The sequence below is a fragment of the Athene noctua genome, chromosome 13 (genome assembly GCF_965140245.1).
Source record: "Athene noctua chromosome 13, bAthNoc1.hap1.1, whole genome shotgun sequence".
In the NCBI taxonomy this organism is placed as follows: domain Eukaryota; kingdom Metazoa; phylum Chordata; class Aves; order Strigiformes; family Strigidae; genus Athene; species Athene noctua.
The window spans coordinates 11,616,182-11,904,539 of NC_134049.1; the positions used below are offsets into that span (position 1 = coordinate 11,616,182).

At 41.0% G+C, this 288,358-nt stretch overlaps 3 protein-coding genes across 5 annotated transcripts; 2 read left to right on the forward strand and 1 right to left on the reverse strand.

Annotated features, from left to right (window-relative positions):
- Window positions 1–4,776: 4,776 nt before the first annotated feature.
- On the forward strand, window positions 4,777–15,204 carry PGPEP1L (pyroglutamyl-peptidase I like). The gene is given in 6 exon segments (XM_074917382.1): window positions 4,777–4,809; window positions 4,812–4,851; window positions 6,560–6,612; window positions 13,252–13,368; window positions 13,859–14,088; window positions 15,036–15,204. Coding segments are annotated over 6 exon segments (642 nt in total).
- A 1,478-nt stretch (window positions 15,205–16,682) lies between these two features.
- On the reverse strand, window positions 16,683–209,484 carry IGF1R (insulin like growth factor 1 receptor). 3 transcript variants are annotated; one of them, XM_074917682.1, is made up of 21 exons: window positions 209,204–209,484; window positions 177,043–177,588; window positions 68,042–68,354; window positions 65,290–65,435; window positions 63,361–63,505; window positions 56,811–57,025; window positions 54,677–54,803; window positions 53,165–53,403; window positions 52,524–52,691; window positions 52,115–52,319; window positions 47,534–47,820; window positions 45,932–46,068; window positions 45,428–45,587; window positions 44,265–44,367; window positions 42,756–42,826; window positions 40,244–40,473; window positions 39,839–39,949; window positions 37,625–37,784; window positions 35,238–35,367; window positions 30,565–30,699; window positions 16,683–24,344 (listed from the first exon to the last, which is right to left on the reverse strand). In XM_074917682.1, exons 1-21 carry the CDS (start codon window positions 209,295–209,297, stop codon window positions 23,978–23,980), a joined length of 4,089 nt encoding a protein of 1,362 aa, XP_074773783.1. In that variant the 5' UTR covers window positions 209,298–209,484; the 3' UTR covers window positions 16,683–23,977. The 3 variants fall into 3 exon arrangements, with proteins under 3 accessions (XP_074773783.1, XP_074773782.1, XP_074773780.1); XM_074917681.1 differs by having other exon boundaries at window positions 44,265–44,370; XM_074917679.1 differs by having other exon boundaries at window positions 44,265–44,370; window positions 209,195–209,364.
- A 53,118-nt stretch (window positions 209,485–262,602) lies between these two features.
- On the forward strand, window positions 262,603–285,154 carry SYNM (synemin). Its single transcript, XM_074917318.1, has 4 exons — window positions 262,603–263,388; window positions 269,430–269,554; window positions 276,146–276,219; window positions 277,692–285,154. Exons 1-4 carry the CDS (start codon window positions 262,603–262,605, stop codon window positions 281,480–281,482), a joined length of 4,776 nt encoding a protein of 1,591 aa, XP_074773419.1. The 3' UTR covers window positions 281,483–285,154.
- The last annotated feature ends 3,204 nt before the right edge of the window (window positions 285,155–288,358 follow it).

The window sequence follows — 288,358 nt, forward strand, 5'->3', positions numbered from 1 at the left end:
CTGTTAAGCTATGAGAAAGTACATGAACTAAAGCCATGAAAGACAAGACATTAAAGTCACAGAAATGCCGTTGCTGGGCTGACAGTAGTTATCTGGTGAAATATTAGAGAAAAGATAAGGAAGGAAGAAGAGCAGAAAATGCAAAGACAGCTCAGTAATGCTGAGGTCAGCCCATACCGACAAATGGCAGGGACCAACTTTCCCCAGCGTATTGGAAGCTTCCAGGCCAGCTAAGACTCATCAGTTGTTTTATCAGGAGTGGTAAGCGTATTACTGTTTAGCCTAGTAATCTGTTAGTCCTAGCTATCTATTTGGCACATTAGCTGATAAATAATTACTTAAACTGTGTGTATCTTGCCTGCAGAATCTCTTTGCACATGGTAAATGACACCTGAACAAAAGCAACCCACCGATCCTGAGTTACATGCTCTTCTGCTAAAGTAATTTCTCCCTGCATTAAAGTTAAATAAAATTTTAAAATCTGCCCCTACACAGCAGTTAATTTTTGCTAATACTGCAAGAAGACCAGAACTGAAATAACAGCCACCCAACAGCTTGGCTACATTTAAACTATACAAATTTCAATTTTTTTCTATTATTGCTAAACATTGAATATACACTAGTGGTATCAACTGCAGAAGAACTAATATAAATAGGGCAGCAATATAAAATATATAACACTTCCTATTAAAAAAAAAAAAAAAAAGTGAAATTGCCATTACATTTTCCATTTACCATTTCTATGGAGTTTGTTATAGAAGAGGCATTGGTCCACAGGGAACAGCGAGCTTTACACTGAAACATTTATCTCTCTCTTTGTGACACTGCATTCCATCTACCTAAAGACTAGCTTCAGTCTTTCCTGAGGATCATTTATTTTTATTAGAATGGAAAAGAAATATAGAGTGTTAGGTCCTGAAATTTCTATTTAAAGTCCCATTATAGTTTAATGTTAAATAGCATAACAGCTTGCTTTCTCCCTGCTCTCATTAAATGTTGAACAGCTGAGATAAAAATTGGAATATATTAAACAATTCCACTTAACAGTTTAAAACATTGGTCAGTGCCTGCCAATAACAAGAAATAAAAAAAACTATATGTAAGTAATAATAAAAGAGATAAAAATTAAAGAGCTGTTTCTAAATGAAGGGCCATTTTCAGTTCTTGTTACCATCAGTACTAAAAAGCTATTTGAGTAGTGTTCTGGCAGTTCTACAATGTGGTCAGAACGCATTTGCAGAAAACATTTTTCTCATACTCAGCAGCTCAAATAATTTTAAAATTTATCAGACAACTGTATAGAAAAAAATATTCAAGGTGATAACTAGGGCCTTCATAGCTGAGTTGCTTCAATTTCTTCTTTATCTCAAGATGAGTACCATGCCAATCACATTTGTGTATAGCAAGAAGAAAAACAACTAGTGTTTAGCTGAGTCAGCTGTGTCTGTGACTTGCTTTCAGATATGCAGGGCTTGGTTTCTTAATTATGGATGGGGAGATTAATTTGCACAGACCTCGAAAATCCAGTGGCCTGGGTATCTATTGTTATTCACACATATACATGTGTGAGTGCTAATATTAAAGCTACAATCATACTTCTACAAAAACTCTGAGTAGTTTCAACTTCAGTTGAAGAAATATTAGGGAAAGAAATGGTTTCATTTCTGAATAAAAGTCTAAGTAGAACATAAGCCTAACCATAAGATTTTATTCTTCTTTTTTGAAGCTACCATATCCTTTATTTTCTGTTTGCTACATGTACAGCTCCAATACATGCATTATTCCTCCAAGTATACTACCACACACATAAAGCCTGGGAACAGAAGCAATCAATTAAATCAGTGCAAAAATTAATTTCAGTGCATGTCAGATTCTTGGTTTATTCAAACCACTAGTGTTCTTCCCACACTTGCACAGGCATATAACAACACTGGAAAGGTCTCAGAATCTTTCTACTCATGGAAAGGGACTGACTTAACTATTGAAGACAATATGTAACTGATCAGTCATTAAAAAGTGTCTTGGGAGGGGTTTCCCCCAAAATTTTTATCAGCTTTTTTACAAAAGATTAGTGAAACAATCTTCCATGCTCTGTATTTTTTCTACTCTCTTTTCCTGGTTGTGAACACTTTGAAAACTATTACTACAGTCCAAAGAGATACTATCAGTTGTTTTAGAGTGCGTGGATCTAATAGACTTATATCTACACTGTGCAAGAATATCTAATAAAATACTTAGTATTTTACAGCATTCAAACATTACCCTTCATATATATCTATAAAGAAGCTATAATGTTCCAAACAAAACACTTGCATAATTTCTCATGCAGGAAACTAATTAAGCAACTACAGACCTTGCACTTTACTTTATGCATATTCTTTGTTCATTAGACCACTCTATACTTAGAGTGGTGGTGGTGGTTTTTTTTTTTTAAAAAAAGCACAAATCACAAATAGCTATGAGAAGACTGATATGTCATTGTCCTGTTCAGTATCATAGGAAGAGTTTTACTAACTGGTCACACATAGAAATTAATTTATAAAAATCTTAACTGACATAGGAGAATGAAAGATTGTAGTATTTTAGATGTAATTCACTGATGTCAGTGGCAAATTTTGCCTTATTTAAAGTTGCAGAGTTCTGTGTTTACTGTACGAGCTGCTCCTTCAGCTTCAGCAGCTAGCCCAAGTTAGTTTTGCAAGTTGTATTAGTCAGGGGAAGAAATGGATGGTGGAATCAAGGTCTTTTATTTAAAAGAATCCACAAATTTCTTTGTGTCTTAGCATAGGAGGATTTAAATGACTGGCACAGCTCATAGCTCCAAACCTCATTCAGCTACCACCCAATCCAAAAGATTTCAGAGATTTTTTTTCCTTAAGGTTTCACAATTACCAGCTCTCTTGAGATTATATAGTGGCTTTCTATTCTTAGCATATTTCTCCCTCTCTCTCACATGCACACACATACACTTCCTACTCAAAACAAGACCCAGTGAAACCCTCTGCCCACATAGTTACAATTCCCAGGAGAACTTTCATATGCTTTTGTTTTGGGCAGTGACAATGTGCATATGTTTTGATTTCAGGCCCCTCCTATTGGTTCTCATGCTTCAGTTTAATGAGGACAGACAGGCTACTAAACTCACCAGTTTTGGTGAGCCATAACCAGCTTCTAGAACTCCTTTGACCTTGCAAGTTGGAATGAGGTTTTCTAACATGTTGCCTATTCAAGGATATTACTGAGTAAATGTTTTGGTTTAGCTAACACACACATTTTCCTGTTGATGTTTGGCTTTGGAAGGCACTTGGACTCTTTCATAAAGAGTGTAAGATAAAGATCAAGATTAATAAATTAGATAACTGCTATGAAGAGGAACAGCAAAGTTACCCCTGAGTTTTTTAAGTCAGTAAGAAAAAATCTAAGAACAGTGGAAATGGACAGATATGTTTCTGTAGTTGTCATTCCTCACAATTAAAGTGAATTACAACTGTGCTAAAAATAGAATATCCACAGAGATATAATAAAACTGATTCAATTTATTTTCTGTTTACTTGTAGATAAACAAGTTTCTGATGAAAAACATTGCTGGATATTTTGCAAAAGTAGTTTCTTTAAGACTTTCCTGTTCTTCTTAGGTACTATTGCATGCCTGAAGAAAGGAAAAGAAGCTTGGGGTAGTTCCAGCCAGTCAGCTGGTCAGTCAGACTTCTATCTTTAATACAGAGACAATTTTTGCTTTGAAAGTTACATGAATCACAAATAATCAGTGTCATGTGAATCCAGACACATCACAGTTTGAAGAAAAAAAGGTGCCCCAAATGAAGAAGTTTGCCACAGATACATGAATTACAATACTCTTTGGAACAGAAAGACAAGATTTCACCTTTTGGAGCCTAGGTTTCATGGATTCAAATTCCAACACTGTGGTTGTAACTGGTAAGATTTTTATTTTATTCTTCTTTTAGCTAGAGACGGTATGCACACATGCTTGATCTTTGTCATAAACAGTTCCCTGGAGGGAAAAACAGTAGCAAATGGTCATACTAACATTTCCAAATGGAAAATAACTTGCTACTCTGCCTTCCTAAGAAAAATCAGATGCATGTCAGAGGAAACAGACTGCAGTCTGCCCTCTTTACTGCCATCCAGTTTGGTTTGTTGTTCATTCTCTCCGTGTTTTAATCTTTGTTGACATTCTCTCAAATCCAAACCACATAGCTCAAGGCAGTGCAGCCCAGTATTAGATAAAGCTTACCCAAAAGGAGCTCTGAAGCAAGAAAGCCAGGTTGCATCACAATGTCACATAGTCAGCGTCCAGAATTAGAGCAACACATGGCAAGTTTCAGGGTCTCAGTTTCACGGCAAAGTAAGGGAGATTTAAAGAGGAGATGCTGCCTCATCATTGCTAAACTAGACCATTAAATTTAAATATACCAAAGGAGCGTGCCTGAACATGCAGCACAAGGGACCAAATTTGGAGTTTCTGTTGCTGGCTATAACCACCGTTGAATCACAGTGGCAGAACCACCAGCTAGAGACTTCTGAGCTTTAAAAGGTTAAAGCTCTTAAGGAATGCTGCTACTCGATATTCCTCTTGTTGCCACTGGCTCATCTAAAGGCAATCATTACACGTATCTTGACATGTGAGTTGCTGGATAATTTTCCACTGCAGGTCATCTGAGGACAGAGGAATGAGGTTGAAGCTACATCAAAGAGATTTGCATCTTTCTGTTTTCAATTAAACACTTCTTACATTTTTTTTTTAATAGCTGCAAGATGGGCAGAACTAGTTTGGCTTGCTCTAGACATAACTGCAGTTGAGCTGAATGGGAGCATAGGAGATAGCAAGAGGTGTTTGCTAACCTCACAAAAGGCTGAAAGTCTGGTTCTCTCCTATGATACCTATAGCACGTACCCTTTACAGGCACACTTTTTAGCACCCTGTTAGTTTTTTCCTCCCCTTACGTAGCCATTTAGGTGCAGAAATCTACTTGTTCAAATAGTTTTAGACCAGTGTGTCCAGTTATCATTAAGGTGCATCTTTAAGCTATTTGGGAGATTATCACAGCATGCCTCTGTCACATTTTCACCTGCTCATTACACAAACCTGCTGGCAGTGAGCCCCGTTTATTATTTAGCACTAACCATATTCAGCCAGACAGCCCTCCAAGTTGTTGCAAAACTCTCCTATATTCAGGCTTTTCTTTTCATAGAGCAATTTAATCCTAAGCAGTAGTTTCCTGTGGCTACCACTGAGATGCATGTATTTCATTGTGAGCTATTTAATAACTTTATTATGCTTCTATGGTTCTGCACACACAGGTACACAAACATGCACAATTACAGCTTTGAAATGGAGTAGGTGTCATCCTAACTTTTCTCCGAAAGCAGAGTGGGCCTAGTGAGGTTTTATGTCCCCTGTTAATGTGAAATGAGTACTGTTTCCCTTGTTCCCTCCCCACAGTACAAACTTAAACCTGGGCAAAACATGGTCAAAAATATTAGCACAATCAGGCTTTTCATAACATTAGAGAGAAAAGTTTGAGCAGTTATGAAATAAGTATTAACAAATTAAGAAATGCTTAAAGTCTAACATTAATTAAGCTGTCATAAGCCTGCATTTAGGCTTAATTGTCTCCACATACCAGTAGGTTTTACTGTGCAAAATAGCAATCATATGCTGTGAAGTATTTCTTTGTCCATTTAAGGATTTTTAAATATTAAGAGTTAAAACCGTTTAACAAACTTGTTTTTCTGCCACCCAGTATCTAAGACTTGGCAACACTCTGGATTGAAAACAGTAATTGAGATTAATGAAGACAGTGGGAGTTTTCCATCAAACTTTTTCATGACAAAATGCCCATCTAGCTCAAAATGAGCTTTTTTCTTTTTTTATTTAAAAAAAGTCTTTCATAAAAAATTATGCATAAAATTAAATGTAGTACTTTGGATTCAGAGAGTCCTTTTCTCTTTCCTCCTTCTCTTTTCCTGTGGGGAAAAAGTAAAGGAAGAGATTTTGCCCAGCACCACAAAAAGCACATTTTCCCTGACAGAAAACTTAAGTTTTCATTAATTGGGATTTAAAAAAATATTTCAAATGAAATAAAGTTTTACTCTTTCAAACATTTTCATTAAACATGCATATCCTCCTTTTCATTAGCTTTAATAATAAGAATGGTAGATTGACTGTGACCTGGGAACATTTAACACCAGATCTTTTAGTAGTGGTATTTCTACGGATGATGATCCTTGCCCAAAATCATCATTTACATGATCTGTCCTAGTGGCTCCAGTACATTTACCAGTTTCAGTTAAGGTTCTCTCATAATTAAGCCTTGACATGAATGAAGATTGCAGGATTAGTTCTTACATAAGTACATATAGAAAATGAAAATACTATTCCCATAAGTGTTATAAAGGCCAAATCCTATCTAAAAATCTCAACCTCCATAACCAAAAATATGAAGATAAAGAACTAATATGTGTGTGCATACACGTTGGCACCTAATCTACGACTGCAGAGCAAGCATAGGTTAAAAGTGCCTGTCTTTCTTTTCAGGTTTTGGTCCCTTTAGACAATACCTGGTTAATTCTAGCTGGGAAGCAGTGAAGGTAAGCATGAAAAAAAAAGGGAGGGAGGGCTTTTATTTTGTGAAGATACCAATACAAACTGTTTTCAGGCTTTCCATTCCCTTCAAAAAAGTTATTTCTCATGACTCATTAAACAAAATTGCGCCTCATGGAGCAGACTCCCAAGATGTAAGGAAGAAGATAATTAAGAAGTGAAATATTAGTTTATTTGCAAGATTTTTTTTTTTGTGCTATTTAAACACCTTTGAAAATATTATTCTTGATTTTTAAAAAGGATATTTTTTATCCAGGGTGCCTTATCTGCAGCTAATGCATATGCCACAGATAAACAGATCATCTCATACCAAAACTCATTTTATCATGCCTGTGTGAGGCAATTTCCTTCCCATGCAAGTGTAGCCTATTGAGTTCTCCCTGCCTACTTCAGGAACACAAAACCTAAAGCCTACCAATTCTAAGTATGTTTTCACATTTCAGCTTTGGCTTCCACTTTCAACTGACAGTGAAGTCTACAGTTAAAAATTGAAAAAAAGGTCATTCAGATTTCTTCCTCCTCCATATACCTTGACTAGCAGCAACAGGTCCAAGATGGACTCTTGAAAATTCCTGCTTATTTCCTAAATATGTATCAAAATAAATTTAGTTGGGTGATACAAAGATGTGGTTTGGATAGCTGGCTTTCAGCATGAACTCTTCTGTTACAGTTGTTTATTTTCAGATTGTTGTTTGTGTGAACCCACATTTCTTGGGACACACCAAAAATTTCCACAAATAGATTCTTTTTCAGGAACAGGATTACTAGTTTTTAAAATATTATTTAAATTTTAACAATATCATAACTTCTGTCTTTAAATAGGTCTTACAAAATCAATACCCAACCATTTTATGTAAGGGTATGTCTGCTACAATGAAATAATTTACTAGTTTGATACTTCAGCACTCCAGCTCAGCCTAAAGCACGAAAGGTCATAGTATATACGTTTAAACAGTAGAAACAGCTGCAGAGATTTGCTGAGTATCTGTACGAGTCACGTGCAAGGTTCCTTCATTCTCCCTAGCACAGACAATGGCCTTTCCTTGAGTTCAGTTACTCTTATAAGGTATTGATGAGCAGAGGGTCTTCACACAAGTTCTTCACAATTCCAAGGTAGAAAGAAGGTTGACATAAAGAAATCTGAAACTAGTTGGGGAAAAGTCAGGACAGTCAAATTGAATTGGAAGACTGGTCCAATATCTGCAAGAAATGACAGATAATACTGGTAAAAATGGAAAGCAAGACACGTAAAACAAACTGAGGGGGCTATGTTCTATTACGGAGACTGGAATAAGCCCATATTTAAATTATTCTGGACAGTGAAATGACAAAGATAGCTAGAAGAAAGTATAAGTAGTGATAGAAAGATAATGACTCTACAGGACTATAACCATATTACAAGCTTTGGTGGCAGCTACTGAATATCTGTCTTGAAAATGTAGTGTAGTTAAGTCAAGATGATTGAAAACCAAGGAGCTAGTACATTTTTCCAGAGGCCAAAGATACAGCAATCCACAACCTGTACATATTTTCTATTCTAGCTTTGTTGGGTGAAGAATGCCGAGTGCAACTTAGTGTTTGGTAGAATAAGTCTATTGCCCACTCAAAGTCATGAGGGATGTTATCCCTGTAGGCTAACAAGAAACAAAAGTACTTCTGTGATACCTTTACTCAAGACATCACAGGAGACTCATAAATTATCTTAACTCCAACTTGACCTGTGCCCTAAACAACAAATCTTTGTCAGTTGACAATGTTCTTGCTCATTATTTTCTGATTCCTATTGGTTCTAATTTTGGGTACAAGATCATCCTCTTCTGGCTGAAAAAAAAGACATCTTCTTTATCTGCAAGTAAAACAGCCTGAAGTGAAAACGCACCGTTAAGATGAGCTTTCTGTAACAATGCCATGTGCTGGCTAAGCCAGGAAGTTATGTAACAAGGGCTACAGCATTCCATGATGGAACAGATGTCAGTCCTTGTCTGTGGAGGAGAACAAATCCATCTCCCTCTGATGTGACACCCTCTGAGTGGAATTAATTTGTATTCATACTGGGGATGCTGCTTTGGTTTCCTATTCCCTGGCAAAGGCGATTAATCCAGACCATTCAGGGAAAGTTGCTGCAAATCTGGAAGTACATTCAATTTTGATAGGCTTCTCCGTGCTAAATAGCAATATCTCACAGTATTGTTCCATTGGCCTTGTTCACAAGAGTAGCCCCATGGTCTTCAGGAAGCTTATGCACATATATTAAAGACAGCAAAATTTAGTATTTACATCTGGAAGTAATCCTGTCTTGGCTTGGGGTTCCTGCATGGATCACTGAAGTGACATAAAGGCCTCCTGCAGAGTCTCTTTTCTGAGATCCAAGCAAGAGTACACCCAAACTCATCGCCAAGAAAGTACTGAGCAGCCAGACCAGAGCTACTAATAACAACTGCTCAGGCTTAATGCCTTTGCAGCATTATCCAGAACTATCCTAATTACTACTTCAAAATGAACGGGGTTCTTATCAAAAGCCTGGATACCATGGTACCCTCAGAGACGTTGTAACGCTGATAATATGTGATCCTAAGAGTTCACATCCCAGAAGGGCCCTCCTACCAAAATCCTGTAAAAATGCATGTACCGGGAGTTCCAGGGTCCTAATTCTCCAAGCGTAGCCTTGCCCTCCATGCGTTTTGAAATGGGAGTCTTCGCCAAAGAACACCTTCACTTCTGTAAGCTATGCTTGCTCTTACACACAACTGCTTCCTTAAAACCCCTGTTACAGCTTCTCTGTAAGATGTTGTTGCACTCTGCCTTGCTGATGGGATCAGCTGTTTTCCCTAACCTCTTCTCTTGCTATAGGGAGGCTCAGAGATTGATCCAGTGAGCACCAGCGCATTCCAATAGTCACATCCCTTCTATGCCCTCATCGGGCACTCAGAAAAATGGCTGGGTGGTATTGTTTCTCTTACAAATTAACTATTTACAACTACCTTTTCGGTGAATAAGCCAATTTCAGTTATCTGAAATCCACAGCAATCAGCCAATAAATGCTGATAAAACTCTCTGAATCTCTATTTCTGTTCATTTAGAAAAAATATTTGTTATGAATTCTTGGGTTTCTTATTGATACTATGGCGCAGTGCATTGTCCCGCATTGCCTGGTTTTAAACATGAAAACATAATTTTCCAAGAATGTGAGGAGTGCCCCGTTGTTTTTCCATGAACCCATGTTCTCATCAGAGCACAAGTCACACACAGAAGGCACTCATCAGCACTGCATCCATGGAGTACTTGTTCCTCAGCAAGTACCCTCCGAGTGTTCAGGGAAATGGATAGTCAAGTGGATCTGAAAGTTCAGGTGAACCCATCAATTCAGGGTCATTGAGAAAAACTTCAGACTTTTTATAGACACTGTCACATGGCCCAAGATGGTTTTCTAGCACTAGAAAGACAGCTTCTCTTTTAAAAATCTGTCTCACTAAGTTTTTCATGGTTCTTGTAACTCCATTCACCTGAAATACCCTCCTAAAAAACCCACAAAAGCTCCACCAGCAGCACTTTTAACTCTGGAAGCACAGAACATTCTCTCTAAAGGAAAACACCAGCAAATATTTACTTTGCATTTGCTGACAGATCACACTGAGTTACCATGATGTGTTAGTTCTTCAGCACCACATGGGACCTTCAGAGTCCCAGATCCCCTGAATTATTTAGTCCACATTACAGATTGATGGTCCCACCTAATAACCCTTGATCTGACCCTGTTTCTGTGTCTCCTCCAGAAACTCCTGTCTGCAACTTGGCAGCTAAATAACCTCCCAGGGCAGTCCACCATCAAGGTCAAAGTCCCCAGTTAATAGGGCACAAATGTAAGTTGAGTGACAACATTCATAGTAATTAAACTGTTAGTGCAAAGAACAGGTCACATTTCCAACTGCTTCTGGGAACTATGTTTGCTATCGGGAGATGAGGATCAGATCTCTGAGTGCAGTTTTCATCCTGCCACTGACCATGTGGTCTTTGGAAATTTGTCATTTAATCTCTCTGTCTCCCTCTCTGCTTTAGTTTCATCATCTGTGAAACTAAGACAACATTGCTATTTAGTGCCTTCATTTCTGTTCTGGAACTTTCTTACACTGCTAAAGCTGTAAAAAGGTATCTGCAGGATTAAAAAAAAAAACAACCCAAACCACTAAAAAACCAAACAAAAAATCTTGGTTTTGCAACATCCCTGCAGACTGTCTGGGTCAACTAAAAACTTCTGGGTTTCCTTCTACAGCCTTTTTGAATCAGGTTCAAAAAATTAACACATGCAGCCCCCTGCCCCCGTCCCTGGCAACCCAAATCAGTGAAAACTCAGTGACATTTTCTGGAGTTTTCTAGAATTTCAAGATGTTTCTAACACCCCATGTGACACCACCACCACCACATCTGAGCACAAAACTGTTCCATGCAAATCCCTTCTCTTTGGGAAGGCTGCATAACAATGTGGGCCAGAACTCCAGCAGAGCAAGACCATGACTGCAACTCACCACCAGCTCAAGGTCATCAGCAGATAATGCAGGATTTCATTTCCCTTTTAGAAGATCTTCCCAACAAAAGGAAAGCTTCATGCTTTCTCTTGAACCACTTTTCCCACAAAGAAGTTCTCCAAAACTTTTGTCCTCCTTTGAAGTTTCCTTTGCTGTTTCAACTACAAAAGGCAGGCACTTGTTTACTGAATTAACTCTCCAGTGTGAGCTCAAGTTGCCAGATGCAGTCATCCTCCTCTAACCATCTTCATTCTCTCACCTTGAATGCAAAAATGGTTTTGGTTAAGGCTGAGACAAGGAACAACCTTTTTTTGTTGTTGTTGTTCCATGTTTGCACAACATCTGGTCTAATGAGGTATAAGCTCATGGTTTGGATATTTAGACAACAAGGTAATACACATTACTTACAACATGCTGAAATTGCTTAGGACATACCAAACTCTCTTCCTTTGATGCAAATTCTCAGCACTCTGCTATTGGCCAGCTTCTGATTTTGTCCTACACAAGAGTATTTCTGCATGCTTATCCCATGACAAATGGTGACAACAGAGCATCAGTCCAGAGAGCACGAGAGGCGAACAGCCTCACAACTTACTTTGGGTCTCCACATTCTGTACCAAAGTTACGGGTAGTTGAGTCCTCTAAGCCTTACAGTCAAAAAGGAAGAATCTCATTAAATGTTAAAATTAAAGATGCTTTAGAAAAGAAAATGCTAATTGTGAACCAGCTGGGGTTTTCTTTTTTGGAAGCTAAGACACAGTACAGCATTCTTAGGCAAGATGATGCAATGGTCTCTCAAAGACTGTCAGCGCCCAGAGGAAAAAAGGCTGGCACTGTTCGCTAAATGTGTTTACTTCCCTGCAGGCATTGTTTCCTTGCTTGTGTCAAATAGTTTATTGAGCACAGCTAATCAATGTTTCCGCTGACAAGAAAATTGGAACAGTTTATATAGGAAGCCAGTGTTGAAGGGCAGATTTCCCAGTTAGCACAGCACAGAACTGTGGGCCTCATCCGCACAAGTATCCTTAGTGAGAAACGAAAGCTTGAGAAGACAATGACATTTAATATAAAGTTACAGGTTTCTTGGGCTAATCACACACCTCTGCTGCTGACTTTTTGCCTATGCCCCCCCTAGAATTGTCACCTGCACCCTCCTTTGGTAGTGTTCTACTCAACTGCAACAGGGATTTCCAAACACCATTTGATTTTCTCGGATGAAGCTTTCTACCTCAGTACCTCCCTTCTGCACGCTGCTATTGCAGCAGCCGCTGCCTTCTTGGAGGCTTATGCCTTTCTTGTTAGTCATCTTCCACTAACAAAATAATTTCAAGTCATTTCCATATGACATTTATTCTCCAGACCATCTTCCAACCATCTGGACAACCCACTGCTTTCAAGAGCACCCTCGTTTCTTTCACCTCAGTCCTTGGTATAATTTGTTTCCTCTGGGGAAAGGTCCTGTGTGGAAATTCACTCTATGTAAATGACAAAGAAGTAGTATCCCAATAAGTGACATTTTCTTTTACTAGAGCAACAGACTCTAGAACAAAAAAAGAAATTAGAACCATTCTAAATGTGACCTTCCTCATGTTGACAGTCACCTCGAACCAGTTCAAGACAGCACATCACGTGCCACTTGAGTGGACGGCTAATGTGAACTCTCTTGTCACTTCTCTTGATAGCACAGGTTGACCTACAAGATCTCTGGGAGGAACAGCTCTTACCTGTATCAAAACCTATTTAGTTGCTTTCAAGGGTGGACCTTTCCTGAGGGATCCTGTATTTCATGGCCCTTTATGGACCAGTCCCTACACAATAACCACTCCTGCCCACTGGAGACTGATCAACCCTTTGGAAAACACAACAACAGCTCCAAGTGGATGGGACATTAGGAAACCGTTTGGAACATTTTAGGCTCTTCCAGTTAAAATGGGAGTTACTGTAAAACAAGTGAACTCACTGTGGATCAGTGTTTAGGAAGCCTGAGCTTAGACAGCCCTACATTGCTCTTTCAGATGTTTTCTCAGTTGGACCAGGCTGATTTCTTTACCACCAGCAATCCAGTGCTCTTACAAATCCATGGTGGCTTTTTTGTAATCACAGGAACTGTCCAAGAAAGGCCTGGGTAAAAACATCGATCTCCATATCATGCAGCTGCCTGTGGTTTACCAAAAAGCAAAGGAGCAAGTCTTCAAGATATGGACAACTCTACAGCCACTGGTGAGTAAAAAGTTACACAACTTTTCCCCTTCGTTTATGAATATTATTATTCTGAGGGGATCTTTAAAAAGATCTCCAAAAGTGTATTGCACAATATGTGCATCAGGCAACTCTGGAAAGTTACTATTAAAAGGTTTCAAACTGAAATGAAGAGCACACAGTAATTCACATGCTGTTTTAACCCCATGCCATTTCAACAGCCTAACTGCATACTGCACAAAGGAAAGAAAAAATCCACCCTAAACTACAAAAAAGGTTCCACAGCTCTGAAGTCCTGAGCTGACTAGACCCAACAAAAACAAACTAAAGCATTTTTTTTATTCACATTTATAATCTCTTATCAAAGTTTTCTGTAGGCATGAGCTACAGCAAGACTCCCTACCTTGAAGCTAGTATTTCACATAATGCTTGGCACAATTGCATTACATGTTTTTTTAAAAACAGGTCTCATTTTTAATTTCCTGTTATTTGCTCTGGTGGGAAAAAACAGCTTACTGTTCATGTTGGGCTGGCTTCATCCGCCGAAGCACTCATCATCCTTGAGCAGTGTGGGAAGAACAAAGGCTACCAAGAGATGGATGCTTGTGGTTTGCACCCAGAAGGTGGCTGTTGCATGCTAGATGGCCCGGAAAAGATTGAATCTACAATTAATATGAAGACTCTCTGGAAAAACATTTCTGTGGAAGGGATTGATATCATCTTTTCCAGAGATGCGGGAAGGTAAACACTGCATATCAAGGGCTCACAGTAAAAGCAGAAGTAACTCAATCAGCTCATTTAACCTTGAAGAATCTTTGTAATGACTTTTCCTCCAACTAAAAACCACTTTGAAGCAAAGTCTTCAGAGGGGCAAAAGTCTGAAATTGGGATAAATTTAATGTAAAGCAGCCTTCATGAAAAGCTACAGCCAGTAGATATTTTTCCATGGATTTGTAAATTCCAAAAGAAACAAGTTTCAACATAGCACGCCCTGTGATTAACAACCCCAGTAAACCTGAGCTATTAAGAGAGTCTGAAAGCAATACTAACTAGTAGCAGATTTTAATCTATTTTTCCCAGCTGGGAGGGATACAAAATGTAAATACATACACTGAAGAGCAGAGCAATTACAGGTACCTTTAGAATGATGCCTGTGATCTCATTCAGTAGTACCGAAGCAATTTTCTATTATGCTAGTCTTAATTTAAAAGGAAAACAAAGAAAACAGTAAATGATCTCTTTAAAAAAAAAAAATACAACCAGCTCATCTTGGCCCTTAATTTCAGGATTTGTACCTGCAAGTTAAAAGGTAGGGTGGCAAGGAAAAAAACCCCTCCAGATGGTGAGAATGTACAACTTGAACAAAAACTGTATTACACAGTTGTAGTTCCAGTGGGCTGTGTCACCTTTCCCATCTCACACAGCTTATACAAGCCTAGAAAAGAACGCACGTCTTGTGATTTTTTTATTTAAAGTTCCTTCTGGGTGGGTGTCTGAGAAACCAAACCATCAGATAAGGAACATTTGTTTCTCAAATTTGGCTTATTTCAGCATTTCCTTTATTCACTAAGTGAATATGCTTTTAATAATTTCATAAACCAGATCTGGTTTGGCTACTTAAAAATTATTTAAATTTCAACAAAGTTCACTCTTAATTCAGGTCTCTGGTTTTGTTCTTAATATTGTAGGTATATCTGCGATTACACCTACTACACTTCTCTGTACTATGGCGATGGAAGAGCCGCTTTCATCCATGTCCCACCATTATCCAAGACAGTAACAGCAGAATTTCTAGGAAAAGCACTACAGGCAATTATCTTAGAAATGTTGAAACAATGTAGGGAAGAAAGAGAGTAACATGCATCATATATGAAAAAAAAAGATAAGGATTTCTTAGAATGCAATTCCTTACCTCTTAAACGCAGCAAATCTAAAGATTCTTTAAAACCCCTACATAAATGATTTTCTATTCTGTGCGCTTTTCAGGGAAATTTCCTCACGAAAACCGAACAACTGTTTACATCTCTTTGGTGTAAAAAGCTTAGGAGAAAAACCATATGATTGGCAGTCTGTATTGCTAACAATTATAAGGTTGCTTCAGATTTAAGAAGGCGTGAAACTGGATTTAAAACATTTTAGATGCTTAATCCTAGTTCTGATGGTTAGAAAGACATTAATAAAGACTTGCTGAACCAAGATGGATGCCTACAGTTGTAAGGACACTCAGCACTGGGCAGACACAGCAGAGGCCCCCTCAGCCCCTGCCTGAGCCCAGAGAGTTCAGTCTTACAATGTGCCTGTGTAAAAAAATGCAAATATGGGGGAAAATAAAACACAAGTAGGGATCCTGTTATCTGAACGTAACATTTTACAATTATTTCTTAGTGACCTACTGTAAAGGCTGGTTTCCACATCAGAAATAGGCTACAGACCCATGGTTAGTTTAGTAAAGATAAAGCTGGAATCCAGCTGGAACTGTAATGCTATTAGTAATACGGGTTTCAACTGCGTGAAAACACTACTTTAGCCCAAATTCTCAGTGCCTGTCCCAGAGGAACACACCGTAGTCCTTCCATAGAGCACAGCACAAAGACAACAGTCTTTCAGTAGAATAGGTCACGGCTATTCAGGGACTTAGCATCAAAATCAAATAGCTGACTTGTCCCAAGAAAGGCAATCCCTGCAGCACTGTGCTGTGGAAAGTATTATGGCACATAATGTTACTTACAAAACAGGAACCAAATGAGATTCCAAATTGTAAAACTTGGGAGTCGGACAGTGACAGATCACTTCTGTGCTTCCCCCTGCCAAGCCAGGCTCCTCCACATCTCCAACACAGACAGCTGATGAAGCCCTGAGCCACCATCCTGCCTTATTTTAGTCAAAACTTGGATGACAGGAGTCAGAGGAACTGGAAATGCCAAGATAATGCCAGTTTTCTTGCCACTGTCTTTTCCAGTGACCGTTACAGAAAACTGATAACCATGTGCTGGATGGCTGAATGCCTCATCTGTAGATTGCTGTAAGGGTAAATAAACAGTTTTTCTTCCACTAAAGAAAGAAATAAAAATGCCTACCTTATTCAAGGGATCTACCTACTCAAAACAGTACTTAGTCCCACCAAAAAAGGGTCCACAAGCTCAGTGTCACTGGATGAAAATACTTCAGATTTCAACACAACACAGTGGCAGTACTGACCTCTAACTAAGATTTATTCACAGTAGCTCAATTAAACGCAGCCAAAAAGGGCAGAAGAAAAACAGAAAAGATTTACTCTGAGTTTTCTAACATGTACTTGCTTTGCATAAGGAGCAACAAATTCAGAAACAGGCAAATGCATACAGAATTCTTTTATTTAACTTAAATCATGTAGTACTGAAACTACTAGAAAAAAGCAGAGTAAGAGAAACTAAAGGAGCCTTAGCTTCAGCCATTCAAAATAGACAAAGTTTCTTCTTTTCATAATGTAAAGAATCCCGAGTATATCGCAATAACAGGAATAAATTCTTACAACAGAATATACAAAAACATTTTGAAATTTTTTTTTATCTACTGATTCATTTTAATATAAACACAGGAATTTCTTTAGGAATAATTTATACACAGCAAGTCTTTTTATGTAATAAATTGGCCATGTTATTGTTTAATTTTCTCTTAAAAAAATTTAAACAAGAAAAATTGGAAAATGTTGTATTTGCAACTGCATCCATTCCTTAGCACTTTCTAGTTTTGTTTTTGTCCCAGAGGTAGACAAACTCTGGCCAATCCTTTCATCTCAAACCTCACTGGTTCAGAAAACAGAAGAGCTGATTTTTAAACAGTATCTAAATCATCAGAACCCTTCAGCAATGTGGTAGTCAAATTGAGGGGAGTGAGGGTGAAGGGATCTTCAATATGCTTAAATAAAAATAAATAGGGACCCCGCCTTGCGCATTTCAACAAAGCTTCAAATGGTGCTCAACGTCTTTAGAGGCTGCACGCAAACTTTTGATGTGACAAGAAATCTGCAAATAGGTCTTCAACAGTCACGATGAAAACCGCCCTCCCTCTTTCCCTTATGCAGTCGCATCCTTCAAACCACACGGCCACCGTGAAGCAGGTACTGAACAGCCCGAGTGAGACTGGGTAGCAGCAAAACCCGTTCTGTTTCCCCGACCAGTGAGGTTCTTGCGATCCGTGAAGGTAACTGCCCTAGACAGTAACGTGAAATGACCAGTTAAGATGATCCCACCCCAACCAGAGGGCTCTGGAAGACCAGGATACTGAAGATACAGAACATTTCCCCAACTTACTTATTCATTCACTGTATACTGGGACACAAAGCTTGGGCGGGAAGGGGAAGAGGGACACGCCATGAATTGGACAAGTCAGCGATCCTTTTTGGCATATTGTAAAGCTAGCTAGTAAACTGGTACCATCAAAAAAACTGATCACATACAGACACACCCATACACAGACACAGAAAAGTGCCCTTAAATTATATTTTAGGCATTTATAAACTACAAACATTTTATAAAATTATTCTATGTACTTACAAAATGCAATGAAACATTTAATTAGTTCTTGTAAACCAGATCTTCGTCAACTGACTACCCGTAATCTACTGGACTTAAAGCCCTATTGAAAATGCTAATGGATTACTAACCAACAAAACGCATACAAAAAAAAAGATGAGCACACACGCATATGCACACACACAAACTAGTGATAGTCTTCAGGTACTTGCAAAACAGATCAACTGTAAGTTGAGACCGATTCATAGAGCCCACTGCTAACGACCGTCCACTGCTAACGACCGTTAAACTCCTGGTAATGAATTTACCACCCCAGCTGGAAAATCCAAAGGTTTATTTACAAGTACCAACGATCAGAGTTGTGATACCTGAGCTCTGATGCTGTCCCACAAACCAAGCTCAGGAAATTACCTCAATCTTCTGCCAAGCCCTGTGTCTTTGTAAACGCCCATTTCTGCATCCTTTGTTTCCACGTGTCTCCACACCGGCCTGTCTCAATTCTGATTTTCCTGGCTGTGCTCTGGTTTGGAGGCTGGTCAGTGTCTCCGAGCAGCCAGTTTCTGAACCGAGGCACCCTTTGAAGCCCTCCTGCCTATTTGTAGTTCTGTATCTTCAGCACCCCTGGCCGCTAGTGTTGTTTCTACACATCATTCTTAAATTCTTGTCTGCACAACTACTCATGAGTTAAGTTGCAATATCTGGCTTTTATCACTGGTTAGTAAGGAGTGGATCCCTTGCACCTTCCTCCACTGTTGTTCAGCCCAGTGATTAAATACACTGTTGACAAACAAAGTAAGAATAACAGGAAACGAGTGTTACTTGTACTAATGGAATGAAAAGGGTTTAAATAGATATATATCTATATTATAGATATACATATGCAGATATATATATGTATATATAGATATATATATGGAGTTATACCAACAACAGGAGTGTTGTTCACTTGGACACAGATTGTACCGAACACCCCTCGGCAGTTCCCAGAGGACCTGACAGCAGTTCCATCTGGTGACCAGTTGTCCTGGGCAAACTGGGCTTTCTTTCCTTTGTTTTTAAAGACCAAGAGGAGCATCAGTGCGAACATGCTAGAATCATACATCACTTAGAACCAGCTTTAAAGAGCAGAGGCATCATGCTGAGAAAGACCTGGTGCCCACCGGCTGGCCTCACACCTTCCGTCACGCTCAGCTTCTGCGTCTAGTTTATGACTCCCCCAGAAGAGCATCTCATTTGGTACCGCGCAGCTGACACGTCTGTGTTTACGTAGGAGCCACATTCCTTTGCAACCAAACCACCTTCTGTGCCGCCGAGCAGCTTTTACCCGCGAGTCAGGTGGGAACAATGGCCGCGCACTAACATCAAAGCCGCCTGCTCCCCACAGTGACTGACGCCCATTTGTTATCCTACTGCATTAAAACATCTTGGTACCATTTGTCAAAATGCTGGTTTTCAGGGCTGGGTGGGCTTTTGTTTTTAATTTATAAACAAACTGGATTACTTTAACTTTATTCAAACATAGCTGAAGTTCTAAATAAATTTTCCATACCAGACAAGCCAGTGGTCTCAGGGAAGAACAACATTACAAACCGTATTATGACTCTATCAAGCCAACATTAATTCTTAGTTGTTCACATGCACAAACAAGTTGATTTACTGTCCAAGGGAAGTCTGCATGAAAAACCCATGTGAATAAAGCTATTCAAAATGCACAAAACACAACAAAAAAAAAAAAGCTATGGAAACAAACAGAACAAAAAAGGAATTAAGCTTGAATTGCAAACACAGAACGCAATGGTATCATGAAGGTGGTTTGGTCCAGGAGAGCTGACTGTCATCACGCACGCGCACGTGATGCCACGCGACTGTCTTCTACTGAAGTGCTTTTTGAAATGTTTATCATGATGGGTGCTACGTCATTAGTGTTTCATCCTAATGCATTTTAAAACCACCTGCATACAATTATAAAAACCAGTAACTTGGACAGTTTTAACAAAACCCTCCTAGCCAGCTGAAAGATCTGAGGATCTCCAGTTGTGGTAATCAATATGTGCAAGAGAGGGGAACAGCCACTGCACCAAAAGGTCACCGGAACCTAATAAAAAATGGAAAAGCAAAACAACCTAGTAAAAACTTTAAATTTTGCTGGTTTCTCTGGGCCAAAGAGAAACGCTCGCTCCAAAGACAAACTCTGTAGCAACTAACCACAGCGCTGTGTATTCAAGAGACCATGTACAACTTGAAGTAGCCAAGCACCACATTATTCAGATACCACAACCAACACCTGCACGAACAGCTGCCAGAGCTGGAAAAAGAGAAACATTATACATCAAGTTGATGGCAAGCTCATGTTAGTCCTGTGTGCTTGTAAACCAGTTACACGCTGTCAGAGGGCAGTTAAAATTTGATGGCTGGTCCATCAGAATCCACAGTTATGAAGCATATAAACAGGGGAAGAAAAGGGAACTGAATTTTTACTGGCACGTTAAAAGAAATCAATTCAATGTTAGTTTTGAAAAAAAAAAAAAAAAAAAAAATCAGTGCTCTCATCAAACAGAAGCAGCAAAGATCCAAAGCTGTAAACTCGATGTAGTAGTATCATCAGGCAGCCTGTGACAGGTTTTTTCACTGTTTTTTTGGTCAAGAAAGCAGAGCTATTGCTGTACGAGCCAATTTATTTTTAGGTGCTGATTCAGCCAAATGCCTTTTTGGTGCTTGTGGCATCTGAGGAAAAACTGGTAGGAATGACTTAGCTCATTCTACAGGACAAACAGAAAGACCATTCCCTTTAGTACTTCTTCTGGACCTTCAAACATTCTAAACAATTGATTTCTGTAACAGATTTCATCCAATACTCATAATTTGATGTACTCGTATCAGGTCAGCTACGTCTCTGCTTGTCTAAACACGCAGTGTTTTGTTGCTGACCTGAGGACTGCTGCAACAGCACAATGAAAAGCCCTGGTGTTTCCTTAAAGGATGGTCACCCTATATCAAACAGCTCTTTGATTTCTCCTCACAATAAAGAATCTGAACCAAAAAATTAGAGAAACTCCTTAGAATTGAGGCAAATATTCTGAAGTGACCCTTTGTGACAGGCAGTGACTGTTCCCCTCCAGAACCTAGAGCATGTGGTATATGGAGTGAGAGGTTACCAGTATCAACGGCATTTATTGGCTGCTGAGAAATGTGAGATGTATTTTTTTTTATATACACACATATAAAAAAATAAGAGTGAGGTAGATAAATGTTTGAAAAAAAAAATCAAAAACTGTCCCCCGTCATACTCAAAACCCCTTATCTCAGTATTTAAATTTATTATGGGGCATCTCTACAGTGATTTAAACTGATATCACAAAAATAAATAAAAAATCCTACATAGAATACCTTCTTAATTAACTTTTTTGTCTTTTTCATTTTTAAAAGGGAAAAATAACTATGGGACAGAGGCAAGAGAAGATAATGGGACCTAAACTACACAAGCAAAAAGCACTACAAACTTTTTAAAAATCTCCAGTCAAAACTAGCAATCAGTATATTTTAATTCTTTGTTCTTACTCAAAAGATTTCAACGTTTCCATCCCAGAACCACCTCTTCACTGCCATCATTTGGTTGGATCAGTGCTAAACAAAGGCTTAAGATGCTGTAACTAAGGTACGATGAGCAACTGGTATGACTCCTTGGTTGTAGACTTTCTGATGGCCCCCTCCTTCCCCTTTCACCAAGGCTTCTGCAACTGAACAAACAAGCTTACTCGTTTTCTTTTGTTCTGAGGTTTGGTCTATGATTTAAGCAACAAGCTCCTACTTGTACAGGTTTCCATAGCTGCCAACACTTAACTGTTTGCTAGCCAAGATACTGGCCCCAGCTACAGCCTTTCCACCCAGCCCTGTGGAAATGGCGTGGTAGGTTTGGTTTGGTTTTGTTGTTGTTTTTTTTTCTTGCCAGGGGTGCGAAGTGCAGCCCAGGGTGCCCTCCACGAGGGCTTCCTCTCATGAGGAAGGTGAAGAGCTGGGGTTTGCTGGAGCCAGGTGTTCAGTGGCCACCCTAAGAACGCCTGGCATCACTAGCTGCAACTGGTATAGCTCCTGTTCACGGGGCGGAAGGGTTACAATAGTCTTTTTAAAAATCAGTGACCCAAAAGCCTGGTGTCTGCTGTTGTACCCAACAAATGAAAAAAAAAAAAAGTATGTGTGTGTGTCTGTGTGGGGAGTGTGTGTGGGGATGGGTGGGTGAACGTGTGCCACAACCAAAACAAGCGTGGAGGGGAGGAGGGGTAGGACCCTTGTACAACAATGAATATAAACACTGAACAAGAATGTACTAAATATTTAACCTTTTTTTTCTGACCTGAGTTTGTATCATGCCTTGCACTGTAAGAGACTCGCATGCTGTCTGGGCAGAGGTTAGTGGGAAGGAAGGAAAACTGAGGTTTAAACACACCACACCACAGCACTGCTAGAGTGTTTCCGTGCAGGGTGTCCCTTCTTTCTCCATGTCCCCCTCAAAAGCCCTGTAGCCCACACAGCCAAGATGTTGTAAAACAACTAATGGAAAAAAAAAAAAAAGAAAAAAAAAAAAGAGGAAACGTATTTATAAAAAGGCATTAAACAGTTCATGGCAAATCATATGAAAGGTATCAGTTACTGGGAAGGAGGAAGTAAAAGTTACACACTATAGTACAAAGCATAAGAAAATTTGTTGAAGTGGGAGGGAAGGGAAGGAGGGCAGACCTGAAGGTTTTCATAGATTAAATCCACAAAGATAAAGAACAAAAAAAATAGCAGCTTTTTTCTGTACAGACATATAGATGAGTATCTGAACCGTAAAAAAGTTATAAAAGTGACACAAAAGACAATGTGTATGCAAATGATCCATGGTCTAACATAGAACTGCAAGACCCTTCAAGAAGTCTTAATAATAAAGAGAAAAGGTCGACAAAGCATCATATACTTGAATCCGGTTACTGCTTTTTTTTGTCTTCTCCAATTTATGTTTCTAGGTGTTTTTTTTCCTTGCAAGCCTGTGAAGGAAGGCAGGCTGCAATGATGGAGATCTCTGCCGGTTATTTTCATGTTTTTCATGTTTCATTTTTGGCGTGCGGTTGACTTTTTTTGTACGAAATGCACGTGTTTATTTAACTCACCACTGCCAGTTTTGTCCAGAATTCACTGGGATGGGGATAGGGGTGGAGGGAGGGCTGTTTCTTTACCCCCATCCCTTTTATCTTCTCCATCACAAGAAAAAATAAAAGTAAATCACATTTTGTCCAGTTTTGAAAAAAGATCTAGACAATTTGATTTTTTTAATTTTTTTTTTTTTTTTAAATACCAGTGTATGATTGAATAGAATGTATTGGTCAGGATCTCTTTTAAACAGAGCAGTTGATTACTGTGCTCCTCCATGCCTACAAAAAAACAAAAACAAAAAACAAAGAGTTCATTTTTTTGGCAAAATTTGGCAGCGTTGAAAATGGTTAACAACCTTGGACGAATGATGGCCCTTTTTATTCTTTTACGTGTTCCTAAAAAGATTAAAGAGCAACATTAAAAATCCAGTCTTTTTTAGTTTTTTTTTTTTGTGTGTTTTTTTGTTTGTGTTTTTTTTTGTTTGTTTGTTTTTTTTATAAAGACCTACAGTGTTAGGCAGGTGCTTGCAAGGGTACCGGGGAGCCACCTGGCCTGCAATATCTTTGATCTGATAAAAGTGCTGTACGGTTGAACTTGCACGCAGATATGTTTCCCATTATGAAGCAAAGAGAGAGACAGACAGAAAGAGAAAGAAGAGAGGAGAGAGAAAGAGAGAAAGAGAGAGAGAGACATCAGAACTCAAGTTTTCTGTTGCTATTAAGTGTTAACATTAGAGTTTTAAAAGGCCAACTGTGTGCCCCATGAATGGAGTCCTTTACTGAAACAAACATCTGCTTGCATATTGAAAAAAGAAAAATACGATAACTTGTTTACTGAAAAAAGGGTTCTCCCAAGTGCAGCTATGGCAGTTCTGAAGATCCACTGAGGTACAGTAGGCTTTTGAATATATTGTAATTTTCTTTCTTTCTTCCCCCAATGCATGTGTTTTTCTGTGTTTTATTTCTGTGAGATTCTGGTTCTAAGGATCAGCAGGCCGAAGACTGGGGCAAGGGTAAGGCCCTCTCATTCTTGCGTCCCCCGTTCATGTGTGCGTACGGCTGTCTCTCCTCGAAGCTGGCCCGAAGGACCACCACGCCCGGGCCGTTCTCGGCTTTGTGTCCTGAGTGCTTGTCAGTGGGTTGGAGGGTGGAGGAGGGATCTAAAGGAATGCTCTCCATGTTTTCAGTCTCCAGGTCAAGCTCCTCTGTATCTGGAGGCTTGTTCTCTTCACTGTAGAAGAAGGAGACCTCTTTGAAGGCTGGATCCAGCTCGTCTTTAATGCTACCGATTATTTCCAGGAAGGAGGGCCTCATTTTCGGATTGTACTGCCAGCACATGCGCATCAGCTCAAACCTGGACAGGAAACACAAAACAAAACCATTTACTGAGGTGTTCTACGAGCCCCGTCTGGAGCCCAACTATGACTGAACCAGACTGCATGTTTTAGAAAATCATTCAATTCTGATGGAAGACAAAGCGACAGAACTTTTACAGACCGAGATCCCCTTGTCACATTTTGACCTTCTTCCTAATCACTTATTTATAATACTTCTACAGCTCCTTTCCATGCACTCACCCATAAAACACTCTCATGGATACCTGACATCCAGGAGCATTTCGTATTTTTATTCTGACTCGGTGCCTCTCTCTTTTTCCTCCTATGTCCTGTGCTTACTCAATCACAGGCTACATGACAGTGCCTCACAGAGTATCTTTTTCAAACAACCAATCCCTACCCTATTGATATTGCCTCAGAAAAAAATAAAACAGCCAATACACACAAAGGAAAGCACTGCTTTTTTCCCCCTGAAAAAAACCTACATTAAAATTAATTGTAATCCCCAAAAGACATTTCCCAATCTCAAAGACATTCTCTAATCTTTTATTTTAAAATTATGTTTTCATTTATGGCCAGGGATGCATCAATATTTTATGAAGTGAGAGATCATCTGTTTAAGCACATCCATGATTAGATCTGTACAATGTCCCACGCTGGCAAAACAAAACCACAAAAATGAAACAGTAATACATACATAATGAAAACAGCATTTTCATGACATAGCAAAATTGGATATTCCTGAGAGATCGCCCTGAGTTTTAAGCACAACGCAAGAAAGGATTTCACTGTCTGTGAAGGTGGAAGAGGGATGTCTTGTTAACACAGCACAAGTAATAGTACAAATTTAAATAAGGAAAGGAAGATTAGCATTAATTCTTTGAGCCAATCCTCTGCATACACAGCACTCAGAGAAACACACTGTGTGTAGGAAGTCACCACTGGCCAAAACTACTACTTTACTAGAATAAGAATGGATTAAAAAAGGAAAAAGAAAAAATCTTTCAGTTCACATAAAGTACAGGAAAATCCTTCACATCTCTGACTTACCCTCCAGCCCTGACCTGCAGTCCCAGTAAGATTCCCTCTCCTTGCCTGGCCAGCAGCCTGGTCTGGTGGCCAGTCTGGGTTTGTTTGCCCACCTCTGCCAGCCTTCCCGTACGAGGTTAGCCAGGTCACCTGAACTTTTAGTTCTGATTCTACAAAACACCCATACCATTTTCCTAACTTCCAGAGAAGCACACAATTCTATTTTATACTTTAATTAGCTCTCACTGCCTTATGCCCCAGCAGCAGTTTACTAGATCTCTGCAGGAGTGTGGAATGACTTTTTTTTTTTTTAATTAATTAAAAAAGGAGACAAAGCCAAACAAAAATTCACTCCTTTCTGAATAGCATCTAAGTCCATCACAGAGTAATGTCTTAATGTCCCCGGAGTCCCTGTTCTAGAACAAACCTTTCAACAGGACTGTCACTGAGCTGGAAAACCCCGGACTCTGAAGCCTCTTGCTGTGCTTCACTGCCCACAGCGGGGTCCGGAGAGTCTGGGAACCCTGGGCTGAAGCAAAACCAAAGCAAAGGAATTCCCTCCTGCAGAAACTCACTCCTTGGGAAATACTCTTGCATTTTCTCATAGGGCGCACTATGTTCTCAGCTGACGTGAACCAGCAAAGAGATGGAGAGCTGCTGTGCTTGGGGTGCAAACACTGCTGAGAGTGCTTCAACCAAAACAAAAGCAACTTTAACTAAAGTGCATCTGAAGTCACAAATATTCCTGTGAGAGCTCAGCTGGCACAAGGCTGCATGAACAAAAGTCAGCCACCTGAGCATGGCCTTGTGACACCCAAAAAGAAGCTGACAAAACCAGTCTGTGCTGGGAGAACTCCCCGGGGTACTCAATGCTGTACTGTAACAGGCACGTAGACATGTAAACACTGTTAAACTATTGCTCCTCTTCGAGTCTTTAAAAAGCCTTTCATAGCGAAAGTGAAGCCAAACTATAAAGCTGCACTATACCCTCACTCGCAAACGAGGAGGAAAGCTTGAGACATAAATATATAAAATCCATTTCTGTTACTTCATTGCTGTTTCCTTTCCAGCTGACTGCTGCGTCCCTGAATAGAAGCATGAGCTGGAGCCAAGAACACTGGATATTCGCTGGCGCTTTGCCCTGAGGCCTAAGGGCAATGCTAAGGAGATACCACAAGCAGTGGAGTAATGCATGTGACATCAGCACAAACAAGGACATGTGATGTTTCTTTTAAGCCATTCCAGATTTAAAAACCCTACACAGTTCCCATAAAAGGATTTTTTTTTTCCCTTTGTAATTCTGTGGGTTCAAAGACCTTGTTTACATTATCTTAAACAAAACAAACTTTTCCATTAGACAATGGAAGAATTTACAGGCTGTTAATACAACCTGAGCAGTTTTATAAAGTATGTTCCTGACTGGTGGCAAGTGAACTCAAGGAAGTCGGAGGCATCACCATGAGACAGAGGAATAGCCAGCATCTCTCACTTTTGCTCGAAGAACTGAGCAGAAATGGAGTTACTTTTTGCACTGAGACAGTAAAAAACAGAAAATGGAAAGTTACTATAGAAGCTGCATTCCATTTCAGTGTGCGTTTGCGCTTTGCATCAGACTTGATTTGGTGGGGAAAAGCGAACAGACCTCTCCTGTTCTGCTGTTGCTACATGCTGACATTACCCCTGCACAGCAGACCCTGGTTTCTAACCGACTGCTCGACAGGAACAAAGGGAAAATCAGCAATGCGTAAATACTCTCGTCATCTACAATACATATGGGGGAATCAATTTTGCTTCAAAAACAGAGTGGAATTCCAGCCTCCACAACTTTTAAAAGCCCCATGGGAACACACTGTCTGAGAGCTTCAGCTGTAACAAACCTTCTTGCCACACAGCCATCACCTGATGAACACTGCCATAACAATGGTAGTACATAAAAACATAACTTATTACACAGGAAGAGGAGAAAAACAGCAAAGCTTCTCCTGGCACCGTCTTATTGAACCATCTGTCTTATTGCATAGTTCTGTCTGTAAAACCATGCAAACTATGCCAAGAGGGTGTAGCATAAACAGAACTGAGTCTTGTTTCACCCTGTGTAAGAGTAAAAAGCCTCTAGAAATACCGTCCCCTTTGTGCTTAGCCCTTTCACAGGGATCCACCACCTCTCTGAACCACAACAAAATCATGCCATAAAATCCCCCTCTGCACAAGCATCTGATAGAACAAGCTGCAGAGCAGAACCTCTCCAGTTCTTCAAGTGTCCTTGGCTCTCTGATCCATCTAAAAGTCACCGACTGGCTGCTACCAGGGGTTAGGAAAGCACAGCCACTAACAAGCATTACTAGCATGGCAGCCTTAGGAGAGATGGCACGTCCAAGGCTGCTTGCACCATGTAGCATTCACGCAGGGGGGGCAGCGAGAGGCCTTTAGGAAAACTACTGCACTGTGGCTGGAGCGTGCACGGCTGTGTCAACACTCACATAATCTGCAAGGTTAAAAATAGTAGATTCAGTGACAGTTGCAGCAAGATTCTTCTCTCTATTCTCATCTATGCTTCCCCACAGCAGTCTACCTCCTCCACCTGTTCTGGAGGTTTTTTTATGTCCGTATACTTCTCTCTCTACAGAGAGGTAAATTTGTGTTATGCCCATAATCGTAGCTGTTTCCAAGTCAAACTGATTTAAAGAAAAAAGTGTCTCTGTGTTTGTAGCCTACCACATGAGATATACAGAAGTGCAGTGCTGGCTCCCCTTCTCGCCTGCTTTCACGCAGTACCAAGCACAAGAAATGCACTGACTTCCCTGCAGCAGGTGGACTTTGCTTTCTGGACATCTTGAGTTAATAATGTGAGTTAATATTAAAGTGTCACAGACCAGTCAGTCTCCACCAGTAAGAATTTGTGCTGACTAAAAAAATACCTTCCACTGGCACAGACATGCCAAGAAACCCATCTTTAAACCGAATCTTTTAGCACTCTCCACAAAAAAGAGGACCCCCTATTTTACAAAGGGTTTTTCATAAAGCGCTTGAGAAAGCAGTTGCCTGAAACATGCTGGGGATGCACAGCAAAATCCGTATGGAATTTCAGGGCGCTCTGCAATTCTGCTGCAAGCACCTTTCTGTCAATTCAGTCACTCTCTTGTTAGGTCCTGCACTGAGAAGTGGGTTAACAGACAGCTGGAGCAGGAGAGGAACTCTGCCTACAGACCAGGTCTCTGCGCCTGCCAGCAGCAGCACACACAAGGTCCAAGATCGGCAGCAGTTGTCAGGTTACTGAGTGCTGCACAGCATCTTTACAGCATCTTGGGCAAACAGGACGGAAGAGAGAGAAAGAAGCAAAAACATGCAAAGAAAATAGCACCACAGTAACACAAAATAGGTACTTTGAATGCCAAATGCATGTGCATGGAACAAAGGTGAAGATGATTCCTGAAGCTCCCTACTGTTATTCCCACAAGCGCCTATTTGAATTTCAGCAGACTTGGGTGTCTGTCCTAACACAAAGACAAAACAAGCTGTAAGGGAGCTAGAGCAAGTCACAATAAGCTTCTAAGGTCAACACATTTTATCTTATTTTTCCCCTTTTCAGACAAAGTCAGGATGTTTTATACACAACTATCAAAAAAAACCCCAAAAAACATGACTAAACTGGATGTGTCTTAGTTCTGAGTTCAGAAGTAAGGGTTTTTTTATTCTGCACATCTGCAATGTCAGGCTAAAGTCTTGGTGACCGTAACTAATGCATGAACAGCTTCTTCGTTAAAATCAGCACAAAAAAGGCCTTTGCTGTTACATACCGGTGCAAAGATTTGCTCTGCCAGACATTAACCAAATTCTCCCAGCTTGCAATCCAGAAAGTAGATTCATCCTGTAGCAACACCCAGCAAGCAGAGGAGTATCGAGGAGGAGGAGGAGGAAGGAGGAGGAAAGAGAAAGGGCTGGGTGGGCTGCAGTAAAGAGAGCTAGCTTCTTGCTGTGACTCCTCTCCCGTCCCCCCGATCATACCACACATGCCCCAGGTTAACGGGGAGTTTCTAATGATGAATCTTTTGCTGAGTTCGTTCTCACTGTAGAGGTGTTTTTCTCCTATGGACTTGGGGAGCTGACCCCCACACACGTTCTGTTCTTCCCCCATTTCTGCCTCTTCCCCCCCTCCCTTATACAGCTCTGACCATGTTAAACTATCTCTAGTCAATCTGACTGCCAGAAATGCTCCACAGCATCGTGGAAGGGAAAGAATGTGAAACTGAGGAATCACATGGCAGCTACACCTCCCCCTGCATATACCACCCACTCCCCTCAAACAACAAAACAACACTGCCTGTCATCTGAAACCAAAGCCAGCACTCCAGCCAAAAAAGCTCTTTTCCTAAGAATCCCAAGCAGCTGAGGCCCTTAAGTGATTGTATCCCTTCTGTGGGCCTCCAACAAATTTCAATAACTGCAAGACACAGTATTTCCTTCCCAAAAGCCAGTTTGGGAAGTATATCAAAGTAATAAAGTCTGAACAACTGAAAGTGCTGTACACAAAAGCCAACAGAAGTATTTCAACAATGTAAAGCTAAAAACTGAAGCCTGCTGCACTGCACACCCTTCTCTGCTTGCAAGGCTTTGTATTGATTCTAGGGGTAGGCAAAGGTTTTTCTGTGTACTTTCCATGCTTACAGGAAAGGAAACTGTTAGCTGGGGAGATTTGTTTATCTCAACGTGATGAGCGCTGTGACTGAAATTGCAGATCCAAAGCTGCCTCAAACAAAGGAACGATACATTCATTTCTCTGCATGCTGAACTGAAACGTCAAAAAACACAGAGTTTACACACAATACATCCTAAGCTCTTTTTTGTCTTTATACTCACAGAACCTATTTAAGCAGGGGAGATGAGATTTAGACACAAAGTCTCCTGCTGTAGAAAATGTCACTTATGAGCTTTTATTAAATTTAAATTTATTCAGGAACACAAGGATTAGGGTTTATTTTCTTATTTGAGGAGATAGCCCCAAGCAAGATTCTGGCCACAAGCAAAGCTGTTTCCTGCTATGTCTAACTACTACAGAATATGAGATTGACAGAGACTGTTCAAGCAGCACCTCACACTATTATCACTCTTTAATAACACGTCCTGTGGTAGATAGGGCAGAAGCAGACACTGAAGGGATCATGAAGAACAGACTGTGCACTGAGAACAGCGGTCACTGTTGACACTTACAGCATATCAGGGCAATTGTCTGGTTTTTCCAGCAAACCTCCTTCCATCACAAAGCGGAGCACTTGTTCATTGGTCATGCCTTGATACGGCTGCTCTGCTAATGTTGCAATCTCCCAAAGTACCACACCAAAAGACCTGGAAAACAAATCAGAACTTTAGAAAGCAATCTTCACACAGGTATTTTTCTTAGATATACAGGTAGGTGTCCATGGGTATTTTCTTTTACCAAAAATTTCCCATTGCTCAAAAAGCATGCAGCTATGGTGACAGCCACATCACCAAGCATAATCAGCTTGACTTCAAACACCTCTAGTCAATGGTGAGAAACGGACTGCCAGTTCTGAACGACTCTTCAGAACAGCCTCTGTAAGAAACGACTGGTAATACTACATCTCCACTTCTCACCACAATCTACAGCTCAGAGCTGGTCATGATTATGATCATTCAGTGGTCCAACATGGCTTGATGACACCTGCTCTGAACAGTAAAAAGGCCACCACAAGCTCACTGCATTGACCAGAATCCCCTGAACTCAAAGGAGATTTAAACTGGGAGCTTGCCTGGAGAATCAGCTCGCATCTCATCTCCCCTTCCCACGGCTTTGAGTTCAGACTTTAGGTGCACTGCAAGGTGGGAAGAACAGTGAAGAGGGGAAAAGGAAAGATGCAGATAAGGAAAAAAATAGATTTTAATTCTGTCCCTATCTCTGCACTTCCTGTAGAGGATCCCAGGCTGGACAGACACCTGATCAGGAACATCTGCAAAAAGATCTGTGTGTGGCTGGGTGCAGGGATTCAAACCTTCTAAGCAGATGGAGAAGCTGCAGAGACTGGTTATTTAAAGTGAGCTCAACAAGAACCCCCCCAAGCCACAGAGAGAGCAAGAAAAAAAGATCTGTACCTTAAAAAAACCCCTAAACTCAGAATCTTCATGTAACATATCTCAGGTACTCCTGATAGCAGTTGAGAAGGCAATAATGCAGAACTGTAAGCTCTCATTCCAGCGCAAGCTGCTTTTCATCAGAAATACTTGAGTCACACAAATCCCATTTAAAAGCTGCCTTTTTCCCTTACCGCTCTAGCAAGCTGAGAGCCAGACAGCAAATGCACACCACCACACCTGTGCATCTCATCTGTCTTACCACTGAAAGCAAGCAAACAAACCAACCTCTAATTCCCCAGGCACAAAAACAGCTCTTGGGTAATACCTTCCATTTATCCCCTTGCTTTGGTTTCTTCTGCAAAGTAAGGATCAAGGCATTCAGCATTCAAGCAACAAAACCCATTTTTGAGAAAGACATGGAAGACATGTGAATGTTCTCTGGCTTCTTGTACCAAGACCCTAATTTGCTGCTTCAGCAGCGAAACTTAAGCTCCCAGGAGCAACTCAGTTACCCCTTTTGCAACATGTGTGTAACTATGTTCTTGCAACAGAGCTTCTAACTCTTTCCAACTAACTACAAAGGACAGCAGGAGTGAAAAAAGAAATCTGTCTAATAATAGGAATTGATTACTGGTGAAGAAAGAGAAGCATAGTTATGTAATTGGGTAGTTTGGACATAAGTATTGACACTTTCTAAAAATATCTCCATTTAAAATTAGTTTATTGAGCAGACATGGCTCAAATTGTCTGCCCTGCCCTGAAGAGTTACCTACTTTTAGAGCTGCTGTGCAAAGGAAGAAAATCTAGATGCTGTGCCTTCTCTGACTAAAACGCTGAGTCAAGCTTTGGGAAAAAAAAGCGTAGTTTCAATAGGGTATTGTTATGAAAACAGGAGTCCAATATTATTAGCTGGTTATGGTAGAGTGGTTTTATCTTTCAGTTATCCACTGTATCTAAAATGGTTTGCATCTGGAGCCAGAAGCCACAAACAGACTTGCAATTGTTTGCCTTTCAGGGGAGGGAGGAACAGAGGGTCAACTCAATATTTTGGTGCCTTTGAAGCTACTTTGATCGCTGCAGGAATAATGAGAACAAGTCTTGCACACCTACCAGTCATATTATCATAACAAATAAACTTAAGTTCCTCCTTCAAGGCAACTACCAGCTCTGAAAGAATGCAAGATGCTGAAGTCTTATTTATAAAAATACACCCTTAGCCTGAACAGTATTACATTAAAGTGCTCTCCTTCCCTAACTACAACAAAAACAGTCTTGTCTAATTACCTCATTCTTCAGTCTGAAAAGCAATAAAAGAATGAATTGCTAATATAAAGCTCCACCCTTCAAAACCTCCAGACACTCTTTTTGCAGTTTGCCATTTCACCTTTCAGCTTATAAATCTTGGGACTCTGACCACTCACAGTTTTGTCTTTTTGACATTTTGGCTTCTAAAACTGATCTCGAAGAACATGGAACCAGATGTCACAATATCCTACCAAAAGGGCAGGGAAAACCATCTCAACATTTTTTACTGTTTGATGAAAATAAATGGCCCCCAAACCAGCCAAGCTACACGATTTACACGAAGCAACCACAAAATCTGAACCAATACAAGGAGTCAGGTAATTTTTCCTGGCATGGAGACCTTCAATGTATAGTATTTGGTCTAAAAGTTATTAGGAAGTAAACGGGACTGATCCTTTTAGCCATAAGCAGATCAAGTAAACAGAAGCTGTCATGACAGTGATAAGTGAAGCTCCACTACACATTTGGAATTCTGATTGAGATTTCTGAATCTATAGCTGTGGATACACGTGGCAAATGCAAACGTATATCTGTTCTAATCAAACAGCATATTCCTCACACTGAACTGGGTTTTTTGTACCTGAAGATAGTACACCTATGTGAACCAAATTTCAGAATAAGTCAGAACTAACAATTAAGATGACAAACCATCCCAAGGAGAAAGTGTCTGAAATTCTGATGTGCACTTCCTCTCCATAAAACAATTTTTTTCTCTCCATGCTTTCAAGTAAAAAATCTGTAAAGATTTAACTCCTCCTCCTCTTAAGTTTTCCAACCTTATAATCAGTAAGCTACTTTCCTTGATGTGACTTTTGTCTAAGATATTTCACTTAGACTGTCCTGCTGATAAACTGCTATATTGTTTGCTCAACCCTGCTTTGGACTGAAAGACTGATGAAGGCCAAATCTTGTTAACACTGAAGGGAGAACTAACATGCTTTCTGCAACAACTAAAGCACTAATGACACTTGATTTGGTATCATATCTGTGGGGTGGGTTTTTTTTGAATTTGAGCGCTGTTTAAACAATAATGTCACTGAACAGTTATAGGTTAAAAGGGGAGTGTGTATGGAAGAGGTGCCGTAAGTCACCAAAGCTGGACACCTGACCTGCTGCCGTCTGCCTCCGATACAAAGGCTGGAGACGACAGCAGGACTTAGAAGTTCCTGTTGTGTGGTAAGTACAGGCAGGTCTGCCAGGTTTTCACTCCAGGCTCACTCAGTTCTGCATCTGGGGATTTTCTAGTGATATATTCCAAATTTCTGTCTGCTTTGTGAAGCCATTACAAGTCCCAAAATTCTTTTACTGCAGGGGGATGGCCAAAAGCATGCCTGTGCTGTTCAGTTAGATAAATGGCTGACACGGGGCTTCCCCTTCAAACTCACAGTGGTTATTTTCAACTATTTCCAAGTTTGAGGGTTACTGGATTCATAAATAAGTTACTAGCAAGATGTAAAAAAAAAAAAAAAAAAAAAAAAAAAAAGCAAAGCAAAATCCTGGTGCTTTGCTTTTTCACTTGCTACATAATTCTTTTTATGAACCTTTCACTCAGAGCTGGTGCTGTGGACAACAATCCACTGACTCCAAAATATTCCAAGCTGTTTAAAGAAAATGCAGTTTACTACTAGAATACCATTCCCACTGACTTCTAGACATTTGGAGACAATCAACTGCCAATTCTGTAACAGATCAGCAGTAAAAACATCTTGTTAGGAAGGCAGAGAAATCATAAAAGACAGAGTAGAGTTTTTGCCAGTACATGTTCATCTTCTGCCAAGTCCTCCCTACCTATCTGCAAAAGTTTGGGGTGTGCATGTGTGTGGGAATTGTTTCAGAGTATTATTTCTTCTAAGAAGTATATTTTGAAATTTCCTGAATGCATCTATTAATAACTTCACAGATACAGCAACCAGGCAACGTGCTTTTAAAGAAAAACCTATTTCTGCATCTTGTGGTATATAAAACAAGCAAACAAAGCTCCAAATGGAGAAGGATATACACAAGGGAGGACTCCCAAGAAAAAACCTGCTAGTGTACACAAACCGTCTGCAGGAAAGTAGAGTTATTTACACAGAAGGTTTTCATAGAAAAGAAGGTCAGCACTATGAACCTTTCTATATTCTTGGCAACTTTTAATGCTTTTCTTGAAGGAGGGCAATTTGAAAAATGACAACTTGCTCTTCCAGGTGAAAGTAATGTTTTTCACTGCACAACTGATTTTACAACCCACAGCAGGAAACATGCCGCCACCTCCAGTTTTGGAAATCCATTTAGTTCTGCTCTCTCTGAGAGCAGAATTTAACCTCAAGAGTTCTTGATTTTGGAATGGAAACATGAAATATAAAGCAAAACGCTTTACAGTGGAAAAAGGAAGTTACCTTTGAAGAGACAGAAGCAGCAGCATGCATAGTTAACTCTAATAAAACAAGAGAAGAGGCTAGAAAGAAGAGGGGCTAAAACATTTTTCCGAGCCCCTTTTTTGTTACCAGACATCGGAGTGCGTTGTGAAGACTCCATCTTTCAGTGATTCTGGGGACATCCAGCGGACAGGCAGCAAACCTTTCCCTCCTTTACGATAATAATCTGTCTCGTAGATATCTCTTGTCATGCCAAAATCTAGAAGGTATAAATGTTTTGAGTTTGCAGGATAAAATGGTGACCATTTCCCCTTACTACAAGCCACTGTAGCCAGCAGAGAATCACAGTTTGGTGCAAAGGATCTGCAATCTGTTACCATGACACTTTGCAGGCACTTTACCTGCTGCCTTAGTGCTGGTTCCCTCCCGACAAAACCAACAGACAGTTTTACCACTGACTTCAGTGGGTGAGAAGTCTGAACGATTTAAATATATTAATATGAAAAGTTCCAGGATTTATGCTCAAGCTTCAAAGCAAGCTAAATCTTCTGAAGGTCATATAATTCACTAATCTGTTTTCTGAAGTCAGTGATTTTCTTTCCTTTTCAAAAAGTGTAAAGAACTCTTTTAGTACTTAATAGTATTGTCTTTAATTAAAGAATCTCATATGTTGAGGGAAATGCTTCTCAAGTTGGTTGGTTTTCTTCCTCTCTGCAAAAGTAATTTCCAGTCTCTATATAATATTCCATCTCAAATGCTACAGAGGATTAGGCTATTAATTTATGACTAACACAGACCAATATTAAAGACGTACTTTGGGTTATATGCATGTCCTTAGCTGTAAATACGTAAGCTTTTGCAAGACTTGGATCTAACAACACTCACCTCCTGACTGTAATTCAGATTTATTCCAGCATTATTTTCTGTACAATCAGCCTGATGCACACAAGCCTGCTGGATCTTGGGCTAGCCTATTTAAACCAGTTCCTGTGTTTTCAGACGCTAGCCAAAAAGTTAATATATCAGGTGGCATCAAATCTCTTACTAATATTAAATGCTGTTTGCTAACACAGCAGACCTAGTGCAAAATGCATTTTATCAATACAGACCTGGAGTTGGCCCTTTTTTTCTGGGAAAAGTGGAGTGAAAAAGAGGACAGAATTCCTCCAGTTCTCGTAGCTGTTATTACCAGTCTATGGATGTCATTATTACCAGGCTTGGATGAGTGACCAGCCACTGATCCTTCTCGTTCCTTGTCTGCTAGGGACACGGGTACCCTCAGTGATTATGACTAAAAAGCCCATCTGTGCAGCTATTCCATCACTCCCACACACCAGGGTGACTTTATCCTGGTTGAATGGAAAATTCTTTAAAAATTCAATGCAAATAAGAAACCGATAGCAACGAGCATAAGATAGCGTAGCATAAAGCTCTTCCTCTGAGATCTAAACAGTCTGAGTTGGTGTGTTCCAGTCAAGATGCTCCTAAACCGCTCCTACATGAAGGGGTTTTCAATACTGGTACGTAAATGAGAGCAGTGCAGAGTATTTCACAAAATGCTTTTGGGGTAACCATGTACCATGTTAAAGGGAAGAAATGCATCGTTTTCAGTTTAAAGAATTGTAAAACATGATGGTGGGGGGAAGAGGAGTGAAAAAACTGGAATGGGAAGGCTGACTTCCCCCAAACCTGCAGAAAATGCACAAAATCCCCCAAAGATCTTATTTCCCAATTAACTGACTCAAAATGAAATCATTTTTTCTTTCTCCCAAATGACAGGATTACTTACACAAATTATCAAAATAGCTGAGTTAAGCTCAGAGAAAAAGCATTAGTTTCCTACAGCAGAAGGCTGTTGCTATACACGTTACTTTAATATGCACAACTCAAAAACAGCCAAAAGCTTAAAATCACCCTCTCTGGAGAGAAGTCTGAAAAAACTCATCTGACACTAGTTTGGAGGGATGGTGAAGGGAAAAAAAAAGTGGTGTTCTAACAGCAGAGCAAAAGAAAAGCCATTCTGTTGTCTGGAAAGCAGAACTCCAGTTCAGACTGGAAAGCACCCAGCTGAAGTCAAGCCTTACATTCCACTTCCAAATCAGATATGCTTTAAAGTAATCCTAAAATTCTTATTCTTAAATCAATAAACAGGAGGTGGAATTATTTTCGTGCATTAACAGAAAAGTGAATGACACACCAGTGGTAACTACGCCATCCACCCAGATGTCTGCAGCATCTGCACCTCAAATCACTGCTTCACTAGCTCTTTTTAAACCCACACGCTATACTATTTCCTCACTGGAACAATGGCAAGCAGAGGTATTCCAAGAGTTTCAACTCAATGTTGACTGCTCACAGGTCTTAAATCACAGCAAGCCTTTATAAGGAACATATTTCATTCTGCAGAAATTTAAACTAGAGCTCGGTTTTAAAAGATCTTTCAAACAGCTTTCAAAAAATCAAAATGCCTTCTAAGATGCTGATTTTGCATTTGTGTACAAGTCGAGAAAGCGCACCTCCAATTTTCACTGTGAAGTCTTCTGCCACCATGCAGTTTCTCGCGGCAAGGTCTCTGTGAACAAATTTGTTGGCGTTGAGGTATGCCATCCCATCAGCAATCTCTCCTGCCATCTGAATCATCTTCTTCAGAGTTGGAGGTGCCTGGCCAGGATTACTCTGAGCAAGATTAAGAAGGCAAGACAGGTAAGGGGGAAAGAAAAAAGTAACTAACTATTTCTATGTCAAACTGCAACATACTTTTTTTTTTTTTAAAAAATCATATTAGCACAATTCAGCCCTACATGATCCAGGCCAAGGAGAAACTCATGATTATGTACACCATCACATCTGCTTAGTGGGAAAACCAGCCATACCAAGCTGGGTTACAAACAGAATTCCCAAATAGCTCTTTTATACCAAGGCCACTCTATTTTAGGGAAAACAAGCCAGAAGGACTTTTTGCTATAAGGATGTTATCTTACACCTATGGAGTTTAAATGTCCATCCTTCTGCCACATGAGTTCTGAGATACAAAGAAGAGGGCTTATTTTAGAGATTTCACAACCAACCAGAAAACGTTAAATGATTTCATTTCCTATTCCCCAATTCTCCATAACCAGATGTCTCTTGAATTACTTCTATTTGTACACTGGAGAAAAGCTTATGGGACAATTTCTTCTGAAGCAAATTCACTCCTTAGCACCCATGGATACAGGGCTTCTGCCATTCTCAATCTCGTGGATGGAAGGAATTCAGGTATATTTACACAGACAGTTAAGTGCCTCCATCCCTTACCAGTATGAATTTGCCTAAGCTTTACACCTCTTGGATAATCATCCCTGACAGAGTAACCAAAACCACGGCCTCATATACTGAATTCTACTAATGGCAAAGATCTGAAGCACACACAGACCAAGTCACGGAACTTTACAACATCCCTATCCCGAGATTCAATGGTCCCTTACCCACCTTCCATGGAAAGTGTTCACACCCAGTCCCTTCATCACTTTCAAACTCTGCTACTTTGTGTTGAGATAACAAACCATACCCACTACTTCCAGGCTCCCAAGAGCTGAATGCAACATACCCTATGGGAGCCAAGAAGATAAAACCAAGAAAGCCTAGGAGGACCAGTGTGAGTTGAATTCTCAGGAGGAAGAGACAGGTATGGGAGCTGCATGGTTAAATAATTTACTGGTAAAGCTAGTGATCAGGCAAGCTGTCCATCCACACCTTATTGAAACATCCTGACTTCCTCCTCATACAGGTCCTCCCTCAGAAGATTTCACTCAGTTCTTTATATTGCACACCGAGGAAGACAGGGAATTTAGGTACAGGCCTATCACAGGCTGCTTTGGAGAGCACCAGCATACAAGACAAAGTACAGAGATCATAATTTTGGCAATTTCCAGATAATGTCACTGTATCTTTTCATGAAGTTTGTTGAATTCAACCAAAACTATTTAATATAACCTGAAACCTTATTAATCATAAATTCTAGTCAAGCCCTTAAGTCCATAGTCCTACTGGTCTTTTCTGAATGCTGTATTCAGGATGATTTCTTTTCTGCATCCAGTCACTTCAGCAATCTGCTTTTGGCAATGCCCTCTATTTATACCATTGTCTTGTTGCACATACTGTGCCCATGTTTTGTTTCTTTAAGTTATTCACATCAGAATTTCTTAGATCAAGGGCAAAAACTGCCGAGCTCATTTTCTACACAGTCTACTATGATTTCAGTGGCAAGTGACCTATATATCACCTTCATCCTTCAGATCCTGTAGCATTTGTGGCAATTTTAGCTGTTACACTGATGGTCTACATATTAGAGTACGCATATGAGCCAAGATAATAGATTTTTACTTCCTAACAGAGGCAACAGGCAGGATATACAACATGAAACGATCATCCTAACATGCATGTTTCAACTAGCCAATTTTAACATTTTGATGAGAAATTAGATTAGCCAAGAGATTTAATTCAAACCTGTAAAACAGGACTCAGTAACACAAGAAGGGACCTATTCCAAGCAGTACACTGGGCTATTTACAATAGTTACCTCATGAAAAAAGGTGTTGCAGATCACAGACCAGCTCATATTTTGTTCTTAGAGCTTAAGGAGAAGGGCAAGAAAGGCTAATTGCCTGCTGCTTCTAATGTGACACTGTTTTGTTCAAAACGATTCTAACTGAAGAAATAAAAAAAGTAACATCCAGCAACTCATGACTCACCTCTGTGTCTGGCCTCAATGATCTCAGGTAACTTTTGAGGTCCCCACGTGTCATCAGCTCCATGATAACCAGCGTAGGCTGGCCCTGAGAAACAACACCAAGCAGCCGAACCTGGAAACCGAAAAACAAACATTCAGTTACAAATACAGCTGACTGAAACGTAATAATCATTTATTCATGTTGATCTGGAGCCCCGAACACCCATGAACCTGTGGGAAAGATCTGACAGTAGACTTGGTTCCACTCTCTGACTCCTGTTTCACAATAAAATTATAAAGCTGCACAGAGTTGAAGCTAACATCCCAAGTTTCCGCCTCAGTGGGCGAAGACATGGCCTGAACACCCTCATGCCAATAAGCACCCCAGCTGTATGAATCACAGCCTTGTTACATTTTCATGACTTACCACATGGTGACAATTGAACTCCTTCATCACTGAGGCCTCATTTAAGAACTCTATCCTCTCACGCATGCTTGCAGACTCATTGACAGTCTTGATGGCCACCCTGGTCTCTGGCTCATCCTTCACCACTCCCTTGGCTATTCCCTCATACACCATTCCAAAGGAGCCTTGCCCAAGCTCCCGACACATGGTGATCTTCTCACGGGGCACCTCCCATTCATCTGGAACATACACTAAGAAGGAAAAGAACAAGCCATGATGTTCCACTTCTGCAAGTGGTGTGACCACTCACCGCTTTAAGACACCAACTGCCCAAACAGTTTTACTGTAAAAAACACCACACACAATGCTGAGAACTTGCACGATGTATGCTAATAATCCATGGTCTTTCCTACACAGAGATAGGTAGATAGATGCTTAGCATACAAATAAATCCTAAAGAAATGTGTAAATGGACTTGAAGTGACCTCACTATGACACTGACATAACGGGATAGAAATAAGAACCTCAAAAGCACAAAATCAGGATGGGAAGAAGCTTGAATCAATACTTTAGCCTTGAGCTTTTCTTGGGACCCATGGTTTTCCAATTCTTCTAGACAGCATCAAACATACTTGATCATCTGAATCAGTTTAATGCCTGCTGTATTCTCTACTAACAGATTGATCTTACGACTAGAGGGAAATGGACTCTCTGATCTAGTAGGCTTTTTGCATTAAACTATTCTGATCACTTGCACACACACTATTGCAGCAGTTAAGGCAGAGTTTGCTGCTGCTGCTGCAAATCTTTGATCTGAGGCAGAAGAGAGATCTCAAAAGGTGACTGCCAGGAGGGAGGACTGCCTCAGGCAAGAAGACATCTGAGTAGTCACTGATGCTGCTGCCTATCAGTCACCAAAGGAGGGGACAGTTCTGTCACATGCTTTGGATGGGTGAAATGACAGGATGCAAAAATAGAGGATTATAGCATGAGCACTGACAGACCTTTAACCCTAATGGTGCCACCATAAAAAAGAAAACAAACGAAAGGAAAACAGTCCACTGCCACTCTGACTAAACCCATTAGCCTCCTGGGGGCTTTTGGAAACCCTGTTCCAGGAGGAAGTGTACAGCAGTAGCACCAAACTAAACCATAAACAGAAGAACTGATGCCTCAAGGAAATATGTCTGATGTTCTGATTTCCTCCTGCACACGTACATAATCCATACTGTATGGGTACATGCTCGTTACAGACAAGCACACCTCTACGCGTGTGTTTGTGTGAGGAAACAAATTCATTATCTAGCAAGTAGGGTTCCAGAGGGAACATAGTTGCTTTTTTTATTTTATTATTTTTTAGAGCAATTTATTTAGCCAGAAAACTGAATTTTCAGGGTTCTCCATTCCACAGCAATCGCAGCACATGCTGCAATTCTGACAATGCAGAGCTGAGGAGCCCTGGACTGTCAGGCTCATTCAGCTCCTGCTGCTGCTCACGGACAGCCAACACAAGAACAAGTTCATCTACACCATCAGCAGGCACAACCTCCTCTGATACTGACGTACAAGAAAATGATACAGACATGCAGAAAGCAAAACCAAGAAAAGCATGCTGTTCTAGGAACACCAATTTTGTTTTAAAGAATTTTTATTTCCTGGAAGGTTTAAATACCTGAGCATTACCCACATTGTGTTTCCCACAGAAAATTTTAAGAAGTTAAAGGCGCCCCCCAAAACCCAACATCTGACTTCAGAACTACAATTATTTGGCTCTGTTAGGAGAGCATTCGACACAAATATACCACCTGGTGTCTAAACACGGCCACAGTCTAATACCTTTAAATGTTGCCACGGCCAAATATATACATCAGTCACAAATACATCAGGTCAGTTTGAAACTAGCTTCAAAAAACTGTTTCGCCAGCTAGAGAAAAACAGGCTTATCTACACTCCAGCTATTAAAAGAAACAAATACAGATTACATTAGACATCCATGATCATTTTAACACAAAATTTCTGCATGTGATATGTCTGAAAACCCCCAATATTGCTCCTCTCTAGTTGTGAAAAGTTGTTGGAGAGTTTTATTGGGATGAGAAGTGAGGAGACAGTATCAGTTTTTGTAAGTGTTACTACTGTCCAGGTGAGAAGTATATAGAAACAAGCAGTAGGTTTGTTCCATTAGGTCAGAATAGGGCTTAAAAGGGGCAAACATAAAAGATGATTAATTTATGAATTCTTCCTTCATTCCAGTGAAAACATCACTGGATGAGTAGATGATAATCTGACAGTTTAGCTAATGCATCCAAATTTTCCTCTGCTAAATAAACTATAGGAAAAATTTTTTAAAATCCCATTTCAGACAGACAGACGACATTTACATATTATCAATTATGGATTCCATGGTTGTGCTAATAAAACAAAGAGAGAAAGCAGTTTTATAACATCTCTTTTAGAATTTCATACCTTTCAAAGTCAGATACAAACAGAATATATGAAAATAAAAGCTTCAGCAGCGTAACGCCACACTTACCATCTGAAGCACTGAAGTACTCGGGGTTCACAGAAGCATAAAGTACTCCATTGCCCAGTCTGTCACTGTTCCTGTTGAAAGAATTTTTTTTTCTTTTTTAATCTTTAAACCTAAGTAAATTTCAGACAACCTCTTCTACAGCTTCTCCACCATTTACCCAACTACAGAATATTATTTACTGTATATGGAGAGCTTTAGAGACAAAGGGGACAAACTAAGTTCTTATTCTACCTCACATAATCAATGTGAAAACAGCCCAGAATAGCCTTCCTAGGAAACCTGCAGTCTTCTCTACACCAAATCAGCACCAGAAAAGCTTAAACATGAGGTACTTAGGCTGCTGGGTAAACTTCCTTTAAGAAAGGCAGCTGTATGGTGATACACCCCGGAGACCTGTGGCTGAGAACATACTTTAACATCACCTGCTCTACTGTGGGAGGGAAGTGATCTAGCAAAGGCTAAGATGTTTTTAATGGGGAATTCTATTCAACTATAAGTGTTTCTATTATTTTATTTTAAAAAAAACTACACACACCCCATCCATCCTCCTCCCCCCACCCAATTCACTAGAGTGATTTTTCAGCATAAGAAATATTTATTCAGCACTGTGAGAGCTCTTGCAGGAGGCAGGCTGTAGAAATAAAATTATCAATTAGACCTCAGAAAAATCAAAGACAAAATGTTCTTGTGGGCTAGAACAACAGTTCAAAGAAGGATGAGTTATCAGGCATTTCACCAAGGAGAGCCCAAGGGAAGGGCTAAGCAGGTACCGCACTTCACTAGATACAAAGCCCTTTCTGGAGTGCTTGAAGAGAACTACTTCCTGCACACAAATGAAGGTACTACTTCCTGCACACAAATGAATTTGAGCTGGAAATAATGGGATACTCAATCAGCATAATTTATATGAGTCTAATAAAAATCCGCTATGCTTAGAAAGTTTCAAGGCTGAACATTTGCACTGACTTCTATTAAATTCTCATGATGTATTTTAAGTAAAATAAAATCAAATCACTAGTTACAAAAAAACAAAACTGAGGAAAACAAATTAATAAAACAGTCCCCTAGACTTCTCTGTCCAGGATGTAAATTTTTAAGTGGATGTGAAGACTTCAAAAAACCTGTAGAATTTGCAAGAAAGCAAATTAATCTAAATAGAACTATGTTTTCATGATTTATATTGACCCATATTTCAGGCAAATGTTCCAGTTATATAGGTTCAGAGTCTGCCATCACTATCCCAGTGAGTATGTTCCTGACAAGCCTTCCTCTTCCCTCTCAAACGTGATACTGTAATAAAAAGCCTCTTCATATCTCAAGCGGCAGTCAGATGCTTGCTGGTAACTCTAAACCACCTTCTTTTACACACCAACAAGAGAGAATTTACTTTAGCTTCTCGAGTCCCCTGAATGCCATTTCTCTTTTTAATATCTAACTTGCTCCATGGCCACAGATTTGAAAATAAACACTCCCTTTCTGCTGTTTTAACCACAAGCATATACAACTCACCTCTTTTTGTTGAAGACATACAGCATTATCAGCAATCCCCCAATGATGAGCAGAAAAGCAATAGGAAGCACAATTATCAAGTGCAGGAAGTTTCCATAGTTTGCTGCTGCAACCAACAAGAAAACAATTGTATCAGGGTTTCTGTAAAATCTCCATTAACAAAGAAACATTCAAAACCCACTCAGTGCATTTCCATACAGGGAAGAAAATCAAAGTACTCATTTTCTTGTCTGATGTGGAAAAATGTACTCAGAAACAATCCCTGACTGCTGATGAGTGGAACAAGAAAACAGACAGGGAAAAGCATTAATTTTGCACAGAACAGTGTCTGTCTGGGGTTTGCTTTCACAAGTTATGCTGAAGGACTTACATTCCTCAGTGAACAATATGTAATTGTTCACTTGCATATTCACTTTTTTCCACCTTCTGTTCACCTTGCAACTGCTTATAATAATATTCAGAATATATACACGCTGCTCTTTACTTCAAAGTCCAACAATTAGAAAACCAAAAAGGAATAAAAGATGGAGTTCCAGTTTTCTGTTGATACACAGGGTACATGTGCTCTACAACTAACTATAGAAGTTCTTGAGAGGGTCTCTGGACACTATGGTGGTGTTCTTCCAAAATATAAATTACTCCCAATGTCAGGACACCCTTTCATCAGGATGTTATCTTTATCAAATGTCACTCACATCTTGAAATGAAAAAGAATCTTGATACTTTAAAAATCCTGCCTGCCAAAAATCTAAACAAATTATTTGTTTCTTGTATTATTTTGCTATTTAGAACAGGTTTGCCTTATTGTCCAGGTTTTGTACAATCCAACTCCATGTTGTTACAGCTAATGTTACATTCCCAACATAGCTGTACATCAAAGGAAGCCACAGTAGTGTGTTCTGCACACCCACCACCTGGTTGCACCTCTCATATATATACAATGCATGCAAGAAAAGGACCACACCTCACATACACGTCCTGGTTGTCAAGACTTGCCAAAAAAATGGAACAGAGATGAGTTCCCAAAGACACATCAGCAAATAAGAGTAGTATTCAGTGTACAGGCATGAAGCCCATATGCCCCAGTTACATAAACAAACATCAGGAATTATTAAAAGACAATAGTCCCCCAGTTTAACACAGCCAACAAACATTAGTCTTACATTTGGGTTGCACATAGAAAGAGACTGGCTCAGTCCATGAACCATTTCCAGCTAACGAAGTGGCCTGAACTCTAGCAGAATAGTTTCCAGGGTTCAGATGAGTCAGTTTAGCTCCTCCAAGCTTCTTGTATTCCTGTCTGGAAACACATTCTCGTTTCTCCTAAAAGGAAAAAAGCCATTAACATTTACAGTTCACGTTAATATCTTCACATTCCTTTATTCTTGAGAAAACAATATAACTGCAGGATAAGCTAATTTTTATAACTCAAAGCCCCATCTGATCAGTTTTTCTTCAAGTACCTTCAGGAGATATGTGGAATTCAAAAACTGTCAAAATAAATGAAACAAAGGAATGGCATGCTGGTTGGTGCTGGGTGTTTGAAATTATAATTTCTATCTTAGGTCTGCAGCACTGCACAGAAGCATGTTAAGGAAGATCCCATTTTGTGTATAAATTAAGAGTTACGAGCAGTACCTCTTCACAGAGGAATGTCAAATGCTCACCTCTCCATGCTGCCCATATTTGATTTCATACATTAGTATCAACCCATTAGGATTTGCAGGTTCTAACCACTTCAGGTAGACAGTATTTTCTTCTTTTGCTTCCCACGCTACCGTTCCTGGAATGTTATCTGCTCCCTCTGTAAAATATTTACAAGTGATGTGAGAAGAACACCTATTACTGAAACAATAACTTACACGAAGAAAATAAACAGTTCATGCTATTTCTTTAGGTATCAAACCATTACAGTAAGTGCTACTCAAAGATCCAGAGAACAAAACGCACTGACCAGGGGCCTGTTGGAGAGATTAGCAGACTCTGAACTGCTAGTTGCCCAAAAAAGTGTGGTGTATACAGCTTCACCAGGTATGGGCTCTGTGTTAGTCGCTGTGCTTTGTGTGCCAAAACACCTGTTTATCAGTATCTGGTTCTTCTTTCCAAACTTTCCACTACACCAAAACGGTGGAGACAGCTATTCCCACCAAATGACTGTAAACAGCAACCTGTCTGCAACTGGCTGCAAACGCACAAGATCCAGTCTTAGGGGATGTGTTGCCATTTAAAACAGAGTCTCATCAGCAATTCAGGCACTGCGTTATCCCTGTTTCGTTCCCGATCATTTTCTGTGTTTTATTCAAAACTTAACAGGAATATGAAGACCATTTCAGTCAAAGAAAAAAAAGACCACTTTTTCAAAAACACAGTTGTTAGGTTTAGAAGAAAACAGAATTGTTTAGCCTTTAATTTTCAGAACCATGTGCTAAAAATCTGGGAACACTTATTTCCTTTTCCCTGATCTCACAGATTTCCTTATTTCCTTGAAATAAGCAATACTTTTTGCTTTTTTACTGACACAGCTGGATCTGGATTATGATAGTCTTTCCTTCCAGAAACAAAACAAAATTGCTGCCATTCTGCATCAAATATTCCCAGACATCTGTTGGAGTCAGAAGCTCTTTGCTGGATGTATATGAGCTTACACTAAAATCATCTCTATTCTTCTCAGAAGAAGTACAATCTGTAGAAGTCCCAAACATGAGTACAGCATTCAATGCTTCCTATTTGAAGTACTCTAGATGCTGGCGATTGGGCACAAAGCAACACAGTACTCCTCCTGTTTCCAAGCAGGACAAATGCATGGTCATTCTGCGACAGAAGAAACATTTGGCAAACATTCCCACCAGCAAAACTCTAACATCTGCAAACAGTTCCAAGTGAACACAGCAAAACTAAACATTAGCAGAGAAATGTTCTCCTGTCTCCATTCAGCATACAGGCAACTGAAGAATAAAACCTTTCAACCCACCATGTCTGTGGGTCTCACCTATATCGCTGGGAAATGGATTCTCTCGTAATTGTCTCAGTAGTCAACGTGCACACTTCTACCTTTCTTCAGATCACAGGACAGACTCAATATGTATCACACAAGAGACCAGTCAAGGACATTAAACTACTGTAACAAAGTTTTATATAGTTCCAACTTATTTCCTTGCATAGAATTTTTTATTACACCCCAATGTTTTTCTAAATGTTTTTGGAGACTTTGTCCTCCCTGAGATTTATCTCTCCCCAGGAAACAAAGCTTTATACTTGTGAGAGCATACCTGAAGGCATGGTTCTTGCAAAGACAAAGTTGGAAGCGCTACAACCAAGTGTGTCAGCTTCGTGGTTGCAGCTGTGAATATCAATGCGGTAAAGAGTAAAAGGCTGGAGATGGGAGATGACAGTTCTCTCCTTGCCATCCACTTTGGTCTCAAAGAACGGGTATTCCACCTCACTCTCCTCTGCGTCAGAAACATTGGTGAAGTGATCTGTCCCAGTCGCATTCCTGTTTCGAGTGGCCAAAGTGGCATTTGCGATTCGGAACACATCCCTCCGCTTCCGATCGGGTCTGTGGAGTAAACAGGTGTAGAAAAGGTAGAAAATCCACTTTCTCTCCAGCTCTGGGAAAACTACAAAACCCCCCAGTAAAATAGGTAGCTCTGCTATAAAAAAAAAAAAAACTAAATAAAGGGAACTGCAAAACAAGACAAAAGCTTTCTCTTCATCTGAACCTGCAGCATGTCAGCACATCCTATTACTCTCTCTTTTGGTCAGAAACCAATCAAAACTCTGAAGTTTACACTGTGCCCCAAGATAAACATGCGAACTTCTGACCCCACACAATAAACCAAATAGCAAAAATGGATTCACTGTTATTCAATAAGCATCCTAGATGTGTATTTAATGACAGTAATGTTGATGCTTAAAATAAAAATCACATGTTAAAGGTTGAAAAGGTTAGCGAAAAAACTGTTTTTAAGTTTGCTGGATTAGCAAAGCTAACTCTCAGTGGACTTTCTTTTCAGCTGCAAAGAAATTACAGAACTTCAAATGCATTGCACTGAGAAAAGAAACCCTGGAAGGTAGCTGAAGATCATGAACATTAACACCACTACGGTGTGGTGATTCGTGTATTCTACTTCTCTTATCCAAACAAAAGGTCTCCAAAGGAACAATCTTCCTATATGAGTAAACACAGTACTAATATTGTGCATAGCAGAGAGTTCACCAAGCAACTTAGCTTGTCCTTACAGGCATCAGTATGAAATTTATGCAGTTAAAAGCTTGAAGATTTACAGTAACACCACTACCTTATGAAGTCTAAGAAACTATTGTAGTGAATAGCCCTGAGTATCAGTACAAGAGTCAATACGAAAATACTCATAAACATTTGGATGGTATTAGTTAACCAACACAAGATTGCTACACATCGGGCTTGTCACTCGGTCTTGTGTCAGACCCAAGGCCATTTTGCACAGCAGCACTCACTAACGACACAGGGTAAGCTGGCTTTTCCAGCTCCTGCTCTCCCAGCCTCTGAAGTCTGCAGGACTGCTCACACCTGGAAAACAACGCACCAGGGGAGTTACACAAGAATGCAAGAAGGGTCACGCTACAAAAACTGGCTTGAATCCTACCCTACCTGAAATCACTTAGCCAGTGCCTGTTTAGCACCTGGTCAGTGCAATGGTTATCAAGGACAAAGGTGAAGTCTAACACATTTCTATCAGAGAGCAAGTTACAAACCAGACAAATAAGGCCTCCCTCAAACACACAACAGGAAGAAAGATGACTCAACAGGAGAAGTTAATTCACTGTCAAATATACTGTCATAGTACATTCAGCCACAAAACAGCATGCTGCAGAGAGAGCCAAAAACAGGCTGACTTGGTTTTGAAATCTTCTGGCAGAGGCTGGATGAATTTTTTTTTAGGAGTTCACTACAAAATTTTCCAAAATCCTTTTACTATGTCTTGAGTAGTCGTTTTGACACTCTCAGATGCCATGTAAACCACAGCACTGAAATAAAATGAAGACAAGTAAAAAACTTCCTAAATTACCAGGAAAATTGTTTCATGCAACATACAAGTGAATGTCTCAACTTGTCAGTAGGGTATGGGGGAATTTCATAGGAGATGTAAGCACTTGCATCTCCTCTGCACTGGTATTTATGGAAGCTGCTAAACCTATTCACCTTGCTTAGGATGAGCTTTTTATTATTTACTGCTTTAACTCAGTGTAACAAACAAATTAAACCACTAAAAGCACACAGGATGCCCAGCAATGAACTGTTGAATATTTTCACAGATTTTGTGATAAAAGCAGTGAAAATAAAAAGTTCATTTTCAGTCAACCACAGAAGCATGTGCCAACACAAGAACCCAAAAGGCATGACTTCATCTATCACTGCTTTTATGGGATGCATGAAGTTTCAACTTTTTGGTGGTATTGGGGTGGGGGGAGTACAGTCCTACCTTTTCTTTGGGGAAAAACATAAAGAGAAAGCAACACACAACTTGGTGAAAACTACAGTCATACCAGGAAGAGAAAAAGAGACCTGCAGGATAACCACAAGGCAAACATGATTAAAACATCAAGAGAATTGACACCATCGGTTCTTGGTCAGGCAGCTTCCTGGTTTTGTGAAAGCCACAGATAAAGAAAAAAACAAGCATCCAAGGAAATAAGGAAAAGTCTAGAGATAAAAACATGAAAATTCATCTATTCTATTAAAGGAGAGAAAGTAAGAGAAATGCAAGAGAAAAATTAAAAAACAACACTATAAAAAATTAAATCTAAATGAAATTAAAAAGAAGAAAAATGTGGGTCATTTAATATCAAAGCTAACTGTTCTCATACATTATGGCAATTTTAATGTTACTTCTCAGATACCTTCTACTACACAGAAAGCCCATCTCATTCTGTTAATTAGAGAAACTAAAAACTTGAAGAACAACTCATCCTCCTGTGGTTGTGTCGCCAAGAATAACCAGAGTCCTAATGTTTGAAATCTACCTCATCACTGCAGTAATACACATGGGGTCATCCAGAAGTTGCACACAAGATTAGACCAACACGCTTTTTCAAGAAACTTAAAATCACCCAGTCAAATATTTTCATGCCGTATTACATGCTGCATCTCTTTCATAATATCCTGGAGACAGGTAGAACACTGGAAACAAATACTACCACAGAGGCTTGCACTAACACATTAACTGACTTCTCCCTTGGGAAAGAGAAAAAAAATAGACATGAGCAAGTAATGAGCTGCTTAGATTTGTCCCATGGAGATGTCTCACTAGCTCATAATCTTTAATTTCCCTGACATACAGTCACTTTAAAGTTGCTTAGCTATGCAGCTATTTCTGAGTGTTGTACCTTATCTGCCCTTGCTGTTACAAAACACACCCTTATGACAGTAAGTTAAGAAAAAAGGAAAACGGACAAGCTTTCAGGAAATCCTTTGTGAACTGGTCAGTTTATTTGTTACTGTCTGAGTTCAAGGTTCTGTTAGTTTGTTTCCTTTGGGAGGAGGGGAACACAAGAAAATTTTGGAGAAGATAACACATTTTAAATAACAAAGCTTTGGCGAAATAAAAAAATTCCTTTGCAGCAGACTTTCAGGTTGTTTAGACCTGACACTTGCCTTTAAAAATCCTTGCTGTGCTATTTCATACAGTCCAGAATCAGATCACATTTACAAGACTCCACACTGCTCAGAAATTACATCCTGGCCAGTCATGGTGACTGTTATTTCTCTGTACCACATCTTTGCTGTTGGTTCTCATCATTAGTAGGGAAACACTGCCCAAGTTCAACCACAAATGATAAATGTGACTCAAACACTGCTCAGATACAATAGCACTTCCAAAGAGAGGCAGTATTTATTTCCTCATCTTTTGGATAGAAATAAGAAGTTCTGCACATGTATCAGTTCCAACCCCAAACAAGTCAATCCAACACAACCTTGAATAAAGGTCCAAAAAAATCACAATGGAGAGTGATATAAATCAATTTTAATGAGCAGCAATGTCACATTTCAGAGTTCGCAAACACTGGACTTGACCATAAACTTCACCTGCCGGAGACAATAAGATAACATGCACAATTGAAATCCGATTGCTTATAGACTGTAACATAAAAGCTATACACTGTGTGCTAGGCCCCAGGATCCAATTATCTCAAGTAAGAACGGCTTACATGAAGGATAAATTGGAAACTCAAGGATCAAAATCGCCAATTAATTCAGTAGTATCTACTCTATGTTGCAGCATAAAATCGTTACTATTCCACTTAATGTGTAAGCGGTAGTGTTTATCATGGAAGAGTGGGCATATTTAATACTTCTCGGCAGCACAGACCCAGGAAACCAATATGCCTTTGCAATTAGTGCAGTGAGAAAGGAAGACCGGTTTCAATTCCGTGAGGTGACTATGCCCTCAATTTCAAAGGCAAATAAATCTTCAGATTAGGAACACAAGCACTTAAATGGCTATTTAGAGAAAGATTACATCTGAAACCCTTTGTCTGCAACATGTTGCTCATCTCTGAAACCCTCATAGACAAAGAGCTCCTCAAGTGACTCTTGACTCTGAAAAGAAACCATCACTGAAGTCCTTGAACAATATAGGTAAGAACCATTACTATTAGCTAAAAATTTAGAGAAAGAATTGAAAATCAGTGAATAACAGAAACTGCAAAGTAAGACTGTGGATAATCTCACATAAAGAAAAAGGCAACGTTTATGTGGTTTAGATGTTATCTACATATGCTTTCATGTCCAGGAAGTCTCAGCTCTAGGAAATGTTAAAAAATTAAATTATTAGCCCCACTGCAAAGAGAAAGTGTCCAAAATCCATTACCTGGGGACAAAGATGGAGTTGTGAAGGAAGTTCTCAAAGACTTTCCGGTACTCTGCCTCCTCCTTCTCAGCTTGCTTTTCTGCCTCTGTCTTGGGACAAGCACAACAAGGTCCTTTTTCTCCCCCACAGCCCTCTGGCTTGGTGGGTTCAGTAGCTTCTTCTGTATCAATGGTCCCATCAGCATATCTTCGAATTGGGACTTTATCTTAAAAGAAATTAACAAAGGCAGCTTGTTTCTTCTCTCTCCATATTATGAACAGAGCAACAATCCATGTTTACCCATTTCCTTCTACTTGCTGTTATTCACACAAGAGTTGTGAAGCGGGGCACAGACTTTAGCTCATCAATAAAGTATACTGGCAGGTAAGAGTCACAGGCATTTCAACACAACCACGTTTCACTTTCCTACCTTTGGAGCAGTAATTGTGTCTGTAAAGGTAACTGTCCTGAGGTTGCTGCTGCCATCGTACGATGTAGTATGAGAGGTTGCCATTGGGAAGAGAGGGAGGATTCCATTTCACAATCAGTTGGGATGAGGAGTTGGATGCTGAAATAACATCCAAAGGAATGGATGGCACTGGGCAGGAGAGGGAAGGAAAAAAAGGAAGGTATTTAGAGCATTCTACAATGTATTTTGATGCAAGCTGATGAACTGAATCCCAATCCATTTCTATATTGCAAGAAAAAACACATCTATTTCAACAAAAAGATTTCCTACTTAAGCCCTAACAATGGTTATTAAGGGTTCAACTGCAACCACGTACAGTCCCAATCCAAAATTGTACGTTAACTTACCTTCACCAATGGAACAAAGTCTGAAACCCAAACTCCAAAAAACTCTCATAGTTCCCAATGAAAACAATGTCTGAACAACCACAGAGTTTAAATTAAGATCTTAATGCTGCTTTCATAATTACTGAAACTTTCTAGCATTATGCACATCATTTGCACCTAAATTCAATTTCTGCATTAACAACAGAACTTGCATAATGATATGATAAGCACACCTGCAGCATTATCTAACTCCTACCCAAAAGCCCATGCTCTCACCTGCAGCATTAGTTCGTATGTATACGATTTCACTTTTTGCTCCATGAATATGATGGTTTTCCATCATTGTGAGGGTAACAGCCTTGACATAAATGGCATATTGAGTCCAAGGTTTCAACCCCTGCAGTAGAATTCCAGGATTGTTCTCTTTGTTCGGTGGCAGGTCAACATCGACCATGTTCCAGCTGTTAGAGCCACATGCATCTTGCCCATCGTACTCTGTCACATTTTTGAATGGTCTGGAATATTAAAAGAAAACAATAGTATAAAACATTTATTTTCTTCTATAATTGTCTTAAATTTATGAGTGCCTCACTTCAATGTTGCTCAACAAGACAAATAAAGCTCACTTGATTTCCATAGCAGAATAAAAAAAATAAAATTCAAATTTATTTCCAAGCACTACAAAATTTAGAGTTCAGCTTCAGCTGCAGGTCTCATCTTCAGCCACTACTAATAATATCAAGTTCTCCAAGAAAACACTAAATTTCCCTTTTTTTTAAATCCATAACAGCGAAATGCTTTAGATATTTTTTGATTTTAGCTAAGCATATATGAAACAGAAGCAAATCAGAACAGTTATTGACAGTGGATGAGCTTTTTACCATAAAGAACTCAAACTTCCATGAATGGCCTTGTCCAGTCCAACACGCTTTTCTCCCTCTTTAATTTCAACACAATACAAACACACTTATATGGTCACATGGTTCTACTTTTTGTAAGTTGCAACACTGGCACAAGAGCACATAAAGTACTATTCTTGTTATTAATTACCATCAACTCATCAGCACTACGTTTATCTCACTGTAGTACACCGTCACAGTGATATTCTTTTTCAAACAATGCTGGAGATTAACAATTTGTGTTTCTGTCTCTCAGAGACTTGCTCTGTATGCCATTACCAGCATTCTGAACCCTCTTTCAAACCTCCAAACTGTTTCGACAGTTATTATATGCTCATAAGTATTTTTTACTATTTTAAAATCTGAGACGCTACAAGGATATGCAAAGGCAGAGACACCTCCCTAGAAATTAGGATCTCTCCAGTAACTGCCCCACTCCTTCATTATCAAGAGATACTAATGCAGAAAACTACCAAAGCCAGATTATCTAAATAACCCCAACCCTAAGAAGATAAGTCATCAAGGTGATGGCAAACTCCTGATCTGTGATGCTCTCTAGTCAGTACTATGAGTAGAGAAGGAAAAAATCTCAGTAAGCATGACATGACTTACAAGGAGCGTCAAATTATACCCCTGAGAACAGCCAAGCCATCCACCTGCCCCCCCCCAACAAAATTTCAAACTTCCTGATGGATTTGGAATCCATTTGTAGGCTTCAATCAAAACAATCCTCTTTTAAAGGGGGCTTGTGCTCCACCAAGAAAAGAATTTGAACAAAAGCAGGACTTGAGGAGTAAATACATGAAGTGGGAGAGATATCCAACAGTCAGAATAGAATTGTCTACTATTTCTTGGACTGTCCGATTAGTCTCTGACAACATCTACTTACGCTTCCTTGTAGTAAACAGTGAAACTAATGAGATCTCTATAATCTGGAGGGCGATACCGTTCCCATGTTAGTTTAATCCGATTCTTGAGCGTAGTGTTGGAAACAAAACGCAGAATGTGGCTTTCACCTGCAATACAGAAGGACAGGACGTGACAGAGTTAGCACCACATCACCCATTGGTTTTTGCTGTTTCTTAGGTATCAGTTTTGGTCAATTAGTCTTTCCAGTAGTGCCTATGATAACTACAGTGTACCAACAGCCTTTGTCTCTGTAGAGTTTAGTATTTCATTCTACTACATTTGAGTGCTTCAGGGCAAGCAGTGACCTTGGCAATCATTTCAGAATATGGTGGAGATACCTGCTATTATTTTTTCTGAAGTGTATTTTCTTTTAATGCATCATCAGAAAGCTCTTGAAAACTACTTCAGACTTTCCCTGAGCAAGGAATGGAAGTCCTGTTTATTCACAGGACTGGTTTAGAAGCACTAAATTAATCATCCAACTTCAATGCATGCACAGAGAGTGACTGGCCTCTGTGTTCTCACTTTCCAGGACAACTTTTGACAACTACAATTTGTTTTTCTGAGGAATGGACAACATGGAAAGGACAAAGGAATTTACATTCCTATTCATGAGAGGCTGTACCAAGAACTCCAAAACTCAGTTCATATACGGCACAACCATTTGATGGCAGCAGCTTCCAGCTACTCTTCTGAACAGAGCTGGATGGAAGCTGGCAGCTTTGAAATGAATGGCTTCCCACTACCAACTCGCTGAGCTTTCCAATCCAAAACAAAATAGCATTTTAAAAACTTAATTCTTGGATGAAGAAATTGTGTTCTAAGTGTCAACTGTGAGTTAGTTTCTAATGTTCCAATAGAAGTCTCTGAAAATAAAGGGGTTTTCACCCTCATGTACACTGGCACTATTGGTGCTATCTTTTCAAAGGCAGTTAGCTTTTGTTGATTCTTTTCCCCTTCTCGGAGTCAGAAAGCTTTCTGTAATGGTTTTTTAAAAAAACAGGCAGCGGCTGGCACTAGCCTCAGTGGTAGTAAGGACTGGCTGTGTGTCTGTAACTCCTCCAGGACTGCAAGCCTTTGCTCTATTGAATGTGCAAAGAATGGAGTGTGCTTACAACAAGGATCTATGCCATCTGCATTTATGCATCACGCCTAAAGAGACATTCAGCAGAGTACGTGTCCTAGTTTTGTAAACACCATCCAGAACAAGGGGACTTCACTTATACACAAGATCCATTTTCATTTACTCAGCTCCAAGAATACCACAAATAGACAAAAGGAAACACACACTGTCAGTTCTAAGAGTTTGAGCATGAGGTCAAATTTGTAGGCATTCTGTCATCTTAATTCCTAGATGAGAGACTGCTTTTAAATGTGTTCATTACACCTGGAGACCTGATGTGCAGACCACTGAAGCCAAAAGAGAACTTTCCAATAACTCTGCCATTGCAGAATCCAAAATTAAATGCAGGTACAATAGAGTTTAGGAATACTGTAGAACACAAAGAAGTGTTTTCAATTCAAAAGCAAATGATTTGAAAATAAAGCAGAAAAAACTGAGTTTACAACATGCATTTCTAGCAACAAGGTACAAGATTTGGCAGAAGCTGAAAAGGAGATTGTACAGAACAGAAACAGTTTGTTTTGGTGTCTGTGGAACTGTTATTCAGCAGCCTCCTCAGTATCAAGAAAGAGTAGATGTCCAAGAGAGGAAAACACCTATAATGATGTACATTTGCGAAGGAAAGCAAAAAACCACTCCTTGCTGGATATACCAAACCACTAGATTTTATTTCTCGTTTCCCAGGTATGTTCCCATTGTTATACAATGCCGCTGTCACAACAAAGGGTATTTGGAAAGCAGTTGTCTTCATCAAATGGTTTTTGCAGATGACACAGTGACTATGCAACCACATAATTTTCCATGCATGCAAACATACTTTTACAGCTACATTTTAAAAACTGAACAAACAGAATGACTGAAAGCCTACTGTAATTTCTAAACTGTAAATATTGTAGTGGACAGCAACGTGGCAGTATGTGTTTTATCTTTTTTTTGTGACATCCTCCTATGCAGTTTGCCTTGAGATTTTTTTGTTTGCTTGTTTACTTACAAGAGGCTCTCTCCCCATTGTTCCTTGGATTTATATCGCCTTTGCTCTGTCGCCCCTTGGTTCCTGAAACCTCCTCCATACGGTAAATCTCAGAAACACACAGTTTAGGATTAAATGCAAAGTACATTTTCCCCTCCTTGATTGTCAAGTTATGATGGTTCCAGTCCCACAGCTGCTGAAGATTGTGGTTGTCAAGCACGTAGAAGGAATAATTCCTAGAAGGAAATTTTTGAAGGAAAAATATTAGTTTTAATTCATAGCCAATTCCAACCCAGAACACCTTAATATAAGAAAACTTTAAAACACTATGTTTCCTCTTATTACTTTAAATTGGTGTGCAGCAGAGTAAAGGATTTTCTTCTCTCTCATGGATCATATTTTCACTGAATGCTCACTTCAGTCAGAGGGCACGGACATGACTAACACAGGACTCCAAGGCTGATACCACTCCATGTAAATCCCACTCCAACATGTGTTTTAATTGTATAGAAGCTGCTACCAGGAATATAAATTCATGTCCTCTGAACAGTAGGTCTCTACACTGGATTTTCCATTTTCTGGCAAATGGGAAGTAATAACCTTACATACCTTATGGGAGGAAAAACGTGGTGCAATTCTGACAATAAAATATAATGGTGAACACAGCTGTCTTGCCTATGTTTACAAAAGCAACTGTAAGAGTCTGTATAGTGAGGTTTCCTTGCCTCTCTTAGTTTACTTCTTTGCCCAGTAAAGATTTCCTACACTGTGCCAAGAACAGTTGCACCTATACATCAAAACCTGACAGTAAACAGTTGCACTGACTGCACAGCACAGAATCCACACTTCGAAGTACACAACTAACAACAGAGGCAGCATGTGTTGAGCCCATTCCTTAAGCACAGTGGCAGAATAACATGAACATCCTTTATTTCCACAGATACTAAACGCAAAGTTCTGTGTGTAAAACCTATTACATATAAAGAAGTTCCCAGTACCACTCCATTGTGCTGAATTGTATAAAACCAAAGAGGTGCAGCAGAAGCAAGATTATAGGCAGCAAGACAACACCTGCAAAGACACGTATTTTGGGACAGCAGGAACAGGAATGCACAACTGGGAAAGGATTAAAGGTCTGTGTAGCTGATGAACCTAAATCAAACCAACCCATGATGGCAGCATTTATTATACCTCTGTGTAAAATCCCACCAACATTAACCACAGCAATGTAAAATCCATTATTAGCAGAATGAAGCCTTGCAATGGTAAATCCACACCAACATAATTAAACTAGGCCTTCTACACATCCTTTAACTACAGTCAGAATTTCTGCAGGGTAACATGGCAGGCAAACCATGGGGCTCATAAGAAGCTGACATACTACATCTATGGTTTCCCTTCAACTACTTCACTTAAAATTTAGCATGAATTCCCCCCTCACCCAACCTGAGGCAAAAACTGTGCATTCCAGCAGTTGCAGTCTGTGCAGACCACAGTTGTGGTTTCTTGTAACATACCAAAATGCTGAGTGTATTTTCAGAACAATGTGAAAAATAAGTGTTTTCTCTTGTTTCCAACTGTCCCTTGATTATCTAGGATTGCTAATGCAGTTGATATACCTAGTACCACTTCAGACAGATGCAGAGAAGAATGCGCCCAGATGACAAGGAAGCACATACATGTTTGTGCTTTAAATGCACCTTGCCAGAAGAAAACAAGGATGCTGAACTGCATGTGGGATTTGAGATACATCACCAAAAAACGGTGTTTGAGACAGGCATTACTGTCACAGATGACTAAAATGCCTGCAGCTCCCTGTGCACTGCTGAAATGATGCTTCACTGTAATTAGCCATGTGATTAAGTGATGGTAACTAAGCTTTTCAGGAAAGACCCAAAAAGCTGGACTCAGAATAAACACAATAAACAGAGGTGTGGCTCCACAACTACAGAAACAATCTTAAATATTTAATAACAGCCTAGCCTGTCTTCTGTTCATAACTGTGGCAATTATGCTTTAGACACTAGAGATAATTCTTGTGTTAAAGCAACGGGGCTATGCTTTCAAGAGTGTGAATAAATGAGGCAAATCAAGCACACACTGGTGCTTCACACAACTGCACAGCAACTGAGACAGAGATGGGAGTTACTGCAGCTCATGCATTAAAGCCATCTGCACAAGTTTGAGCAGCCATTTGAGTCAAGGCAAACAGGTCCTGAGGGTTCATATATAAACTGAAAGTATAAATTAGTGGAAGTTATTCTAGCACCATTCAAAGCACCAGGGAAACCACATTTGGAGGCCTATATACAGTCTCAGTCACAGGAGAGGTGCAGCACCGCATGGCTTGAAAGGTGGAGCAGAGGGCAACCAGAGTGCACTCAGGGCTTAGGTTATAGAGTTATAAAGATAGATTATATCAGACTTTGGCTCTAACAGCTGTGGAAAAAATCAGAATGCAAAGGAAGATAGCATCGAAAGAATAAAAGATTCACTGTAGGAAAACAAAGCACTGCCAATCAAACCCTGGAGACAGTAACTAAGGGAATGACTGGAGATTATGGCCTGAAGGACAGGCTAAACCTCTGAACAGGAGTAGGAGGCACATCTGGTCCTGGCTTGCCATAAAAAGCCTCAAGGCGACCTGCATAACCCATGCACACCCACAAGAGAGAATTCCCACAACATGATGTGTATCCCCAACTGCAGAGCACCCACAGCCACTTAATGACTGACTGCATACATGAAAAGCCTGCTTCACACTGTATCTAGGAGCAATGCTGCATCTGTGCACATTCAACCATCGTAAAGATTGGAGGCAGAACATGAGATTCAAACCAAAAGGAAACGCAGGTGATGAAAACTTCTCAATAAGCTTTCAATCACCCTTTATCCCCCTCCAAAGTGTACAGGACACAAAAAAGCTCCTGGAAGCTGTAATGACCAGATAAGTACACTATTAACAAGAGAGTAATGCACGTGAAGAAAGGCAAGTGGCTTGCACTAAAAAGGCAATGAGAACTGGCGGAGAACTGGGAATGAGAGCAGTGAATGAGCTGGCTACCAGGCAGCAGAGGTTTATAGCAGACTGACTACCCTGGGACAAGAGGACCAACTCTGCAGGACACACAGAATAGAAGACATTCACCTCTCAGCGCTACAATGACAAGACAGACAGAAAATCCCACTAAACCAGATCGCTGAGACAATCAACCAACAAGAGACAGGAAAAAAGTAAAACACTTACTGCTTTACATACACAAAACATGCCACAAGTTGGCTAGAAACTGTCTATTAACATCATATACGTTCTACACTTGTACCACAGTGTGACCCTGATCCCTGATGAGGACCTGACTACAGACTCAAACAGAGCACAACACCTCAACAGAGAACAGTATGGAGGACAATACTCGAACAAAATGCTCCATTCGATGGTCTCTCTTCAAATAGGTTCATTCTTCAGCATTTCTCTACAAGCCTGAACTTTATCAAAACATTGCTAACTTTTTAATAATGCTGTTACATTCTTTTGCTTATGTCTGCCCACCAGAACTTCAAGCAGAACCACTGTTTCTGTCTCTAATTTCTAGTTTCTGTCTTTAACAGATACTTAAACACACGTTGCTAATGTAAACTGTAAGCAGCTTAGAAACAGCTGGTTTTGGCCAAGAATCGCATCTCCACAGGCAAATACATAGGTAGGAAACCAGGGGCTTTTATACTAACCTATGGATTTAGAAGTAATGCACCTTACTAATACTGAAGTTCAGTGTTTCTTGTCCAGCTCAAAAAGGCAAACTGATGAGTTTCTTAAACCCCCACACAAGCCCAGCCTCACACCTCAGTGTACAAACTCCCCAAATCAGTTTTTGAAATTTCACCTGCATGTGGATGGCTGAAAAACAGCGTCCTTATCGGCTCCCCTTCGACAAAAACGAAGCTGAGGAGCATTCCCCCATGGGACCCTGCCACTGCAGACAGGCTCATGACCTGTGTTTATCACCAGCCCAGAGGATGTTATTCCTAAAACACTCCCACACACAGGGTGACTGCTTGAAATGCTGTGGCTAGAACAAGCCTTGCTGCTGTCGTGTTGACTGTTTGAATTCACCATAATCTAACAATCCCAGGAAAAGCAACTGTAAAATCTTCAGTGAGGAGCCATACAACACCTAGAGATCCTGTTCACACCTTCCAACAAGCCTGACAGCTACTGATGCCTCTGTTTCAAAATGATGTGGAAACGGTGGGGGGTTCGTTTTGCTTTTGTAGAGACTGTCCTGAGTTTGCTACGGAAGTTTTATCACAACATCAGCAGCCAGTCTCAGTGTCATGACAGGAACCCTTCCTCAGCCACCATCTCCTCGCTTGCTCCCGAACGCCACAAATGGCTCATTTTGCAGGTAGCCAACCTGGAGATGTTTTGAGAAGTGTCATTCATCAACATGGCAGCTGCAGTCTATGACAGGAACGAACACACAGCACCCCAGCAGAGGACAGAGGGGCCCAGCAGAGTGAATGCCAGGCTGGGAATAAAAATCCTGCAACAGACACCAAGACACCTCCAGCACACCTCCATTTCAGTTTCCCTATTTACAAAGAGAAATGTTTTTCTTGCCCTGGAAGCACGTTCACTACAGACACAGTGTTCACGAGGCAATGAATACTCTAAAACAAAGTAAATTGCCTCTAAACTTTTCATTTTCTGTGATAACCAAAGCAGGCACGAGCAACTGCATAAGGAAAAAAGAAATACTGAAGTAGTTTTGTTGGTCCAGTTCAATTAAAAAAAAAAAAGAGGGTGGATAGTGGTGGTGGGGTCAGTCATGTAATGAACAACTATCATAATGGATCTTAAGTTACCCTTCCTCTCACCCTGCAAGGCAATGCTGGCATAAACAGCTATTGTTCCAGCAGCCCAGTACTTCCCAGGTTAAGACCCCACTCCCTGTTGTTCATAACTGCCAAAGTAATTGTCCAAGCTCAGTCCTTTCTTTCCAGGTGCCTACTTCCATCTAAGTATTTTTGAAAATGGTATTTAGATTCTGGTAATGCCTAAATTATGCTAGGTGTTTTCCAAACAAAGAGACTGTCCCTGACCTGAAGTATGTAACTTCAGTAATTTCCTAGCATAAGTGAATTTTAGCCCAAGTAGTTCTTTATTATAGATCTAATTTTACCTCCCCCACTTGTCCCCCTTTTTCCTCTTCAATGCTGCACCTATTTACTTCTCTATTTGGGAATTTGATGTTAAAACCTGCCATTTCCCTTCATATCAGCTCTGCTTGCTGACATGCAAGGCACCATAAGTATAATTACTACTTGAAACACAAAGCTAAACTCAAATTTAAAGAGAGCAAGGGAGAGGGGGGGAGAGAAGAAAAGACAAATCAATAATTGGAGTATCTGTGAGAGCACACCACATCGTAAGTGGGCTGAATGAGCCTTGCGCTCGGCAAAGTGACAAGCCTCTAGGATTTGCAATTAGAAACAAGCTTTTCCGTAGAGCCAGTGTTCTTACTGAAAAGACAGCATGCTTTTCAAGTGCAGGATGAAGAGCTGCCCTTTAACTTGCTCTGTCAGATGGTGGAATTTTAAGAATTTAAGGCTGACCAAAGACTAGCCTGAGAGAAAGAGGGAGGTTGTGAAGAATCCTTCATGCTGTAACTTTATCCTGTCGGGGCAGATAAATCAGACAAGCAACCTTTCCCATGACCCTCCCATCACCTTTTCTTATATGATTTCCCAAAACTCTTCATTTACTAGTTCTGTAATTACTAAGGGAGACTTATTTGTCCCACAGAACACTGGTTTAAACTTGGGATGGCTACTCAATTCAGGAAGAGAAAGAGCAAGGCAGTTTGCTGAAGGACCATCACCACACCTCAGCACTGCAAGTTCTGTGGAGATAAAACCTTGTCTCAACTATTTCTTATCATCATAGGAAAACAGCAGTTATATACAGCAAGAAGTATCACACACTGCATAACAACCCACAGCAAACATTTCAAGAGATCAACTTTACATTTCCTGACCACTCTTTTTCCTGCTCAATAGATAATTCATTTAATGTTAGCATTTCAAGGAGTTGCAAACAATTGCAACTTGCCATCTATTTCATATTACTTGGGTCACTTCCAGCTGCAGTCCCTGGTTAATAAAGTTCAGGCTTCCTTTCAGCTGACATTCTCCATAAAACTGTTAGAAGTCCACAGTAAAGAACTGCAAGAACATCCGATTCTTTCTGAAGACACTCTTTTCTCAAATAGAGCAAAAAGAACAAATGATGACACTTTATCTATGCAAAGAATCTCTCTAAAAAAACCTAAAGTGAAAAGCAACAGCAAAGTTACCATAAAAATACTTTTAATATACTCAGTTCAACATGCTGATTTGGAAAGTAATCCAAATGAGCAATGACTGTGCAGTGGTGTTCATCAGGAGAAAAATGCTGCATATTAGTGGAAAAGAAGTTTCTATAAATGGTATGTGGATGTTTATTACTAGATTTATTCTCTGTGACTTTCTATTAAAGTGAAATTGCATCTGCAAATATCTGAACACTTACCCGTCCACCTGTTCCTCTCCCAGAATATACCGCAGGTTCTTCAAGAAAGACAAGGAGACTAATGCATGGGAATGACGAATCTTCACATACCCTGTTACTGTCTCAATCAGACCCATAAAATTCTCCAGTTCTGAGGCGATGTTATCTACATAAGAAAAATATAATTTTATTATTGCAGAATTCATAGCTTTAACTGCTACTCTGCTTAATGCAGTATTAGCTTGGTAGAAGAAAATGTTTGTATTTGTTGCTTTTGAAAATGAGACACACTGGTATTCCTCCCAGGAACAGTTGCCTGTGCGTACAGATGGCTGAAGAGCAAAATAAAGCTACAGAGCAACAGTGGAAAACCAGTCTTGCTTTTCCATACTGGTATACCTGCTTTTTCCATGGACACTGCACTCCAAAGCCAGCACCAAATGTTGAGCCAGCATTCTGCAGGGATAAAAAAACCTTTGTGTAAATGTACACATCCATGAGACTGGAATTGCTCTCCAGCTACAGAGCAAAGCTCAGGCAGAAAGCTCCACTGGAAGACAGAGAATGAGACTGAAGATCAAGAGGTGGAGGTACTGGTCGTCTTTGGGGCATAAAGCATTGCTTCAGTGACCTACAGAGCTTTGGTTAAAAAAACCTGGAGAACTCTTGATGAAACAGCAAAGACAAAACCATAAGGATGTCTTCATGTCACGGAGCATGTTCCATACAACTCACTAAAGGTGATTTTCTAGAATGAATTATTAAAACAACTGCAGAGCAAGCTCTACTGTTCAGTACTGTCCCCTCCTTAGGAACTGTACTGTCCCTGCCTAGGTCTACAACACCCCATCCTTCACAAGGCTCGAGACATGCAGTCCTTGCCTCCAGCAATCCCCGGCCCACGCCCACTGTCATCCTGCAAAGTTACACTGCAGACACTGCAGTTGTGAGGGGAAGGTTTTAAACTCTCAGGATAGGAGAAGCTGCTAGGGGATGGCAACAAACACCAAAGTCCTAACAGACGCCTTAGAAGCCCAATACCAATGGCTGGTTCCCACACCAAATAAGCTGGGAGGAAACAGATGCTCTTCAGCACACGTAAGATAATACTTTAAAAATAAAACAACCCACACTTGCCCTAGGTAACTGGAACATCTCCTATATAGAAGACTGTAGCAGTGGGATCACAAGTGAAATAACCCACATATTGTTTCTAAACCCTGAAGTTTTCATTCAGCAGGAGGAGGGGAATCAAATATATCTCAGCTTTTCAACCTTATTCATGAAACCAAAAGGGAACTTCCATAGGGAGATACACATCCAATAAAAACTAACAGTGATTTTTACTCTGCTTTTAAGAGCTCATCAACTGTCAACACTTCCCTGGCTGATGAATCACTGCTCTGACAAATTTAATCCAGAGCTTGTTCAAGACATGTGACAAAGGTGGCCAGCTCACTAACGATGACCATCCAGAGGCACAGTGCTATGCTTTATAAGAGCTCTCAGCACTTTGGATTCCATGTTTTAGCAAGATACCACGCCTTGCCTTAAGAAGTGAGGATATGCAGTCTTACAGCATCATGTTTTACTTGCAGACAAGTTATTTACCTACCCAGATGCAAGGATTTTCAACTTCACCTTCTCAGGCCTTTATTATTCCTTTGGGACTACTGCTCATCTCTGCCTAATCCTGGTTCCCTGTCCTGCCAAAAAAGCTAACAAAAATACCAGCTTTCACTGCCTTTTATAACTTGGTAGCTTCTGAATACCTATTCCATCTGCGTGTTGAAGAATGGTGCTACTGTTGGCCAAATCAAACAGAAGTACTGCTATTGGACTGGAAAGCAGTTTGCTGAGGTTTTAATGTTCTTACTATGCTGAGAGACAAAAGGAAAAATATTAAAAGCAGCCTTATCAGAGGTTCATAAAGAGAGGGCAATCACTTACTTCCACGACGGATGTTAATCAGCAGATTTCCCTTGAGAATTGTGCATCCCTGCAACATTTGTGCTGATGTGACAGAGTCAATGGTCTTCGTTTTCCCGTCCTCACAAATTTTGGGACAAGGCCCCTCACAAGGACTGCAGAACATGCTGTTAGAAAAGAAAGGGAGACGCAAAATAAGTCACGATATGAAACTCTGAGTCTGTGGACAGCTTTGAGTTCAATTTTGAAAGACATTTTCCTCTAAAGCTTAGACAAATCCTTCAAGCTAGAATGAAAGTTACCATACTTCTGCAGAGGGTTGCAGATAACTCAGCACACTCGCCCACTGGACTCCAGAGAGGCTGGAGCATCGTATCTCCCATTTAGAGCAACATGGGAGTGAAGGAACAGACCTATACCCCCTGTCTGCCAGCTTCTGAAAGGCTCTGTGGTCCTTCCAAAGTTGAAGGTACTTTGGGTAAAACCCAGTGCCCTTGCATTTGTGCATTTATTCTAACTTCATTATACCCAGAAAGACCACCCTTGTTATTTATGCAAACAGCTTCAGAGTGCTGTGAAGTGTCATGCTAAACCAGGCCCAACCTCCAAAAAGAGGCCAGCCAGGAACTGGAGATGGGAAAATACTGTTCAAGTTCTTATAAAGTTGTCTGTCTCCGTGCCCTTAAACCAACACTTGAAGCTCAGCACTAGGGAATTCTATGCTCCTGGCTGGTTTAGCTCGGGAAAGACAACTGTGGGAGCATATAGTCATGAGTGATGTGGAGAAAGCGAGCACTGAATTAGTCACTATTTCTTATAGCTTAAGAGGTATTAAAGCAGCAAGTTTAAACAAAGAGAAGCAGGAATCTTGATGCAAGGCAAAATTAATTTGCAACAAAAATAGGGAGAGACTGGCCAGAAGTCTAAGCAGGTTCAAAATGGATTACACAGAGAGAGAACAGGTCCACCAGTGACGTATAAAACACCAAGACAGACAAAGCCCTGAACTCAAAGAAATTGGATTCCCAGAAGCTGGGAGGAAACACTGAAGCACATGCTCACTTCTCCTGCTTCTTATACTCACAAACACTCACAGAAGTGTTTTTTAGTGGCCCAACTCAAGGAACAAGAACTCAGGCCAGCCTAGCCTTTGGTTTTAAAGGCTCCATGTTATACTGTCTGCATACTCTTCTCCAAATGAATGCTTCACGAGTACACAAAACATGCCCTCTGATCAATCCTCCTGGTAAGTATCTTTCCAAATTCAAGGTAATTTTTAAATTTTCAATTCATTCTAGTACTTTCCTTTGTATTTCATTATTACTTACTCCACATTATCTCTTTAGAAAGGAAAAATGAGAAAGAAAAAAAACAACCCCAGCTCCAAAGACGAAAGCTTTTGACAGCAATGCTGACAAACATGGACTTACTATTTATTCTTTTTGAAAGAAATTGAACCCATTTTCTTCTGAGGCTTAAAGAAACATGTAAATTGATAACAACAGTTTTTCATGCCTAAACAATAAAAGAAAGAAGCTTCCTTTTCATAGTAGTAAGCACCTATTTCAAAATCCTGCACTACAACATGCCACAAACCACTAAAAACTGCAGACACAAGCAAGAAGCATTCAACTAAACATACAAAGAATGCTGGAAATGTTTTCCATTTGCAACTATTTGTTAACACCACCTCTGGGGAACAAAACATTCACTAGCCTTGAGTTACAGCTCCTTTCAATCTTTGCAGCAGAGCACAACACTGAGATAAGATAGGATGGCCATGCACTTCAGTGTAAGTGGTTCAAACAGCTGGTACTACAAGCTCAAGTAGATAACAAAAGAAACATTTCTCAGGTGAATATCTGGATTTGAGTAAAGACAGTGTTAAGTTGCTTACATCCAAATGTCAACCAGAGACTGCCTTACTATTTGATTGAATGGATGGATGACACACATGCACAGACACACCACCTGTGCAGGTATCATCAGAACGACCTTTCAAAAACACCCAACATCTTAGAACAACCTACAAAAACATCTTTGTAGCATAGTACTGAAGCACTATCAATTTCAGCACTCTGACTATCCTCTACTCAAAAGTCCACAACCTCCAAAGGTCAGCAGGTAACTGAGGCTGCTTGCTTAAACCACTGATCAAGTAAGAAAATCATAAGCATGCATCACTCCAACTATTATAATTAAATAAGAGCAGGTGAGTGACATTCTTCCAAGAAATCATTCTGTATAGCACTGTCAGTTGCTGCATTATTTTTGTTACCATCTGCATGATTGCTCCCTTCTAAAACACCACTGTTATATCCTTCTGGAAACAGTGGAAAAAGGGAAGTAAAATGAAATACACTACAGAATACATGTGTCAAAGGCTAGCACACATAAAGCAAATAATATGCAAAGCAAGATAACTCCTACAGTTTGTTCTGTGTAATAATGGTCATTGGCCAACCTCTAACCTTGTGTTCCTGGGCCTTCTCTTTCATTTTATTACTATTACAGAAGACCTGGTTCTGCATTGTACTGACCTCCTCAAGTCCTTCAGAAGAATCAGTGACAACTGACAAAGTCCAAGACCACATACAATCAGACCTTTCAACGGTGAATTCATCTAAGCAAGCCTTTACCAGGCAGTAACACAATTCCTCATCGTACGCTCTCATTTCTACCTAACGTAATTTACATCACAAGATGCCACAGCATAAGGGGTGGAAAAATTCAAACATGACAACTCTGATGGACTTTCCAGAAGCTGCATTACCTTTGGCTCCCATTGCGTATAAATCCAGAAGGGCATTCTGCCATGCACTCATCGTTGTGAATCACAAACCTCTCATATTCGCTGGTTTCAGTGGCAGGGACTTTGGAGCAAAACTCTTTAGTCACACAGCGCCAGCCCTCGAACTTGTAGGTGTTAGGAGGGCAGGTGGGCATGCAGACTCCTTCGTAGTAGTAATTGCGGCAGGCCACGCAAGCGGTGTTGTTGTCAGGCGCTGTGCAGCTCCCCAAGCATTCAGGATGGCAACACTCATTTTGGTCTGTACAGGCTCGCTTGCCACATGAGCTGGGGCACACTGCAAGACAGAAAGCAAGGTAGCATGAACAAAAGCTTGTAAATGAAGTGAATGGCACTAAAGGAAAAAACCCTGATCCATAGAAGTCTACGCTTTCACTCCCTGGGCCCTCATGTATCTGTGAAAAAGAACGAACCTCTGTAAAAGTGACAAATTAAATTCTGGTTTTGTCAGTTTTAGTTGCCTGAAAATATATTTTTCTCAGATCAGATTTATAACAGAAGCCAATTAAACAATAAGGAAAACTGCTGAAAGCAAGATCAACATAAGGATAATGGAAACAGGCAAGGAACCTATTCCATAACCCTAGTATTATGGTTAATTTTTTTTTGAGTGCTGACTTATTGTCTTTCTAAGCATTTCTTGTCTTCCCTATTTGTACTTCAAATTGGTCTTTTACTGGCAAGAAAACAAGCTTCCTTTTAACAACTTAATTACACTTGTACAATAAAGCACTGCTATACTGTAGCACACATGGTTAGGTTGACCCCAATGCAGCATCCCAATGTTGCTTATGTATGCAAAATGAGGTTTAATAAAGTACAGATGGTACACATCAAATACTGTGGAATCATGGAGCTACTATTTTCCCCTGAAGAACATGACAGAATTCTGCTTTATCCCCAAATTCTGGGTTTAGAGAACAAAATATGAAAGGGAGAAAAAAAACGGCACAAATTTATGAAGACATTTGTTTTACGTGAAAGCATTTCAGCTTGGAAGACATGAACAAAAAGAGAATCGTCAGCAGACAAACTCACCACTGTTACATCAAAAGAAGTGGCAGCATTATATTTATGTAACAACAACATTTTGATTACAGCACTGTATGGCCTTTTAGCCATGCAAGTTGTGTGCCAGAGGCTCTGTAAACAAACACAGATAGGAAATCTGGTTTGGATTAAGTAACTGTTTTCCACTTTCTAACTTTGCTAAAACACAGTACCAATAATAACAGCATAAAACAAAATTTCAGTAGTACAACTACAGCAAGATCCAAGCAAAGCACCACAAGACATTTAAACTGAATGATCTGAGCAGAAAGCATATAACCAGCAAAGAAGTTATTATCCTAAAATGAACATGGAAGCAGCAGAGCCCAGCCTGCAGAGAAAGACAATGTTTATGAAACTGTAACAGTTCCACAAAAGTTCTGCATGGTCATTTATCTTTCAGTGTGGTTTTAATGAAGGACCGAACATCCTAAAATCTCGACCCTCTCATCATCCCATAATGAGGAGTAGGCTTTACAGTACAATTTTACAATGCTATTGAGCAAAGCACCACAGTCATGATACGGGACCAAAGGCATGACAGTGCTATTAAGCAATAATTTAAAAAAACACACCAAACCTAAAAACGTGTTCATTCTTCTGAATCAAGATCTAGACATCCTATGTCAAGTTTTGATTATAAGAAGCCATTTTTTGCCAGCTTTAAGGTAGTGTCCACCTTGAAAAGGACTTGTAAAACTGCATCAGAGAATGTTGCATTTCTTATCAAGATGGTTCTATATTGATCTTGCTAAATTTTAATCACTTTTTCTTTTTTAAGCCCAAACTGCCAACTTTGCAAGTTTAATCATCTGGGTACAAAGCAGAGTTCTCCTTATAAAATTAAGGCTAAGAAGGAATTTGTGGAGGAAATTCAACCTGCAGGTACTCCCCAAGTAACCTGACGGCCTTAACAGTATGTCCCCTGTATGAGCAGGCAGCTATGAAGTATCATCATCAGACCTGCTTACAGTATCTGACAGTGTTATTTCTTGTATATATGTAGCCACATACCACTAACACAACAGACTCGCATTAAAGATAGCTTGGATACACTGAATTGAATGCAGCAGGTCTACTGGAGGAGAAGGTACTGCTGAAGCTGCCCAAGAGCTCATCTATCTTTTCCAAATAGAAAAGAAACATTACTTAATCCTACAACCCTTTCCTTGCACATACTGTTATTATAACCCAACATCACTGCTCCATACCACGATACTCATTTTTTCAGAATGAAACCAGGCATAAAAATAGAAAGGGGATGGAGGGGGGAGACTATGACAACAAGTTGATGGGAGCATGAGCATGGGTGATGCTTGCCCAGGTAGCACAAATATTACATGCAGGCCTAATTAAGAAAATTTTTGCAGAGCCAGTTACTTGTAAGACTACTCAGAGCAGGAATGCAGAGGAAATCACTGCTAAATAATGCATTGTGTAAAGATGTGGTATTTTTTTTTTTCTTGAAAAGCAAAAAACTACATACACCAAACCGGTACACAAGAATACACAAGCATGCAGGTGTATATTCTTTTTCTGATGATAACTTGCACTAGTGTAAAGGGAATAAAGTCTGTCTGGATGACACTTTAGTAAGGCATCACAAATTGCCTTTCACCTTAAGGTATACAGTACTACTTGCATTTGCAACTACTAAGGAATTAAAAAAAAAAAAAGCTTTTTTTTTAAAAAAAAAAACAACAGTGTGCCTTGCTAGCAGATGGACTGCTGTTCTGAGTGGGTGCCAGAACTCAGATTTCATGTGGTAGCTACATTTCCAGTTCAAAGCCCTACTAAGAAAAAAAACCACACACACACCCCCATGCCTCCACAAAGTTAATTACTAGATCTATTGATTAACTACATGATTTTTTTTCTTTCATCTAGACAATTCTCTAAAAAACAAATGCTGCTATATTAAGTATTCAGATAAACATAGTAGAAAAAGATTGAGTTTATTTCATTCTTGGGAAAGACTTTTGTATTCCCTTAATGCCTCTGCCATTCATGAACAGTCTGCTATATAAATAGGATTCCCTACATCTCCTGGTAAATCTGCTGACTGTCGTCTACAGAAATGTAAATTAAAGCACAGAAGGATGTACAAGTTCACATGAAAAAGGCAATCAGTGAAACAGGTTTTCAAAACTATAGTAATATTTTAATCATAACCATTTTAACAAGAACTCTTGAAAACTTTTTAAAGATAGTTTTTTAAAAGCTCAGCAACCTTGCTTTTCTCCCAGTCCTATTTTTTGCTTGTTCTTGCTAATGTTGGCATAGTTTTCAGTCTGCAGACAATACGGGTATCCTGTTTCCTTGAAGAGGCAGAACAAGAACTTGTGTGTGTGTGTAGGATATATTAACAACCACAAAAAGTCTTATCTGCCTTATGTGTCAGTTCCCTCAGATATCCCTTTTATAAAAATCTTACTAAACAACACTGGCTGGCCTTACAAATCCAGCCCCATCTATCCTCCCCCTGCCCTCCGAAAATGCTCCTTGGGCTGCTAGATTTTTACCAGAACTTTTAAAATGCAGGTTCCAAAATACTTTTGCTAAAAAAATCTCCTGAAATATGCTCAATTAACTTGTTGACTTTAGTCTGCAAGAACATGAGACAAACATAAGCCAATAGTGGGCTGACATCTGGGGGCAGAATTTATCATCCAGGTACAACAGTGCCTTGGATCACAAAGGCTGATGACTGTATACAAAAAACCCCAAACCCCTGAACAAATCTTTGCTGACAAGCACAAGGGCAAAAAATGCTTAATTGTCATCACATGGAGCTACCAAGATAATGGAAAATTTCAGAGACCTTGGAGGGCAGCCATGGAAGAAGGAAGACAAAGCAAGACCTGGAGAAGGGCAGACCCTTAAGCAGCTTCATGACTTTATTAAAGAGATGATGAAGGCTTGACTAGACTAAACTGTCTATTTATATTTAGGGAGTGAAAATACTGAATAATCAACAGATCTTCAGAGAAGGACATTACAAGAGTACCAGTAGCCACAAAACAAATTTACTGGAGCAAAACCAGTAATAGTAGTTTCTTTGACCATTCATGTCTCACCTTTTGACTTGTACAAATGAGAAGTTTTTCTTGACAACCAAATTCAGGAGATTTTCCAAATACTATTAAGATACTATGATCCCTTACCAAAAAAAGTCTAAATACATCATTACAAGATGTCAACTTACTGAGCAAATCAGATTCAACATACAGAAAGGAGATACCTTAAATTAAATACAAAGATCACGCAAACAAGAGGAGCTCCAGGAGAATCTGACTCAGACTCATTATTCTCAATTAAAATCCCCAAGATGCTAAACCAAAATTGCAAACACAATGCAAGGTTGGGAAAACCTCAAACACAACTCTCCAAAAAAAAGCACAAGAAACAAATCATCTCCCCATATTTACAGCAGTTCCTTTTTGGACAGCCTCATGCTAAGGACGTGGTAGTAAGTTTGTCTGACATCTAATACCTCCCTGGTATTTGAAGTGCGCACAAAGCTAAAGCTCACTGCAAATACTCTGCGTTGACATCATGGCTATTGTACAGTTTGGACAGACAAAGTGTTCTTATCATCTCCAAGACGCCATGACTTCAGCAACGCTGAAACAGAAGAATCAGGTGAATAAACAATCAGTCACAGGGAGTGAAAATGCAGCCAGAAGACGAAGACTTCTGGCAAGCTGAGGCACTGGCCTCTGCCAAGGATGGCACCATGCCAGTCACATGCGGGCAAGCAATAGGTTGCCAAGTGTGGGATAAATATTTTTTTTAAGATTCTTTCTCTCCTTGTAAAATGATACTCGATCCTTTCTTTTTTTATACTGTTTCTGCTTTTTTAGAGCATCCTTCACGTAAAGTAATGTTTCAGAAAGAGGGGGGGGAAGCCTAATTTTAAAGAGAAACCAGAGGAGGAAGGGAGTGTTTTCTCCTAGCCAACTACTGAAAAAATTAGCTGTCTAAATTTATCCACAAAGACAGAAAAAATCCGTCATTTTTGGAATGTTAATCCCTCTATATGACAGAATTTTAAAAATATTGCATTTTAATGGTCTAAACTTTGGTACGGTCTTTCAAACAGCTGATTTGAAATGCTCAAGCAGCCTATACAAGACCTGATTTCTTTTGCTCAGTACACTGTGAGAATAGAGAGACTGGAGAGACATTACTCAGAAAATCCAGTTCCAGTGATTCATGGCCAGGGCTGGAATCAAGTAACTACAGAATAAAGGCTGCAATAAGGAAATACACATATTAAATACATGCAGTAACGTGTTCCTATCACAGAAATATGGGTACAAGTCATCTCCAAAGAACTGAAGAGACAGCTTGGAGCAGTTGTATAAAACCTTTATATTGCTACAGAAACAGGTATTAGCAACACATTAACGATGGTGTATTTTTTTTCTTCTCTCTTTTACCCCAGCACTCTAAAACTGGTTCTCTCACATTCAGTGAAAATCCTGACAGAAAAAAACCACTGCCATATTGAACTACTTCCTGGTAGTTAAGGCATAAAGTTTGACAGATTCTGAAATTAGCTGCCACATCTCAGAGGTTCACTTCCAGCCAGCACTGATACTAGGACTTGAAAGTGATCATATCCTTCCTCTTTATACCTCTAGTATGCACACAATCATGCCCACCAGTAAAATATTTGGATAGGTCTATACAAACTTATACCAAGAAGCAGGCATTAAGTCAACAGCCTGCAAGCTATGTCTGACTCGACACCATTTCACTACTCACATGTTTCCATGTTTACATCGTAGTCGTTACCAGCCCATTTTTATCCGGCAGACCTTTCCAAGGATCTTGAAATTACTCTGAAGTTGTTCTGTCAATTCCTTTCTTCCCCCTATACAAAACCAGCTGAGGTTTAACTATATCTGGTCAGCTTCCACACAAAGCTTTTTGGTCTCTTGCTTCTTGGTATATCAATTAGTCACAGATGCTGTATGACTTATCCCCTAAGCGAAGAAGTAGGTGTGATGAAGCATCCAGAACCCCAAAATAACCTCAAAGGATTTCCCCAACCTGACATCAGCCCACTAACTGCTTGGGTTTTAATCATATGAGACTGATAAAGGAATCTACTCTTACATCCCCTTCCTCAGGATTTTATGGTTGAAAAACAGTACCACACTGAAAGTCTGTATAGCCAGTTGTGAAGCAATTGGATCCAACTGCTCAGATGGCAGCACCTGTAGATGATTCCACAGCAAAGGAAGTGGAAGAAAGGACCAGAGACAGGTTAGAAGAAGAAAGCCCAGCACCACTTGGCACCTGGAGACTCCCAGATGCCACCAGATGCAGTAAGGTCTATGAAACAGAGAGGAAACATTCATCACTCAATGAAACCAACACTTTGCTAGAACATATTGTTGTGGTAAGGTACTCTATATCATCTAGATTTTCTTCAACATTAATGTTTTATCTTTCCCTCAGAATAGTTTTAGTACATAGAAAATTTCAGACTAGCACACGTCAGCACAGCTCTGAGGAGCCAGAGGCCTATGGCATAATTTGTAATCCCTCGAAGATGCAAATGCCTCAGCATAACATACCTGCAGCTCTCCTTCCCAGCTAAAAAGAACAGAGCAGTCTATTAAAAATGTCAATGAAAACAACCCAAAGCATATTTCAGTTGGATACAGTGGAGTTTGATGACCACCCCTCTTGACACACCCCTCTTTCAGCCATCTATCATTCATTCTTTATCCAAGAAGTTACCTCTAAACAGCTTCCAGGCTTCCCAGCTGTGATACGTAACAACATGTGTGCTAAATCCATTTTATTTAGAGTGACTAGAGGACTCGGGGACATTATTTGGCACTGTAAAACCTCCCATCCCTTCAGGTTTTCCGCAAGTGAAGCAATCAACCCTACTAAAAGCTCCAGCAGCGTTACAGCTACTCACATCACACTGAAATTAGAGCAAATGGAAACCTGAGTGAACAAAACAACTGCCTTAGACCACAGTCAACAGGAACCGATAGATAGTACAGTTACTCCATTTGCTCCAAAGTGCGTAATACTAACGACCAGGAAGGTGCAAATAAACACGACTTATTGACAAACCCAGGCAGCACAAATTGCATTCTCTTTCAAAACAGTTTACGTTGCCCAGCACAACCCAGACTGGCACCACTGCAGCTGGCACTCAAGAGAAAGAGGAAAAAAACAAGTCCATTTTGTCCCTTCTACGCCAGTATGAATTCAGTACATAAACAAACCCAACTGAGGCATATACACAAGCATCTATCAGGTATTCAGGCCAGTTTTACTCTATCTTCAACACTAGGTAAACAAATTGGTTGGGAATGTTTTACCATCAGTAGCGCACTGTTCTAGAAACATTTCCTCTATGAAAAGGGAAATTTCCCACTGGAAGATGCAAATCAGAACAGTAACGCTGATGCCAGTGGGGATGAAAGCAGGAAAGCAAGGGTCACCCTGCAGTGGTGCAAGCTGCTCCCTGTCCACTGCAGTCACCCACCACTCACGGTCACAAATCTGTTCACATTTCTAAAGGGGCAACTGAAGTTCCTGAACTCTTCAAGTAACACGTACAGAAGGAAAAAGGCTGCTGCAGAACAGCTCTGAAGCAAACTGTTTTTCTTTTGGCTCCAGATTATGAGCAATATAGGGGTTTTGCTTCTTGTTCCTTAAAGCTAGATTTAATCTGCCTGTCTTCCAAATGCTGCAAGTGTAAGGCAATAAGCTTTACAGGACTTAATTAATATACTGCAAGGAGGAGTGCTGGTCAGTCACCTCCTGGCAAAACCCCAGCTGGAGGAAGAATACTACTCACATTCCAGGTTTATTCTAGAGGAGGAAGACAGTTTGATAACATTATCACACTGGCCTAAATTACACAGTTCTCTTAATGCTGAAGGATAACAGCAGTTTCATCTTGAGGAGAAAAAAAGTCACCGGTTCGGAGGGATTCAACTCCTGCTTCGTTTCAGAAATGCCCTTCACATGTATGCATTAAGCCCATCAACAGGCTTAACCATTCTGGCACAAGCAATTAAACATAATGCTTGTCTTAGAGGCAGGCATCCACACTGCTCCAGTCAAAGGCTAATTACATTAAGAATGAAAAAACAAAAAGCTTCCTTAAAACTGATGTTTACAATACACACAGTAGGGCAAACGTAGAAAGTTTTTGCTCATCTCCAACTAGGATACCTGTGTTAACAACAAGTAACAAAATCTGTTGAGTTTTAAACATCCAAAAAATTAAAACTCAAGGAAGAGAGCAAGAATATTCAAATTGTTTTACTACAGAGCAAGGTTTTTTTCCAAGCTGTTCACCTGCTAGGGAGATAGTCCACTAAAAATGGGATTGAGATCTAGATACCTAGGAACCTGAGAAAAGAGGAGAATTACAGTGGAAAGGCAAAACAAGATGTAAGAATACTGATGGCTTGGAAATTTATCAGAGACACCTGAGTGCATTTGTTTTAAATTACAGACTAGCAAGTCCGGGAGTATGTCATCACTTATGATATTTGCACCCTGCAAATGAAGGCATCTTGTTAAGATCAACATGACTTCAAACAATATTAAAGCAATTATGTTCAAAACAATTAAAGTATTTCCTTCACAACTTCCAGAAATACAAGAGAGTGTAAGCAAATCTGACAGCAACTGAAGGTTGCTCTCTTGAGATCCACAACAAACAAACAGTGAGCTCCTTCCCTGGTTTTAGTAATCATGGAATAATTTTCTTATTCCAAATCTTTTCTCCATTATAAACACAGAGGGAATACAGAAAGCGCCAGAGTTTGTAGAACCCAAAAGCAGACTGGAAGATCATGCATTACTACATTTTAACAAATTTACAAGCAACATGAAGAGTGGAAAGGATACAGTCGACTTCAAATCTGTATTAAAATTAGTTTCTTCTTATACACCACAACTGTGCATGGAAGCATTTTCAGATGGAAAAGGGAAAATGTTGAGTATCTTCTCAGATTTGATGCAAATTGCTTTCATAGCCTGTAAATCATCCTGAACTGTCTGGACATGAACTTTTAACTCCATCCTACACAGTTTTATCTCCAAAGAATAAAACTGCTGCAACAGTTGCCTGTTCGCAGCTAGAAAGGGCTGATCTGGGTAGCAGAGCCTGCTTTGAGAAGAAGCACAAGGACGCTCCCGATCTGCAGAGGCACTGGACATTGCCACAACCCCAAAGGAAGCGCCAAGCAAACCGCTGCAAGTTCAGCGGCTCCGAATCCCCAGCTCGCTCAAGCCAAGTAAAGATTTGAAACACCTGAATTAGAAGTCTGCTGCTCCACTGCTCAGTGTTTTCTTCTAACCTAAGAGGAGTGTGACATCATGTCACCCAGCCTGCACTTAGTCCACTATCTTTAAAAACATCCTCCATTATGAAACAGAACTATTTCAGTTCTTCCAACACACTGATAAAATAAACTGAATGAGGAAAAGCACACCTGACTATGCCATCCCCCAGAAACTGCAAACACACATAACACACAGGACAAACAGCACACACCCCACTGCTGGCCATGTAGTCAAATACACTGTTAATACTTGGATGCGTAAGTTGTCTCTGCTTTTACACATGCACACGCTTTTGAGGAATTCCTATTAGTGTGACTGGGAAAAAATCATAATGACATTGCTTCGGACTTTCTAAATCCTTTCCTGTAGTAAGGATTTGTGATCAGATTAGGGATTAACAGACTGTTTTATTTATTTATTTATAGGAAGGACAGTCAAGGTGAGCTGTAGCTGTATGAGTGGATCTGACGGGGGCTCCAGGCTGCAGCAAAGCCAGCTCAGCGATACAGCCCGGCTGCTCCGAAGCTGGAGACGGCATCAGATGGCACTTATTAAAGAAAAAGGGGGGAGAACCATGTTTTTGATACTGGCACAAAGTGGGAAGCACACTGCTTCCCACTCTGTTTCTGCTAGAGTTTGGCACGTTTGAGCTACGCTTTTCTCCTCCTGTACCTTTTTTTGTCATCTCAAGTCACATTCACATGAACATATAAATACACAGATCCTTACTCTCTGTGTATAGCAGATACTTACATGGATGGTCTCAAAAAAGAATATTCTTTTCACACACTAAAAAAATTATACAGAGTTATTTTAAATTCAGAACTGTTTGTATATTCCTTATAAGTTTATAAAACTCTCACTGTCCTCCCATGACTAACGAAACTGGAATTGAGAGAGTATTCTATATTTATAACTCGTCTGGTTGCTCATGCCTATGGCCCTATTTCCACCCTCCGTTACTGTACACAGAGCTATGTGAGGTATTGTGGGTTCCCAAACTTCACCGATTTCCTAACAAGGCAGGCCTGTGTCCCGGAGGAACAAGCTGGGGGCTGTTTCGTTCGAGCATTGGCCGAACTCAGAGGGAGAGGCCTTAAGCGCTGTGGTTTTGGCAGCTCTTCTTGAAACTGGTATTAGAGGCCATTTCTGTGCAATTACATGCCTAACTGGCACTGGACTGTGCATCGATGCTACTGATACACCGTCTACAGCCCAGGCCCGCTTACAGCCCAAACCATATTGTTATTGCTATGCACTTACCCTATTTATTTTAGCAGTGCCTGCAAGCCGAAGCACTTCCATGCTTAGCTGAACAGCTCCATCAGTCATCTACACTACAGACACACCAGAAGAAGTACCAGGCAAATCCAAGTCATTACAACAAAGTCCAACAGACTATTTATTGGCCTCCCAAAACCAAAAGGAGACAAAACCCTCAAACTTTATCCAAAATCCCCCCCGAGACCATACAGCACTCAGCGATGCTGGCACGCTACAGATCTCAAATGGGCGGCAGAGAAAGAGAGCATATCAGATATCTAAATGCAGCAAAATAAGGGAAAAGATGGATTTCATACAAATGAGGGCTGGGTGTTACTTGTAATCCATGTGAATGTCCTAATGTTTGCCCAAGAATCACGCAACCAAAGCTCATCTTTTAAAGAAAACCATTTTACTAGTTCATAAATCCCAGAAAGAAACCTAAGTCTTTGTCATGATAGAGGTGCCTCATAATCAATGGATTTTTAACACGTGCCAGGCACCTGCAGAGCACAGAAACTGTTTCTAACTTACAGATCCTATATATGTTCAATATAAATATTTATACAAAAAGCCGAGGGGAAAAAAAGACACAGGCAGATATTTCAAATTCAAAATATGTTGTGGCGGCTGGGATCGGGATCTAAACCTCATGGAGTTACATTCATTACGGTTCTTGAGCTGTAAAAAACCCACAAAAAATCAAGAAACCCACAACTCTTCCTATGAAACTTTTCAGAGTCCAGAGACAGAAGAGCACCGAATGGTGCTGTCACACCAGGAATTAAGAGAAAGCAGAAAGAGTACTGCCCAGCATTAAAGGGGAAAGGAAGCATGGAAACCATTTTTCTCTTTCTATATAATTGCCTTGTACTCTAGCCTCCACATAATGACTCATGCATTTCCACAACCCCCCCCAGTGCTGAGGAGTCAGACCATATTCAAACTCACAGGAATTTATCTGGGGTTACAAATGCTCCACATATAAAAATGTGGCAAGATCTGGACTATGCTTAAAACGATTCAGTCTCTGTACCTACTAACCAAAAAACATTACCAGGAAAGCGAGTGGCCAGCATGGCCCAATCTGTTGAACTGAACTGAGAAAGTCTTCCTCTAGCAAAATAAATTTGTCCTTAGAATATTCTAGTTGAGAGAGAAATAACCTAAATCACCCTATAAAGCAAAAAGAGATTTCAAAAGGAAAAAAGGGCATAGGTCAACAAAAATTTTGGTTCAGTCAAAATAATAGTTGCTTTGAAAGCTGAACAGAGTAACACGCTGCACGTGAAGATACGGGTACTTGTGACAAAGAAACACCACCTTAAACCCTCATGGCACTCAGTGTCTGGTTTGTCTGCACATTACGTATGCTCAGAACAAGTACTGGCATGGGGAGAACCCCTGAACATGTTTTGCAAACAATTACAACAACCTGAAACAATGCGCCACAGCTGAAGTCATCTCAGCTAAGGCCACAGCCTCACGAAAGTGGCACCTTTTGCAAATCAGTTCTCATCAGAGACACAGAAAGGGAACACTGAGGCCTCTCTTTCCCTTTAATCCCAAGGTCACAGTCTTCCTGCAGGTAGGCAGGCAATAGTGCTGCAGTTTTTTTTCCAGTTTATTCAACTACTTTGTTTTGCAATAAAGCTGTCAAGATTAACAGACAACTCTGGTGAGTCAGATGTTCAAAGGAAAAAAAAAAAATCTGTACTACTTACCACCTGAACAGTAATGCTACCGGTGTAATTGTTTTTCCAGCACTTTGCATACCCATAACAAAACAAACTTTTAAAAGCTATTAAAAACTCCTCCTACTTAGCAAGAACAAAAATAATCTAAATTTATCCCAAAAAACTAAAGTTCACTTCACTTTGAGAGAAGGATTTAAATATGGAGTATTTTTTCTTCCAATCAGGGAGGAAAATTATAAAAATGTCTTTGAAGAACTAAGTACAGCAAAGTGTAGTATTATCTCTTGAAATTATAAAAAAAAAAAAACAAACAACACAACCAACAGGTTTCACATACTTACACCTTAAAAAAATGTTTACATTGTAGTAATCAAAGCACAGACGTTCTTCCACAAAAGCATTCAAATTTGACTGACCATTTTCTAGAGTTTTTTAAATTTTTCTTTTAACATCAAAATTTCACTAAGCATTTAATTTATTCTGCAGAGGATTAGTATTAGGTATAGAAGTTCCTAAAACAAACAAGCACTACACAATTCAGTAATGAAAGTATTTATAGCTTCTTCATGCAGAATGTGCAGACTTCAGACAGACTGCGGTGACTGCTCACAACCTTGTTTACCCTAGAAATTATTAGATTTATAGGACACCTACAAATGGAAAATTTAATGAATTCTAAGCTTTATTTCTCAATAATACTGCAGTAAACAAGAGTGCAATTACCTTTTCTTCCAGTTATAGGTCTCCTTGAGCCAGGAACTGCAGATATCTTTGGTTACAGAGGTCAAATGGGTGAAAACATCATCATGCTTCCCATTTTCAAACTCCTCATGATGCTACACTGTCTTTTTATTACTGAGAAGTGCATCCTTCTCCTTTTACTGATCTATTCTGAATATGCCAGCCATGCCATTCTGTACATTCTCTAGGTGTATATTTTCAGTACACTAAGCAGACCAAGAACAAAAAATTTCTGGCTATGCTAGAGTTATCAATACTGTATCATCCTCAAAAACATTTAATGCTGACATTGAGAAATGTTGTGACAAAGTTATCTATCACCTCTGGTCCAGATACTCCTGTTTATAAAAGGAGCCCTGTGGCTGATTTTGGCCAGCTGCAGGGGGACGGTGATCTACTGTCATCAGACCACACTCAATATGAGAAATGCTTTCCAATTCCATCATTAGAAATGACATTTTTATTCCAATGCTCATGACTGCAAAGTGAAACACCAAATGGATATGTCTATTTCAAGCAGGGAAGGCCCTGCCTTCTCTGCAGTTAAATGAACCTAAACTGCCATACACATTAAAGTTTTCTGTAATTATGCAAACACTAGCCTGAACACCCTGTTTAAAAAAAAATAAAAAAAATCACACAAATCCAAATTTGCAGACAGAACCTTCACTAAAAAACAGCAAAAGAGAACTACCAAGTAACAGCAGATCCTGCTTGTTGATCGTTATGAAACAAGAAACAGAGAAGGGAAAAAATAATTAGTATTCCAGGATGTCCCACACACACACCCCCCCCCAAAACTAAAAGCATTAAATTGGATGGGAGTAGAATAGCTGATTTTGCCTGCAGTCAAATACAGAGAAGTATCATTTAAATTGCAAATTATAGAGCAACAGATTTTTGCACAAAGTTCAAGGGGTTTCTATGGTTTGTTTTTATGAATTAGGAATGACATGGGGAGAAAGTAAGGGGGCTGGGCTAGCTACTGCCCTTAATACATATTTCAGCTTAAATATTACTCAGATTCATTTGATGCACTTTATCTAGGCACTGCGGCTTGTTAAAAGTGATGACAGAAAGTAAAGCAGCTTCTCAGAGATCATCCCTAAGGATGTAGTATCCGCTGGTGGCCACGCTGGCGCTGGAGGATTAACAGCTACAGAAGGATCTCCAAACTGACTAATTTCTCCCTCCTCCCCACATCATGTCCTTCCCCACAAGGGGAACTTTTAATCCATTTATACCTTTCCTGGGAAGTGCTTTTCAACCAACAGTTCATCTGACAAACCAGTTTCCCTTTCCCACGTTTTGAAGAGCTTGTTCATACGAGTATCAGCTTCTTGGCCTTGGTTCCTACAAACTACACTTCATGAACGCTTAGTAACAGAGAAATATATACTTCACATTTATACAGTGCTTTTACATCAGCAGTTCTCAAAATGCTTTACAAAGCATGAAATCTAATTGAGTGGCTGTGTTTGATGCCTATTTTAAAGCAGGGGGGAACAGATGCAGTAAAAATTGACAAGTTACCCAAGGTTACAGCACAAGATTTAGGAACAGAAGCAGCTGTTTGTCTTGATACGCAAAAGCCCCTGACACTACATGACCATAATAATTTTCCTTTAAAATGTAACACGCCATGAATTAGGAACTTCAGTACATGATTACAAAATGCTATTCAGAGGACCTGGGGTTCAAATATTTTCTTGCCAGGCTGATAGTACATAATAAAGACAAAGCAGAAGCCAGGTTATGTTTTGAAAACTATTTTAGACATCTGCTTGTTTTGGGGATATTTTCAAAATATGCTACCAGTGGATGTGTCAGTAACCACAAAGAAACAGAACAGTGGACCACAGCCTAGTCTGAAACGTAAAATATTTTTGTATATCAGACTTGGGTCCTTTGTGACAAATGCAAAGATATTCTGGTGAAGATTCTACAGACTTTAAAGGATGACGACAAATATCATCATCTTCAGCATGGAAAGAAGTGAGTCATGTCTGACAAACCTGTACTGAGCCAACAGCTTTACAGTGATACATGACGTATGACGGATCCATGAAAGTCAGCATCACATCACAAAGATTTAGCTGAAAAGAGTATTATACACTGCGTAAGTGAAAAGGATGTAAAACAGAATCTTGGGATTCTCATAAGAAAATGTATACAAGATATCTTTTCCAAAAGTTTCTAATTTCTGGTTATTTTGACTCAAGGGGGTTTTGAAGGCTTTTTAAGTAGTAAGCCAAATGGCTTTACAAGTTAACTTCACTTTTTAAACTACACTGTTTTCTTTGTTTCAACTTCCTAGTTGTTTTTAATCACAGATGCAGATGGTGCCACCTGGGCAAGTTACATGTGTCTTTGAATTAACTTCATCCCAATAACTATTTTTAAGAGGTATTACTGCCAAATTTATCACTTGAGAAAAGAAAGATTAATCTAATTCTGCTTTTTGTGTTCACTGGATAGAGATGGTAGACTCCTCTACTGTGGGATGGACACACACAGAGTTAGTTTAGCCACTTTCAGACACACACAACTCCCATTATCTCAATCCCATCTTTGTACCTCTGGTCCCCACTTAACTCCACTGTTCAAATGTCTGATATAACCCCTACTATATAACCAGTGTCAGTCACGACTGGACTTTCTCAGCCACCAATACCCACAGTGTCCAAGCACCCTGTGATCACCAGCGGATTTATCGGCCTTATTCGACACACTAGCAGGGAGGCGACAGGATTTCACCCATAAATAATGAACCTGGAGTCTACGTGACCTGCCCACAGCTGCACAGCTTGGGACACAGTCCAGACCGTCTGCATTGTAACTAGGGAGATTTCTCCAAACTGTCTTTATTAAGATTAACAAATGTATCTGGCTTAAAAATTATCATTTAGAGAATGACATTACCAGGTCAATGTGTTCCTGAGCATTAAGTACCTCTGAAAAAAGACAATTTTATAAGCATTTTCTGGTTCTCGGTGCAATGGATAACAAAAAAAAGAATAGGCTCAGCACAAATAACTTAATAGCAATGTCTCTGGAAACCAAAAATCTTTTTAGATGTAGTTTGAAATCTGCCAAGCTAAGCTTAAAAGAAACTCTACAAGTCCACAAGCCCCTTGGCCGGCTTCTCATTTCCTCAGATTTCATCTCCCTTGCACAGCAGCACACAACTTTGCTCACATTGGTGTCATCTCCAGATAGGTAGGACAGCATCCTGTTCACTCTGCCATCTCCTTCTGTACATTAGCTTCTCCCCTGCTCCCCTGTTGGCCTAATCATCCTTCTGGAGCTTGTACACTCTGCAGTCTGTTCCTTGAGCTCTTAAATCACTCCTCAGGCCTCCTCCCTACCCCAGACTCCTAAAAATGCAACCTCATGAGTTATTCCCTACAAACCATTAATAAAGTACCATAATGAACTCAGTACTTCCAAAAAGTCAATACAACCTACTGGCAACCCTATCAATAACCAGAAGCTGCAGAGTTCATGCAAGTCCATATCTAGTTTCTACTGGTTTAGATCAGGGTTAGCTTTTTAAATCAGCAATGCTGACATGCATCCAACAAACCAAAGGATTGCTGAGCTCCAGCGTCTAAAGATGAGGATTACAACTAAGAAGTATTCAGCTGTAAGTCTGATCTCATGATCTAAGTTATGTTCTTAACAAAGTACTGCAGCATATATTGTTTTATGGGCAGTATCCTACTCATCTATAATGTGCACACTGCAAATCAAAAGACTCAACACAAAGAAACTGAGCTATCATCACATTTACAGCTAAATGCTTTTGAAGTCTCATCATTCACAATCAAGGGTTAGCAGAGTGGTCCAAAGAATCACCTCGCATCCAGAACGCTGCAACTTCCGCCAGGTACATGGTGGGTCTGAGGAATTACACACCAATAGAAAAAGCCATTTTTAATAAAACCTGTTAGTTAAATGGGGGGGGCAGAAACCCAACATGGATAGACCAAAACTCTTTAAAATCTCAACTGTTATTTTTTCTGCACCTATACATTTTCTCACATGACAGTAATTGTACAGCGCTTGGTCATGCTAACGTATTTTTGTCAAGAAAGAAAGGCCGGCTGCATTGCAAGCACCTGTGTTTAGAGAAACTTCTTACAGATTCAGTGACATTTTCTGCATCCTAAACTCCACCGCTGAAAAGAAAAAAAGAAACGGAAAAGGGAGGGGGGGAGCGCCTTGTGTTGTTTCATTCACCACTCATTCCAAAACATTCAAATCAGCACCAGCTCGGAGGGGAAATCCAATAAGGATAATGCTCTGGCTGTCTATCCCTGTCCGCACAGTGCTCTGCAGGGCTGCGCAGCCACGTGACAGTTTGTTTATGAGTCTGAAGCAGCATCACGAGGCGCGTCCCCCGCTGCGCCCCACAGGGACCTGGACCCTGCTCCACGGGCAGGGGACACAGCCACTGCCCCACACCGCATCAAGCCAACGCACCACAGCAGCTCTTCATAAAAAAGGTCTTCTCAAAACTCGGCATGTGTCATAGGATGGAACATTTTTACACTGTTAACATTTCTGCATGCATTTCTTGACTTCAGACTTAAAAGAGAAACAGAAGCAGCCATTCAAGGCACAGAAAAATACACGGTTTTAAGCATACGCATGCACAAAACAAAGCAAAACTTAAAGGCAGATCTTACCATAACCTCAGTTTGATTCTGCAAGTATAGATTTCTCTCCATAAAAATCAATAAAAGATTATTTTAAGCCATTTGATTTCATTACTCTGTATCAAATCTCTGCTCTGAATGGAACATCTGAATCCGTTTGTGAAGCTCCTACAGGCTACACTGTCATAGGCTTTCGAGTGTCTTTTCTCTACCTCTCTTACCACAAAGACAGTAAGATAAAAATCCCATACTGGAGGTTACTTGCTGTTTCTGAACAAGTAGCAGCAGATTATTTTTTTTTTTCCCTTCAGCCCCTAATTCTTTACACTGCTGTTTCAGGAGGAAAGGAAAAACCTACCACAAACTATACAGAAGAGAGGACCAGTTCAAAACTGCAGCATCCTGCTTCTTTGGGTGTGATTTCTTCAACATGCACTTCGCTGCGGGAGCTGTTTGTAAAAAGCAGACAGGCTTTGTGTGTCTAGGAGACTCAAAGCATGTACCTGTGTGCGATGCACGGTGTGCCTTTCCTACCTGTTCTAATGCCCTGCACACTCTCAGAAACACACTGATTTGCTAAAATGTCTTATTTCCAGTACTGAAAGAGGAAAATGTGTTGAATTAAACAAAGACACATGTACACTGTGCACTCCTCATGCTGAAGCAATGGGGTTTCACCACAAAAGAAACACATTGTAGATCATTTAATGCATTAAAAAAAGATGGCATAGTGGATTTCTATGCAGTGCTCTGAATCATAATGAGAGGTTTATTAAAAACTGAGTAGACACACAAAAACAAGTGTCACAGAAACAGGGTTACTTTTGATATCCATTTCAGCCAATCTATTACAATATAAAAAAACCTCGAGCTTCAAATTCTGGATTTATCAGATTCCTCCCCCCACAATAAATTACATCCCTTGAGTTAAAATGCTGCCCTCATAACCCAGGCAACACATCCCAAGCTCCACATGCAGAAAGGTTATGATCCCATTTATTTCCCTTTCACAGGACTGCCAGCGAGAAGGAGCGAGTGGCACCGCGCTGCCTCCCACACCCCCCACCCCCCGAACTCTCCAAATGAATACAGGTGTCACCCCACCGCCTGGCTCTGCACCTCAAAGGCTGCACTTGCAAGAACTTCAAACAAGCCTCCAATTCCTCTTTCTAGCATTGTTGTCAGAATTACCTGAAGAGCGAGAAACGTGAACAATTTGCCTGTTCTGTACACAGACTGCTCCTGATCTGATCAGTATGATCAAGTCACAATTTTGACAAAAAAGAAAACAATTCAGCAAAAATAATGAGTAAAGCATTAGATTTATATATAATCTATTAATAATTGCCACGAAACCTATTACTGTTTGCTGTGGGTTTTTTGGATTATGGCTATTCTGGCTTACTGTAAAGACTGCTTTGTTTTACAGAATATGGACACTTCTATTACCTGCCTGGTAAACTGATATATGTAACACAGCACCAGTGAGTACTCAAAATCATGTATCGGCACATGTATTTCCTTTTCAGAGGAGGCAGGACTCCGTGGGACCACAGGGGGGTTATTTGTTTTTTGTATTCAGAATAAGAAAGTGAAAATGAATGCAAATACCTCCTTTCTTGGCAGCAGGCAATGCATTGTTAGCATCTCAGCCTACTAGTCTGAGCACTGCAGCTGCCGAGAGGGAGAAATAAATAAATAAGAGCCCAACCCTAACAGCAAGGCATTTCAAAGGACAAAGGATATAAAAAGAAGCGCTGCGAAAGAGATTTCAGTACAGCCACAAGTGAGATATCCCGAATTCCTGCAAGTTGCAGCCACTCTTAGATCATCCCTTTTTTTTTTTTTTTAAGCTCCTTACAGTAAGTGCTGCTTATCAGCCATACACTATCCACTCCTCATTTCCCACCCTGTTTTGATTTGCTGCAAAGGCCATCCACCAACTCTCAGCGGTTATTTCTGTTTCACTGAAAAGATATCCCATGAATCTGGAAATCCAGGTAGCAAATCCAGCAGGCTTTAGATGCACTCTTCCTTTAAATGCATTGAATAATAATTTACACCAACACTTTACAGAGCAGGTGTTGTGATGATGGACTTCAGGGGTTTGCTTTTGTTTTTTCAACTCATCTGAGTAGCCCAGGTCCCTGTGTAAGCCAGGCAAGTGGTGCAGGGCCATCAGGCACCATGGCCTCCCAAGGAAACCAGAAGAGACCCAGATAGAAGCTATCCAGTACTGTCAAAGCCTGCATTTGTTTTACTTAGGTTGTCTCATCAACTAGAAATGCAAACATTAGCTAGAAGAGCAATATGACTTTATCCCTTTCTGACCCAGGGAGGAAACAACCTTGAAGATACAGGTCACAGCCTGGAACCTTCATATTTCCAAATGAAAGCTTAGTTAACTCCTGCTCACAAAAACCCAAGTCTGATGAACTCTGAAGGTAATGGGAAGCCTGAAGTATGCCAACACAAACAGGAAAGCAGCGCTGGGCACAGTCACACAAGTCAAATGTAGGAAACTGCCAAAGAGGTGGCTGAGGGGCAGGGAGCACGTGCTGCATGGAGAGCTTCATACTGGCCTTTTGCTCTGGTTTACACCATGTAGCCTCGAGTGGTACATTTTGAGTGGGAAATTATTACAGAAATGAGACTAGTTAATGGAATACACTTACATTTAAAAAGCTGTTTAAGAATCTACCTATTGCATTTTTGAAATGTCATGGAAACTGTGCTGGCCCACAACGTAAAGAGATTGAGTAATTGTAACAAAAAGCATGTCACTAAGTGTGTCATTTATCTAAATTTCATTAAAACCGGAAAAGTCCTAATTAATATCTTATTAAACTGCTAGAAATTCAGTAACACAAGGCAGAAAACAGTTAAGTTTTTTTTTCAAAAAACTTCTTTTAAAAGCAGTACTTAATTCATTACTTCTCAAAAGTAAACAGTTTGGTTTTGAAACCATGACGATTAGGATGATCACCTAGGGTAAAAATGCTCTGTCTATCCTTGCACACCATGGGGGAGTAAAAATGGAGTCTAAGTTATTTTCTGAAGAATTTTTACTGATTATTTTGAAAGCCAGAAATACAAACACTATTTATGCCTCTTCACAATCAATGCAAAGACGTTTATATTACAGCACAAGCTAAAGGGATAAACACTAACATAATTCTTCACCTTCTATCTAAAGACCTGTCAGGTTTGCTTGTTGATAAATATGTGAAGTAACTCTTCATACTCTGACTGCTGCTCAAAGCAGCATGTTTCACTTGTCACAGAAAAACACATTTCAAAAGTCACTGGTAAACTACCACCCTGCACTACCGATGATTTGCATTTAATTCAAAAAATTAGTTAAGTACATCTGTCCTAGAAATAAGTGCTATCACAACAAAGCAAGATCTCTCTGTACACATGTCGCCTCCACAATCTACTGCTTCCCCTGGAGCACGTGCATCATTTATGCAACACAATGAAATACATATCAAACAAATAATTCCAGCAGAAACTCCACAGAAATTTCACAAGAGACAAACAGATTTTTGAAAAGCAAATCCTGGTTATGAAGTTAATCTTCACTACAGAAGACTACTAGAAGTGTAAAACAGAAAAAAAAACCCTTATTTCAGCACTCATGGACAGAAAGGTGGCTAGCCGTGGGGTTTAGTAACTGGAATGGTCTAAGGATATAAGCAAGGGATTTTTAGAATAGAAAAATCTTTTATCAGATGCTGTTGGAAAAGGGGGGGGGGGGGGGGGGTGGAGTAAGTTTTGGACCATATAAGTAATTTTTCAGGTCAGATGCATCTGCTCTATTAAGGGACTTAACTAGTACTGGTTTTCAACACAGTTTTCCTTTAGACAGAAGAGAATGCTTGTCCCATTTGACCCTGGAATGGGAGCAGACAGTAAAATATTTAGAAGACTTGACAAAGATGGTAACAAGAAGAAAGAGATCAAAATGAGAGAGTGGAATTAAAACACTGGTAAACTAGGTCAAATTACTGGAGGGAAAAGTACTCTGAAATACAGCAAAAAGTAACTATTGTAATTTTCATCTCAGATAATTTAAACAATTAATAGCAAGAGTTAACAAAAATGAATTCCTGCAACTAATTCAGTTTTGTTGTATTTCCTTAGGGTGTCTGGATTTTAAAGCTTAGTACCCAAAGTACTTTATGCTTTTACTGCAATACCCCAATGGACTTGTATTTCTACACTTTTTTTTTTTTTTTTTTTGGGGGGGGGGCGGGGGGCGCACTAAATCTCTTTCATAATTGTTCATATTTATCAGCATCTTCTCTGAAGCTTTACTTCCCTGAAGACCTGCACAGAGGTACAGAAAGGATCCAGCCCTGCACTGTATGCTGCTGTAACTGGAAGTAATTACTGCAAATCATCAATTGAACAGATGCAAAGGTCTCTGCCGGTCATTACATCAAAGCTGGATGAGTGCAGCAGCCCAGGTCACTAGGACACTGCCAGCAGACAAAACCACCAGGCCCCTCTGCCTCCCCGATGGATACAGCAATGTTCAAATCTGATCCACTGCCATCCACGTCCCAACTGTAACTGTGTCACAAAAGGGAGCTAGTTTATAAATACCTCTGGCACTCAAGGAAAGGCACCTAAGGATGCAATGAGCCTGGAAAATCCCGCACACAGCACGGTGCAGCAGAGCACGGCAGCTCGGCGAGGAGCCTGGGAGGCGAGAAGCGCCCGTTTGTACGCATGGCTCCACTCCACACGTTCCCAGCAGCCCCGACACAAATAATTCCCGTCCACTACTCCTCCCTCACACCCCCTGCAAGCACATCGTGCTGCTGCAAAGGGGGAAACCTGATTCAGGTCACGGCAAAAGGTAGAAAACCACATATTTTAACACGATGCTGCCACGCTTCCTTCTCCACACTCCCCCGAGCCGGGGGCAATCACCTTCCTGCAGAAAACCTAAAGTCTGCCTCTGCCTGGGGAAGGGGAGATGGAAACAACCACATACAGATCCCCCTCCTACAACACGGCCATCCTGCAGGTCTCTGCAGCCATGTCTGCCCCAGTGCCTTTATGAGTAAGCAAAGGAGCTGCTCCCCTGTTCGAGTGCCCCCCTTGCCAGGCAGGCGGAAGGTGAAGAGGGAAACGTGGTGCCACACAAAGGAGCTCAGACGGGCAGACCCGCCCTCCTGCCCTCCACCCCTTCCTCCACCTTCCCTCCCTTCAGTCCTTCAAAACAGACCTTGGCCTTTTATAAAAGGTGGAAAAAGAAAAAAACGCAACCAACCACCAGAATAACCCACTCTACAGCAACCCCATGTTTTTCCCTACAGGGCGATTAAAACAGCTCTTGTATTAATGAGGAGAAACCAAATTTAGAAGAGGCACAGCATCCAAATATAGACTTAAACACACCTCACTCCTGAAAAGGGTCTCACTGTTTTCTTACACACAGCCCCCCCCCCCCCCCCCCCCCCAAGAGGAGATGTGGGCTGCACTCACACTGCCAGGGGCTCTGCTCAGCAGCATCCCCGCGTCCCACCGCCCCGCGGGCAGCATCCCGCTGCCCCATGGGCTCCACAGGCATGCCAGGCCAGCATCTCGACACCCCCATCGACAACATCCCCAAGGGCAGCATCCCGCGCCACCAGCCCTGCAGCCAGGCCCGGCACCGAGGTGGTATTTTGGCAGAAGCCAATAATCCTGCTCCCCAGGGAGGATCCCTGGGACTGGCCTGTTATTCCAGGCAGAAAGTAGTAAACAACCTCCCAGGGGCTGGAGACAGAGGTAAACCCCAAAGATGCCATGTCCTTGCTCAGGCGAGTGTTATTACAGGACAAAAACAACCTGGAGCTTCTGAGGCTGCGCTAAAAAACTGTAAGGCAAAAGTTAAGAATGCTGCTCCTATAAAAGGGGGGGGAAAAAAAAAAAAAAAATCGAAGTCATATGTTTCTCCAGAAGGACTTTATGATTTTGTTTACAAAAAGCTACGTTGACAAATGCTCTTTTGCAGAAAATAATTTATTTTCTATGCATGTAGATTTTTATAAAGATCTTTCTCTCCCCTTTTACAAACAGCATTTGATTTTTTTTCCCCCCCAAGACAAAAAACAAAGACTGGAGGGAAATTACCAACGCACTGAAATTAGCAGTGGGTTTGGGCTTTTTTCTACACATATAGAAACATTCTAGCAAACCCAAGACTTAGTATTCAGCTTGATAATATACAGATGAAGAACATTCCCAATACAGCCACTCCATGGGGGAGGATTTTAGAATTTGTATAAAATGGTATTTGACCACATTATGTTGCTATATTCATGTGATGTCACGCTTGTTGCAAGAGAGAAAATGTGTGGCTCAGACTAGCATCTAAGGCACCTCTAACGAGGATGGGAGGATTAGTTTGGCCTCTTTCAAGAGAATAAATTATTGCTGAAGATGTTTATACAATGCAGCTTCATGAGCCTGAAAGGTTGCTTTCAAAAGAGGCCCGGGCCCCCGGCCGGAGGAATGCAAGCACAGCCCGTGTGGGGAGACAGCCCGGCAGGGCAGACCGAAACCCAGCAGCTCAATTTCATCTTCTGTGTTTCACTTCAGGTGACTATTTTTGGGACGCACAGAGTTGTGTGTGTTGGTGCTGTAACTAGCGAGCTTTGAAAACACTTAAGAGTATTCTAGACATCATGGTCTCCGTATCACGTTTTAAAAGCAATTTGCATTATAGGAAATGTTAAAAGAGAAAAAAGGAGAAAGTCCATCAGTAGCAGCCTGCAGCATTAAAAAAAAAAAAAAACAAAAAAACAACAACAACAAAAAACCCCCCACAACTAAAAATAATCTAAAAATCAGATCACTGGGAAAAAAGTTGTCCTCCTTTATATTACTGCACAACTACACGAAGAAAAAAAGCCTAGCTGTTCTGAAGTTAATGGCAACACAGAGTATCATAAGGGAGCAGAAATTTGGCCTGAATTTATTCCTCAAGTGCTCTGAAAGAAGACAGCATTTCCTAATTTTTACACAGCTGTACACAGACAGCACTACCACTGCCTACATATCAAACATCAAGAAACACTAAATGAAACACAAATTTAAATGAAACATCGTTGACATTTTCTTTCCATCTTCTCGAAACCCGATTGAACCCTTTCATAACACTCAAAATCTATGTATTTAAAAAAAAAAGAAAAAAGGGAAGAAGGGGGTGCGAGGAGGGGGGGGAAAAGATGCTCTCAGATTTGTGCCCAGCTCCCCACTACTGATTCTTTTGTCAAATACACAGTATAAGATAGGGAAACACAGGGATTGTCAGGGTGCTGAGATCCAAAACAGAAGAGCTTACAAGAAGGACAAAAAAAAAAAAAAACCTGCTGTAAAGCATCTGCAAAATAAGTAGGAACTGAAATCAACCCACTACTTGCTTTAAAGTCTTGTCCATTAAATTCCTGATATATTGAAGAACAAGAAAACCCCTGACTGACTTTAAGAAGAACCTACACTAAATCTCATGGCATTACTTGTGCTTAAAATTACAAAAGTAACTTCAGGATCTTGCCAAACACGAGCCCAAGCCAGCAGGCTGATGCCTCAAACCTCCAGAGCAAGGAAACTCAACCTGGATGCACAGGGAAAATAAAGTCTTAAGAATTCAGCAGTTAACAAAAGCAAGTCTTTGTCTATAGGCTTAGTGGAGTTTGCACTTCCACTGTTTTGTGGGGATTTTATGTGTGTTTGTTTTGTTTTTTAAGGAGGACAGTGCCACAAAGAAGGCAGAAGCTATTCCACATGTAATACACAGCAACTACTGCACTGGGAAAGAAAAACAGATGTCAGCATACTCTGTTTCTATGCCTACTAATAAAGTATTTATAACTCATTCTCCTTTCCCCCCCTCCCAGTTTCCTTTGCTCTCCTGGACATACACAATCTCTCAAAAGTTACTCCTTCATTTACTTAAACCTGACTTTTGGTGGATGTGACAGCGTTAGGCTTAGAGTTAGGCTCAATGATCTTAAAGGTCTTTTCCAACCTAAACGATTCTATGATTCACGTATCACCTGCTTTCTAGAGACACTCTTGAGTCCCGGAGCTGGGCTGTCTGTTGAGCTATCGCCTTCCATCCCCAAAGGACAAAGCTACTGTAACTGCTGTCTTAACAGGTTCTTCCACAAGGAAGCTTGAGAAAGCGGTACGTAATTTCTGAGGATCAGGCAGGGTTAGACATGCTAAGTAACTCGGGAGGAATGATAACATATCAAGTAACAAAATACCTGCAAAGCAGTATTTCATGCATCCACCTAGTTGTGAGGAGAGCAGCAACATGCAACACCTGACTTCATGGTCTAACCTTCCATTACACATCTCACATCAAATGCTGTGGTCCCTTCCCTCATCCCCCCACTTTCTTCTTTCTCTCTTTAAAAAGGTGGGGGAATGGGGGGATGAAGGAAGGTGAGTCTCCCTTTGCAAGAGGAAAACTTTTTCTAAAAAAAATTAAAAGATTAAACCTCCATCTAGCAAGAGAATATTCTGAATTTATGGCTTAAGTTTAGAAGCCTGCAGGCAAATTAGAGGCAAGACATCTCTGATCAACTATGCAATTCTTATCTCCCTTAAACAAAGAAACACCTCCATCAAGCATATGGATCATCAACGTGCCTTTTGGAAGGGACAAGAGAGATTAGGTATCACCAGTTACACAAGCTGCACTTTACAAATCCCATGTCAATTAAAAGATGCTGTGTATTCTGAAACTCCCACACTCCTCATGCCTACACATCTTCTGTAGGCTTTATTGGCAGCAAAAGTAGCGGCATTTGGCCCAATAACTGAGAGAATGCTAAAGCTTAATTCAATCCTCTTCCCTGCACTCTGGGTACAAACAAAACTAACAAACAGAACAAGTCAAAGCTGGCCAAAAAGTTCTTCCAACTACTACTACATCATTTGTGCACAACAAATGGTCCAGCATTTTTTATCACATAACAGAAAGCCACCGTGCCCAAGCCCACCAGAGTATCTCTCCTTATTTTACCATAGCTGCATCCCCCCTTTGGGACCCCAACAGGTGACCTCACCAAAAATTCACACCAGTGAGGACTGTGCCTTGCAGATACTGCACACCACTAAAAAACTTTGTTTGAAATAGTGGAAAAAGAGAAAAAAAAATCCATTATAACACTGTAAGTGTGCAGGTTCCTCACGTCTCAAATACAGACTGCTGCTCTGATCCCTTCAGCTCAAAAAGGATGGAATAAAACTGGAAGAGGTACAGAGAAGCATGACAGACTCAGAGCTATTCACATATGCATGAAAACAAAGACTTTTCTTCAGTACTTCAGTCTGAAGAAACAAAGGGAATTAAAAATCACAATTACTGTCAAACTAATCGCAAGTAAAATGCTTAAACCCACATTTAATTCTTACAAATAACTGGACTGTAGCTGCACATTCCTTCTACCACCCAGATATACTGTTAGTGTACAGAAATTAATTTTGGTTTTTATAAGCCTTCCCAAAAATTGTTTTCCAAACCAATTAAAAAAAAAAAGCATACCAGACTCCAGTCCAGTTTGGAGGTTTTTTTCTATGCCAGCTGCGAGTAAAAATAAGTCTGAGAGGACAATGGGTCTCCTGACAAGCCTTATCTTCAAGTGATATAAATTCACATCACTATATCAGAGCCAACTACAGCTCCCAAGAGCTTAAAACAAAACTGTAAGGCAACATAGTATGGAAGACCCTAAAACTGTTGCATGGTTCATTTCCAATAAAAGTAATATATTTATATTAATCAATATTCTTATAAGCCAGTTGTCTTTATTACCATTTAAACACTGTGGTTGACTATAGAGCAAGATTTCATTTCAGTATTATCACCCAACTGACAGGTACGCTGAAACTGGGATGGCAGAACTCACTGCTTCCTACAGCAGTTAGTTTTTAATGATACATGTAACTAATGGCACATCAGCTTTCCCACTGTAAAATTCAGCAGCATTACCCTTCGAGTGCAATGGACATCTAGATGATATGGCAACTCAGGTATCTCAATTCCTCTCCCCCTACAAAACCAGACTAAAACATGAAAAAAGCAGCCAAGTCCTTGCAGGTATGCCATTACACTGACTAGCTTTTAATAACCCTGTACAACACTCAACAGCAGCATTTTGTCTGCCATTCCCTGATTTCATCTCTAAAGGATGACTCTAAAGAACTGGGGGGAAGTAATGGACAACACACACCCCACAAACATGCTGGAAGACATAGTCATCAACACTTACACTCCTCTCTGCTCTGAGAATCTGAGTGAACTCGAGCAAGTTCCGTCTCTCACTGCTCTGTATTTCAGTCTCAAGCAGTAAGCGATCGTGTCTGGCGGTGTAGTGATTCCAGACTCAGTACTTCCATAATAAGCATCCATTGGCATAACTGGTTTGTTAATTCAGGCTAACAGGGAAAAGGTCCCCTCAACTACCTCCAAGCCAGCAGCCATACTTCAAATGTTTGTTTGTTTGCTCAGGGTGGATGTTCAGTTCACCTTTCAAGTCTGAGTATTCAGACCCCAAAACCCTGTGGGCTGCCCAAATTGTCCATTATGCTCAATGTTACACTTTGCCTACTCAGAAATCTCCTCCGTACTCTTGAAATTATTTCTTCTACTGAAAGATCTCTGAAATATTATTTTTGTGCTCTTCTACAAAGCATTTAGATGTTCAGCTTCATTATGGCTTTTTATCCTGCTACAGTTAAACTAAATATTCTCATGAAATAAGAAAATTCAATTAGGAAATCTGTAATCTTAATTACAATTTTCTCTCCTGATCTACTTTTAAACTCGAACCAAGCCAAGGCTGTTGTTTGCTTATATTTGAACAATGTCTTTATTTACCATGGATAAAAGGAGAATTATCTAATACCACTTACATGGAGTCATCAATTGATCTTTGATTAATGTTTAATCAAAAACAAAGAGACTCATCTGTGAAAGTAAAGGTAGGGAGCAGAAAGCCCTGTTCACAGGAATTTCTTTGTGTCAGCTCTCCCTAGCTCTGCATAACAATGCTGGATCCTTCCTCTTCTGCTGGTATGAGGATACAGCACTGTTGACAGAGCACTTTTTAACAGCCTGATAGTTTAAATTATCGTTTCCTGGAGGAAAACAAGATTATTTATTTTAAATACAAAGATTCTACAGCCAAAAACCAGAAGTAAACATTTAAAAATCTCAAACGCTCATAAAAATTAAAAGCATCAATGACAACCTTCCCTATTTCTGGCAGGCAACCAGTTGTTCAAGTTGAAGGTGAAAAAGTCTCAGGTACCTCCAGCTCTCTCCCTCCCCAACACTGTCACCTGACAGGACCGCATGTGAAAAGAGCATTAAAATCTGATGTCTCACTAAGGATTAAATCACAGTTTAGATGAAAACTGAATATTAAAGTCTTAATTGAAGTACACGTGATTTCATCATTAGACTCAAAGGACCAAGGGAGCGTCAGTTTTTAGAAGCAGTCAGCATTCATCAATACTGCGTAATAAAAAAATACACAAGAAAAATTAACATTTCCAGTTGTAATCAAAATAATAAAAGAGGTTATTTAACCTCTCTTTCAAAGCAGAAGCATATATACCAGTTCAGTGTTGTAAATGCTTTGCCAGCATGCCCTCAGGAGGGATGCCGTGGGGGGTGACTCCAAAGCAATTCTGGGGTATTTGAGGCAATCCAGAAACATCAGGTGGCCAGAAAGTTTTTAAGAAGCTAGTAGAGAAGTGGTTGCTTCCTCTTCTGGATGGAGTTTGAGAAACACCTGAGTTGATTCACAGAATCTTTTCACTCCTTTCTTAATTTCTCTCACATTCTTGAAAGAGTCCAGAAAAGCAAACGGCACTGCTTTAAAACATTCAGTCCCTAAGCCTCTTTTTGCCAAATGTAAATACACAGTAATTTTTTCAACAATTAAGATCCCCCAAAGGAAGATGGTATATTAAAAAAAGTGACAAGAACAATCTTAATTATAGCTCTGTTAACACATTATGATAATGAGTACTTGTTCTTTATCAGACATTTTTAAAAAAATTATTATTGTTCTGAATTATACAAAGCCGGTCTAAAGAACAAGGATCTTTGTCTTTTGCTGCCAGAAGAAACAGCATTTCCTGAGGCCTGTTTCTGCCTTCAACTAACAGTTTTGATTTTGGCTTTAGAAAAATAACTGCATGTCCTCAGCTGGAGGAAAAACAGTTCCCTTCTTCCCCCTTCTCCCAGATGCTCACAGGAGAGCAGCATCACCATTTGTAATAACACTGTGTTTCATTAGCCTTCGGGGGAAAAAACAAAACAAAACAAAACCCACCCCAAAAACGATTAAACCTCTGGCTGTCCCTGTTCAGGTAAACAACAGGAGATTATTACAGAGTTAATACTTGTTTTTGTTCATATTCCTCTTCCTCCTTTTCACCTCCCATTGGAGCCCCAGACTAGAATTACAGTCCAACAATAGCCCAATTGTCGCCCCCGGCAGCCACTTCCATCCAAACAATAGATCTTTCCCTTTTCTCTCCACCCCAAGTAAAATTAATAAGGAAAAAATTCTCTGATTACAGGGTAAAGAAAAACATTTTTAAGGGGGAAGACAGAGAGACGCATGTATATACCATGGGATTCTGAGCTTCCTTTGTACAGAAGAATGTGCATTCCCTTTCTCAGGCTCCTTTGTATCCCACAGCCCCTCCTATGCAGGGGAAGAGATGGGGAGGAAGGTTATGTGCTCCGGCATGAATGGCATTTCCCAAGAAGGTCATTTTAACCACTACACTGGCATCCTTTCTTTAAGAAGTCTCACCTTTCTTACAAATATCAGGGCAAGAGCTGTAAGCCCCCTTTATTTCGGAACCAAAATAACCTGAAAGTGCACGTGCCTGTCCTCTGAAACGCAGCTCATAGGAATTCACACTATGAGGAGAAAAACAAACTGGATTTATAAAGCAAACTTTTTCTTTTTTTTTTTTTGTTGGGAAAAGAGTATTTACATATAGGAACAAATATGTTTTATTTCTCACTTTCAAGATGAAAGAATACATGTTACAGCACTGCAAATATTTTGGTAACATGTGCCAAAAGCCAAAAATGAGGAGAAACCCCTCCTTTTGAGAGAGGAAAAAAATCCCCACCTACTATAGCCATGGCTACAAAAAGTCCAGCATTAGGCTCATCATTTGTTTCTGTTTGCTAAGGAGTCCAACATTTATCTCGGCAACAAAGCAGTAACAAACATTCAAAGCTGCTTTACAAAGAAGTTCTCAAGTATTTCAAGAATTTTCTTGTGTTCTGCTAAGTATCAGACTGCTCCTCACAGGGCTCTACCACTGTAACTGGGGCAACATCTGCTGGTTGTGGGGTGACAAGAGAAGGAAACAAGAGTATTTTGTGGTTTTGCATTAACTGCAGAAGCTGCCCAATGTGAAATTCACATTGATACTCCTTTCAGCTCCTGCCTGCATAACGTTTACTCATGCAACAGCTAGTTAAAAGCTCTTTCCAAGTGCCTTTTAAGTATTTGAGATTTGTCTCCACTAATCAAGCTTTATTCTCCTTTAGATTTAAGTACTAACTAAATCACTGCTCTCAGTAGTTCTGACATCTGATTTCTCCTCACTGAAACAATTAAAAAAGATTCTGTCATTCAGCGATTGCAACTGGGAACATTTACAAAAGCAAGTTTGATTTCTTATTGATTTCAATAAGAAAATCTTGTTGATTTTCAGTAAGAGACACACAGAGAAACCCAATACCACAAATGTGCACAGAGCCTACCTCACAGAGCAGGGCTCTAATGCCAGTTGAAGTCCCAGTCCTGAGGTGGCATGTTCTTTCTACACCTAAATTCAAAGTTTGAATTTTAAATAGAAACTTGCAGCTCACCAGAAAGATGTTCGTCTCCTTGTAAAGGAACCTCCAGGAGCCAGCTGGGGCTCAGGCCAGAATTTTTTTTGTCTTGCTCAGTACACACTTGCAGCCGAGCAGGAGCTGGGCACCAGCAGCATGCAGCTCTCAGGCAGCAATGCACAAATTCTGTTTAGCATCTTGTGCAGAATCTGAGATCCTTCACAGGCTCAGGCAAACAGTGCCTTAATGCCAGAAACTCAGCCAGATCACAGGTAACAATATTCTAGGGGAAAACACAGCTGCTTCTTTTAAATAGATAATGTGCTTGTAAGATGTAAAATAACTGAAAACCTACCACTTGTTGATATAGTCTCTGTATCTTTTATTGATTTGAACGTCAAACCAGTCAGAAAAAGTAATGTGGGAAAATGGGGGAAAAGAGAGTTTCTTCCACCTTGACAGGTCCCTGTACTGAACCAACCATCGATAATGACAAAGGAGTCCCCATTCTGCACAGAAAATAACAACAGAACTACAACGGAGTTTACTACAGAAGCTGCACTTGCTCTTTTGAGCAATGTGAAGAGACTGAACCCAGTACATATGTTAACTGTTCCAACAAAAGGCAAAACCCTTCCCTGCCTGTGAAAGCTGTGAGGCTATTACCCTTGCACATGTGTAGGAACACAGTAAGAAAAGAGGACAGAGTGATGCTAAGGTGCAAAGATTCACTGGACGTTTGACACAAATATCTATGGGATGAGAAAGTCTGGGGCTGTAACGCCATACTATACTCATAGGTCAGTGCATTTGCTGCTGACAAAATAACGTTTCAATTCAGTTCCTTATTCTGTCCTCCATACTAGACTTCAGCTTTGCTTTCTCCTAGTGCCACAAGCTCACAACAGGGAAGAATTGCGCATCACCAGGTGCCAGTGCACCAGGATCAAGCAGCTCCTGCACACAGAGTTGTCTGACAAAGGGCACAGCTTCCCAACTGCCTGTCGCCACCAGCAACAGTTCAAATCAGGAGGTTTTGGCAATTAAAGGAGGGAGCAGGGAGGCAATTAAAGGAGGGAGCAGGGAGGCAATTAAAGGAGGGAGCAGGGAGGCAATTAAAGGAGGGAGCAGGGAGGCAATTAAAGGAGGGAGCAGGGAGGCAATTAAAGGAGGGAGCAGGGAGGCAATTAAAGGAGGGAGCAGGGAGGCAATTAAAGGAGGGAGCAGGGAGGCAGAGGGTGCAGTTGTTCATAAGGTTTCACAAGACTACCCAAGCCCCGCAGTGTCAGAAGGCTGTCCTTCTATCACTTCCTAAGCATGCTTTACATGCTCTCTTCAAGCAATTTCTCCAGCAATATGTAGATCCTGAAGCTGTGATTTAGGTCCTAAATTCTGAGGACAGGGCCCATTTTAAAAATGCCAAAACCATTCTTGTACCAACAACCAGCAGGTATACTCAGTGTATAGGAATTCTGTGGTGTTCATGCAAACTCTGCATCCACCAGAAAAACATTTAACAGGCAGAGAAGATGTTTTTTTGGAAAGAATCAACACTGACATTGTTACTTATACTCCTTAAGAAGGATTACTAACATTTCCTTACTTCATTTCCTTTTTGGTTTATGTTTAAAGACAAATATTTTGTTTATAGTTAACTGAGCACACATCCAGCTGATCTGTCTCAGAGTACTTCCTGCAAGTTCAACTCAGCAGAAATCTCCGGACTGCCAAAGGCTGCCACACAGTCAAGTCAGATAACCAGGGTACGCCTGTGGGAGTTGGAAGATTGGAAAATGAAACGTGCCAGCTATTCTTCTTTCTCCAACAAGGCATTTATGAGGTGAAGATGTCATGCACAAGTCCAGTATCTGCAACAGCTCGTAAATAATCTGCAGTTTGACACTTCTCTTGCAGACACAGTAAAATAAGAAAAAACCCTACCCCCTGTGGTTTGCTATTGTAGGTAATTTTAAAATTAACTTCAAACTCCATTTCATTTTATGGTTGTGAATAATCCTTATCTCTGTCCTTTCCATACTTGTGACAATAAAGAAACACGTGAGAAAACAGTATTCCTACAGCTTTCTAGAGCTTAACCTTCACTGCCAGCCAGCTTCTCTAAACCTGCCAAGAAAGGAGTATGCAGGCAAGTGAAATGCTATGACTACATGGTGTCTCTGAAATTCTGGAGATTTGTCCTTAAAAAAGGAATTTGGCTTATAATTCAGCCCTCTACCTTCTGGAATAGGTTGGAACAGGTTGGAACCATTTCCGAAACAGAACTGCACAAAAAGCAGATTAAATTCAATTGCTACGATGATCAGCTGCAGTATCTCTCAAGATGTCATTTAAGTCTTTTAGATAGCTGAGGCCACTTTAAGACCATCCAGCGCATTTCTCAACTAGTATCTGCAATTTCATAGTCAAGCAAAACATATGGACTTATCCGGTAGAACTTTATAAAGGTGGTTTAGAAAAGGAAATGAAAGCATGAATATAGAGGGACTTGCCCAAGATCCCCACAGACTCCAGAGTCTTCCTAGTACCCTACATCCATTCCACAAAATCTCTACAAGGACACCATCTTGGGTCACTCTTGGAAGTCCCAAAAAAATGACTGTAAACCACTTATGGGCCATACTTTCAGTAGACAGAATATCTTTAACTATTCTCTGAAGCTTCACTCAATCTTTTACCATTTAATGTAGCCACCCTAAGCTCATGGAGCATGTGAAAACAGAAAATACAAAGCAAAGCAGAGGAATATGATTTATGACAAACCTTGAGAATCCTCAGCCTAACTCTCACAAGAGGGAGAAAAAGACAGAAACAAAGCATATCCTCTTCTGTACAGTATCATTAATATTCTGAAAGGTGGAATGGAAGGGCTGCTTTTAAAACTGCTGAAAATAATCTGATTACATCTTGCAACCATTAAGTGCTCAGAATAGACACAGCCAGCACCTCCCTGCCTTTATGGACAATCCTTTATATGCACAAGTTTCCAGGTAGCCCTCAGCACCATAGAGGCATCCCTCAACAAAAAGTTGTTTGACTCCAAAGGTCACTGAAAGCAGGGATGTTTTCCAACAAAGCTTAATGGGTCTCAATCCAGCCAGACAGAGGCCAGGATGATGACCCGAGACACATGTACTCCACATTTGTAAATTAAGTCTTTGGTAGGGGCTGCTTCAGAAGGCAAAAAGAAGAGATAGTAAAGACGGTGATTAAAAATATCCATCACAGTAATATGTTTGGCTCACATGCAACACAGTCTATATTGGCCTTCCTTCCACTTCTGTCAAGTTACAGACACCTTGGTTTCTCAGCTAGAGCACAGATCATCTCTAACTCTCACTGCTAAAGCATCCATCTTACACACCTCCAAGAAAAGTAATACTGAGGAAGAAGTGACCAGGAAACCCTGCACACCACCTGAGCCCTCACTCCTGAACTTCCTTTCTGACTCACACTTAGCTGCACTTACAATTTTTAGCAGTTTGCTAGGGTAGCTATGATTCCTCACTTCGGTTCATTTCAGGACCTTAATTGTTTGTTTTGGCTCCAACCAGCAACCATGTTTATGAAAAACAGGTTAAGCTTTTGGCACCAAATTGTTTTCAAAAAACCTCAGCCTTTGAAATAGTGCCTTCTTAAAAAAAAATTGTTTTTCTACCTTTAGACACTGCATTTTCTCTTTAGAGAGGCATTTCACCTCCACTTCTCAATATGTTGGTGTTAGCTTTTTATGTTCCCATTAATAACTCATTTTCCTCAACACTGTGTAACTTGATCTAAAAGATTCTGTCTAAACTAAGATGCAACACATGACATTTCAGAGAAATCTAAAGTTGTTATTTCTAAATAAAAATAGAAGACACTCCTGCCTCACATAACCACTCGTGAATTTCAAATTTTCACGGTAGATTTGCATAAATAAGGTGGACCTGTACACTGTGCGTACCTGTAAGTGGAGGCTAGCCTTTACAATTTGTGCCTTTAATTCAAAGAAACCCTCCTGACGCCTCACTGCACCAGTGTATAGCTACTAAACACTGTTCAAGATGGTTCTGAGAAACACAAATCTCATCAGTCCAAAACTGGCCACAGTTTATACTCACATTTGAGTTTATGAAAGCAGATTTCACTCCACAGTCAACAGCCTCTAGTGCCAGAAGAAAAAAAAAGAAGAAAAAAAAATAATCCCAGAAATCATGCCCCAGAATGGGAACCCATCGTTCCAGGGCAGATCATGCTCCTGAATAAGGCACACATATAAATGCATTAGGAAATCCTGAGTACAGGTCAATCACTTTTTAAGTTCATTAAAAAAGTTGTTTTCATTCTTTTTTGATTCTAGTTTAATAGCTTTCTACAGTATTTTGTTAGTCTCAGTACTTCAAAGACTCATTTGGATGTAGAGGAAAGGAATCAGCCTGACTGTTTTCTCCAGAAGTATACATACAGTCAGAAATGAAATGGCAAAATGTCTCAACACTGTAAAATTACCAAAAGCTTATATTAAAACAAGAAACACCAATGCTTCCATCAGAAATGAGTATCAACACTGAGCCTTACTGAGCTGTCCTAAGATCCCTAAGTGGCCTGATGTCATTTCTTGTCCATTTGAAGAGATTTTGGTCTCCAGCACCATCATACCCAGGAAAAAATTTCCAATAGACTAATGCCAATATAGTCATCCTCTTTTAGGATCATAACTGGTACATGATATAAGATTTAAAAGCCACAAAGTGTTCCAAAACAGCCTGGAGTCACTAGAACGATGCTCTCTTGGGACAAAAAAACTCCAAGATTCTTCAGAGTCTACTCTTGACACTACAATCTTCAGAGAAACAAACTGAATTAAAGCAGTCATCGTCCCTCTACAGGCAAGCATCTCAAAGTGCACCAACAGAATGAAATGCAGGCTAAAAAGCTGCACATACTTTCAAAAGCAACTGCCTGTTTGTCATCTATGTTGAAGGATATGCTTTAATTATCTATTTGCACAGCACCAAAAGAATTAGAAGTATTTGTGGGGGGGAGGAAAGGGCAAGAAGAACCAGCAATCAGCATCTCACGCTAAACCATTTTAAAAACCCCCTCAGTGGTGTCAGGTAGCAACAGGAAGCATGCTCAGGGTGCTTTCAAATAAAACTCAACTACAGATTTTAACCCTGGACCATGTAAGCCGCATGTCCTGTGTCCCATCTTGCTCACTGCTCTTTGCATCTGTTTTGAAGCAATCAGAACTTAACCTGAGACCACAAGGCTCCTTACAGAGCATTTATACCCTAGGGAAAGGAGAAGTTTAGTGAGAGAGCAGCCGAGCTATCTTGTAGCACTCAGCTAAGACACTAAGCACTTGGGGAACGGTCAGCTGTGCCACTTGTGGAGATGTCGGCAGAGCTGTCACTTCAGCTGCCAACAACAGAGAAATGGGAAAGAGAAAGGAGAGAACAAAAAGCACAAACATACCCAAGTGCTTTTGGTAACTCTGCCTATCAATTTAAACTTAGTATCAGCTTACTGAAAAGTGAAGTCCAACCTCAGAATACAGCTTTGGTCAAATTACTGACATATAAAATTAAAGCTCATGCAATATGCTAGAAGACTCTGATGGAAAGAGAAGCTGTATGATTTCAACTCCTACGCTAGCATCAGCCAACATTTTCTAACCAACTGCCTACAATTAGATCCCCAGCTTCTTTATCTGGCCTCTTAAAGCCAGTCCATGTTTTAAAAAGAGAAAAATTTCACCACCATTCTTCTACTGAAGCATCCTTGCTGACAAAGGAGGGACTGCTCAAGGTGTAATGCACAAGCTGAAGTGGAAAGGATGTCCATCTGGCAAAAACAGCCATCTCCGCCCACCAGCTGGGTGATCACCGCATCCCTAACCTTGATGCTACAGAGCGGGAAATCTTCATAAATCACCACATTTTACTATTAAAAGAGTATCAGGTCATCAAGCAAGTCAGCACAAGTAAAACACATCAGTAAGAGTTCAGAAATTCCTGACGCACAACCAGAAAAGCAGATCGAGCATCCAAATGTGGACTTAGAGCACTGCTGACGTGCTTTCCACTTCATGCTACACACTAATCCAAGACAGAAATATAAAAGTGTATTAAAGGACCTCAACAGTTTTGTCCAAGTTCAGCATATTAACATTTCAACAGTTTTACTTTATGGATAAGCCATTTCCTATGTCAGATTATTATTTCTATTACCACAAACGATCAGAAAAACTGTTGGCTGTTCACAATTGTGAAACACAATGAAGGAGCAAGGATACACATGCCCTTACTGTGGCTAGGCCACACAGGCTGGTGCATTTTTATATCACCCTTTTTCAAATAATTGTATCTACACTCTTTGTGTTGGCAAACTCAGCCCCACAGACGTCTCCAATTTGTGTTACAATACAAAATTTACCATTTCAACGCATCAGGAATGAGCTTTAGTCACAGTTGCGGGTAGCAAAAAGATCGTTATGTCTAGTCTTCAGTTTTCAACTCAGCGATATAAGACTTTCCCAGAATTAGACAGACTAAAAATGGAAACACTTAAGCTGTACTGGTTTTGCTTTCTACTAACAAGTGTTCCTCTAGGAAACCATGTATGAGAGATGCCCTGTAAACTATGATTAAAAAACTAATTAATCGCTGTTTTTCAACAACACCCTCTAAAGAGTGGCTGTCCGGTACAGAAAGCTGCAACTTCTATGTCTGGAGCAGACTCAGATCTGTTTGGGCTTCATCTTGCTTGTTACAGAGCCCTAAAGCACCAATCTGAGCTTGCCACAAGCACAGGAACTACAATAGACAGCACAGTGGTAATGGTTCCTTCAGAGCATCTTCCCCTTCTTCCCTCATGTGAAACACTTCATGCACCTTTGACTCACTTCTTTTTCATACAAATGGGAAATCCATGCTCTGTATCTCTACACATGCACACACTTACATACAAGCATCCACACCAACAGCCACCCATCAGCTGGAATATTTTATGGTCTCTTTAGGCATTTTAAGCTAGTGTGGAATACACTCATAGTTACAAAATATGGTAAACGTCTTCCAGCTCTTCAATGCTGCAGAACCGCCCAAGATGAACTTAAATGCATAATGTTATTTTGTTTTTCTAAAGCATTTTATTCTGATGTCAACACTTGTCATTACAGCAGGATTCTTTACAACAAAAGAAGAAAATTATGAAAAGGACTGAAATCTTAAATCTTCTCTCCCACTGGCCTAATGACACAGTTGTCTATACACCTGGCTGTGAAGAAAAAAATAAATTCAAAGATGCATTTTGATTTATAGCTCCAGTGTAGTTTCTTAATAATACAGTTATCTTAGGCTGTTCCAAACTTTTTAAAAATATTCCAGCTCCTTCAGAGATTAATTACAGTAGCTGCATCTTTAACTGAAACTCACTTTTTTTTTTTTCCCCCCCAAGAAAACAATTACAAACCATTAAATCACTTCTATATTGCACTATGAAAACAAAAACCTTTAATTTGGGTCATGATATGAACAGTTCCCACAACCACCAGAAGAAACACAGGCTGCTCCACTGCTTAACTTCCCACCTTCAGCAACTCTGACTTAGCAGCCACTTGCCCTGAGTAGAGAAGAATCAACTGTTCGCAGCCTTTCACCTTGCGATTTCTCAGTTTATAAAGACAACACATCTCTTTCTGCCTTCTCACCCCTCACAAAAGTGATCCAAAGCACCATGTTGGTACTGTTTCCCAAGCCTCATTCTTAACTCTCATTCCAACAATAGTTTTAGGCATCCCAAATCGGGTCACATGGCTATCCTTGAAGTTTATCAAACATTTCTTGTACATGTCACATGAAATTCAATGTAGACTAAAATAGGAAAAAAAATTCCAGTATCTGGACAGGAGAAGATAATCTACCCCTGAAAATGTAAAGCTATCCATGCCCAATGACATTACTTTTCCTTATCCCAGATGCAGATAAAACCCATGACAAAAGCTACAGACGTACTCCTTCTCTCCTCCTTATGTTTCTGCAGAAAAAGTGTGTGGGGGGGGAAAGTAGTACTAGAAACAATAACACAGGACCCTGTCTATCCTCTAAGACTAAGTTTTTGCTCTAAATCTGTTCGCTCACATCTTTCTTCTTTGGATGGTGCCAATAATGTCCTTACACATAGGGGTGTTTTTCTTTTTCTTTTTCTTTTTTTTTTTTTAAAGTCTACCTCAAACTGTATATACAGTCATTGTTTTGGATATCAGAAAGGGTGCCTCAGCTCTCTGGTTTGAAAACATATTAAATTTCATTCAGAAATAATAAACAGCTCTTACAGCCTTCAACAGCTTGAACCAAGATGCTGAATTCAGCCTCTGCTAAGTGGATAGGAGCAAACAGAAATAATGTGAGTAATATGGAGTTTATCTATGGGATTTGCTAATGAAATATAAGACTCAAATATGTAGCACAAAATAAACAGGGAAATTAGGATGGTGTACCATACACATCAAAAGTAGAAAACACATATCAACACATGTCCTGCCCGGCACACACAGGGAAGAACAGCAAGTGCTTTTAACAAAAAAAAAATAATTAGTTTGCCTGTTCGTCATGTGTTTTATGGAAGGGCTGTAAGAGCTCCCACAGATCTCTACAGTCCTGGGAAACTCCTGAATCTCATGAGCTGCAGGAGTGATGAATCGTGTTTTATGTGCACTTAACTCTCAAATAATAAACTTCAAAAGGTTTGATCCCCAGTAGTTCCTGGTGGTGAGAAAGGGACAACTGGTGAGAAGGGGCTGCTACTCTTGTTCTGTGGGCACGGGGGCTGCCAGGCGTGTGACATTACCCCTCCTGATTGGCTACCAGTGACATCATTTTATTATTCAGCTGCGTGTTTGTATTTCAGCTTCCCCCTTTCAGGGACCTCCAGACCTCACACAGCTCCGCCAAGTTGAGCAGAGCAAGGCAGCACACCCCGAGCAGCACACCAGAGGCCAGACCTGCCTCCCCCACCTTGGGGCTTCCCTGCACAAAAGCAGCAGCAAAATGAAGAGGCCTGTTGCTTCTCTATGTAAGTTGGTTTTCTGAGCTGGGGAAAAGTGATATTGCAGGAGGATCACCAGGGGTCACAGGCTTGTAGCAAGGCAGCAAGAGTTAAAGGAAAACTCAAGAAATTTGTTGTAGAAAAAGACCTAAAGGCTGGAAAATGGAAACCATATGCAATGTAACAACAGAGACACACTTAACAACACCCATGCACACACGCGTAATTATACAGGGATACACAACATGTATGAGAAGAATGTACAAGCAGGGCAAATCCCTCCAAAGACTGCTCAATAGCACCCAAGTACCCGTTCTTTTGTTGACATCCATAAGGGAAGTAGCACAAAGCGGTAACATCTCCTGTTTACCCCTCCGCAATGCCAGGCTGCCTTTGTTCCAACTTAACATCCTGCTTCCCCTTACGAGCTTGCCCCTTCTGAACTCGGATGCCTGTAACCTGATACAAAAGAATGTTAATTTCTCAAGTGATTTTATAAAAGCACAGAATGAAAGTAACTTGATATGTTCCCCATCTTGAAAAATATTATTTTATATCACATACAACAGTAGGAAAACATATCTGGTCTACAACAATGCTTTGGAAAAATAAACTGGAAATTGGGATGCTCTGCCTCTGTGTACCTTCTAAACTGCACATTTTCTACATAGCACACACACTAGGATGTGTGTGCATGCATATATACAATTGCATCTATGTATGAATTATTCATGTGCACATGAACACAGATCAATCAGACAGAAGATCAGTTTCAGTAAGTACAAAAATATGTTAGTTAATGCTGAGCTTGAGTCCATAACATGGCGTGGAGAGTAACTCATCTCAGACACCACATACTGTACTCAACTATTAACGTATCAAAACAGATGTACAGTGCCTACAATTTAAAAGTGTTTTATGAACAACTTACGCAAAACCAATTAAGCGAATACAATCATGCTCTGAAACTAGTTCCTGTATTTACAAAATGCATTTTCTGCACACTTCCAGCACCTTGCATTTGAAGTGTGTTTCCCATAACCCATGCCATCCATAGAGCACAACCCTAAAGGATGGCCATTCAACAAATCCCAAGCCTCTGACCCACTCCCCAGCACAAAGGCAGAGCAGCATCATGCTATGCGGGAGCGTAACTTTCAGAAAGGCTGCACTGCCATCCTAATGCATCCTATGAAGAAAAGCTTTCAGAGAAAAGCATCTTGTGTATGAAAGGTAGTAACATAAGCCACTAAATAAATTCAAGCCAATGTAACTTTAGTTCTTCCTAAATTCACATACAGCATCACCAGCCTAATCATTTTGACATGTTACGATGCCACTATTTCTTTTATATTAAAAGGGCATTAAGTATTTCAAGACACTAAATCAATGTGTTTGGTTTTATTTTAAAAGGTATCCCCAAAACCCCAGAACTACTTTTAATACTGTGCCTTAATAGCTTAAATTTTAATATATACTGCTTTCTACCTCAGCACATTTTACCTAGACAGTAATTCAGCTCTCCTTAGATACAAGGAAACAGAATGCTTTTATGTGCAAGTGAAATAAAATTGCTATAAAACTTCTAGCTTCAACTTCTAGACAGTAACAAGGCAGCGGGAAAAACACTGGTGAAATTAAGCAAATACAGATTTTCTTTTGTTTACCTTGTGTGGTTTGGAATATGGTTATTTCATAGGGGTATTTTCCACCAACCGTGACCTCAGCGATCAAAGTTTCCTTGCTACCATGTGAGAAATGACTTGAAAATGCAGAATCTGTTCTCATCAACTTATGTCGATTGGGGTTAACAGGGTAAACCCCACATGCATCAGTGACAACACAGGTACAGTTTAGTCTGTCTGATCTTCTGCAGCAGACATGGGACAGCTGCTAGAAGATAGATATGCTCTTTTTCTACTATCACAAGGGAGTAGGTCATGCTTAGAGCACTACAGTGAGCCTTCTGGCTCAGCAAGCTTTTCCTGACTTCAGCAAAACAGACTGCAATCGTTAAGCTGGACCTGAAATGTAACAATCTCTTCATTTATCACACACTTTCCAGAATGCTCTAAAAATCCAAGCGAACCATTTTGCATGAAGCAATGTATTTTCATCACTCACAAGAACACACATTCTTCCCCCATATGTCTCACCAACAACAACCCCAGCAACATCTGACACTGCACCTGAGCATACCTTACAGCAGGAATGGCCTTGGGGAACTATCCTACAGTTTACAGTGACATGGCACTTCTTTAGCTCCTTTTACAAAAGGAAAATGTTTACTCCCTGACGAGATATAAATTTTTCAAATAATTATGAAGTGGAGTCGTCCTCACTCTGATTTTGGCTATAAGACTGCAGAAGTTTCCAAATCTTTCCTGCTAACCACCACAGTTAACGATGAGCCTTCTTAACATTCCCCCAACCATCCAATTACAAGTATCAGCCTAAAAAATGACTCCAAAGAGGAGGATTGGAGGAGTCACCACTGCAAGAGGACTCTTCCATCATGTGCTAGAGGCAAGAACACACAAGACAAGGCCTCACAAGGCAGGTCCTACAGACAAAGGAAACAAGCACGGAAGCTCCCAAATCCACCAGCTAAAACGAAGTATCTCCCTAAAGAACACACGAAGCAAGCTCCCACAATTCATGTGATGATGTAATACTGTCAGCCATCAGTCTCAGATTTCTTTTGGAAATCATGTTAGAGAAGTCCATCAATCAACTATAACAGAATTTCTCGAGTTCAATTCAAAGAAACCTAGAAGAACCACTTGGCCTTTGGGAAAATTGTTCTGAGATTTATTTTGCAGAGTACTGCCATGAAGTGAAACGTGTTATAAGTGTTGGGTATTTACTCATGACTTTTAGTATTTTTTAGTTTAGTTCTCTTTTGCAAGTGTGTAAAGACTTTTAATTATTAGTATCACCTTTAACCTGCACTCCTGATGCCTTCTATGTCACTTGCAGAGAGGGCCCCAAGCTGAGAAAAACTGGTTCAAGTTATGTCATTTATTTTGAGCCTCTCCATCAGGATCTTCTTCTGGATCCTTCCTAGCTCCTTCCTTCTCTCACTACGCCTACACTTCCAAGGAAAATTGGGGAAGATCTAACATTTCCAAATGCTACCACTGTAAAACATACCAGACAAAAGCGCAAAGGACGTGAACCAAATCCCTAGAAAGAGCTTGTGGGTATCTTTATTTATGACACCAAATGAAGTTCAGTAGCACTAGTGTGTGTGCGTGTGTGTTTTCATAGCAAGACTTTCACTGCAGCACAGACTACAGGCATGGCACTCTTTGCTGTTTAGAAAAATTCTGGAACAACCGGACAGGAAGAACAAAAGGAAAAAATAGTACTTCCAAACAAGAAGAGAGGTAAATGCAGCTTCCCCCACCCACCTTCCACAAAAAACATCAAATATTTTCTTTCATAAATAATTGCAATAGGATGCCGTAGACGTTTCCAAGCAGACAATAGCTGGATTGTGCAATGTTTTGCCCTAGGCAGGGCCCGGGGGGAGGGGGACACAAAGGCCGGCTTTCAGGGCTTGGGGCCTCTCGCTCCTGCTCTGCAGGCATTGCTCCCTTCCTACTCCTTCGCCTTCCCGAGCCATCCCTCCCCCCGGGACTTGGAAACGGCAGCCATCGGAGGACTCCTGCTAAAAAAAAATTTAAAAATAATAATAATTAAAAAAAGCCCAAAACAAACAAACAAAAGCTCCTTATAAAGCCCCTTATGCCCTGTCACAGACCTCACATGGAGAAACATTTCTTATTGCCCCAGAAGGGGACCCTACAGGAGCACTGTGGCACCGATTTGGGGGTGTTGGTGACCTGTAACAGCTGTTTGGCATGCACCCCCTTCTGCACATCTGCCCCAGCTAGCTCCGCTGAACAAGCGCAGCCTCGCACTGTTTTTAAGATAAAAGCTGTCTAAGGGCAGCCACTACAGGCCATGAAGGGCTGTTGTGTGGATATTAAAACAATGAAAAGACCTTTTCTGCCTGTAAGGTGTTTTGAAAGAGTCACCTATTTGAGTTGGGAAACCTCAGCGCTGTAATTCCCCGTACTGATTCACTTTCCTCCTTCATGTCAGAAATTAGAAAATAACCTGTCCTAGCAACATCAAAGGGGCACCAGCGCTCCCCAGTACCCCACTGCCGGCGCTCCTGCCCTCTTTTTATGTCTTAGACAGTGCTGCCGGTATGCAGCGTCTGAGGAACCCAAACCCCAGCTGCAGGTCTAGCTGTCCCATGGCTCTGGACAAAACACTTCTTCCAAACAGATTATTCAGCCGGTTACCCCACCTCACAGATAAGCACATTCATAAATTAAATATATTTATGTCAGCTGCACCAGGAAGTACCCAGGCTGGGAAAAGACCAAGCCAGAGTAACAGGAGTGCCCAACCCTGCCCACCTGAAATATGCACTAATTCTACTTAGTACTAGCAGCCCATAGTAGTACCCATCTCCCCCCAAAGCCAGAGGTTTACCATAGTATACTATTCATATATAACATAGTATATGATTCTGTGTAAACTGAATATAATAGCGTTAAGTCATCTATGAGAACAAATAATTAGACTGTTCTTTACAACAGAAGAAAGCACAGTACATGTGGCCAGTTGCAAGAGCACAGATAGTTACTCCTAAATTGGCAATAAATCATGTTATTTTGTTTGGTTTTTGAAGTGCATCAAAAAGACTACAATAAATGCATCGGTGCAGGTTACATTGATCTGAACTACACTTGAAAACACCCACCATACTAGGCATAAAGGAAACAACAGGTGCTAGCCACAGCAATTAAATCAAATTTATGACAAATTTCTGCAAAATGCCTGCTTCAAAACTTGCAGAAAAAAACAGAATATAGAGTAAAAATATACAGTCAAAAAACTTTCCAAGATGCATTTACAGATGGAGGAACTGCCTGGCTTTCTATATACTAAGGCATAAAGAGGCATACAGAAAATAGGGAAAAAGCTAATGGAGCAAAATCACTTTGTCAGAGACCTTACCTGGTTATGCTTTTAAAATCATGCTTTAAAACACAACAGTGTATTTGGAAAATGCTCTCCTGTTCTACAAAAGGAGAATTTAAATCACTTGATGGCTACAGAGCACACCTGAGCATCTGAAGGCTGAAGTGTCCCTCCCTGCCTCACATCAGAGCTGTCTGGCTTCACCTCTGCCAGCCCCAGCTCCTCTGCACCCCTCATCGCTCTGGAGATCCTTCAACTCCAGCACCTGTCCATTTCATGGCATTAACACGAGGTCTCGGAAGTTTGGATGACCATACCCAGTAAACTAATAGAGACTCAACAAAACTTCACTAAGGCTTTCTAAAAAGAAAAAAAATTAACTAAATTATCTATGAAAGCACTTTTTTCTCTTTTGTCAGAAGTACTTCCCCCAGGTCTCTACAGATATATGTCTAATTCTAACTTCAGACTCCTTACTGATAATTTGCAGATATTTAAGCCACCACCCATCGAGTATTAACATGTTTCCACAACACATACATGTAAGAGCTTAGTTTGGCATGACAGTGATTCTATGTGTTTCCCTCTTCTCGGGTAACAGAAGGTTCTGGCTAAAGTTGGAATATTTATAGATATATTTGACAGATCCAATAACATCACATATACATTACTCAGAGTGAAAAAGTTGGATAAAAACAGCATTTCTCAACGGACTCTGAAGGTAATAATATTAGTCCTAAACTGCTTTAGAAGTTCATTCCACAAACTCCTTCAAACAACCTCTGTCATGACAAACTCCAGCCTGGGCTCGGTAAATCCCTCAGCCCAGAGGAACACAGCTGGTTCTAGAATAGTGATCACACGATCACTGGTACAGCCACATCCCCGTTTACTAAGGGCTTAGGAGATCAGGGCTTTGTGTGGATCACTAGAGGCAAGTGGCAGAAAAGGGCAAAATTTCTTAGGCACCTGGAGGTGCAAGAAAGCTTCCCCTGCCCTGTCTTCAGGCTTAGTAAAAGAGCCAATTGTTAAAATGTCAAAAACCCCATGAATTTAGCAAGGCTGCCTTCCCTCTCTATACCATAAATAGAAGTGACTTGACAATATGCAATGGCCTGAATTACAACACACTAACTCATCAGAAAGTATGCAAGTGCTGCAACATAGAAGCGCAAGAAGAACAAAGAGCACCTTCACGTGGGACTTTCTATACTTGCGTTGCCCAAGTTCTAGAGGTTATCTGGACATCACAAAACCCTGCACATATTTAAAAATCACAACAGCCTGTCTTCCTGGCTGTGCCCGCTGACAGTTCCTGGGAGTCAGGGTAAGGCAGGTAGCAGAGGTAACACTCCCACAGCTCAGTCACACCTCCTGCCGACGCAGCATGAAGAGGAGACGCTCTCCACTGCCATCTCCAAAGCCAGTCTTCACTGAAACAGCATCTTGGACTGAGGTGTGCACTTCTACTAATTTGGGCATAACTAGTGAGCTTGGGAGAAGCACTCACTTTTCCAATTAACACGGTGCATAGTAGGAGAATTATCTTTGTTAGACACTTTTCATTATAGCCCCCCAAAAATTGGCATCTTGTGTCAGAAACCAAAAAGTTCATTATAAAACTCTTATTCGACATGACACTTGACAATACAAACTCTCATGCTCACAGGTAAGCAAACTGTCAGTACAATCAAAGAAAAGAGAACATACAAGTTAAAATTAACCCCTGCCAATAGTCACTCATGATTCCTAAAACCTACACACCATTGGTACCATTCATTTTCAATGCAAAAGATATTTTCTATTTAAAAAAAAAAAATCCATTACCCTCATCTCAACATGAGAGTTCAGCATGTTTCGCTTTGTTTTTTTAAATATTACCACCCATTAATCAAGGTTACCTCACAAGTGGTGTCCTCATTTAGCAAACACACCATCTCAAAACGTCACTAGAAGTTAAAGGTTTTGGTGCAAACACTACCTTAACACTGAGAAAAATGTGCAAAGTATAAATGCTTCCTATTTCAGGGGCCCCAACTATGAACTGAATGAAAAGATATAGATGTGCAGGGGGGCGAAATATTTCTGATTTTATAGGAGTGCTTTGAAAAAAGACTGACTGCACTTCAAACAGCTGATAAAGAAAACCTGTAACAACACAGATCTCTCCATTTATAGCTATCTGTACTGCTTTTTTACATGTGTATTACACTTTAAAATACATTCATGAAAATCATGAGCACTTTAAGAAAAGCATGTATTTAACAAAGTATTTCATTTCTAATACCAAATTTCATACTTCCTAAAAAATTTTATCCAGAGACCCTAACCATAATATTTAGATGCACGGAACATCTTACACCACCTCCATTCACCATAGGGATTCAATCCTTTTAATGAAAGGCTAAACGTGTGCTGTTCTTGACTAGTGGGAGTCCAGGCTTTACAAGGCATCTTATCGTGAGAACAGGCTCTCTCAAGATTCCCAAACCCAATTTCTAAACCAAAAAGATTCAGATAAGTATCTGAGCATTTGCAATGCTTATCTGCTAGCTGCTCTTCTGTTCATTTCTGCCTTGATGTTTTTTAGGTCTCCACAATGACTGTTTGCCTAAACTCTAAAAGAGAATATCGTGGTTATGCAAGTTAAAATTCCTCCACATATAGGGATAATTTAGAGGGAAGTCTCCCCTGTTTTTCTGGAGAAAGTAGAAACTACATTCCCCTTCTTTACATGTGATGCATCCATTTGACAACACTGACAAGCACCTCCCACATATCTGCATGACCAGTGTTGTGGCCTCCATGAAGTTTGCTCTTAACCTGCATGCACAAATTGCCAGAAAAACTGGTAATTTTCCTTCATAACTTTACTTTTAGTTTGACTATTTAAGAGCTAATTTGTTGCCATGCTTTATTTCTGTGTTCTTACCACAGCAAGGAGCTTCTCCCATTCTAAATCAAGCACAGCCCCTCACGGAGCATTGCTTGACCTGATAACTTTACCTTTCCCTCATGGTCCTGATGTTTTTCTAGCTCATCACACTCTGCTTTACTAACTCAACTCCGCATTTCCAATAGCAAGATACAGTATTTAGCCTGGGTTAGCATCATGTGTTTAGGCTTATCTGAATGTGGGCACCCTGTTTTGCAATGCAAGGCAGTATTGCATAATTACATAGTGAGGTGTTTTCCTTCAGAGGCAAGTACCTTGTTAATAAAAATACTTGGGGTACAAAACCAGAAAGAGCGCAGCAGCTCCAAGCCAATCCACAGTACAAGTTACATTCTGTGCAAGCCTGGCAACCCAAGGTTTTTAAAACCACTTCAGACCCACAAATACAGTGCCAGCTGGGAGAGGGCAGATCGCATGTTTAAGCTTTATAACGAAGTGAGAAGGTAAGATACAGCAACTTCTGCAAAACACCTCCTAATGACAGCCCACACAGCCATTACAGAGGCCAAACATATCAACTTCCCACTCAGCAAAGCTGCCAGAACTTAACTCAAAGCAAAATTTATATAAACGGAACAAACAGTATCATATTCAGCTATCACTTATGACTGCCTTCATTTTGAGAGCAAGTTAACCAAAGGATTTTGAATTACCAAAAGAAGGGGGGAATGTCCTTTCCCACCCTCACAAACAGAAAAACCCTTCTGTTACCCCATTTTGAAACTTCTCAATGCTCAAAAGCAGCTCTGCAGCCATAAGGACTTGCAGTGTTTCAAGATAGTAGTTTCTTATCCTAAAAAACAAACCAAAGTACATAACTGAATGCTCTTAACATGAATTCTCCTTGCTTTCACACTCCAAATGCCATAAACTTTGTTAGCATCTTATTGCCTGTATTCCTCTTACTCCCCCTTGTTCATTAGATCAGAAGACTTTACTGCAAGAATATTAAAACACTAATTGAGGAGCATTAGTATCCTACACAGAGAGCATCCTTGAAACTCATGCTGCCCTTCCAAGTTCAAACTAAATTCCCACAGTAACAATAAGCATATGGTATTATCTCACCAATTGGCACATTAAGGACAATAAATTACATCCAGTACCTGGATGTTCTCAAGTTATTACATGTAGCAAGCACTCACTCTCAGGTTTTCTAAAATTTGAGATTGGAAAAGAAAAGTTTCTATGACCATGACAATAAGCTGTTTATACACTGGATGTTACTTGGATGGAAAAGGCTGGCGCATCTAATACTATTTATTTTTTACTTTGAGGAAGGGACAAGCTTACAGAACTCAGAATTTATAGTACTTTGTTCTTAAATTACACTGTATTACTGGAGTCAGCAAGTTAGATCACGCCAGTCTTGCACCCAAAATACACAGAAAGATACCAGGATGAAATAAAGAGGGTGGTGCAAATAAAAATGAATGCTCCATGAATAAGAGCATTACCTAAGAGCCAGCTTCCCCCTTCAGTATTTTCAAGAAATTTCTAAGAGGATTTGCAGAGTTAAAGATAAGGACCAGAAGAGAGATAACAGATGGCAATGGAAGGAAAACAGCATATAACAACTTGATACGGTACATTCAGTACTCTAGTACGTTAGAAGAAATCCAGAGGCAACTTCCACGTACATGTTGCTTGGCTCTGTATTTGTGAACAGTAGCATCATCAAGGGCGCCTCACATAACATTTAGTTTTGTATCTACTGGTCTCTGTTTTAGCACCAAGAAGCGTAGAAGCATATTATTCGGATCCCATCATCCAGATCTTGATAATTTTTTATAAAGAGGCAGCATCATTATTTTTTATAAAGACCCCTACTGGAAGAGGTACTACTTTAAGTGATAGAGCTGGAGACAACCAGCATGGAAGAAATGCTGTATACTACGTTGTTTTAAGATTTCACAGGCTGTGTGTTTAGAAAGTCTGAGTTTCACTCCGATTCCCCTTCTCTCAGCTGTCAGATGATACACAAAGACCAATGCCTACTGAACTTAATGAATTCAGACAAAATTTCCATATCTATCAAGATACTTCATTATTTCCCTGAATGTTCCACCACTTGGAGGTAGGGGGTAACATCTCGTAAACTGCTTGTCTCTGTCAATCACATGCCAAACAGGGCCTTTCCTGACAGGCCAGGCCGTGTAAGGTCAGACTTGGAGCAGCTCTGTCTCAGCACGACCTTGCCACCAGCCTGGGTTCCTCATCCCACAAAGAATCCATGCAAACAAAAGCTATGCCTTCAGCAAGAGATATCTGAGGTAGTAACCTAGTGCTTGCAAATATCCAGTGCTGAATACTTATTGTTTCTGTGGTGGGGGTGGGTTGGTTGGTTGGGGTACTTTGTTCAGTTTTTGGTCATTTTGGTTTTGTTTTTCCCTAAGGCTGCCCTTCCGAGCTCTGTGTTTTCTGAGAAGCAGCAATCTCTTAGTCCTGTCAAACAACTAGAATATCCCTATCACCACAATCATCACTTTTTTGTTTTGCTTAAATTTCCTGGGCTACTAGCCAAGGTTTTCATAGGCAATGCATTGCCATTAAGGTAAAGGTTGGCCATCCTGCATTTTTCTTTACATTACCAGTCTCACTGCCCTGGTAGAAGCACTACTGGAAAAAATAGCTACTTCTGCCTAACCCGTTTGTCCCAGTCCACCCAAAGAGGTCAGTCATGGCAGACACCCACACCCTTTATTCTTGGGCCCCCATGGTTGCTACTTCCAGAGCTGGAGGCACATTAGTAGCTACCCTGAAAAATGCCAGTGAGCAAAGGCAAAATAAATAACAGAGTGCATCTTGATTCATGCATCAGTATTACAGGACTACAGAAGGAAAATGGCATAGGTTTGAACCTGGACCTGCAGAGCTGAAATGGTAAGATATTTTGCATCCACATGGCAGTGATACCAACACACACACAGAAGCAAAGCTGCTAGCTGTGAGCTCTGGGTGTTTGGATTGTGGAGGAAGGAGACGTACAAGGGAGACAAAACTGCCATAAACTTGTTCTGAAAACAAAATTCATTTCTAAACAGGACTCCTTCAAGACCATGTTACAGGAGCAAATACCTAAACAGTACTGAAAAACTATGTAAACTGTACAATCCAAGGCTGCCGAGTCATTTTGTACTGCCCTCCCCATGAGCCTGCTTCTTAGAGTTTAGTCTTTTGGTGAAGTCAGGGTGCTCAAATTATGATAAAAAGACTCTCATTCCTGGCCATGAGATGTCAAGCACCCAATACAGAGTTATGATGATTTGAGAAGGACAAACTGCAAGGTTATTGTAGATGGGGCCAGTTTTAACCAAAGCAAGTCACCCCCAATGGAAAGCAATTACAGTTCTGACCCATGTCCAAGCTCATTGTTTTATCTGTGGAGAACAGAGAGGCATGGAGACTAGTCTAAAAAATAAAACCAAACCAAAAAAACCCACAGAATGCACACAAGCAAATAATACCCAACCACACCCCACCTCCAGCAACTACAACATGGTCTATATGTCTGTATGACCACAGAACAGATGCACTTACCATGAGAAGCCAAGCCAGCACCCCCCAACTGCAACTGTCCTTTCCAAGGTCACTTCAAAGAAAGCTCTCTAGGCAACTTGGTATAACTCAAGCTGCTGCACAGGATCTGCTCTTAAATGTATATATATATATATACACACATACACACACACATATTTAAGAAATTCTGAGTACAATGCCAGCCATTTCTCATGTTTATTATGTTTCTGTTCAACCAGCTGCACCCAGACATGCTTGGTAAAAAAAATAGAGCCCTGTAGAAATCCCATTAAGATGAACAGTTACATTTTTAATTACCTCCAAGGCAAAGACTCCAGCATACAAAAACATAGAAGGGCCATACTTTGCCTTGGTGGTGGGTTTGGGTTTTGTTTTTAAAAAGTGCTCAAGTCAGTGGCAATTAAAAAATTCCTGCAGTACCTTAAAAATCAACTAAACCCCAGAACAATTCCCAATAATATCACATGGTATCACTCTATTTATCAGCCCGTTGCTGCTGAACCACAGATAAAATTGCTGCCCCAGACATAAATAAGTGAGGGCAAATTTACGTCATGCAAAGAAAGCTCTGCAATGAAAGAAATCGGTGAGACAAGCAGAGGTGTAGATAACATGTTCTTTATGTTCAAAACACCAAACTGGTCTGGAAGCGCTGCAGTAAGTGTGTATGCTATAGGAAAAAGTTCACATGGAGATCACAGGGATATTTTAAAACCAGATGCAGTCAAGACGCAGGAGGACAGAGTTTCTTCTGAATTGTGTGAACTGAAATCTGTATCCAAGCTAGTAGTACGTGCATTTTAACCTGCAGCAAGGTCACAGCTCCCAGTACCTACCCAGAACTCTGCATGAGATCAGCCTTGGCCATATCCACACGTTTTCTCTATGAAGAATGGGAATAGTCCATCAGTTTACCCCACAGGCTCATTTTGAATCTTTAATTTTGTTATGTTCAACTGCTCAAATGGAAATCACCTAACAAGCACCGAATAGAGGCTTAGCTCATACTAGATATAAAGATTAGAAAATCCAGGATTTCCCCTATCTTCTTTCAGTCTTCATTTAGTCTACCATTGGCAACAAATGAATTTAATTTCAATAAAAGATAACCACAAAATAAAGGTATATATATTTTCCACATAACAAAAATAACTAACAATTGTTATGGGTTTGTTTGTTTAATAATATATTAATATGAGGAAACTAAGAGGTATTTTCCTTCGTGTCAGCTCAGTTTCACTAAACAGCTTATAAAACCCCCAAAGAACGTGTCTGAAACTGCAAAGCCACAAACACATCCCTCCCCACTTCCCTTTCCAAATCCTAGTCCCTAATGTGCAACTAGGTAAATCTCAGTGAAGGAGAAAGGAGTTTTATTAGCAGAGGGCTCCGAATTGGAGGGCAACCACTGAACACTGCCTGGAGCTAAACCTCTAAAGTTACTCCTTGGCTAAGTGTGCCTGCCTTTGATCCGCAGAGTTCAGAGTCCGCTTATTTAACCTCGACAGGAAGAGCTCACTTATGTGGTGCAAGATGAGCTCTTTCCTACACTTTCTTCAACAGTTTTATAAAATTGGCATACTGACAGGCTTTGCACATTTCCAAATATTAAAAATAGCTAGGCAAGAATTTACAAGTAGCGATATCGCTGATGACAACTCACAAACCATCTACCTCCCAAACTGCATTTTTTTTCTGAGCAGGGTCCGCAAGAGATCACCGGTTCCAGTATCAAGGGTATCTCCTGAACTAAACCTGGTAAGCCAACAATGTTGCAAAATATTTAAGTAGCGTGTGCTTAGTTGAGCATCCTACCAACATAAATCATACAGAACTGCAGAGAGAGACACTGAGAAGGTCTTTCCAGAAAAGAAACCCTAAACATTCCAGTATCTTCCTTGTTTATAGAAAGCTTAAATAAAAAATGGCCTCAACAAACTCCCTGAAACATTTAGAGCAGGATTTTGCAGATGCCTGTGTACCACTTTGGTGGGGTCATATTAAACACGTCTGCAGCCTACACTCACACAGAAACAAGTGTTGATTTGGTTGACTCTCAGGGGGGAGGGGGGGGATGCAAATAAGACTATACGCAGGCTGGAGTGGAAGAAGTGCCAAGTCTGCCAGGTTCTACTGCTCAAATGCTTTCTGTCTGCTGGGTCTTGGAGGTGAAACTCCTGTGCCCATACTATGCCCCAAGTACTTAATTCTTTACATGAAGACTGATTTCTGCACTATAATTCTGTTATTTGTATATTACTCATCATCGAAAAACGAACATAATCTGCAAATGTCTTTTGTAGCAACTTGAAGTCTCATTCCAGTTGCTATTAGCCAGCCTTTCATAGCCCATAACCCTCTCAAGTCACCTCAGCTTACTCATACCTTAAAGCTTTTTTTCAGAAACTTGTGTCTACATTAATGGATATGAATCACAAAGAGGCCCTTAACTTCAACACTAAAAAGGATATGGATTTTAGGGAAACAGATTGCTTCGGTTTATATCATTAGAAGTTTATCACTGCTTACTTTGGTGTCACCAGAATGAAAAGTGGTCTGGCCAGATTTTGCTCTGAGAGGAGCGGAGCTCTGCTCAACTATCTGCCCAAACAAATGGTGGTGTTTCCACCTTCCACTCGCTTCACAACAACATCCATCAGCAATCAGAGCTGCTCAACAACACATTCAACCAACAATTCAGCATTTGTCTCTAAAATGTAAGATGTCTACCCAGTTTAAAAATTATTTCAGGTATTAATAGGAAAAAAAGCAAGATGAACCTTCCCCTCACCCCTGAGATAATTCATTCCTACTAGATAAATTCCCAAAGGATCCCATAAAAAACAGGAAATTGGTTTCCCTCACCATACTTCCCAACCTTTTCATCAGCTTCCTGTATCAGGCCAAATAAGCCTTTTAAAGAGTCCTTCTGAAGTTACAGGCCAGCTTGGAGATCTGTACTTTTTAGAGAGATTTCCTTATTGGAAAATGTGCCACCCTACAGGTATTAGGCATACTAGAATATGCACACTTTTCAGTATCTTCTAGGAAATTTCCATTTACATAGCACAAGGTTAAGCGGATGAAATCCTAGTACATCGTCAGATGACCAAAGTACCACCCTTCTTTGGAAATAACAACTGAGGTTTTTTTATTGTCTTAAGCCAATGTGCACTACCCTTTACTTGAGGATGATCAGAAAAGAGACTGGGCTGTTAATCAGAAGGATGATGAGCAGCATAAACGTGCCACTAAATGACACAAATGTTTTCACTCTCCTATGGTCGACAAATGACCACTGCAGTGGAAATTATTTGTAAAGCTTCCCATCTAGGCTAGGAATACGAACTTACATATGGAGTGCTTCTGGCCATTTTATGACAGTTCTTATGAGACTGGTTACAGAAAAATTCTGCAGTTTATGCAGCAGAAGTGGAAAATGACTAATTATGTTTTGAGACTTAGAAGACAGGAAAAACAACAGCTAATGCCATTAATTTACTGGGGCAAGTGAAAACTGCAGGACAGTATAAACTCAACCAAGCTAATGCTGCTCAAATAGTTTTTGAAACTGCTGGTTTCACTGTCTAAGCTGAGGAGATATTCTTGATGCTGAACTTGTGACCTCTTGCAGACCTGGCTTGATTTAAAAAAAAAAAAAAAAAAAAGAAACCACAACAAGTTTAGGAAGTAGGTGGTTTGTAAGGTGTCATCAGCTGTATCATTACTTGTAAATAACATTCAGTATCTCAAGATTATTTTTTTTTTTTTTTAAACTTGCATGCCTTAAATTAAGAAGGGATGCTGCACTGGCTTTAAAAAGCTTACTGTTCGTAATTAGGTTTCTAGTCCTAAACAGCCTCCACTGTTACAAGCTCAAACAAGCAGCTTTAACTGAGTTGTCCATCTCTTTGTCTTTTTGTTTTGATAGAGGCTCAATTATGCTCAGGACAATGGCCTGTCTCTTCATTTTGCTGTGAATAGGAAGCAAGGGTGCCATTGTCACCCGGCTTCAATTCAGTCACAACAAAGGGGTCTGAAGTGCCGAAAATAATGGGCTACCTAAAGTAGCTAGAAGGAGGAAGGAGGGGGAGCTCTGCACTAGCCACAGTCCCCCTTCATCCAGCCCTCCCTGTGCCTCAAACAGGGCTGATGCTTCCCCTGACAAGAGCCATGTCAGGGGCTGGTGACGCAGAGCGCTGCTACCACGCCTGCACACAGAGCCATGGGGGGCATCGGGGGGAGTTGAGCCATGAGGTGCATAGCTCTGCCCGTGCTTCCTAACTGGTGTAGAAAAGAAACGGAATAGCTGTGCGGTTTGTTAGGTTGTTTTAAAGAAAAAGCAAAAACCAGGAGCCGTGACCTTTAGCATATGGGTGGGCTTCGGGGGGGGGGGGGGGGGGGGGGGGAAGGGAGAAAGATGCAGGAAGGCAACAACATGGAAATAAATCACACAACAGATTCAATGACAAAAAAAAAAAAAAAAGATAATTGTGTTTTGTTTTTAAAAAATAGGACATAGTATTATTAAAATACAGCATCAGTTACACTGAGATTGCAAAGAGTGAATGAAACCTAGTAGCAGGCTGTTATTGTAGCTGAAATCCCCTCCTCCCCCTTCTGGTGCCTCATTCATAAATGGCTGCTCGGGAGCTCCAGCTGCAGAGCCCGAGCACCGACATGTACACACAGCAGCCTCTGCCCCTCACCGACACGCAGCCAGAGGGACAAAATCTGCTTTAAGAAGTATTTAATTACTTTTCGGTAGCCATCCACTCTTTCCTTCCTCTTTCAAATAAATCTCTTTCTCACCCTGAAACTTGGGATGGTGGGAAGACTTTGCAAGCGTGTTTACCAGGAGTGGCTTTACAGCCGCCACCCCGCGATGGAGGTGCCTGTGCATCGGACAAGAGGAATTCCAGCAGGCTCAGCCTGGGTTTCACACAGCACCTCTTCTGCCAGCCTGACTTCTCAAAGACTGCCTTTGTCCTCACTCTGCGTAGGGGGCTGCTAAGAAAAGAATCTGTAGATGTATGTATACAGAGAAACAAATAAGTAAGGCAAGATTTCAAGAAGAAATGATCACCTCAAATTCTGGTAGCTTAGAAGCAATGAAAAAGCTTTCCTGTGCGTCCCCAGCTTAATGAATACATAGGTAACTCTACTACTCCTTAGTTCTCTTCGTGTTACTTGCAGCTCAGGATTCCTTCAGAACATTTTAATTAGGTAGAACAAGACTCAAACGTGCCATAACAATATCAGTACTAATAAATCACAGGCAATACAGTATACTGTTTGTAGTTATAAAAGGGAATTTCCAAAATGTTTTTTAAAAAAGCAAAAAGAAACATTAAATAGAAAATGTGCCTAGGAGTGAGGAAGATGCATGAAGGAGGGTAAAGAACCCACCTGTTATGCTCAGGACTTGCACAGTTGTAGGAATGCTAAGAAAAATTTTTATAAGCATTGCCCAAAAACTTGAGTAACTAATGATAGATGCTTAAGGGAGCTGAGGCCTGACCAAGGACTTTATTTCATTATCAAAAATAAATTAATTTATTGAAATTGTCACCATCAGTTTGAATTACTAATTTCTGATTCTCCTGCTAAACAAACAAATTCCTGTTGAATAATGAAAAAATCTCCTGCTAAACAATAAATCAGGAGTTTTAATCCACTTCTTACAAAGCTATTTAATAACAGACTTACAGTCATTTTACGCCATGTAGGAAGAAAAAAAAGATAAGTAATTCCCTTAAGGAAGCAGTTCCTTATTCCAAAATAAGAATAATTTGACAATGTAAAAGATGACAAATAACTTCTCCCTTCCGTTTCACTAAACCTCCAGAGAGCCCCCAGCCCAAAGAGCAGGCAAGTGAGAGCAGGCATCTGACCAACTCACAAGCAGGAAAAGAAGGCCTGCCCTACTATTTTGTTCATTTTACGCCATGTAGGAAGAAAGGATGGACCACATTTACATTAGGGGAAAAGCAAGTATTGCAGAACTAACCCAAGATCCCAGCTACATCTTTATCACCAAAACAATTTCTTTCTAGATCAGAAAAGGAAGGGGGGACAGAAAGGCCTTTAAAATTCAGACAAGTTCGAACTTGAATCAAACGGATTAAAGGTGTAGATATTTGAATGTCAACGTTTCATAAAGCGCCCACAGAATACTGTGAAATGGTGCAAGATCCTCAGCAGTGATCCATCACCTTGCATGCATTTCAAAAGAAAACAGGGTTTGCTAACTCCCAACCAAATAACCGTTACCACATCTGACCCACCTGGATGTATTCAGTTACCAAAAAAGAGGCAGTAAAACTCCTGAGAGATGACTGTTTATTCCACACATGTATCAATCAGCTCAGATTCACAAAAAAGGCACTCAAAATATGCAGGAAGCATCCCCCCCACTCCCAACCCACATCACCTCTAAGGTTCCATTCCATCTTGTCACACAACTGTGAAACCTGAAAGGTTGGGGGTTTTTTATCCATAGTCATGGCCTCTGAAGCCATACTGTCGTTATCAGATTGAAAGGCATAAACCACAACTGGCATCTCTCCCCAAAAGAACTATTTGTAAAATATTTTGAGAGTTGCCTATGTAAGTCTAAAGCATACTTCTGGGGAGAAATTCCCACTGGCATTTGAAGAAAATAATTTGCAACTTTGTTCCCCACAGGTGGGATCACCAAAGATTTTATACTCAAGAAGAAATGGTTGAACCCACAAGCTCTGAAGGAGATCATTTCTTGATGAATACTCCAGAACCAGTTTTCTATGGGCATGGTTTCCATTTACATCTGTAGAACTGTTTTAATTAAAACAGCACTTGCAAGGACAGAAAATTCTTAAAACAGAACTGTAATACCAAACTCTTAAATACATCATCTGTGCAGTATGGGGCACTTCAACAGCACGACAAAAAAAACCACCCAAACCATGCACAGTTTGCTAAGCAGAACGCATTCCTATATCATTACTTCAAACAGAGTAAGATAAATCAGGGGGTAGCACCCATTCTGTTGCTTGTTCAGCCTGATTTGTTGAAACTGAATTTTTTGTTTGGCCAAGACACACCAAACAGTTACACTTTTTCAGTGCACAAGGGCACATGCCCTGAGCTAAGCTACTGTGCACTGACTACATTTTAAAAGTACCAACTAAAGTTAGTACTAATGTTCTTATTTTTATATATGTGTACATATATATACACATAATAAACACATACATTATATATGTATGTATCTTCACACTGCTTCAATGAACAAAGGAGTGTCACAACTTGTATCAAACCACTTTTATGAGAGAAAACACAACACAATGATCAACCTTTTTCACAGCACTGGCTTGAAGCTTCTTCGCATGTAAGCCTCTGACCATTGCTGCATAGCACGTCTTAGGAAACAACCTAATAAGAAGGAAGATGTTTGATTTTCCTTAAATTCAGTGCACCTGCTCCCAAAATAAGTCCTTTCCAAAGAAAGTCTCTGGACAGCCTCAGTTAAGTGAAATAGGTCACTCAGGTCACCGGAAAAAAAAAAGAAAGAAAACCCCAAACAAAACAAAACAAAACACCACACAAATCAAACTTTGGAGCATGGTATCCTTTAAAGCTCTACAACATCCTGCTCTTTAGTATCAAAAGCAGATCAAACTTCTCAGATAAACACCACATTTGGATGGTTTTATAGCCTGTAAATCACAGCTCTTCCTCTAGCTCATCATCAGATATTTTCAGTATAGAAAATATGACAGTCTGTAAGAGTAATTTTCTGTCTTAACCTCAATACTCCACAATCTCAAGCAGCTCAGAGATACACTTTTTGTCCTAGAGGATACACAGAATATCATGTGTACCTGAACAACATGAGCCACAAAATACTGCCCAACACGCTATAACTAACTTAAAGCTTCTAGTAAAAAAAAAACCAACCCTGAAGCCACAAACTGCAAGTACCAGGGAACATATCTCACAAGAGGAAACTTGGTCTCAAATCTCAGCAATCTACCAAGACCCAAGACAACATTTAGTGACAAAAATAACTTGTTCACCTTGAACCAGAAACTAGGAGATGGCTTAGTATTAATTTTGCATCCAGCCAGAAAGCCCACATTTTTTTCTATTTTTTCCTGGGGGTGTCAGCTCAAAGTCTCTTATACAGGCTGAGTGTTGGCTTACGACTAGTAAAACAGCTTTTATACGTTCCTCTTCCATTTAAACATCATCATGTACTTTCTTGCAACTCCACCATGATGAAAGTTCTCACAAAACAGCAAAACAAAATGACAAACAGGATGTACACTTAGAACTCCAGTTGTGCTGGCAAAATACACATTATCATTTACATTTCATTTCAGATCAGTTTGTCTCAAAAAAAAAAAATCACTACAAATCATATTCTGTTCATTTCTGCAGGAAAAAAAAAAAGATAAGATACACCAAAAAAAGCAGAGTAAATGAGTTTCCATCTCCGTCACAAAACAAGAACAGACTATTTCTGTCAGCAAAGATATAGCAACTAAAGACAAAAGGAATTAGCATTTCCTGTCACACTGGCAACAACCAGTAGCATCAGAAGGTGTACAGTTAGGAGCCAAGCTTTTCTACAAAACACTGGAGAGATCACATGCAAAAATCAAGCCAGTATCAGCTGCTTCCTGTGTCCTGAGCACAGTCCTTGAGTCACAGCTAAAACAGGAACTTCACTTACCTCCATTTTATCTCAACAACAGGTCACCCATTTTATTGTTGCATGGCACATTCTTGTACTTCCAACCTTTTCACTCACCTGTCACTCCACTCCTTATCACCTATAGCTAATATTTCAATGCTGTACAGATAATTGTGACTGCAGGTGTCACCACTTGATCTAAAAGCATCTGAGTGGCTCAGTTAAAAATTCACTGAAGTGTCCCAGTACTTTCCACAGCTGATACAGGAAAAGAGAAGCAGGACACCTTATAGAGCACACATTTGTTTTCATATGGAAAGAACTGGTGCCAACTGAAGTTCGTTCTCACTTTCCTGGAGTACTCACCGATATCAACAGGACTGTTCACAAATGTAAGTGTAGTACATTCTTAAAGCATTTGCTGAAGACAAACATTCACACATCAGTTTATTTTTTTAATTGAAGTTCCCAACTAAATGATTTTGCCATGTTTGACAATGATGGGCTAAACCCTACAATGGAGAAATTGGGGTTCTCTCTGTGTGTCATTTTCTAATACTGTTAGAGAGCTGCTTCATAATATGATATTTACCCATCAACTTTCAGATTAACTTTTGGTGCTGTCAGATTCCTACAGGAACTCCTTGGGCATCCCTTCTTCTTCTATTCTACCACATGAAAGATCCTCACTTCTGCCTCCCCAGTTATGTTCTAATTTTATGAAGTCCTCTTCCAGACCCTCTTTTTTCATCTTGGCCACAAGTCAACATGCACAGCACACATGCAGATAGCTCACCCTTGCTGTACTAGCAAGATCTAGATATACCTACAGCAGGGAGATCATACTGCTGGTGTAATACTTAATCCTACTTTCTCACTGCAGCTCAGTACCTCAACTTACTGCAGTAACAACAGCTATCAAAATTGAGAACTCATCAGGGAACAGAATCTGTTTTTCTATTTGGCTCAAGAATTACACAAGGCATACAATAGTTTCAGTAATTATCATAAGCCAATTTTACCCCAAACTGTCAGCTCTAGCAAGAGTATGTCCAAGGCGGGGGAACTTCCCCGAACTTATTTGGGCACAGTATTTAGCTGACTTAATTTGAAGCTGCTTTTCCCTTCAAAACATGCACGCCTACTCAGCAAACCGTAACCACAGCTGACTCAGAGGAGGAGGACAGGCTCCTCAGCTTTTTCTTCCTGTACAAGAGAAAAACAAGAGGGCACAACATTCATTGCCTCCCTCCTTCCTCCCAATCACAGCCAGCTCAAACAGCACTGGCTCATAGAGCCAGGAGAAACGTCTTTCTGGGATACAAGCAGCAACAAAACCTCAGGACTAATGGCAAACAAGTATCCTCAGTTCAAGTCTGGGGAGATACGGGTTTAAAAAGCTGTGTGGAAAGCCAAACTCCATGTCATTCCTCTTCCCACACACACACACAAAGGGCAGCAACAGGCCACCCTCTCCTTTCCCCCTTGCGAGGTGCCTCACGCTGACACGCTTGCTGAGACTAGGTTGCAGTGCCTGGAGCAGCTTAAAACAGACACAGAGCCTCGCAAAGGCGGGAGAAAGAGGCACTGAGTTACCCTCCCTAATCACCACTTTTAAAAGCACACACTCCCTCTGTATCCCCAGCACTTCATTTGCTTCACCCCTTTTGTTGTTGCTGTTTGTTCTGCATGACTTGGAGTACAGAAAAAGCCAGCCTGCTATAACCACACCCTGAAATTAAAAAAAAAAAAAAAAAAAATCATAAACACAGACTGATTTACATGCATGCATTTCTTTGAAAAACACATCCTTGGCACATAAAAATCCTCTGGTACAGGAAAACACCACCTCTACTCAGAGAGCTGCAGCACAGAGAACCCAAGTTCTCAGTCAGCCACCTGGAGAAGAAACACTTCCAGCTTCCCAGTAACATGGAGCAAGAATCCTCCCCAGGTATGTGTGAAAATGGCAACTCCGGAGATACATTACAAGCCTTTTAAAGGCAACACTTGCCAATCTTTATTCAAAAGAAACTGATGTCTCAAAAAAGTGAAAGAAAAATAACACAAAAAATACAAGAAATGCAATCACAGAAACCTGTTCTCTGAAACATTAAAGAGACTTTGAGTTAACAACGTAATTACTTTCTAAGGAATCAAGACTACAAATAAATCTGAGAGCACCGGTTTTTCTGAGGATATGAAAGTGTTTTCTGTGCAGAAGATTTCAAAACACTCCCAAGATGGCCACTTTTCATTTCAGAAAGGGTAAGTGAAAATGCAGATATGACAGGGTACCACCTAATTTCAAGCCATCAAAACAAACAGGAGTGAGGAACAGTTCCTGCAGACTTGGTCTCATCACTCCCTCACTCTAAACCCATGCATTAAACCAGACCAAAGTGGAAGAACAATATTTGCAGGTGTGTTTTTAATTATGGATTGGACTTGGGGAAAGCACCTTACAAAGCTTCAATGCCCCTGTCACACCAGACTGGATCCTCAGTGCAGCTGACCATTCTCTGCAACGCTATATACTGGACTCACAAGGTTTTTGAACTGACCACCTCATGACAGGACTGATGTACAAACAGTGATGAAAACTTACACAGAATCAATACTTCTATACTTCTGTGAAGTCACTACAAACTAACTTTTCCTAGCACTTTTGACTTTGCAGTGCTTTAAAATCCACATAGCAAATACAAGAGAAGGACATTATTCCTGTATAAGGTGCAAATCCGTTTCAACTCCACTTGGCCACTCTTCTGAAGAATTCTTGGATTTTAATAACCACTGAAAAATGTACTGCTACTACTTACAGCTATGCTTACATCACAGTATAGAGAAGGGTAAGCAGCACAGCCCTCTGCTCAGGGGCTACCCAAGGAGGATTTGCATAGAGGAACTTACCATTTTGCCCTTGCAAGACAATGAGACACTGTGTCAGGCTGCAATAAACCATCCATTTGGTCAGATACTTAGCTCCCAAGCCACAACAACTTATTTCAGCAGCACAAGGTTGCACATTATCACCAATCTTAAGTATTTTCTTCCAAACTCTTAAATATGTTTCTTTCACCTAAATCACATTATCAGGGAAACTGGCTGATTTCAAGAAAAAAAAGTCCAACTTGATCAATTTGCCTATTACCAACAGACATCTTTTCCAAAACTGTATTTCAGTTTAACAACCACCACTAATGCTGCTACAGTTAAGAATTTGCATTATGAACCCTATTTTAAGAAGTTCATTGCTTAGCCTCAGACTTCCTTTGCGCTGTAAGTAACTCTGAAGTCTTAGCCCAGAAGCACTTCCAACTAAAAATCTTTGGTTGAAACACCTGTCATATAAGTTACATCAAGTACAAGAGAAGCTTTCTTAACAGCTTAAAATTATGATGATGTTATCCTTTCAGAGGTCATGAACTCAAGGCAGAGTAGCCATATCTGACATTTGGAGAAGTAGATTAAAATACAATAGCTCCTGCAAAGATGTCACACCAGCCAGAACAAGTCTTCTGAATTGAAAAATGAAACAAATGAGCTTCCTTACAGTATACCTGTATCATATGCAGTTTTACTTCAAACACTTATTTCTGCATTCCTTGAACACCTCCCTAATTTTGAACAGAGCATTGCTTTCCTTTGAATGACACAGTCAATGTTGTCAGCATTTACTGACAAAACTTTTCAGATATGTTTCATAAATCACACCTCAGAAATTCAGGAAAAAACACCAAGGCTGGAAGGAATCTCCTGGATCTCTAAGCCTTGCTCACCCACTCTCCCCACCACAGTATGGACTAGATGATAGCTTATATACCACCTTCCTCTGGTTTCAGAAGCAATGAAACCTTTCCAGCTACTTTTAGGAATCCTCCAGTACAGCAGAGCTGTCTGTGCTGTGGAAAGGTTGCTGAAGAAGTAGCTCTGACAATATGATGTCCTGAAACCATAGGATGTTTGTATCAAACATTCCTCTACGATCAACTTGGATTTCTCTGACCTTCCCTTTGTTTTTCAACACAAAGATTCAGAGCTCTACCTAACAGGACCCACCCCTGAACTCCTCTCCTGCACCATGGGTTTCCTGGATTTTTATGTTTAAGGTAGGAGGAGCTGTTGGAGTTAATATGACCTTAATTACACTACTGAGCTGCTCATCATTATCAGCTCAATTTCTGGCAGCAGCAGGTCCCCACTGAGCAGACGATTGCAGCTGTTAGGCTTGCTGCTACTCAGTGATGCTGAGATTATGAAAAGAAGTTTCTGTTCCTTCTCTCCTCCCCCCCCGAATACAATACTATTAGGAAAAAAAAAAATTGTTAATTTAACTGACAAGCTGCCATCTACTGCTTTCCTCTTCCCCTCTTCTCCTGCCACAAGTACTTACCAGTAAGGACTCATATGGACTACTGCAAGCTAGAGAGAATGGCGTCATCACCAGATAATATAAAATATCAGACTACTTGCTAATTTCAGCTACAGAAAGAACTTGTTCATGGAAAAGGGAACTAATACAAAGTAATACAAGTTTTGAGCAACTAGTGGCTCCAAGATGCACAGCCACGTGTTCAAGCTCAAGCTTTTCAGAAGCCAAAGACATAACAGAGCTCAGGTCTCAGTCTTTCAAAGGCGCTTCTGTGTACAACAAGAGATGGGAATCAGTAACTTGCCTAACAGGTAGGAAAACACATCGATCCTATACCCAAAATCCCAGCACTTGATATCTGATCACACTGACGTTGCCTGTGTGTGGTTTTATATGCAGTAAAATACAGGTTGCTTCCGTACCATCAGCGATCCCTGAGATAAATTAAAAGGGTAAGTTAGACCACTGACCGCTCTGGAAAGATGGCATTCCTAACGCAGGCTCATGCAAGGTGGGCATGTGAAACGAAACTGCTGTCAGTAACTGAAAACAAAGCAGCTTAGCAATCAAAGCCTTCAAGGCCTGCACTGCAAATCAAGTCCTCAAATTTACACCAAATTTGAATGCACAGATGAAGCCAAACTGAAGTCAGTACATCTCTACAAAATCATACATGCTCTTACAGACACAAAACCACAACACTTAAGTCTGCACTTCCTTTGTAGCAAGGAAAAACAAGACACAACCAAAACCCACAAGTTCCCATCTCATCAGTTTTCCAACCCAAACTCTCATTTCCCCACATCTAAGCAGCAGATAGGCACTACACATTAGATACCTTCTGTAAGAACAGGACCATTCAACACACCACACCATTACCTGTTGCTACCAAAACTAAGGACAGGCTGTTGAAGTCAGCAAGTTCAGGTGTGTGGAGTGGCAATAAGAACTTAAATTTTAAAAATGGAAATCTTTACACTGTACTTTGTTACTTCTAATTGCACAATGAAAACAGAACCCTCCATAAAACAATTACTTTAAATAAAAGAACCGTCAAGATTTTCAATAAGAACTGCCTGCTAGTGTTAAATAGCTTCCTTGTGGGACTTTTAACTCTTATTGAAAGGGGAAAGACACTTAAAATTTTAAGACTATTTCCTGCAGCAAATTAGCCTGAAGATGCAGGTAACTATCTGCATTTCTTAAAGTACAAGATGCAGGAGCTGGAGAGTTAGGTAATTCTTGAACTATCATCTAGACTGTTGTCAGCTCTGACAATACTTCTTAAAAAAAAAAAATTATTCACAAGTAACAGACTGACTGTCCTGATTTTTTCTTCCCACATGCTACATTTTATTGTCCTTCATGTCAAAGCTCTGGAAATTCAGAAGCCTGAAATATACTGCAGTTAACAGTACTTCCAGTTTCTTACATCTAATTACAGCCTGAGCCACCACTGCAAGTTAACTTCTACTCAGTTTTGGCTCTTCTGCAACTCAAAATAAAGTTAACATTTGTATTCTTAATTCACTGACTACATTTGCCTATTTTTAAGTAGAATAAATTATTTTTATTGTTAAAATAAGTACTGTAAATCAGTTGGAAATTGCAGTTAAAATACCACTTGACTGTATGGTAATGACAATAAGAAAAGCAGATGATACAGACTGCAAGCAGACACAGCAGAAAGATCATCTATCAACTCTTCTCTCTTTTCTAAAGGATCCAGAAACAAACTTAAAAAAAAATGCATTATTCATTTATCTGTTAACACTGTACACATACATAGAATAGACTATATACTCATACATGATCATAGTATATTCAATCTTTAAATTAACGCATTTGAGTACATTATAGTTTGAAGTGGTGAGCAACACACAACCAGTAGCAATGAAACTGCCAATGATGAAGTTATTTTCACTCTGCTAAGGGGAAACCTCTGATCACAAATTACCAGTGAATCTACCAAACATAACAGAGAATTCAAAAGTCTCAACAGTTAGAAAAGTACTGAGGTTAAAGGCTGAACAGAGCAAATGCCAACTGCTCTTGCAGCAGTGAGAGGGACCCCAAAGACAGAAGGGGGGGGGGGGGGGGGGGGGGGGCAGCAAGGGGGCATGTGGGGGCAGAGGCTGATTTCATTTAAAAAAAAAAAAAATCCCTGGACAGGAAAAGTTTAAATGATTTCTACAAAATAGCTTATTAGGTAGATTCAAGGACAGCAAAAAGCTACCACCTGCAGCACTGCTTTGCAATGGAAGGAAAGGTCAAATTTGGTGTTTGACTCCACTTTGAAGCACTGCAAATAGTCCTATGGCCATCAGGGGTTTGCCAAAATTTAAATGGTTCATTTTAAACTGTCTGGATGAGGGAAAAACAATAAAACTAACACAAAAATGGTAAAACAGAGCTACAGCAAAAGGATGGGCAAACCAACACCCTGTAACTGTGACTGGGCCAGTCAAGTGGGTGGGGAAGAAAAACCTCCCCCTCCCTTAGAAACCGGAAAAGTTGTACTGTAGACAAGTCATCAGGAAACAGTAGAGGAAACAAGCAGGTTTATCTCACTGAGCCCCTAAAGACTTTTCAGGAAGTATTCCAGGAAGCAATGAAAGGCTTCCCAAGCCAGCCATGGCTGCCAGGAGAGGTCCAGCAGCCAAGCAAGGCCTAAGAAGGGAGAGGCAGGGGTCCAGGTGGTAGATCTGAAGCCTCCTTCCCTCCAGGGAGCAATAAAAAGGTTTTACCGTGTGGGATGTACTCAGTTCCCTCTCAACAGGCCGATTTGGCCAACTGTAAAAACCTGCCACTGATTACAGACAAGAATCTTAGCCAAGATACAAAGGAATTAAAGTTGAGGGGGGGAAACAGAAAATAACACATGTAAAGTTTATTTCTATCTCTTTTAGTACCATGACACACTGCCTATTCCAAAAGCAAGCAAAAGTTTTCAGTAAGTGCAAGAAACATTAGTATTTTCTGTTGTATGGGTTTCAGAAGTCTGCTATTGCCTTAAGGGAAATTCAAAACCACTGTTCAGGTACTGCACAGCTTGCCAGCCATCCAAATCCTCTACTCTCCCCTCCAGCACTGCGAGCCATCCACATACTCTGCTCGCCTCTCCAGCACCACTGACAAAAATGCAACGTTCGGATGACTAAAGCCATCAGGTATGTTTTCAAGCAGTACCAAGTGTTGCTTCAACTCCTGCTCTGGCAAAGCACTGAAACGGCATCTGACACATTTAGAGACATTTACCAGGCTCTGGAAATAAAACAAACCAACCTTGCTGCTCTAAATGCAGAGCACTGGATTTCATACACCCATTTCAAGTGGAACCAGGGCACCCATGAACAAGGCACAAAAGGCAAGCAACTGCCTCAGCAGCTTTTTGTAGGCAAAAGGGAAGAACCTGCAAGGCAGCTCTTTAAACCTGAAAAACACTAAGTAATCACAGGAACACCTGTATTTTTAAAACATTCAAGACCACTTTCAAAATTATTTGCTATTGATGTGTATATACACATCACTGATTCATTAATAAATTTAGAAAGACCAAAATGGATAGGTACACATTAAGAGCAAGCCACCTACTCTTCACAGATTTGTACAAAGTGGAAATCGTAGACACATACACAGCACCCTTTGACTAGCAAATCCACTTGAGGTAAAACAGATGCTGTACCCTCTCTCCGAGACCATCTTACAGGGGGCAGCTAGGACACCAGAGGGGTTCCACAGATTAAAAGTTTACCTAACACAAGTTACTTAGAGATGTGAAACTTTTTGATTCACATCCTGTTGGAGCATTCCAAGAGGCTCTTCAAAAATATACAGTAATTCTTGAAGTCCAGGAACTGAAGAAAAGGGAGTATGGATGTTAGTACACCTCAGGATAAACTCCCTGCAACAGCAAGTTATTCAGAAAAAACATTCTCCTATCACTGCTCCCTTCAAGAGCTTAAAGTGAAATCATCATAGGAACAAGACCCATCCGAGTCAAGAGACAGTTGATTAGTCATAATAAAACATAATGTCTGTGCCAGGTAACAGCCATGTAAAACCCCCACCACACATGCATACACACACCAAGTAAGATTTTTGCAATAAATTTGTGTGAACAAATGACACATTTTTTAAAAATCACCCATTTTTGGTCTACCCTGGCAATAAAGTAGTTTCACAATACACTATATCACTGCTTGTTGTGTCGCGATGTGAAGAAACAGAAAGGACAGCATACCAAAATTAGTATAGATCAGATACACAAGCACAGAAGACAAGTACTGAGATTATTAGACAGCTGAATAAATGTGGCACAGGATCTGCTTCTAATACAGCCACAAATGCAAACTACAATTCTACAATTGACACCACTGCATGGGGTTACCAAACTCCACAAGCATTTCTATGAACCTCTAAAATTGTAGCTGAATCCCTCCTACTCCTTTCTCACTGCATCCTTTTCCCAGAATGAGCTGCAAATCTTCTGTACACCCAGGGAGGAGGGAAAAAAAAAAAAATAAAGAAAAAAGGTTTATATTCATCTCATGCATTAGCTTTCCACGAGCCCTGTTACAAGCTGTCCATATAGCAACAAAAAATTTACCCTTTAACCTTAACTCCTAGCAACATATTAAAATTCTGGTAGCAGCATCTTTGATGCTTTAAACACTATGCTGACTTTACGAGTCAGTAGAAAAGATATCCATGCATTGCAAGTCAATACTTTCTCATTTCTTCTAACTCTGCAAATGGTTTCTATAGTTGAAGATTTTCATTTCAGCCAAGCAAAGAGGCGGAAAAGTTTGCAACACCTCAGCGAGAAAAAACAGCAGGCAGATTGCAGACAACCAGATACCAAAATAAATCCTTGATAAAGTCTACGTTTGTTCAAGTAATTCATCAAGAGCAAAAAGAAATCAAGAAATACCTGCTTGATAGGTCAAAATACATGTAAAATGATAACGAAAACTTTTAACTGTTTATATTCACTCTCTTTTCAGCCTTCTTTTTTTTTTTTTAACAGCTGCACTACATTCAGCAAACTGACTCACTTTGAGAAAACTGCAATTCCTCACCCTAATTCTTTTAACATGGACCACGTTCTGCACAGACATCCTATAATTCCTATACTTTCAACTGATTGTATACTGCCTTTTCATACTCAAAACATACTCTGTGTATGCAGAAACTAGAGCGTGGCTGGTGAGACCTCCATCATTACTTCTCCACACAGCTTTCTCATGTTCTCAACTTAGGAGTAGCCATCATGGCTCTAGAATGCACTTGGGAAAAGCATGTCTGGTGGTTATGTCAGAGGGCAGCAAGTCTGGCATCGGAGGCCTGTTTAAAGCCATGCCAAGGACCGTGACCTTGAACAAGTCACTTCAACAGATATTAAAGTACAGACTTTAGTGTATAAGGAGGAGTCGTGATGCTTTAAAGTTTTAAATTCTCCTTTCAAAGGCAAGGGGTTATTCTGAAGAAAGGAGTGTTTTCAAACACTGGATTAATCATACTGTAGATACTTTTTCTTAGCTCAAACTGATAACATTATCCTAGAATGAAAATATGCAAGGCTCATTACTGTATTGAAATCTTGAATGCTCGTGTTAAGAACTGTTGTTTATAATTATTCACCTGTTTTTAATCAATCACCACAACTGAAATAGACTCAAAATGTATTTTGTGTCTTTTCTTCATCACTACTTTTTTCTCCTTCTTTTCAGTAAAGTTAAACATTCCTCCCCCAAAAAAGTGTGACTTTGCAGTTTCACTGTTCAGTTGCAAAAGCCTGCCAGATTAGTGCTGCTGGGCTGGGGTTGATCCGTCCACAGATGACGATATAAACCAACAATTTTTGATTAAAATAGAAAACATTCATATCAGACAATTCCACTGCCTTTATTCTTTTCTTAATTTTTAAGTAAATAGGACTTAAATTTAGAGCTAAAACTAAATTGACAGTGACCCTGTTATAACAGCAGTACTTTCAAGTGCTTTACAGACCAGTGGCAGTTCAAAGTTAAGATTCTGGCCAACTGACCACTGGAGAAATAAATTAATATTTCATTACCAAAATAAATTTAAATAAATTATTCTGGTTTGAACTCCACATCTTTATCAGGAACACGAGGCAAAGTAAACATAGTTTTTCCAGAAAAAGAACATCCGTAAGTTCAAAAGCAAATGGTAGGTTTCAACGAAGGCAAAAATATTATTCAGCATCCCAGTTAACCACAGAATGTCACTGCTGTTCTGCTCTCAGCACACCAACGGAAAGGTACTTAATTCTTAGAGGGATTTGTTTCAGCCCCTTTACACTATGTAGATCGGAGCTGTCAAATTATTCGAAACAAGTATAAAGACTGTTTATCACAAGTGCAATTCTATTTGACCCCCCTGACCAATTCACAGTTTAAATTTCATTTTAACCACAAAAGTGCAGAAAACACTACTCTCAAAACCAGGGCTGTGACTACAAGCCTCTGACAACACACAGAAAAGTTGCCCTGTACTTGGGTGGATTCATCTGTCATTCCAGACAAGGCTCCTTTATTTACAAAATTCGTGTGGTAGGACACAGCTTCACTCCGGGATTATTTTCTATTTCCAGGTAGCAAAGCTGACCCCAAGCAAACTGCGCTATTTCACAGCTATCTATAGCACATACCAGGCAGCGAGTAATTTTAATCCCAAATCCTCTTCCCCCTTCATTATCCCCAAACTGACACCAACAGCTTTCAGAAAAAGCATGTCCGACTGAGAAACTCTGATGAAACAGTGTCTTTGGATAAAACACACCAGATTGTTTCACACACTAGAACATTAACTATATGGGCTTTGTCATAGTCTCTACTTTTGCTCTGGCTATCACAGTTGGAAAGGGCACACCTCCAAATGCAACACCTTTTGTTTGCATCTGGAAAACCTGACTCGCTAAATCCCAAACTCATACAGCTTTACATGAATATATCGCAGCCAAAAACAAAAATCTTAAAATCCACTCTTCATAGTGCATGTAAAAACAACTCTGCCAGTTCACCTGAAACCAACAAAGCATCCTGTCACCCTCATCAGCCTGTTCATACCCTTTTAGATTTCATTATTTATATACTACTGCTGGTAACAAGTGTCAATAGCAGCTCAATCCCAGGAAGCTGTTTTGGTGGTTTCATCTTACGAAGTCTGTGACTTCCCCACAGGTTCCACATCTATCTTTCTTGCTTTCATACCACCTCACTCCAAGCAAATCTCCCAAAAGCAAAGTAAGGTGTGGACAGATTTATTTGCCAAGTTAAGTATCCATAACTTGTTCCACGTTCCCAAGTCCTGCTCAGAAAACATAACCTTCATAACTGAGAACAAAATACATGCAAAAGCAGAAACCAATGCAAAAAGCAGCCTCTAATTTTATATATTCAGTTCATATTAAACTAATCAAGCCTATTAATGTATAAAAATAATTTCAGCCACTTCACTTTAAACAGGTTTTTTGCAGCAAGTCCTGGTTAAGTTTTGTTAAATGTTTTCTGCTACTTAGTCAAAGCTTAAGAGTTGGGGTTTTTTAATTCAGTAAGAGCATTTACAGAGCTGAGACATGCCCCAAGAACAAAACTGCCAGAACGAAGAAAGCAATGCCACTTATAGATAATTTTTTTTTCTTATTTTGAAGAGTTCTGTAACTGCATTTCATTGACCAGCCAGTGAGTGCTAGTCTTCATGCAGTTCAGCAATGGTCTTTTTTCCTGTATAATTACTAAGAAATTCAAAAGTGAGAACTGAGCTTTACATCACAAGTTCTCACACTCCCACTGAGCAGCTACTACAACTGAAAAACTGCAGAATCTCAGTATTACAGCGCAAGCAGGGGGAGAGAGAGAGAAGGAGGGGAGAGAAGAAAACAAGACAGACCACACACAACAAGCTCTTCTGTCCACAGAGTGGCAGAAGCTACACTGAAATCAATGCCACCAGCCTTAACCTGTGCTACTAAAATTATAGCTGAATAGGGAGGGAGATTTCTTCAGAGAAAAAAGGTGTGATAGAAATCTAAATTCTTCCCTAGCTTTCTTCCAGGTCTCAAAAAAACCCTCCAGTATTCTGAGGGATTTCTGACTAACACTTCTACCTTTATGCCTACTCTATCGTCCCAGCAGAACCTGTAGTATTTCATGACTAATACAGACCAATGGATAGAGAGATGCACTAAGGATGGCTGCATTTCAGCAAGAAGAGCACAAATTTGGATCACTTTCTCCATTTACAACCATTTCCAGGCTCCCAGGTTACAATCACAAGTCTATTCCATGTTCCCCGTCACCCAGCCAACGCTAACTGAATGCAGACTTAGAGGCTTCCCTCCACTCCAGGCAAAAAGGTCACATACAAACAGCTTAAGACCTCCAAACATTCAGAGCCACAGACCAGATTTCAGCCCTGCTTCTCAATTCCTTGTGTTTCAAAGGAAATCATAACATAATCCTCTAAATACTTAAAAGTTTCCCAAGGCTGTGTCTGTTCAAAACCAGTGCACTAAAAGAACTTTCTAAGGATTTTGTCTCTGTACTTTTGACTACCTTCAAATTAATAAAAACTTCTAATGGAGTCAAAAACACTCCATTAGATTTTTACTGAATCAGAGGGACAAAACAACCAAAAAAATAAACACTGGCTTTTCAGTCCATGAAAAATAATTTGTGGGAAACATAGATCATTTTTTTCCTCATTCTCTGGAAAAGAAATCTAAATACATACTGTACTATACCAATCCCATAGGATTGATTTGTATATAGAAGCCATCACTGAGATGATAGACTGATCTCCACAAAGCTTAAATCCTTCTCCTCTATAGATAATATGGGGCAGAGAACCTTAACCCAGACAGTACAGCCAGCATATTGAAAAGAAGAACAGAAACATCAACTAATCTTTCCTCTTTTCTGGAAATTCACACCCTCTGGGATAAACACCTGTTTAATCGCCTACTCTTTTACTAACTACAGTCTTCCTATGACTACATGCAAAGGCCGTATTTCACATAAATTTAAACATTACCATGACATGGTTGTCCCTTACTGCCTCCAGGAAATCTGAGCAATTTGTAGAAAGCGTTCCTACTGCTTCCCTCCTCCTCCTCTACTACAGCAAGCTGCTATAGCACTAGAACTAGTGCATTTAAATGTATACAAAAGATAAAGGCTCCCAAGGATATCAAAATCACTTCTCCAAATGCAACGACAGAAGTCACTGTCACTCCCACCCCAACTGCAAAGATGAGGGAGGAATTGCAGGAGCACTCCCAACCCACTGCAGAAACCGGAGCCAGCCCTGCTCTTCCCCATCACTTACGAGGTTCAAACCTGACTGACTTTGCCTGGAGGAAGTTAGCACTCAAATTATTCCACCAGCTCTTCAGAGGAGGTGGAGCAACTGCTGGCACAGGAGCAATAGAAAACAGCTGGGAATCAGCAAAGTCTCAACAAGCACAGGATGTAGATGGACAACAGCTAAATTCATTTACTGAAATGACTTAAGCTCTTTTGTAAGCTTTAGCACTGGCCTCAGATATGCCAGACGATACCCTGGTTACTCAATCTCAAGCATTCCAGGCAAGGGAGAAGCAAAACATGGAACACCCTTTCCCTTCTGCAGCTCCTCCCACCCAACCCCTCAAAATCCCCTCTTACAGACTCAAGGCAGGTTTAGGGTTTTTCCAGGTTTAAAAATAAAAATTTTAAAAATAAAGAAAAAGGGGGAAGAAAGGAAAAAAAAAAGAAAGTTGGCAAGTCCGTCCATACTGTTTCTTGAGAAGGATTTATTTAAAAGCATTTAAAAACCCCATAAGCTATTTTACCAGGGAGAGGTAACTCATCATCTTGCTTAGGGAAGTGAGAAGTAGCCAATTTAAGGCAGTCGAAATTTCCATTCATAGTTAACCCTCACTTCCACAGTGTTTGGAGGGAAACAGTATCTGTGCCAGACAGCAGGAGTTGCAAAGAGGTAACCCAAGCCGGGTGTACAACCGATCTTAGTGAGAACTCTGTGCAGAAGCTGACACAACTTGAATTTCCTCCAGCTCAGCTGCAACCTGTCATCCTTTTTACCAATACACCTACTTGACCCCTGTGATATAATCATTATTTTTAAAAGTTGTAGGAAGCCTTAAAGTGACAGCTTCGTTTGATTATATACAACTAATTTGTTTGCAAACAAGCCTCTTCACTGATTATAAGAGACAAGATGACAATAATAACCATACTTTGGTAAAATTTAGAAGCTTTCAGTATTACAGTACTTGTTCTACCTTAAAGGGTTCCAACTTGGAAATACCCCCTCTAAAGCAGACTTGTGCTTGGGAAGTTAACAAGAAGATTACTCCTAGATGGTATTTCAGCAATATTTTTTACTACATTTATCTCCGACTTCTGCCTGACATGTCTTAACTAAATTTAACCCACTAATCCTAACACACCTGAGAGAGACAGCAGCAGCTAACACTATCACTCCTACCTTAAACAGGAAAGAAACCACACAAAGTTAAGTCAATTAACTCAGATTAAGTGATTGACTTGAGGGCATAGGAAGTATGCTGTCTATCCCTAATTTCAGTTTTGGACATGGTAACCTCCAGCCCAGAGTCTGAACCAACAGACCCACCCCTCTGGCTCTTTGCAACAGGACATCTCCTTCCCCATTTCCTTTCTCAGTAGTACCACTACTCATGCATCCCTGCCACTGCATTTCAGCACAGCAGATTTAGGGGCTGCGGCCGCCCCTGTTCCTATTACTTGGGCCAATGTGTGCTCTGAGAAAGAGCCACACAGCTTCACAATCCCCGTGACAGACACCACACAGCTCAGATCAGCTCTAACACTGTGCAGCCCCACACTAGCTGGCATTCCACGGGCAGTGGGACTTTGTTTCTACTTCTTAAAGCAGATTTCTTCACCATGCATCAGCCTAAGGCACCAACCCCTCACTTCTAGCCTCCCTGTTCCACCAGCAGCCACCCAGCAGCCAAAAGAGAGAAACGAGGAGACACTAGTGAGCCCACTTCACATGGTTTGAAAGAACTCACGCGAGTTTCTGCCAAGCAAGCAGATTTTATGGGTTTTTCAAACCATTAGGAAAAAGAGGTATTGGCAACATCTTACAGCACATCAGCCTGCAGCAGGAGTCCAAAAGGGCAAAGCAAAACCATTTATTTCTAGTAGGCAAGGAGGAAGAAAGAGCCCACAGTCCAGAGCAGCACTCAGCATAATGTGACTGAACACATAACCAGCATTTCCAGTCACCTTGGAAAAGACACAAGACCTCCACATCCACCACAGTATTTCAACATATTGACCACTGCAATTAAATGGCATCTGGGCATTGTGGGTTGACCAGCGGAGTCTCTGGATAGGACTAGAAATTAAGTATAAGCAACAACTGAAACAGAGTAACATCAGGCATGATCGATGACTACTAGCCAGGAATTACTCAGTCCTGTAAATCAATAGTCTTTGTGGTGACAGAGGATAATTAAAATACAAAAGATTCACCAGGTTAATCACCTTGCACATGATATGAAAACATTTTAATCTGTGTGCAAGTTACGTATTTCTTCTCAAATATACAAAATTAGGGTGCCTGCATATATTACACAAACTTCCCCTACACAGAATATGGCACATCCAAGAACACAAATATAACAGTCTGTGGTGAGCTCCACAAGGTATGTCAAAATTCTTCATACTTACAAGGTTGCATTGGGCCTACGACAAGAAAATGCTGTGCATTAAAACAGACATCAGCTTTTGCTTCTTGCCTGACAATGCTGCTGTTCCCTGTGAGGCTGTCAGGTGAGTACTTTTCCTCAGCTACAGGTGCAACGGGAAAGATACCCTGAAGCCCCTGTTTGAAGTGAGTATTGTAATAATATAACTGCGCAGGCAAAGGAAGCACTTACGTACGCTAGAAAGGTCCTGCTGGACAAGATTGATAATGAAATCAGGGTTTTTTAAAGAGACCCTTATTTCTGCTTGAATTCACAGGAATGAAGACTTTAAAAACTTTCCTCAAGAGAAAGACCACATATTTTGTACTCCTAAAGGAAAAGGCTGTATATTTTATTCACTAGCCACCCTTTTTCTCTCACCTCCTTTTCATTCCCTTTCCTGCCAAAGCACCAAAATCAGAGGAAAACTAAGTCCCTAAATACTGAGTTTCATCAAGTAGTCATCCGCACACTACCACCATACCAGACGGTTTTTACAGGGTGCTCTTTACAAGGAATAATCCAAATTATTCAGACTGATCAAAGTAATAAAGAACTCATGGCTCTGAAAGTTACCAGAGATATTTTCTCAACTTATTACTTGTTCCCCTTTCACTTTTCACAAACACTATAAGTATGGCATAAGAAAGAATTTTTAAAATCACTGCTTTTAGTATTGTCTTATTTGTGGTTGCTATGGATGCAGTATTTTGTTCTGCTCGATGCTAATACTTTGACTGTTAACTCTTACTTGACTCATGCCTCCTAAAAATGCAGAGCTGCTGGAAACTCTTATCTTTAAGTGTAAGGGAAGGTGGGACTGTACAGGATTCAGCACCAATTCTGAAAATTCATGGTTCATCTTCAACAAATTATTGTGGTGCAGACACTCTTGGCATAGAATTTTAAACAACAGGAAGGAGTACACTTTAGTATTAAAAATTCAAGGGCCTAACACTTTTTCACATACTTTTAATTCAAATCTGCCGGAAGAGGCAAAGAAAAAAAAAAACCACAAACAGCTTTTCTCTTGCCTGATGCATCTTGGTCCAACAGCTTCCTGCTGATTTCTGTAGTTAAATGTTTGACCCTTGCCAGGAATGGAACCCAAAGTGAAAAGAGTCATAGTTTGCCAAGTGAAGTAGAATCCACAAACAAGCATCTCACACTGGCTACAGATTGTTTCCTTTGAGAGATTTAAGAGGGGAGAGGGGAAGGAAGCCACTGTGGTTAAGTCTGTGTATTCCTGTGAAATGTATTGTTTACAAAACAGAAATTAATGCACAAAAAGTGATTAGCAAAGAGAGGAAGGCACCCAACTTACCCTCCGAAGTCTAATACGTGTCTTCCATCTCATCTTCCCCCACTTCCACAAACACACATTTACTCCCCAGTGTAGTCAGTTTGCTTATCATGTAGTGTGTTTCCACTGCCCAACACTAACTAGAGAAAGTTGCCACAGAAAAAATTTAGTTTCTCAAGATAAAGTCTTTTCTGTGTGTACAGTGTCGAGTTGTACAAGTCCACTGGAAAATAATGTGCATTATTTATTACACATAACACTAGGAAATCCGTAACACTTAGAAAGACCATTATGATGCCATTAAAAAGATTTCATGTTCAGCTTTCTAGGCATCTTGGGCACAGAGCCATCGCTACAATAATTATTGTATTTATCACTATGTAAACTAACTGTAATGCTTCATTAAGATAGAGAAAAATGATATCACTGAGGTCCCTGCAAGAGCCAGTAACATTCTCCTCAGTTAGATGTAGGTTTGCTATCTGCAATTGCTTACTGCATCTACTGGGCTGCTCAGGAAGATTTTATTCTGGTAAAACAACACAGCAACACATGCTGAAGAGAGTTCTGAGCTACCATGTATAGTCTGCAAAGGCTTTTAGGGAGTAACTGCACTTACTGGACTCTTCTGAAAACCATGGTATAAGCTTGGGTGGTGTACTGCTCATATAGAAGGTCCCAACCTATAGCCTTTTTAAAACGAAAACTCCTTGACAGATGCCTTTTAACGTCATCCAAGAAGTGAGGGAACTCTCAGTGCTCTGAATATGTGCTGTACATCCATACTGCACTGGGAAGAGAAGACAACAGTTCTGGCCCCCAATGGGTTAAAAATTAGACCGATGGGCATGGAAAGCTACAGCTTCCTGCTATCTATTTGACGTAACAACCTGGCAGGCACAGGCAACTATTGTAAACTAAACGGTCCTGACACATGCATCTAGTTTGAATCAGAAGGATCCCTTCTAACATGGAAAACTACTGACGTGGACATCGACGTAAGCTATAAGCCTTGGAGAGATTTCAAACACGTTTGACACTGACGTGGTACTAATTGTTCAAAACTCTTTAAGATTCACAAGGACAAAGAGTTGCGGGCAAAGGCTCACTCTCCCTTTTGAGTTTGTGCAAGTGGAGCCTTCAAACATAGTGACATTTTCTGACACACTAAAAAAAAAATTTTTATATATATATGTAATATACACACACCACTGGCGTGTCCTGTTTTCCCTCTCCAGAAGATTCTGGTGTATGTCGGAGAACAGACTGAGCTCTTTGCTAGTGGATTTTCAAAACCCCTTAACACCAAGTCTTTTTAATTTCTGAGTGACAGGCACAGCCACCAAACCCAGATGCAGGACACTAAGGCCTCAGTGTCTCACCTTCCAAGGCTGGACATTCTCCACACAGGTTTGACCTGTTTTATTAAATCAGTGAATAGAAAAAAAAAGGATAGGTTCTAAACCAAAATTTTTAAGTGTGATGCCTTTGGAATTTTATGTGATTAAAGGGAAGGTGGTGAACACAAAGCTGTCAGAGGCAACTGTCTGAATCACATCAGCATCAGTTAACTGTGTCTTCTGCACTGACTAATACAATTTCATGTCAGCACAACCACCACAGGATACTGGATCTGCTTGAATTTACGTTACTGGTAATTGGCAGAAACATTTTCTGCTCCCATATCTGACCACCAGAAAGGCACAGAGTCTGAAAGGTCCAAATGTTTTTGTTTTTTTTTCTTTTTTTTAAGGGTTCTTATCTAAAAACTGTTATCCAACTTCTAAAGCAGGTTTCAAACAGCCAGCAAGAACTGTGGTAATTTCCATTTATGACCAACAGAATTTACTCTCAAAATAAAGTCACTGCGGCAAGATAAGAGTGGCCACCCAGAGGCAGATCAGCTGGTCACTAAAGCCCTGTCACTACTGATAAGGGTCATTTAGGAAACACAGGCACACAAGAGAAACATCGTGGGGAATTCCTGAGGAGTGACAGTTTTAAGCTTCTCAAGACAAGAAAAACAGGAGGGGTGATAAGTGCTGCAGTTCTTCCCTGCCTGCACATAGTAAACACTTCTAACCAGGCCACAGTGATTAAGCTTTTCCAAGCTGACCAGATTATCAGAGAAGGATGGGAAGGTGCATCCTGTCTCAAGTTACCACCCCTCATTACTGTCAGAGAGGAGAAAGAATCAACTTCAGCGTGTTTTGTTACAGAGAGCATTAAGCCACAGAACATCCAGCTGATAAAAATCCCAGATTTACTTCATTTCATTCTGCATGAAAAGAGTAAGAACAGAGGGGTGTTTCTTTTTCAGAGGGAGAAGAGGGAAGACAATGCAAATTTCAAGCACTTGATATGCAACAAAGGGCTAAAGCACAACCTCACAAACCGACTTCACAGCCTGTTCTGCTCCCTGCACAGAAGGCAGACCCAATCGCTACACAGGCCGCAGAACGAAAGCGTCCCAATTCATGCATTTGGGCCTCTCATGCATTTCCTTACTCAAACCCCAAATGGTATTTTACAGTCAAATACTGTTATTTACTGAGGAATGCAAGGCCTGAAGAATAACACCAAGATTCCATAAACATTCTTGCTTTCAAGGGCAGGATTAGAGCAGCAGCAACATTATGGGTATTTCTACAGCCTCTCTGTCAGGAGAGTCACTCAAGACATTTGCGCAGTAACTGAAATGCAGCCACCACAGAAGCATGCCACGTGCTATGCAGCAGGAGTGGACTTCTGTATAAGAGAGAACATGATCATGAAAAGAACTGCAATGCCGGTACAGGCATGGATGTTGTGCAAGAAAGCAGTCTTCAGTTCTTACAAATGAGGGAAAAAAAATAAACGTGCTCAGGTCACAGAGAAAATGGTTATGTTTTGAGCTGAGAGCAGCACACAGAACAAGCTCATTGCCTACCCCAGGACAGAAAATTCCTTAAGACTCTGTTCCAAATCCTGCTGTCTAGGTAAACTGCAACACACTGTTGTCTTAGCAAAGTACATCATGCCAATATCATATGATTTTTTTTTGCCCCATCCCTTCATTATCATTAAAAATATAATACAGAAAGTTTAAAAAACTTTTGTTATTGCAATCTAAGTCTCTTCTAGACCATCACCACAGGGACAGCGACATGAGAATATACACGTAAATGCTACACAGCTGTCCAACCACACTGCTTTCCTTAAGGTAAAAAAAAGTCAGTGACCTGGAGTTACCACCTATCTGCTGCTAACCACACAGGCATATCATCAAAAAGGGGACTATCAGTGCTGAACTATCACTGTGTTCAACGGGGCTTTCTGCTAGCTACACTCTTAGTTCACTGTAACGCTGAACTTGATGGGAGTATCCCCCCTCCCTGCCCCACAGATCTCAGTGATGCTGCAGAGCAGGGACATCTCTGAATTCAATAAAAGCAGAAGGATCTAAAATGGAAAAGAAGTCCAAACTAATCAGTAATTCATGGAATTATATGAAAAACTACTCCTCTATCTGTAAACGCATGAGTAGGAAAACAATTAGTTTCAATTCTTCATAAAAATACATCAGTAGACTAATTTAATTGGTGCAGAGTCTAACCCTGTAAATCTAGGCTGCTTTGGCAGGCAGGACAGGCAGCGGGGTTTATTCCCTGGCTGCCATGGTGGCAGGCAGTGCCGAGTGTGGCAGTATAACAGATGGAGCCTGGCCAACAGCCTCCCACCTGCCCTGCTTGCGATGCAGGGAGCTCAGTCTACTCCCAGGAGCAATGGTCAATGTCCCCTGTGCCTGGAAGAGGGAGTAAGGGTACAGCAGATCAGCTCACAGCCTTGGGCAGTAGTTATCTGCCTTGGCAACATTCAAAGGAGCTTCTCAGTTCGTGTACAAGGAAAGGTGATGATCAGCAGTTGCAGCCAATCAAGTGGAAGAAAATGCTGCACATAATGAAGTGACACACATTTCTGAACAAGCTATACCCTTAAAACATCCCAAAAGTTCATAGATTGTCTTTATTCGTCTCATAAGTAAAAATAAGCATTTATCAGGATGCTGTGCTTTTCATCTGCAATGCTGATTACACTCAATTCCTGACACTAAATACACTTCTCCTAACATAACTGTGCCACAATTGAGCAAGTCTGAGACTTATGAACTGAAGGAATACACAAACTCACTCCAGTTCGAACATGGAATCACACAGCATTTGCATTCCAAAAATCAAAATGGCCCCATTACAGATTGCTCACTGTTCAAAATCTTTGCAGAAAACTTGACAAACAAATTTTAGAAGCTTCATTAACTTTACCTGAGCAAAGAAAAACAGTGTCACTAGCATGACTCACTAGCTTCTTAGATCTGGCATGGCACTGGGAGAAATCAGCAACACAAAGTGTGCCTAAAGCACTCCTAGCTCTCAAATGACCAAGTACCCTATGCACTAGCCCCTTCAGCAGTGGTGGCCATTGGGAGAGCATGTGGGAGGCATGCTCTTCATTTCAAATTAAACCACAGCTACTTGCAGAGTTTGCCTGTCCCAGCTGCAAACCACCAAAGCTGTGAAACTATCCCCAAACTGTTGTGCCCATCCTGTGCTGGGGATGCCTGGAGGCACTCCAAGACTTTGGACTACCATCACCTGTGTTTTACCACAGCAGTTAAGCTAAGTTTGGCTAGTGAAATGTGGAAAAAACCACAGAGGGAGAACTGCAGAAGGGGAAAATTGGGAAGCGCAGTTTGAGGTAACCCCCAGCAAACAGATTTTCATTGCAAGTGGGGATCGTGCTCTATCTTTCAGCTCTGCCTCAGGCCAGACCAGCAATAAACTTGAATGCACAAAGCCAGACGAGGTGCAATTCCCAGAAGGGTACAAAAATCCAAGTAGGAGACAGTGTTAACTCTACAAAGACTATTCCTGGTAAAGACCAGAGAGAAAGAAGCCAGGGCAGCTGCAGTCAAGAGTTTAGATAGAAAATGACAGCCATGGCTACCGAAATATTCCTATAGCTACAGATTTCACTCTGAAGCCATGGCCCAAAGTCAATGGTTTCTTCTGAACTGCTATCATGGCGTCCTATTACCCATCCCACTAAAACTTTCATTCTATTACTCCACCAAAACCAATCTTCTGGTGGAGTACCTTGCTACTACTTCCCCATCTATTTCATACCCCAACTGAGACTTTACGTGATAGATGCTTATACAACCTGTATCACCCATGTCAGCACACAAAATTTCTCACTTGCCTACTACAAACAATACCGCTTAATTTGGGCAGGCAAACAATTTATGGCTGAGATCTGATCAAAGGGTCAAAGACTGAGAACTACTCATATAACTTCTTTTTCCTAAGTATTAATCGAAGGACCCTCTTGAACTTGTCAAGGCAATGTGGTCTAGTTATGTGTATTTATGAAATACAAACATATTTTTGAAATCGGCGTTTTGTAATTACACAGATGGCTCTAATAACATACCTCACCAGCTCCTGCATTACAACAGTTCAAAGTTTTGAAACAGGTTGCAAGCCCAACCATGAAACCAAAGAGTGCAGCTCAAAAAGGAGCTTCCAGCAGTGACACATAGTTTGCTACAGTTAGGTAAAAAACAGGTGGCAAGCATCAAAACACAAGTATAGGACAAATTGAAGAAAAAAAAACCCACAACAACAACAAAAAACCCAACCAAACAAAAACCCCACCAGAATTTAAACATTTTGTAAATGAAACACTAAGTCCAAGATAATTCCCACATACTATGAACAGAATGATTAGGAAGGAATTCTGTCCTTTGTTACTGCTATAGACATCAGTCATAAAGAAAGCAAAAACACCTGCTTAAAATACGAAAAAAATTTCTTGTGCACCCTTATTGTAAACACATACAGGTCAAGCTCCAGCAGAAACTAGCCCCCAATGAACCATGCTAATTATAAGGACACATACAAAACTACACCAAAGGAGGACTTTATTTACTCTGATACTATCATAATAAATTTCTTCTCCAGGGTGCACTGATCTTCAAACAAACATTATTCTCCCCACTTCCTCCACTGTTGCCACTCTGAAGTTTTTTGTTCAACATTTTAGCATCTAATATTCAACACAGATTTTCTTTCAGTAGCAGACATCCACAAACAGTTTGGATTTTTATACATGAGAATTTTCAGGAACTGGAATTTATTTATTCTTACCTAAAAAAAAAAAATATAAGGGAGTATGAAATCAGGATACCTCTGAAAATCATATGCATCTACCAAGCTAGAAGACAGCCAGCACTTCTTACAAGTGATTAAACTTATGCTGATGACACAGCCAAGAAAACAGATAATTTTTAACTATAGCAAAGTAAGATAGACATATTTCTTAACAAGATTAAAAAAAAAATCAGACATAGGAAAACATGGTAATGAAAAAAAAAAAAAAACCTAAAGCCCTGAAGAATCGTATTACATTCAGGTATTGGCATAGAAAAACTCTTTAGAAAGTCCCCTCACTTGAAACACTTTACTAGTTAGCACCACAGATAAACCTTCTGTAAAACTGACCTTCTCATGTTTCATCCTAAAAACAGTAAAATTCAGGCTCATATCATGCAAAACAGAGTTCCAGGCTAAGTGCTGCCAAGAAAGCTCCCCTTCACCCCCAGATAGTATCACTTTAAGCCCTGTCCACTTGCAGTCCCTGATTACTGTATTATTCCAGACCACAGGCTGAAACAGCCTCTAAAATAACCAGGGCCAGTTCCGTAAGAGCTTTACAGATTACAACCCAGAACTAAAACCACGTCTGATAACACACAAGAAGCAGATGTAGTATCTGCCATATTAGGAATGAAGGCACCCCACTGCTAGATCCCTAACAATTACCACGCTAGAAGAGTTCTGTGAAGTGCAAGTAAAAAAAAAAGGAAAATTATTTCACTCCACTTTCCATTTCTAACATTTTAAAATCATGTTTCTTCAAAACCCAACCAAAACAGGACCTCCCCACCATATACCAATTCTCTCCCTCCCAACCCTACACCATAAACAGACCCATTGTTTCTAAGATGCTGATGGCTAAGTTGTGAGATGATCCTAACTTCTCAACATTCAGCCCTTCATCCCAACATTTAGGCAGAAGCAAAATCTTAAGAGGGCAGAAGACTGACCCAGACTCAGCTGTCTCAACCAGATGCATCTTCAAGACCATGAAAGCAAATCCCTACAGGCCCATGGCGTGCACCTCTACCCTCCTCCCCACACGCTGAAACAGGATACTGGTTTAAACTTTACTAGAGAATCCTGAAATTAAGATCCACATTCAGGAGAAGACTGAGCCCTCTGGTAGACTTTACACATGAAAGGCAGGATGCAGCTCCTTAGCACGTTGGGGTTTTTTTTCAAGTGTAAGGTAAGTAAGACTTTTCTATTTTCTAGAATCATAAATGAAACATTTTTGCTTCAGAAAGATTCAAATTTTTCCTGCTAAAAGCAAGCCCAACCGACCCAAGTTGTTTCTGTAACATTGCTGAGGCTAGAGGATGGCTCAATAGATATTTTCCTAGGGAGTGGAAGATGTGAAGAAGAGGCCACATCGGTTGGGTGACAGGAGACAACAGACAGACAACTTATGAACCGGCACATCCGATCAAGTGGATGACAAGCACTTACACCAAAGGTCTCTACTGAGTGACGTACAGATCACTGGCAGCCCTTCGACATCTCTAAAAGGTATGGTATTCTGTTCCCACTTGATAGGCCTTGAAAACCATCCTACCTTTTCAGCAGAGACCCACCAAATACCGGAGAGCACAACATGTAGAACTACACTTCACAAGCCTCTGGATGTTACCATTTCTCTCTCCCTTCGCACACTAAATGCTCTTCAAGTCATTTCACTAAAATACCTCAGTATTAAAAGATATGTTATCTTTTACAATTATTATTGCTGAAAAATACACCTTATTGGTTAAATGACAATGTAAAACATGCTAACAGAATACTTTGCACTCAAAAAGTCCCCAAACACCCACAAAGTGCATCCTTCCACTTCAGGCTTGTGCAACAGCAGAAAATGTTTCCGTATCTGCTTGCCAAGCCTAGTGCACTTGGGGTATAACATAAACCCTGGCTTAAACTGCCTCAGCTGCACCCAAGGACCTCTGCAGCACCTTCACACTTGTTTCACTACAAGCGTTTGCAGGATTGCACAGTGTTCTGGATCAGGAAACTTGATCCAGGTTAAAAATACAGCTTATTTTTGGGGACCAAGTTATTTTTAACCCAGATGAAGCTCTCTGCTCCCAGTCACTGCTCGAGCCCATGAACAATTGTACCAGCACAGAGGTTGGTACAGGGCAAGGAAACCTTTAAGCCAGCCATGATACTTAGAGAGAAAATTTTAAAAATGAAAAAAGCATAGCTACTTCTGTACAGTTACACTTGGGATTGATGACTGGCATCTTCAAGATGTCTTCCTTTAGTACCTATGAAATATCAATTTCACTGCCACTGCAGTAACCTTCGATAAAATTCTTATATTCCTAGATCCTACTAGAGAGACATCAGATGTTCTACCACCCTATGCCCCTCTGAACATTCACTCTTCTTGCATGATCATTAACAACTGTGGCTCCATTTAAAAGATCCCTAGAATTCAAACTGGGACGCAAAAGGGGGAAAAAAAACAAACAGAAAAATACAAAACGAACCCAAACAAAAAACCCACTCACAAATCAATCTCTGCAGGTTTTAGTTTCCCCACTGTCTCTTTTCTTTTGAAGGTTTTCTTCACAGTGGTAACAGCTAGAGGATTTTCAGTATGTCACCCAAACTCAGCATAACAGATGCGAAACTCATCCCAGCCCCACGCTGGGAACAGTCAGCTCACATCCTCCTACCCAGCTATAGGGAGGAACAGCAGCTTCAATGAAGAGGTGATGATGCAAGTATAGCCTTCATTTTCATACTAAACTTTAGTCGTCACAGGCCTAAAACATTTTCACTGCTATTTCAAACATACTGGTAGAGAAATATGTCAATAAAACCCTAAACCTACACTGAGTGCCACCAAACACCCTTCTTGGTTGAGATTGTTTTGTTTTAAAGGAAGTAAATGTCATCTTTTTGCAGGTGCTGATGGAGCACATATAAGGAAAGTATGTTTTCCTTCATTTGATACTTATAAGTAAGATTAGGTCATGATTCTTCAGAGACATAACACTACACGTCTTTCCTCTTACAAACTCTAAGTGCTTTGCCTTAATATTTCTAATCTCACTGCACTGCTGCTTAAAAAGAGAGGTTTGCAGCTTTCGCTATTGCAGCATTGGTTATAAATAAAGATAATGCCTAGATGAAGTTTTGTTACTTCCAACACAATCCCAAAAATTCACATTCAACACTGACTTACGTAGGTGTGGTCACAAACAGCAACTGAATGCACGCAGCTGCTGGAGCACACTTCCCTGTGATTACGCTGCAACCCAGCACAAAATTAAGGAATTTATCTTGTGGTGGGTGTGGCAAAGTTGAAAAAACAATGGCGGTTGTTTTTTAAGTAAAATTGCTCCCAACTACAAGGATGAAATTTATTTGTGCATTTCAAAGTTCAAGAAACGTTAAATGCCACTATGGCTAGATGAATCAGAAAAACTAATGTGGATTAACACTGAAGCAACAAGAGACTCTTAACTCAATAAAAGCTTTTATCATTGCTTTAAAAAATTACCAGATTAAGTATGACTAATTTGTAAAACATTTAATTGTTTGAAAGAATGTATTGTTTTCGTTCAAATCTGAAATCCAAATACTTAACACATCTTCTGCTTAAATGCATATGAGCATGGCTGCCTTTTTTCTTTTTACTTGCATGTTTTGAAATGACTTTTTAAATAAAACTTTACAGATACAAATTCAAGCATTTCAGAGTTCCAGATTAAGTGATATGCAAAGGTTATCTCCTGCAGAATTTTAACATGATGTTCACATAAAAGCACCCTCCAACATTAAATTGTTGGGGTTTATGTGATGTGGATAATACTACTAATTTTTATTTTTTTAAAAACACAAAACTATCATTCTGGTCCTAAATTCTTGTCTCAGAACATCATCCTGTAAAACAGCGCTCAAATACTTAATGAAAAGATTCATCTAAATAATGTATATTAAGTGTTTTTCATTTCAAAACATCCCAACATGCTTTGCAAATAGTATCACTGTTTTCACTTCTTAGGAGCAACATAGCAGCTGCTCTGAAGGTGATTAATAGTACATCACAGTTAAGTCTACAAAGCCAGAACGACAGTATTAAATTGAAAAAGCAAGAAAAACATCGAACAGTTGCATACTCTGAACTATTTACACTTAGCTTCTATAATTCTGGAGAAAAAGTGCCTTCGATAAATGCTGATTCAAGCAATGAAGATATCCACTGAACACTCAGTCAAAAAGACGCTGTTTGGAGTACAACAATGCCCCCAGTACTAAGTTGAAGCATCAGTAATTAAAAATAGAATACCAATCTCATTCAGTCAAGTTCTTCCAAATTCTAAGCTTTCTCTGAACTTCTCCCTTGCAGGACTTTATAGGCCTGACCCTCCTTTACTTACAAGATCTGACAAGGTAGCAGCATCCCTGCAGTACAAGAACACAAATATGCCCACAGTGCATCTAAAACAGTACTCTTAAAATGAAAAAAACTTGTAGCTCAGCACACTGGTACTCACAAGCTCTGAAATGCTTCACATCTTTTTAAAGGTTTACTATTTTTGGCAGGAAAATGAGGGAAATTTAGTAGTCTTGCATACAGTTCTGCAAGTGTTGCCTGAAGAAGTCTGCAACCTTCACATTGCTGGTGCATAGAAATGGTAACGCTACCCTACTCAATTTAGAGGAAGGAGGAGCAACTAAAATAGTAAAATAGTTTCTTCCTCACTATCCGGAGTTTTCCTTTCATATAAGTCGCATCCAAAAAGCGAAACAAGCCAAACGAAATGAATAAATTCAGAAAACTGTGCCAATAGTTCTCAAATTGGCCCAGTTTTACTAAAAATTTAACTGCTTTCAACAAGCAGCCACCTCCAACCCCTCTTTTTTCCCTTAGGCATTTCCAGGAGAATCTTCCATGCAAAACAGGGACAGGGAAGATTACTAAGTAAACTTTTGCAGGTCACAGTTCAATACTAGACTTTGGCAGAGCAGCCATCCTAGACCAAAGAGGTTAATCCATGTGTGTTGGACAAGATGAAAATACCAAGCTACAAGGCAAGAACAGCAATCCCAATGCCTCATCTGCAAGCCACAGCAAAACAGAACTGTTTGCCACCTATGAGCTGCAAAAAGAGCCCATTGTTTCTCTACTTGTTTGGATTCACTTTCATTGCATTGATAAAAATTTTGCCGGCTGAACTCATCTGCTGCATAGCAAATGTAGGCTTTCTTTGTGAGTAAACTAAAGGATGATGCTCAGACAGTGGATTATGAGCCACACAAAAGCGATGTGCTTTCCAGCCGTACAAACCCAGCTACGAGGAATCCAAACAGAGCAAAGAGACCACTTACAGCACTCCAGCCAACTCGCAGGGAAAAGAGCCTTTATAAACAAAGCATTATGAATTATAACTAGGGTCTTGGAAAATATGTTTGTTTCTACAAACGTAACCTGACCAAGTCAATCTTTCTCAGTCAATGCACTACACTGAGATGACTCCCCGGAGGATTTATTTGAAAGGCTTAAGCTTCTTTAGAATTAAAGTTTACTGCATCTTTCTTCTAGTTTCAACAAATGAAATGCTCGCTATCCACTCACACTTCAATAAATCCTCAATTCTAGCAGGTAAATAAAAGGAGGAAGAAAAACAAATCCATGCCGCCTTATGTTAGTTTCTAGACTGTAGTTACACATAAAACAGACACACAGAAAAGGGGCGGGGGGTAATTTAAAAATACATAGGTATAGCAAATTCATGGAGGGAACTCTCAGAGAGGGCCAAGTCCTTGTCATTGCTACTGAGCTGGCAAAGCACAACCTTCTAGCTGAATTACCAGACAAGCAGCATGTGATTCTCCTTCCACTATTACTCTCGGGCATGTGAATCTGATCAAGTCACTTAAGTATTCTGTATCTCATTTTTCCCATACATGAGCACAAATTTCTTCCTGTCTCTCCAACAGTATTATCCCACAGCCAAATGGTTCTCAGAATCAGGATGTTTTCCCTGATGCACAGATCTTAGCCTCACTCACTGTAGTTGACTTGATCTTTACCTTTTCAAGCCATACCATATTTTCTAAGAAAGGATTCTACAGGAAGAACTTTGGTAACATTCACTCTCAGAAACGTGCACACACTTCTGTCTTTCCAACATTCTTTCACCACAACCTTCAAATTTCTGTATTTGCTACCCACAAACCAGTTATTCCCAAGGGAAATCGTTCCATTTAAAATAAACAAAATCCTCTCTCAATAAATTTTTTGCTTGCTTAGGACTTATTTTATTACATTAAAACCTTTCCCAACTCTACACCTAAAGGAATAGTCATGCTCCTAGAAGGCTACAAAAGGATGCTCCTAGGTAACAGGTGACTACAGTTAACTATTAAGGAGAAAAAAAAAAAAAATATAACAGCATTGTTTTGCTGCTTTAAAATGAAACAAATTTTAAAATGAAAAAATGAAAGCTTTTATACCACTGTTAACAAAACTCAAAGAACAGACATTTCAACTACAAATTCAAGAAAGAGGAAGGTTCATTTGTGGGGTTTTTTGGGCAGTCACAGCAGGTGTTATTTTTTAAATGCCTACTCCCCCTCACAATGAGGAAAAAAGCAGTGTCAGGACGCATACACATTGCAGGCTTCTTAGCAAGTAGCAGAACAGCAGTTCATGTTCCCAAAGACATACCTGCACCAACATTTTAGCAGATAATTGATTTCACCTTCCCATTCACCTTGGCCATTCAATTCTAGATTCACATTGCTTACATACTTTCTATGCCTAACTAGACTGGGCTTGAAGATGAGAAAAAGCATCTGAAATTTCTCTCGTTTTCAATGCAGATAGTACTACATAAAACAGATCACTTCCTAACAGAGGTGGATCGTTAATTATAAAATAAGATGCTTCACTTTCAACCCTTTAGAATAGCTACTGTTTGATGCATACAGCATTCATTCAAGTTGCTAACACATAACATTAGCCTCCCTTGCTGAGATGCATTTAAAAAAAAAAAAATAAAATAAATAAAACTAATCAGGCTTTCCAGTGCAAATATAGTTAGTTCACATTAGCTACTTCTCCACCGGTAGTGACAGAGCAATATGAATTAATATGATAAAGATCAAGGTAATCAGAATATTATCTAAAAAGACTACTTTTGTTCCCTCACTCCTTTGTCCCTCACTAGAACACAAAAAACTTAATGTGTTCTATTCTTGCCTTAGGTATATGAATAGATACAGGAAAGAAAACAGGGAGTTAAAAAATAACAGAGAAGCAGGTATTCCTTCTGGTGTGTATTTCCTTCCTCTGCAATACCTCAACTCTTTAAGAAGCATTCTGTTAGAAAAACCTGAAAGCTGTCCTGTTAGATCTTTATTATACTCAAGTGATGAATGTAAGTCTCTTTTGCTTAATGTGCTTTCACATGTGCATCAAAAAAAAACCCCAAACCTCAAGCATACTGACCCAAACAGACACGCTTTCCAGAAGCAGCAAGCTGCATGATGGTAATACAGTCCTGCACATCACTGGTCCGGTGCAGTATAAGAAAATAGGGTTATATAGTAACAAAAATGCATTTAACAACAAAATTTCCAAGCAAGATGCTCATCGATTCTTTATGCTGTATTTAAAAGGTACTTGCAACCACTCACAAGCATTAACTGGTGCACCACAGTACTCACATTAAATAAGGTTACCCTCCTTATTGGACAGATGGGATAATTCAACTGAAGTGACTTTCCCATAAAGCAAGCATAGGACAGAGATATAAACTGAACCTAGTCTAACATCTTGAAGTGCAAGACCATTTTAAATAGCTGCCCATACACAGAAACATAACACAGAGCAGACACAAATACAATGCATCAAAGAAAGACCTTCAAAATTCAGACACACAAGTTCAGATTAATCTAAATATTGTGACACAATTAAAGATTTTTAAATATTGGAAAAGGGAACCAAAAAATCCGTTTGGGGATTATCTGAAGTATTTTATGTAGAGAACAATAGTAATTACCTTACTTCTCTTACCAGGGATAGTCATTACAATTTTAAATTCATAACTATGTAAATTTATGTATACAGAAAACATTAAATATCAAACAAGTTGACATGTTTCAAGTCATTATCAACAGTGTTTAGCATATAAATTAACACAGACACAAAGTGCCTACAAACAGTTATTTTTAAACTGTTAGGAAAAGAGTAAATTATTAAATATTTTTTCTCTTTACCCACAGGAAAAATGCAATAATATAAAGCACAAGGAGCATTGCTCAGCATCTTTTCAAAATGAATAGATTTAATACACATGAAGTGTGCTGGGAGAAAGGGCTTCATCTTGCAAGGCCTATCTTTCCAAAGAAGCAACAAATAAAAACCAACCAAATAAAAAATATGGCAAGGCAAGACTAGACATTCATCATTTATGGCTGTTGATATTTTAATGATACCAATGATCTAATGATTGAGCTTTTGAAAGATATAACACGATAAAATTAAGTTATTCTTTTAATAAAAATACATAAGGCTTCTTTTACAAGCTTCAAAATTAGCCACTCCAGCTTTCCGCACTTTTGGTTTTGATACTTAAAAGCAGGCAGCATTATGTTCCCCCTTCCCAAATCAAAAATTTCCAAACAAGACATGACAAAACAAGCTGAAGTCCTGAGTTAGCTTACAGGCTACAGGCATGCAGGGCAATCTGTTGTGCCAGTGTGGTTCTCAACAACATTGTTATCAGAGAAAGCACTGACATCCAACATTTAATCTACCATCAAAACTGAAGTCTACGTTGTCTCTCACTAGTACCTCCAAAAAACTCATTTGCAGTACAGACTGATCCATGCTTTAACAAGACATATTAGAAAGTAATTAAATTTATTTTCTGGTTGATTTTTGGACTCACATAAAACATGTCCCTAGGCTATAACCAGCAAGAGATTCTTCACTTAGAATTAAATTACTGGTTACTTTTCTGCACTCCTTGTTGGGGTTAAAAAAAATAAAATGCCTGGGGTTCTACAAGGCCTTTCTCCTGCCATAAAACAATCAAAGCTCCATGGCCATTTTCCCACCCAAACAATAAAAGCAATAAACACTATTCAGACATTCCCAAAACTCATGGATTAACAAAAGAGGATGAAGGGCGTGGGGGGTAAAATGAGGTCTGACAACAACAAACCCTGGGGAATGCACAGGACTGGGGAGATTCCATAAACCCAATTACAGCCACGTGACCTACGCACAGGGTGAAATTGCTCTCAAGCCCACAAAATTAAAGGGGAGTTTACACATAGGGAGACAGCCTGCAACAATGCTACGTTTTCATCGTGTATTTGCGAAAGGCAGCACAAAACAGACTCAGCTCAGGTGCTGTTCTGACTTTAACCAGGTAAACGTGGGAGGTGAAAGAAAAGGCAGGTGGAGAGAGGGAAAGCTGTCCGGTGGCTTACACCAGCTGCTACAAGAGGGCTCTACTAACTACACTGCCAGTGATGGGTTTCCCCCCAAAACTGAATTATTCTGGCTGCTCGAGGGGGAGCAACTCTGGAAAGGTACACTTCTCAACAGAGCAGCAGCATTTTCGATGAGACTGCTCCACACGAGGACATGAGTGCAGCATCTTTCCCATCTCTCCGCTTCCAGGGCAGATCATCAAGATCCAGATGCTGGTTTTGGAGCTTCTACCATGAAACAGTGAAATCACAGTGTATACCCACCAGCTGGATCCAACAAGAGTTGAATGGGACCCAATTACACAGTTAAGCTGGGGTGGGTTTTTTTCCCCCCTTATCTGCAGAAATAGCTGCAATAATCTAAGGCTCTACAAAAAGGAAAAAAAGCAGTGGAAGGGACCAGTGAAACTCCTATTGAAGGAAACTGGAAGATTAGTTTTAAGGTGCTTGCTTAAATAAATGAATCCAGTGTAATTGGACAGTCTAGGAATTACTACTACATATTAAAGCCACTTTTGGTTGGCCTGCTCTAAACTAACCAATTTAAAGATCAATCTGATACATGAATGGCATAAAAGCCTGGGTATAAACATCCATGTCAAGTGCATTGTCTGCCTTCAAGTAAATTACATTAATGAACTAAAACTGTATGGTTGTTTTTCATACCAGGAGACAATGTTTACACTTGGCAAAATCCTCTGGCCTAGATTTTCAGACAGAACTACTGGTTTCAGGCACCTTGCATTTGAGCTGTCACACTGCCCAGAGAGCTGTGGACCAGAACACAGTTCTTAAGACAAATAAAAATCAATCAATCAGGGTATCTCACGGGGGGGGGGAATATATAAAAATTTCCCCCCCCTTTTTTTTCCCCCCAGTGCCAGATCCAGAAAGAGCTGAGCCTCTCTCTCAGGAAATGCTCATAACACATGTAAATTGTTAAAATGAGAACTCAAATATTATGTTACAGTATGACCCCACTGCTTCATATAAAAAAACCCCGACACTGAAGACACACAGAGTAGGAAATGAGACAAGGAATCAGTGGCATGCCTGTAGCACTATTCTGTCAATGATAGAAAATTGATATATATGAAAATCTTTCTTGAAGATCTGAAGACGCCTTTTATCAATATTGTCCTCAAAAGGAGCAAGATGCAACATGATGCATTCACAGATAAATACTTAGCATTAATTTAGAAGTCCTCGTTTGTAAACTGCTTTTGGCAGAATGTCCAGAGTAAGAATATGACAGGAGCAGAAGATGCTTCTGTCATGAAAGTTCACTTGATGACAGACCTCTACAAACTCACCTCGGTCTACGCTTCACCTGAAGCTCCTGACACATGCATCATTGTGACTCAAGGTACGAAATACTTTGTCCACCCAAAGTAGAGCCCAAAATAGCAGCAGAAAGTAATATAAGAAAAGGCTTGTGCATAATAATATGAAAGACTGCTTCTCTGTCATTTCAGTTAGGCAGTAGTCCACAGAGGCAATCTTTCTGAAGATCACTTGCACTCTTCATGTTTTATCAATATCTGCAAAGGCCTTTCACATCAGCTAACTGTAGATCAGCATTTCCTTTGTTTTGAGAGGAAGCAACAAGTTTGTCAGAGTGATGTATCATTTAAAAGTTACCCAACACTATATAAAGAAAGATTTTGAACTTTTACTCTACTCTGGAGGCTATCTACAGCTCAAATTCACAAAACAGTGCTGAAGACAAATCAAACAGCTCTCTATAATGCATGGTACAAAGCAGACTATCTGGGCCAGAATATTCTTCTCTACAATCACTATTTTCTTTCCTAGTTCTATATAGTAAGTAGTGAGAAAATAAAGCATTTCAATAGAGGTCTTCTGAAGGAAATACATGTAGACCCGACCCTCAGGAATACTTTCCTCACCTGGAAACAGGACTGCTACAGATATAAGAGTCATTCAAGTACAGATAACGATTTATCTGGAAGTCATTTTGAGAAGCAAATCCCTCATGTAATAAGGCAGCTTGGCTCAGGAAGCACCGAGGCAAAGTCAGACAAACAAGTTTGCAACCACAGTCTAACTTGTATCCATCACTTGTGTTCAGAATGGAATGGCTTGCTAAACCAGAGTGCCTGATCCCTGTTTAACTGGTTCATCACTTGCCTCTGGGTGTCCCATTAGCTTTCACATTTGCAACAACACAAACACTGTGTTTTTATTATTTCTCTAATCTTATTTTCCACATATTACATACAACAGTCTAAGTGTTCATTACTGCAGCATACAGGTAGGTGAAACCATACCTGCTTTACAAGAATGGAAAAAATTACTAGCACAACAAAGCTCTTAAGAAAATAATAAAAAAAACATAGTTCGACAGCTGCTAATTTTACTCAAGAACACATTACTATAATCACATCTGTAGACTTCCACTATTGGTTACTGCAATCACTACACTTCTTCCATTATCACATCCTAGAAAGCCATTATTTGCAGACTGTCTTTCCAACAGTACGATGACAAGATCTACCTTCTGTACCTGCTCCTCTGCGTAACACAGTTCAAGGTCTCTCTCCAGATACTTCAAATGCTTCATGGCAACGGCCCAAGCTACCCAAGAGATTACCTCCCACAGCAGCTGCATTTCACTAGAAGCCGCTGGGAACCATTTTTAAAAAGTAAAATAAAAAAAATCTTAAAAGTGTAGAAAGCAGAAACTTCACATAAACTGACTCCAGAAAGTAAAATAACCAAAGACCCCACAGTTTCCAAACTCATGTAGAAATATATTCCTTTGACTCCAGCTCTCCTGCAATTACTTTTTCATCCTCAAGACACACCCACTCACCCACACAAACCAAAACAAGCCCAACACAAACCCTATAAACTTAATCAAGGAAGGAAGAGCAAGCATGAGATGTTTATTTCTATTTTTAAATACCTGGGAGGTGCCCCAATGCTCCCTGCCTAGATAGATAACTAAGTAGGTGCTCCAGAACAGTGAGATCCAGTGCATGATCTGGCACGAGCAGGCACATCCAAACAACGAAACATGAGAGCAACTCAAAGCGCTAGTAAGAAAGGCTTTTAAAATAATTATTTCCTCTAAGCCAGGACAGACGGTAACTTGGGGTGCTGTTGCAGCAAAGTACATATATGTATATACACACACACATACACAGGGGTCAAGCACACCAAAATGCTCTAAGCAGCACTATGGTTTATAGAGAACAAGACAGTCTCCTCCTTGTTCCCACAGTTCTTTTCTGCCTCAAGCAAAGTTGGTTGCCACTCTGGTTGCTCTCTCCCTCACCCAAATGGTTTGCATAGCAGATCTGCTGAAACATCAAGTTTTAACCAGGCCTTAATCCTGCTGACTTTTCTCGCAGAACTGCTGGAAAGGAATTCCTCCTGGCAGCTGCAGTGCCTCTGCTCATTAGTTTACCAAGCAGCAGCAGAATGAAAGAGACAGGCACATCATTTCTGTGCTGCTGCAGAAAACAGAGATAAGGACCAGGCAGGCAAAGGGAATGCTCCCAGTTTCCCGTACATGTACTGGAAGAAGAGGACAGAAAAGGCAGGAGGTTTTAAGACAGGAGCACGGCTTGTGAGAATCTAAGCAAGTTACTGCCACGCTTGCTGCTGTTGCTGTAAGGGATCACAACCTAGGAGGAAACTCTCCTTTTCCTTCAGCCTTTACTAGTAAGATCTGGAGGTGGACATGTCATCATTTTAGGTGTTTTGTTTTTTTTTTTAACTCCTCTTTTAAGGCACTTTAATGCCTTAAAATGCCTTTTAACCAGGCATGGCACAGTTATCTGCATCAACTCCAATGTCTCCTGGATACTAGAAGAATGGGTAGGATGACATTGCAAAATAGCTGTCCACTTGCTCACGACATTCTTTGTCCAGACAGCACCCTTGCATACAGGTCAGATCATGCAGTCCACTTGGCAGATAAAGAAAAGCAAGTGTTTTTACTTCTTGCTATACAATTTCCTTGAAGTAACCTTATTACAGATATTGTTTATTAAGCATGCTTAATGTAAACAAAGTACATCCCTTGGAGGATCCACACAGAGCTCTTCACCATTTACAGTGACTGGTAAGCCCCGTGTTGTTCAATAATGTCTCTTCCTCATCGCAGGCTGACTACCATTTTAATAAATATTTAATAAGTAGACAAGAAAAGCAAGAAGCTTCACAGCTTGAAGTTTTCAGGTGATAACATGCATGATGTTGAATTTATCCAAACAGGAAGCATACAGACACTGTATCCAGAGTCCTAACAGCACATCACAGGTACAGCACACGGATCTGAGTATGATTAAAACAGTGCCCCGCTACAGCAACACCAGTTAGCAGAGCAAAATGTTCCTACTAGAGCAGGCAGCCCAGTTCTCAGGTCACAGGAAGCTTAACACTGGGACCTGCAATCACCACAGATTTCAGTGGCCCACCACTTTCACCAGGCACTGCCATACAAAAAGACTTCCACTGCACTCCCCACTCCAAAAATGCCCCCTCACTCTCTTACCTATATTGCACTTTTCTCCTAAAAAGATCATCTGCCATGTGCAGACAATTCTAACCATACCAAGAAACCTCCTAAAGGTAGAAAAAAATATCATCTTAGCCTATGAAGAATATGAATTCTTCCACTTGTAAGATGTTATTCTAATTGGTTATATGCTCCCGTAACCAACTCAATCCTAAACCAGCCCTTGAATTTAAGAAACTCTACATCTGGTTTGCTGGAAGAGGTATTTGTTTTCCCTGCCACCACTCTCCTCATTTTCTGGAGCAAGGTATTACTGACTATTTTAATTGCTCTGCTAGAGAAGAGAAATGGGCACACACAGACAAACAACTGCAGTGAGTAGAAAAGGAAGAACTCTTCATCTCCGAATTAAGGATTTGCATACTGGGTTTTATCTGTAACACCCACTGCAGTATTTTATCCCAGACTCTCAGATCACAAAAGACAGAGCAGACAGTGACTCACTGCAATTTTGGTTCTGCATGTAGTGTTTCACGTGGACCAGTCAATTCTGATTCTGCCAAACAGCCTTCATCAAGCACTTAGAAAGTAAAGCATCTTCTCTAAGAGAGAGTTCCTATTCATGTGCTGCCTTCATGAGGAAAGCTCCAGAGATGGAAGGGAATTTAGTCAATGTTTCCCCTTTGTGTTGTAATGATTTAAGATTCAATTAATACTACACGGGGAGGCACTAATTCTGAAACACCTGCCTTAGTGATAACCGGATTAAGACCTCCAAACTTGCTCCACTTCGAACAGCAGCAGTCTGCCAAATGACAGCAGTTGTCAATATCGACCAACTGGAGGCCGGGTTTTCTGTTAAATCCTAGACCACTCTTTAAAGAGGATTCCCCACAAAACAGGAGGGGAAAAAAATTCATTAAAAAACTGGGAAAAAAAAAAAATCACTTTGACAGCTCTGAATTTGTTTAGCCAGAAGTCACAGCTCCTCCTCTGCACGCTTTGAAGGCTGGAGGCTGGCAACGTTCCTATCAGATCCTTTCAAATCCCTTAAAGGGAAGAGATAAAGCCAAATAAAGGGTAACGCCACCCACAGAGACAGAGCCACTCTCTAGCTAATCAATATACTGTGTGGACTAGAGAGAACAGCTTGAAGATAAATTTGGGGGCGAAAGGCTGGGCAGGGTGGAGGAAGAAGAGCTGAGCAGCTAGTTTCATTGTGAGAAATGCCAATAGGTTTGGCATTTGGTTTGAGGTTTTTCTTTCCAGCCCCCCACAAAACAGGGGTTTCTTTGAATTAGTTCGGGTAGCATGAAGCTTCCCAGATGAACACAAAGTGCCTCAGAATTAGGACCATGCTTGTCTGAAATCTTTAGACCTGTGTGCCAGCCCAGTAATTAACAAAGCAAAAGACCTTCCTACCTTTTCAAGGCCACAGAAATTATTTCAGCCACAGAACAAAGAGCTGATTTTTTTTACCTTTCCAGCCCTTCATCACACTCGCATATCGTGACCTATTTGAACCACACTTAAAAGCTCGATGTGAGTGCTCAGTGATACATAACTTCCATTTTAGTGAAACAATCCATCTGCTCCATGTGACTCAGAGCCTGCTTTAAGAATGCAATACTGTTTAGGCCAACGGTTGCACCGCACAAAGTGTTTTGTTCACATGCATTCCTTTGGGATGACAGAGCCTATCCACGGCCCGTAACGGTTGGGGCCTGTGGTTTTTTTTCCCTCATCCGCTGAATGCTGCAGTGACTAAGCTGACAAAAATTCCTAGCCAATTATAAACCCACTTAAAGAGACAGGCAATCCCCCTGCAACCTTCTCTTGCCATTCTATACGGGAAGTTTCTATACATAGAAAAACATCTCCTCCTCCCAAGGCCTGCATTGATATAAAAGACTTTCTCTGCGCGCTCAACACTTCAAACATGCTTCCTAAATGGCATCATTTCCCAAAACTATAACCAATACTCATCCATATATATCCCTCACACATCAACCGGAAAAAAACAAAATAGGAGAAACAGACCCCTCAATTGAGTTACGCTAGTAAAAAGTTAGAGAAGCCATTAATGGAGGGATGATGAGTATGCCGGGAAGAGATGAGTCTCAACAGCTACAGAGCACTGTTTATTAAGAAGGGAACAGTTAAGCGCCTATAAACCCAATATGTTGCAACAAGGAAAAAAACACATCAGGAAGGTCGCACTTATGTACAAACTAGAAGTTTGATCCACCTAAGAGCGTAAACTGAACTTTAACTAGCAACAATGAGAACTTTGAGTTGCCTCTCGCATCCCTCTGAACATGCAAATCAAGAACCAAATTCCAAAAACCACCAGCCTTTCCAAGAGGGATCCTCAAGTCATGTGCTGAATTCATTCTCGCCTACACTGTCAAGGGCTATACAAACACACTTAATAATTAGCCAGGGCATAGAGAACTATGCTTTAGGCAGGTAACTACAAGTTCACTTTGCCCAGCAAGAAACAGTAAACAAAAAAAAAAAAATTTAGAGAATAGCAAACAGTTTCTAGCTTTAAAAGCCCATGTTATGGGCACCTCAGACCCTTACCATTTTATGGTGGGCAAATTATTTGCTAAATCATTTTTAGCACTCGGCTGACAGCACATGCACATTCCATTCCAAACACTGAAAACTTTGCTGGAGAGGGGGAGGAAGAGACAGTTGACAACTGAACCAGGCTGAGTTCACCTCAGCAGAAAAAGGCAATTCCACAATCTCTATTAACATACTATTATCCAAACATTTTTTTTTATTTTAAGTTAATTTTCAGAGCCATAAACAGACTTGAGAAGGAAATCACACTATTAGTGGGACGGAAGGCTAAACAAAGGCTGTTTCATCACTGTTTAACACTGAGAAACTTGTTTGCCACATGAAAACAATTTATGCAAATGTTCAAGGACAATTCATTCCTACATTCATGTTTTGGGGAAGGAGAAAAAGGAAAATGGCACCTACTATTCAATAGTTTTAGAGGGCGTGATTCCTATATCCAGTGTTGAACCTAAGTTTTACCTTTACTTCTTATGAAAAGTAGGCTGGCAAGTTCAGTGGGTTTACTCACATCCAAGCCTCCTTCAGCATATTTCAGCCAAATTCAACTGCAGACCAGCCATCACAAAAGATGTATTTCTATATATCCCCTGAAAACGGACAGCTGGGTGGAGGACAGATCTTTTCAGGGCCCCCACCAAGATAAAAAGATTTTGGCTCAAGTTCACCCATCATTAGACATCCACACAAGTGTTAACTGTCAAAACAGAAACCCCCAAGGAGGCTAGCAACCCACTACAAGCCAGACTCCTTGCATGGATAAGAGCCACAGACAGAGAACTGCGGAAAATGCTAAGCCAGGCTGAGTTTGCCTTGTCCCTGCGACATTTGCAAGAACACAGCAAAAACACAGCTTTCTTCTGGTTTTACACTTGACATTTCCCTGACATTTTCCCTGTAACACTGCTAGCTATTCCCAGCTCCCAGTTGTTTTGCAAATTCATCATAAAATTTAAGTCTTACATTACATGTAATTAACTATCCAATACAACTGCCTATTCTATTAACAAACATTTGTCTAATATGTATCAATGGGGCCTGGAAGCCCATGTTAAGCAGGTTAATCAAAGATTTGGCTCAAGTTTAGATGCGTATCTAATTTCATAGATTTAACATGGTAATGCTGCACAGGAAGGGAAAACAAAAAATAGTTCGCTAAATGCATCATCCTCAGTCTCCTCTTGGATGAAAGCAAGTTCCGAAGAAGTGTTGCAAGTAAAACCAAAAGCATTCTGTTTCCAATCCTAGATAGTGCCAGATCATCACATTTCTGAAACATCACTAACAACACTAACATACCGTTGAAAGTAACTTTAGAATGTTAATGAGGTTTTGAAGTACTTTTTTTTTTAAAAAAAGTTTTAAATAAATAAGCAACATCTTAGAAACCCTCATTGAATGGGATGGTAGACATCATCTTCCTATCCCACTCTGTTCCACAGCCTCAGGCCCCTTGGGTACAAAGTCCATTCCCTTCTCCCATGAGTCTCCATATAATGAGAGGTTAGACCAGGACTTCTTTTCAAGCACTACACATTAAAAGATCGCACACTGTATGTGTGACGATCTAGTAATGCTTGTATCTTCTTGTAAGAAGGACTGGCATTGTTTTTCTTCCCTACCCTTTACCACAGAACATCAGAGAAACTGAATTGAGGAATTAACATACATGCAATCCATAAAACCAGGGAATGACTCTTTCCTACGAGTGATCTCCAATTATATTTTTATAGTTGTTTTTCTGACAGTGAAGCACTTGTTTGGCATGAGACAATTGAAGTAAATCCATATTATAGTAGCAATAAAGATTACTTGAGATTTCAAGGTCTCATGAAGCAAAAACCTGAAGCTAGGAAAGACAGGCAAAGTGTGGATTGGGAAGAGCTTTCCGTCCAACCAGACTTCGATCACAGCATGCTCTTGTTTAATTGCAATTATAAGATGCATTTACATATGCACAAAAAACTCTGCCACCACTTCCTAGTTTGAGCAAGTTTGTTGTGGGGTTAACTTTAGAATTTTTCTTAAATCAGAATGGTCTTTATGTAAAATAGAGTTTGTATTACTCATAATAAATGGGCACATACGTTTAACCAACCTATCACTTAACAAGGTATTGTACTTCCACTGAAATCACAGCAACATTTACCACATCATTCCACAACACATGGATTACCCCTCCCCATTATCAGAAACAATACCAGAAGAAATAAATTTCTCCAGTAGCATGGATGGTCACTAGAATATGGCTACAAACCACAGGGCGAACATAAACACACCTCTGGAGTGACAGAGATAAAAGAAGTCGAAGCAAGTGTAAAATACAACGTTTTGTCAGGAGGAAAGTGTGTGTGTGTGTACATGCTAGTAGAAAAGACACAAGGTGTTTTCCAAAATCCTTCTAACTTTTTTATTCTTTATTCCAAAAAGTGAGGAAAAGGTCTGAATATTTTAAAGGGTTTTTTTAAATGTTTTTTTTTTTTTTAAAACCCATGGCAAGTGTCACTGACAAACTTAGTTTCTTGCATCAAGTCTTTTAATACTGGAAAACAAAACTCTAAAATTTGAAGTCCTCTCAAAAACACTACAAATCTTCGTGCCAAAAGAAAGTAGGAAGCCAAGAGGAGTATTCAACATTAGCACTTAGGTTTTGGTGACTAGCACAGGCTGCAAGATTCAAGATATTCCTCCCAGGTTACGGCATTTCGCAACAGAACAAAGAAAAATGGCAAGTATACATTTGTTTAATTTTAGCCCTTTTCTCAGAATATAAACCACTGCTACAGTAATTAACTGCAGATTGGCCTGATCTGCTCTGCGGACATTCCAACTTACTAATTAAATACGCTCTCACAGCCATAATAAAAATTCTGGGAAACCTCTGGCTGAAAAGCAGGCTTCTCAGGAGGGGAGCAAAAGTCAGGAAAAAACTTCATTCAGAACGAAAACACAAAATTTTTTTAACATGCTCCAGATTTTTCTAATTCAGTGACACCAACTATGCCTTTTTTTTTTTTTTTTGGTCTACCCTTCTGTTTATTCCTTTCAGAAGATGTTTATTTGCTGGAGAGTGCATACCAACAAAATGGACAACCTGTCCATTTCAAAATATGTTCCAGTTTATAGGATAGGGGCTTTTTAAACCAACAGAGGTAGAACTAGCATTACACAGACTAGCTTCACTTAACATTATACCAGATCAAATTTGCTTGCTGAAAGAGTAAGACTTTTAAAGCATGTTGTCCCTCTGATGACATACACAATTTCTACTATATTTCAGGGTTTAAGAAAAAAACACAAAAAATCTTAAATGAAGCAGCAAACAGAAAAAAACACATGTAATTTAAGCAAAATAAGTTTAATTTGATTCAGCACTTCTGGCTCCCAACTTCTTCCTCTCTATGTCTACACAGATCATGTATATTCAGTATTTCTAAAGGACAGAGGAATATAGTGAATACTCCTCAAGAGAGGGGAAAATCAGGAGAGAAGGGGGGGAAAAAAATGCCAGCACATTGTTTTCACCACTACTCTGCTGAATCAACGGGGAGCAGATTCCCAGATGGCGTACACTGGTAAGTACTGCACAAGTCAATGAAGCTATGTCAAATGATACCATTCGACTGCATTATCTTTTGAGCTTTGTGTAAACAAACAGGAGCAGATTCCGAATATTTGTGAGAATACATCATGTTACTGTCCCCATATGTTTAAACATTTTAGTAGAAGGTACATATGGACCACTCTTCCCACTCACTGTCATTCTCTCCCTCCTGTTCTTCATTCCTCACATACACCGTAACTTTTCAGGCCACTGTCAAACCAATTCAAAAAGGAATAAGGATACATTTTCATTAAAAACATTTTGTGCTTAGCTGCCATCTGCTTCTTTATCAGCCTCCAAATCCTCACATGCCTTTTTCCATGGTCCTCAGTTTCACACATTCGGAAGGTGAAAGTTTTCTTCTGTTGTATTGTGGAGCCCAGTCTACATGAGCTATTGTTTTTAATGTCAAATTCACCTCTTTTGAAACAAGTGCTTACGACTCACAGCCCTAATCCATGTTCTCTCTACAATGCCAATTTAAACCTGCTTTTTTTATGTCAGTGGCAAAATGAATCTTAAAGGTCCCTCATGCACTTCAGATACTCACCTTCATTGCTCTTATGGGAAGCATGGCTATTTCATCCCCATAATTTGCTCTCTCACAAAGGCAGGACCCAGGCTTTCAGACAGTGCTCTTGTCCTCACACAGACCCTGCAGTGGAAGCCGTTAACTCTTCATAGTGGGTATTAACAGTCTGTCCTCCCGAGTCTGTCTTTTACCAGAGTAGGAAAGGAGGGGTCTCAACTAATACTTGACAAAGAGCACCTCCAAATTAACTGAGGGTAGATGGAGAGTGGATAAATAATTAAGATGAAGTTAAAAAGAAAGAAAAAAACACCCCTACACCATAGACCTTATATACAGATCACTGCTAGCTTTGCTATTACTTTCTCACATAAACAGTTTGCCTAGTTTATTTCTTACGGTCCCAGCAAACAGAAAAGTATCTCAGGACATGTTAGCTGGACTTGTTCAAAAAATAACACAAAGGTTAAGGTAGACAAGGGAACCTAAACTTCCAGGCAGGCTTTCAAGGTTGTAATTTACACTTGGTTTCTGCAGGCTTGAAGGCCTAGTGACTAAGGTAGCAGACCTCAAAACTTAGTCATCATCAAAAGGAATATAGAAAACACCACAAATTTTCTTTGCAGTAGACCAGTGGACAGGCAAAGCAAGCATGACACCAGAGACTAGTCTTTCAAGGGGTACACAGCAGGAACAGTTTTTCTGGTTCTCACATCAACTGCTGAACAAGATGCAGGCAGCTTCCATAAATGTTTCCAGCAGTCACAACTGCCAGAAAAACAACAACAACAAAAAAAAAACCCATTAAGCACCAAAAAGGCCATAATCTTATTTGTATGTCTGGACACTCAGTTTTTATCTTTTCCATCTCTACCTGTGCCCCAAAGCACAACCACTGATGCAAACAACTTCAGTACTCTCCTTTCATCTTGAGGGACTCTTCTATGTGGACCTGCAACCCAACTGAAATACAGCGGGCATGTGATACACCAGAAGAAAAGTAGGTGCAAGCCAGAAAGGTGATAGCATGCCAAACCCAACACAGCCACAGCTCCAAAGCGAGCAAACTAGTAACGCGGCTGCCTTGGGGCACTCAAAGGTAAAGGAATGTATACTACACAGAAACCAGGGCAGCAAAACTGGCAGAGAAGCCGCTGACGCTCTACGCTGAACCTTAAAAAATAAGAACAATTTTAAAGTTACAGCTTCTTTGTAGCTTGTTTTATTATAGAAACGTCAATGGATTATTGTAAGTCAAACACAGCATATCCTTCCCTCTCTCCCGCCTCCACCCTCAACATTGTTCCTGCACAAGTTATACTGAAGGAAGCATGGGGTTCTTCCTTTGTTTGTGAGCAAGAAAAAGAAGGACAAAACCAACTTCCACTCAACGGCAAAACTAAACAGAAGCCAGGCTACTTAAAGTACTAAGTGTTCCCACACAACATTTACCCACCAACTTCAGATCTTTCCGCATAAAACCTAAACAAGGACAAAAGAGATTTAATACACACTCCTCCACAGATCCAGGGTGAAGAAAAATAAAAAGGCATAAAGGAACACTGAGTGATAGACAGCGTTTTCGGTTTAACATTACTGTGACGCACAAGGAGAATGTCAGGGTTAAATTAGATACTACACTAGAAAAATATTCCCTGGAAAATAACATAGGTCTTATATCTCTACTGGTAGGAAAATGCAGATTGAAACACTCAGTAACTTAAAAGTCTTTGCTTCTGTTTTTTTTCATGTCTTGTGTAATTTTGTACTGCAAGAGTCCTCTCCAGATCAGGAGTTCATTGCCAAAGCACCCAAGTAATCTAGCAGGAGAGACAAAAAGCTTCTTTTTGAGCAACTGCACATTTATACCTCCCTTGTTTTTCTTCAGAATGGGAGTACTTAAGGATTGGTTTTTTTGTGGGGTTTTGTTTTGTTGTTTTTTTTTTTTTAGATGAATGGCTGGCAAATTTTAAGTCTTCTTCCCCGAAGTCACTGACTTATCACGACAAATAGGTTAAATAGGTCCAACTTTCTCACTCTCTTTAACTAGAACTTGACCATTTCTTTATACACTATGCATCAAGATACCCTAAACTTACGTTGGTCTTCCACAGCGTAATGCTCTTAACAAGCCTTTCAAGACTCTTTTCCAGTATTTGCTTTCTTCTTCACAATCTCCCATGAAAGGAAAATGAAAACATATAGGCAAAGAAAAACTTTATCTACACCCTTGCCTTAAAAGTGCTGCCCTCACAGTATAACTATGATCTCATCTTACTTAAACAGATCTCATGTGCATTTGGAAGCCGAATTATTTTAGAAGTCAACCAGCTTTTCCTGCTCCTCACTTTTGTCTACTCTAAACTGCCAGAACACACAACAGAAAGCAAGTAAATCGTTATATCTCATTAAATACACCCTAGTTACATCCATTCAAACCACTAAAGGTAATGAGGTTGCACAGGAATCACCTAGGTCACCCCTCTGTAGACAACAGTTACACTCTTCTAATGAAGACTTAAATTTGGCCTGCAGAACCCTAAAGACTCACAGCAACACACAGTAAGAAAGCAATGCAGCTTACTTCCCTCACCTGGGACAAATCACAAAGTCTCCCACTAACTGGCTGAGGGGTTTTCTTTTCTTTGTTTAAAGACAAACTGCTTCCCCCAAGAAATACTGATAAAAGCACAGCCCTACAAATGCCTTTGGCAGAGCTATTTTTGGCATGTGTTGACTAAACTGCCCTACAAGGTACTTTAATTTCAGTTCTAATTGAACGCGAGGGCTTCACAAGCAACTGATGAGCCACTTCAGAAAAAACAGTATCCCCAAATGAAGGTAACCTGAACATAGCCCTGTTCCTGTCTTCTCTAGCTGTGGTGTTTCCTATCATTACAGCAGCTTTGGTCAACACTGCAAATAGAATTTAGGAACTGTTCTTCCCAGTGACGACTGCTTGTAACTAAGCCCTACTGCAGGGCTCAGCTTTCGTAAAGTTACAGGATGAACTCAAAAAGCCTGCCATGTCATCATGTTATTTGAGTAAACTTATGTATTTGTTTACGCTATTTTTAAAAAGTGAGAAGAGATCAGGTTTTGTTTTTGCTAATACTTGCTATCAGAAAGACGTAAAACCCATCATGCCAGAGAAGAACAAAATGGGCAAGGATAATTTCACCGAGAGTCAAGATGCCCATTGACTCTTTGACACTAAAGACTACTGTAAAAACTGATTGCACTAAAAAAAAAAAAAAAAAAAATGTTCCTACATACACAGTTGACCATTACAGGAATTTCTGAAGGTGCATGCTAAGGGAGGCAAAGAACAAAGTCAAAGTAAGTCCAGTTAGCAGCTTCAGTACAGCAATGACTCTGGCACTCATGTAACGTCACTTCAGCAAGGAGAAAGAAATGGCACTTGACAGCCCCCTCCTGTAGAAGTCCTCAAGTGAGGTAAAACTCATTCCAGCTTTGCTATAATGGTTTTGGTTCTACACTTTGCATCTTTTCCATGGCTAAGTAACCCAGAAAGTTTGTGGGGGGTTGTTTTGTTGCTGTTGGTTTTGGGTTTTTTTGTGGGTTTTTTTTTTTTTTTTAAAATCAAGTGAGATGCTCCTTTACTGGTTGGAGAGGAATCTGTTTGTGTGGTAACTGGATAGCTCATTATGTGGACTACACACAACTAGAATAAAATTTTAAGTTGCTAAAAAGCTTAAAATAAAACCAGAAAATTAAACCCTTACTTCAGAAAGAGGTAACAAAAACATTATCTACTCAAATCTTACTTTTCTGGCAGTGGTTGGTGGTCCAGCAGCGGTAGTTGTACTCATTGTTAATAGATGTCTTCTCACACAATGGCTTCTCTTCCATTGTTCCTGGACACAAGTCCCCACATTCCTTTGGAGGTTTATTCCCAACAATGTAGTTATTGGACACTGCATCTAGGATGAGAGACCAGTCCACTGTGGAGAGGTAACACAAGTCAGAATTCTTCTCAATCCGTATGGCCCCACGGGTTATGTTCCTCAAGTTGTGGAGTCCAATCTCTTTAAGATTTGTCATTTCAAAGATAACCAAGGCATAGTTGTAGAAGAGGTTCCTCCCACGAATGACTGTGAGGTTGGGGAAGAGATCACTGAGGCTTTCCAAGCCTGCCACACGGAACAGCAGCAAATAGTCAGTTATGACAGTGAGCTTTGGGAAGCGGAAGTTGCGGTAATCCTCTGCTTTAGAGATGAGCAGAATTTGAAGGAAACCCTCAATTACCGTACAGTTCTCCAGGCGTTTCAGCTCATGGATATCATTGCGAATGTCAACATTTGGCCCACAAACTGGAAATGTAAAAGGAGAAAGGAAAGTTAGTACATAAGGCATTTTTAAACCTTTTGAAACTGGAATACAAGTAAGATATTCTGATGGCCACAAAATTTATAACTTCTTAATTAGGTTACAATATTAAAATAGGAAATGAATACTTGATTTACACCCACGCTGAATCTTCATCTCATTTAACCTATCACTATAAACGCTACCAGGACCAGCACAGAGATGCAAGCTATCCATATTCTGCAACAGACAGAGAAATGCTGTTTTATTATTGCTGTTGAAAAAAGTTGTGTTAGATTGGTAAACATAAACCAAATGCATTTGCACACCCTGCTCCAAATTGCATGATGTCATGTGTGACCAGAACAGGGGTTGAGCCCTTCAAACAATTTAGGTAATATAGAGAGTGATTATGTTTACTAATTCACATCCCCCACCCTCCTCAAGATACATGCGCATAAAGTAGACCATTTTCCAGAAAATTACAACTTATTTCTCAAATTAGTCTTTTTTCCCAGCGTCACAAGCCAAATCAGCCCTAATTCTCGAATGTTAGTCTTTCAATAGATCAGCAACAACACAAAATCCGTGGAAAGCTGGTCAGCACTTCCCGCACTGTGACCAAGAAGAAAAGAAAGTGTTTGGACTTGTATAGCTAATGCACTGAATTCCTGTTTGCATGTTCCAGGGAACCAAGTTTCACTGATTTTGGCACCAAGTTATGAAAAAGTTTCTTGAGTTCTAAGAAACACAGGATAAATTTATTTACAAGAACACACAACATCACAGTCAGGAATTTCCCTTGAAAACAGCAGGCTGAACTCAATGCACTCTCAAGAAAACAATGACCAAAAGAATTATTCCCTGATAATTCTATGTATTAGGTCTTTCCATATTAGACATGTATCACAATAAAAATTTTAAAGGGGCTGGAAGAAAAATGTACTAACAGTGTAATAATTAGCCACATAAAATGCACTTTGATGTAAAACAAAGAACTACAGAGCGTGGAGAGCTGTTGTTCTTGGAAACCCTCAGAGTTGGTTTTCTGTGGAAAACATGGAAAAAAGACTCCCCAGAATAGATAGTAAGTTGCTTGTAAGCAAACAAAGTAAAATGCCAATTTATTTAAGCAACCCAAAACTTAAACAAACCCCAAGCAATTCAATTTTGTTAAAAGGTTCTCTTTTTATACATGCTAGGCTTAATTATTTTAACAACATCTTTTCCTCAGACAAGGAAAAGGTCTAAACAAACACTGGAGCCAAAAAACTTAAATTCTAACCCAGACAAATTGACCAGAGATTCAGAAATTGCACAGACAATAGAAAGCAGTCCTTCCATCCCACAACACTTATCTAAGACTAATAACTTAAGCTAACAAAGGATCCAGAACATGAGCATGCTAAAACCACAGCAACTCTAATATCCAACAAGGACTTAAAGACTTTTAAGTCTTTAAAAGACTAAAAGACTTTCTTGTTAGAGGGACAATGTAAAAAAAACAACAGGGCAAGATCTTTGTTAAGAAACAGATGTTTTCTACACAAACTATTACCTAATCTTCCTTCTGTAAAGACCCAAGCTGAAAGCAGAAGCTATTAATATGTGACTTGCACTAAAGCAGCTATATGCGAGAAAGTGCATTCCCTAAACATTTAAAAACAAAAAGACCCACCAAAACTAATGTACCAACAGTAAACTTGGCTATTACAACCAGTGAGACAGGAAATCCCCATTTTAGTATATTTTGACTACAGAACAATTGCATACTGCTGCCTGGAATATGTGTCAAGGCTTCAACTTCGGGAAAACATGAAAAAAAAGGTAAATGGGTTTGCACTATCCAGCTTTAAAAGCCAGATGGGAGAGCAGGAATGTTAAATTACTCCAAGACAGTATATCTGGTAAGAGATGCACTGGTCACGTATAGGGAAAGTGTAGGCTTCTCTCCTGAATCAGTAGGAAAGACAACTTCAACCCAGATTAAATGCCTTTAATAAACTAGTACCCACATCTTGCTTTCAACTTCTGAAATTTTCTTCTAAAGCAACCATCCCTCCACCCATCCTCAAGGGATAGTGCCCTCTGCCCAAAGCACAGTCCGACAATAACATGAGTATATTTACACTCTGACATTGGGCTTCTCTTTTTTAAAAAAAGGCAAGTTAGAACACAGTGTTTTTCCAATTAAACTGTTTTGGTTTCTGTCTCTACCTGCTGGCAGGATAAGGTGAACAGTATGGTTCCTGTTACAGCAAAGCAAAAGTAGCAAAATTTATTTTACTGCCATAAAATTTTAGAAAGCCTAACTGCTCCAAGCCCTTTATTTTGTTAAAGAAATAAAATTTGCACTTGCGCTGACATTTTGCAGGCAAGGTTCCAGAGTGATGGGTTTAAAAACAGCTGAGTTACAATACCCTAAAGAACAATTTGTAAGAGAAATGGCAGCAACCGTTAACTAAAGCATTATATATCTGTTCATGTGTCTATTCTGAGGCTGGGCTTTAAAAGTCATACTGCTTTTAGCTTTATGTTTGTTTCAGCTTGAAAGTTACTTTATTTTAGGTATTTAATGCTTTTATAAATCAATGAGATTTCTAGAACTTTATGGCAAAAGTACACACTCACTTGCCTCAATTCTGAACATCATTCCCTTAATAAGGAAAAGTCCAGTGGGCTCTAATGTTAGAAACTGATAACAGATGAACATGCTGCTGACATTTTTGATTTAAGAACTTATTAGTTCATCTAGTGAGCTATGTTTTGCAGAACTTCATGCATATAATGAGAACTGCAGAGACCCAAACATGAAATAGGGCAAGCATCATGGTCCATACTGACATCTGGAAAAAAACAGTTCCAATTAAAGCAGATGTTTGGGGGTTTTTTTTAAAAAAGGAAGACATTTCTTTTGAAGTTTACAGTGTTCATAAAAGTTAATTATATCACAATGCATCATCTTTTTCTCACGTTTTTCTCACTGCTCTGAAAAGGATTATATGAAAAACAAATTAATCGGAGCTCAAAGTCAACTACAATTTCCATTTGGCTGTGCTGTGTTTTCTTTGGATCCCAATGGTCTGTCAGACAGCATAAAATGCACACAAATGCTCTTTAGAGCATTTATATTCCATTTAACAGGTTTTGGTATTCCAGTTTATCCAGCTTTTTTAATACAACTAGTATAACTTTGCTTTGTTTCATGTTTAATTGAGAACTGGAAATCAACTATTATTTATTTCTTTTGCTCACTAACAGAAAATAAAATTGCAACATCTGCTTATTACCCTTCCCCAATAGTTGTGGGTAGATTATAAACACCCAGGATAATTACCAGTAGTACCAGAAGTACCATTCATGCTGTTTTCATTCAGCTGCTTATAGGTTTCCAAGCCTTTCCTTAAACTGCCTATTATTTTTCATAATTGTTCTAAACTAAGTACCTAATTCAGAGTGAGAAATTAGATCTTAAAAGAAATACATATTTATTTGTTTAAAAGATAACTCCCCCAATACAGTAAAATACAGAAGGGAAGGGAAGCAATGCATTCTTTACCTAGACAAACACAAATGCTTTCCTGGAAGTAGCACTTCAGTCCAGAAGTATTAAGCTTCACCTGCTATCCAACAAGCCGCTCACTTCCGCTCTTTTTTTTCTGGGAGCATCCCAGAGGCAAGCTGCAGGGCCTGTAAACTTCCAAAGGTAATAAAAACACCCACTACACACTGCAGTCTGAGGACCTGCAGCCCATTCCTAGAAGAGGACTGATCCAAGTCTGATCACGTAACTGAGATTGGGGTCAATGAACTACCAGGAAAAAATGATTGCATGTAACAGGTTCATACGATGCGAGTAATTAACATGACCTGCAGCCTACTCCTTAATCTGGCAGAATCTCCTGGCAAGTCTCCTTTCTAAGTGCTGCTCCAAGTTAGGGCACCAAGGAGCAGAACACAGGCTGTGAACAAACACACACACTGCACAGCACACGTGTAGTAAATTGACACTACTGAGTACACACAGATTGGGCAGACTAAAGCAAAGCTGTGTGCAACACAAAGCGCTCCGAGTACAGCGATTCAGATGCTTCTTCTTGACCTTAACTATGATTTGCTAATGCTCATTTTGATCCCAAGAAACCTTTTGACATGGAGACATACCTTGCCTCCTTGAGAAACACCCGCTATTTAATCATCATCTATCATCAAATAATCATTTACTCCATGCAGCAGGTCTTTATTCCTTTTATATATCCACTAGCTATTTCAGGTCACTAACTACTCTCAGAAGGACTTAACTGTTACCCTTCAGTGTTGCAAAAGGAATGGTTCCTTCGAAAAGTGGCATGCTACAAAAGACAAATCAGCAGAAACCCTGCTGTTCAACATTCAGCCTATAATACAAATTCTGTTTGCTACAGTACATCGCAGCTGTACATATATTCATACCAGTTAATTCGTTATCAATACTAAGGTGTTAGAGGGTAGATTGACAGTTCACACATCAACTGTTTTTAATAAGAGAAAAACTCACTTCCTAAAAGGAACCATTTCATCATGGTGTAGTTCTTGCTTCCAAATTTTTTATTATTCCCACTTACTTCAGTTTAGAAGTTCGAAACAAGCACAACCGTACAGGTTTTTCTTGAAAAAAAGAAAACACCTTCACATTTTAAGCCTTGCCTTTACTTTTTTGGGTAACGTTAAAAGGTTTTACTACACTGAAAGGTCTCCGTATCCTCTCAACTATCCAGAAGTTAAAGATGGAGCAACCATCACTGTTCGGCTCTCTCAACACCAAAGTCTTAGACAAAGCAGCATCAAGGCATCTCTGAGTCATCCCAGCACAACCCTTTCCCAAGTCCAAGGCCTTTTCAACCTAAGCCTGCTCCAGCTGGGTCAGGCTTTCCACAGCAACAGAGACTTGTTCAGCCTGTGCAGGCGTTTACATTTCTGAAATGAGAATCAGGATAGACTGCTTAACATCTAACTAGCCATCTTGAAATCAACTCCTGTTCACCTTTTTCCTGTTTTGTATACTCATGGCGTGTCACCAAAGCAAATTATGATTTCCCTTTGTTTTCGTTCTTTTTACTTCCCTTCTGTGAAGATTGTTTCCTTCACTTCAGAGTAGAGATGCAAAGCTTTATCTGAAATAAGGAACCTGGATACCTTCAGCTTTTCCATTTAAAACAAAAACAAAAACAACCACCCACACATATCCCCTTACACCCATTGCTGAAGTGCTGAAGGTGCAAAAATTGTTCCAATTCCATATCGTTTTCCTACGCAGGTGTTAAAACACCCAATCTGAGGATAAAGCCTGTGATCCACAAGGTTCAAAAGGGTTTTTTTAAGGGAGGGCACAAGGTTGCTCAACTTCTCATCTATCCTGAAATTCTGTACAGTGGTAACAAGTACAGTATGTTACCATCAGCGCTGGATGATTTCCTACACAAAGAAGGAACTACAAGGCATGATACAAAAACCAATTGTGGCTAGTTCTACTTTTAGCAGAGTAGTTTGCTCACACCACCACCACCACAAGAAAAGTCTCACTTTGCCAATAATGGCTTTTTCTGAGCACACTCCACTTCAATGAGAGGTCTGCTTTCCCAGACAGCTACTGCTAGTCTCTGGTCAGCAAAGAGCTGATGTTACCGAACACAGTAACACTGCTCTCTCCCAAACTCCTCTAATGAAAGAGGCTTCACCACGTCATCCTTCAGTAATGTCAGCTCAGAGCTGTGGGTCTTTCTGGGAGATCAGCACATCTTCTGAACAGTGTTGTTATTTATTCCCAACAGAGCCACTTCCTTTTCATCATGTGTTTTTTCGTTTTAATCTATGGCAGGTCCTTATAAAAAAAGGGTCCAAAGCCACTACTGAATGTGGCTGCAGTCCAGCAGCCCTCATCCCAGATCCAGAGCAGGCAGTGTCCTTTTTAAGGCAAACATCTCCAGAGTTACCATCCCTCTCTCTTAACAACAAAGAACATGTTTATTGCATTGGGTGGATTTAGATCTGCATAATGTATAATGGCCTGCATATTGACTTGTTTACTATACACTGGGTCAACTCAATAGAGGGGTTGTCTGGCACACTGGAAAAAACCCAATGGCTCAGAAAAATTCCTTGCAGACACTTGAAAGTCAAAGAGCAACTTCGGCTGTTGACAGCATCCTACTCCCCACATTATCTGAAAAACTGGTTTGAATCAGGTTAGGAAAAAAAGGGCTAAACACATGATAAAGCCTGCGAACAGATTTAAAAGGAGCCTCTTTTCTACATGACTGCAATTGCTCAGAAGAGAAGCAGGAGGACACATCAGTGGAAACAGAGAGGGAACAGTCTGAAAATGTTACACCCATACAGATTATAAACAGGGAAAAGTAAAACTTGACCTTAACCTCTCCACTCTTAGGGCTAAGTATTATGCTTGTTTTAAGAAAACCATCAGGACTGTCATACAGCCCTGAAGAAAAAAAAATCGTTAAGTGTTGTTATTCAGTCATCACTGAACAGAGGTACTGCAGTCCATGGCCTGGTCTTAAGCCTAGTTTGTTCCTGTAGTTTCACTCCAGGATTTGGAAGGCAAAAGTAGAATACTGAGAAAGAGCTGATTAGCAATCAGAATTTCTCTTTGAGCCCATGAAGTTTCAGCATAGTTGCACCATCTGCAGACACAGGGGAAAAAAAAAAAAAATTACTACAGAAGTCTAAGGATTCTTTAATTGCATACTATGCAAAGAAGAAATTAAATGTGGAGTTCACAGAAATCAGTGGTTGGAGAGATTGCTTATGACACTTTACATTAACACAGGATTCCACCACCCACTGAGCTCTTGGTTTTGCCTTCGTAGTGACACTATGAATGAAATATATATTTTAGTGTCTTTAATGTACTTACACAACCTCCCACAAAATTTCTGTACTCTCTAAGCTCACCTATCCTGCATGTGTCACATCAATCACTAGATCTCTTCCCAGGGAAGCCAGCTTCTGTGTCTTGGGATGTCAGAACCAGTAACAAGAAGGGAACTAAACCTACACCACATGATTCAGGCTGACTCCCTAACCACCAAACTGTTCCTCTTCATCAAATATGCTACATAAATCACTTACATTTACCAAGATTTTATGAAGTTGCATCTCTGCATTGGGACACGTACACACACACGATGACGAACAGATAAAAGGCACCCCACAATTCAGAAAACATCAACCATTTTAGCTTTTGCTAATCAAATCTATAATTGAATTCCAACTTCTGTATTTCTAGCACTAGCACAACGCTGCCATCTTTGGTTTGCAAAACATGAAAGAGAATACTCAAACCCAAACAAAAACCAACTGTTTCCATTTGAATATATGTCTTGAGAACATTCTTGTTTACACATCTACGGTCCAGGAAGAGGGCTTGGGGTTTTTCTTCATTTAATTAGAAGTTAAGCTTTGGAAGGCAAAGCCAGACCACTATGATCTTCTAAACACTTAAGAGACTGGAGATTATATTGCAATGTAGCTTGTCATCTCTGAGAAATATAGTCTATTATAATTAATTTGTGTCACTCGTCACTCCTAGCAACCTTTTACAGGGTTCTTCTCTCCCAGATTTGGAAGGAAATAGCAGTGTCACAAGAGGCCAATCAAATTTGGCCCAAATACCTTAAAAAGCAACTGGATTCCCCTTCTCCACACATTCTCGTTGTCTCCCATAGCCCTTAGAAAAATACACACGTCCTACCCAAATTTTCTCTTTTACCACTCTACTAACTATATATTCCAAATCCAAAGGCCACTGTGTTACCAAGCTGACCAGAACAAAACATTCACAAAAATAACATGCAGAAGGACTACAACCCACATCACAAACTCAAACTGGCTCTGTCTTTTTGCTCTTGCAATTTCAGCTGTCATTGTCTAAAGATATCTCTGGCATTGCTGCTTTCCATGAACTTCCTCCAACTTCCCCATAAGTTTACACAAAAAAATTTTCAGAATAAATCACATTTCTGTCCCTCATCTCAGTTGCTTTCTCTCTGCCAACATTTTACTCTGAATGTCAACAGGAACAGCAGCTTAGCAAAAAATGGAGCCAACAAAATGAACTGAATCCCTTTAATAATATTGATTGATGCCTTCTCCACACAGCTCACCAGAGCAAGTGGGTCTAGATTTAGCTTAGCTCACGTGAAAGCATCCTCATGACAAAGTCATCCCCAAATTAATCCTCTCTCACCAAGACTGCACTGACCCAGCACATCCCTCAGGGGTTCCTCTGAGGCCACATCTGTTACCTCCTACTACTGAAATAGTGTAACATGAGTGAGTGGCTCAGTTGGCATGGACTTCTGTTCATCCTCATGGGTACACAGGGCAAAAATGAAGATCTTATAGAGCTAATAACATTCAAGTGGCTGAGCCCCAGAACCCTTGGCTATCAAACCAAGTTAAAGTAGCACCAAACTTTAAACACTGATCTGTAGGGCCCAGGTTATGGACAACACCTGCTCTTGACACTCAACCAAAGACACTCAATGACGACAAAAATCTTAAAAGAAAAATCAGACCTACAGTAAGCGGCTCACCCACTAATGCCCAGTATATGTCAATCATTGAAGGCCATTGTTTGAGCATTATGGTTGGAGCTGAACACTCAAACCTCTGGTAAGATAATTCTATGTGTTTACAAGGAAGGGAAAGCTGTTTGAAGCACCAGCTGAATGCAACTCCAGAATAATTCCATGAACTAACTACACTGCAACACTTCCAAGACACAGTATGGTCATGTTTTCCAGCCTGTGAGAAAACTGTCAAAAGTCAAACAAAAAAACCTGCAGAAGAAAGCAGGTAATGTCTAAATCACTAAAGATGAGCTCGATCCTCACAGGAAGAAAGACAGACTTCAAACCTCTGCACTCTTTCTTACCCTGCATTACCACTTTTCTGACAGCATCACAAAGTTTTCAGAGCATGCCATTCTATACAAAATATGTAACACAGAAATGAGTAGGTGGCGTGTTATGATCAATAACTATGAGAGTAAAACATTTTTTAACTGTGATGATAATGTTTAAACCCTATCCCAGTAGCTTCAGTCTAATGCCTGCTAAAGCAAAAATGGAAGACTGAAATTACAAGCTGTTTATAACACTGAATTTATGTTTCACAATCTGTGATGACAATAGAGCTTAACAGAAACTGTCTCTCCTGGGGACTGTTCTTCTCCACCTTTTAAAAAAATATAGTTGTGTGCAGGATTTTATTTATTTATTTTTAACATAGTTGTCTACACATCCAACTGACTCAGCAACCACTTGACAGAAACCTATGGAATACACACTTAGGAAGCCGGGATAAGCAGCCAATTCTTCCAGAAACAAAGTTCCTCATGTGGCTGGGCTCAGCAACACCCATTTAGGGAGACACTTTACTATGCTTTTAGCTGCTTGCTGAGTTGCCATCCTGCAGTTATCTAGGAAACCAGCTTCTCTTTAAACTTTCTGGGGATTTTTTTTTTTTTTTAGATCTTTGAAAAATGACTGCCTGACCAGGCCTGATCATTTAGACTTCATCAGAAGCAAATTGACAATATAGTATCATAACATGTAATTGCATCCATAATGGTCAGTGAAAGGATTTAATAGAGTCATCAGGAAGTTATACTTAGATCCACAGAAAAATTTAAAGTCTGATGCAATTACTCTTAACAATATGCAACACATGGCCCTACTTTCCTGGGATAACTCTCTCTAACATGATGAAACACAGAAATCCTACATTCTGTGATCTTCCACAGTAATGCTCCTCTTTTAAAAAACTGAACTAAGAGTTCCATTAATCCCATATTTCCACCTGAACAGAGATTTAGAATACTTAAAAAAAAAAAAATCCAATTGCACAGAAGGAAAAGACAGTGCTATGAAACTTCATTCAACAGAACAGGGAGTCCTCCCTTCACATAGCAGCTACACAGCTTAAAATCACATCAGTCATGCTGTAACCTGCTTTCTCCAGGCAGCTAAAATACAACCAATTTGCAATCCCCAAAAAGGGCTTTAAAGGTATTAAATTACACACATGCAGGTGCTGAGGGGCTTTCCAGTCATGAGCTAACCAGATTGGAAAAAAGAACCCTCCTCTCCAAATACAAGGTAAAACATGTGGGTTGGCACCAGAGACAAGGTGACTAGTAGTTCAGGTCTTATCAACAAAAAACAGTTGCACTAGAATACAATTTAAGGCAAATATAAACCAAAGAGGCTGTATCAGTAGAAGCTGTTATGTGAACTCACTTTTCTGGCCAGTTGAATGCTTTTGATTTGCTTTTAGTATCACAAACATAGTTCAAACCAAGGAAAGTGTCCTTTACACTAGAACAACAGCATTCACACTCTCAGAGGCATCACAGCACAATAAAGGGCGGGGGGGGGGGGAAGGGGGGGAGGGTCTCATCACGAAGCACCCTTAATGCACACAGGTGAGAAGCAGCCACATTAACAGGGTTAAGCATGGAAAACTACAGCACTTTTAGGCAAAGTCAACTACCAGAACTCCAAGGTTTCCATATCTCTGAAGATAATTAAAAGCTCCCAATCCTGAGTACAGGATTTCCAATATACCCATGCAGATCTGTTCAGCAATTACTTGACCTTCACCGTGAAATAGTAAAAATAAAGAAAACTAAATATACACCTTGTTAAAAAAGAAGTACCAACAGTGGTTTACTCACAGTCACTTGTTCACACTTTTACACTTGGCTTTTAAGTTCAAGGTGACATTTCAGCCCATATTCTTCATTTTACATTTATATACTGCCCAAGACATTGGATTTCCAACCTCATATACATTTTTTAGACACTGCCTATAAGCACCATGGGTGATGCACAATGCTATAATTCTGGTTAACAAAATGGTTTAGGTATTTCATCAGCCTAGTTGTACTGAGTTCTATTGCTTGGCAACTGCAATTATTATCACAATATCCACTCTTATTAGAAGAGGATTGGAATGGCAGAGCAAGCAGGAGAATTATTGTTCTCTGGCAGGTACTTCTGGAGAGTCTGGGATGCAAAAGGTTGCCCTAATGCATTTCAAACAAATCCACCCATAAAAAAAGCAGTGGGTCCAACTGGGTGAGAGAAATACATCCATGGCCCATTTCATTCAGCAACTCATCATCAGGGGTTATCTATTCCATTTCCCTTCTGAGCCAAAACTGGGGGAGAAGAGTTTTGGAAGAACACGATGTAAGAAGTTACAGGAGATTGGATTTAGAGGCAAATAAAACAGCGATATCAAACCTGGATACCTGAGACACTTCCAACTTTAGACACCTCCGTTCACTGGGATTTGCAGCTGCACGCAGTCATTCCGGAGGACAAATCAAGGCAAGGCTGAAATGGAGATCTCGGTCTTCATCATTATTTTTGCCCCATACCTTGCACACACAACCCACTCCTAACTAAAGATACAGCTGGAGAACATAAATTGAGTCTTGCTAAATCCCTGGTATTATTTCACTATTTGTTCTAGTCATGAAAATGACATTAAAAATGAGAAGAAATTTCAGCCAGAAAGGAAGAGATGGGCAACATCAAGGAGAAAAACAAATCCAAGTGAAAGAACGGAAGAATGGACTAGCTCTAACCAATGCAATTCAATCACTAAGTTTCAGCTGTCACTTAAATACATAAACATAATATTCTGACATAAAATGAAAGTTAACTGTTTTGCATTTATATTTGGGAGGGCGGTTGGTTGGGATTTTTTGGTTTATTGGGATTTAGTAACTACTAAATGATGCTGATTTTTCACAAAAACGGTTTCTCTCTTCACTTGGTACTTCTGCCTGCTGAGCAAGTGTGTTGCTTCAGCAAGTGCTGTCTTGGTTTACAAGTGTGTACTACTTTATGTTTAAATTATTATATTAAGCATATTTATAGTTAACCTGTGATAAGAAATCTTTCCTTAGTGAACTTACATGATGTTAAATTACTTTAAATAATAAACTTTATCCACTGCAACAAGAGGAGCAGCCTGACAGGAAAAGGGAAGCAAGAGAAACCACACAAACCCTGTAATACGCTCTTAAAGGTATAAACCTGAATGACATATCCTTTAGTTTCACTGTATTCTAAAACTCTTTTATCATGAGTAACAATACAGCCATTTTGTGCAAGATCGACAAAAAAAAAATATTAGCTCATAGCTACCATCTCTCAAACAGAGCAACCATCAGCAGCAATAATTCTGCACCTCTCTTCACAAGAAACAAACTGTTGTATGGGCAGAAACTGCTCAAAACCACTTCAGAATTAGGCTATAGGATTGCATCAAAGAGAATCTCTCTCTGGATCCAGACTACTTTGCGTTCAACAAAGCTCTGGCAACACCCCTTCCTTCAGACACAAGGAACGTTTCACAAAGCTCTGAAATTCCAGAACTAATTGCAGCATCCCGCATCCTCATTCGCTTGTGCCAATGTATAGTAAAACCAGCTGCCAATCCTGTAAGGTAAAGGAAGAATTTAATCTCTACTGCAAAGGATGTGCCACTACAGTCACTCAAGGAGGGGGGGGGGGTGGTGGTGGTGGTGGTGGTGTAAATTTTTCTGACTGTAGTTATGATTTGCCTGCCCAAACAACATTAAGTCACAGCAGCCAAACAACTCCTGCCAACATAAACTGCACCTATGGGGCAGGTGTTCGATGGCATAACTACATTGGGTAACAGTGCCACATACACACTTGAACACAGCTATACTGCAAAGCTTTAAACTAAGTCTCATCTGAGAAAGAAAAACAGAAATCAGCAGAACAGAAAAGAGCATAGGTAAAAAGGATCTGAACAGGAAGACGTGAAATCCTCTTTTTCAACTGCTAGCTTGAAGGCAAAAATCATCTAGAGAGCACAGTTGATGGACAGTCCTTGGCCTCACCTCACTTATCCGACAGCTCTACTGGCCTCTCACTGCTGTTGTGAAAGAAAACCACGGTATTTGCGCAAGCCTAGCTTGTTCCACGTTAAGAAAACACATCTGAGCAGGCTGTGCTTTGCTTTACCACATATGCCAGCTTCATTCAGCTTCAGATTCAGAAACCAAGACTCAGTCTCCTCATTTCCTCCACAGTTAACCAGCAATTTAGGACACAGAGAAAGTTCTAAATTCACAAACCACCCCCAGATCTGTGAGTGGTCACACACTGTCTTTAACAGAAAATTTTCTAGTCCACTTTGGAAAAAGTGACCACCCAAAAATGGAGTCCCCTAGTGCGTTGGGTAGCACCACAGCCACAGTCCTCTCTGGACAACAAAAGCAGAACTGTCCCCATCACCATCTTCCCCTCCCAAACTCAGACTGCTGGAAGACATCTACCTGCTCTTCCTTTTCCTCTCTCTTAGCCCAAGACATTGGCTCACTTTGACACACCCAACAGCCACCATAGTGTAAAATTGTTTTGTGCACTCCTGCATCAGGCCTGATAAAGTCACACATTAGTGTCCCAGCTGCTCCGGTTCCACCCAGCACCTCCACAAAAGCCTACATCTATTAGCCACCTCAGTTGAGACAAAGCTGCCAACTAGAAAGTCAACATACAGACCTATTTCCAAGCTACATTTGGTACAGAGGACATAGGAAGACCATATTCTGTAAACAACAGTGAAGAACCATGCTTTAATCTCAATTTAGATACCCAAAGTTGAGTTATACCACAGAGGAAAATAAAAGCACGAATGAATCAGATCAGAACTTCTAAGAGATAGAGTTGCTTCACTTATGCTGCCACAGTCCAAACTATCTTATTTCCAACTCAAGTAATATTTTGATATTCCTCACCAAATTAATCCAAAAATTCCAACTAAGACAACTTATGCAGGAAGAGGGCAAAAAAAAAAAAAATAGGTACTCTAAAGTAACATACAGGTCAGTGTTCCTCCTTAAAATGCAACACATGAAATAGATTCTACTAGAATTAGTTTATAAATGGAACAGATAAAAACTAACAAAAAGAAAAGAAAGACTCCAAAGTAATCTTTGCTTTGGTGTGAATATATACACACCCATGCTAGGGAAGGTGAGCATGAGACAGGAATGGATCTTTGTGGAGACTCTTAACTTATTAAAATATAACAAAAAAAGAGTAGCTAGTGAACTAACAAATCAAGCAAGCTTCAGCAAAATTAACCAATCCAAAGAATGACATTTTATCTGAAAAGAAAGGCTGGTCAAAAGGAAGTAATGAAGAAGATATCCATCAAAGAACAAAAAGCAGGTCTGAGTACAGAGCCAGCAGGAAGACTGCACCGAAACTTACAGATGAAGCGTAAAACATCAGGCTTGGTAATCCTGCTGCCAAGGAATTATTTACCACATGACGATCAATATTACAATACACACAGAGATATGCATTTTTATCTCAACCTCTATTTGACCCAGTGGGAGCTACAGATACTTTCTCACACTAATTCACATTCTTCAAGGAGAGTCAAGATAGGGGGGGAAAAAAAAAAAAAAAAAAAAAAGCTGGAAGCATTTCAAGTTCTGTCTCATTTCAGACCATTTCCACTAAACAGTACCAAAACTGTCTTAGAAAGAGTTCAGAACAGATTCAGGCTACCTGAGCACCTGGTCAGTAAAGCAAAATACTTCAGGATCACAGCAAGTTTCATTCATGCAGTAACCCAAACCCTGGTGTGCTGTCAGTTCTTTCAAGTCATTGCCCTTCCTTCATTGCATCAAAAGCAAAGCATCTTTTAAAAATTCCTCTGAAAGGCCTGAACAAGTGTCTAAACTTCCAAGATCTAGTCTCTATAGCCTTGAGCAAGAATGACAGGAAATAAACTTTTCTCCTCAATGGCTGCTTCTAAGGGTTTGTTGTTTTTTGTTTTTTTTTTAAAAAAGCGGGGGGGGGGGGGGGGGGGGGGGGGGCAGCAATCAGTCAATCAGTACTAGACCAATTACAAATTCAGAACTGCAGATCAGGAAACAGGGAAGAAGGGGAAGGCAATGGGAAGAGGAGGCTTGATTTTCAGACAATCAATTTGAAAAATCCTTACTTCAGTGGCCTGGTAAATAAGCAATTGTAGACGTTTTAAGGCATCTCGCGTTACCTTCTGAAACATAACCAAGCTAAAGGGATAAGGGTTAATTATATCCCTTATGCTCCAGAGTATTTCATCAGGCTACGCATTATGTTCCTCTGAAGGGCAAGCTGTTCTTTTATTTTGTGTTTATGTTTGTGTTTTAAACAATAAGTGTCCAACACTAACCTGGCGATTAACAGAGAAGAAACAGAGAAATACAAGGCTGCAGGCTTTCCGCTGCTATAAAGCATTTAAACCTATTCTGTTTCTCTGACATTTTTTCTCCCCTCGCTCTTCTCTGATACAGATCACAAAAACAACTAAGACATCTGACATACAGGAGAACATCCTGCTGATTAAGAAAAAACAAGAGCACATTACTCTTGAGAGGATACAAAGCACCACTTCCTAATGCATTCTACTTTGTCAGCACAACAGGCTTCTTGTTATTTCAAAGGGAAACTGGTCATATTGATTTTTCCAGAACATAAGTATTATAAAAATATTATGCATTTAATTGGTTTAACAAAGTGTTTTTGTACTGGGACATATCAACACAGACCTACAAGACAAGGTATAAGGTATCAAGGTGTGGCATTAAGTACTTGAAGATTCTCTGCCAGCAACAGCTTTACAAACTTCCATGATCATTCCTAATAAAGCTTTCTTGCAGCTTCTATAACCCTCAGCAAACGAGCTGTCTTTTAAGCATGGCAGCTCTTACTTCTGAATTCACAACACCCTGAAGGAACATCATACTTCTCTGAAAACTAGTGTCCCTTCCAGACTTCACCAAATTTTCACCATGCAACCCAGTGCTCCATGTTTGCTCAACTTTTTTAGAGGAGAGGAAAGTTCTTTACACTCGCTCAAAGCAATTTATTTCTCTGGTTGTTCCGTTGCAAAAGCCAGACCAACTGAATCAGCTCTTCTGAATGTGAAAACCACACACCTAGCCTGTCAAAAAGCCTGGTAGATTTTTTTACTGCTTTGTTTATAAATTTGAAAACCAAGATGCTGTCAGACAGTAAGATCAATCATCTCTTCCCCCCCTTCTCAGTTTTTCCCAGTGTTGCCATACGTAGGATAGTAGAAAGCTTGTACACGCTTCCCAAGGAAAAACTGTATTTCTCCTTCTAGTTCTTTATTTCTGTTTTAACACTTCGTATCAGAGTGTACATCCATGACAAGTTTCAACAGTTCAAAGACCATCTGAATAGTCATAGACAGAACACAGATTGTTATTTTGCCTTCTAAAATGCCACTTTAGAGAAATTCTTTAAATTCAGAATTTTGAGAGGGATGAAATAAACAGAAAAGGGACAGCCTTACCTCCCACCTCCTCTTATTCCTCCAGGGAACTAAACTAAGTTTTCTCTTCCCAAAGTGATACTTCCAAGACTTCTTTACAGCTTGCTTCCAAATATAACTCAAAACAGTATATATCCTCCCTTTAATTTCTTCCAACAAATCTCTTTTCAGCAGAATTTACTCTCACATATGCAATGTGGGCAGAGTCTAGTAATGTAACTTAATAGTTCCTACCAAAAAGGTTTGCTAACGTAAATTCTAGGAGGGGAAAAAATGAATTAAATCTTACTTGCACATGTTACTCCAATGCTTCTAATTAGTATCTGTCAAAAGAGCATTAATCCCACTTAATCAGAACAGAACAAAGCTGCAGAATGACAAGATCAAGGATTCATTAAAAGATAATCGAAAACAATAACCCAGATATGCAAGATTTTCTCCATCATGCAACACTGCTGTCCCTACATCCAATTCTCTATCACTGTGTAGTCTGACATTCACTCTGCATCCATGCTGCAAAAAAGCAGGAGACTTTCATATTAAACAGTACCCAGGAGCGAAGGGATTTCAAGATAAAATCTTCTGAGCTCAGTGTCAGAAACACAGGTCAATCAGATCTCCAGTACTGAGGCGACTAATGAAAAATTTAATCTTAAACTATCAGTAGCCACTTAAGAAAACTTCCCCCAACTTGCTGAGGAGCATATTTTAGTGCCCAGATTATCATTACTTCTAGGTAACTCAGCTAGCCAGACCATCACACTTTCTTTAAAGCCTCCCATCTCTGACACACACCTGTTCTCACTATAGACATTTTTGTACTAACACCCAGGGCAGCATTGAATTACTTCAGATAGAGTCACTTCCACATTCCACCCTCAAACTCCCCTCTGAGAAGTCATCAGTCACTCTCAGCTTTCACACTTCAGTAATTTTGGAATCAACAGGAAATGGAGATCAATTGTGATTTTACTAACTCAATAATGACTCATCACTCAACTCCCCATAGCCTTCAAATTCATCTGTGAAGAGACAGGATAGCGAGGCCAAATTAAAAATAGTAAATCTGGCACACACACACAATTAACACACACTTGTCCATCAGATTTGCCATGGACTGCGACACATTTGGGCATCTTGAGAGATGTCACCACATTATGACCAACTTTCTTACCTCCCTGTCAGATTTCAAATGCAGGTACAATTTGGCTTTCTTACCTTAAACAGGAAGAATAATCAATAAATAAAATGTATTCTATAAACCCATTGTACCACATTCTATAACATCCATCACTCATTTTGAACATGCCTAAATAAGAGTTAACTCTGCCTACCAGTGCCCCTAACCAGTGGCAACAAGTCTTCTTTATATCATGAGAATACTCTCAAATCATTAATTTTTCTGCTTACATAACCTCCAAGCCAAAAAAAAATTGCATGAAATTAAAAGTCAATAAAAACAATTATTTCATTTACAAAAATAGAAAAGCATTTTAAATAAACCACTTAACTGCATTCTTCTAAAAATAAACTTAATTACAAATCTAACATGAAATTATAACAGCATATATTAGGGCAAATGCCTACTCTAATTTAAATAAAATAAAAATAGTAAGCATATATAATTTACACAAAGAAGTTTGGACTGGTGAATTTACTGTTCAGTGCTCTCTTGGAGCCACCCTTTGTTGAAATGCTAAGATAGTTTTCACATTCTATAGCTACTTCTGCAAGTGCTTCATTTCCGTTTACTCAAACAGTTCAGTTCAACAAGCACTTAATCCCAAATTTAAAAGGACTCCTGCATAGAAACCTGTGAAGTAGTCCAGCGGGCAAGATCTATTAGCACTAAACTTCTGAAAAACAATGACAAACCATTTTTTCTGTTGACATTGCTTTAAATCATGCCTGTCCATCATATTTGAAGTTATAATTCTCAAAATTCAGATTTTCTGCATTTCAATTAAAATTCCATTTTCCATCCAAATAAAAAAGTAACACAAATGAGAAGTAATCTACCAGGAAATACATCATTTGCCATTTTGTCACTTTAAAATGTGAAAATTAAGGATCTGAGTAAATGTATCCAAGACATCTAGTCATTTACATGAATGTGTAGAAATAGCAAATGCTATTTGCTAGCAAAAATGTCTGCACTTTCCAAAAAGGCTGTATTTGCTAATCAAGGTGTTCTAACAGCTGTCAGCCAATAAAAAAAATCCAGCTAAAAATATGCAAAATGATATTAAAACTGTGTATTTAAAGCAATCTCTTCCTGCTTGCTGTTTTAAATCACTATGAAAATCACTTCATCTCAATTAAAAAAAAAAATACACTAGTAGTGCTCTGAGGCCTTCATACTAAAGAATAAACTCAAAGGATAAATCGGACCAAAATTCACGGTATTTCCCCCAGAAGGTTATGAAACTATACAGAGTGGTAGTGCCCAATAGAAGCATCAGAATTGTTAATTCTGTAAAACTACCACATTCATCAAGCACTCAATCCACAGCTTTCACTGAAGCATGTATCTGCTAAACAAACCCTCCATATTTCAACAAAAATAATTCAGCTACTTGAAGAAGACGGCTGGACGGTCACACACCAATCCTCATGTTCAGACTCGCAGCCATTTCAGTAAGAAGCCCCTGTCTTTGGCAGCTGCCCCTTGCTGGCTGCAATGCTGCACCTCAGAGCTGATGCAGAGACACTTCATCCACATACCAAATGCTCCCTAACCTGGAGAAAGTATTTCCCCTTCCAGTCCCAAAGTCCTGTGTGATGCACACCTAAGTCACCAAAACCCACCTTTCGTGGTACAGACGTGAAAAGCAGAGAGTACTGCTCGTTGGAGAACTGTGCTAAAGCAACCGTTTGGTTTGCTTTGCCATGACCCTGTCCTCAACCACACAATTCCATCGCCTCAGGCTTCCATCATGACCTTCCATGAGCCAGTTTAACTTGCTAGTTAAATCAGCTGAAAGGAAAATGAACTCTTCCACCATCTGAACATCTCTGCAGTTACAACTGCGCACAACATCCCACAGACCCACATCCTACAACTACATTTATCGCTTTCTGGGCACCAGGCTCAACACCAAAGCCAGACTTGCAGTCATGCTCTTCTTCAACCAAGACATCAAGGAGCCACATAGCGACCATGCGACACCATCGACAGGTTGAGTATTGCTGGAGAAGGAGAACAGAGGGGGATATACCCAATCAGGGTATGCAGACATCTTAAATGGAGCATTCCTCCCTCCCCCTGCAAAAAAATCAGTGGACATGACTATATCCTCAGCTCCTCTGCTCTTCACTTCTTCCCCACTTGTTTCCCCCTAATCAAACTGAATTCACATCACTTCATCTTACCAGGTCTGGAGGAAGCTGCCAGGGTGTTAAAGACGAACTCGAGGCATGAGACACTATGAGCAGTGACAGTCATCCTGAGGTCAGCGCAGTATTTTGATACCACAGTAAACAAGGCCTGTGGCCACACATGCAATAAGCAAGAAACACTAAATAGCTGCACACTTCTGTGAGCAGATGCTCCTGGAGAATGAGGAGAAGTCCTACGGAATGAATAGGCAGCCTCACAGCACATCCTTGCAGGGAGGCCAAACCATGCTCAAACCACCTCAACTTTTGTTTCATTCTAACTGCATGTGACACCAGGTAATCTCTACAGTCGCCTGTGAAGATCTGGAGTTTATTTTTAGTGTAATATACTATCTCCTTATGAGCCAGCTGATCCCAACACCCCCATCCTCATACTTCTGCTGCTTCAGATGCCTGACAATGCACAGCTTCCCAGCGAAAGTGCCATCACCTGGATGACAAAGTCACTTGAGCATCTGATGTCACGTCAGTGTTCTAAAAACGAAGCCCTCTAACCACCCCTAAAAGATAGCATTTCTCTGTATTTTACAAATGGGGAGGGAAATACAAACACCCGGAGGAGGAATACAATTTCTTCCAAACCCTTGCATACTGTCAGCTTCTGAAGCACGAGATGTGATCACTCCCTATTTTAGCATGCATGACTACCAATGCTGTTGCTCACAAAAATTATCTGGTCCCTTTTTAAAATCCAGTTACAGTATTCAACTTCAGGGTTTTCTACCCAAGTAGTGGATGGATAGAGGTGAATGCATTGATAAGAATATCTTGCTAAGCTTTATTTGCTGTTCGTAAAAAAAAAAAAAAAAAAAAAGGACCCTTGCTCTCAATTTATACTTGTCAAATCAGTGCTTAAACAAAACCAAATCCAGAAAGAAAAACAAATGTGAACACAACTGTGTGGCATTACGATACAACATCCGATTCCTGCATTCCAATTCTCTCACTCTTGAACACTGCAATGTATTGAAGACAAATTTAAAAATAAAGTCACCGATATCAACTACAAAAACACCAAGAAAATCCTCAGACAATGTTGGCTTAGCCAGTAGAATGTGTAATTCTTGTCTTCACACTATCACTTTCTTTCATGAAAAATACTGGAAATATCATTTTGCCAGGTTAACCAACTCTGACTTCAATCTTGCTGACATTTCTTAAGTGTAGCTGAATAATTCCATTCATATGCAAATTGTACAATAAGCCGTGAGTAGCAGCACTTGCAGAGACTCCCTCACAGAAATGAGCATTTACTCTGCCCAAGTCTAATCAGAGTGACGTATCTAAAATGAAACCAGGCCCAAAAGGTAGAGCCCCAACAATTTACAGAAGGCATATTTTCAGCCTTGGTGCTGTTTTTTAATTTTACTTTATGGGGTATTTTTAAATATTAAAGAGATGAAAGAGTTGAGAACCGAGATTGCATCTGTTGTCATCACAATTTAACCACAGTCCATGTATTTATACAGTGGAATCTCCAAAATAACACTGCATCTGTTAAGATGACAGTGTTTTTCCATGGGCTGTGCTGTGTTATAGCCGAGTTACTCCAAAGCTATTGCTTTTGAAGTGCTGATTGGGATCCACCCCGAATTCTTTTTGTAATCTTCCTCAAATGTGTTGAATTGTAAAGCTGTTGTTTCTCAGTATGGCTTGGGAACAACAAAACCCTAATACATCTCATCAGTGGGCATTTGGCACTAAAGCCTTACAGCTAATGCAACATGTTTCTTTAAACAATGGAACTACCGAGAGATACACAAAACACCAACCACGTAAAAACAGATGTCCTTTTCACACGTGTTTCTGCTGAAGTCCAGAACCACTGCCACACACACATACACTCAAATGCATTTCTCTGTCTGTGCCTTATTTCTGTAGGATAACAACTGAACCAACTTGAAAGGACCTTTGTTCATTCACTGGTAACACTGGCCACATTTTAGAACCACAACCCATAGAAGTGTATGTAAGCTTGAATTTTAAAAAGGACTCTCATAACCTAATTTAAGTATTAAATACATATTACATCCCTCTTGTTAAGACTCAGTATCAACGAAAATATTTGTCCATGCAGTCAGCCTACTCGAATGTGACAAAAATACAAACATTTTATTAGCACACAAACAAAGGAAGCAAACAAACATACAACCAGAACGTCCAGTCACTCCCAGACAGGATCCAGTCAAGCTCAAGTCACAGCCTCAAACCAAGCCAAGTGTCAAGTTTGGAACAATAAAGGTGCTTTTCTTAAACCCCATTTCTGCTCTTTTGCACAGACTCAACCTCCATCATGGGAGTAGCCACTGGAAGAGCTGCAAGGGAATATCAGCGTTAATTATTAAAACTTTTGGTATCCTTCTCCACACACAAATGGTCATACGTCTTACTGGTTTGCAACTTTCCTTCTGCCAGTCCTAGTACCTCTCAGGTCCAATGAAGAGGAATGAAGTACACACAATAACAGTAAGTTATATGCATCTCAACACAGCTGGATGTTCATTCCCTCCACACTTCGAAGGAGATGTGGTGTTTGCAAGGGACCAATAAAATGTACATCCATCTCAAAAAACAAAACAAAACTTTAGCCACAATAAACTGAAAGATGTTAACTGCAATCAATAGAGAACTACAAGCTGCTTCCGCCTGCTGGGGATGCAGACCCACTGGAGAGAAGCAGCAGCTGAAAATCCCATCGTGGCAGCCAGGCACCATGGCAATTCCAGTGGGATCCCCACTCCAGCCCAGTGAGTCTGTGAACTCTTAACACAGTTTGTGCCATCATCATGTAGAGTGTCTCTCAGCACTGGTTCTCAGTTAAAAGAAAAGTAGAGCCACCTGAAAACATAAAGAGAACAATCCACACCATTTAAGTCCATTGGTATTTTGGAGAACAAACCAAACCCCCAGTGGGATACATGAAATTTGACTGAAGATGACAACAGTAACAATTTAACTACACATCGGAAGCCCCAGGAGAAAATATCAAAAACACAGCAATGAAAGTAATTTCTGCCCTGGCAAAAAGCACAGGGAATAGGACAAACAAGGTATTTCCATTGTAATTTCACCTCTTAACACTACAGCCAAATGTTACTCAATGTCAGCTGAGCATTGCAGACACATGTGTGTTCCCACAGTGCAGTGCCAGTGCCTTCACTTCTTCTGACAGGTATCTGCAATGTGCTTTCAAGCCTTTCAAGGTACATACTACTCTCACACGGAGGGACCCAAGGGGATGTAACAAGAGAGGCAGAGAAGCTAAACACACTATGTGCGGAAGGGCAAAATGTGGAGATGACTCTAAACTAAAGGCAATGCAAATAATGAGGAAACCACCCCAAGACTTTTCTCCAAAATGCTGTACTCATTTGATTAACTAAGATTTGATTTAACAATCTCTTTAAGACCTTCCACTTTCAAAAAAACTTCTGATTATTTTTGAGGACTGCTCCATCATGGCATTTTAGGGTTTCTTCTACATTATAAACTACTTTGGGAACTTGCTTCTCAAACATAATGACTACAAAATCAGGAAAACCAGCACTGTGTCCTTTTCTATTTGGGAAAACTAGTTTTGCACCCAAGATATCTGGAATTCTCCTTCCTTATCTGTAACCATTCCCAAACACAACAGATAAGCTCTTGCAAAGTTCTCCTGTGCAAACATATCAGGAAGACTTCTCAAGCTGAGTATCATGATCCGTAAGCAAACCAGATATAGTATCCCACTGAGTATAATGGAGACCCTCCTAGCACCTTGCTAAAACACCTCTTACAAAACCACAGCAATGCTACCAAAAAAAGGAAATAAAAGACTATGATGCTATCCTAAACTTAACCAACACACAGCTACTGGCAGACTCTTTCAACTGCTGTGCTTACAGAAGTTTCATCCCATAAATACTTTCCACGTTTCAGCAGAAATGTGTATATAACTAAATACAAAGTGGGGACCTTAGACCTCCCTGCCACTTCATCTCATCTGTCTTGCATAAGAACTGCCACTATAACACAGTTTAAAGATAATGATGTGCTCCATACTTGAGAATCACACATTCAGCTGCAGCTACCTACTGTATTCCAGTAGTAACAAATGGAAGAGATACTTCAAAGAGCACATTATCCCAGCTCTAATTTATGCATGCTCCCTCTTAGCATCAAGCCATTTATTTTAAACCTGTCAGATATACTTGTAATGTAGCATCATGAATAATTTAAAAAGTAATCTGTATAAACCAAGTTTATAAACTTAACAGCAGGTACAGTACCTTTCATTCAAGCAGACTGCTCTCTGATAAAGTACAAGGGATCTTTGACTACTTCAGCATGTATTCATTTCATGCATTCTGAACTTCAAAAAATTCTTCTTTCCTGCCTCCAATCAAACCCTCCACTTGTAAGTAGCTAACTTAAATGAGTAGTGTACCAATTTGTGAACTCTTCATACTGAAGGAAAAGAACTATAAAGATTCTGGAAACAATCATTAAAAATGACCCACCACCCATTCAACAGCAGGAAAAAAACCACACATTTAAAGTTTGCCTCAAGCATTAAGAATTCTAATATTCTCTCCATTTGCCTGATGTTGTCACATTCTCCCACTGCTCCCCTCCACAGGGAGAAGGGATGTTCAGAAAAAAACTCCAAAAAAAGCCCACCTGTTAAGAGAAAGTGTTTTGATCAAAGTTGATGCTCACACTTCCAAGTAAACAGAGCTATCTTTACAGCATGTAATGGCACCAATAAGAGGTTTGCAGATAACACTCACCCTGACTGGTCACAGAGCTGTTTCAATAACATGTGCCTCACTGGCACCACACAGCAAACGAACTCATTAGGTCACCGGACTTGCCCAAAACACACATCTTCACAAACTAAATATTTACAAAAGCAGGACACACACCTATTTTATGAACTATTACAGTAAAGCATACATGTGCAGTTCACTGATTTCCTCCTTAAAAAGTTTCTTATTTGTGTACTGTACACTTTTTCTTAAGTCAACAGCATAGCACGAAGTTCTTAAAGCACAATCTGGTCAGCACTTCACTGACAATCTTAATGTGCATTATTGCTTCAAATTTATTATTAAAATGACTGCATTGCTACAAAAGCATACATTTGCTGTTCTACCAAAATATTTACTAAGTAGATTTGTTCTTATAGAGGAATAATCTTAGTACTTTATTGGAGTGTAAGGTGACTTCTCACTGAGTAGGTCAAAGACAGCAGTCTCCTTGAAAAGCTATCAGGGGAGTCACTGAAACATATAGATGCTTATTTCTGCTCATATCATCAAATTTACCAAGAAAGAAGCAGAGTAGTAGGAAATTGATATGTTTGGATATTCCAAAATTACTAAATAAATAGAATTATATGACATGAAAGCTTACAAGACATGCAAATCAATCTGTAAATAAAGAAATAACAATTTTCAGCACATTTTAAATAACCTGGTGCCACTTCTTGAGGATCTCAACATTGAAGTAGTTAATTGGTGTCTTGAAAGATATCATAAGGGATCTGCTCATATTTACCATTTGCAAAGATTAAAAAGAAAAACTTTCAGTGATAAAGTTAAACCTCCATAATACACCACTGTGCTAACATCAGTTCTGTGAGAATGCATCTCCTTAAATAATTAATAAATCAAATTATTATCAAACTTATTTAGCAAAAACAACCAGTCCTGTCGAAAGGAATTAGAGCCTATTTTTGAGTTTGAAACTGGGTACAGCTCTGTTTGCAGAGCACAGAAATATACGAATGAACACTGTATGTTGCTAATCTTTCTTTTAATTTGCTGGTCCTCAAATTTTGACCCAGACAGTTCTGGACACAAAAAAGACAAATATAGTACTACAGAAATCAGTCCAGATTGTACCTGTCATGACTTGGCTAAGACAGAAAAAACCATCCCAAAAAAACCACACACAAGACAGGCTGACTAACAACCACAAATGTGTCTTCATCAACTACTGTTTGTTGAGTTCTGCTTTTGTACAATAAAAAAATTTCAAACTATTCTTTTTAAAGTGGCTTTCATAAATCATAAAAACTAATCCAACTAACCTACACAAAGGAGCTGTCTATACAATTTAGTGATAGAAAAATTATACATGTCAAATATATCAAAATACTAAAACAGTATTTCTACCTTTCAAACACATCACTGCATTCCTGAAGTCTTTCTGAACACAGAACTCTTAAAAGCAGCATGTTCCATTACCACCTAAGCCCAGAAACCTTAAAAGCTCAACTTTGTCAGAAAGGTCTGAAATAAACTGAAACTACAAATCTGCAACAACTTTAATTATGAGACTCTCGAGACAATTACTCAAACTGCAGCTTTTTTAAAATTTAGCATACACAATAGTTTTCAATAATAAACTGCAGTTTATCCATTCCTATGTGCGCACTCACACATATAAATAAAAAACAGCTGCTACTTGATAACATCACAAAGCATTTCCAAATGCGAAAGCTTTACACTAAAATCCAAATAAGAAAGTATTTAATTTCATAAACCAAAGCTTAAAGAACTTTTTAAGAAAGTTGCCATTGCTTCTCAGTCATTGCCTTTTCAATAAAGTAAAATAATGCTCATGAAGTTTATTAATTTAACTAGAGATAATCTAAACAAATAGTCTCATATTTTTTTAAATTATTTAATTCAGCACATTTTGTAAGTTATGAACTTTAGGGCCATTACAGATGATGAGCTAGGTAAGTTGTTTTCTGTGTGGGATCATAAAGTTAACATCCACTGTGAGAAAAACAGGTTTCCTGCATATATTATTTCCTCTCTCTCTCAAAGTTCAGGACCATAAACAAACTTCTTTACAATGAAGTTTGCAGTAGCTCACAATTCACACGGATGGAACATACATACAATATAATTAATCATTTAACAGAACTGCCTCTTCTGGTCTCAGAGAATGAGTAGTTCCAGTGATCACTGGTAAGATCTACCTCAGAGTTTAAAAAAAAAAAAAAAAAATTACTGGGGAAGAAAAAAGCTTCAGTTAAACATCAATTGAAATTGTCCTTTAAAGCTAACAGTTTCAGCTCAGAAATGTATTTGAATTCTAGATGTTAGATACTTAAAAAAAATTCTCCTCACTGAAGACATTCTCCTCCAAGATTTTCTTACTAAGTGCCAGTTTAGCCGAAAATTAAACAGGATTTGAAACAACTTTTCCCAAGGTAACATATACTGATAGAAATTAATTATTTACCAATGAAGACAGCTTCAAAAATCATCACATGGAAATTCCTCAACAGTAGATTTTGCGTGTATATTTCAAGATTAAAACAATTTCAGTGTCACGGGAGCTGTGCTTTAACTATACTCTAGAATTAGTTTGAAGGAACAACTGGTCAGGGAAAAGCTGACATAAAAACTAACATAACAGTTTATCAAATCTGAGCAATTTCCCTATTAAATCCAATAAATCATGCCTTCTGTTGTACTGAATTTAAACTAATTGATCTGTCTTCTCACTCTCTGCAGCCCCTTCCTTTCCTCACTTCTCACAACATACTCAAAACTAAGTTAAAGTTCCTTCACTTTACACAGAGTATTTCTCTCTCTCAAATGTTGGTTCAACACTGAAACTTCTAACATACATCTTCTTTCCACACCCATTCCTCTGCCTTCTCAACACATTTTGCCTGATATTAGCTAAGTCACTACCATTTCCTAACCCTTTCAGTTTCTGAGTCATGCAAGCCTTTGCTCCAGTTCTGGTATGGAAATGCTCTGAAAGTACAATCTAACACAACCAAAAAAGTTAAAGTACTGCCAGGCTCACCGCTCCTTCCCATGGACTCCAATCACCATCACTCCCTGAACACTTTCCTCCTCTCCTCTTTCTGGTGAGCCCAGTTGACACCAATTCCTTAAACACGCTGGCATTTTCTATTCACAACCTCAATTACAGGAGGAATTATCCAACTCCCAGTTAACAACCTTCACTAACCACTAGGCGTACATGGCAACGCTGATGTGAAAGCTAGGTGTGTGTAACACTGACACTCAGGAGGTCACAAGGGTTTTTACTAAGCAACCTGGGAGAGAGATTAAACACACAGCATGACCTACTGTTTATTAACATCGGAAACATGAAATATAACCTGGATAGACAAACAAAAGCTCAGAGTTAACATGAACAGATCCATCAAGATATCCATCAGTCTGAAGTATTATCAAACCTAAAACCACTATTTTTATTCTAAATGTTTAACTCATTCCCTTTTAGACATTCCCTTTGTAAACATATACGAGGGTGAAAATCAAAACCCCATCAAGCTCAAGGTAGAAAACACCGTGTTTATGTTTCATCTTAAACCCACCCCCAGGATGAAACAGTCTCCAGCAGTTCTAGCTTTATACATCAAATGCAGTTACATCACCACATAGTTCATCATAACCAAGGGTCTTTTTATTTTCGTGCTGTTGTAACAAAATCTTAGGAAATTCTCAGATTTTTTTATGACTCTTTTTGAATCAGCAGCTTTTCACTGAAGCTACCTGCATTTTAAATAGGTTTCTGTCATATAACCACAAACAGATTTTATATAATTTAGCATTAAAGGGATGGGTCTCTCCCCTCCAGTTGTAACTCCTTTGTATTCCTATTTAGGAATGCCTTGCTTGTTTGACCGAAAATGGAAGTGCCTTTTAGCTACGACACAGTATATATGAAAAACAAATAAAAATTAAGATTAATCTTCCTTCCACTATTGTGGGGAGAGAGAAGAATATGAAGAGATGCAAAACATCTGCTCTGGAGATCATTTTTCCCCCTAACAGCAAAATTCTTTCAGCAATAACTCATGAAAACAAAGGCTATTAAACTGTAAACTACAAAGACGATCGATTAGAGACAGTATTCAGCTAAGACAAGTTTTTCAGCATATCTTCCCATATTTAAATGCTTAGATCTTCTTCAGAAGAAGATATTTCATTTGGGAGGTTCTTAATTGGGTCATTTTAGCTAAGTGGAAACCGCAAACACTTCAGAGGACTGGAACCTAAAATCCTAACATACTGTTCCTGTGTTATTTTATTGCCAGAGCTGGAAGAGCATTTTTATTTGAAGGTGTTCTGTACCAGGTAAGACAAGAAAAAAAAATTGTAAGCATGTATCCTAGCCGTTTAAGGACACACCAGATCTCCTCCTCCTCTCCTGTTCCATTTCTCCACACTACTCGATCCTGTGTAAGCCCTTCCCTGAAGAAGGGCACTGGGGTTTTGTTTTTAAACTTAAGAGATTAATCCTCCCTCTTGAAAACAGCTCTAGCCAAAAAGTTCAACTCGTGGAAGTAAGACTGCAGCTCTCCAGCCGTAGCTGGCCCTGCCACTACAGCGCACAAGCCTACGTTGGGCCTTAATTTGCAAGGAGTTAATTGGCATTCACTGGCTAATGAAACACAGTATTACTCAACAGGCATTACAGACTCCATCTATGCGCTTCTTACTTCTCTTTTTTAGTTAGCCTGATTGTCAGTGCATCCAAAGAACGTGCCTTCCTTTTTAACCTGGAACTACTACTTTTCAAAAAGCCTGTCTAGCTCCTAAATTATTTTCCTTTACGTTTAAAATGGAGAAAATTGATCTCTCCGTTCCTTCTCTCCAACAACGCGTATCCTTTTGAAAGCGAGAGGCACACAGCAACAGCTCAAGGAGTATGTTGAAAAACACACAGCGGAAGAAATTAAAGCATCAAGATGCAGTAAGGAAACATCCCCGTTTCTGCAAATGCCGAAGGAGAGAGAGCAGTTTTTAAAATGGTTGGGCTCCAAGGCACATTTACCATCTCCCTGTCTACAGAAATACCCCAGAAAACAAGGGAAGGCTAATTTCATGCAAGAGATCCTCCATCCAGCCTGAGTCCGACAAAACAGAAGAAAACTGATCAGCACCGGGATTAATCCGGTGATGATTGCAGTCTAATCAATGGCAGCGCCAGCCATCCCTGCCCCCTTTATTTCCCCCTGCGCCCGAAGGGGGCGGGCACTGCAACAGAATCACAGGTTTGAAACGCACAAAAACAGAGTCGGGGCTTTTGCAACTCCCAAGCAAGCCAGACAGACAGACACGAAACGGCAGGAGGGATCCCGGCAGCTCGGGGCGCTGGGGACCCGGCGGCTGGCAGCGCGGCCACGCACAATGAACCACGTTTTTGTCGGTGCAGCACTGGCACACACGGAGCAAGCACGGTGCTAAGTCAGCTGCACAAACCTTCATGCTAGATGCAACAACAGCTGCTTGAAAAACAAAAATCACCTTTGAGAATATAGCCCATCCCGCCATCAAACGTTTCTGTTTATGCACGAACGTAAACTATGGACCGAGAAATTAATTTTTTTAAAAAACAACAACATCAAACTGTGACCTTTAGATTGCGGGATGCCACCGTAATTCTGCACCCCGAGCAGAGCGAGTGAAACCCTTCCTCGGCAGTAAAGTGGCAATAAAAGGCAAGGCGCTTATTTCCAGGAATTCTTCACTCACTATGGCAGGTTATTGCATACAGCCTCTAAATATTGACAAAGATCAAGCTCTTGCCATGCGGGGAAAGCAAGCACAGCTCTTCCCAGCCTGCAAGTGTTTACTACGCAGCTCGCAGCCCTGGCTGCAGAGGTCTAAACACCGCGGCGGGCTCGGGGGGGGGTAGGAGTAGTACGCGGGTCAGGTGGGGGAAACACAAAGAAGGGGACGGATGGGCATCGCGGCCCCCTCCGCCGGCTCGGGGGCTGCGGCTCTGCCCACCCCGTGTGTGAAACCAGCCAGCCACCGCCGGGGAAAGGAGGGATGGGGAGGGAGGGAGGGAGAGACGTGCAGCCCCGGGTCGTTAAACGTGCCCAAGGAGCAGACGCGTAACAGGAGGAAAACACGCAGATCCCCGCGGGCAGGGGCGAAATCCGCTCACCGCGGCGGGAAACGGCGCGCACCACGGGAGCCCCACACACACCCCCAACACACACACACAGGGAACCCCACACACACACCCGCAACACACACCCCCAACACACACACACACACACAGGGAACCCCCAACACATACACACACAGGGAACCCCCAACACATACACACACAGGGAACCCCCAACACACCCCCAACACACACACACAGGGAGCCCCCTCAGACCCCCCGGGAACCCCCCCCAACACACACACAGGGAACCCCACACACACCCCCAACACACACACAGGGAGACACACACACACACCCCCAACACACACACACAGGGAGCCCCCTCAGACCCCCCGGGAACCCACCCACCCACCCAACACACACACAGGGACACCCCCCCCCACCCCCCAACACACACAGGGAGCCCCCCACACACCCCAACACACACACACACAGGGAACCCCACACACACCCCCAGCACACACACCCCCAGGGAGCCCCCCACACACACCCCCAACACACACACACACAGCTCCTCACCTACACAACCCCCACACAGGGAGCCCCTCACACTCAACACCACACACACTCCCCCTCACACACATACACCCCCCCCACCCCACAGGGAGCCCCTCACCGACCCCCTCACACACCTTCACACAGGGACCCCCCTAACACCCCCAAACCCACACAAGCAGCCGACGCCCTCACACCCCGACCCCCACGGAACCCCTCACACAGGGACCCCACTCACCGACCCCCCCAAACCTACACAGGGAGCCGACGCCCTCACCCCCCTCACACCCCCCCACCCCCCCCCCCAGGGTCCCTCACACGGCCCTGGGGCCCCTCGCCGACCCCCCCACCCCGGCCGACACGCACCGTACTCACTTTCCCCATTTGTTGGCCACAGACAAAGTGCGGCGAAGACGAGCAGAAACCCCCAGACGACGGCGAGGGACCCTCCTCCAGCGCCAGACTTCATTCCTCTTTTTTTAATTGGACAAAATCCCCCTTTCCGAAAACAAAACAAAACAAAAAAGTCCAAAACTGTTCGCTTTCTTTTCTCTCCCCGTCCTCTAAAAACAACGAAGGAGGCAAAAGGCGGACGAGAAGCGGGGCCGGATAAATAAATCCACGTTGCCTCAAGAAATGAAAAAAACAAGACCCTTCGGACTGGCAAACCGGAGGGTTTTTGAGGTCCCTGGGTGTTGATCTTCCGGAGCAACCACACCAAAAATACACAGATATTCAAGATGTATTAACGGCAACAACAACAAGGCATGAAAGCCCCGGGGCGACGCTGTCTCTGGGGCGGCGGGGCGGGCTCCGGGGCGGCGGGGCGGGGGGCGCCGCCGTCTCTCCTCAGCGCTGGCTGCAGTGGTACATCGTGCACAGGAGTCGCAAACATGAGGCACATCGGGGCTGGCAGTCTGCATCTTCAACCTCCATTTTCAAACACCGCACACAGAGGCGGCGCGCAGACACACACAGAGACACAAAAACTGGGAGGGCTGCGAGGGGGGGGGAAAGGGGGGGGGTGCGACCCAGACAATCTTATTACAAAACAACAACAGCTTCTCCGTCCCTCCGCGAGGGGACGGGGCTGCCCTGGCGGGATCCCCCCGGCTCCTCTCCCCGCTCAGCGAGGGGGGGGGAATAAAACACCCCACGCACAACCACCACCCACAACAACAACAACACCACAAGTCCGGCTGGCTGCAGAGGCTCGAAATGCGGAATTTGGAACGAAAATGAATTAAAAAGGCTTCCCCTCTACTCCTCCTCTTCCTTTCCTCGGCGCCACTGCCACAGGCTCCTTCTCAAAAAAAAAAAAAAAAAAAAAAAAAAAAAAAAGAGAGAAAAAAAAAAAAAGAAGAAAAATCCAGGACACACACACAAAGCAGCAGCAGGGCGAGCGGAGCAGCTCAGCACCCCGCCTCCTCCCCCCGCAGCTCTCCTCCTCGCATCCCTCCGAGCCGCCTTGCCATCGCGCCGGGGGCGGGGGGGGGGAGGGAGGGGGGGGGGAAGGACGACGACAACAACAACAACAACAAAAACCACCCAGCGAATTTGTAAATCCTTTTCCTTTTTTTTTTTTTTTTTTTTTTTTTTTTTTCCCCTCTCCCTCCTCCTCTGGGTGTGCGCGCGCTGCAAACCTTCCCCTCGCGCTGCCCAGCCCAAGGAAGGGGGAGGGGGAGCCGGGAAGAGGTGTGTGTGTGTGTGTGTGTGTGTGTGTGTGTGTGTGTGTGTGTAAGCCGGGGGGGCGGCGGGGGGACGAGGAAGGCGATCCGGTTTGCTGAAGGTCAAAGCCCAGGAGCTTGTTGCGAAGGGTCTGTAATTCCTCCGGGGAGGGAGAGAAAAGGGAGGGGGGGGGGAAGGGTCTGCTGCTCCTCCCAATTAATTCGCCTCTCGCTTGCAGCGGGGTTTGCAGCGCTCTGCTGCCGCGTCTCCCCCCCTTATCCTCCTCCTCCTCCGCGCTGGCTCCCTGCGCACGACGGAGAGTGAACGCTGGTAAACAAGAGCCTCGCCGCCGCTCCGCCGCGCCAGCCGCCGCCGCCGCCGCTTCTCCTCTCTGCGGCCGCACGGGGACGGGGCTCGCGCCCGCCCTCTCCCTCTCCCGCGCGCGCACGCGCCCTCTCTCGCGCGGAGAGGCGCGCGCTCCCCTCCCTCCCGCCCCCCTCTCCCCCCCTTCCTCCTCCTCCTCCTCCTCCTCCTCCTGTTCCTCCCCCCCGCCGCGGGCTCCCCTCGCCCAGGCGGCGGCGGCGGCGCTCGCGGAGGCGGCGGGGCGCGAGGCAAAAGCGGAGCGGGGCGGCTGCAAGCAGCGGCGAGGGGCTTGCGGCTGGGCCGGGCTCGGCTGGGCCGGGCAGAGCTACGCCGGGCCCGCCGCGCCTGCTTCGGCCTCTGCTCCGGCGTCCGCGCTAACGGGGGAAGGGGAAAAGGAGGCGGCGACGGAGCCCTGATGGCTGCGCCGAGCATCGGAAGGAGAGCGCGGCGGGAGAGCCGACGAGCGACCCCCTGCTGGTGGAAACACCTCTGCGTGCTTCAGAAATTTAAAAAAAAAAAAAAAAAAAGATACAAAAAGGAAGGGACCGAGTTAGGAGGAAAGAGAAGCACACCGCTTTGATTTTCACACGGTCTGTTTATTCATTTACCGCGTTTAGGCGCGGTCGCTGCTCTGGGCTGAGCCCGAGGTGCGCTGCTCTGCGGGGCGCAGGCAGGCGAGAGCGAGCCAAGGGGTGCCCAGGCTTGGCTCACCTCAGGGAACGAACAAGGGCAGAACGCGTCCCCTTCCACACTCCGATCTTCAGCGAGCACTTCAGTACCGCCTGTTCCATGCGCGTTTCTCCGCTGTTTGCTAGTCTGTAATGACATTGTACGCCCAGGCCCCAAATGGGGAGAGACGGGATTAGTTGAAGCAGAAAAGGTTTGGGCTTTTCGGAATCGGAAAACGTGGGCCGTGTTCCCACTGTTTCACCAAAGCTCGTAGTAGCCATGCTGCACGGCATATGGATGTCCTGAGTAATCACAGATTTGTTGCGGTACTTTGGCATTGGGAGATATCAAAATGATGCTGAAGTATAAGAAAGACATCTGTGAGCATTAGCTATATTCTAGCTTTTTTAAAAAAAAAAAAATACATTAAGAAATATGCAAATGTCACATTATTAATGCAAATGTCAAAATTAAGTTTTTACATTTAAACCTAAATTCTTCTTGAACATCTTGTCTTACAACAGCCTTCAGTTATGTTGCTACATCATTTTCCTCAACCTTATACGTGTTTTTCTTCATGTAGTTTGTCCATCCATTTTTACACCATTTGCCTGGTCAGAATGGTCCAGTATTATTGTCTTAGCTGCACTTTAGCTCTCATACCCCTCAGGAAGGATGAGAAGGCTTTATTCTGCATCACAGAAAGTCATCACGGAATACAACATGGGCAGAATTGCCACACATGCACGCCTATCCAGCACTGTGTCAATAATTCAGTAGTAATAAGTCAAAACATGGGTGTTTGCCCCTTTGGGTGGTAACACAACCTTCTCGAGATTCAGCGGAGGAGAATCAGGCATTTACGTACGAAACTGTCCTGGACTGCCCTGCCTGTGTGTACCATAGACTTTATCAAACACACGCAGGCTTTCCAGGCTTCAGTTAAATTGGACCAGAAGGATCTTCATGTCCAGTAAATTTTTACTGTTGCTCTGTACAGCTGTGCCTAATACTAGTGCAGGATACTGAGCAGAACAAGTGTCCTTTCTGTGTGTATTATGGCATTGACGCAGCATAAATTGTAACGTGTTATTTACAAATTAATGTATTGTTGTGTAAAGACAGAGCTGAAGGAACTGGGCGTCTATCATTTATCATTCTGCTGTCATAAAGAACTTTTATTATAGTAAAAATAGCCTTTCTTTCATTACTTTGACGAATAGGGTACGTCATGGACAAGCACGTTGTGCTGGATGCCGTACAAGCAAAGAACAAAAAGACGTGCTGTGCCCCCAAATAGCTTACAGCCTCATATAAACACAGTCCTGTAGGTGTTGTAACATAGTTTGTTTCTGGAATCTATCAGATTCTTTAAAAAGGAAAAAAAAATTATAATAACAGCACAGTGTTGAACTGGAGGTATTCTCATTGCTCTCCATCCTCCCAAGCTGCCAGTGTGAAATTCATAATCTGGAATTATTTGGCTGGATTGTGCCAGGACCTTTTATGCTATGGAGGTACATGGGAAGAAGCCCTCTTGCTGGGAATGCTGAGATGCCCATAGCTTTGTACTCTTAAGAGGTTAAGAGGAGAGCTGTGCCCAGTGCATTCAGCTTTTCTTACCATTTCACGTGTTCGGCAGCTTTCAGTGCCAGCCATGCACATATACACGCTCAGCTTCAGTGCACACTTTTAATCAGATTCCACTCCTGTATGTTAGCATCTTTCTCCAAGAGTGGTCTTGTTATTTTCAGTGGAAATATTTGTCAGGATTTTTCAGCGTGTACAACCACAGCATGGCCTTATCTTTGACTATGAAAACCTCAAGCAAACTGTACTACATGCACCATGTGCAAAACTAAAGGGTTATAATTTGGACAAATTAAAGCTAATTTTTATGGTAACATGCAAAGGTGCTTCATGGTGAAATGTTTCCTTGTCAATGCTGTGTGCCTCTGTCTTTATCTATAGACCTGAGCAAAGGATGTTGATATGAGTGGCGAGAAGTTTTTATTTAGTGGGAACCCAGATCTGGCATTCTATTCCAGGCTGAACAATACTAAGATCCTAAAAGCAGTTTGAATAGCTTAAGCCTTTCTTTGGATTGAGAAGTGATTAAAAATGTTTTGTTGGAACTTTATCACAAGACAGCAAGACTGACTGGATATAAAAATACCCAGCCTGAAAGGGAAACATTTCAGCCAAGGGATTAAAGCAGGTGGTCAAAATGCAAAATTCCTGTAGTTCATAGTCTCTGAATACGTTAAGGATGTGTTAGGAGAAGGTGTCCCAAGTTGTGGCCATTTGCAATCTTTGCTGAGATTGGGTGAAAACATCCCTCAAGTTTTTCCTAACCTGTTTGTCAGTCATTCTCCCAACTTAAACCGCATTTCCCTTTTTCTGACTGCTGCGTCTTACCCAACAGCTCAGCCATAAACTGTAGCAGTCACTGGTCTTTAATTATTGCCTAGCAATTCACTGGGGTCCCAATCTTTGGCAATGCCTCCTACATGAGGCCACCAATAATAAATAAAACATTTTAAAAATAAGATAAGCACTGTTCAATGCATCTAGATTTGTGCAAAGTTTTTCCCTCCTTTCATTTTGCACATAAAGTCCAAACTATAATTTTCATTAGTGTAAGAAATAATTTTGTCATGATTCAATCTTCCCTGATGGTAGAAAATTACTTTCTCCACTGTCAAGTTGGTTCTACAATCATTCCTCCTCTCCATTTGCACTGGGCTTCATGCCTCCCATTTTTCCACTGATGGTTTATGGTCCTTGAGATAGACAGATGGACAGAAACACATGAATACACACACACACATATTTTACCCTCTGGAGTGTGATGCCGAATGCCACCAGCATACCTGCGTCCTGTTTAAAATGCCGCTTAAGTGGAAAATTCAGGAAGTGTGGCAGTAGGGATGAAACAACGCGGTTAAAACAGCCACTGACCCCGGTCTCTCAAAACATATATCTGCCCAAGGCAAATATCCTAATACTCAGCCATATTTTAATTTTAACAGCAGCCTTACCGCTGCTTTCTGGGGCCACCACTGGGGAGAAAGAGGCCTCACTATTTTCCCTGCCTCAGTGCTCGTTCTCCACATAGGCTTGACTAGACTTTATTTTGGCTTCTGCAACACTTTCAGGGCAGACTGACCTCTTTACCAGACGCTAGCTTGTCATAACCTTTAAGCATCTGAACATTTTGTATTACCAACGTAAGGGAGTAGTTGAAATTTATTCTCCTGCCTTCTCCAACCGTGTCAGCTCCTCAGGACGAAGGTCAGCCGTCACAGAGCATTGCCTGCATCTGCTTGAGGTGCTGCTTCTTTGAAGGTCTCTGCAGCTCCTTGCACGGCCTTTGCCATGCTCCCAGCAGCAGAGAGCACCCACCACAGCCACCTCCTCCTCTCCAGGGGCTCCTAATGTTGCCAGCTCACCTTGTCCAGGCTCCATTTCAGGCTGAACGCTTTTGTTGTATGTGGGTGTGAGTAGGTAAGTGTGCTGAGTAGGAATTATGTCTGAGCGAGTGATCTTTTACACAACTTGAATGAGTGTGATTTGTACACCTGAAGGACATGTAAAATACTTGGACATTACTCCCTTTCCTCCAAAATCCCCACATATAAACTGCATTTCATAGGCTCATAACAAGCCCTTCAATGCTAGGCAAAATGTGGGTTGCCCATTTTTACCTGTTTTGCCACTTTTTGCTCTACTCTGAATTGCATCACATACCAATGTCCTTCACCGTCTCCTGACTGCAGGGAGATGCTCAGTCTCCTCTTGGCAAGGGGACAGGAGCACAGCACACACTCAGATCAACTCTGGGTGGGCAGGTTGCCGTTTGCTCCTCTGCAGTGGTCAAGGTGTCTGTAGAGCCTCTCCATCCACCAGCTGTCTTTTCTTTCCCAGATCTGCAATGTTGGGCAGGATTGGGGTAGAAGTAACCATCTCGCTGTAACAGCAATAAGGCTGAGCAGAATCCCTGCAGCTGCAGAACAACCTCTTAAGACAAATGGAAGGAAAAAAAAAGATTGGTCATGTTTGATGTGTGTAAGACTTAAATGCCAGAGTACTAATCAGATAGACCCAAATGAAGTACACTTCTTTGGCTCTGAGTGATCTCTAATTCTCCTGGCCCTAATACTACTGTATTAAACAGTGGCTGAAGATTGGTCCCTTCTGGAGCAAATAAAAAGCAGAAGGGAAGAAAGAGCATTGTTTATTACTTCTTTCCCACACACATCCCTCCTTCAAACGAAGAAGTATGCAGTTACATGGACGATTTAGGGGCAGCAGCTGAGCAGGCATAACTATAAAATTCATGTTTTAATAACAACAACAATAATAAGCACACAACAGCATTTATAACCCTAGTTACAGGCCTGAGATATCATATCCATAGCAACTGCAGCAAGCGGTGAATGCCATATATTTAGAGTTCCCGTGCACCTGCCTAAAATAGCCACCGATAAATTATGCTGATGTTTGTGCCTTTTTGACAGCATTTTAAAAGGCTGTCGATGCACCCTACAATTGCGCTCAGCCTTCGTGACGCGGCACAGTAACGGCAATTTCACTTCCCTACCAAACCTCCGCGGTCTCATGTTTGTCTCCCCTTTCATGTTTCTGAACGTGACAAATTAGTCAAAAAAGACACCTCGAAGGTGAGTGTGGCGGTGCGAGTGAGCGATAGGTGCAGGGGAACAGCTGCCGCTTGCTTCCAGCGTCTGTCGGCTTCCCCACTCCGGCACCACGGCTGTCAAAACGTGCCTACCGTTAATGTATTGAATTAATAAACTGTTGCAAGTAATTAGGGCTCTATTCTGCTCCTGTTGCAGACGGCGGCAATGCGATCGTGCTGTATATTAATGGCATGTGCGTAAATAGTTTACAAAGAGTTAATGAATGACTGAGAGGTGTTTGAATACATGGCTAGTCAGTTGTGGAGATTGTTACAGAGTCCAACAGGTCAATCGCGTGCTTGTAACCATGGCTTATAAGCATCTACCAGACCATCTGTTGATGTGCTTATTACATTTTATAACACAAACTCCTGATGTCTGCAACGTGCTTGTAACAGCTATTAATCGTGTATTAATAACTCTTTCAAAGCAACACATATTTTAAATTTAATATGTAATATTACCAACAAGAATTCCACCGACCTAACAGGGAGAGGGTTCAGACTTTTACCCCATGTAGTGGGCAGAAAGGATCTGTCCCTCCTATATTATATGATTTTTACATTGAGCACTTTGGGTTTTCACCTCTTAAGCTTTGGATGTATATGAATCCTACTGAACATAAACCAGGCCTATCTGGGTGCCCGCTGGGTCAACATGATGCCGAGAGGGGCGTGCTGTAATCCTATAAATACCTGGAAGAAGCTTGCTGCATTTTCCAATTGAATAGTAGCAGCCGTCCACAGATCTTGAAATTAGTTTATAGGCAATTAAATGTCACAGTTCGTTCTTAAGGAGGATAATTATCACTACTGGGAAGAAAGAAATACAGGTGCAGATTGATACTAGTCACTTTAACTCACCCCTTTTACTTGCAATAGAATTAAAAGGGCCACAAATGCTTCTAGGGTTTTTTGGTTTTGTGTTTTTTTTAAATCTCAGGTATACGAGAATTTATTTTAAATAGATTTCAAAATAAACTTCTTATTTCTCTCTGTATTTGCAGTAGATTCCAGATGGAGCTGAATTTATGAAAATTAAGATTATTTGATCTAGTTTGGCAGAACATATAAATGAAACACAAAATAAAGTCAATAGTGGGATAAATTATGGACTGTAGGTATTAATTTATACCAAATCTTTGATAGAGTTCTATACAGAATAAAAAGATCTAAACATTACATGTGCATGATACATACAAGAATATACATGTTTTCATTTATTCATGTTTCCATCAGTTCAATGACATGCTAGCATCAAAACTCCCACAAACCTAATGATATCCAAACTATCTTACATTTGCAAGAAGAAAGAAAACTATTTAGGGAAAAGCACAGCCTTAAAACTATTACATTTGATCTCCAGCATAAAAAGCAAACAATTATTTCCAAAAATTGTTGAAGAAAAAAAACCTGACTCCTTGGTTGAAATAGGATTTTTGAGTTCCTATAAAGTCCAGGATTGAGCCAGGTGTTTTTTCAAAGAGATCAAATTATCATCAGATTTTAGGGTAAATTAATGTACAACTGTGAATGGCTGCATATACATTTAAATGATATTGAAAATGTTTTAAAGCAGTTGGAACATATTTCCAGGTGGTTTGGGAATGTGTAAATATTAGCACATTCTGAAGGTTGGTTTTAAAAGGCCCTTCATACTCGATAGGTCTTGACACCAATTTTCCCCTAATTTACTCTGTGTGTGTCTGTGCACATTAGTGTACTGTATGACCACCACATATTTTTGAAATGGATGACTCATATAGGTTCAGTGGCAGCAGAAGGATTCCTGGTCTAGAGATGGAGGACGTGGAAAGAAGGTTGTTAATCATAAGCAGCTCAGAAAAGAAATAGCTAAACAGTCTTTTCCAGGGCATGCCAAATACAAGAAATTACAGTATTCCTTTGAAAGGTGGCCTTCCATCAGCACCTGGCTACTCATTGCCTTTACCCCCTTCCTCTGTCCTTGTTCTTTATACCACATATGAGTGTTCAGAGTGGGCGCAATGCCCATGCTGTGACATGAATACGTCCTTCTTGATACGTTGTTTAGAAAACTACTGCATTTAAATAAGTGAGTTGAAGGTATAGAAGGCTCTTGGTTTGTGTATTAATGAAATGAACTTGAACCAGAAATAACAACTTCAAATATTTTCAAACTTTAGGTCAAATCAGAATATATGATATGGAACGAATGCTGGTTTTGTTTAAAATTTAAAAATATTTAAAACTGGTTTTTTTTTTAGTATGGGGGTCCGAGATTATTTCTTGTATTGCAGTCTTAATTTTCTCTTTCTGTACTTACACTACCGACAGACAACTTGCCAAGAACACATGTACTATGTGAGGAGACTGATTCCATAATAGAGAAATTACTCAAAAAATGGACTTTGAGTCTCAGTTGTTTAAATCTCAGTTACCAGCCAATTATAGCCCCAACAGAGACAAACTGTCTCCTTTAAATAATGCTTTTGTTAACTCCTCTGTATTCAGCGCCACGTGGATACATTCAAGCTACTGCTTTTTTCTGGATGGACTCCTCTAGCCCTGTCTGTACTTTTATTCTGCCCCTGGAGACAGTCACAGCTAAAATTCGGTCCAAATTGGGAAGATGTAGCATAGCAGCTCTTGAGACCAGCCATCAAATAGCTTGTATATGTATACTATACCTTCCTTAGTGACTTCAGACCACTATTCCTGCAAGTTAACAAATATCTGTGATAATTAATATATTTATCCAAATAATTTGGACAAACCAATCAAAGCATTTCCCCTCGTTCCCTTCTCCCAGCCACGTACTCCCCATTTTATTCTCTCAGAGCATTTCTGAAACTGGTATTCATGCAAATGAACTGGGGAAACACTGAGAATTTGTCCTTCAGCATCGTGTGAGCTTCTGGATCTGTTTTGTGCGAGAGAGTTGTCATTTGCCTGGAAGTTCCCATAGTGAATTTATTGGTCTTCTGACGTTCCTGGCGCCAGGTCTGCATTCCCATAAAACAAGCCAGAAGAAACTTTGGAAACAGAACCTTTATAGTATCCACATATTGGGCCATATTCAACTCCAAAGTCAGCAGGTGCAACTCCCATTGATTTCAGTGGGAATTCTGTCTGCTTATGCTGGAGCTGAACTTGGTCCATAGTATCTGGGCATCTTTCCCAAAAACTCTCTTCACTGAATGCAGGGAATGAACCAAAGCTTAATACACTTCTCTGCTGTCCCTAGGAAAGGAATCAGTCTGTCTTTTCAAGAGATTGTAGGGGAAAAAAAATACCTGCTATTCTTGCAAAGCTGCTTTTGCTATTGTACCCCAGTGTGAATATCTAAAATGTTCTCATGAACTCACACTTCCCCCTGTTTAAAGATTGTCTGTCCAAGATCACCTTTTTTTTTTTTTTTAGTCTCCTTTTTTCATGGCACAGTATTTATTATGCAATGATTTTTAAACATCACTGAAAAAAAACTTCTAATGCAAGTAATATAAGAAATAAGCTCTCCTGAAAAGGAATGTGATTTTGTCTGAAAAAATGCTCTTTCTGCTTAGTCATCTTACTGAGAAAAATGCCCAGTTGCATTAGATAATATTGTACTTAAATCCCTGAGAGGGGAAGGAAAACTCTCAGGTACATTTTTAAGACCCTCACTCTTTAGGATGTGTCATTGAAACTGAACATATGCTTAAGTGCATTCTTAAATAAGACACTTTTGAATGAGGTCTTACATAACTGCATCTTCATACCAGAGGATTTGCATTTTGTAGTATTTGCTACAGTAAGCGTAGAAAAATTAAAATAGCATGATAATCTCCAGGCAAAATTACGTGTGGGCTAAGGCACGAGATTCCAATTCGTCAGCAAAATCCGTGAGAACAGATTTTTCAGGGGGATGTCCATCATCGTAGGGGCAGGATCTTATCAGAGAAGGCCGTTCTCACAAGAGTTTGGCATAGATTAGTTTACGTAAATTCAAGATGAACTGCCGAATGAGATAGGAGGATGTCTGGCTACTTTCTCCACCTACTCAATCCAGATAGAAATAACTGAGACAAGGCCATGTTGTTACCTGCTCAAGATGAGTTCTCAAAATGTTCCTCCAAATCATCCAGTTGTACCACATTCATTGTCAAATATGCTTTTGAAAAATCCTCTCATAAGCTTCTAGTTGACATTAGTCTACCTGCATGTGTTTATGAAATGTTATTTTCACTTTTCAACACACAACATCTCAGGAATTTTGCTGAGGAGGAAGCAGGGGCAGTTCCATCAAAGAGCCATCCTGGTGAAAAAGCGAACTGCAGGGCAGGAGTGCTGGGGGGATTCGAGTTATTTTCTCCCTTTCTTTCTTTCTATGTGCTGGCTTTTCCTTTGCTCCATTCCAAATACTCATAGTAACAGCTGTTACTCACAAATCAAACAAAACCATGCCATAACTGTGGGATCTTTTAAATTGTTCTTAATCCAGACTATAATCTTTTGTAGGTGGACTCCTCAGAGAAGATTTCTGGTATATCATCTCTACAGTCTCAAGGATCAAGAACAAATGCATAGAAGATGCACCCCTGTCCAGTGTCTCGAGGGGAACCCATCGCGGCGGACTGATTGCCTTGAGCAGGAGAGAGGATTTCTACAAAACACCTTCCTACGAGGAACCAGATGGGAGGACTGTGTCATTCAGCAGTGCCACTCAGTACATCATGCACCTTAAATATACCATTCAAGTGATTAAATATATGAAAGAACTATCAACTTCTTAGACAAAGCCAGAAGAACCGTGAATACAATGCCCAGGAAAAAAAAAAAAAAAAAGTCATGAGTTTTCTGAGTCAGAAGATGGAGCAGGCAATGCTAAAAGATGGGTCCATAAAGGAGCCTTTTTCTCTTTCAAAAGTTTCCTGCTGGTGCTCCTAAACACCATTCTGCATCAGTTCAAGCCAAAGATTTTCCTCACTCAAAATACTTGTGCAGAGCCTGGCATGGGGAAAAACAGTATCCTATAAATCACTGTGAGAGGCATCTTCTGATTTTACCAGGTCTGAAGTACCTCAAGAAGAGGCTTTGAAGAATATTAGCTTTCCAGAGAGTATCATTGCTCCTGAAGAGCAAGAACAGTGGACCTGTATAGTCACTTTTTTCCCTGGATCCCATGCATTAATCCTGGCAGTTAAACATTGACGCCTCCTGGCTTCCTCACACGTGTCCCCCCGGGGCACAGCACGAGCCACTCTGGCTGCAGTGATGATACAGTAGTTTTATCACATGTACTGTAATATTGTCCCTTGTAAAGCGTAACACTCTTGAGTAGGCATAGTAAACTGAAGACAATCAAGATCTTAAAGGGCAATATGTTTTTATGTGTTTAGCAGCTCATGGCACTATATAACTTCAGAGCCCAAATGCTGCTGTGGCCTCTCCAAATCACACTATTAATATCATATAATGAACAGTGCTGCTACTCTTGAATTCTGGCACACCAGAGAGTGATTTCCAGCACTTCTAGTCCCTAGTAAAAATGTTATCCTCTCTACTGTGTATGTGCTTGGCTTATGTTGAGCAATGCTGCTCGGGATTGCAGTTATGTCACTGTGACTGAAAGGGTTTTTCCACACTGACACTGGTGTAACCAAAGATGGGAATTTGGCTTTTTGTTTCCTAGGGGTTGCCTATATTGCAGTAGAAGTTTTCAACTACAGAAAAAGTTTTGTTTGCTCATGGGGCCCCTTCAGGATTTTTTCCTCTAAGAACTATCTCTCCTCCCCACTTTAACCCTAAATCAGGACACAAAGCATCTCCAGCGTTGCACAGCATGGCCTGACACGTCCCCACAGTGTGAGCAAGTCTTTGGGCATTATACCCAGCCTCCCAGACAGAATCAACATTTTTGACAACGTCTTTCCCTTCTGCCCCAATAAGAGCACTTCTGGAAGTCAGCTTGTCCATGTTCACCCAGGGGATAATCGGGAAAAGATTGGAGCTCTTATTGCAGTGTAGCCAACAGCCTTCTCCCCACTGAATGCAGACGTGGCTGATGCTCCTCTCAGCTCTGGCATTCAGCACTTCTGCAGCCTCTGGATTTTTGCAACTGTCCAGAGAACAGAACATGACTCCATCTTCCCATCTGCTCCTGAGAATAGCTGAAAATTAAGGTTAAAAACTGCTTTGCCTTTGGGCTTTACTTTTCTTTGCCTTTCTGTAGGAGTCACAGGAGCATCATGCCTAGGGCAGCCTCCTGGCACTACACAAGCCTTAGCAGCTGATCATGGGTTTGTGTGCCCTGAAATCTTTTCTGAGATTCCACATGAAGATGCCTGTAGAAGGACTCACACACACACAAAACCCAACAAAAACACCCCACCAGAATACTAACACCCAAACCACCCCAAAAAAACTGCTGGAGAAGGTTTTTGAGATCACTATTGGATGGAAGGACCAAGCTCAGCTTGAATTATTCATGCAGTTTTGTAGGATGCTACTGTACTTATGAAAAGTGGGTTTGAAATTATTCTTTTTTGGAAGGATGGCTGAGCAAGAAGCAGCATTGTGACTGCAATGCATCCCTTATTTGCCATCAGTAACAGTTAGGAGAATGGCAGTGGAAAACAATAGCAGTGTTTGTACAATGCATTGCCACTTCAGAAGATTTGGTTTCTGGTAATAAACTGTCACATACACAAGGCTAACACAAATTAAGTCTGTGATACACCAAATACCATCACATTTTTCAAACTGAGAGTATCTTACTCAGAAAATCTTTCATTTATTTTCCCAGTGCCTTGAAACAACTTCAGCAAACATGTCCCAGCACCTGGGCAATGAGCACAGGTCAGAATGGAGTAAAGAACAGCTTTTTTCACCCATTAGTGGTATTTTGCTCCTTCCCACAGTAATTGGAATTCAGGTGATGTTAATGTTCCCATTCTTATGTTAAAATTAATAGTAGACTGCTGGTATTTCAGTTAGACATTAATTGTATAATATTCATACGACAAATGCTATTAGTTTTAGAAATCTTCCAGATAAACTTATATAAATTTGTCACCACAAACCCATGAAAAAACTTTAATGCATATTGATTAGGGCTTTTCTATAGTAATGCCAGAATCCTGAATAGTCCAACAGTACTGCCTGCTTCTAAATAAAGGAGAATATCCAGCTGTATCACTCCATTCTTTTGGACTCTTTTTTCCTTTTAATTTTAAGCCTGTCATTTCTCACCAGTGTGTAACACTGACAGAATTACCTTCATACCAGGACTTAGTTCCACAAAACATGTTGTATAACAGGTTAATATTCTACAGCTATTATCTAAATATTATTTGAATTTGAGTGATTAGAAAAAGATAATACATACAGATCATCTGTAGAGATTTGGTGAGTAGCTGGCATGCACTTTCCAAAAATGGGTCTGTAGCAGAAGCTTTCAAGCTTTTCAGCCACAGAAAACTCCCTGAGCACAGTTGATGCCTGATGAAACCTTACTGGTAGCAGTATAACAGCAGTTCTCCAGGAGCCTGACCCTAAGATGAGCTATGAGGCCTCCTCCGGGAAGGAAAACAAAATAATTGCAGACATGTGTTTGGGGGAAAGGTGCAGCTTTACATTATGTACTAGCCTGGTCCCACCTGTTGCATCTGAACCCATCCTTGTCAGCCCGTGTCTCCTCTGGGTTTTCAGCTACAATTCACATTCACTATGAACCAAGAATTGTCACCCTACATGTCCTCTGTACTTCTCATGTTTTGGTCATAGAGGAAAATACCAACTGATTCCTTCCTTTACCATACACACTCAGGTATACTCTCATTTCCCCCTGCTCATCCCTCAGACTGGATTTTCTCCACATCATGTACACCTGCATGTTATCTTCATAAATCCCCACTGTGTTGCAAACAAGCTGAGATCCCCAGCTGGCATAAACTACCAGAGTTCCATTGAAGTCACCTGTCTGATGATCTTCCTGGATATTCTATTGTAAAAATTTAATAGCATGTTTTATTGTTATGCTATTTGCATTAGAGCCACAAGCCAGATGTTAGGTTCATTATTCTGTTGTTTCCTGAAGATTGTACCAACTATTCTTTTTTTCTAGTCCTCCACTATCTCAGCTCATCCACGACTTACCCAAAAAAGTGTTTGAAGGGTCAATTTATTTTCAAGACAAGCATGTAGTTTTAATTCAATCTTCTTCTCAGGTAAAAGGATGCACCAGCCTGACTACAAAGTGCAAACCAGTTCAGTGGAAAACACACTTAAGAATACTTTTTTTTGAAAAAAAAAAAAAAACAACAATGGAAGGGTGAAACTACTTATCTTAGTAATGGAAAAGTTGTCTGTTCAGGCAAACAAGTACTTAACAGTGTACAAAATCCGAGAAACTCATAGACCTCAACTGTTTACTCATCACCATTAGAAAATGACTTTCACAAATGCTCTACAGTGCTTTGTGTAACCTGATTTTCCCCATTTTCCTTTATTATATTCCTTTGTGCAATCCAGATTTGTAAATCATTCCAGGAAACTTTTTATTAACTCACAAGAGCCCTCCTGTAATTTCCACTGGTCTGAGTCAGAGCTAGTGGTATCAGCTGAGAAATATCCATGACCTTTTTTTGTCGTTTTTCTTCTGGTGATCACAGAAAACCAAAGTAACTTCTAGATAAAGTTCTGCTTCATGATCTTGTAAAGGAAAGTTTTGCCGGTTCTTGGAGCCCAGCTGAATTCACACTGAATAATTTCATTATGCCTCTGTAAATTCCCCTTACAGCTTAAAAGGCATCAAGTATTTTTCTTTCATTGATTACAGCTGTGTAGTCTAATGCAGCTGCATTTCAATGGAAGCGAAGTGATTCCTTTATATTACAGCTATTCTGCCAAGAGCATATGGTGTGAGGTGGATGAAAAGGACAATATTGCAGACAGCCACAGCAGAACCTCATCTATCACACTCTGAACTTCCCGTAGCACAATTTTTATGTTTCTTCATCACTACTCAACTCCTACTTGCTGGGATGTGCAGTGATAGGAGCACTTGCAGTGTCCCCCAAGCAGCTCAGCCATCAGCTCTTCTGCTTCACTGCAACCCCGGCTCAGCAGAACCTGTTTGTTCTCCAAGAGCAAGAAATGCCACTGCATTATGGCTGCAGGGGAAACGCTAATGAGGGTGGCTGTGTTTTCCCATCCTCTCTTATGCAGTGTTACAGTCAAACAGCCAAGGTACCCCATGGGGGAGCTGCTGTTGGTTTGGGAAGGGACTGGTGGCACAGATGTGGGGACTTGTCCCACCAGATCCACAGGCTGTCAGATGAATTTTTGTTGTGGGTGTGTCCTGGGCAATGAACTGCAGGCTCCAGGGCAGCTCTTCACACAGTGGGCTCGTGTTTTATTTCTGGCAACCCCCACTGAAGAACATTCACTAGTGCATCTGAAACCTTCTTCTGACAAGCACGCTGCTTCACAAGAAAGACAGAAACTCATCCTCTTTTGTTTTCATCCGTTTTCACAGTGTACTTCAGTTGGGCTGAGTGACATTTGAATAAGCCCCAGGAGAATTATACCTAGGACGTTTCTACTAAATATTGCTGTTGTAGTAGGAGGGTGCAAACGCAAGGGAGGCATTTGGAAGAGACTTGTAAACAGTTGCCTTGGTACTACCTAATTAGAGTGTTACATTGTCTAGTGGGATCCACTCCCAGGAATATGCATAGCCTGGATTAACTTTTCCAGAGCCAGGGTGGTAGACTGTAAGCAGTCAAGATCAGGAAATCATTTGTAATAGGAGTTGGGTCCCTTTTGAATCTCTTTTCCTGGGGGCTTTTTTACTGGTAGGCAGAAAAGGAGTTGTTTAGCCTGATACTACAGCAGCTGTGCCTGCGTAACTGGGGGGTCTGTGTTCTTTAATAAGAAAAATTGTCATTTATCCTCCGTCTGTGAGGTTGCTCATGTGGAAAGTGCCGTGGTCCAAGGAAACATCTCCAGAAGAGGATTTCAGAGTCCTGGGTTTTACTGCTAAGCTTGCTTTTGACCTGTTTGGCAAACTTGACCAAGACATTTCTTCTGCCCTTGCTCATACATACTCTCTGAATTTTATTTTCCTGGTCCTGGGGCTCTACAGGTGTACTTCTCTGTACAGGAGCCAAGGCACACCGAGGCGCTGCTGCTGCAGCTCAGGGTAATACAAGCACATGGTAACACATCTAAGGAGATTTCAGGACCATGTCATCTGGGTACCATTTGAACCCCTCTTCTCTCAACACTGCCGTGAATTCTTCCACAGACCTTATCTATGGTCCAAATAAGCTTGTGATTTTCAGCTCTTTTTTATGTTCTTTTATTCACTTAATCTATCACATTTGCTTGTGTCAGCACCCATTATTCCTTCAGATTTTCCTACATACAGCTATGGAAGAGTGAGTATACTCAGAGCTGCTTCCTCCTTCAGTACTAGCCAATGTCTCGGTAGCTGACCACAGAAGTCACATGCCCACCAGCTATCAGGGAATATGATAGTGCTTGGTCCCTGAATACTCTAAGGGAAAAAGGATCCTGATTTTCTTCTCAGTCAGAATTCCCAGGAACTTTCTGGAAGTCTTTCCTAGAGAAAGGACTGCTGAGAACACAAATGCTGCTACTTGAGGCTGGATAAAAGCTGTTGTGCATGTAGGAGATATCCTGGAAAAGGAAAGGAAGTGTTCTCATCCCTCAGCAGAGAATCAACAACACTAAGTGATCTTTTCTGTGCAAAGGATCAGACACGACTTAGGAGATATGAGAGATATCATTAACACAATCTAGCCATTTATTGCATATACTAATTACTTACTTAATGGTATCGCTATTTGATTATTTAATGACTGTAGCATCCCTTTTGATCATTCTTTTGTACATGCTTAAGTGTAACAATTTCCATTTAATTAAATGACTTTGGATTTCTTATTACTGTTTTAAACAAAAAGAGGTTAAAGATAGCTATTTGTATAAATTCTGGGATTCCTCACAATTTTTTTTAAGTCTGTTTGTTCAGTTACAGAGGAGAAGTATTTCCAGGTTCTGATTTCTGAATTCTGAATATACAGAGGGAAAAGTGCTGAGAACCAGCTCAGCCTACAAAACCAAGAACAATGTTTCTGTGGGGCTTCTGATAACTAACTTTGTGAAAATTTCTAGATGATGCAATTTCAGCTGCTTTCCCTATCGTTAATTTTTTTTCCTCTACAATGGCGATTGAATTGCTGCTTTATTGTATTTGAAGTGATTTAAAAATTTAAAACTACTCCAAAAATTCAAAATGCAAACTAAATGTTGTAACCTGACACCACAGGTCTGACTGTGAGCTCATTTAGCAGAATGCCCGTTGGAAATTTAATCAATTCCACAATAAATTCTTCTTTTATTAATGAGTAGCTGATTGGATTTGGTTTCAGTGAATTGACATGTGTGAGTCCCCCTGACAGTTTTTGTGGTTTTAGCCATCATATTTTAAAAGGTTTTTCCTCTTGTTCTCTTTACATCATTATGGAAAAAAAAAACCCCACATGAAGAACAAAAGGAAACTACCTAAGTGACCGCACAGTGGAAACACTGAAACCAAATACCCTGTCTGCAAAGTGATACCGAATGAACCGAGTAAACAACCTGAAAAGAAAGAGATAAAACCATTCTTCTTATCTCTTTCAGTTTTTGTAATCTTAGACATTCTTTTCGACCACAGCAAAAATCAGACAGAAAGGCAATTTTGTGAAGCTTTTAAAAAAATGTGACAGGACTCTGGTGGAGCTGCTGCCGGTTCACCCCAGCGAGAGCTGAGTCAGGCTTGGCCAGGTCAGGCTGCATCCCTCGTCCCTTGGAGCCTGAGATGGCAAAATTCAGGTTGTTTGCTCACTCGGTCTGAAATGATTTCTTTATATTGGTGTTGAGTGAGTCACTAGCCAGGAACTGCATATCATGCAGACCATATGCAGGGAGCTGCAAAGATCTGACTCAGAGATGTAAATCTGTGTCGTGGTGAGGAACCGGGGGGTTTAGCGACACTTTATTCTTTCTGCCTCTTTTTGCTGTCATGGGGGTGGCAAAAAACCCCTTTTGTCATTTTAGGGATGTTGACTTTGGGAGAAATCAATTTATTCTTTGAGGTTTTGATCAGAGGTGCGTGGAAAATGCACCAGAGCACAGATACTCCCTGGGTCAATAGTCTACAGAAAAATCCCTGGAGGTCTCCAGCGCTGCACTGAGCGGCAGTGAGATGATACGTGAATCCGATTGCTCGCATTCCTCTCACCGGACCACCCACATCCGATGGGAGCCGTGGAGGCATGGAAATCATTTTGCTTGCATGTGTGTTGTGTCTGAGCGTGTAAGCTCAGAGCTATGAGAGCCAGGCTCAATTGTGGGACGCTAAAAGCTAAGGCCAAGCCACTAACCTGTGGCTGGTCCTTGGCCAGTTGGGGATGGCTTGCGGGGGCTGCTGAGAGGTGCCCGGTGCTGCCCAGCTCCCATGGGGTGCCATGGGGTTGGTGGTGGCAACCACCTGGGTGGCTTTCCCTAGCTCCTCACCCTAGGGCTGCCCTTGGTGCCCAGCACCCATGGGTCTCCCTTCAGATCCCGATCCCACCCAGAGGAGGTTCCATTCGTTTTTAGGGCTCCACATATTTTGCTCATGACATATGGACTGTCTGGGGGTTCATGCCAAGAGGTGGGATGGACTTTGTGTCAGGAAACCTGGATCCTCATTGAAAAACCCTCATTCATCCAGTGCAGAGTGGAAAAAAAAACCCAGCTGCAATGCCTGCAGGCAGGCTCTGCTCTGCTATAAATAGACACTGTTTATTTTACACCAATTTACTGCACCATACCACTGAATCCTGAAGCAGATTTCTCCGGGTGTGGGCTATCTCCACCTTGGCTACCTATGCTGATGCTAGTGGGCTTTGCCTTGGTTCCTTTGTTTTGCCTTGTTACGTGGAATTATTGTCTGATATAATCTTCCAAGATGGGATGCTGAGGGAGGAAGAAACGAAAGGTGTAGGGTGTTAATGGGGATCACTCAGAAATAGTGGCTTCTTCACATTATTTAGAGTTGAGACAAGACCATGGGTGGGCATCCTGTTGACAAAGACTTCCCTAGTATGAGCAAAATTTTGTTCAGTGCCTTTCCCATACAAAATTGCCCTTGTGATCAGATAGAGAAGCTGCTACAGGCTTCAACTGGACAGAAGAAACCTAAACTAAATAATTACTTGGCCTTTTATATTTAAACAGTTAAAATTGGACCTCGGGAGCAAAGAAATTCCAAAAGAAAACACCATTTCTAGTGACTTTTGTCTCATTTCTGAGGGCTGAGAGGGCTGCTTGAGGCCCCCTTATGTTGCTTAAGTTTGGGTCCTTGGTATTGCAACTACTACAAAAACCTGTGCAAGAGCTGCTTGAGGCTGGACTATTGCATCACGCCCGTAAACTGCAGATGGATTTTGCATAACTCTCCAGTTTTGGTTCTGTTGTTACAGCACGCTCTGGATGTCTGCAATGGCTCCTCCAAGGAGTGCATGTTCAGAAGCTTTCCAGAGGTTGAAGCAGACAGAAGATCTTAATCTCCGTGTTGCTGTTCCCACTAGAGAAACTTGCTCGGGGCCTGCTGTAAACTTGGAGAATTTCGGGACTGTCTTAATTGTTTGCTGCTTCTCCCTAACCCTCAAAAGCTGAGCAGACCCGAACAGAGTGAATGCAGGCTGTACATCTCTCTTGTCTGCCAGGGAAGCCCATTAGTGGGGAATACACCCAAGTGGCCTCATCTTTCCAGAAATCATGACAAGGTGGTATTAGCTCAAGGCTGAAAATCTGACAGTGGCTGCCGCGTCCAGAGGGATGCACAAGAGCAGGTACAGCAGCCACACCATGCACAGGGCAAGAGGAGCTTGTGGTGTCCATGTGCCTCCTTCCTCCCATCTCCTGCTGCCCGTCCTGAAACCTGGATTTCAATTTGCCACTTTTGAGAAAAGCAACTGGAGGCTGGGGGTGATTCCTGGCAGACAGGGTGCAGTACGGGTTGGGTAAGGCAGAAAGGATGTGAAATGGCAGACAGAAAGAGGATGGGGGGAAGAGCAGGAGCTACAGGTCTGGGCACAATCATGCCTTCGGTAGGAATTTTGCAAGTCCTTGTCTGCATAGTGTTGTTGTTGATTTTGCCATCTTTGATCCAGGTAAACAGGACTTGTGTGCACAATGAAAACAAACAAGCCAGGCTGGAAAATATCATGAGTCAATAAGGCTCTTTCGATGCCTCCACCTTCTTAACCTCGAGTCAGCAAATGCTTAAGTGCTTGGCAAATCAAGGGAAGAGCCCAAGACTCAAAGCCTGGGGCAGCCCAGCCTCCACGCTGGGCTCCAGCCACCTTCTCCTGGTTAATTAAAAGACCATCAATGAAATGTTTAAATACTGGGCAATCAGTGTGGTGTTATGAATAATTGTACTGACACTGCTGGAAAGCAAGTTTCTTCTGCATCTGACCTTTACACTGACTGCAAAGGATCCTCCCAAATTAAATTTGTGGATTAGCAATACACTATTTTTCACTTTCTGCAGAGTAGCAGCTCACTCCCTGTACTCCTTCTCGCCTCCTTCACAGAGGTACTATAGGCCAGAACTTACGTTTTGTTACAGCACAGATCTTTTCTCTCATCTGGAGCCTTCTCAGGATGATGCAAAGTTTGTTTGTTTTCTGCAATCTAAAAATCATTCTTTTTATATTTTACTTTGGCTGGATCACTCCCTACATTATTTTTATGACGAAGCACTCACGCTTTTTGACATCAAGACAAATGCTGGCAACTTTCCAGGAGCCTGAGAAGTGCAGTGCATGTTAAAAGCTGCTCTGGCTGTCTTCTGGTGTGATTGGAAGTTAGCTGGGGTGGAAAGAGTTTTTCCTGAGCACCAGCAATATGCCTTCTAACATGCTCTCTCAGCTCTGCCCCTCAATACATCACTCAACTCTGCAGCCTGGGATGCTCAGAAAATTAAATGTATATTATTAACACAGCGCAGACCAGTTGCACACCATGTGGGTGCTTTAAATTTAGTTCTTGCAATCTTTATTCCCATCTTAAAATGTGCTCACTCTCTCCCTGGTTAAGCCAGAAGGGTCTGGCATCTCTGAGCAGCCTTTAAATGCTCATAAACTTTTTTTTTTTCACTTTTAAAATTTTTTTTTAGCTCTGAGGACAGTAAGAATTAAACACACACTTCTCATCGTTAACCCTTTTTTGTTTTATCTGTGGTGAAAACTGTGATGTTCTTCCCCACTCACTGAAAGGCAACAGTGACTTCTTGATCCTGCTGAACCTGTGCAGCACCGTAGGCGATGGTCCAGGGGACGCAGGACAGAAGCTCCTGACACAGAACAGCTGCTCCCTCATGAGTACTCAGAGGGTGTGGGACATGTCTTTGTCTGGCATCATCCTTTCCTGTGGGGATCCCATGTCCCAGCTTTTCAAAAAGCGAAGCCCAACACCACTGGGACCAGTTTGTCCTTTCCAGCATCATCTTCGTGACTCTTTCCAACCTCCTAATTTGTACCCATTTTCTCTCTCTCTCCTTGTAAGCGTGGCTATTTTGCCCTGATAGACCATGGATCAGCAACCCACCCCAGTCATTGTTGATCATCAGCCCAGTTCCTTAACAGGCTTTTTTAATGCCCCGATACCTCAATAATGGCCTCTCCAGAGACAGCATGAGAGCTGCACCTCCCACATGGCACTGTGGCACTATTGTGATGAAAATTCAAGATGCCTCAGGAAAAAGACGTTGGAGACTACCCCAAGAAACCAGGGTGGGTATCACCTCAACAGACTGCTGCCCTCCCTATGATGCCCCACAGGCACATAAAATTATTTAACTCATAGGGAGATGCTGGCATCTAAATGACCATCTAAATTTTTTTTATTACTTCAAATAATCATGAGTATTGGATATTTTGGAACCTACAAAGAGAACTTAGTCCCTGCATATATTTTATATTATATATTTTATATTATATGCTTTGTTAAATTAATGAACACAAGGCACCGGATGATTTCTCATTTCTGGGTGGTTTTGACTAGACAGTTAAAGCCCCCAAGATACTGGATAACATTTTATTGCAGAATATAAATTAATCTCTGTTTAGTTAAGAAGAGAATAAATCGCTCAAAAATTAAATGCTGGACTCTGAAAAGTAATAAAATTATTAAATAACATAACTAACTGTAAGGATGTTCCACAGAATTATCTCTATTTTCATTATATGTAGCTCTTAGATGCACTTTTGATTAATCATCTATTTTTCTTGTTAAAAAAAAAAAGGTTTGTTTATTTCCATATTAGAAAAAAACCACACAAAATTAAACTTTTTTTATTGTATTGCTGAATTAAGTATAATTTCTAAAAGTAAGAAAACTTTAATAGAAAGAGAACAGTAGAACTGGTTTTTGATTTGCAATATTTGATTTATTCTTTGGAACAGTTTTACCATTCTCATATTTGTCTGTCCATTTCATGAAGATCCATTAATTGTAACTAGTTCCTCAGCAACTATTTTAATAGTTTCTTTTTAAAATTAAATTATTTTAAAGCACAGATTTAATGTAAAACTTACCTAGACCACCATCAATTGCTATAGTTAAACCACTTTACAAATAATACACCAGTCAATTGACCAGCAAAATGTACAGATAATTCTTTTCAAAATGTACAGATAATTCTTTTTTTTTTCAGACTAACAGAATATTTCTGTGTTTTCTTTGTTTCCTCTGGAAAAAATAATGGCTTTTTCCAATTTAGGATTTTTAAGAGAATAGCCAGTAAGTGGAATTAAACATATTACATTTTTCCAATAGAATTCTGCAGAGGCTTTTTGAAAAATGGTCCCATACCTGGACTGTTCACAAAGTACGTTTTCCATGGAGGAAACAGGCATTTATCTGCAAATGGACATCAGGCTTTGCTTTGAAATCAATCTGATTTCCACCTCAGTACTACAAGAGTAAATCAGGTATAACTCTGCTGCACCCAGTGGAGTTGTATTTGTGTAAAATCACTGAAAGGAGAGCTAGAGAGTGAACACTTTAGAAATGTATTTTCTTAACAGGAATCCAATTTATAAACTGATTTTCTCTGATAATCTTCAACTCTCTTGAACTTGCACTCCTTTATTTTTAAAACCCAGAGTTTCCAGATATGTTCAGCCTCCAAATTTCCAACCAGCATCCACTCCTGAAGTATTTTCATCCTCGGCAGTGGTTGTGGGGACGTTGCTAATGTTTACCCCGATGCTGCGTGGGCTGTTGGAGGTGGGAGGGTGGAGGCTGTGGGGTTAGCACGGTTTAAACCTCCATTTTGGGAACTTGTTCAGACTTCAGTATGTGTAATATACTTTCCTGGGATTGGGCTTCTAATTCCTATTGTGCACCCTGGTTTTCACTTACAAGAAAAGATACCCTGGTTACTTGCTTTTGAAGATATCCAGTGTCAGTCATTTCAGTGACAGTGATCAGTTTTTAAAAAGAACCAACTCTGGCCTTCTGTATCCATCACATGGGTAGCCATTAACCAGGGCCATGATAAAAAAATCTGAGTAACTTTGAACATGTATTACCAGGAGTAACAAAAATACCAGTTGTTGAAGAGCAGTAGTGGCTCTTGTGGTGGCAGGGGTCTGCCCTATCCCCAGAGAAGTCAATCCTATGGCAAAGCATCTGCTGGTTCCACTTCAAAAAATAAAGGAAGATGTGGCAAACTTTGTGTAGTTTTATTAGTCCACTTGGGGTTTTTTTAATGCATAAATTGAGTTGTTCATGTAAGTGAAGAGTCTTAAAAACTTTGCTTCTGATACCTGCATACAGTCCTTACATGGCATTAACAGTCTTCATTAGGATTATTAGAATAATGACTGGAAAACCCAGCTATGATATGTGATGCCAGTGTCCCAGAAGCTGTACAGACTCAGAGCCAAAAAGATAATTCTTGAATTCCCCAACCTAAATAAATCACAGCGTTTTTCAGGAACTGTTTGCAGGATCAGTAAGATTTGCTTAAAACAGTATTTTGATTTTAAATTTGTAATGGCAAAACTGCTGGCTCAAATGAAATTAAAACAAAATAATACCTTTCTGTAAATCAGTCAAAATTTTCCCATCGCAGTTTTATTATATGTATTATAGATAAATAATGTTCTCTAATGTATTTATTATATATCATATAATAAATAAAGTAATTAGGGTTGCATCACACTGGGAAATATGAATATTAACATTCTACATGACAGACATTTTTAATAATCTGAAAAAATACAAACAAAAGTATGAAACTAATGTTTTTTTAATTAACTTTTTTTTTTTTTTTTGCAAGTAAATTAGTAACTTTTCAATCTGATACGCATTTTCACCATTGACTCCTGTGTTTCCTGATTGCAGCCATGACCAGGGTCAGAAAAAATAAAATTCAATGAGAAAGGACAATTCCCAGAGCTTTCTGAGCCAATAGTATGTGCCTCAGAAGTTAGGATCATTCAAATAAAGATCAACACAATACTAGAACTTTCAGTTCTTTATCCAAACAGCTGAATCTTTTCTGGCTGACCCATTACAGCTCAATAATCATATAGAGTTATATCAGTGATGCTCATTCATATTTCACAGGCTATAATAAACATAGCAAAAATTAGATGAGGTTCCATTTGAGGTTAAATGTTTCCATGAGACAATAATTTCTGTTTATAACAAGGAAAAAAAAAAAAAAAAGACTACTAGTCTATTTTTAAAACCTAATTTAGACCCAGTATCCAAAATATCAGTTCACAACAGACCATGAATGAGACGGGATTATGGTCTCTTCTTCATAGTTTTAAACGTAAATGAGGGCATCGAGAACCCCGCTGTGCGGGGGCTGAGCGGGAGGGAGCAGCAAGCCTTTGTCTTGCCCACATTGCAGGTGGTTTTCATTGTATCATCTTCATCAATTCTCAGATTTTCCAGCCCTGTGCAGGGCAGAGCCTTGACATCCTTGTTCCACATTCTGGTTTGTCCATAAAACTTGAAATCATCCCAAGGAAAAGGCACCGCACCCCTTTGTGCTCCCTCACAGCCGCTATGGGGTTGTGCGGTCCAGCCCTGGGGACCTCCTGGCAGCGCCAAGGGGAGGGTGGGATGTTGCCGGCTGGGACATGGCCATCACACATGAACATGGAAAGAGAAACAGGGGGAAGTGAAAACACAAAGCTCACGTTGGGAGGGATGCAGCGTCCACTGCCAGGGAGCTCGCCCAGGGCTGTGGGCATGAGGAACCGGGAAACATCTGCCGAGGAGTGAAGGCTCAAAACCCAGAACTGTCTACTGCAAGAGTAGATTCTGCTGTTTTATCAGTGGGAACCTTCAAACCAGCACTTGGAGACATACCCCCACTGATCACACCAAAACATGTGGCTGTTTGGTGCTGTAGGTAGGCAGGAGCCTAACAGGGAGAGCAATGCTGCTTGTCTAGCCTAAGGAAAGCGGGACCAAAGAGTTATCATTAATTGTACCGTACCAGTGTATTCAGGGCTCAGCTGAAGTTTGAGCTGCGATGCACTGAGTGCTGAGCAAATGCACCAGCAAAACATGATCCCTTGCTGTGAAGGGCTTCCCAGTGAGATCAAAGGGTGAGAGGTAAATGCATTAGTCTTGTTTTGCAGTTTGGAAACAGCAGCAGCAGAATATTTGCAGGTGATTTTCCCCAAGGTCCTACTAAAAGTCCAAGATAAAGGTTGAGCAGACCTCTGAGGCTGGTTCAGCACTGTAATCACCTGGCTCTTCTCCCTGTGTTGAGCTTGCGGCTGCGTTTCCTGCCCTCTCCTTGACTTCAATAGATTTTTAGGGCTCGCAGAGAGTAAAACTTCCATAATTACAGGCAGTGATGTGTTAAAGAGCACTCCAAATGCTTTTCTCTGGTTTTCCATTGCAGCAAGAAGGCATAGTTTCTTTTTCCATAAATCATGCGGTTATTCGGAGTTTAGGTATTTCTGCCTACAAAGCTGTATGTTCTGTTTTTATGCCATGTTGTTTGTGAGCCATAGGCTGCAGTCTCTTTTCAATGAGAAAACAATAAAATGTCTTGCTTTTGTTTCTTTTCAGACACAGAACATTATACTAGCTAAAAAGTGCCTTTTAGAAACATAGCTTTGCTTGTGGAAGAGGGCTATTAACATGTTACCCCATCCTCCAGCAACTATAATTCACTGTGCCATTAAGACAGTGTCACGGGCTGATAGCAAAATAAATCGCTATGAGAAAATGTTCAATAAATTATTTTGCAACTTGAGTTTATTAAGAGTGTGTCCTTTAGCCTGCCTTAGAAAACTTAGACAAGACAACAGGGGCTGATCCTACTCTTTCTGGGGTGGGCAGGAAGATGTCATGGGCAAGCCAGCAGGTCCCACCATGACGAGGGAGATCTGCTGCTGCCAGCTCACCCACGGGATGGAGCCTGGGCCATGGCACAGACTGCAGTGCTACTCTGCAGACAGCTCAGGCATGAGGATTAAATTTGTGCTCTACAGGAAAAACCTGCATTAGTGCAGATGGAAACCACCTTTCCATCATGGGAATGAAGAAATCTCAGATAACTCCAGCAACCTGACCCTGCAAAAACCTCCAGCGAAGGGTCTCAGAGGGGAAGGTGGGGAGGAGGCACCATCCCTCAAGCTGTCGCTCTCCGGCAAGCGTGTTTGTGCCGATTGCCTTTCGGAAAAGCGCAGAGCCGTTTATCAAATGTTCACATGAAAATCTCCAATTCCGGAAGTTTTGTTGTCGTAGAGCCAGATAAGCTCAGAAACGTGAAGCCAAGGTTTCAAAATCAGACAGCCAGTAAGTGCTTTTTGAGAGTTTGCAATCTGAAAGTCCTGTCTCTAGAGACAAACGGCGAAGCTCCTTTCTGCTGAGGAGGATCAGATGCAACATGCTCATGCTTAGCTAAGGGTACGTGGTGCACGAGCTAAGGGGGTAACTTGGGATTTTTCAGCCTGTAGGTAGCACTACTAGGAAAATGAATAAAATTAATATTCCCTGCAGTGTGTTTTCATTCCTCCTTCCAGTGAGATGCAGCTAAAAGAGGCCATCTTATGTCATTACCTGAAAAAAATCAGGAATTACAGGAGTTAAGGCTTCCTTCCAGAAAAGTAAAGCCTGTCTGGCAGAGGGAAGGTTTCCAGGCAGGACGTAGCCGCCCATTCAAACAGGCAGCGAGCTGAGGGAGGCAGGGAGGGATTTGGGACATCTAAATCATGTTTAAATCTCATTAGATGTGGCTTTGTTTTAAAGCAGGCAGGTAACTGGGAAAGTTACACACAGCTCAGTTTGGGACCGGAGATACCCCATATGTTTGGAGTACCCTCATGCTAACCGTGCTGGCTGAGGGCTAGCTCAGCCCCCATAATCCCTCCCCTCAAAAAAAAAACAACCCATAGACAAGTCCTTTCCCATATCCAGCCCATGTTACCTCCGCAGCATCCATCAGTGGATGCTGGGGGCCTGATCCTGGGCTCCCGTGGGGTTTCCATGAGACCTGGCAGAATGCACTCTCTTATGGGCAGATTTTACACTTCCAGGTGAAAAGGCTCAATGAAGTGGGAAACGGAAAAATCCTCAGCAATTTCCTCAGTTTAATGACTTTTAAATTGGATGGCATTGATTATTTTAGTGATGAAGTGTATTTGGAATACGGAGACAACACAAAAGCATGAATGAAGATTAACTCTTTTTTCCAACCCTATAAAATGTTAAAAAGAGTTACCAGAGTATTTGAAAATATTTTTAATAGTTTCGAACAACTAAATTTAGCTAAGCTGCAGATAGGCCTCTCTTTATTACAGCTAGAGTTACTATGGCAACATGCTACAATTATTTATCGCCATGACGATCCACTGTAGATTTTTTAAATGCATTATCTATTTTTGTTTGCATTGTCATTCCTGCCAGGGGAGGGAAGACACCAATTTGGTGCGCTGTGAAATGGTCAACATTTCATCCAGGCGATCGCTGGGTGGAGGCTGGGGGAGATTTTAAAATGAGCAGCAGTAAAAACCAAGGAACAACCACTCTCAGGATTATTATTTCTTTCTTTTTTAATCTAAAATAGGTTACTGTTTCTAACTGACAAGCGAATAGGAGCTTGTTCTTTGCCAGTCTTTCCCGACTGCTCTTTGATAATCTGAGATACCAGAAAAAAACGTGAATGAATGAAGTTCTGAGACACCCATGAACTGTTATTATCTCTGCCATGGAGAAAGGGAAATGCAAACGAGCTATATTAGGCAACTTCTCTAAGGTCACATCACCAGGCAGCTATAAGGACACGATTAGGTCCTGCTTCCTTGGCCACATTCTCCGGCGTGGTGGCAATGTTGCAATTACAGTGCTGCTGTCACAAGTGCTCTGCATCTTTAGGATATATACCAGGTCAGGGGAGACTGGAAAAGCCTGTCCATCCCTAGTTTGCAGGAGAAAGAGAAGGATATCTGCTGTGTGCTCAGCTTCAGTTGTTTAGCTGTGACAATACAGGTGCTCCACCAGCTCCCTAATGCCTGTGGGACTTTTTGGGTGCAGAGTAGGTTTCCACTGACCTTGCTCAGCCCACGGCAACATTTCAGGGCAGGTGCTCCAACCTAGAGATGTCTTGCCCTGGCAGAGGCACAGTGGGCCTCCCTCCATCCCGGGACACGGCATGTGGGCAGCCCTGTGTCATGCAGGAAACACACCACCCATCTCCCTGTACCCTTCTGTGGGAAGACGCTTGAGTGGAGGGGCCGTGCTCGAGGGAGGGATGGTGCATATTGTTCTGACACATCCAAATAATGCTCTGCTGGTCTTGTCTGGAGTGATGGTTAAGTAATCCTAAGGAGGACTTGGAAAGAGCTCCCTTTGTGACTCTCTGACTAATGAAAAGCCCTTTATATAATCCTGCAATCAACTGCATGGGGCTGCTGGGACGGGTAATTGGGCTACAAATGGGCTCCATTTATGGGAGATTATGTAATTTACCGTTCTGTCATCGTCCACTCCCAAAACCGTGATTCTTTCTCCATGGCTTACATTCCTATAGATGCAAGTAATGTTCAAGACTTGGCTCTTAACATCTTAGATCAAGAACTTTACAGATCATCTTTACAAATGGGGCTAGTCTGGATTAAACCCGACTACCCAGTGCACTAAGCAGCAGACAGAGGTAGCTCCTGGTGGGACGTTCCAGATTTTTGCTCTTGTACAGCACGTGTAGATGCAAAAGCGATGGATGGGCACTCAAGAAAGGAATAGATGGGCAAGCTAGACATTGCAGCTTGGACTGTATCAGGGCTTCTTTCTTATCAGTGGGTGTTCCCTGAGGGCTTTGTACAGCAGGTAAAACAAGAAAAGTATTTTAGGTGAAAGACGTACCTCAGTAAAAAAGGACATAATCCTGCAGAGATAGAAAATGCTACATTACACGTACAAATATTGGTCTGGCAGATAATTTGCAGACCTGCTTGAATTAACAAACATTGAAGAACACTTAAGCATTACATTTATTAGATGAAATGTTCAGGGTCTAAAAACAAGCCATGACTGCCCACTAACAAATACCAGTGACAACTAGCGAAACTGGGAGGAAAACTCATCAGTGTTACACATTAACAAAGACATCCTGGAGAAGAAAGAACCATTTTGAAATACCTCTGTGCTCCTCTGAACCAAAAGCACATAATTTTAATGCTTGAGAACATGGGTTATATTGAAAAAAAACCCTCACTTATAGAGCAGTTTTGAATTATAATCCTGCAAAGACACCCTCTTACTAAGGGAGCTCTTGGGTCACACATCTCCTACTCCTGTCTAACAGAGCAGACAATGCTGATGCTCACCCCTGGTGTCTCCTGGTACTTTGTGCTGCAAAGCAACCTGGTATTTGCTGCTTGTGAGGATGTTGGAACCTGGTCTTGTTAGCAAAAAAGCAGGACACTGTGCTTCCCACTTTTCTACTGCCAAACAGACACCCAGCAACATTGAAGAACAGCAGAGTTTTTACAGAAGCCCCAGCAGTGATTCACCCGGTGGCTACCTGGTCTTTGTCAGGGGAGATCCACTTGGCAGAACAAGCATGGTGCTGCTCTGCATCCTTGGGCCTGGGCAGCTTCATCCTCACCATTGCCCCCATCTATGGGTACCAAACAACGACAAACAGGGCAGCATTTCCCAGAGCTGGCACTCACGATTCACAAACTCAGACTGGTGTGTGAAAGATGGAAGGAGAGGTCAAAGGGAGCAGGATGAAAGGGGGTTGCAATAATGCCGGTGGGATTTCTCATGGATTTGGTAGGTGCCCTGCTTCTGTCAGGTGTATGTGGAATAACAAAATAGCCTGACCATCTCTAAGGCACAGTTTGCTCTTCTGCTGAGATATTAGGACTAGCTATAAGCAGGCCTGTGCAATGCTTTGCCATGGGTAATTCATCCTGCTCCTCAGAAAGGGCTGCCAGTCCAAGAAACACATTCTATGGAAGTGGCTGTGAGACTTGCTGTGCCTGAGCAGAGCCAGACAGACGTTCCCAGAGGGTTGTGCTCTGTTTATGAGACTATTTCCAATAGTCTTCAAGGGGGATCTCGCTGTAGGCCAGCGCTGCAAGACTGATAACCAGACTGGAAAATATCAAAACAAGTGTAAGAGATGCTTGCTTTCCAGCCCTGTTTCTGAGGTGATGGTGTCGAGGTTTTGGTTCCTTACCTTTGGCACATGCTGTGTCACAGACAGTCCTCCAGAGCGGTATGTGGTCCTGCCTGCAAAGCCCCATGCCATGTCCTGTGGCAAATCACCTGAGCTGCATGGCTGTAGTGAGCCCCAGAACGCTCCTGCTGTCATGTCAATAGCCCCTGGGTAAAAAGAGTTCAGGAACTGCTGGTTTAGTCCAGAGAGGTTAACAGTCATTGATTTAATACTTTTTCTGCACCTTCCAAGGTTGAGCCACTGCTGAGTAGATGCACTTTTGCTTTTTCCCCTGACTATATGAACCACAGGTCTGAGTACAATATCCACTGGTGACTGCTAACAAAAGCCTAAGAAGCATTTACAGAAAGCCTGAGCACAACCAGGCTCTGTGGCAGGAGAGTTTGGTGGGTAACGGTTGGGTTACACTGAAAACTGATCTCTTCTCCATCTGGCACTGGAAATACCATTTGAAAGAAAAGGAGGAGGCAGGACCAAAACTGTTAAGACCTCCAGGGTTCATTGCTGCTGTCAGGGTCCACCACCTCTGTCATGTTTTGAGACCCTGGGGATATGGAAGGTGAGTTGGAGCAAATGGGATTTCCTTGATTTTGCAGGTTTGATGCCAGGATGGGGACAGGGTGAACGTACCCCTGATGTCGATGCCCCCCTTTTGCAATCCACACCATGAGATGACAGATGCAGCACAAGTGTGTGCAAATGTCTACAAGCTCTGCAAGTCACTTTGTCCCCCAAGTTACTCTGCTCCTGTATGGGAAGCTGCAGATGTAAGTGGATTATATTTTATGAGTTTTGCAGGACAAGAGAAAAGCTATGAGGAATTAGGCTAATATGTAAAATAAAGGACAATATCTCTCTCCAGCTACTTACGATCTGTACAAAGAAAGGGTGGGATTTCAACAGGAAATTGGAAACATGGATATATTCAGTGATTTTTCACAGGTGACACACATGCCAGGGTGTTTACTTTGCTCAGACTATTTACTGATGTGAAAAACAAAACCCTGCTTGTAAAATAAGATACACACTGTTTGGAAAGGTGTTTCCTAAGAATTAAATCTGGTTAAAGTCCTGAGCCAGTCTTTGCAGAGACTATTGCATCGGATGCAGGAGACCAGATTTAGTTTTTGGACAGGTCTGTGGGATTAAAATGAGCCCTCCGATGTTTCTCAAGTGATGAATTATTTCAAGGAACAACCTGGGCTATAGCAGCCCCTGTGTCACGGTGGCAGGGTGAGAGAAGACGACTTTTAAATGTTAATTAGTAGAGAAGAGCTGTCTTGCACACTAACCACAACGATCTCCAGTGATGGCAGGAGGCAAAGGAGAGCAATAGAGCACCTCATTTGTAATGCATGTTTTTATTTCACCTTGGAGATCCGCTCATTGATGGATTTGGCATGCAGATAATGAAACTGCATTGCTGTAGGGTTCCTGACTGCAAGGTGCTTAAGCACAAAAGGAAACCCCTAGGAAACCTCCTGACAGGGGGCAGGAAGGGTGGCACTTGGCAGGGGTTATGGGAAGAGGTAGCAGGGAAGAGTTGTACCTGCAAGCAGGTGAGAAACAGCCGGGGCTGATGATGCAAAGTCCCCAGCTGGGCAAGGGGAGGGTGAAATGGCAGGAGGAGGGTGAAGCAATCCTACACAAGTAAGACAAAAATGTTGAGCTGGGCGATGGGACCAGTTCAAGCTCACATGCTCCTTTCTGTTGCTTCCTTTTTCATGTTGAGGTCTCCTAAGAAAATCCCACTCATGCACCATTGCCATCAAGCTGGGAGCTGTTTCCAGTCCTCCAGCCTCGCTTCCCATCGCACACATCCTTCACATGAAGCAAAGAGCCATGGATCTACCATGTGCAGTTTCTGAAACGTGGCCAAACTGGGGGCATGGTTCTGCTCTGCCCTGCCCCAGTGTCGTACTTTGCACCAGGGAGAAGTGGGTGGGGAGCGCTGCCGCAGCGGAGCAGTTATGGCTCTTGAGCTACATGTGGGTTTGCTGGAGTGGTGACAGGCCAAATGCTGCAGCAATGGCCATGTGCTCAGAGCAGGCCTCTGTCCTACCACTCTTTTGTTTCTTCCACTGGGGTCAAACTCATTCTTCCACGAGGCTCACCTCTGCCCCAGGCTGCCCAGCTGTCCCATGAAGAACAACGGTGGGGCAATGGCATACTCCACCCTGAGCCAGTGGGCACATCTCAGCCATCGCTTGAGTTGCAGCTAGAGACATCCCCCTAAACTGCTGTGCATCAGGAATTACTTCATTCATGTTAGAAGGGCCAAATACAGTGGCAGACAAGAATGAAGCTCAATGTTCATGTCTAAATTCTTCCCTCTAACTAAACTTAAATTTCAAAAGGAATTTAAAAAACAGGCCGAGGAACACTCATCTGATAATATACGCTGGGCTGGGGCAACCAGCATCTGCAGCTTGCCTCAGGGGCAGTTGACTTCGGTGGCTGCATTTTATTCAGTTGCACAGTTTTTAAAGTGCTTTTTGATCCCAGGATGAAAAGTGCTGTATAAATGTAACACTCCCTCGTACAGTTGTCTGTCTGTCAATCCCCAGAGCACGGTCTGCAGCTTGCTTGTTTTCTGCGGTTAAGGGGAACCGCAGCTACAGCACTCCTGCATGTTTAACACTATTTCAAAGTCCCTCTTGACTTCCCTTTTCATCCTTCTTCAGGGCTATGTTTAGACTCTGATTTCCAATCTCCTGGACTGAGATTGTTATTAAAATGCAGCACTGGTAATGCTCTGTGCATCCCAGCCATAATAAACCACTGCAGGCGAGCACAGCACTGGGGAGGGGGGCGGCTCTGAGTGACCACGTAGTGTTTAGGCTTTAAAACCAGCCAGGTTTGCTTTGTTTATATAGATCTAAAGACTATTCCATCTACTATATACAAATATGGGAACAGGGAAAGGGGGGAGAAAGGACGGATAAGAGTGTAATCTGCAGAACCAAATGAAGGGCTGTAATTAATCAGGTAATTGCAGTATTTGCATGGAGTGTCTGTAAATATTACCTCTATTTCTAAGTATAGTACTTTGGACCACGTATCTTATCATGAAACAAACCGTCAAATAGAAAACACATCCACTTGACTGGAATATAATGAATATTAGGTCAGCCAAAATGCAAACTGACTAAATTAATTTGTAGTTGTGTACCAACTGATGTTGGTGCGATAATTTAATGAAACCCTTTAAATAAATATCCGCTGGGGAAACAATGCTGAGGAGCAAACGGAGTGTGCACTGAAGGATTACGAGGGTTTTGTGTGATTACAGAAGGAAGTCCCAGAGAACAAACAGTAACGAGGGGTGATCCTGCAGAGCACAGGGGAGGATGCAAGGGCTGAGCAGGGGACTGCAGCGGTGCTTTGCAGAGAGCCTTGGACCTCAGAGCTGCCCCTGAAGGAGCTCAGCTGGGACACCCATGGCTGGACTCAGCCCTCTGGAGCGAGCGTGACGCAGGCGGAGGCTCCCTGGGTGGCCCTCAGCTCACGCGGGGCTCCAGCTGCCCTGACGCCGCGTCGTGCCGCTCTCCGGGAAAGCCGTTGGTTGATGTGATGGCCATTTGGAGAAGTTTATGAAATTCTGTCTCGGTCCCATGAGAAATGCAGAGCAAAACAAACAGGTTTGGACCCTGCTTTAAATGCTTTGGTTCCTCAGTCAGATGACTTGGGGATTCTGAAGACTGAAATGCTCTCTATTTCTGCCTTTTTCACATCCCTCTGATTCCTTTTTTGTTTGGACAAGGTCAAAATAATCACTGAAATTGTTCATATGAGGAGCCACAATATGTTGATCACAATGGGAATCTGGGGGCAAAATGAGCCTTTTTTGAAGGGGGAGCCTCCAGCGTGGGAGGGATGGTGCCCAACACTGGATCAGATGCTATTTCCAGAGAAAAGCACAGCTGAAAGACAGGGTGCTCAGGCAAGACCCTGAGCAGTGCAGCTGGGCTCGGGGCCACCCCCTCACAGAAACCCTACAGCCCCCCTGTGCAGAGCACAGGCCACGCGGGGCTCCTGCTGAAAACACCTCCCAGAGCACTGGGGGCTTCACGGCTCATAGGAGCTGTGCAGATGGAAACCTCTCAGCAGCGAGGATGAGAAACACTGGTGCTGATGGTGCCATTCCCCCTAAGCACCCCGTTGGCAGGTGGGGTGTCCCTCACACTGCTGGGGTCCCAGCCCAACAATGCAGCATCCTTACCCTGCAAGAACCAGACCTCTGGGCTGGGAATCAGTCCCCCTCTGAGCTGCCAAATCTTCCCATGCAAACCCGACTCCTGCAGTGCCATGGACAGTCCAAGAGCAGCTACAAGGCACCAGCTGCCTCCTCTCAGGGGAGTCTGTTTTCTGCATTCCCCTCAGGGAATGTGCTTTGCTTTAAGTCCCCAAACTCAGTTTCAATTTGGATGGCACAAAGACAGAAACAAGTGAGTTAAGGCATGAGAAATGCCTAAGGAACAATTTGTGCTATTCTAGTAGTTGCTGAGTGGAAAGTTCTCCCTAAGAGCTAAACACACCTCTTATAGAATCATAGAAGTTTGGGTGGGAAGAGACCTTAAAGATCATCTAGTTCCAACCCCCCTGCCCTGGGCAGGGACACCTTCCACTAGCCCAGGTTGCCCAAAGCCCTGTCTGACCTGGCCTTGAACCTTTCCAGGGAGGGGGCAGCCACAGCCTCTCTGGCATCCTGTGCCAGGGCCTCACCACCCTCAAAGTTCCGAACATCTAATCTAAATCTACCCTCTGCCAGTTTAAAGCCATTACCCTTTCTCCTACCACTAAGCCCCCGATGACGAGTCCCTCCCCACCTTTCCTGTAGCCCCTTTCAGCCCTGGGAGGCTGCTCTAAGGTCTCCCCGGAGCCTTCTCTTCTCCAGCTGAACCCCCAACTCTCTCAGCCTGTCTCCACAGGAAAGATGCTTCAGCTCAGCACAAGTGTTTCTCAGTGGTTGGAGCTGCCTCCCCATGGTCTCAGTGACGAGGGGAATCTCTCTGACCCAAAAATTTCCAGTGCTGTGTTCCCAGGGGATCACAGTAGCTAACTTAGTGATGTTGACATAAGAGATGCCCTTGAAGTGGGATTATAGGACACATGCTGAATTTATTGGGGGGGGTCTATTAATTTGCCCACATGATGTGTCATACGACTGTCTGCTAAGTTTACATCAGCTATTCACAGTAATATCAGGTGCACTTTATCAGATTCAGCATTAGTCACCTCGGAGTGAAACAGCAGAGGACCAACTGTTAAGGGCTAATAAAGTAACAGCTACAATGATAATTGGTAGCAGTAAATGAGAGTCATGTTTGGGGTGTTTGATGTCAGCCCGCATCTGGGCAGAGTGAAGTCAGACAAACAAGCAGTGGAAAGCTCAGGCACACCAGCACAGACCGAGCAGGGCTCAGGGCTTGCAGTTGGCCACACTGATGACCCAGCACATGGACCACCAGGAGAGCTTGGAGCAGAGGCCACTGAGGGCCCTGGCTCCCACTGAGGAGGCTCCAAGTTACGTCTGCTCCTCTGGGATGCAGAGGATGTTTGTGCAGACGGATGCTGGAGCAGTTGTGCAAGGTCCTCCTTGCGGCTCCAGGACTCATTGCTAAAGCAGCCAACAGGTAGGAGAGCAGGTAGCTGAGGGCAGAAGGGGGAAGATGGGCTGCAGGTTGAGGAACAAATAGGCTCAATTCCAGGTATGGGGGCCCTGGTGGAATGAGCAGGGCAGAAGGAGCAGGAGAGGGAAGGCAAACACACACAATCAGGCACAGGTGTAGCGGCAAGGCGGTGCTAAATGCACTTTCTGCCACAAACCAGAAGACCCGATATTAACTCTCAAACTCATTATGATGAGCAATACCCTCTCATATCACCATGGGGTGAGATAAACACCAGCACAGGATAAAAAAAAGATTACATGTGTAAGGACAGAGAGAGAAGGAACTGAGGAGCCTTCTCAGCATGAATGCACTTGCCCCATGCGATGTAGGTGATACGGTCCCCACGCAACCCAAGGCACCACCATCTCCCGGCACTGCTGCATTTTGGCTGGTGGCTGTGGATATCCTTGACAGCTCCAGCCTCTACATTTACCCCATTTGGCACGGGGGATTTGTTGGGTAAGCGCTGTAGCTGCTTTCCCAAGGTGGCCCTGGGTGTGGGCCCTGGGCTCTCCCTTCCTCCGGGCGATCCGGATGCTGCCCAGTGAGGTCCTGGGGAGTTTCTCCCCCGCAGCCGGCTCTGCTGGCTTGGCATTAGCATTGCCATAACTTGAAGAGCAGGAGGAGGAAGGAATCTCTTCTCCTCGCCTTACCGCTCCACTGTGGGGGCAGGGAGGGGAGGATGCTGTGGAAGGGCTCTCCAAAAAGTGCCTCGGAGGCAGAGAGAGCCATCTCTGTGCAGAGGCCTGTCTGTGCCAGTCCAGGCAGAGCCTCTCATGACATCAGCTCGCAACCGGCTTCACAACAACACGCCAAAGGAGACCCTGCTGTACTTATACTGTGGAGGGAACCTGCTCCTGGCTGCAGTCGAGGCATGCTGCAAACCAGAGAGAGCCTGGCCCTGGTGTAGCTCAGAGGGACTCTGCTCTGTCCCCAGAGCTTCTGTGGCTTAGCCTCCCACCCAAACCCCTGCCAGGGGCACAGGGGATGCTCCTGTGGCTATGGAGGTGAGCTTCACCTTAAGCAGTACTGGCCTAACATAGGCTTAAAGCACCCTGGGACTGCACTTCTGATAAGTGGGAATTTTCTATCTGTTCAACCGCTCCCTCACCCCCAACAGTGAAACTGCCCCTTTTACTTGCATCTGATTTACACAGCAGCAACCAAAGCCAGAACTAGCCCCCACCCTGGTAACCAGGATAGTACCAGGTCTATTGTGCTGATGTCAACCCAGAGGACCCCCAAAAAGCCTCAGGAGCACTGCTGGGGGTTCACAGCTGTGACACTCCCCGGGCTCACTCAGACAGGAGCAATCCCAGGAAAACTGTTTTCATGCTCTTTCTTCTCCCAGGTCTTCCCAGCCGGTCATCAAGTTGACTATAAAATGGCATCAGATTAACCTGACTGTGAGCACCTGTTTGCAAACGTGACTGCTCAGAGTCTGATTGGGAGTTGTTTCCTAAATGCACTGGGGAGAATTCAGACTCCCACCCCATAATCCTCGTCAGGCTTTGCTGGGAGCGGTCAGCCCACCCCGGCCCCGGCTGCCTGCCAGGGAATGAGCCCTGCCTGACTGCGGGCAAGGGCCTACAAGCCCACAGGAGCCCAGGACAGGTGTTTTTGCTGCTCTCGCTTGTGGAGGCATTGCAAAGCGTGGGAGGGTGCCGGAGACTCTGTAATTATAGCCTGTGAATTTAAATCCCACAGTTTGCAGGAGTTCTGGGATATTTCATGCAGCGTAAGCTCAGCAACACCTTCATGACAACATGAAGACTCATAAGTTTTTGCCTTTCTGTAGCAAGGTGCAAGCTTTCACTCATTAACCCTTGCATGACCAGTGACTCCTCTTTGCCTTCTGTAAATTATGACAAAAAGGACAGAAAGGAAAAAGGAAAAGGTGAAGAAAAACACCCAGGGATGTCTTTGGTAACTGCAGAGCTCAGGGGAGGCCTTGGCTGTTCCTGGTTGCCTGCTTGGGTTTGTTTCTGCCTCTGATCATAGAGCAGTAAATAAGGTGAGAGGTTCAGGTATTCACTTTGAATATTTTTAACCTGACTTAATCCCTGCTGTGTATGCAGAGACACAGTTCTTATCACTCTGCATTAAAAACCCCTCTCTTTCTCATCTCCTTTTTTCAGAGAGTTCCTGTTAGTTTAGAGAGGTTCATACTGGGCTCCTGAATCCAGGGACATCATCTGGAAACCGGACCCTTCACTTTTGGCATTTTGGTTTGCCTCCCGCAGGGGAGAGCAGCAAGGCTCCACGGGTTGCTTGCTAATATGTGTAAAGCTCTTGGAGAGGTTAATGATTCTCAAGCAATAAGTATTAGTTATGCACGTTGTTTCAGCATTGCCTATCATCTTAGCATATTTATTTAATAAATATATCTGTACCCTCTACTTCAGAGGCAACACTCTGCCCTGTTTGTCACCTGCAGCCTCAGCAATGCTTTCGTTCACCCTCCTGCCGTGGTGCTTTACCTGCTCTCCTTATTTATGCAGACTTTCCCCCTGACTAACATGTATGCCTTCACACCCCAGGTTTGTACATGCAAATTGGGGATGAGGTGTGTGGAAAGCAGCTACGTGCAGTCCAAGCACCCTGGGCAGGTTTCCTGAACTTCCTTGGCACCCTGTGCTCAGCCAGGAGCTCTGGGGCCACCAAAGGCACAATCTTGCCACCCCACCAGACCCCTGGATGATGCTGTTCACCACCAATGTTCCTGTGCTTTTTAGAATGTATTTAGCTTTGAATAAAAATAAAAAAGCCATTTCCATCTGTTGTTTTGTGCAGCATAAGGGAAGGAGGTTGTTGGTCACTTCTCTAGGAGGGCAGCTTGCCCTGTGGCTACTGCCAAGCTCCCTGACAGCCTCCAGCAGTCTCTCAGCTTGGCTCCTGTGCAGCCTTCCCCAGGAGCTATGGGAGCTTTGCTCAAGTTAATTCCCACAGACTTGTGACAACAGTATTGAATTATACCTTTAGCTACCTGAGTTTTCCTTGCTGAACCTGAAATATGCGGAGGCTTAGACTGCCCCAAGTTTGAAAGTCCATCATTCACCCTTTTATCATAACTCACAGAGCCAATGGGCTGTTTCCTCTGGAATAATAAATATGCCTTGAAATGGAGGTTAAAACAGGGCCAGAGAGCGCTGGGAGCACTGGGGCAGGCAGTGACACGTTCGTGTTGCTCCCTCTCCTCTCTCTGTATCAGCAGCAGTTCTTCCTGCTCGAGTGCTGCCCCAGGCCTCGGATGGGGATGTGGGGACTGACTTTTTTGGTCCCTCCTGGGTGAGGGGAGCATGAGGTGGCAGCAGCCATGGTGACAATGTCTTCCCTGACCTGGAAAGGAAATCAAAGAGATGGGTTGCAGCTAAGTAACAACATTGCACAAAGCTTTGCCCTAAGCATTTTGCTCTCCCTGTCCTAAACCAATGGGGGTAACCAGCATTTGCAAAGTCTGAGGAGAGAATTTTCCCCATTCCCAAAACTGCTTGTAATTTTGTTTTTACATTTCTAAGTACCATTGGAAAATATTTGTGAACAAGATATCTAAGTGGCAGGTAATAATTCACATGTACTGGAGGATCAGCTTTTCACACAGCTGTGGGTTTTCTAAAACTTGAAAACATTTTCTTCACATCTCTGCTCCTCTGTCAAAAGTGAAGTTCAGAAATTACTGTGGGGAGAGAGAGGTGCTGATAGACAAACAGAGAAACTCTCTGTGTGTGACCACAGAAAGAAGTAACAGCCTGCATCAGGCAGGTGAAAATACTGGGTGAGCAATGGTGAGTTCTGCCTTTGTGTGTGCACACCCTTCCGTGCAGCTCCTTAATACACCCCACAGATGCATAAAAAAAAATATCTGAACTTGAACTTCCCCATGATCCAGGCATGAGCACTTCAGCCTAGTTAGTCATAAGAAATAGCAGAAAAGCTGGGAGATATTGGGAGATTTTTTTAGCGTAGCATGATTGTACCCAGCACTTCAGCAAGGTCATGCCATAGATAAATAGGTATTTTTCCCCGTCATGGCTGGCTTTGGCTTTCATTGCATTTGTGAGAGCAGAACAGCAGCTCTGAGCCTCCTGCCTGGTTCTAACTCCATGGACACGAGTTGTGAGACTCGCACGAGTGAGAGCAGAGCTCGACCTCTGGCTTTGAAGTATCCTTGTCTGAACAGATTTATCACTGGGGCCACATGAAGGCTTTGAAAGAAAGGAAGCAGTTCTGTTTTGCAGCCCTTTCTTCCCGTAAGTTTGTTTGCAGTTGTCCTTTTATTATTATTTTAGCTCCAGTGATTACACATGTGGGGCCCTTCATGCTCTGAGGTCTTTTTGCTTTGTCATAATCTCAGGGCTGTTAATGAAAAGATTTAAAAAAAAAAAAATCACTTATTAAGTGGGTTCAGCTCGTTGTGGACCTGGTATCAGACTTTACTTAGCGAGTCATAATTAGTCATTGCATAAGGACTGGCAAGTGGGAGGCAAAGGGTTACAGGCAAACGCTGGAGAAAAGAAAGATACGTATCATTAAATAAAAATGTGACCACCCATGATTACAAGTGTTGTAGTCCTCCTTTTAACAAGCACACACCGTACTTTCATTAACCCGGGCCTGCCTGAATAGCAGCCTGTCTGGCCGAGTGGGCAGTGATTTTGTAAAAGCTGTCCCTAATGACAAAGACAGGCCACCTACCCTGAACTTTTCTCTATGACTTTATTCTTCAGCAGTGCTCAAGTGTAAATAAACTTGTTTACTCCCATCAGGATGGTAATGATAATGAAGCCTTATTTGTTTCGCCACAATGACAAAGTAATTTGTGCATAGCCCAAGCGGAGAAAGAGGGGGGTGAGAGTGCAGTCCTGCTTTATGGTCTCTCCATAGGCAAAGTTGCTGCAGTCAGTGTTCTCCTTTGCTCTTCATTGTGTGCGACGGGTCAACGAGGGAGAACTTCTCATCTTGAAGCTCCACCATAGAGCATGGGCTGGAAAGGGAACGGCAAAGAAAACAGAGTAATAATAAGCTGGGAGTGAAGTGAAGAGTCAGACAAGCCTATCTGCGAGGGTGACTAAGTGAGAGGGAAGGGGAGTTATCTGGTCAGACTTGTGAGTCACTGTAGAAAACATACAGAGCAGCACAACCTGATGTTTGGTTAGTTTTTTTCCACTCAGACTGGTATCTCTCAAGCATTAATGAATCACAGCAACGGCAGCAAGAGGATGTACGGGAGGGGGAAGGGGAATCTGAGACAGGATGGGCAGGGGGTGCAGCTTGGTGCACGCTGCAGAGGAGCAAGGGGAGAGGCTGAAAGGGGACGGGGTATCTCCAGGGAAGAGGAGGATAAAGCGAGAGTGTGTTTGTGGGTGGCTCAAGCTGACCTAAGACTGCTGTGAGAGAAGGGGCCCCTCCTGGCTGCACTCACCCGGCCCGTGTCCCATTGCCTCTCCCTTGCCTGGGGTTTGGGCAGCCTTGCAGGCAAGAGCCTGACTGAGATGGAAATCAATCCCTTCATTTTTTGGTATGGTGATCACACCGAACTAGGGAAAGCATGTATGGAAAAAGATTTGTTTTCAATGTTAAAACAAACAGTTTAAAACTGTAATTATTGTTGGAACTAAGAGCAGGATGGAGCAATGTGGTCCCAGCTCACTGTACTCATAACAAGGCAGGTAGTGCAAATTTAGCTTGTGTTTATTATTAGTAACTTCCTGGAAAACCACAATTAATTAAAGAGAAAAGAAAAGAAAGAAAAAAACATAGTTTAAAAAAAACACCGCCACCAAAAAAAAAAAAAACCCAAACACCCAACCAACCAACAAAAACCAAACCAGAATTGAAGGAGGGAAAGAAAAAGCCAGCCCAGACAAAACACCCATTTGCAGGCTCCTCAGGAAGCCTAGTCATCAGCTGCAGACTCTTCTTGCAAGGTTGGGGAGGTCAATGCATCCAGAAGTTGGGGAGGGTTTTGCAGGGGACCCACCCTGTGGGGTCTCTCGTGCAGGGGAGCAGGTAGAGGAGTGAGGGATGGGGAAAATGGAGCCCAACCCATAGATGCAGGACCCAGAGCTGTGCAGCGATTCCCAAGTGCAAATGGATTTAGCAGGAGTGTAGGTGGGACTGGAGAGCAGCAGATATCTGAAAGGTGCCGAGACACTAGGGAGTAGAAATGTAAAAATCCCTTAGGCCATAACATGTTACATTCCTGAATTACAGACAAGTATGCGGTATTACTCCGCCGCAGCATCAGGGTGCCATCTGCTCCGAGCTATACCAGGGAGCTCAGCATTCACACCACTGAAGTCAGGAGCAGCAACTGGCCTCCTAATTGTAACTGGATTAAGTGGATATACACCCCTGAAGTGGCTGGATATTTTATTAGCAGTAAATAGTGTCTTCTCACAGAGCTTTTAGGGGTGACCCTCACACCCGAGGCAGCAGTGGATCCCCCGTTCCCCTGCTGTGCAAAGCCCTGTGAGTTCTCACAGGCTCTGTCCTGCTGACTGCAACGCCTAGATATGCACACAAACTGTGCAGTGCCATTTCTTCTTGTGAATTCCCTCCCTTTTACCCATGTAAATCAGACTATTGAGCTTTCCAGAATGTATTCCCCTATCAGACTGCAGTCGCAGAAGTTTCGCTCAGCCTCCCCATCGGTGTCGAGGTGACTTTCTGCGGCACAGACATGCTGGCAGAAGAGCTCTCCAGGAGGCCATCGTTAGAAGACCTCGCTCCCTTATTCTGACTTCTCCCAAGTACAGCAAACACTCACAGCTGTGACTCCAGGGCAAAACAGAAACAGTCAATCTGAGGTAATAACACTTTGCTCCTCTGTAGCACCTTCTTCAAGGACCTCAAAGTGCTTTTCAAACATTAATGCATTAAAGCTTTGCAGCCCTCCTGATGGAAGTGAAAAAGGAAGGCGAAACACAGCACAGCAATGCTACACACGCTCAAAAACTCTCCAAATTGTTTCCATGGGGACTGAAGCACAGCCCTCTCTGCTAACAGCAGCGGGGATCAGCCCACCCCTCCGAAATGCCAAGGGAGCGGGAGCACAGCACTTGCCGGGTAGGAGATGGAAACCGGGGAGTGTGCGAGGAAGCCTGGCTGGAAAAGACCTTCCTGCTGAGGAATGTATTTGTATAACTCTCTGGTCAAAGATGTCTAAAAACCAAATCACTGAATCCTCCTGAGCAAGCACCTGATTCGAGTCTTCTGAGAAATGACGGTTTGCATGAAGCTGCTTAATTTGTAAGAACAAGAAAGTCCAGGCGAGGCTGAGGAGCTGTTGTGCATGCAGCTTCACTTTAAAACCTACTTTGTGCTGCACAACACAGCTCTGCTCTAGCACCAAGCCACCCAGCATCCCTAATGACTTTGTTTTCTCAACTCATCTGAGACAGCACAACACAACGCCCTTCCCCACACCACCTCTGCTCTTGCTCAGAAATAGCAAGTGTCACCTGCAAAACCGCTGGCACCACCTCACACGCTGCTTCGAGGACTTTCACCCCACGCCTGTCTCGTTTTGACGTCGTCTAGCAAGGAAAACCTGACAGGAACCCTAACATAGGGAAATACAGGAACCAAATTCCCTGCACAAGCCACCTTTGCTGCATGACTAAGGACGCAGATGCCCTTAAGCTGCAGGAGCAACTGCATCTACACCCAAAAATCACAGTATCTTTTTGCCTCTTCCCTTTCCAGCAGTCTGTCCAGAGCCAAGTGCTCTGCTTGCCCTCACGTCTGCTGTGAGCAGGCTGAGTTTCTGGATTTCCAGTTCTGCACCTTTTAACCACAACACTGCAGCCTTCACCTGCAAAGCTGAGGCTGGTCTCCAGGGCACAGGTATGTTGAGAGCTCTGGTGTTACAAAAGATCCCAGAACAGAAAACGGGTGGTCATCATTTTGGTTCTTAATGTAACTGTGCTCCAGTGTTGCTTCAGAGGTGCTGACAAAGGTGAGGTAAGGGCCAGGTGACTTTTCTCTCTGAGACAGACTTTGTATGGGAGAAAATGGTTCCAGGGCAAAAACTAAAACTTGGACTGGGACTCTGAAACCTGAAAAGACAAAATAATTGTATGTATTAATTCTTCTGAACAATAACAATTCATCACTGATGTGGCTAAATGTTAGTTTCTAATTCAGATTTGTTTCATTCAGTGAATTGGAATAATAATTAAGACTGTAGATCCAGGCTGCTTCATAGGCTTTCCAGTACCAAACCAGAGCTAAATCTGACGAGCACCAGTAAGTAAATGAAAAGGCCAGATAGATTATTGGAAACATACATAATGAGACTGAGATCAATAAAAATAGCACAGTACAATTTAATGGTGAGTGTTTATTATAAATTATTGAGTTATTTGTATTTTGGAATTGATTGCCACAATAACTGTCTTGCAGATGTTCCTGTTGTTAACTCTTGAGGCCTTGAGCAGGACAAATGGCTCAGATTATAATTTATAAAAATGGACTCCTTTCAAGGCTTTTTGGGCTTGTGATTAAATATTGTCCTAAATAAGGATCCAAGGTTAACAGTCAGTATTGCTGGAATAACAAATTAAATTTGCCTCCTTTAGCTGACTATCAAAAGAAGTAAGGGCATGGGAAGAGGAACATTAAGATTTGTCCTGCAAATGTAGTTGCTTGAACTTTATAAAAGCCTGAGATAACACTGGGGTAGATCTGAGGTGGTCTGTCCCACCACCGCTTTTTAGAAAGTTGACAAGAATTGCATGGCTCAGTAAAAGCATTTCTTTGTGCACAAAGAAAATTTAAACATCCTCTATGTGAAAACAGCCAATGCATTCCCAGCCAGGACGATAGAAAAGGCTGAATGGAGTGTGGAGGATTTGAGGGAGAACATGTTGCATCAACACATGGGCTGAAAACATCCGTTGTGAAGGTTTAACCCAAGCTACCAAGGGTAAGAGGAGATGGGAGACCAGGCTGGCCCCTGCAAGCTGCCCCTACCAGGTTCTCCTTGCCCTGTGCTACAGCTTCAGGTGGGGTAGGACCACAATATGGGAGGTACCACCCTCTCCCAAGAGCATGAGGGCATTTAATCTTAAATAACAATTGCAGCTGCTACTAAGCCATGGCCAAAAGATTGTGGGGGACACAGGAAAGCAAGATGATAAGGCTAATGTCAGAGGAGATGTAACTGTGTGAGCGATCTGCCACTTCTCACCACGCTCGCCTGCACAGACGCCCGGCTGACAGACGAGGAGAAGAAGAGCGCTGTTGCTGAGGCTTCTCTGAATATTTTGGGCCTGATTAAATTCCGAGTGCAAATGCTCTCAGCAGTTTCCTTGCAAACAACCTGCTGTTAAAAAATGTGATCAACAACCTCTCAGGTGTGTTTTCCAGAATCTAAAATAGCCCAGCTGCAGTGCTGCCCTTCATGAAACTCCAGTCAGGGGCTGCCAAAACATGGGTGGGAGGCCAGGGGGAGGTTAGAGGCCAAAAAAGTGTAGAAGACTGAAAAGGGGTGAGAGGATGAAAAAAGGCTGAAATAGGGGTGCCAGGTCAAAAACAGGGTTGCAGGCAGAAAAAAAGGGTGGCAGACTGAAAATAGGATTACAGGCCCAGAAGGGGAGTGAGGCCAAAATGGATGGGAGCTTTGAAAAGGGATGGGAGGCTGGGAGAGGGGTGGCCAGTCAAAAAAGGGGGTGAGAGTTTAGGAGCAGTTGGGAGGCAGAAAAGGGGTTGGAAGGTGGGAGGCTAAAAAATAGTCAGAGGCCTGGAGGAGGTGAGGGCTGTGAAAGAGCTGGAGGCCAGGAAGGGTTGGGGTCCTGAAGAGGGTGAACGGGAGGCCCAAAAGTGGGGGAGGCTGGAGGGTGGGAGGAGCAGGGTGGGAAGCTGAAGAAGACCAGAAGGCCAAGGAGAAGTGGGAAGGGGACAGAGGAATCCTCCAAGAGGGCTCCAAGTGCTGTCTTTTCCTGATGGCTCCTGCATTGCAGCAAGGAATGTCTGTCATCCAGGCTAAAACTGGGGGATAGAAATTGGAAAAAAAAAACAACCCAAATGATCCCAGAGTGAATCTCAATACCCACCTCCAGCATCTGAAACCAATGAAGGAGAACATCGCATTAAATCAGGACCCAGCAATAAGCACATGGCTGCTCAGCCCCACTCACAGCAAGCAAAAACAAAGAGGGTCTCGGTGGGAGAGGTACTTCTGATGGCATTTATGGGCCTCTCAGCAATTGGAAGGAAAATTCTCTTAGTGAAAAGCTAAATGAAACCCTCTAGCAACACCCTGCGATATCCACATGAAAGCCTAATTCCTGTGTGGTGGCTTTTTGTCGGGGACCTGCCAGTGGAGCGTGAAATGTCTCATGCTGCGGCGAAGCAGCCCAGGTTGTGCCCTCACTCCTCCCCAGGCTGTTCCTGGAGAAAACAAGGTATTTAAGCAGACGTAACAAAGCTGTTTATATCCTAAAGTGTTCCTTTACGCTTGGGAACTGAGACTGTAGCCTCGGCATCAAAGATAACTTCATAATAGCCTTTTAGTGGAAATAACCCTTATTTACAAGAAAATTCTATTGCTAAGCTGAGATGTAAAATAAAAGCAGTAGATATTACTCATAATGCACTAGAAAAGTTGATTCCATCCAAGGGCTTTTTTTAAACTTCTAAAAGCAGCAATTTCAGGTTAGAAATCATGGAGAAAATCTTGGACCCATTGAAGTCGGCATGAGCAATTTCCTTACCTGTGTTATGAAGAATATTTTAGCTTATGAAAGCCCAGCAGATTTTTTGATCTAATTTACTTCTTCTATTTGATTACTTTCTGTATGTTTCAGCTGGACAGTGCAAGCAGGTTGGTGTCTTTTCTGCTCCTAGTTAATTTAACTGTACTGTTCCTATGCCCAAGAACAGTGAAGACAACTACATGTTCTTTCAATTTCTTAAAAATAAAAAAAATCAAAGAAAAAAAAACAAAACAAAAAGCAGCAAAACCAAGTGGCCCTTTTCCCTAGCCCCAAACTAGTGATATTAATTCTCTGTGTCTTCCTCTTTGCTTTTCTAAAATGACAAAAGCTGGGGATTTAAATTATCTTGTGTTGCTCCTTCAAGCAGGGAAATGCTGACATTCAGAAGGAAACTGCTCTCTGTTTCAAGTAAGTCACAAATTCTTTCTTTGGCTATTTGGTATATCACTTGCTTAAACTCCTGGATATCGAAGGGTATTAGAGAATTATGTGTTAGAGAATTAAAACAGAATAACATCAGGTGTGATGCTTGTTCTTCTCAGACATACTTCTGTACGTTTTTCCTCCAGACTATTAAAAAACAGGTAAAAAATAAAATCACAAGCCCATTGATAGGTCAGATTTTGATTCTTCCAAGACATTTTCACAGAGCAATTCTACAAGGTCTACAGTACAGCCCTGCACAGCCCTACACATATGTAATGTGTAACTCCTTGGTTATTACACTTCCCACTGCAAAGTAGATCTCTACCTGCTATCCCCTAACCGTCATGGTAAGAGTTGTGCCTGCCGAGATGCAAATTCATACTGCAGGGAGTTGTTATCATCCTCCATGGCATAGATCTGAGAGTCATCTGCTTTATTGTCTGTCCTGAGCTGTCGTGCTACATATTTAGAGCAGCTGTGATATCCTGAAAGGGGCCTGGGACATGAAGATCATGTCAGGAACACTTAATCTGCCTCGTAGAAAGGTTTTAATCTTAATTAATTAATATTTGGAAAGAGTTCTTTAGCTTTTTGGGCAGCATGCCCCACAGAAACCATCTTAAACCAGTCAGGAATCATCTGTCCAAGCAGTATACAGCTCTCAAAGAGCTTCAGGAGTTTGTGGGAATGCTACTCACTTGCTAAAATACTTTTTTTCCCTCCAAAGGTTCATAGCTCCATTGTATGCTGTCCAGAGAAAAGATGTATAAATACTGTGGACTGAGTAATTGCAACACCACCACCGTTTTAGCCTTGTGGTATTACCTATCTTTGTTCCTTCCCTCTTTCTCCAAGTACAAGAGCAGAGGCATTGTATTAGAAAAAAATAGATTCTGTTTTAATTTAGTATAGAAATTAACCCAGAAGACATGCAACACTGTTATGTAGTAGATACCCCACACATCCAGCCGAATGTGCCATATAATACACCCTTTTGAAGCATCTAAGTAATATATTTTTATCATTTTTGCATTACACCGCAGCCAGATTCTCATGTTAAGAAAACAAGGAAATAGTAAAATCTGTGTGGTTTGGTCGGAGAGTGTTTGCAACCTCAGACAAGTGAGCGAAAGTTACGTAAAGGCCCAGGCATAAAGTTCTTCTGAGTAAAACACACCATCTAGAGGTGGACACCACCTCTGCAAGTGCTCTTCAAAAAATCTTCAGACAGAAGCGGTTAAACTGCTCAGAGAAAAAAAAAAACAACCAAACAAAAACCAAAACCCAAAACAACCCAAAACCAACCCCCGCCCACCCCCCAAAAAAACCTCACCTCGGTAAAGGCAACAAAAATACTGTAATCAGAGCTTTTGCATTCTTTGAAATAAATATTTCTGATGGAGTTTCTAAAAAAGGCACTTCTGTGACAAGTCAAATAAAGCTCCTGTTTTCAATGGCCTTTTGCTCGTGCTTCTAGCATCCAAAGGGCACAGAAGGAAGGTGCTTACTCTTGGCGGCTGATGCCTCTGCAGATAGACTCTTGCTTTCAGGTTATGTATCTGCAAAGATTTATCCAAATGTGTACAAATATGACTGGATGGCATATAGGAAATTTATCTTCCTAGGTACTTCTTGCAGAAGAAATCCATAAGCTGTGAAACTCCCACAGAAGTCAGCAAGGACAGTGGAGATACTTCAGGGACTGTGGGATCGGCAAAGCAGAGAGAGGATCCTCAGTTCCACCCTGTGGAGAAATGTTCCCTCCCCTGGTGACATTTTAGCCAGTTTTTGAGGGTTTCCTAGATTTGTAGAGCCCAGCAAAGGGGATGCAGAGAGCTGATGTCCCAGCTTTCCCCAGTATTGGGGAAGTATCTGATATTCATTAAAATGGTAAATGACTGGTGTTTGCTTTATAATCTCTATTATAAATGCAGGGTAGCCATGAAAGCCAAAAGGTGAAGATGGGAAATACACACTCCTTCCCCACACACCATGAGGGAATATTCCTACGTTGATCTAATTGCAAGAACTGTCTGTAAACAAACATATGTTTTGAAGCTCCCATATAAATAGGAATCACAACATCTTGCACCATTTTAATAAACTCTGTTTTCTCTGTGTCTATCTCAAGAATGTCAGAATCAGAACATTTCCCCAGTGGCAGCTTCATGCTTTAAACTCAGCAGATGAGAAAGTATGCAGAGCAATCTGTGCTGAAGCAGGACCAAGAGCTACTGGGGTGACACTTTGTAGGATGCTGACAATGAGCCTCTCAAAAGCACAAGACCTTCACTGGAGCTGAAGAGACCACAGAGACCCAATTTGCCTCTGGCATCACTGCAGTGGCAATGAAGATTGAATTCCCCCTGCCCTCTCCCTCCCCCATCTCTGCTGCTATTGCCGGTGTGTTACAGCTGCCTTCCTAGGAGCAGGATGTGGCCCCTGGCAGCAGGGCTTTGCTTTGGGAAGAGGGATGTTCAGTGCCGTTGTTTGTTCCTTGTGCCCAAGGTCTGCTGCTTCACTTTCTCTCCTGTCAGGCGCTCCTGCAGCCATCATCAGTGTCAGTGACAGCACAAGGTTGTGGCTCTGCCACACTTCTTCCCACAAAGAAAGAGAAATAACTGGCAGCAAAAGCCTCTGGGTGTTTTTCATTTGCCCATCATTGGTAGAGCACATCAGGTTTCTTTCCCTTTTTCTGCAGGTGCAAATTAATTCATTAAAGCCTTCAGGGAGAACCTGCACGACTCATTTGTGTTTCAGGTTTCCACATAACTGCATTGGTCAGGGGATTCTCAGTGGCCTACTGAGTGTTGGAACCCAGATAACAAGACTTCAAGATCTGTTTCAGAAATGGCTTGCCCAGACTTTGCCCATTTCAGGCATTACCTGTCCTAGACCACAAATTCCTTGCCCAATTGCAGGTCCAGGCCCAGGAATTAGCTACAGGCTGTTTAGCAGACATCAGCATACACAGCTTTGATGGAGAAGCAGATTTCCTAGGCTGGAAAGCTATCCAACATCTAGAGAGAGGTTTATGGTGTTTTTTCAAGAGACATAAAAGCAGAGGTTCAGTATCTACTGTGCTTTCAAGAATGAAATCATAAAAATTTATGAATACAGTTGCAGCAAAAAATTAGTCAAATTGCCAGTAAGAAAAGTGACTGCTAGCTTGACATTTGACAGGACACCCACAGTGAACCCCAGAAAGCTCATTTAAACCAGCTGCCCTGCTCCTGCCAACGCAGCAGCATTGCTCTGTGCGGCACGCTGGTCATCTGTGTGGTCTTTACTTGGGAGTTTTTAGGATAACAGTGACATCAGAGGTAGAAAAAACTTTGTAAACCACAGGAACTTACCTCTTCCCAGAAGCACAGTGGTTTCCCTCATGAAAGAACAGCAGGTGTTAGAGTGTCCACCAAGGGACTTGATTTTGACCACAAAGCCAGGAAAAAGCAAGTGTCTTTAGTAAATCTCAGCTTCTCAGTGACCTCTGACAGAGCAAATCTGCCAAGGCTAAATTGGCTGACTTTTAGGCCAAAGCCAATGATTTATCTGTGTTGGTTGGGCTCAAATCCTGGAGGCTTTATTGAGATTAGAAGGAAATTTACTCAGCAGAGAGCACAGAACCAGCCAAAATCTGGCCTTTCTGACAGCAGGGGGATGTGGTGCTGAGGTGCAAGGCTGCAGGAAGGATGGGACAGAGCAGAGAAGGGAGTGTGGTGCCCAGAGCAGATTGGTGTGGTGCATCTGTGCCCCGATCCCAGCTTTGCAGGGCTTGTGCCAAATACCAGTCCTTTCCCTGTGTGAGCTTTAGTTGGGAGAGGTCCTGAGGAGTAAATGCAGAGATGGGAGCTGTGCTGCCTTATACGAAGCAGCAAATCTCTGCAGAACTCCCCATGCTGCAGCACTGGGTGAAATTTAAATGTGTGTGTGCCTGAGAGAGAGAAGGAAAGAATGCCAGGGGAGATGAAAAAGGTTGAAATGAGTCACTCCTCATCTTTTTGTCTCATTTGGTAGGTAATACAGGGCGTGATGCTTCACTGCCTCCTTGCTGAGCAGCTCGTGCAGAGCCAGTCCCAGTGCAGTCAATGCAAGGACTTCTCTGGATGCAGCCCCTGTACGGTGCAAAGCAAGGCGGAGGGGAATCGGGCACAGGGACGCGCTGGCTGCGGGCGCCGCTGCCGTGCGCTCCGCCCGGGAGGCGGGATGCTTTTCTGTTGTGCAAAGGCTTTATGAACTGTGACACAAGTGCCTCAAAACTGGAGGCATTTCAGTGGCTTCCTCAACTTAAAAGTGGCGTTCTAAAATGGCATTTGACACTTTATATTAACTTAAGCCCAGCCGCCCTGCAGTAACGGCAGCAGATGGATCGCAGAGCGAAACGCGCCCTGAGGAGCGGAGTTCCCAGGGCGCAGGGGTGGAAAAGCGGGCTGAGCTTTAGCCGGTATGGCCGCACGCCGCGGGAAGGGAGGACAAGGATGCCGAGGGAGGCTTTTCGTGAGAGCGGTGCTAAGCGGCGCTTTGCTCCCCTAAGCGGGGCTTTGGCTTCCCCCTCGGCGCCGCTCGGCGGGAGGCGCCGGGAGCCCGGCAGGGGGCGCCGCAGGGCCGCGGCGCGGCGGCGGGGCGGGGCCCGGCGGGGGCGGGGCCCGTCGGGGCGGGCCCAGGGCGGGGCCTGGCGGGGCGGGGCGGGGCGGGGCCGGCCCGGGCGGGCGGCGGGAGCGGCGCGCAGGGTCCCGCAGAGCCCCGCGGCGGCTGCGCAGCTCCGGGAGCCACCGCGGCTCCGATCCCGCGTCCCGGGCAAGATGTGGCGGCGCTGGGAAGCGGGATGGGACGAGAAGAGGGAGCTACAGGAGCTCAACGCCCGGCTGCGGGTCTTCGTGGCCCGGGTGCGGGAGCTGGAGGAGGAGAACCGCTTTCTGGCGCGGGAGCTGGCGGAGCTGCGGGAGCAGGAGCTGATCGGGCTGCGGGTGCCCGAGCAGGAGCTGGCCTGGCTGCGGATGCAGCTGGAGGAGCTGAGTCGAGCTAAGCTGGAGGCGGAGCTGGAGCGGGACGGGCTGCGGCGGGAGCTGGAGCAGCTGCAGGTGCTGGGCGCCGAGGTGCTGGCGATGCGGCGGCGGCTGGAGCCCGAGCTGGCCGGGCAGCGGGAGCTGCTGGAGCGGCTGCGGGGCGAGTGCGTGGCCCTGGAGGAGCTGCTGCTGCAGCTGCGGGCCGAGCACGGGCACCTGGCGGAGCGACAGCGGCGGGAGGCGGCGGAGATGCGGGAGCTGCGGCTGGACCTGGCCGCCTTGCCGCCGCCCTTGGCCGGGCTGAGCCTGGAGGAGCTGGAGGAGACCTACGAGATGCTGCTCAGCCAGAGCTGCCGGGAGACCCTGCTGCGCTACCAGGAGCAGATCCAGGTGCTGCAGGAGCAGGAGGCGCAGCGGAGCCGGGAGGACCTGGAGCTGCTGCGGGAGGAGAGCCGGCAGTGCCGCCAGCACCTGGAGGACCTGCACCGCCAAGGCCAGGAGCTGTGCGGGCTGCGGCAGCGGCTGGAGCAGGAGCTGCTCGCCTTGCAGGACCGCCACGGCGCCGAGGTGGAGGAGTACCAGGTGCGTGGCGGTGCCCCCGCGGGCCGGTCCCGGGGCTCTCTCAGCCCTCTTCGCCCTGACGCGTCCTCCCCACCCTCCGGTGCTTGTTCTGGCGCTCCTCTGAGTCTCCTTCCGCCCTCCCACTCGCTTTTTTCCTTCAGTTCTGGCCCATCGTGGGCTGTGAGTCCTATTTCCCATGACCCTGGCTCTCCGCACCCGGAGACCAACTCCCATCCCTCCTGCTCCCGCTGCTGCGGGAAGTGCCCGAACCTCTCGAGGGTTCCTCGGCCCACTTCGCCTCCCCGCAGTAGGATTTCCCCAGCCTGGAAGAGAAGGTGCTCGGCAAGAGCTTGTTGCTGCTCAGCCCTTTTCTGGGTGGAGCAGGGAGTCCCTTTGAGACCTGCTGCTCCCTTCGGGGAGAGCTGGGTGTGAAGGGTGGGAATCGAAAGGGAGACGGTGACCCCAAGGACATCTTCCCGGTGACAGGTGCTCCCTCCCCGTCCTGCCCTCGGCAAGTGCCCAAGAGCATGGAGCTGGCGCTCAGGCTTGCCAGGGCTCCTGCTCGGGTTGGCCTGAGCACCCGGGACACGACCAGTCCCCGGGAGCAGACGAACCGAGACCCCGTGCAGTGGGACACGACACTTCCCTTCTAGCATGAGACTTGAGGGTGACCCGTCGTGATCAGAGAAATGATCTGAATTTTCTTGCAGCTTCATACACACTCCTGTGCACCCTGAGCCTGGAGAAGGGCTTGTGGGCCCCAGCGTAGTGAAGGAAACTCTTACTTGTTTAAGGGCAGAAAGACTCATTACTGTGCTACAGGCAGTGAGCAGAGTGGGGATTTTTTGAAATAAAACATCAACAATGTAGGTGACTAGTATCTGTTCGAGGTGGATGGTTGGTGGTGTTAAACAGAGGGTTATAGCAGCTGTAGCTGAGATCTTGGTTGTGGTCAGCATAACGTTTGGTGTAACGACGTATAATCGCCCTGCGCGTGTGGGCAGACCAGCAGCTGCTGGAACAGCAAAACATCAGTTCATTGGGTTTAGAGTGGAGAGGACATATTAGATCATCCAGACCATCGATCAATTTCCTCAGGGCAATACTTCTTTTGTTCATTGTTAGACCTTTCATTAACACTCTGCTGGAGCGCGGTTGTTTGTCTGAACCCCGTGTGCTAATGGTCACGTTGTGTCCAGCAGCCGCGGTAGATTATGGAGATGCTGGCAACTGGGAGAGGACTGGGACCTGTTGCTGTGTGTCTGGTTTTCATACGTTGCTAGATTGTTTGCAAGTTGCATAGTTTGCAGATGCTGTGAAGTGAGGCAGATTAGGTATGTAAGAAGTAATCAGAATGGCTTTTAACTTTCAAATAAATTTTTATTTTTCATTTTTGACAGGACAGCTTGTTCTTCCAATCATGTATGTAAAAGTTTCCAAAGCTTTAGAAGAAGGTGTTATATATAAATCTCTCACTATAATTAGTTCTATCCATCAGTCAAAGCCAGGTGAAAATGTAAAGAAAAAACCTTTTTTTTCTCTATTTTTAAAGGTGCATAAGTTTCTATAAATGTACATAAACCTACTAATAACTAGTTACTTTGATTTCCAAAAATATGTCCTCCTTGCTATCTATATTTGTTGTTAGGGATTTATAATGAAAATGTCATTGCTCTTCCATCATCATTGCTCAAACTGGAAACCTTTAAGTATGGTGTTATTTTAACAAGAGCATTTTGTATATGTCATTATTCATGCTACAAGTTTTTTTTCTAAAGCCAGTTAGAACAGGTGTGGATCCCAGACTCTTTCTTTCAACTTACTAAGGTATATTTATACCAGTGTGTTGTCTCTGTATGTTTGTATTTTTAAAGAATTTTATTCAGAAGAGCAAGTGGAGACAGCCTGTTGTAAAGTCAGATAATCAAAATCAACGCATGCCCTTGAATTGTCCCGATTAAATACTCAAAAATGGATTGTTATTGATACCAACATAAAAAACTTCTGGTTTATTCTCACGAGCATTTGGCATGCTTTGGATTTTACAGGAACAATAGCTTCAAAGCTTAGTAATACAAGAAGAAACAAGTGCTTTGATAGCCAACCTGAAAACATGTGAGCTGTCTTATCTTTGAATATATATCTAGATAATACTTAAACTCTGAAAATGATATCATAAGGTTTGTAACTTCTGAACAGTTTCATACTGAAAATACTTGGTTTCTAATGAAATGGCCTTTTCCAGCAGCCAGTCTACTATATGTGAGAAAGAAAATAGCTTTTTCTCACATCCAGGAAGAAAAATTACAGAATGTGTAGAAGCAGCTGTTTTAGGTTTTGTTCTTGTGATCAAAGCTTTTTTAATTCCCTCATGATTTCTTATACTGGTGAATGTTCTGCATGGATTTTAAACTACTCTTTAAAGAGCATCTATTCCATGCTTATTTATTGTAAAATGTCACATAGAAATTATATGTATGTACAGTTTTAAGTCAAGTGATTATTGTTCATTGTAGCTGCAGTGGCAATTAGATTTACTCAGATTTTCCATATATCTTCCAGTTGCCTTATATGTCCATCTTTGCCTCCTGCACTGTCCTTATCCTTGCTAAAGCTTTCAGCAATGTTAAATAGAAATATGCATTTGGAATTATAATTTAGCGGAACCAGGCAAGCTGTAAATCATTACATCGTTTGGAAAACTTTCACTTGTCCCGAGTGCTAAAGGGGTGAACTCAGTAGGTCTCTTACATAATTTTAGCTGTGTGGTGTGACAACACTTAAGCAAAAACTCTCAGTGATTTGAGAAAGCCCTGTCTTTTTGAGGCGTAAAAATGGCCATGGCTCATCCTGCTGCTTTGAAACGAGGCAGGTATTTTTTATTAATACGGTGGGTTTAGGATCGGTTCCTGCATCAGTGTTGTGAGCTCCAAAGAAGAAAACATCTTGTCAAATGAACATATAATATAAATGTCATGTGCATTTTTTTGTGTACCAGTTTCTAGCCAGCTAAGCGCAGAGCGTCAGTTCCTCCCCTGCTGAGCTGCTGAATGAGCCCTGGGATCAGTAAATAGTACCAGATGGAAAGGGCTGGAGCCTGGAATCCTCTCTTCCCTGAGTAGGTGCAGCTTGGACAACCCAAGTAAATTCTTTTTCCCCTACTGCCCTTCTAAAATTTCCCACTGCTGCTTGGAAAGGAACATCTGAAGGGTGAGAAAATCACTTCTGCTCAGTTAGTTCTAGCAGGACATCACTGGGATTTTGGGGGGCCATGGGACTGATGGGGTTGAGAAACAGGTTATTCCAGAAAAGTCCTGTGTGAAGCAAACACAGCTGCAACAATACAGGCTACCTTTTGCAGAATGGAAGTTTGTTGGCTTGCAATCTCCTGAACTTTGCCAAAGTGCTTTTTGGCATGTTTGGAAACAGGACCTAAGACCAATTGTCCTCTGCATTATGTTTAACCATCAGTGACTGGAGGGCTAGATGAGTGGCTCTCTGCCATCCAGTCCATACAATGTCTGCTCCTGTTGGAATGAATTCCTTTGGAATTATTACACAGTGGGCTGAGTTACATAGCCCCTTATGGTAATCATTAACTCAAATGTTTGGATCCTGAGTACTTTCCAGATCCATTGGGTAGAATCTTGGTGGCTTTTCAAAGCCAGACTGCAGACCTTGGGGGTGAGGGACTGGAGTTCCTGTGTGAATATATATAATATAATAGGTGTGAATATCCCCAGTCTTCCGGAGCTCCACACACTCTGTAGTCCAGTGTACAGATTCCCCATATAGATTCTTCTGGGACTGCAGCAAGACCAATTGTGAAGTTCTTTTTAACATATGCATGCACATGTATAGGTTAGCCTCCACACTTAACTGGGAAGGCAACACCTGAATCTCTTCATGTTTTGTATCAGAGCTCTTACCACCCTGAGAGGTTGGTCTCAGAGAGATCCAGTCTGTCTTGTCTTTTGCTCCTTTTGCTCACTCCACTGGTTCTGTCAACACCCTGTCCATTCGTGCTTGATAGCCTTTTTATTTTAAAAGCAGGGCCTGGCACTCTTCTTCCCTTCTCATCTTGGGATTTTCCAGTGTGTCAGTTCTTGAACAGGATTGTTGCCTCAGATCCACTAAAGGTCAGCAGTTCTGTACGGCCACGAACAGCAGCGAGCAGGACATTTCCTCCACTGCAGTCTGGATGAGGCTGTTGGATGGATGATAGTGCTTATTCAGATATGTGACTATGATCTGTCCTCTGCCACAAAAAGGGAATTACAGGTACACTGAAGACTGTAGACAAGGTTTGTCATGTCAAAGAAAACATCAGGGTAATCATTTAACAACTTGTAAATGTAAATAAAGAAATAGAAATACCCACATGTATATAAAGATACAGGCAGCTTCCTTCATAAAGCTTTCTTTTTACTTTTACTTAAAAAAGAAAATAAAAAAGACTATTAATGTTTGAAATGCCAGCACTTTATATTTTTAGTTCTTAAACCTTACTTCTGCCTAGAATTTCATACTGGCATTAACCAATCTGGGGAGTCCCCTGCCATACCTTCATTTTTATGCTATTGCTCATACTGTGATACTTGAACACTTGCTGCATATAAATGCTGTGTTTTGATTCCTTTTTCCTAAACTAGACTATCAGTGTCTTGATTTTCCAGTTTGTATTGCACAGCTGTCATGAATTCCTGTTCAGTGTTGTACACGTGTATGAGATTTTGCTCTGTAAATGACAGTTCAGTGTCCTTGCAGAGTGATATGAACAAAACAGAATGAGACCTTTGCTGAGATTTAATTTCTGTCTCCCCAGACCCCTGAACAAAGTGTAATCTATTTCAGTTAGCATCAGTCTGATGGCTGAGGAGGACTGATCTGGGTTAGTAGATTCTATCCACAGCGCAGAAGCCATTAAGAACCACGCTAATAGTGATACTTCCAGTTCTGAATCTGTACTGAAGAAGCTCCTCTCAGTTATCAGGGGAGGGCTTAATTTTGTGTAGATAGCAATTTGCCCTTCATGTGAGAGGTAACACCAGTGATTAAAGCACTTGCTTTCTGCAATGTTCTTTTCAAGAGCCTGGGTCAGTTGTCTTGATCTAAATCAAGTCTTAATGTTCTGTTGCATAAGTCTTCCTTGCTTTTTCTGTATGGCTATTCAGTACTTAGTCTTCCATTTAGTGTTTCAGAGCATGTTCAAATCTAGACCATTTTGGACTTCGGTCTTTCTGCTCATCAGTCCCGTTCTCCATGTCTAAAACTTGTTAAAGAAAGGTGGGGCAGGCCTTACCTACTGTCTCATCAGTGCTGCTGCTCTCAAGTGATTTGCGAGTGTCATATAAATAACACTCCTCCCACACAGAACCCCCCCTATAAAGGTACAAAGTTATAATTAATTATCAAGTTGAAAATTGGCAATCCATTGTATATATTCTGAATATCAGTTAGGACAAAGCTGGGTGGACTACGAGAGGTGTCCAAATATTGTAGAAAACATGGCTCGAAGGAACCTCTGGAGGTTTATCTTTCACCTTCTAGGCACTATGAGTGTCTCCAGATGCTAGAATCCATGTGATTTGGACCCACATATCTATGGAACTGGAAACACTGATAAATAGGCCAGGTTCTCGTAGCAAAGTAATCGCTGAAATTCCTGATCTCAGGTATGATTTAAGCATGCACATCTATGCTCTTAAAACAACAAAATTAATCACATTTAAGTCACATTTATAAAGGAGTATATTTTTCCCTGCTATGTATACTTGATAACTTTCGTACAGGCCATCTGAATGGGTTTTACTGAAATATTTAACTAGCCTAGTAAGGCATAAAATGAAGTCTTAGCATAAAACTCTGCTTCAGTAACAATGTATTTCAGATTGTATGTTGGGAGGTCGTAGAGCTGATTTGTTATGGTTTTTGAAGTGATGGAATGTATTGATTTATTCTCTCAGATTATTCTTTTATAATTAAAAGTTTTAAGTTATTAGGCAATGAAGTGTACAGATTTTTATGTTGGTTCAAAACTAAAAATCAATATTTCTGTTTAGAGAATAATCGATGCCCTAGAAGAAGAAAAGCAGTTCCTGACCATGTCGATCACAGATTACCTGAAGGACTATCAAGAGCTACTGCAAGTGAAAGCAGGCCTCATCCTTGAAATTGAAACCTATAGGTAAGAACTGCAGTCACACTCCTGTCTAATCGGAGGATAATTTAAATCACTTTTTATAGATACAGGAGCCCCATTCATCCTCTTTCCAGCATTTAAATTAGACAGCTACTTTTAGAGTCTCAGATGAAGACTCATTGTGTATATCACAGTTTGTTAAATAGAGTGAATGGACCCCTAATATCAGTTTTTAGCTTGCTGTTGGCTTGTGCTGTGACATGGGTCACGATGCCATTTAACTGAACTGTGCTGTCTGTGAAAGGAAGATAACACCCCTTCAGAAGGCTGCTAATACATGTGGAGTTGTCTGAGATCTCTGGGAAAACTGTAAGAGTAGTAAAATACCGTTATTCATTAGTAATGCTGATAAGAATTACCAGTGGGCAGAGGTGACTGGAATTTGATCACTCGAGCAAAACTATCTCTATATTACTATTACTGTAGTAATTCATTCTATTCCTCTGTCCCCAGAACAGCATATTAGAGAAGCCAATATAATCCATAGGAATCCTGTTAACTTAGTACAAATATAGTGATATGTAAGAAACCTTTTTAGTCCTGGTCAAGTTGATACCAAATTGATGTAAACTGTTGATGCAATATTTGATTACAAGCTCTGAGGAGCCAATATCCCTAAACTGCAATCAATAAAACATGAGGTAGTGTAGTTGCCATCTGTCAACTTACATGGGGCACATTTCACTGTTTAAATATGTTGATTAGTGTCCATCTGCAGCATCAATACAAGGAGTAAGTTCCCCATTCTTGTTTCAGTTGTAGGATAGTGGGAAGATAACAGAAAAGTCAGTCTGATTAAATCCTGGCTTTCTCCATTCTTGGTTTGTTATGGAAACATGTTTGGATCAAGTGTGAGATACTGCTAATGAATCTTCAGTACTGTATATCTCTCTAGCCATATAGTAGCTGTGGGGTTGAAAAGCCAGAGTAATTCTGTCTGGAGAATCATGATGTATCAGTTGGCACAGGACATAAAAGTGATTCGGAAGGAAAAAACCACAAAACAAACCAAAACTAGAGGAAGATACCACCTTATTGAAAAGATCATGGTTTTTTTCTACATCTAGCACAATATTTTCAGTAAATTTCATTGAGATATTGATCTTCAGATACTTACTGTAATTCTTATTGAGCAAAGCAGAAAAAATTTAATGGCAGCCTACTTTTGTATTCTCTTTAAGGAGTATGCCTCAGTCATTAGCTTGTCTATATTGTGTGCCTTATTCATATTCAACCTGCGTTGCTGTGAACCAATAAGCATCTAAGTCTGGATAAAGATGGCACCAGCTGAATTATGGGTGGAAGACTAGAGCAATCCACTGATAAATATCAAATTTAATTGTAGTTGCAAAACTGAAAATGAGAAGCTTGAAGGAATAACTTCTGAGTAGCATGATAACAGACTAGTGAGCAAAGGATGTCTGTAGTCCATCAAAGAACAAAAATGATCTGTTCAAGATGGCTTGAGTGTTGTGTGCTATGAGGTACAGACCAAGCTGGCTTCTGGACAAGATCAAATCACAAGCAGTATGTGGGACAAGTAATTTGCAGTCAGTTGGTGAGCAACAGTACCTGGATGTTTATTGGTGGAGTGGGATCCCTGTGATCCTTGGAAAACCAGTAGTGTCTGGAGCATTACTAGTAGGAAAGAAACTGTGGAAATGGTAGCCAGTTGCAGTCCTTACCTGCGTTAATTCTTTTAACTTTGCTAAAACATGATTCTTCTGAATTTAATCCTAGCTCTGATGTTGACTTTTACTGTTGCCACTTAAACTTTCTCCCTCGGTTTAGTCATCTGCAAAAGGGGATTAGCACTTTCACAATAACAGAATTATCAGAATTGTTTTGATGATTAGTATTCATCCAGAAGTAGAAAGGATAATGCCCAGATATTTAGTTGTTTGGACATGATTTTCGTTAATATGTGAACTGTCAGTGCTTCTGCTCTGCAAAACCCTGTAAGCCCATTAAATTTTGGAACTTCTCCCAAGGTCCTATCACTGATCATCTGAGCAGTATTGGTTTGTCTAAGGATCCCCTGCCCTTCTTAATGAAAGGAGAACAATTCAGCATCAGCTGCAGCATGTGGTGTTGTCCAGTTGAGAAGCTCCTTAACTTGTAGGGTTTCTTTATCTGATTGTAGTGAATGCAACTTGTGTCACTGGTTGCGTTGGCATGGCAGACTTCAGTGGTCAAATGAGCATCCTCCTTTTGAAACAGATCTACAGATGGAAGCAGAGGAATGGGCCTTGCTACAGATCAGAAAACATGCTAATGCCTGCAAACAAAATTCTTTTAGAGTATCAGAATCTGAAAAGTGATTGTTTTGATTTTTATTTTTACATTTATGCAGTTTTACCTATTTGTTTTGTCTTCTTATTCTCCCTTCACTTAAAAAAATAATGCCTTCCCAACTGTATGCCTTTATCAACACTGCTGTGGGAGGGATTCAGTATGGATCCACTAGTAGGAGAATTCTGGACTGCTCACCCATGTAGTTTTTCAAATTCTGCTCCTCTCCCACATTTTTAATCTGTGGTAACCAGGGCATGTGAAGCCAGGTTCGTTTTTTTTTCATGAAGGATACTGGCATATACCCTTGCTTATGCATATTGGAAACAAAAAGCACCTATCTGCACTTTGTTCAACATCCTGATTTTTCCATTGAGACGTTTCCATGAAAGCCTTGGCACCTCATCTCCTCCTGGCATTATAGGTTAAGGGTGTGGTATCTGGTCGACTTCTTTGTGTTTTCTTTGTACCTCCCACACTGTATTTTCTTTGGTTTACAACTCCTACAGCTCCTGTTTTAAAGCCAGTTTTTTCAGTTAGGCAACATTGCTCCTGGGCTGGCAAGAACCATCACTGTTGCAAGGAACACCCTTCCCCAGGGACCAAGTGTACTTCCTCTCTGATTCTACTCACCCTTCCTGCTCTGGCAGCTGATGCCCACTTAGGAAGTGAAATATGTCTTATGTGGCTTTATGAAGTTATACCTCATGGGAATCTTCACTCCCAATCCTTTTTCACCAGTGTTGAAGTAAATGTTTTTCAAGTGTCTTACAGTTTTGTTATGTGTTCTTGGAACCCTGCAAAACCACAACTACTTAGACTATGCCTAAGTTTTACTTCCAGAGAGGAGTGGTGAATTATTCACTAAGACACATAATTTTAAAAGGAGGTAGAAAATATGACTAGGATCAGAGTTACTATCAAGTCTTTCTCCTCAGCTACCAGAAGCTTCTCTTCAAATAGCAGAAGCTGCCCAGAGCCTCTGCCGTAGGTTTCAGTAGTTTTTCTGCCCTCTGTAAAATACGTTGTTGTTGAAGGGTAAAAGATGTACCTTTGAAATCCTAGTGTCATGCAGATGTTCTGTTTTAGGTTAGCACTTTGCATTTTGAAGCAGTGGAGGCTACAAAGCTTTTATTTCGTTTTTCTTTTTTTTTTTTTTTTTTTTTCCCCCTCCTTTGTTTGTCATGGTCATTGTCAGGATCTCTTAATACACTTGTCAGGCATACTTTCCAATCCTCCTTCAGCTGATTTCTTCCATCAACAGTTCCTCTGACCCTTTCCATGCCTTCCTCTCAAGAATTATCACCAACATTAATGCCTTCTCGGCTACACGCCACAGCTTTTTCAGTGAGATTCCATATTTCCTGTTTACAACTTGTACCATCAGATATGCCCTATTCTTGTTTGTGTTTTGAGAACATTCTGAGTTTTCTACACCTAGGGAATTTAACATGCAGTTACCTGCTGTTCTTCACACAGTTGCTGTCTGTAACATCCCCTGATGGTTACCCTAAAAATGCTTCTTCCATTCCACTTCCAGGAAGGGTTTATTTTTTAACTCCTTACCAAATACCCAGGATAGAGAGGATGAAATTTTATGGCCTCTTGACTAACTGCCCCCATTTGAGATTTTGGGTTTCTGTAGTTAAAGTCATTACTGTTGTGAATAACCATAACATTTGCACCACATCCTTTTGTTTTTTGGTAACTCCTCTCTCCCCACCCCAGCCAGTTTATCTCATCCACCTGCTTTCATGGACTAGTTATTTCTGTTGTCATCCAGCACACTACATGGCTTGGGGCTGACTAGCATGTGGCTTCTACCTTTAAATGAATGACATTAAGAATGAGATGAGTTAAAGGTGCAGTTGGAATATTTTCTGGCAACACTTAACACAATGTGTGTACATGTCATTTGGGATTGGATTTCCAGGAAGTAGCTGACATGGTTATTTTTTATAAGAGTGCTGCTTGGAGGAATGTTTTCTGTTATTACTGTGAATACTTAAGAGTTCATACAGTTGAGACTAACACCCTATTTTTCAGGCACTTTTAAGTTTGAAAGCAGTCCTTACCACAAAGAGTTTATAGTTTAAATGATTAGTATTAGGAAAGGATGTGAGAGAAGAGAGAAGCAAAATGACTTGCATAAACTGAAGCTATGGTCAAGCTGAGGAACATAACCTGAGTTTGCTGGCTTCTAAGTCAGTGCTCAGTACATTATGCTACAGTTTCTCATGCTAGTTTATTAAGCCAAAATCAGTTTAACATTTTTTTGTTTATCTGATAAGCTTGAGAACATACATACTACAGTCTGTGTACAGTAAAACCCTGATTCACTGTCCAGCTTCATAGAGGTTTGACGAAGCTTTGCTTTCCGTTTTCAAATACAAAGTATTTTCAGTAGTAATATTTCAGATCCAGCTTTTCTGTGTGCTGTTGCCCTTTGCCATATACAGTTACCTCTTGGAACTTATTTTTAGTGACTTCATATGTTGCTGCAGCAACCGAACAACTGTTGTTTTAACAGCAGCCAGAAATCCTTAGTCAAACTACCCACATTCCTAGTTTCCTTCGTCATGGTTAACGCTTTCATTGCTATCTCCTTGATAAGTTGCTGCAGCATCACTACCAGCTTCTCTAGGGCATGTCTATCAGAGCAATTTGTTTTGTATTCACTAGCTTCGTCAGATCAGATGTTTGGTCTTGGGAACATTCTCTATTACGTGTTGAAGTCATGTAATTCCTATAAAGCCTCTCTTAACATGAAGATAACTTGCTTTTACTTTTTTTTTTTTTTTTTAATAACAAAATAGAAATAAAGGTGTCCATCTGAACCTGTTTTAAAGGGAGAAAGTGACCTCTAAATATGTTAGGTAATTTTAACCTGGCTTTTCTCCTGAATCTAGGCAAATCTACAGTTGCAAAGAAAACCTTGCTAATGACAATTTGCTGATGTAGTATTGCCCTAGTGAATCTAGAGGCAGTCAGAAATCAAAAGAAGCATATAATGTTTGAAGTGATCAGTCATGTGAAGTGTGAAATCTACAGGTGACATTTAAAATGCCTGCTTTGTTAATTTTGACAGAAATGCCCAGTAAATGTCTTTTTACCACAATCCTAAATTGCTTTCAACTCCGCCCCTAGGGAGTCAGAAGCCTTGGCTATCATAACCCTCCAGACTTACTCTTGACAACTTTTATGGTGCAGCTGTATGTTATCAGTGCAAAACATCCGGCATTTCCAAAACTGGAAAATGATGAAACTGGTATCTCGCTAGCAGACGTGAATATAAAAACACTGAAGTTACCATACTAATTATGGCATTCCATTGCATATTGAAAGAACCTGCCGTAGAATTTCTAGGCTGTTGCACCAGAATGCTGCAGTTGAGCACTTTTGGGGGGGTAATGTAGCTTGTGGCCCTGCAAAGGTGGATGCTATTAGAGAGTCACTGCAAAAAAAAAAGAATGAATAGAAGGCTGAGGAACAGAGGGACAAACAAGAGATGTCTTTAAAAGAAACCAAGCAGTTTGTCACAAAGATTTTTCCTAGTCCACTGTTGTAAAATACTTTGTGTTGATTTCCAGTTGAACAGGAACTAATAATAGTTACTTTAATACTGAAAGTTGTTTCCTCCAGCACTAGCCAGTGTTTGACATTATAAGTAATATTTTCCTTCAGTTTTAATTTTGAAAGGGTAAAACTTACAAATCCTGGCTCTACCAGTTCCCTCATATATCACACTTCAACAACACCTTTAGTACTACGTTACCAGCAGGAACACTGCTATTTGCTTGCAAGTATATTTTTTTTTCATTTTTGCCTTTTCTTTATAAAACATCTCCATGTGTTTCTCTGAGAAAAAATACTGAATATCTGTTCAGTTTTGTGTGGCTTTGTTTTCTCCTAACTCTGTTACAAGTTCATTGTTCTGGAAAAAATTGCTAGCTTGTATGATTCCATAGTGGAAATCAGTGGACCTTGTCCATGTCAGGAAGCAGTACATTGGCTAATGGGGGAAGATTTGGTCTAAAACTGTACTGTGTCTGCTGCTGTCAACTACTGTAAGATTATTGCATTGTTCTCATGAACTGGACTCTGACTAAGAGTCTGGAAGATACTAAGGATTTCTCTTTCCCAGTAATAAAAATATGGGGTGTGAAAAGCACTCAGATCTGACCCAACTGCAGGGTAATTGTTTCAGTTTGTAGGACTTATAAATGTTAAATATTATTATCCTTCCAAATATTTTAATGGAATACCTTTTCATGTGTTTTACAGAGCTTTGTTAGAAGGCGAGAGCAACCAGTGGATTATTACATGGAGAGATCAGCACACAGGGAGATTGCCTCAAGGTAAAAAATGAATATTAAAAGATGAATGTTGAATGAAATTAAATATAACTGGAAACTATTGTGTTATAGTATTAATGAAGAACACTTTTTATGAGTGTATTGCAAAGCGAATATTGAATTGGTTTTGAGTGTTAATATCTTAAATCAACATGGTGCTATTCTATGTGAGATACCTTCTCCACCTGAGTTACGATTTTTAAGTAGGGACTTCATAGCTCTAACAGTGCAAGAACTGTTGGATGCCCATAGGTCTTAAGAGAGTTTTGACGTATAATGCAAGAGGTATTTAACACAACATGTAGTTAAAACCATGGAATTCATCATCATGAGGCATTGTGAGTGTTATTAAGTTTATATGGGTTTAAAGAGGAATTTTAGCAGAGTAATAAAAGAAAAATCAAAGACTTATTAAACATAAAGATACCATTTCTATCTTAGGAGCTGCAAATCTCTGGAGGCTGTGAGAGTATACCAGGGAAGTATCACTATTTACTTGCCCTGTTCTTATACTCTTCCTTATGTATCTACTGTTGGTTGCTGTAAACAAGATAACAGATAAGATGGACCTTTGATCTGACTGCTATGGTCATTGTAATTAATAACAGAATTACTCTTGATGATACTCCTGAGTTTAACAATGTGAGGTCTTAAAATCATCAGACTATCATAGACAGTAGTCCCAGAAGAGATTTGAAGGCTGTGTCTGTAGTATAAATTAAACAGACTAGGGCCTAAGCTTAAACGCTCACATAGAATTGCCTGTGCTGTTAAATTGTTAGCAGTGTCCCTAGCACGTTTTTGATCTGGACTAGCCAGTGCTTTTGCAGACAATTCTCAGGCATATTCTGTGGTTATCACAGACCAGGAAACACTATCAGAAGTCAGAGGAGGTATGGCTAGCTTTTTAGGAGTAGGAGATTTTAGTTGTGTAGTGCTGGTTGGTCTTAGAGCCAGACAATGTAAAGGTTCTTTATATCTCTCCCTTGTTGTACCTTGCTGTATCTTGTGGTTGTGAAGGGCTGTATTTGTGTTTTCAGTTTCCAGTATGTGATGGCAGGTATGCCAATAATTCTCAATAGGAACTGAGGAACTTCAGGCCCCTTTGACTAATGAAGCAAAACAAGCCTAGGATATTAGCATACATTATTTAATAAGAAGTTGTGAATGTAAATGAATAATATAAATACATGTAATTCTTATGTAAATGCCATAATACCCAGTAGCTCACAACAGGTAAAATTAGCAAGAATTTGCAACTTAATAAAAAGCTTTGCTTTCAGTTTTAATATAATTTATGCATAGACTTAATTATCACACAAAACCTACAGGAATGCCTTTACAAAGCTCCACTGAAAATGAAGTCATTATTTCTCTGAAAAATTTAGTATAAAATTTCTTAGATCATGCCCTCTATATTATTTTTGGATACAAGCCATTATTTTCACGCTTGGTTACCTATGCTCTTTTTGCAGATGTTATAAACACTTCATATAACTACACAGATATTTACTCTACTTACCAAGAAAGAAATAGAAATAAAGCTTCACCAGCTATCAGGATGCCTGACAGAAGACACAGAATTCCAGTGACAAATACTAGCAGTTCTGCACGTTACTCCGCTCAGTCAACACAGGCTGGATCACAGACAACAGCTAGTGGAAGAGCCTTTGGAAGAGAGATACTTGGTTCAATATATCACCCTTCAACAACTGTTACAAAGGATGAAAGAATTCTAACAGACCACAAAGAGTTAAGAACATTCACTCCAGCCTACAGTAGCTGGAAAAACACTGAAATGCAGCAAAAGACAATTCCAGAAAGGAAGAAAACAGAAATTACAACTTCATCCACAGTATCTTTTTCCAAAGAATCAGCACATGCTGAAAAATCAGACAAGGACCACAAGCCTGACACAAAGCCAGGGATTTCTGAAAATCTAAGAACAAAACCAAGCTTCACTAGATTTCCAGCTTATGAGATGAATACCAGTTTTAAACCGTCTAAATATGAAGAAACCATAACTGAAACTCAGATTACGCTAAACAAAAAAAGAGGAGGCAGCAAACCAACTGAAGAGAAAAAATCTCTGCTGAAAGAAAAAGATAAGCCAGAGAAACAAACAAAGGATGAGAAACCTTCTAGAGAAGAAAGAACTGTTGATTTTGGAAGGAAAGCTGAGCAGAAAAAATATATCCGTGAGGAAGTAGTTAATCAGAAGTTAACAGGGCATGATATTTCTAATGCAAGAACTTTGAAAAGTGAATCAGCCAAAAAAGATACAAATGTGACCTTGGAATCAAGAAGCAAAGGAGTCATTGAGATACCTATCAGTCTTGAAATGCCAGCTCCTGATAAAGAATCTCAGAATAATAAAGAAATAAGGTTACAAGGTTTTAAAACTTCCATAGGAAGAGAAACAGTTGACCATGGAACTAAGCCTGCTGAAATTCACCAAGTTAGTGTTTCAGAAGCAGAATCGAGTCTGAAAGATGAAGAGCAAATGAGTGACAGAAGTAATAAAATGGCAAATCTGTCAACTGAAAATATAGCAGAGAATATTGTTGCTGACATTCTTAAAAGTTTTACACAGTCTTCTAGTTCACAAATATCAACAGACAAGAAAGTGACCTATTTGAATAAGAAAGAACAACCAGATGATGGGAAAATAAAGACTGAGATCACAGTGCAATCCAAAGTTCAAGAAAACATAGATATTTCTGATGAAGCTGACATAAGAGGTCTATCAAACCAGGATGTTAGAAAAGTGGTTCGAGAGGGTGTTGCAGGAACTCCTTCCAAAGAGGAGATAGAAAATATAGTACATCATGGCCTGAAAGGAAACGAGAGCAGAAAGAACATGTCTGTTAATGTTGAGATTGTAGAGGAGCCACTGGATTATGCCGCTAATGAAAGGACTGATTTTTCAACACCTTTTGAAGTAGAGGAAGTGGAAGATACATTCCCTGAGAGAGAGAGGCGTTATGGCGATGAGGAGGAACACATAACGTTCACATATGAGGATGTTAAAAAGAAGAAACAACACCATGAGAGTTTCACTCATGTGGAAGAAGTAACTGAGGAAGATGACTCACCTATTGAACAAAAATATTTTGTATCTGTTCCTGATGATCATCCTATTATTAATGAAAAAGATGATGATTCAGTATATGGGCAAATTCATATCGAAGAAGAATCAACTATTAAGTATTCTTGGCAAGATGAATTTTTGCAAGGCACACAAAGTAAGAGAGATGAAGGTGTAAGCTCTCCAGAAGAAACATATAAAGTGATAGGGGAGGAAGCAAGTGCCCATATTTTAAAAGAGCATCCTGAAGCTGAAACATCACATGTTGAATCCATTGTTATTGAAAAAGAAATTAAAATTCCCCATGAATTTCAGACTTCAATAAAAGGGCTTTTATCAAAGGAAACAAAGGATCCTAAACACCAGTTGAAGGAAGCTTTGGACCAGTTGGAGGGCAGTCTTCCAGAAAGTGTGAAAGAGGAGCTCTCTGCATTAACAAAGGAAAGCCAAGCTGACTCCAGTAGCTTAGAATTTGATATCAAAAAAGTTGATCAAATGGAGGAGGATGGCTTGGTGACAATCGTTGCTGAAGTCAATCTCTCACAGACCCTTAATACTGATGAATTCGATGTAGCTCAGCTTGATGAAGTACTTGCAAGTGAGAAGGAGAAAGCAACATTGCATTCCCTGAAAAAACAGAGCTCAGAGCGAGCTGTGGATGGTAGAAGCAAGGCAGATGTTTCTTCCTGCAGTGAAACTCCTTTGGCTGATCAAGAAGTCTATCACTCATCCACAGTGAGGAGCAGCAGTGGTGCAGGGTATCATATAACTGAAAAAGTTATTTATGACGGTTCGGTTTTGGAAACTGCAGATTTTGGAGAGGCCTCTCACTCGCCACAATCAACAGATGAGACCAAATCCATAAGGTATGTTAAGGTTGGTCCAGCACAAGTTCAGAGATTTGAGCAGCTAGTACGTGAAGGGCCTGGTTCTGAAACCCTGGAGCTCAGTGCTAGAGAAGATCTTCTTCAGAAAGAAGGATCATCAGAATTTAGCCGATCTGTGAAGCATTTTAAACTGGGTCCTAAAGAAATCCAAACCACGGAAGAAATAATTTATACAGGCCCTATTACTACAACTGTAGAGGAGATTGATTCTGGAAATCTTTCCCAGAAGTTTTCAACAGACTTGAACAGGTCCACAAGACATGTCACAGTAGGATCAAGGCAAGTAACTGAAGAAGTCTCTTTTGAAGGGCCTGTTTCAGACTCTCTGGAACTCAATAGCTCAGGTAATCTTTCTCAGACAGAAGGGTCTATGGATTTCAGCAGATCAATAAGACACTTTAGATTAGGTCCAAAAGAGATTCATACTGAGCAAGTTATCTTTGAAGGACCAATCTCGAGTAAAGTGGAGGTCAGTGACACTAGAGCCTTCTCACCGACAGAAAGTTCAGTCAGACACATTCAGATGGGTCCTCAAGAGTTTATGACAGCGGAAAAAATTGTCTACCAAGGGCCCATCTCTGAGCACACAGAAATCAGTGAATTGGAAGACCAGACTGTTTCAGAAGGCTCAATAAAGCATGTTAGAATAGGTCAAGTCGGAGTTGAAACCACTGAACAAATCATATATCAGGGCTCAGTTTCTGAAACTCCAGAGCTTTTTAACAAAGCAGGACATCTTTCAGAGAAAGAAGGAAGCTCAGATATCAGTAGATCTTTCAGGCATGTTAAAATAAGTCCTGTAGAAACTCATACTGAGCAAATAATCTTTACAAGACCTATTCCTGAAACGCTGGAAGATCTTTCACAAACAAAAGAGTCATCTGAGAGCAGTAGACCTGTAAAGCATATTAAAGTAGGATCGAAGGAAGCATCTTTTACTTTTCAAATGGATGTTTCCAATATGGGTGGAATATCTACAGTAAAAAGTGGAGAGCAGCAACCAAGAATGTTTATATCCAATAAGCAAGACCCTTCTGTTAGTCAGTCACAGATTGAAGTTGAAAGTGACCAGACTGTAGAAAATGACAATGAAAGAAGAGGCTACGTTCTCCCCAGTTTTTCTCAAGATCATGGTGAAAAGGTAGTGGAAAAGTCATTTTTTGATAAAACTGTACAGTTGCAAAGAATGGTAGACCAAAGATCAGTTATTTCTGATGAAAAGAAAGTTGCTCTTCTCTATCTGGACCATGAGGAGGAAGATGATGATGATAATGATGGACAGTGGTTCTGAAAGGACACTTTAATGAAGTCTACTTAGTAAATTGTTTATACGTATTTTTGATTAGCCCTTTTTTTTTAAAAAAAAAAAAAAAGAGGAAAAAAGGGATGGGGAAACACCCAAACTATTTAGATTATTAATACTGGACTGAGAAGTATTGAATCTAAGTCTCTACCTATTCAGCACACTTCTTACTTTATTGGATATTTTATTTTGGAGAGAAATCATGCTATTAATATGTTTTCCTCAGAGACCTGTGTCCAGTAACTTCAGATTTTTCCACCTGTAGAGACAGGAATTTGCTACTGGAGAATTCAAAGGAAGCAGGTCAATTAATAAGTGTGTGCTTGAATAGGACTATTCCTTCTTTTTTTTTAATACTGTATTGTACTTGGTTACTAAAATATTCAGCAATTCTATTTAAATTTCAAGCTAATATAACAGAATATAAGACTAACGAGAGTGGTAGGTAGCTGATTTTCAGTTCTATTTCTGTGTACTTATATGCAATACCTAATGAAAACCTTTTAAGATACAGTTATTACAGCTATAAAAAATAAATACGATTCTATAGGATCAAACTAAGCATAGCAAGAATTGACAAAAATGTTATTATTTGTATAGCTAGAATGCAGTGCAAAGAAGAAAGAGGTAACACTGAATTTCTCAGAGTATTCCTAATGAGAAATAGTGATTTTTATGGTTAAATAGTAGTACATTTAATATCTTTAAAAAGAATTTTAAAAATAGGCTGGATAGTATTTGCACTGAAGTAAGGAGAACTCTTTACAGATTCAGTGGATATGTACATTAATAACACAAACTAATCTTGCAGTATATGGGTTACCTTGATATTAGGTATTGCTACAGGTAAGTGTGAAGTGACAAACATGATTATTTAATGCCTAATTTCACAACATAGTGAAATTAGCTAGTATGTGCTCTGTTCTGAAGCAAACATGTAAGAATGGCATTGGTGACACATGATCATTGTGTGTCAAGTAATTTCCAGATAATCCTTTCTTTGTTTACAAATGAGAAGAGGCCCTTTTCAATAACTAGACCTGCAAATCCAACCTAAGATTTGAATTTTCCTTTTTTCTTTTTTTTTCTGTTGTAACATTTGCCTCAGGCCAAAGTTGGTTTCTACTTAAATTATCTGAAAATAAGCTAACTTCACCTGGATTGCACATTGGTTAAATGAAGGACATAATTTAACTTTGCGAGTATAATTCAGTGACTTCAAATTCCAGATCAGAAGCCAGCACCACTAACTGTACTAAACTGTGCAGTGCTAGCAGAAGCAGAAATAGCAGCCAACGTATTTTTGTCACTGGGGTAAGAAGATACCATACTGGATGCATATAAGAAATAAAATACACACACGAGAAGCTGCTATTTTTACATAGACACACACACACATTCACTCACTCACTCACTCACTCTCTCACACCTTCTCTGCAGGGTAGAAACACACCTGTATCCGGATGGCAATATTGTGCCAGTCCGGTGGTTGCTGACTCAGAATTTTTTTTTCTGTGGTTATGTAAGCATAGTTTTGTGTGTGTTAATCCATATTAGAATCGACTTAAACTATCTTAGTCTGGCATGGCTAGTCTCTTTTCAGATTCCTTAATATTAACAGAAGCTAGATTTTTCAAAACTGACTGCTACTTTATAAAACGAATGTAAATGCAAAGCTGAAGAGAAGCTCCATGCTGACTGACATATCTTGCTGTTTCAGATAAGGGACAGTTTAATTGTTGTGTGCCTTAGTTACTAAGTTTGAAACTGTACGAAGCTATTAATGTTCCAAAGATTAACTCAAAGGTTTGTCTGCACTGCAAAACTTTCTGTACATTTTCCTCATTTTGTATAAGTGTGAGTACCAGTCTACTCGGGACTGCATATTTTTCAATCATGTACTATGAAATCATTTTGTTGAAATTGGAAGTATAACTAACAGCTGGAAAATGCATAGGAAACTGAGTTGGGTAGAAGCACTAAAGACATGTACGCTAAGCCCATTTATACTGTTCACTGTGTAATGGATAATAATTTTTTTAATTATTGATACGTGTTCAAAGAAGATCTTGTGCTTCCATTTATAATTAGGGTGCTATTAATTGTAGTACTTATATCATCTTATACTTTTGTTTCCTTAGCTGACCCTATAATTTTAAAGATGGTAACATCTCTGTGTTTATTTTAATAATCATGTATAAGCCAGAATTTTCCAGCTAGATGCCTAACTGCAAGCAATCAGATTCTGTACTTCAAGTATTAAGTAACTGCATAAGGGAGGAAGTCAGGTCTGTAATAAGAAACAGAGTTAAAAATAATCAGTGTTAGTCTTCTCAAATTTTTTTTCTAAGTGGAAACTTAAAGATTCTCTGTAAAACAGACATAAATATCTGCAGAAAATGTATTCTGTAACCAACAAAAAGCTACCTACAAGGTCAAACGCATTTATTGATACCTTGTGGAATCTTTGACAGATGTGCTTCTTAGGAACAACTATACCAACACTTACCTTCACCTGCTCAGAGGATTATAATGTCAGATGAAGGAATAAACCAGTAAGGAGCAAGTGAATCATAAAAGGTAGATGGCCTTAGCATTGAATGAGGAAAAACCAATCTGTATTGTTTCCACTGAGGCAACTGCAGCTCTTTAAAAATTCTTTTACACATCACTATCAGATGTAGTAGGTTATACCAAGATATATTTTGTTTGTCTGGAAGGAAAAATTTGTTCTGTGTACTTTCTTTCGTTCTATTTAAGAACAGGATTTTAATCAACTATTGGAACGTTAGCTTATTGTTGGGAACTGGAAATGTGTATTAGCATAACATTTAAACATATGGACAGTTCCTTTGCCTGAATAATTTCAGGCTGTGTAAACAAAGATATGTCATGTAAAAAAGGTTTAAGTTTTAAAAATCTTTGTTTAAGCAGCTCATTTCCCATTTAGTTCTCATCAACCTGAGACATTTTGATATAATGATAGGTTTTGGATAATACTACCTTCAGGCAAAAAAATGTAGTTAAGGTGGACAGTCGCATCCTGCAGGCCTAATGGGTGCATTTGCAGATTCAGGCCATGGGTACATGCGTTACTAGTAAAAGCAAATATAACCTACTGTCTGATGTACTAACTCACACTGTATGATCACTTTCTGCTTAAGTATTATAAACTATGGCTGAAAGGATTGGTGATATAACCTCAATCAGCATGCACTTCTGAAGCTTACTCATATAAGTTGTGCTTTTCATTAAATACAAATAAGAACTTTACTGCTGAGTTTGGATTAAACAAAATGCTTTTAAAATATAATTAGTAATTGGGGGGGGGGGGTAAAAACTATGTATTTATATGCTGATATAGATAAGAAGTGGGGCACCGTTTTCCAAATGTGTAAACCACTGGTCTAGAAAGCAAATAGAGCATAGAATATAAAGAAAAGGGTGTGACAGACCTAGAACTCTGCATTGACCGATGTTTGTGAAAAGCAGGTGTTTAAAAAGACGGTAAGAATGTTGAAACTGGGTTGTTTGATGTCAGCTGTGTGAAACTTTGCAGGCAGCTTGTGTTTTGGTCATTTGTAATGAAACTCCATTTTTGTGGTGGTATAAGCTTTGTGATTTTACACTTTTTCACTCTTGAGTATTAAACAGTCAAAACCAATGCAGATGTTTCTATTTCTTTCTGTCTGATGTTTTTAAGGCTACATTGTCAAAGAAAAAGGATTTCGTGTCTGTAAATGTCTTGCTCTAAGGCATTTCAGACTATGAGTTAATTTCAGTTCAAAGAATGAACATTATTTTCATTCCAGCAAAAGCATAGCTCTTTCACATTGTTAATAGAAATGATGGCAAAATATTATTTATTGCAACTGCGCACAACGTGGGTGGACAAGCAGTGGTTCTTGCATTCTACAGCAGGTAGTAGGAGAGGCAGAGTATAAAACAACACAGAAGGTGGAGCTGCAGAAGTTGCCAGCATTATAGTCTTCCTTGGATTCTGGGGTTTGACCAAAGTAAGTCTTAACTTTTACCCTTTTCTAGCAAAGAAAATGTTTTTATGCATGTTTAGAGCTTTAATAGAAAAGGATATATGTCTTTTTATAAATGGTACCTCTCTCTGTGCTGTGTTTATTTTTCTCTTTAACAGCAAATTTTATTTGTAATGAAAATAACATGCCTTTAGCACAGTTTTGATTAAAGAAATGGGTCATAATGAGGTTTTTTGTGTGAAAGTGAGACTTTCAAAAGAGATTGTCCATATTTAGCACACTGAGAAAAAAACACATAGTTCTCCATTTCTTGCAAAGCAGGGAAAAACCTGAAGCTGATTTTTCACTTGCTGCTTTGATTAATCAAGGGGGGTGTGGTGGCACATAATCAAATCTCTCCAGGCAATGGCTGTTAAATCAGTGACACAGCTGACATTTAGCGGAGGAAAAAGTCTGAAGAGTTAGTGATCTGAACTGCTGCCCTGGGAACTTTCCAAGTTTGACTCATCTGTCTTTTCCATCAGGCATTTGTGTGACTCTTGTGCCCAAATATCTCTGAGAAGTGAAAAGGAACATAGATGCTAGCAAGATGCAAAAAGATGCTAAGCCAAGAAGAGATCTAATTAAAAACTCACTCTGAATATGTCAGCAGTTTCTTGAATTGCTATCGATCCTTTTTTTTTAATTGTGGGTGTCAAATGAGACTTGTAAGTGAAGGTACTACAACATGTAATTCAATGATTAACATTTCTTAAACTCTCACTGGAGTAAACTGATAAAGAGAAAACTGAAAGAAATCTATTTTCCACTAGTATATACAGATGTATTGAAAAATACTGTTACTCTGAGTAATGCAGTTAGCCCTGTAACAGTGACACTAAATAAGGATACAGTTAATTTCATTAAACCTGTCGACTTTCATAAAAACATTGCCTCTGGAACTGTGCCTCGAGGCAGGAGTGTGATTAAGATAACTTCATATTTGCTATCATATTACTGGGAAGTAAAGTATATTTATTGTAGATGGTTTTGACTGTACAGTGGTGAACATTTATATAAATACTGGTTGTTACTTAGCTGTCCTTGATGGTGCAGACCAGGTTCTGTTCAGGAAGGAATTTTGGTGAGAGCTTGGCTGAAGACTTCTATATTTTTTCCAGGCAAAGGAAATGGCTCTTACAGCGAAGCCCAAGAAATTTGCATTAAGATTTTTTAAAGAAATTACTTTAAAATCCTTATATTACCAACCAAAGCCAGGAAAGAACACCATGTAAATAAGTAAGTTAATGAAAAGTAATGTTACAGTATTATTTATTACCATGTTTTTGGTTTTTTTCATTTGAACCTATAAGCTGATGTTTTTGTTTTTCCTCATTTATCACCGAAATTTCATGCAAGCCAAAGAATGTTTAGAGTAAATAAATTATCTGGGCTCACAATATTAGTCCTTAGGGAGTTGTGGGGTAAGAAAGGGTTTTGAGGCTCAGTGTTTCAAGACTGTATTTACTAAATCTGAATGCAAATATTGCAGAAAAAAAAAATACATTTCCAGATGAATTTATGCAGTTAGAAAAGAAAATAAACTTTCAGGTACATGGTTGTTTCCTGTTCTCGGGAGAATGATAAGATTATTCACACTTATGTGATAGTTTCCTGCTGAATGCAGCATGTGCTGGGTATTATATCCATAGACAAAAATAATGTGCTATTTATGCGGAGCCTGCTTCATCCAAATTTTAAGCAAATAGTGCAAGAAATCCATTTTTAATAACTAGTTTTATGGTTGGCTTTAAATGCAATACTATAAAGTATTTAAATTTAATTTTAATTGGTCTTATCAGTTAGATAGAAACTTAGAGGAGTTTTCAGAGATCCATCTTTCAAAATGCCAGTGATACTTCATACAAAGGTAGATCTTGTTCCTGTAGCAGGAGGGAATCTGAATGCTTTCAGCCCACTAGCTCTAAATGTCAAGATTTAATTTCAGCACCCAGTATATTTAAATTATTTGCAAGCACCTCCACAAACTCTGGCAGTAACTGAGATGGACGTTAATATGTGATAACTGGCACTACATCTGAAAAATCAGATGGTTTTTCATCATCTGACTGCTCATGGTATAATGTACATTTAAGGATCCTGCAGTGGTTTGGAGAGGGAGAGAAAGTAGAAAGAGGAAAAGGAGGGTCTGGAAATTGGTACTGAAAAAATATGCTACAGAACACCAGAGAATACACATACACCCCTCCCTGTGAATCTCCTCTAATAAAATAGTCTGAATCCCAGATTAGGTGAGTTAATTGAAAAGCTGTAATTTCTTCAATTCAGTATTTTAGGTTATTCCTCTAATTCAGCAGTATGAAGTGGTACACTAGACACAGCCCAGGTACTTCACAGCTGACATACAGGAATAGAATAAAATAATCTGCAATGGTAGACTGCACTCAGCAAAACTTCAGGTAAGGCACAGACATCAGTCCTTGCTAAACTTCAGTGTTTCTTTGAAGGGGGAGGAGTGAAAAGTTTAGAATTCCTGTAACCTAAGAACTAGGAACATTATAAAGATGCTTTTCGGATAGGTAAGTTGTACCTTTGCAGAATTTATTTATTCCATAAGATATCATCGCATCGCATGGTAAATAACTTGATTGGCTGGACAGCTGGTAATCTATCCTTTCCTTGTGTGAGAGAGTAATGATATATAACATACAGCATTAGTGGGTATTTTTTATGTATTATGAATATAAAGTCCATTGTCTGAAGCCTCAATTGAAATAGTTTTAACTTTATACAGATTATTAGACAATTTATATTACTTGGAGGGGAAAACAAAAACTTGGGGTGGAGGAGGGAGAAAGAAGGCTTTGACACA

Bases quoted from the DNA above. Each gene is read 5' to 3' on its own strand.
- IGF1R (XM_074917679.1), bottom strand. From the start codon at position 209,297: ATGAAGTCTGGCGCTGGAGGAGGGTCCCTCGCCGTCGTCTGGGGGTTT. The intron at 46,069-47,533 runs GTATGCTCTCAC...AATATTTTACAG, and splicing joins TGCAAGAACCATGCCTTCAG to AGGGAGCAGATAACATTCCA. The intron at 44,371-45,427 runs GTAAGACTAATG...TGTTGGTTGCAG, and splicing joins TTTCTATGTGCAACCCAAAT to CAGCAAACTATGGAAACTTC.
- SYNM (XM_074917318.1), top strand. From the start codon at position 262,603: ATGTGGCGGCGCTGGGAAGCGGGATGGGACGAGAAGAGGGAGCTACAG. The intron at 269,555-276,145 runs GTAAGAACTGCA...TGTGTTTTACAG, and splicing joins CTTGAAATTGAAACCTATAG to AGCTTTGTTAGAAGGCGAGA. The intron at 276,220-277,691 runs GTAAAAAATGAA...CTCTTTTTGCAG, and splicing joins CACAGGGAGATTGCCTCAAG to ATGTTATAAACACTTCATAT.